The following is a 205,075-nucleotide window of genomic DNA, read 5'->3' as shown; positions in this document are numbered from 1 at the left end:
GTAAGGGGGTAAAATAATAATTGTCACCCTTTGTACAATCCCACAATTCTACATCAGCCACAATTCCATCTCCAAGCTCCAACTACAGATTCCTAACTCCATTTATCAGCAATTCTTTGCATGTCATTTCCATGTAAATCCTGTTTGCTGAGTGTATTGGAGCCTTATGTAGTGTGGAGTACCTGCCTACTAGTTCTACTACCACTGGTTAGAAAGAGATTTAAAGCAGAATAGTTTTCAAGTTGATTAAAGGGGCTGTCAACTTCTAGAACAACCCCTTCCTTCCTTTTCCTCATGTTTGGCCTCATTAAAATAAAAACACCTATACTCACCTCCTGTGCTGGCGCCATTCCAGCGGTGTTGGCACTTGCGTTCCCGGGGCTCACGTGAGGTTGTTATGTCACATGACTCCTGCACCCAATCAGCGCCGTCGTCACTGTCTCCTCCTTCAGACAAATCGAACATAAAGAGGAAGTCAGAGAGCAGCCACAGCCCTGACTTCCTGTTGATGTTCGATATGTCTGAAGGCGGGAACAGTGACGCCAATGCTAATATGGTGATATAAGAACCTCACGTGAGCCACGGGAACGCAAGTGCCAACACCGCTGGAATGATGCCGGAGGTGAGTATATATGTTTTTATTTAAACAGGGCCAAACACGGGGAACAAGAAGACCAACAGACCGTTATGACAGCCTGGCCAAGTTACTCAATTGTGCCCTTAAAGGGGTTGTCCACGTCCCCATTTAGGGGTACAATTGTGCAACTTGGTCAGGCAGTCATAATCGTCTGTTGGTAGACATTCGTAGGTAACTGTTACACATTTATAGCAGCCGCTTTACATAGGTTTTTTGTAAAAAGAGCAAGATTCTAGTTCCTTTTTGGTAAAATAAAAAGCAAATGTGGTAAATGTCTTAGCAGAATGTGGAACAGTCCTTACAAGAACAGAATGCATGCATTGCCGGCGAGACACACCACAAGTCTACAACGGCTTGTGTTAACTCATTCTTGCCTGTTCTCTTATCACTCATCATTTCTCTGCTGACTTACATACAGCAGTGCAGCATGTTGGGATTATCATCGCACGCCAGTCCTTTTCTCAGGATCCGGTTTGGAACTCTTCTTCTGTTGTCATGTAAGATATTTTATAGCAATTTTCTTTTTCACGTAGATTGTCGACTTTAAAGGTTAATGTAACTCTATACCTCTAACTCAATGGAGTCGGGAAGTTTTAGGCAACTTTTCTGAAGCAGGTGTTACCCTTGAAAACTTCTTGATTTGCATGTTTTGCTATCACTGCCATCTTCGTTGTGAAGTTTTTCGACGGTTAGATGTTAGGTGGATGTTACATCTTACGCACCCTATTGTAGCATCTGTAAATGTGTGTCCCCTGCCTACTTATTATAACCTGTATGATAGCGGTACAATAACCATTGTAATTGTAATAATGATGGGGGTCTTTAGAACTATATATCAAGATTTTTTTTTCTTTTTGCGTCGGTGATACATTTGTAAAGGGTTAACTAAGCACACAGCTGCCCTGTACATCTGCTATGTGACCCAGTAGAATTTGAGGCTGAAGGGGTTAAAATATTTCCTCTTATTATGTAAAAAGTTACAAGGGTGTAATTTATCTAGACTGAGGTTTCAGGCGCCAATTTTGGATTAAATGCCACTGGAGTATAGCCGAAAATGTATCAGAAGGTTCAAGGCTTTTATTAATTTGGCGCAACTTTGTGCTGTCTGTGCAGTGCAAACTAAGATTTGCTGAAAGCCTTAACATTTTTGCCAATTGTCTATTGAGCTGTGGGATGTAATTCTTACTATTTACACCAGAATTTTAAAAGGGTATTCCAAATAACGTAAAGTGGTATTCAGATCGCCAAGATCCTATCCCAATATGTAGTAGGTATAATAATAATATTAGCATATACCTCCAATTAGAAATGTAGTATAGTTCTTCTGATTCACTATGTCTCTTTCAATATGTGCAAGCATTGCAGGACCTTAGGTGTCTATGGTTATAACCACTAGCAACTAGCTAAGTGACCCTTTATCAGTAGAAGTAACCATGGATACCTAGGGTCTTGCAATGCCTGCGCATGTGGAACGAGACATAGAGAATCAGAAGAACTGTACTACATTTCTAAATTGAGGTATTTGCTAACATTATTATTATTATTATTACACCTACTACATATTGGCATAGGATCTTGAAGATTTAAGTTATTTGCACTTTGCTCAAGAGTAAAAAGTGGGCATGATTCGCTATTTGTTCAAGATGTAAATACATTTATTAACGCGACTTTTAAAAAATATAGCAAAATGATTGTGATTTAATTGAGTAGGAGGCTGGTAAAAAAAAATGAAGAAGCATCTCTATAAATATTTGAAAATGTGACAAATTTATCAACCCCCTGCAATATTTTGATAAATTTGTCTCAAATAATGGCAATATCATCCCCCACAAAACTGACTTTAAAAATACCGCCAATTATAAACTCACCCATATCTTTGCTTATATTTTATAAAACGCTGTCTGTGTATTATCTCCTAAAAAATGATTTACTACAATGAATCCATTTAGCACAATTTAGTTTTATACATAACTTAAAGGACATGCCTTGTGCACGTGCCTCGTTAAAGCATATGGATTTCACTCTTCAAGCAGGAACGAAGCCAGTGGAGAGCCACTAGAAGTAGCTCCCACGCCGATGCTTCGAGTCCTTTCATTCTTCATTCATTACACTGATTCTTGTACGTAATATAACATTTTGCCCATAGAGTCAAATAAAAAATCCTGATTGCTGGAGCTTCCTGGATCACGATCTGCGGTGATCAACTGAATATCAGGATGACTGATCATAAAAAAGGAAATGACACAACCCCTTTACAGATTCCTTGTTGCTATGTATCAAATACTTATTCTGTATTTGGCCACATCCTCTTATTTATAATGCCGCCTTATTATTGAACTTTTTACATTTAATATAATGCATTAGATATTTTTGTATATTGCATCCATATAATATATCTTACAAGGAATCTATCAGAAGGATCAACCCTCCTATGGGAATACAGGTGATAGAAAGTTGAATATAATGATAATTTGATATTTGCAATCTGATGTCTTATTTCAGAGAAATACGGATTTAAAAAAAAAAAAAAAAAACATGTAATTAAGCTAAGTAGAGATGAACTGATCAATCTGTTGAGTCTTGTTGAAGTAGAAATTCCTGAAATTTGCATTTTTACAAGAATTCGAACACTGAGATTCAGTTCACTGTTTGAAGAAAAAACCTTGCCAAACACCATTTCTAACTCTGCTGAAAGCATTAAATAGCTGGCTAATGTTTTTTTGGCATGGCCGAGTGGGTGTCCCCATAGTGCCATGCAACTATAACATCTAGTGAGTTATAATACATTGTTCAGTGGTGGTCAGTACCTGGGTCACTACAGATCAGCAGAGCACAGTTTATAAGACAGAGTCGTTTCTCATTTCAAGAGTCACAAGGTAAGTCTCTCTCCTCTAGAGTGTAAGTTCTTATGGTCACAAGGGACCTCTCTCTTCTGTAGAGTGTAAGTTCTTATGGTCAGCAGGGATCTCTCCTGTAGAGTGTAAGTTCTTATGGTCAGTGGGGTCCTCTCTCTCCCATAGAGTGTCAGCTCTTATAGTCAATGAGGTCCTCTCTCTCCTGTAGAGTGTAAATTCTTATGGTCACAAGGGACCTCTCTCTTCTGTAGAGTGTAAGCTCTTATGGTCAGCAGGGATCTCTCTCTCCTGTAGAGTGTAAGTTCTTATGGTCAGTAGGATCCTCTCTCTCCCGTAGAGTGTCAGCTCTTATAGTCAATGAGGTCCTCTCTCTCCTGTAGAGTGTAAATTCTTATGGTCAGTGAGGTCCTCTCTCTCCAGTAAGGTGTAAATTTTTATGGTCAGCAGGGACCTCTCTCTCCTGTAGCATGTAAGCTCTTCATAGAATCATAGTTTGAAGGGACCTCCTGGGTCATCTGGTCCAACCCCTTGCTGAAAGCAGGATTCACTAAATCATCCCAGACAGATGTCTGTCCAGCCTCTGTTTGAAAACTTCCATGGAAGGAAAACTCTCCACCTCTCGTGGCAGCCTGTTCCACTCATTGATCACCCTAACTGTCAAAAAGTTTTTTCTAATATCTAATCTGTCTCCTTATGGTCAGTGTGGTCCCCTCTCTCCTGTAGAGTGAAAGTTCCCATGGTCAGCAAAGTTCTCTCTCTCCTATAGAGTGTAGACCTTTACAGTCAGTGGGATTCTCTCTCTGTCTCTCTCTCTCTCCTCTTCCATGTGCAAGTTCAATCTTTCAAATATTGAGTTTTGATTGAATGTATTCAAATTTTGGGAGAAAAAGCTAAAGCGCTAAAGCTGGCTAATTTGAATTTCAAAAGATCAGCTCATCTCTACTCTTAAGATCTATGGGCTGGACAGAGATCTTCCGCAAAGTCTGCCTTTAGAGACGTGTACTCCTTCACTTTGCATGCCATTGACCAATCATATAGCAAAGTGCAACATGTAAGGGAAAGAAAGCAAAACATACCCCTACAATAGCTTAGAGCATGTTTCTCAGTTTGAGACATGTAATGACAGATGGTATTTTCTCCTCGCTGATATCACTGCTGAATTATGTGAGATTATCTAGTGCCTTTAGTAGAATAGAGAAGAGAGTGATTACTAATACACTGCTCTAAAAAATAAAGGGAACACTTAAACAACAGAATATAACTCCAAGTAAATCAAACTTCTGTGAAATCAAACTGTCCACTTAGGAAGCAACACTGTTTGACAATCAATTTCACATGCTGTTGTGCAAATGGAATAGACAACAGATGGAAATTATTGGCAATTATCAAGACACACTCAATAAAGGAGTGGTTCTGCAGGTGGGGACCACAGACCACATCTCAGTACCAATGCTTTCTGGCTGATGTTTTGGTCACTTTTGAATGTTGGTTGTGCTTTCACACTCGTGGTATCATGAGAAGGACTCTGCAACCCACACAAGTGGCTCAGTTTGTGCAGCTCAACCAGGATGGCACATCAATGTGAGCTGTGGTAATAAGGTTTGCTGTGTCTGTCAGCATAGTGTCCAGAGGCTGGAGGCGCTACCAGGAGACAGGCCAGTACACTAGGAGACGTGGAGGGGGCCGTAGGAGGGCAACAACCCAGCAGCAGGACAGCTACCTCAGCCTGTGTGCAATGAGAAACAGGAGGAGCACTGCTAGAGCCCTGCAAAATGACCTGCAGCAGGCCACAAATGTGCATGTGTCGGCACAAACCGTTAAAAACTGACTCCATGAGGATGGTCTGAGTGCTCAACGTCCACAGATGGGGGTTGTGCTCACAACCCAACACCGTGCAGGACGCTTGGCATTTGCCACAGAACACCAAGATTGGCAAATTCACCACTGGCGCCCTGTGCTTTTCACAGATGAAAGCTGGTTCACACTGAGCACATGTGAAAGACGTGACAGAATATGGAGATGCCGTGGAAAGCGATCTGCTGCCTGCAACATCCTCCAGCATGACCGGTTTGGCAGTGGGTCAGTAATGGTGTGGGGTGGCATTTCTTTGGAGGGCCGCACAGCCCTCCATGTGCTTGCCAGAGGTAGCCTGACTGCCATTAGGTACCGACATGAGATCTTCAGACCCCTTGTGAAACCATATGCTTGTGCAGTTGGCCCTGGGTTCCTCCTAATGCAGGACAATGCCAGACCTCATGTGGCTGGAGTGTGTCAGCAGTTCCTGCAAGATGAAGGCATTGAAGCGATGGATTGGCTCGCCCATTCCCCAGACCTGAATCCGATTGAACACATCTAGGACATCATGCCTGGCACCATCCACCAACGTCACGTTGCACCACAGACTGTCCAGGAGTTGGTGGATGCTTTAGTCCAGGTCTGGGAGGAGATCCCTCAGGAGACCATCCCCCGCCTCATCAGGAGCATGCCCAGGGGTTGTAGGGAGGTCATACAGGTACGTGGAGGCGACACACACTACTGAGCATCATTTCCTTGACTTGAGGCATTTCCACCGAAGTTGGATCAGCCTGTAACTTCATTTTCCACTTTGATTTTGCGCATCATTCCAACTCCAGACCTCCGTGGGATATTAGTTGTGATTTACGTTGATCATTTTTAGGTTTTATTGTTCTCAACACTTTCCACTATGTAATGAATAAAGATTTACAACTGGAATATTTCATTCAGTGATATCTAGGATGTGGTATTTTAGTGTTCCATTTATTTTTTTGGGCAGTGTACTTTTTTAACTTTCATCATATGAGTCAGTGTGGGGAGAGGAGCAATAAATCAGAGCTGAGCTTTGTCTCCATACAATCAATTCTAGCAACTCTCCTCTTATAGTGCTGTCAGCTCTCCTGTACTCTCACCACAGTGCGATGGTGAAAGTTGAATAAGCGTTAGTGACCACACTCATCTCTGCTCTACTCCGAGCCCTTTGTAATCACACACAGCACTACAGGGAGATCAGTGAGGAGTCTGTCATTATATGTCTCACACTGATAAAACCTGTTCTAAGTTTTATTACGGCTTGTTCGTCTTTCTCCTGCATGTTGCTGACTACTTATGAATGATCATTGTTACACAGGAGGAACAATTACATGCCCCCCAAAAGCAGACTCTCGGGAAGATATTAGTCCCACCCAAACATCCTAACAGGTCATACACATATTAATAAAAATGTTGATTTCTCTGGAATAAGTCACCGAATTGCATATATCGAGGTATCATTCACTATATTTAACTTTCTATTACTTGGAAACCCATCTAGATGGCTTAGGAGCATTGATCTTTCTGACAGGTTTCCTTGTAATGATAGGATACTTCTAAATGACAAATGTCAAAGTTGAATGAGAGGAACAATAAAGAGCAACAAGCATTTGGAAAATGTACAGTAACAAAAATGATAATGTATTTGATGCTGCAATGTCTGTAGCTTATTTTTCACATAATTCAACATTTTAACTCAATATCAAATAGCTATAGATCATACAGTTAAAAGTATTAGAAGGAAAATCAGGTTATAATCTTTTATCTTTTTTATCTTATATAGTGCTGGCTCCTTCAGAAAATTTTAATATTGACACAGGAAAGGTATGGAGTTACAGAGGGAAAGACAAGTCCCTGTTTGGACAAAATGTAATGCAATATAAACGAGGTTCAGACAAAGGGTAAGTTGCTTCCAAAATAAAAGGATTATGATTTTTTATATACCATAATCATAGTCTTGGGAAAAGTATCCTCCCCAAGTATCTCCCAATATTCATTCTCCTCCCCTTTCTGACCTCGGACGGGATAGTACGTCCGAGGTCAGATCCCCTGCTTTGATGCGGGCTCCGGCGGTGAGCCCGCATCAAAGCCGGGACATGTCAGCTGTTTTGAACAGCTGACATGTGCCCGTAATAGGCGCGAGCCGCAGACAGCGGCATTTAACTACCGCATCCGGCCGGGCGGCCGGAAATGACGTCATCGCCGACCCCCGTCACATGATCGGAGGTCGGCGATGCTTCTCCATTGTAACCATAGAGGTTCTTGAGACCTCTATGGTTACTGATCACCGGTAGCTGTGAGCGCCACCCTGTGGTCGGCGCTCACAGCACACCTGATTTTCTGCTACATAGCAGCGAACAGCAGATCGCTGCTATGTAGCAGAGGCGATCGCGCTGTGCCTGCTTCTAGCCTCCCATGGCAAAAGTTTAAAAAAAATGTGAAAAAAAATAAAAAAAATATAAAAGTTTAAATCACCCCCATTTCGCCCCAATCAAAATAAATCAATAACAAAATATCAAATCTACACATATTTGGTATCGCCGCGCTCAGAATCGCCCAATCTATCAATTAAAAAAAAGCATTAACCTGATCGCTAAACAGCGTAGCGAGAAAAAAATTCGAAATGCCAGAATTACGTTTTTTTTGGTCGCCGCGACATTGCATTAAAATGCAATAACGGGCGATCAAAAGAACGTATCTGCACCAAAATGCTATCATTAAAAACGTCATCTCGGCACACAAAAAATAAGCCCTCAACCGACCCCAGATCATGAAAAATGGAGACGCTACGAGTATCGGAAAATGGCGCAATTTTTTTTTTTTTTTTTTTAGCAAAGTTTGGAATTTTTTTTCACCACTTAGGTAAAAAATAACCTAGTCATGTTAGGTGTCTATGAACTCGTACTGACCTGGATAATCATAACGTCAGGTCAGTTTTAGCATTTAGTGAACCTAGCAAAAAAAGCCAAACACGTGTGGGATTGCACTTTTTTTGCAATTTCACCGCACTTGGAATTTTTTTCCTGTTTTCTAGTACAAGACATGCTAAAACCAATGATGTCGTTCAAAAGTACAACTCGTCCCGCAAAAAATAAACCCTCATATGGCCAAATTGACGGAAAAATAAAAAAGTTATGGCTCTGGGAAGGAGGGGAGTGAAAAACGAACACGGAAAAACGAAAAATCCCAAGGTCATTAAGGGGTTAAAAAAAAAAAAAGCTCTTACATTATGTAAGAGAAGGTTTATAAATGCACAGTCCTTTTTTATGCTGTGTTTTATGGTTTAATTAGCGCAAAGTCATCCAACACCTATCTAATAAATGGGAAAAAAGTAACCAGTCTTTAACCCCTTAGTGACTGAGTAAATTTTGACTAATAATGACCAAGCCAATTTTTACAATTCTGACCACTGTCACTTTATGAGGTTATAACTCTGGAAGGCTTCAACGGATCCCACTAATTCTGAGAATATTTTTTCGTGACATATTGTACTTCACGTTAATTGTAAAATTTATGTGATATGACTTGTGTTTACTTATTTAAAAAAAACTGAAATTTGGCAAAAATGTTGAAAATGTAGCAATTTTAAAACTTTTAATTTTTATGTCCTTAAAGGGACACTGTCACCTGAATTTGGAGGATACAAACTACAGCCATAGGGGCGGGGTTTTCGGGTGTTTGATTCACCCTTTCCTTACCTGCCGGCTGCATGCTGCCTGCAATCTTGCCTTGCGCAGGCGTGTACTACGGAGGACAGAGAATGAACTTCAATCCAATATTGCAGCCAGCATGCAGCCAGCGGGTAAGGAAAGGGTGAATCAAAAACCCCAAAACCCCGCCTCCATGGCTGAAGATTGTTCCCTCCAAATTCAGGTGACAGTGTCCCTTTTAAATGAGAGTAGTGTCACACAAAATAGTTAATAAATAACATTTCCCACATGTCAACTTTACATCAGCACAATTTTGGAAACATAATTTTTTTTTTGCTAGGTCGTTATAAGGGTTAAAAGTTGACCAGCGATTTCTAATTTTTCCAACAAAATAGGACCACATCACATTTGCAGTCACTTTGAGGAATCCATATGACAGAAAATACCCAAAAGTGACACCATTCTAAAAACTGCACCCCTTAAGGTGCGCAAAACCACATTCAAGAGGTTTATTAACCCTTCAGGTGCGTCACGAGAATTAAAGCAATGTGGAAGGAAAAATTAACATTGAACTTTTTTCACAAAAAATTTACTTTAGACCCAAACTTTTTTATTTTCAAAATGGACCACAAAATTTCTTGTGCAATTTTTCCTGAGTATGCTGATACCCAGTATGTGGGGGAAAGCCACTGTTTGAGCGCATGGCAGGGCTCAGAATGGAGGGAGCATCGTTTGACTTTTTTAATACAAAATTGTCTGGAATCGATGGCGGGCACAATGTCATGTTTGGAGACCCCCTGATGTGCCTGTACAGTGGAAACCCCCTAATTCTAACTCCAACCCTAACACAGCCCTAACCCCAAGCCTAAACCTAACACACCACTAACCCTTATCCCAACTCTAACCTTAACCACAACCCTAACCCCAACACAACCCTAACCCCAACACCACAACCGTAACCGCAACACAACCATAACCCCAACCCTAATCCCTAACCTCAACACAACCCTAACACAAAGCTATCACAACCATAACCCCAACACAACAATGACCCCAACACAACCCTAACTCCAACCCTAACACTAGCCCCAACCCTAATACTAGCCCCAACCCTAACACAACCCCAACCCTAACACAACTCCAACCCTAATCCTAACCCTAGCCCCAACTCTAACTTTAACCGCAAAGAATGAAAAAAATTGAATTTTTTAAATCTAACTAAGGGGCTAAAAGGGGGGTTGATTTACTTATTTTTATTTTGATCACTGTGATAGGGGACTGAGCAGCAGGGTATGGGGATGGTGGAGGTAGTGGGGGGCTCAGGGAACCCTATTTCTCTCTCCTCTGATATGCTAGAGTTAGGGTCTTGGCTACCGCTGGTAGCTGGGGGACACTGTACACTTATTTCTCAGTGCTGTTAAAAAGCGGCACTAAGGAATAAATACCCTTAACTGCCGCCGTTAAAAGGCATATCAGCAGTCGTTAAGGGGCTAAAGGGATGTTAATTAAGCAACAAATATCTATGGATGAAAAATAAATGATTGCTGGGGGTTCTGAGCTTCGGGATCCCTACTCATCATGAGAATTAAAGGGTTGGTCCACTACTAGGACAACCCCTTCTTAAACTAAATGTTTGGCCCCGATAAAATAAAAAAGCATATACTCACCTCCTGTGCTGGCTCCGGTCAGGGCTCGCGGTCCTGGGGCTGTGATGCGGTGTTGTGACACATGACGCCGGCACCCAATCAGCGCTGGCATCACTGTCTCCGCCTTTGGACAAGCTGAACATGAAAAGGAAGCCTGGACTGCAGCTGATCCCGGGCTTCCTCTTCATGTTTAAATTGTCCGAAGGTGGGGACAGTGATGCCAGCGCTGATTGGGTGTCGGGCATCACAAGTCATTCCACCACATCACAGCCCCTGGACCGCAATTGCCCACACCGCTCGGAGCAGGCATGGGAGGTGAGTATACGCATTAATTTTTTATTGGGGACGAACATTTAGTTTAAGAAGGGGTTGTCCTATTAGTGGCCAACCCCTTTAAGGTCTCAAATCCCTCTGTATAATCAGATTGGGTAGTTAGCGTATAAGACCACTACTCCATTTGGTGTCCATGCAGGAGATATTGCACAACAAACTGAGAGGTCCATTTTTTTCCCTTTTAGCCCTTATAAAAATTAAAAATTTGGGGCTAAAACACATTTTAGTGGAAAAAATGTAATTATTCTTTCATCACGGCCCAATGGTATAAATTTATGTGAGACACATATTAATTGAGAGGTATAGTTTTCAAAAGGACATCACTTATGGGGGGTTTCTGGCTTTTTTATGTGAACTTTTAGCCAGAAAAAATTGCATTGAAAAACTCTATGTGAACTTACAGTACCTCTCTGCCCTAATTCACATACACATGGCTCCACGTGAAACGGATTGCTTCTCCTTTTTGTGATTGTCAATTCTTCTTCTGTTTGCTTTCTGTGCTTCTGTTTTTACTATCCCCGTGTCATCTGTTTTTAATGTATACTAAAAAATCCTAAGGAGAACCATTTTGTCTTAAGTTTAAGATGGAAAGTTTTTTTTTTTTTGTATTTTTACCCAATAGTCTATTAGGGTATGTGCACACGTCAGGATTTCTTGCAGAAATTTTCCTGACAAAAACCGGACATTTCTGCCAGAATTCCGCATGCGTTTTTACCGCGATATTACCGCGATTTTGATGCGTTTTTGATGCGTTTTTGGTGCTTTTTTTTGTGCGTTTTTTCGCAAATGCATAGAATTGCGGGAAAAACGCAGAAAATCCGCAAAAATAATGAACATGCTCATTTTTTTACCGTGATGCAATTTTTTCACGGTAAAAGACGCATCCATGTGCACAAAACATGCAGAATGCATTCTAAATGATAGAATGCATAATGTATGTGTTTTTAATGAGTTTTTATAGCGTTTATAGCGTGAAAAAACGCGAAAAAACCTGAATGTGTGCACATAGCCTTACACTGAGAACAAAGGGCCCTTGTACAAAAATGCATATGGTCCTCTGTAATATACTTGAGGGAGATTCTACCTTGTCCTGGGTAGAGAGATGGAGAACGTGAAAAAGTAGAGTAGAAAATACAGCACTGAGGAAGGAACTAGACTGTTAGAAAGGAGAAGTCATACTGGGAATATTGGGACCCTGCCGTCCCCTGGGACGAAAAAGGAAACCTACATAGAGTAGACTGGTAACCAGTTTTTTGAGCTGGTCATCTTGCAAAACAAGTGAGCTGATTCACTGATCAGTGGATATTGAGCTAGAGGTTCATCCATTGCTGATCCCCAACAAGCTCAATTTTGAGGATAGAAAGACCCTCATAGATGGTGGATACCCCCTTTCTATCAACAACGCTAAGATCTACCCCAGTCAAGAGTAGTAAACTTAGGCTAGCTTCAAACTAGCGTTCGGCAGGGTTGCGGATGAAAGCCTTCTTCCTCCGTGAAGCCCCGCCCACTGCCGCACCTCTTCCTTCAGCTCCGCCTACGTCTGCATGCATCCTGCATACCCTATCTTTAGCATTGGGTGCGCAGGCCATGCGGATGTATGCGGATGCCTCCGCATGCGTTGTTTTGAAGCTGTACCAACTGCAACAAAATGCAACATGTTGCGTTTGACATAGGTCAGCGCAGCGTCAAGACGACGCATGCAGAGGCATCCGCATACATCCGCATGGCCTGTGTACCCAATGTTAAAGATAGGTATGCAGCACGCATGCAGATGTATGCGGAGCTGAATGAAGAGGCACGGCAGTGGGCGGGGCTTCACGGAGGAAGAAGGTTTTCATCCACAGCCCTGCCGAACGCTAGTATGAAACTACCTGACGAAGCTCATCGGGTGAAACGCGCGTCGAGGCGCCTGGCAGCACGGCAGCAGGATTTACCCACCCTCTACAGATCAACCATGGCTACAGGTATAGCAAGCTTATATGCTAAATTTTAAGTCTATTTACCTTTCCGGGATAGAGTTTTAAACTGGTTAGTCACTTTCTCTGAATATGATTTATTATCCCAGTCAATTTACTCATACCCTGTTTGAATCCCTATACCAAGTCTATTATGCCATGGCTGTATCTATGCATATACAGTGCCTAGAAGTAGTATTCAACCCCCCGCAGATTTAGCAGGTTTACACATTTGGAATTAACTTGGCATTGTGACATTTGGACTGTAGATCAGCCTGGAACTGTGAAATGCACTGCAGCAAAAAAGAATGTTATTTCTTTGTTTATTTTTTTTTTAAATTGCGAAAAGTCTTTTCAGAGGGTCATTTATTATTCAACCCCTCAACCCACCAGAATTCTGTTTGGTTCCCCTAAAGTATTAAGAAGTAGTTCAGGCACAAAGAACAATGAGCTTCACATGTTTGGATTAATTATCTCTTTTTCCAGCCTTTTCTGACTATTTAAGACCCTACCCCAAACTTGTGAACAGCACTCATACATGGTCAACATGGGAAAGACAAAGGAGCATTCGAAGGCCATCAGAGACAAGATCGTGGAGGGTCACAAGGCTGGCAAGGGGTACAAAACCCTTTCCAAGGAGTTGGGCCTACCTGTCTCCACTGTTGGGAGTATCATCCGGAAGTGGAAGGCTTATGGAACTACTGTTAGCCTTCCACGGCCTGGACAGCCTTTGAAAGTTTCCTCCCGTGCCGAGGCCAGGCTTGTCCGAAGAGTCAAGGCTAACCCAAGGACAACAAGGAAGGAGCTCCAGGAAGATCTCATGGCAGTGGGGACATTGGTTTCAGTCAATACCATAAGTAACGTACTCCACCGCAATGGTCTCCGTTCCAGACGAGCCCGTAAGGTACCTTTACTTTCAAAGCGTCATGTCAAGGCTCGTCTACAGTTTGCTCATGATCACTTGGAGGACTCTGAGACTGACTGGTTCAAGGTTCTTTGGTCTGATGAGACCAAGATCGAGATCTTTGGTGCCAACCACACACGTGACGTTTGGAGACTGGATGGCACTGCATACGACCCCAAGAATACCATCCCTACAGTCAAGCATGGTGGTGGCAGCATCATGCTGTGGGGCTGTTTCTTAGCCAAGGGGCCTGGCCATCTGGTCCGCATCCATGGGAAGATGGATAGCACGGCCTACCTGGAGATTTTGGCCAAGAACCTCCGCTCCTCCATCAAGGATCTTAAGATGGGTCGTCATTTCATCTTCCAACAAGACAACGACCCAAAGCACACAGCCAAGAAAACCAAGGCCTGGTTCAAGAGGCAAGAAATCAAGGTGTTGCAGTGGCCTAGTCAGTCTCCTGACCTTAACCCAATTGAAAACTTCTGGAAGGAGCTCAAGATTAAAGTCCACATGAGACACCCAAAGAACCTACATAACTTGGAGAAGATCTGCATGGAGGAGTGGGCCAAGATAACTCCAGAGACCTGTGCCGGCCTGATCAGGTCTTACAAAAGACGATTATTAGCTGTAATTGCAAACAAAGGTTATTCCACAAAATATTAAACCTAGGTGTTGAATAATAATTGACCCACACTTTTATGTTTAAAATTTATAAAAATTTAACTGAGCAACAAAACTTTTTGGTTTGTAAGATTTATGCATCTGTTAATAAATCCTGCTCTTGTTTGAAGTTTGAAAGCTCTAACTTATTTGCATCTTATTAAGCCTGCTAAATCTGCAGGGGGTTGAATACTACTTGTAGGCACTGTATATAGAATCTCAGATTGAGGCCTTTTATATATACAATTTAACTTAGTGTAGTGTGGGTTTTGCTGCTTTGGCAAATTTTTTGTCTTCTGTTTTTGTCTGTTTTCTGTGATTCTCACATATTTATTGATAACATGATATTATTGTTTGAAATATTTAAATAAAGTTTATTACTCTTGTAAATTGTATTGCTTCCATCATGCTGTGTAGTCCTAGAAACATAAATATTAGAACTCCCTGTTTTGGGAGCAAAAATTTATTTCTGGAAGATAATTTATAGGTTGTGCTAGTGTGAAACTAACCTTACCAAAACTATAAAGCAACCAAGTACATTTGTTATGGCGCAGTTCCTAAAAATCTATTAGTTCTAGAAATGTGACCTCTTTGTAGCTACACTGGATATAAGTTCCTCACGTCCTTTCTCCATTGACATATGATGTCAGCAATAATAGAAAGCTCTGCAAGAGTCCTACTCAGTAGATTATGTGAAAGTGATAGTAAAGAAAGGCTAGAGTGCTTCTACAACCACGCGCTGAAATTCTGATATCAGTGGCCAGTAGAAGATGAGCATCCATCCTGATCTCTCTGCAGCAAACCTGGGTATCCTTTGGACCCCAAAGAACTATATAATGATTACCCCTTGGATCTTGGTCAGACGCCTCTCACCCAACCAAACCAGAACTCACACTGAGCACTGACGAGGGGCAGTACGTCAAAATACAGGGTCTGCAAATTGAGATTATGGTTTGGCTTTTATCACAAGACTCGTTAGAGGGTCAATATTGACTTTTAGGATTGCTACTTCCAATAGGTAACATAGTAACATAGTTATTAAGGTTGAAGGAAGACTTTAAGTCCATCTGGTTCAACCCATAGCCTAACCTAACATGCCCTAACATGTTGATCCAGAGGAAAGCAAAAAAAACCCATGTGGCAAAGAGTAAGCTCCACTTTGGGGAAAAAAATTCCTTCCTGACTCCACATGCGGCAATCAGACTAGTTCCCTGGATCAACGCCCTATCAAGGAATCTAGTATATATACCCTGCAACATTATACTTTTCAAGAAAGGTATCCAATCCTCTCTTAAATTTAAGTAATGAATCACTCATTACAACATCATACGGCAGAGAGTTCCATAGTCTCACTGCTCTTACAGTAAAGAACCTGCGTCTGTCATTATACCTAAACCTTCTTTCCTCCAGACATAGAGAATGCCCCCTTGTCCCTGTCTCAGGTCTATGATTAAAAAGATCATCAGAAAGGTCTTTGTACTGTCCCCTCATATATTTATACGTTAAAATAAGATCACCCCTTAGTCTTCGTTTTTCCAAACTAAATAGCCCCAAATGTAATAACCTATCTTGGTATTGCAGACCCCCCAGTCCTCTAATAACCTTGGTCGCTCTTCTCTGCACCCGCTCTAGTTCAGCTATGTCTTTCTTATACACCGGAGACCAGAACTGTGCACAGTATTCTAAGTGTGGTCGAACTAGTGACTTGTATAGAGGTAAAATTATGTTCTCCTCATGTGCATCTATGCCCTTTTAATGCATCCATTATTTTATTTGCCTTTGTAGCAGCTGCCTGACACTGGCCACTGAACATGAGTTTGTCATCCACCCATACACCCAGGTCTTTTTCATTGACGGTTTTGCCCAGAGTTTTAGAATTAAGCACATAGTTATACATCTTATTACTTCTACCCAAGTGCATGACCTTGTATTTATCCTCAATAAAGCTCATTTGCCATTTATCAGCCCTAGCTTCTAATTTACATAAATCAACCTGTAATATCAAATTGTCCACCTCTGTATTGATTACCCTGCAGAGTTTAGTGTCATCTGCAAATATTGAAATTCTGCTCTGAATGCCCCCTATAAGGTCATTAATAAATATGTTAAAAAGAAGAGGGCCCAATACTGACCCCTGTCGTACCCCACTGCTAACCGCGACCCAGTCCGAGTGTGCTCCATTAATAACCACCCTTTGTTTCCTATCCCTGAGCCAGCTCTTAACCCACTTACACATATTTTCCCCTATCCCCATTATTCTCATTTTATGTATCAACCTTTTGTGTGGCACCGTATCAAAAGCTTTTCAAAAGTCCATATACACTAGGTCCACTTGGTTCCCTGGGTCCAGTCCGGAACTTACCTCTTCATAGAAGCTGATCAGATTAGTCTGACATGAACGGTCCCTAGTAAACCCGTGCTGATACTGGGTCATGAGGTTATTCCTCTTCAGATACTCCAGTATAGCATCCCTTAGAATGCCCTCCAGGATTTTACCCACAGTAGAGGTTAAGCTTACTGGCCTATAATTACCAAGTTCAGTTTTTGTCGCCTTTTTGAATATTGGCACCACATTTGCTATACGCCAGTCCTGTGGTACAGACCCTGTTATTATGGAGTCTTTAAAGATTAAAAATAATGGTCTATCAATGACTGTACTTAGTTCCTGCAGTACTCGAGGGTGTATCCCATCCAGGCCCGGAGATTTGTCAATTTTAGTGATTTTTAGACACCGCCGTAATTCCTGCTGGGTTAAGCAGGTGACACTTAAAGGGGAATTTTTATCACTGATCATTTTGTCCGCCATGGGATTTTCTTGTGTAAATACTGATGAAAAAAAGTCATTCAGCATATTGGCTTTTTCCTCATCGTCATCCACCATTTCACCCAGACAATTTTTAAGGGGGCCAACACTATCATTTTTTAGTTTCTTACTATTTACGTAGTTAAAGAATATTTGGGGATTATTTTTACTCTCTTTGGCAATGAGTCTCTCTGTCTCAATCTTTGCTGCCTTGATTTGCTTTTTACAGAATTTATTTAATTTGTTGTATTTATTTAATGCCTCATCACTACCTACTTTCTTTAATTCTCTAAATGCTTTCTTTTTGTCACTTATTGCGCTCCTTACAGCTCTATTTAGCCATATTGGTTTCCTCCTATTCCTAGTATGTTTATTCCCATACGGTATATACTGTGCACAGGTCCTAGCCAGGATGCTAATAAACGTCTCCCATTCTTTGTGTATTTTTATGTCTCAGGATATCGTCCCAGTTAATTGCACCAAGATTCTCTCTCATCTGTTGGAAATTTGCCCTCCTGAAGTTTAGTGTCCTTGTAACCCCTCTACTACACATCTTATTAAAGGATACATGAAAACATATTATTTTGTGATCACTATTCCCCAAGTGACCCCCAACCCTTATATTTGCTATGCGGTCTGGCCTGTTGGTTAATATTAGGTCTAGCAGTGCCCCCCTTCTTGTTGGGTCCTGAACCAGTTGTGAAAGGTAATTGTCTCTCATAGTTGTCAAAAACCGATTACCTTTGCTGGAACTGCAGATTTCCGTTCCCCAATCTATTTCAGGGTAGTTGAAGTCCCCCATAATAATGACTTCCCCTTGAGTCGCAGCTTCATCTATTTGCTTTATGAGGATATTCTCCATTGTTTCCATTATTTTTGGAGACTTATAACTAACCCCTATCAGTAATTTATTATTTTTTTCCCCTCCCCTTATCTCCACCCACAGGGACTCTTCATTTTCATTAGATTCACCTATATTATCACGCCGGATGGGTTTTAAGGATGATTTTACATATAGACACACCCCACCCCCTCGCTTATCCATTCGGTCATTTCTGAACAGACTATAACCCTGCAAGTTAACAGCCCAGTCATGGCTCTCATCCAGCCATGTCTCAGATATCCCCACCATGTCATAATTATGCTCCAACAACATTAGTTCTAATTCGTCCATTTTGTTGGCGAGGCTTCTGGCATTAGTATACATGCACTTGATGTTCCTGTCTGTACCTCTATTCTTTCTTAAATTATTAACTGTGCTAACCCCACCCCCCAGGTGGCGCCAGAATTCTAGTCCTCTTCCTCTCTAAAGAGACAATCTGCTGCAACACAGAAATCAGGACAGATCCTCATCCTTTACTGACCAGTCTGCATCTGTCTGGACTGTTGTGCCTCGTGAATGGGGGTAGCTTGCAATCTGCTTGGCTGTTCAGCCATGCATATGAACAGGAACACAGCGTCTTAGTAGAATGCATAAATTCATTTTTGGAGATGTATCTACATCTTTAATTTGGTCCCAAACATGAATTACCATAGACTGTGTACAGAAATTAACTGCTGCTAAATTACATGAAGACAGTCATAAAGCTGGCATTTTGATAATATGCCCCATGATGAATACTTTCAAAAAGGATGTGGGTACAAGTTTTATTTCTAGAATTTAAGTTATATTTTTACCAAAAAAAACCATTGCAGGGACTGGAATGAAGCCAAGCACATAGTGAATATGTCAGCCTTCTCGTCTAACATTTGTGACTGTAAAAGTTGTGGTTTGTGTGTTTTTCGCGTCCTGTTATGATTCAAAAGTCACCAGAATGCGGTATGGTCTCAGGTATCAATATAATAAGAAATTGTGTTTTATATTGAGAACATAAAAGTCATAGCTTACAGAATTTCTGGGTCCTAAATTATTTACACAGTTTTCTGGCACATAAGTTTGTACAAAAATGTTGTAACTTTTTGGATTTTATGCCAACCTCATCACTCTTCTAAACAGTTATTGGGGCTCATCATGGTAGATGTATGGTCAACCCTGGGACAAAAATTCTTTACAATTTTCACCACAAATTGATGTAAATTATTGCAGAAATCTACTTGAGTTGATAACTGGCTTAAGTCTATGTTTGTGGTTCATGAAAAACCCAAAGATGTGCCAAATTTCTTATCAGATATGCGCCTGTTAAAAATGTGGCAAATTTGACTCCAGCAGGCTATTAACCAAGAAAGAAAATGCCAGTCTTGATTAACCCCTTAACGACCGCCGATGCACCTTTTCACGGCTGTAATTAAGGGTACTTAAACCAAAAGTGTATAGCGCCCCCCCAGAGTCGGATTTTCTATGGGGTCTCGGCTGCTGGGGATAGCAGAGAGCATGATTTGGGTCGGTTTTTACCAACCCCGGGGTTACGATCGCCGTTATTAACCGTATAACGGCGACTGCAAAAAATAAAAAGTCCAATTTGCCATTTAATTTCTCTCTCCTCTGATGTGATCGCACATCAGAGGAGAGAGAAATAGGGTCCCCAATCCCCCCCCAGTACCTCCCGGGATCCCTGGGTCATCCTGCTACACCTCACGGCCGCTGGCATCTTTTTCCGGTAAGAAAATGGCGGGCGCATGCACAGGGTGCCCGCCGAAATCTGCCGGCCAGCACCTGGCAACAATAGAAGATTTTTTCATATTGGTTCATTTTAATCACTGTGATAGACCCTATCACAGTGATCAAAGTAAACAAAAATTGTAAATCCACACCCTTTATCACCCCCTTAGATAGGGAAAAATAATTAAATAAAAATATATATTTATTTCCATTTTTCCATTAGGGTTAGAAATGGGGCTAAAGTTAGGGTTAGGGTTGGGGCTAATGTTAGGGTTAGGGTAGGGGCTAAAGTTAGGGTTAGGGCTAGAGTTGAGGTTAGGGTTTGGATTACATTTACGGTTGGGATTAGGGTTGGGGTTGGGATTAGGGTTAAGGGTGTGTCAGGGTTAGGTTTGTGATTACAGATAAGGTTAGGGGTGTGTTGGGGTTAGGGGTGTGTTGGGTTAGGGTTGGAGTTAGGGTTGGGATTAGGGTTAGGGGTGTTATGGGGTTAGGGGTGTGGTTAGGGTTATGGTTAGGGTTGGGATTATGGTTAGGGCTGGAATTAGAATTGGTGGTTCCACTGTTTAGGCACATCAGGGGCTCTCCAAACGTGACATGGCATCCAATCTCAATTCTGCATTGAAAAAGTCAAACAGTGCTCCTTCCATTCCAAGCTCTGCCGTGTGCCCAAACAGTGGTTTACCCACACATATGGGGTATTGGCAAACTCAGGACATATTGGACAACAACTTTTATGGTCCAATATCTCCTGTGACCCTTGTGAAAATAAAAAAATTGGGGGCTAAAAAATCATTTTTGTGGAAAAAAAATATTTTTTATTTTCACGGCTCTGCATTATAAACTTTAGTGAAACACTTGGGGGTTCAAAGTTCTCACAACACATTTAGATAAGTTCCTTGGGGGGTCTAGTTTTAAAAACGAGGTCACCTGTGTGGGGTTTCTACTGTTTAGGCACATCAGGGGCTCTGCAAACGCAACATGACGCCCGCAGACCATTCCATCAAAGTCTGCATTCCAAAGCATCACTACTTCCCTTCCGAGCCCACATGTGGGGAACCAGCATGATTAGGACAAATTGGACAACAACTTTTGGGGTCCAATTTTTCCTGTTACCCTTGTGAAAATACAAAACTGATCATTTTTGTGGTGAAAATTTTTATTTTTATTTTCACGGCTCTACATTATAAACTTTAGTGAAACAATTGGGGGTTCAAAGTGCTCACCACACATCTAGATAAGTTCCTTGGATGGTCTAGTTTCCAATATGGGGTCACTTGTAGGAGGTTTCCACTGTTTAGGCACATCAGGGGCTCTCCAAATGCGACATGGTGTCCAATCACAATTCCAGCCAATTCTACATTGAAATAGTCAAACGGCGCTCATTCACTTCCAAGCTTTGCCATGCACCCAAACAGTGGTTTACTGCCACATATGGTTTATCGTTGTATTCAGGACAAATTCCACAACAACTTTGGAGGTGTAATGTCTCCGGTTACCTTTGCGAAAATAAAAATTTAGGGGTGAAAATATCATTTTTGTGGAAAAAATATGAGTTTTTATTTTCACGCCTCTACGTTATAAACTTCTGTGAACTACTTGTGGGTTCAAAGTGCCCACCACCATCTAGATAAGTTCCTTGGGGGGTCTAGTTTCTAAAATAGTGTCCCTTGTGGGGGATTTCAAATGTTAAGACACATCAGGGGCTCTCCAAACGCGACATGGCATCCGATCTCATTTCCAGCCAATTCTACATTGAAAAAGTCAAATGGCACGCCTTCCCTTCCGAGCTCTGCCGTGCGGCTAAACAGTGGTTTACCCCCACATATCGTGTATCGGTGTATTCAGGACAAATTGCACAACAAATTTTGGGATCTAATTTTTCCTGTTACCCTTTGGAAAACAAAAATTTAGGGGCAAAAATATCATTTTTGTGGAAAAAATATGATTTTTTATTTTCATGGCTCAATGTTATAAACTTCTGTGAAGCACTTGGGGAGTTGAAAGTGCTCACCACACATCTAGATAAGTTCCTGGGGAATCTAGTTTCCAAAATGGTGTCACTTCTGGGGGGTCTCCACTGTTTAGGCACCTCAGGGGCTCTACAAACACGACATGGCGTCCAATCTCAATTCCAGCCAATTCTGCATTGAAAAAGTCAAACAATGCTCCTTCCTTTACGAGCTCTGCCGTGCACCTAAACAGTGGTTTACCCCCACACATGGGGTATCAGCATATACAGGAGAAAATGCACAACAAATTTCATGGTTCATTTTCTCTTTTTACATTTGTGGGAATAAAAAACTGGTTCTGAAATAAAATGTTTGTGAAAAAAGTTAAATGTTCAATTTTTCCTTCCACATTGCTTCAGTTCCTGCGAAGCACGTAAAGGGTTAATTGACTTCTTGAATTTGGTTTTGAACACCTTGAGGGGTGCAGTTTTTAGAATGGTATCACTTTTTGGTATTTTCCGTCATGTACACCCCTCAAAGTGACTTCAAATGTGATATGGTCCCCAAAAAAAAAATTGTGTTGTAAAAATGAGAAATCGCTGGTCAACTTTTAATCCTTATCACTTCCTAACAAAAGAAAATTTGTTTCCAAAATTGTGCTGATATAAAGTAGACATGTGGGAAATGTTATTTATTGATTTTTTGTTACATATCTCTCCGACTAAAAAGCATATAAATAAAAATTTTGAAAATTGCTAAATTTTCAAAATTTTCACCATATTTCCGTTTTTTTTTCATAAATAAATGCAAGTCATATCAAAGAACTTTTACTACTACCATGAAGTACAATATGTTACAAAAAAACATTCTCAGAATCAGTGGGATTCGTTAAAGCGTTTCAGAGTTATAAACTCATAAACTGACAGTGGTCAGAATTGTAAAAATTGGCCTGGTCATTAAGCTGCAAATTGGCTCTGTCACTATAGGGTTAATTTCTTTCCATTTTACAAAAAAAACAAGCAGTTATCCTCACCTAGTGTGCAAAGGAGCAGCTCATCCTGGTACAAGTGAAGAGCAGTACTGGACTTGTGCTGCACTGTAATGTAGCAAGGCAACTAATAGACACTCAATCAGTGCATACACTTCACTACTGGTATTGAATAAGTTATGTACCCCAGCATGATCTATCCATGTTAGAGAGCTGAGCTTTTCTGGGCATATTGAGACATGTCTAGAAATGCATCAGGCACAGTAGAAGTTTAGTCTGATGGCAGCACTGGAAGTGACAGGATGGCAAGTGCAGTACAGTGCAGCTCTACAAAGAAAGTGAGGGTTTTGGAGGTTTGTTTCATGATTAAATGCCTTATAAAGGAAGAAATGAAGCGTAAAGACATACATGAAAGGATGATTACTGTATATGGTGATGATGATGCACCTTCCTGCTACCAAGTAAAGTTTTGTGCCAAGCAGTATAAATGGTGCAGGGAATTAATTGAAGATTCAGGCTGACTTATTGAAGCATCTTCAGAGGAAATGTACCCTAAAATGGAGACCATGATTTTGGAAGACCATTGAGTCAAAGTTGGTGTTATAGCTCATGAATTAAGCATTTCAATTGACACGGTTTCCAGTATCATTCATAATGTTCTGATGATGTCAATGGTCAGTTCCCAGTGGGTGCCACAAATGTTGATTCCTGAGCAAAAAATTTTGCCAGCAATTTAACCAAGAGATTTTAAAGGGAACCTGTCACCCCGTTTTTTGAGATTGAGCTATAAATACTGTTAAATAGGGCCTGCGCTGTGTGTTCCTATAGTGTATGTAGTGTACCCCGATTCCCCACCTATGCTGAGAAATAACTTACCAAAGTCGCCGTTTTCGCCTGTCAATCAGGCTGGTCAGGTCGGGAGGGCGTGGTGACATCGCTGGTTCTTCCTCAGCTTTACGTTGGTGGCGTAGTGGCGTAGTGGTGAACAAGCAGCGCGCGATCTGCGCTGTAATCCCTTGCATCAGTGGGGGCGGCCATCTTCCTGGGGCCGCGCGTGCGCAGATCGAGTGCTCTGCTGCACGGGGCTTCAGGAAAATGGCCGCGGGATGCCGCGCGTGCGCATTAGAGATCGCGGCGGCCATTTTCCCAAAGCCGAGTTTGCATCTCGGCTTTGGGAAAATGGCCGCCGCGATCTCTAATGCGCACGCGCGGCATCCCGCGGCCATTTTCCTGAAGCCCCGTGCAGCAGAGCACTCGATCTGCGCACGCGCGGCCCCAGGAAGATGGCTGCCCCCACCGACGAAAGGGATGACAGCGCAGATCGCGCGCTGCTTGTTCACCACTACGCCACTACGCCACCAACGTAAAGCTGAGGAAGAACCAGCGATGTCACCACGCCCTCCCGACCTGACCAGCCTGATTGACAGGCGAAAACGGCGACTTTGGTAAGTTATTTCTCAGCATAGGTGGGGAATCGGGGTACACTACATACACTATAGGAACACACAGCGCAGGCCCTATTTAACAGTATTTATAGCTCAATCTCAAAAAACGGGGTGACAGGTTCACTTTAACGTGCGGATGATGAAACATGGGTCCACCACCATGATCCTGAGACCGAGCAAGAGTCCATGCGATGAAAGTACAAAGAGTTACCAACTCCAGAGAAATTTTTTTGTCCAGCAGTTAGCTGAAATACAGAAGGCGTTTTATTCATACCACAAAAGACAACAATTACTTTAGACACCATGCTTTAACAAGCCTTCTATTCTGTGGACATACGATCTATGGAGACAAAGTGAAATAAGTGTGTTGATGTCAAAGGTTATTAAATCAAAAAGTAGTAAGTTCATTTTTCTCCTAAAATTTCATTTTCATATTCAGGCAGAAAAATTGATCAACCCTCGTACATTTACAAGTGAAATGAATATGCTGAGTCTTCCAGCTAATTATAACTGCTGTAGATCTGCAGTGTCTGTGTCATTGTCTGTTGAATGCATCAACACCAGGGTTTTATCCTTTGTATCTTTAGGAATCACTGTAGTATTTAGTTTTATAAATGTTAACTCCTTAGCATTTTTTTTTTCAATTTAAGCGGTCTGTATGGGCATGTACATCATAGGAAGCAGGGCAATATGATATCCTGATATCTTATTCCACAGAAGGCCTCATTTTTCTTCTATGTAAAGTATCTCTTCCAGGCTATGGGGAGGATGATGCCTGGAAGATAACTCTGCCTGCATAGGTTCTTTTAAATCAAAAGTGCACTTTACCAATCAGACAAGTAACTAACACAGTACAGGAGAAATGAAATTTGTCTTCTTGCAAACACATTTTTGCTTCTTTCTCAGCTCTGCTGTACTGCATCAATATTGCAACCCTGTCTGTCTTTGAGAAGGAAGCTGAGAGGAGACTGCGTGTCAGGTATAATTGGAGCACCCCCAAGGGCAGCGGGGTACTCGGTACTGGGTTCTTCGGTTCACAGGGGGATGTCACGGTGGCTGACCCGGTCCGTGGCCCTTGGGACGTCCAAGTTAAAGGGAAAGGTCTTTAAAGGGAATGTTCGTGACGCCACCTGTGGTATTCGGTCAGGTTGACCGACGCTGCTTTAAGGGGGTCCGCTGAGGTGATGTTATGGCAGCTAGATGGTATACCTTCCCACAGGTGAAGTATGTCCCCAGGGCTTCCCAGTGTGTAGATGGTGGATGGTGAGAGGCGAAGTGAAGAACGAAGACACAAGGTTGCAGTCTCTTTACCTTTTACTGAAGGCTTCAGCATCCACAGTCTAGGGTACCAAACCACAGGGCAGGCAGAGTCAGGCTGCTTTGGAGGCAAATCAAGAGTCCCCTTGTCAAGGTAGAAATCAGTAGCCTTCCTCTAGCGCCTTGGTGTTGTAGTACCTTACTTCTAAGCTTCTCATAAGGTCCTCACAACTGTTGAAGATGTTACAGATGTTATGTCTTTCTCTGTCCCCCAGATGGATAGGACAAACCCGTATGACCGGTGGTTTGAGGCATTTTCCAGGGACTCTATCATGCCCCAGCCTCTAAGGGGTGCCACCTTGCCTCCTGGGTGTAGGGGCAGACAGGTAACATGAAATTAGCTGTCCTGACGGTCTCTAGAGCAAAGCATAAAGGATCATTGCTCCCTCGGTGTTCCGGCTACTGGGATCCTGCGCCTCAGAAGGAGGCAGCCTGTGTAGGGCAGAACTCCTCTGATATCCACTCCTTTGCTATGACTTCTTCACCCTCTCTACAATACAGGTCTCCTTCAGTGTCTCTTTTTAAAAGCTGCCGCACTTAGGGCAGGCACAGCTTCGTGTCCTTCTGTCTTGAGCTCTGACAGGATCCCACCCTTGTCAGGGACCAACTAACTGAGCGAAGCTCAGCCAGCAACTCACTAACTTCCTCCCTAGGCAACCAGTTTTACCTAAGTGTCAGGAGTGCCCTAATAAATAGGAGCAGCGCTCCCCCTGGTGGCCTGGAGTGCAAAATGTGTTGCATGTTTGTGATACCTGGATTCAGTTGTCCTTCTTTGCCTCCAAACATAATATCACTCCCCCCTAGAGGAAAATGGCATTACTGCAATGACCAGGACCCTGGGGCGCTGCACTATCACACACAGCTCTGCAATAAGATCAAGAGAGCAGAGAGTGGCCATTTCACAGCACACTTGTAATGTCGTTTTCTATTAAAATAAGCTATGGAGGCAACATCCTTCACCTGGAAGAGGTAATTTATATGAAGTGATAAATGATGATTTCTCAACAACAAGGCATCTGATATGAGACACACAGGAAGGACTGTTTTCAACAGTCTATAACCTGTATGCCCATATTAATAGTGTTGATATTGGAGATCAAATGTAGCGTGTGGTGAAAGATTAACTTTAAGGTCCCCATATTCATTAGACTAATGCCATATGAACCCATCAACGAACAGTCTAACATGTATGTGCATGTCCGATTTCGGATTGCATTTCTCTCCCAGAGATAAGGTAGATTTTTTTGGCTGGTCCCTACTCTACTCTAACCTATTAAACATTTCCCAATACTCTTTTTAGGTATATTTTTCTTTACGGTAATGTGTCACATACATCTTTTTAAATTACCATGTACAAGGGACAAATACCGTCACACCATGGCCCGACCACATATTATCACCACATAGTGACCAAATAATACCATGCACAAGGGAGATATACCGCCACACATGGTCAAACCACATATTATCACCACTTAGTGGCCAAATAATACCACATACAAGGGAAAAATACTGCCACACCATGACCAGAACACATATTACCACCACATAGTGACCAAATAATGCCACATACAAGGAACAACTACCATCACACCATTTCCAGACTACATATTACCACCACATAATGATTGAATAATACCACATACAAGGAACAAATACCGCCACACTGACCAGACCACATATTACCAACACATAGTGACTGAATACTACAATATTGATCATTAATAAAAAAAAATACAATACTAATATTACCATAAGTGCCATCATACACAGGAGCTCTGTATATAGTATACAGTGTATATTGTCAGTGTACAGGTAATACAGTGATCAACAGTGACATTATACACAGGAGCTCTGTATATAGTGTCAGTGTGCAGGTAATACAGGGATCACTGGTGACATTATACACAGGAGCTCTGTATATAGTGTCAATGTACAGGTAATACAGGGATCACCAGTGACATTTTATACAGGAGCTCTGTATATAGTATCAGTATATAGTCTCAGTGTGCAGGTAACAAACTGACTCACCGGTGAAGTCTCTAGTTGAAGTCCTTCATCTTCAATCTTCTACTTCATGCAACACAGACCGTCATCACTTCTTCCAGCCAGGACTCATCTCTGCATAAAATAACACAGTTTTCTAGACTGCGCCCAGAGCACAGTCCCCAACATCTACACTACGCAGCTGAATACAGACGTGCACCCACTATTAATATATAATTAGTTATTATACAACCCATCATTCCAAATATAAATTGTAATCCACCACTGTGCCACCACTAACTGCAAATAGGTACTTTCCATATGCTCCCCTTAAGTCCATTTAAATCATTTTAGAAAAAAAAAGCTTTTCATATCTACCTCTCATATGATTCCCTGCAGCAGCACTTCTGGACTGGTGTCCTGGCGAGTGGTGCGCATACATGCTGGCGCGTACACGATGACGTATTCGTGTATACGCCATCAAAAGCATGGACTAGACTGACTGGGAGCTACATGGAGCTCCAAGAAGGCTCCCTATGATGGCACACGATACTTTTTTATACTCTGTGGCCCGGTGAGCAGAAGCACATGAGGGGAGTCCGGACTGGGTCTGGGCCCCCCTTCTGTCCTTCTGCTCACCGTGCCCCATACAGCTGTAAGAGCAGTAATGCCCTGATTGTGGCCCTGCTGCAGAGCAAAAATTGATGGTTGCACAGGAACTGCAGAGATGTATAGGCAATCTGTTATCTTGTTGCAGAGTGATGTTACATATCGGAACAGCAGAGTTGTACAGTCCATCTTATAACCTGCTTCAGTAGTAAATGAACCCTTATCAACTTGCTGTTGATTCGGACATGCCTATAATATGTCGCCATTGCTCTAAATTTACTAATGACTCTGTACCATTTACTAATATGTTTTTTTCTTGTCTATGCAGAGTTTATGTTTTCTCACCTTTAAAGGATTCTGAGAGCAGAACTTTTGAAGGGCTGTATAAATGTGAGCTGAAAGATGATGAGCTACATCTGAATTGTAAAATGGAGAACATTAAACTTGAACCAGGTATTCTATCTCCAAGGCATAAGATGTTCTGTGGCTTTCTTTGTTTTTTCAAACATTTATGCAAATCGTTTACACTGTTTACGTAGTTGGAGTGCCCCATTTCAGTATTTTACATCAGTATTTGTAGGTCAAACCCAGGAGTGGAACAATCAGAGGAAAAGTATAATAGAAACAATAGAACCACTTCTGTATTTTCACCCACTCCTGGTTTTGTCTTACAAATACTGATGCAGCATACTGACCAAATACTGGACGTGTAAACATGGCCTTAATCATGGGGCTACGCAGTGACTTTCATTCTGTGCCATCACGGTAAGATCAGAATGAGATGCTTTCACCTACTACATTTACAGCTAAAAAATCATTCTCACATTAGTGATTTTCTCATTTGAGTAACCCAGACCAAGTCTCATCAGTGTTTTTAATCAGAGTTTTATCAGATTTTCATCAGAGTGTGATCATATTTTGGGCAGAGTTCCAAAGGTTTTGTTTGATGACAAAAAATGGTTTCTCTCCCTAATCCTACTAGTTATCAGCATCCTTGTGCTGTCTGATTTTTTTACGAAGTCATAGACTTTTATTGTCGAGTTTGATTCAACACTTGGATCCACATCGGAAAATCTCACAGCACACAGATGCGTTAGCCATTTGCTAATAGATGGTAAAATTAAAAAAAGCACTGGAGTGCTCCCCCCACAGGCACACATATCCAATGTCAAATCATCCACTGCAATAAGCAGTTCCTTCTTTGATCGGTGATCGGATACAGTGAGTGTCAGCCCGATGACTTGCAAGATGACAAAGCTCTCTTGCTATCCTTCTCCAACAGGCATATATGGCTAAAAATGATCATGTGATCCATGACAGAGCACACTGTGACTCATCATTATTTATTATAGTCAATGACATGGCATTGAAAAGGGAGTGAATCATGCATGAAAACACTGGTCAATGGAAGCTTCCCCCATTAGGCTGATGGAAGCGCTCATTGGCCAGTGTTCCTGCCATCCTACATGGCACACCTCAGAGGGGCAGAAGGGAGCGCTGGAGACACTGCAGGCCAGGCTGGCACCTACCGAATTGAGCTGATAGATAAACAGTGTGTGCTGCCTCAAGAAATAATATACCGTATATACTCGAGTATAAGCCGAGATTTTCAGCCCAAGTTTTTGGGCTGAAAGTGCCCCTCTCGGCTTATACTCGAGTCATGATCGGTGGTGTGGTCGGCGGGTGAGGGGGAGAGAGGATTGTCGCATACTCACCTAGTCCCGGCGCTCCTGGCGCTCCCCCTGCCCGTCCCATGGTCTTCGGTGCTGCAGCTCTTCCCCGTTCAGCGGTCACGTGGGACTGCTCATTAAAGTTATGAATATGGACTCCACTCCCATAGGGGTGGAGCCGCATATTCATTCCTGTAATGAGCGGCACCCGGAGACCAGATGTCCGGGATAAGGAGCCAGGGACGCTGGGAGCAGGTAAGTATGTCATAGTTACCTGTCCACGTTCCACCCGCCGGGCGTCGCTCCGTCTTCCACGTCCTCTTGCAGAGACGCTGAGGAGCTGCAAGCAAGAGAGGTGAGTATGTCATTTTTTTTTATTGCAGCAGCAGCAGCATTCTATATTGCACAGAATTAGATGGAGCATCTATGGGGCAATAAACAACGGTGCAGAGCATTCTATATGGCACAGCTTTATGTGGAGCATCTATGGGGCCATACTGAATGGTGCAGAGCATTATATATGGCACAGCTTTGTATGGAGCATCTATGGGGCAATAATCAACGATGCAGAGCATTATATATGGCACAGCTTTCTATGGAGCATCTATGGGGCTATACTGAACGGTGCAGAGCATTATATATGGCACAGCTTTATGTGGAGCATCTATGGGGCCATACTGAACGGTGCAGAGCATTATATATGGCACCGCTTTATATGGAGCATCTATGGGGCCATAATGAACGGTGCAGAGCATTATATATGGCACAGCTTTATGTGGAGCATCTATGGGGCCATAATGAACGGTGCAGAGCATTATATGGAGCATCTATGGGGCCATAATGAACGGTATGGAGCATCTATTTTTATTTTTTAAATTCACCGGTAGCTGCTGCATTTTCCACCCTAGGCTTATACTCGAGTCAATAAGTTTTCCCAGTTTTTTGTGGCAAAATTAGGGGGGTCGGCTTATACTCGGGTCAGCTTATACTCGAGTATATACGGTAATAGCAGCTGCTCCTGTCCTTACTGTCTCAGATCCTTCTACTCTTGTCGGCAAATCCAGCAGAGAAGGAGATGGGGGATATGTCTGCTGGGACAGTGCCTTTGTGAACAGGAGAACCTGAGGAGGCTGCTGCTCAATTTATACATCATTTCAGTTTCCCCTCCAGTTTTCCTGCATAAAGCGGTGTGTGTATATAAGGCCCTGTTCACACTGCATTTCTGAAGTGTATGTGATTTCTGTCTGAATCCCCTTGAATACGGAATTCAGATGAACCACCAAAGGGGTCATAGACTGCAATGACGCAAACTGAGTTCAAAAGATCTCCGTTACCACCTTTCTCTCTGAACATGTCCATTTGTTCAAAGAAGCACAGATGCGTAGCAGTGTGTCCCCTGGTCATCTCATGACATTGTTTGTCACCAGAGTGCTGCAGCCTATCAGTGTAAGACAGAATTATGAAGGTTGCAGACCACCAGCAGTCTCTGATGCGCTCACTTGGTATAAAAAATGCCATGAGATCGCCGGGTAACATAGTGCTTTTGAATTGATATGCAAATGAGACTGAAGAACTAGTTTTAGATCTGAAGCCTCTGTCATTCCAACTCTATTTTACACTCAACATCATCTCCTCGTGCCTGACTGACAGCCTTGATCCTGTGTGACTTCAGGCAAAAAAAAGCCATCAGCAATGCAGGAGAAGTTGGCAATGGGCAGGGAATAGAGCTGGAGTGGCCGAGGCTTCAGATCTACCATATTCATTTGCATATCAGTTCAAACTCTGATTTCAAAGCAACAGGGGGTCAGACTAGCCATGTTAAGGTATTGCTGGACTTGTTTTTGAAAGAGTTACAGTACATGCACTTGCCTTTTCATAAGAACAATTTTTGTACCATAGTTGTTGTGTTCTAGTACATTCATTATATAGATTTGTATGCAGAGGCAAGGGGACGACTGGGACTATGCCAAACTTCATGTAATTTCTTACATTTATAATTCCACTTCATTTACTTTTCTTGATGAAACATTTGTTGATTCCAGATTTGTGGATTTTAAACTGTGCTAGACACATAGTCTCTGCATGAGAGTCATCCTCCTCTTCAACGCTTTACCCAGCTGCTCCGCTCCTCCCCTCTGTCAGGAACCTTGTAGAGAATAGAAGGGTAGCTCTATTGATAACTCATGTAGGGAAAAGAAACTTCCTATTTCTTGATAGAGCTTAGAATGCTTCAGCTTTTATTCACGTGATGCCATAGACCTAATAGAAAAGAGAAGAATTAACTGGGTAGGAGGGCAAAATGAGCAATTGCAAGTAAACAGTGCTATATAAAATGATGACTGCCATATACAGTACAGACCTAAAGTTCGGACACACCTTCTCATTTAAAGATTTTTCTGTATTTTCATGACTATGAAAATTGTACATTCACACTGAAGGCATCAAAACTATGAATTAACACGTGGAATTATATACTTAACCAAAAAGTGTGAAACAACTGAAATTATGTCTTATATTCTAGGTTCTTCAAAGTAGCCACCTTTTGCTTTGATGACTGCTTTGCACACTCTTGGCATTCTCTTGATGAGCTTCAAGAGGTAGTCACCGGGAATGGTTTTCACTTCACAGGTGTGCCCTGTCAGGTTTAATAAGTGGGATTTCTTGCCTTATAAATGGGGTTGGGACCATCAGTTGTGTTGTGCAGAAGTCTGGTGGATACACAGCTGATAGTCTTACTGGATAGACTGTTAGAATTTGTATTATGGCAAGAAAAAAGCAGCTAAGTAAAGAAAAACGAGTGGCCATCATTACTTTAAGAAATGAAGGTCAGTCAGTCCGAAAAATTGGGCAAACTTTGAAAGTGTCCCCAAGTACAGTGACAAAAACCATCAAGCACTACAAAGAAACTGGCTCACATGAGGACCTCCCCAGGAAACGAAGACAAAGAGTCACCTCTGCTTCTGAGGATAAGTTCTGTGCTTTGGTCTGATGAGTCCAAATCTTTGGTTCCAACCACCGTGTCTTTGTGCGACGCAGAAAAGGTGAACGGATGGATTCTACATGCCTGGTTCCCACCGTGAAGCATGGAGGAGGAGGTGTGATGGTGTGGGGGTGCTTTGCTGGTGACACTTTTGGGGATTTATTCAAAATTGAAGGCATACTGAACCAGCATGGCTACCACAGCATCTTGCAGCGGCATGCTATTCCATTTGGTTTGCGTTTAGTTGGACCATCATTTATTTTTCAACAGGACAATGACCCCAAACACACCTCCAGGCTGTGCTATGCCAGATGACCTGGCCTCCACAGTCACCAGACCTGAACCCAATCGAGATGGTTTGGGGTGAGGTGGACCGCAGAGTGAAGGCAAAAGGGCCAACAAGTGCTAAGCATCTCTGGGAACTCCTTCAAGATTGTTGGAAGACCATTCCCGGTGACTACCTCTTGAAGCTCATCAAGAGAATGCCAAGAGTGTACAAAGCAGTCATCAAAGCAAAAGGTGGCTACTTTGAAGAACCTAGAATGTAAGACATATTTTCAGTTGTTTCACACTTTTTTGTTAAGTATATCATTCCACATGTGTTAATTCATAGTTTTGATGACTTCAGTGTGAATTTACAATTTTCATAGTCATGAATACACAGAAAAATCTTTAAATGAGAAGGAGTGTCCAAACTTTTGGTCTATACTGTATAAAGAGGATAAATACTTTGAAGGGAGCGCTTCCTCAATGTAAATCCAGTCTTTGCAAGTTCAATTAAAGAGCGCAGTGATACTATGGTAACTTGCATGCCTCCGCAGTACTGTTCTACTCACCATTGTCACCGCATAGCTTCTCCATGTCGGCTCGCTGAGTTTTGCCTATTGCAGTACTCCTCTACACTGCTGCAACAGCATGTTACTTCCATTTGGCCTTAGTGAGGCATGGCCGGTCTCTGCAGGAATTTAACCCTGATGGGTCCTGCAGAGATTAGGTTCCCTGGCCTATCCCATGCAAGTAGGTTCTATATTAGGATGTTCCTCCCACCACTCCTTGCCTGAACGTTGGTTCATAGCTAGCTAACATCTAGTTTATGCATTTCACCAAAGTCTGCTTCCTGTTAATGGCTTTTTCACCCATCCTGCCTGACCTCTCCGCTCCTGACCTCGACTACATGTATTGAACCTGTGCTTCCTGCCCTGACTTTGGATTGTCTAACCACGCCTTTACCCTCTTGTACCGCATACCCACACCTCTGACCATCCTGCAGTCCCAGGGACTAATCTAGAGTGGTACCTGGTGTCTACGGCAACCCAGTGTATCCTCACCATCAGATGCCCTAGTGAAGACCCGGTAGACACTTAGTCATGCCCCTCCAGGGTAAGCCCATCTCATGCCGCAGTGGGTCCATACAATTTCCGTGTTATACTCAGTATTGTAGCTGGAAATTAATAAGATTGTATGCCATGCATGTTTCTTCTTGATGCCACGTTGTCAAGTTTTTATGGAGAATTGGACAAAGCTGAACTTTTCGATGAAATCTGCATTGTTGGACATTCACTTATATTCTAAAATAGTTTAATAAAAGTAATTAAAAAAAGTAAGTGAAGAATATGCCTTAAAACAATGTACTTCATATCTTCTTATTTTTAAAATGTTATGCTGTATTTCAAAAAATACAAACGCTAAAGGGTCAAAGGGCCAGCTATAATATCATCAATACCAGTATTTTCTTTACTGGACTGTCGGAATGGACTCAAGGAGGATTAACTGTCTACAGATTGCGGAGCGCAAAATACCTGCCTTGTCCCAGATGCTGGTAAACCACACTATACCACTGCATGTAGATTCATCATACCTTGGATTTGTTAAAGTACTATAACCCTTTGCCAAAACTAATATACTGTAGGCTGCCTACTGTAAAACAGAGGGGCCACTGCTGGACATAGCATACTTGTGTCATGTACTGATGTACAAAGCAACTATTGCAAATCTGTGGTGAATCTTGTCACAAGTATTGATGAGGATAGATATCATCAGCATCTTGTGTTATTCTGACATGTGACTCACATACTGTATCCTTCTTACTGGTTTTAGGACAAGACCAAGTGCGTAGAGTCGTCCCATATCCAATTGTTTCCCAAGCCAGAAACTCAGACAGTTCGTTGGTAAGTGTTAATAATCACTGCTTTATTATTTCGGATCAACCTGGAAGGTTTTTCCTTCCGTTTTTTTCATTCTTTGCTCATGATGTGGCTGTTCATTTATAGGCGAGGGCTCGTACATTTATTCAGCAATCAATTAGAAAATGCAGAGCAGCAAAGTATCTACATATTTGGATACATTTTTGTTGCATAGGATCTGTCAGCCCAAACTGACAAACAAACTAAGTACACAGCCTTGTAGGCGATATAACCCCTATAAAAATCAAATTGTTAGGCCACGTTCACACTAGCAGTATTAGGTCAGTATTTTACATTAGTATTTGTAAGCCAAAACCAAGAGTGGAACAATCAGAGGAAAAGTATAATAGAAACACGTCACCACTTCTGTATTTATCATCCACTCCTGTTTTTTGGCTAAGTGTTCTAATAGCTGACTCCATTCTCCATCCAGAAATTGAGCCAATTTTTCAAAATTCGGTTTAGATTACGATTGTATTTGCAAGATTTGCCGAACACAACCGAACATCAATGGAGTCAATGGGAGTAAAAATGAACAAATATGTTCGGAATCAATCGTCAAACATAAATTTGGCATGGATAGGGTACCAATATGGCAAATTCAGATTCGGCGACCGATTCCGAACACATCCGCTCAACTATAGCCAAGAGGCTCAGTGAACTGTTCCACCCACTGGTTTTGCATGTGCACACCTCTCTCACTGATGATTGATTGATAGCCTGGTCTGTGTAAGCTTTCTCAGCAGATGATGCTTGCTCCAGTAGCACTGTAAATCACTACTGAAGGATGCGGGGACATGCAAAACCACTGGGTTAAACAGTGCACTAAGCCTCTTGGCCACACCAAGGGTGCACCAAGCATCCTAAATAGTAATAAAACTTCAGTTTCTGCAAAGCATAGGCAGTGATTAGATAAATGTTAAGGCTATGAACTTAGTTTATACTATCAGTTTGGGCTGACAGACTTAAACTTTACAGCAGAACGCTAGCGGTCACAATGTGCCTTCTTAGGCCAGTATTTAAACACATACATAAAAAAATAGAACCAGTGTCAGCAGTGTTTTGTATCAGTGTGTCATCAGTGTACAGTCCAGGTGTCATCAGTGTTTTTCAGGATTAAGAAATTAATTGCAAAGCTTCTCCTATACTCCGTAATGTTAAATACGGACTGCACATGGACTGTACAATAATGTCATCCATGTGCTATATGTATTTTTCATGGACCCATAGACTGGTATTGGCGTTTTCATTTGTGCTGCCAGAAGAAAACAGACATGTGTCCTTGTGTTCTGAACTGACTCAGGTCTGTGAAAAAACATGGACATGTGAAGGTCACCATAGATTAGAATATATGTATGTGTAGTATCAGTGAAAAAAAAAAAAAACTACGACACATACGTGCGGTATGGATGTCTGAATGAAGCCTTATAAAGGTATTTCTTGTCAAAAAAAAATTAAAGCAGTTTTTTCTATAAACATGGTATTAAAGGTCTCTCAGTATGGCGATAATGAAGCGGTATTAAACTGAAAAGGACTCCCTTACATATGGGAATCCTGAGGATAGGAACCTTAGAAGAAACATTTGCCTGTTGAACACTCACTTTATACTTGGTCAAACATCAGTGTCACACGTACATGACATATCCATTTTTTATAAGGATACCACAAGTACCCATTATAATCTATGGTGCAATTCACATGTCCATGTTTTTCACGGACCATGCATCCGTGCAAAACACATGGACAGGTGTCCATTTTTTTCTGGCATCATGGATCACAGTGGCCAATACAAGTCTATGGGTCTGTAGAAAACACGTAGAGCACATGAATGCCATCAGTCTGCCGTCCATGTTTAAGATTGCAAAATATAGGAGTTTTGTAATTTGTTTCTTTATCCATACTGGAAAAACACTGATGGTAAAAACGGACACACTGATAAGACACTGATGTAAAACACTGATGACACTGGTACCATTTGTTCACGGACGTGTGATTGAGACCTTACACTGATTGCTTTGTATTATAATAAGAATCTTTATTATTATCTAGCGCTAACATATTCTACAGCGCTTTACAGTTTGCACACATTATCATCACTGTCCCCAATGGGGCTCACAAGAGAAAGAAAAAGAAGAGAAAGTAAAGAAGAAAAATGTTATTGATCCATTTCTCTCTTTTTATTCACTACCCATACATTTGGATTCAGCTGACATTGACTTCCATTTAGAGGTGAATATCCCATTCACGATGGGGCCAATTGCCAATTTTACATTTCTGTTTTTTCCTCTCTTTCCTTCCAGAGCCATAACTTTTTTATTTTTCCGCTCACATAGATATATGAGGGCTTATTTTTTTTTTGCAAGACGAGTTGTACTTTTGAATGACATCATTCACTTTACAACATAGTATACTGGAAAATAGAAAGAAAAATTGCAAGTGGGGAGAAATTGTGAAAAAAACGCAATTCTAACATTGTTTTTTGGGAAATGGTTTTACCATGTACGTTTTGTGGTAAAAATGACCTTGCAATCTAATTCTGCTCATCAGTATGATAATGGTGATGCCAAACATGTCCAGTATTTAATTATTTTAGTGATGAAAAAAAATCAAAAGTTTAAAAAAAATTTTTTTACAGTGTGCCGCCATTTTATGAGACTAGGGTTGAGCAACCTTTGCTTTCATAGGATCGGGTCGGGTTTCACGAAACCCGACTTTTTCAAAAGTCGGGTCGAGTGAAATCGGCCGATCCTATAAAAAAGTCGGGGTCGGGGTCGTCCGAAACGCGAAACCCAATGCAGTGCATCGGGTTTCCATGGTTCCCAGGGTCTGAAGGAGCGGAAACTCTCCTTCAGGCCCTGCGATCCATATTTTAGTGTAAAATAAAGAATTAAAATAAAAAATATCGCAATACTTACCCTCTGACGCGCCCTGGTACTAACCGGCAGCCTTTCTTCCTTAGAATCAGCCTTCCAAGACCTTCGGTGACGTCGCGGCTTGTGATTGGTCGTGCGGCGGTCACATGGGCGGCCGCGCGACCAATCACAAGCCACGACGTCACCGCGACGTCACCGAAGGTCCTTCCTAAGAATCAGCGCTTCCAGGACCTTCGGTGACGTCGCGGTGACGTCGCGGCTTGTGATTGGTCGCGCGGCCGCCCATGTGACCGCCGCGCGACCAATCACAAGCCGCGACGTCACCGCGACGTCACCGAAGGTCTTGGAAGGCTGATTCTAAGGAAGAAAGGCTGCCGGTTAGTACCAGGGCGCGTCAGAGGGTAAGTATTGCGATATTTTTTATTTTAATTCTTTATTTTACACTTAAATCTGAATTCTGATACCAATTCCCGATATCTTAAATATATCGGGAATCGGTATCGGAATTCCGATTCCAGATTCAAAAGATCGCCGACTTCATGGCCGACCCCACACTGGGGTCTGGTCGGGTTTCATGAAACCCGACTTTGCCAAAAGTCGGCGACTTTTGAAAAATTTTGACCCGTTTCGCTCAACCCTATATGAGACCTGTAGTGTTTTTATTTTTTGGTCGATTGAGCAGTGTGACGGCTTATTTTTGCAGGAGGAGTCATTTATTTGATACCATTTTGGGATAGTTGTGATATTTTGATTGCTTGTTACAGCATGTTTTGTAGAATTGTAGCAACCAAAAAAAGCACAATTTTGGCATTCTTGATTTTTTTTTTGTTTACAATGTTTACCGATCAGGTTAATTATTTTTATATTTTCATAGGTCGAACTTTTCCTGTAGACTTGACAAATACTTGCTACTTTGTGTTGGTATGCAAAGGACCCATAGTGGGAGGTTTGCTTTGTGGTCCCAAAACATCCTGTTGAGGTACACTCAGTGTGTGTGCAATCGGGGGTTTGCTGCTTACCCCTTTTTCAGGCCACAAGTGGTTTAATGGTACGGGGACCTTGCTAATTGTTAATTGAATCAGTGAGACCAGCATCCATTTTAAAAAGTTTAAACCTTCTTTACTGGAATTCTTCAAACAGTATTTCAACACTTGATACAGGCACAATACTTTATGTACATTTCTTCTGCATCAAGCAGAGGCTCCTTCATTGAGAGAACTAAATACGGCATTTCGATGGTATAGGTACAACTCAAGAATAACTGAGGACTTCTCAAGCTTTCTGGCTCTGTTCCTAATTTCTTTATGATCCACTGCATTGGGACCTCATGTTCCTTCCTCGCTGGAAAAGTACTTTTCTAAACTTGTAGAACTGGTTGATACAATGCCTTTATGTAGTCCACTCCTTCTAGCTCCCTGTGAAAATTCTTGTTCTGCGTCCCTCAGCTCTGTTTATTGCTATGGCTGGTACTCACTGAGTGAAAGGAACCTTCTAGATACTCCTCCAATGTCTGCACTCCGGCCTTGTAAGAGATCAGTTTATGTAGAATATTTTGGTCTAGGTCTTGCTATCCTTAGATCTTTTGTTGCTGAACACACTTCTCACTTGCAGCTTATAATCTAGACAACAGAATACAATACTTCCTTCTGCTTCTGTGGCTTTTCCCCAACAACTAAGGTCTGAGGGGTAATATTTTTCCTTGTGGAGTGTGAGATGTTATTTACACTAGGTTCCTTGATAGGGCGTTGATCCAGGGAACTAGTCTGATTGCCGTATGTGGAGTCGGGAAGGAATTTTTTCCCCAATGTGGAGCTTACTGTTTTCCACATGGGTTTTTTGCCTTCCTCTGGATCAACATGTTAGGGCATGTTAGGTTAGGCTATGGGTTGAACTAGATGGACTTAAAGTCTTCCTTTAACCTTAAAAACGATGTTACTATGTTACTATATCAAGCCTGGCATGTCAAAGTCAAGAGACTTAAAAGCCATGCATGCTTCTCTGGGAAATTAAATATGCAAATTGTCTCTTCGGAGAGGAAGAGGACTTGAACTCTAGCCTCTCACCTAGCCAAATCAAATGTCATACTGTGCACTGACGAGGGGCAATACCCCGAAACACGGTCTGCAAATTGAGATTCTGGTTTGGCTTTTATCTTCAGTCATATGGCAATGATCATTGAAGGGTCGAGTTCAAGTCATCTTCCTCTCTGAAGAGACAATTTGCATCTCCAACAACTAACAGACAGGAACTAGCTTCCTATGTGCCTGAGTGACTCCTTTCAACCTGGGATGGCACTAACAGTCTTGTCACCTTTAACTAACCATGAAAATTGTGGCACATAAGAATATACCACATAAAGCAGCAGGTCAATACAAAAATATTGTAACAACTCTGTTGTTGGGTGTCCCGGGACCAGGGGCTCCTTCCCTGTCCCTACCGCTAGGGACGCTCTAGCTAGATTACTTCTGATGGATAAGACCCTAGTGCCACGTGTCTTGCCTTAGCTCCTGAATCCACCCTCTGTCTGTACCCTTTCTCCACCCAGGGAGGAGGGGAGTAGTAGTGTACCATAATAGAGCAACCTGACTAACAAGGTAATTCGAACAGCGCTAAAGGAAAATACCAATCATACAAATATACTCACACAGACAACAGAGGAATGCTCTGGAGTAACAGTAGGAGAAGAAACCTAGCAACAGTCACAGATAAATCCACCAAACGCTGACTCCAATAATAACAAACAACCTCCAGCCATGCAGCAAAAGCTATCTCTGACAATGAGTGCTAGCCAGAACCCAGTTTATATAGGAGATGGGAGTGGCTAACAGTGAACAGCTGAGAGCCTTAATGCAGGAAAGCTTCCAGGAGCTCTCAACTGAGCAGATTAACCCCTGCACTGTTAAAATAAATTTACACCTTTTAATACGCAGGAGAAGTGCTTCTAATCAGTGTAGGAGTAGGAGAAATTAGACGATACTGTCTTCTAGCTCCTCTCTGTTTCAGTAAACCCGTGACAAATATATGATAAGTAGTGATGAGCGAGTTTACTCGTTGCTCTGGTTTTCCCGAGCACGCTCGGGTGGTCTCAGAGTATTTGTGAGTGAGTTGAGATTTAGCTTTGGTTGACGCAGCTGCATGATTTGCGGCTGCTAGACAGCTTGAATACATGTGGGGATTCCTTAGCAACCAGGCAACCCCCACATGTACTCAGGCTGGCTAGCAGCCATAAATCATGCAGCTGCATCAATGAAAACAAAATCTCCGAGCACAACCAAATACTCGGAGACCACCCGAGCATGCTCGGGAAAACCAGAGCAACGAGTAAACTCGCTCATCACTAATGATAAGTCTTCAGACAGCATGTTTAGACAATGTCTCCACCTTTCTAGGTATATCACATAAAATTCAAATAAAAAAACATTTAAATGTGTGGGTGCAACATGAAAAATGTAGCAACGTTCACAGGGTATGAACACTTTTTCAAAGCACTGTATCTTCTGACATTGTATACGTTTTAAGGTATAAATCTTTGAGTAAAACTATGTATGTATTTGAGTTTTAAATACATATTGTTTTTCATGGATCCCTTTTCCTCTTGACATATTACCCAGACATTTTGATATATCTGTCATTTTCTTCCACTTTTTTGCGGTTCCATGACAATTGTATGACCAAGCTTAGTGGGAGTTGCTAGGAAGTTTTGCAATGCAACTTTACAAGCTGGGATACCCTAGGGCCGAGAACACTTCCTGTGCAAGTTTGCATCTAATTCTGAAGATTCTGTTGCAATAGTAATATTTCAAGAAGATTTTACTATATCTGTCATCCACATTATCACAGAAAAAAATGTACAAACTGAAGTGATGCAGTTAAGAACCCGACACTTACCAGTTATGTAAAAAGAACACATCATGTGCAAATTTTTTCCTCTATATCAGCTCTCATATATTAGTTTATTTAAGCCCTTAACCGCCAGCGGTATTTTCATTTTGGCATTTTCGCTTTTTGCTCCCCTTCTGCCCAGAGGCATAACTTTTTTATTTATTTGTCAATATGGCCATGTGAGGGCTTGTTTATTGCGGGACAAGTTGTACTTTTGAACGACACCATTGGTTTTAACATATCGTTACTGGAAAATGGGGAAAAAATCCAAGTGCAAAAAAAAGGGCAATCCCACAGTCGTTTTTTGTTTGGCTTTTTTACTATGTTCACTGTTCCAATGTTGACCCCTGGACGAAGCATTTCAGTGCGAAATGCGCGTCGGGTGTGGTGGGTTCCCCGGGTGCGCCCCCTTGGTAACTATGCCTAATTTATATTAACATTGTTTTGTATGTATTGTTTGTAAGTTAATGAGTAGTGATTGTTAGACACAGTTATTGCTTTACTTTCCGCTTTCCCTGTGTGAACACGGACATATTTGGAGGTTAGATATATTTGTAACTGTGTATGTTTATACATATTTCACTTGGCCTCCTTATTAGCTATCCATACATTCTAGATTGATTACTTAATTAATCATTTTGTACCTCAGCTGTCCCTGCTTGCATATGGTAGGTGAATTATTATGTCTTTGTTAATACTATTATATTTAACATCTGACTTATTATTTTATTTTATGGCATACTCTACTTGTTGTCTTTCTTGGGGTGTTGGCTCCGTGGGTGTCCCACCTATTGTTCTCCTGCACTTGTGGTGTTTGTCTTGTTTTTAATCGTTATTTGTAGTTCAATAAAGATATATTTGCACTTTTTACTATTTGGTCTCATGTGAAGGCTTTCTTCGGTATTTCTTATGGCTTTTCTCCACTGCCTTCATGGGATTTAATTAGGTGTTTCTATGTTCACTGAATGTTAAAACTGACCTGTCATTATGATTCTCCAGGTCATTACGAGTTCATAGACTACAAACATGTCTAGGTTCTTTTTTATCTAAGTGGTGAAAAAAAATTCCAAACTTTGTTAAAAAAAAATTGCGCCATTTTCCAATACCTGTAGCGTCTTTATTTTCGTGATCTCGGGTTGGGTGAGGGGTTATGCATTGTGTGCCGAGCTGACGTTTTTAATGATACCATTTTGGTGGGGATACAATCTTTTGATCACCAGTTATTGCATTTTAATGCAATATCACGGCGACCAAAAAAGAGTAATTCTGGCATTTTTACTTTTTTTTCGCTACGCTGTTTAGCGATCAGGTTAATCCTTTTTTTATTGACGGACTGGGTGCTTCTGAAAACGGCAATACCAAATATGTGTATGTTTGATTTTTTATTGTTTTATTTTGAATGGGGCGAAACGGTGGTGATTTGAATTTTTATAATTTTTTATTATTTTAATATTTTTGAAAACATTTTTTTTTACTTTTGGCATGCTTCAATAGTCTCCATGGGAGACTAGAAGCTGCCATAACCTGATTGTCTCTGCTACATACAGGCGATGCTCAAATCACCTGTATGTAGCAGAATTACTCATTTGCTATGAGCGCCGACCACCGAGCGGCGCTCATAGCAATTCAACAGTGACAACCATAGAGGTCTGCTGGAGACCTCTGGTTGTGAACCCATCGGTGACCCACGATCACGTGACGGGGTCACCGATGGACGGAAGAAGCTGGCAGCGAAATGCGCGTCGGGCTGAGGGGACGCTGAGGTGACCTCGGACAGTGGAGCTTTCACAGACCGATCACAATCAGATAATTTGAACAAAGCACTTTGCACTTTATCACCATACTGTATATTTCCCCATGTTTCTCCTGGGTCTCAGTACTGATGTCACACAATGTTAGGTGTTGCAGTCTCTGTTGATTTATTCACACAAGTGACAAACAGAAATGCATGAGAGCCCCACCTGAGCTTATATATCATTAAAGGGAACCTGTCACCCCGTTTTTTGAGATTGAGCTATAAATACTGTTAAATAGGGCCTGCGCTGTGTGTTCCTATAGTGTATGTAGTGTACCCCGATTCCCCATGTATGCTGAGAAATAACTTACCAAAGTCGCCGTTTTCGCCTGTCAATCAGGCTGGTCAGGTCGGGAGGGCGTGGTGACATCGCTGGTTCTTCCTCAGCTTTACGTTGGTGGCGTAGTGGCGTAGTGGTGAACAAGCAGCGCGCGATGCAAACTCGGCTTTGGGAAAATGGCCGCCGCGATCTCTAATGCGCACGCGCGGCATCCCGCGCGAAACAGCTGTAGTCCTTCATCCCCCAACACGTTTTCTCCCGCCCGCTTTTCATTGTAAGATGTTCCAATAAAGCTCAAGTTTTATGTCTGGACCGAGGAGTGCGCTACATTTCTTTCCTTTGAATTTGCAATATTGGTATTCTTTGGATGCAGCACCCTCATATAGCCTACTATACGAGAGGACGGAGTCTCAGCTATCTGGATAATTTCCACACACGAGGGGTAAGTGCATTACAGCGGTGCTGTTTTTCCTTCTTTTTTCTACATTTTTTACTATAATAGACTGTCATATATATAGCACGCTGCACGCCTTCCCTGTTGACTGTGTTTTTCAAACGGACGCCTTTGGCAACAGCTGATTTCTCCAATTATGGAGTCTGAGACTCAGCCTTTGTCTCATGGACTTTTAGCGGGTCGGGAGAACGTGGAGGGTTATTTCACTGATTGTGATACACGTGATGATGTGCTATCATTGAGTACAAAAGCACTAGAACTCAAACTTTTCAACATAGCAGAGAGAGAGGTAAACCTGTTTTGGACGAATAACTCTCTCAAATCTTATAAAGACTGTGGGAGAGTTCCTCGAGGTTTAAGAGTTATAAAAAATATGTCCCAGTTTCAGGACAATCCACAATTCATCAAAAATTGGGAAACCATTCTACTGAAATGTTCGCAAGATCTGCTGGATTTGGTCTTACAACAAAATGTTATCAATTACGAGACAACCAAACTAAATTTGACTAAAACGAAAGAAGAACTTAAATCAAGATTATCAGAAACCCAATGGACAACTTTGGCCAAAAAGCTGGATACTAAGTTAATTAATTTACAAACAGAAATAAAACAAAAGAAAAAAGATAAATTTATTCGGGACAGAACAGATTTTGAGTCAGGAAATATCTTCAACTGGAATAAAAGAGGTCCCGGCCAAGGGAATAAAACTTATGTTAGAAGATTCCACAGATATACACCGTATAACAAAAACAACAAGATATATACCAAAAGGGATTACCTAACTAAAGATTCTGACTCTAGTGCAAATGAAGATTTTGCTTCAATAACAGATCCCGAGGAGGCAACCTCTACACACTCACTCCCTTTAGACGGAGAACACGGCGGGGAGGACGGAGGTATCGCAACAAGATCGCAAAGAAAAGGAAAAAGGAAGCAAGTCTCTTGGAAGCCACTAACATAGAACTTGAGTTACCTAACACGGTGATAAATTTGACTAATCATGTTTTACAATCTCCTCATCTTTCTGTATTATCAAAGGGTCTTAATTTCTGTCTTCCCGAACCATTTAATTTGGTAGATTTCAAGATTGACATGTATAAAGCAGTAAGAAAAATACATCTATATAAAATGCATAAAATTAATAATAATAAAAATAATGTAGCAATATTGCCCGGAGAAATTCCGTGTCAAATAGGACCACTGGGGTTTATGCCCCAAAGTAGTCAAATAGATGACACACGAGAGGATACCTTACTGCTATTAGACTTGGCGGATCCCATGGTAGAATTAACACATCAACATAAATCCTCAATAGAGCCATTTATGGGAGGTGTCAAGTCTACGTATGTCCCACTGGTTGCCCCAGGCAATCCAGTGGACATTTTTGAGGCACAAGTTAATAAGGAGATGGAAGCGCTACTGTATCGGACGATGCCACCAAATTTGTCTATAGCAGAAAACAAGGCTCTGAAAGAGATACAGAGTTGGCAGGATACAGTAGTCCGAGCATCGGATAAAGGAGGAAATATTGTTCTCTTGACAAAAACCTATTATATGTCGGAGGCTCTTAGACAATTGACAGATATTACAACATATGAGAAAATTAAGAGTGACCCTACATTGAAGTTTCATAATGAATTAAGATCTCTTTTGAGGAGATATGTTGAAGGGGGGATAATCTCAAGAAAGCAAGCAGAAAAATTAATACCAGACTCACCAAATAAACCCCATTGGTACCATCTTCCTAAAGTCCATAAATCGGCTACTATTCCCCCAGGACGACCAATTGTGTCAGGGGTAGGCTCCCTTACGGAGCCCTTATCTAGATACCTGGATTGGTTATTGCGCCCCCTCCTCCAAGATATACCCTCTTACATCAAAGACACTAATCACCTGTTACGGGTAATAAAAATTTTTACATGGCAAGAAACTTTCAGCCTAGCATCGATAGATGTAGAGAGCTTATACACAAGGATTCCACAAAATCTAGGGGTAAGAGTCATAGGAGAAATTTTACAAAAAACACCAACAGACGCCCAAACTACCAATTTTATATGTGATAGTTTGACATTTGTCCTGAAACACAATGCCTTTTTGTTTGATAATCAGTGGTATGCTCAGAGGGAAGGTACAGCCATGGGCACATCAGTCGCATGTACCCTGGCTAACCTCTATTTAGCATTTTTTGAGGACAAATATGTCTATTCAGATACCAATCCTTTTTTGAAACATATAAAATTATTTATTAGGTACGTGGATGATGTCTTGGTTGTCTGGGACGGTACAGCTGACGACTTTACCAATTTTGTACAATTCTTGTCCGAAAATAATTCTATGAATATGAAATTCACCTCTCTATATGGCAACCAGAGCTTGGAATTCCTTGATGTTAGAATCTCCATAGAAGCGGGTGAAATAAACACAGAGGTTTATCGTAAGCCCACTTCTTCTAATGCACTCCTCCATTTGCAAAGCGCCCACCCCTTTTATACAAAACAGGCTTTGCCGTTTAGTCAATTTTTAAGGGTTAAAAGAATTAACAGTACTAAAGGTGGTTTTAAAAGACAATCGCAAATGCTATATAAGCGCTTTGAAAATCGAGGGTACCCACGCCCCCTCCTTGACGCAGCCCTAATCAGGGCAGAAAATGAGGCTTCCTGTTCCACTAAACCAGCGAGCCATACAAATGCCAGTAATGATAAACCATTTGTATTTAGTTTTAAATATGGACCAATGGATACATATATTAGGTCCACAATTAGGAAGAATTGGCATATCTTAGGAAAAGACGCAGAGCTGACGGATAGACTTCAAAGGGGCCCGCTATTTGCAAGTCGACGTAGCAAAAACATAGCGGACATACTGGTACGGAATCGAATCACCACTGACCACACTAATTGGCTTAATAAAGATACCCCCAAAGGTAACTATAAATGTGGACATTGTAACCTCTGTACACAGCATATAACAGGCAACACCGTCCAGATAGGGCCAATCAAGCATATAGTTAAAGATTTTATTTCCTGCAAAACTACCTATACAGTATATGTCATTTTCTGCCAGTGTGGCTTCTATTATATAGGTAAGACCATTCGCCCCTTATACATTCGTATAAAATAACATTTTTCTTCAGTTCGAACAGGAAAAGGAGTTCCCCGTCTGATAAATCATGTCAGACAATGTCATGCAGGTAATACTCACACATTGCAATTTGCTGGCATCGCACGAGTGTATTCACCGCAACAAGGGGGGAATTTGAATCAACTCCTTTTAAGATGTGAAGCACGGTGGATAATGCGTACTAACGCTACCGGCCCAATGGGTTTAAACGAACGCATTGATATGTCAGTGTTTTTGTAAACCGCACCTTACATATCTTTCTCTCTTTCGCGATGTTTGATGTGAAACAAATAAGCTCATCTCACCTTGTTTTTAAAGTACTGGTTTGAGTATTTTTATTATGTGACTAAATGTTTTTTGTGCTGTTGTATATTTAACAACCATTTTTGTATCATCTATGATGTACGGTAATAAGGGGAGGTAACTATACCTTGGTCCGTCATTAGGACCTGTAGAAGCGCCTTCTGCGCGAAACAGCTGTAGTCCTTCATCCCCCAACACGTTTTCTCCCGCCCGCTTTTCTTTGTAAGATGTTCCAATAAAGCTCAAGTTTTATGTCTGGACCGAGGAGTGCGCTACATTTCTTTCCTTTGAATTTGCAATAAAGTTATATTTTTAATATGGATCTTTTTGGTATTCAACCCATTATTTGGTTCGAAGTGTAAAATATCTATTTGTTGAAGTGCCTAAAATAATAATTTTGCACATTTATGTATAACTAAACTATATTCTGAATGCCAATTTTATTTACAGATGGCTTATGGACCTGACCGATTTCCTTTAAAACTGATGCTAATTTTATTCTAACTCGATGCTTTCAATTCTTCAATCTATTATACTTTATTCAATAACATGGCTGGAAAACCCTGTAATTATTCATTCAGGGCTCAGAATATTATATTTTCAAATGAGCTACAAAGATCCTTAAATTAGGCAACTTTGAAATATTCCCTACTTTTTCCTACAGATTTGCCAGCAGATAAGAGGGAGGACGCAAAAAACCACAACAGGGGAACTCAATGGAGTCTGCTCACTGCGTACCGGTGAAAATGGCACTTTGAAGGAGCGGGTTTATCCCAACCTTGCAACAACTGGTATGAACAATTTATTTGATATAAAGCAGTCTTATTGGACAGATTTTTATACTTAAAAACAAAAGGCTATAATCTATAGAATCATAGAATATTAGAGTTGGATGGACCTCCAGGGTCATCGTGTCCAACCACCTGCTCAATGCAGGATTCACCAAACCATCTCAGACAGATATCTGTCCAGTCTCTGTATGAAGACTTCCATTGAAGGAGAACTCACCAGCTCTCGTGGCAGCCTGTTCCACTCGTTGATCCCCTCATTGTCAAAAAGTTTTTTCTAATATCTAATCTGTAGTTTCTCCCTTTCAGTTTCATTCCATTGCTTATCATATTTCCATGTGCAAATGAGAGTAATGATGATCCCTCTACACTGTTACATCCCTTCAGATATTTGTAGACAGCTATTAAGTCTCCTCTTAGCCTTCCTTTTTGCAAGTTAAACATTCTCAGATCCTTTAACCGTTCCTCGTAGGACATACTTTGCAGTCCGCTCACCATCCTGGTAACTCTTCTCTATTTGCTCCAGTTTTTCAATGTCTTTTTTAAAATGTGGTACCCAGAACTGGACACAGTATTTCAGATGAGGCCTGACCAAGGAGGAGTAGAGGGGGATAATTATTTCAAGTGAGCTAGACTAGAGCTTCTCTTAATACTTCCTAGAACTGTGTTTGCCTTTCTTGCTGCTGCATCACAATGTGATCTATTTGTATACCCAAGTCTTTTTCACACATGCTCTTGCTTAGTCCTATTCCTCTCATTCTATTGATGTAATTTTTGTTTTTCTTTCCCAGATGTAGAATCTTGCATTTCCTTTGTCTTCTCTAGTATTAGCTATTCCTCCTAGCTTTGCATCATTTTTAAATTTTATTAGTTTACCTTCAATTCCCTTATTTAGATCATTTATAAAAATGTTGAACACCACTGAGGACAGGACAGAGCCGTGTGGTACCTCACTTGAAACACTCTTCCAATTGGATGTGCAACCATTTGTTACCACTCTGAGTACAATCGCTGAGCCAGTTATGAATCCACCTAACCGTAGCCTTAACGCTCCCATACTTGGTCATTTTTTCAATAAGGATAGTATGAGATACTTTGTCAAAGCTTTGCTGATGTCGAGATATACTACATCTTTTTTGTAGGAGTAGCTCTGGTGTTTTTATTTTATTTTAAAATGTAATTATATTGTAGATTGGATTATTTAAAGCACATGATATTTCATGCAGTGTTTGACTTTTTGGAGAAGAAGAAGGACAGGAACAAGAACAGCAACAACAACAACAACAACAACAATGCTTTAGATAGACTGTCACTCAATCAAGGTAAATGATTTTTGGAGCTAAACCTGAGAATATTAAGCTATAAGTAAAAACAGTCATGAGTTTATATATATTTACAGTACAGTACAGACCAAAAGTTTGGACGCACCTTCTCATTTAACGATTTTTCTGTATTTTCATGACTATGAAAATTGTACATTCACACTGAAGGCATCAAAACTATGAATTAACACATGTGGAATTATATACTTAACAAAAAAGTGTAAAACAACTGAAAATATGTCTTATATTCTAGGTTCTTCAAAGTAGCCACCTTTTGCTTTGATGACTGTTTGCACACTCTTGGCATTCTCTTGATGAGCTTCAAGAGGTAACTTCACAGAAAAAAAATCCCCAGTGTAAACTAGATAAAAAATACCTTTATTAGTTAATTAAAACCTATAATAATAAGTGCACTTCACATAAACCATCACCATGACAACAACATAAAATAGAAAAGACCAGGATGATGCCTAGCCCTGTACTGCACTACCTGCACCCTACCTACCAGCGGAGGTTGGCACCCTAAAGACCTGCGCAATTGGCGCCCCCGCACCATATCAAGAGGGGATCTGCCCTGGGGCCCTGGGATGCTATACCATGTATTGGTTTCGTTTTTGACATCTAATACAAGCTAAGTAACCCCTTATTATCGTGTTTTACTCCTGATGAACCTCATGAAACAGTGAGGGGAAACGCGTCGAGTCTACAAGGGAGGCTTTGTTTGAGAATGTACTAATTGTGTTTATACAGTGGGGCAAAAAAGTATTTAGTCAGTCAGCAATAGTGCAAGTTCCACCACTTAAAAAGATGAGAGGCGTCTTTAATTTACATCATAGGTAGACCTCAACTATGGGAGACAAACTGAGAAAAAAAAATCCAGAAAATCACATTGTCTGTTTTTTTAACATTTTATTTGCATATTATGGTGGAAAATAAGTATTTGGTCAGAAACAAAATTTCATCTCAATACTTTGTAATATATCCTTTGTTGGCAATGACAGAGGTCAAACGTTTTCTGTAAGTCTTCACAAGGTTGCCACACACTGTTGTTGGTATGTTGGCCCATTCCTCCATGCAGATCTCCTCTAGAGCAGTGATGTTTTTGGCTTTTTGCTTGGCAACACGGACTTTCAACTCCCTCCAAAGGTTTTCTATAGGGTTGAGATCTGGAGACTGGCTAGGCCAGTCCAGGACCTTGAAATGCTTCTTACGAAGCCACTCCTTCGTTGCCCTGGCGGTGTGCTTTGGATCATTGTCATGTTGAAAGACCCAGCCACGTTTCATCTTCAATGCCCTTGCTGATGGAAGGAGGTTTGCACTCAAAATCTCACAATACATGGCCCCATTCATTCTTTCATGTACCCGGATCAGTCGTCCTGGCCCCTTTGCAGAGAAACAGCCCCAAAGCATGATGTTTCCACCACCATGCTTTACAGTAGGTATGGTGTTTGATGGATGCAACTCAGTGTTCTTTTTCCTCCAAACACGACAAGTTGTGTTTCTACCAAACAGTTCCAGTTTGGTTTCATCAGACCATAGGACATTCTCCCAAAACCCCTCTGGATCATCCAAATGCTCTCTAGCAAACTTCAGACGGGCCCGGACATGTACTAGCTTAAGCAGTGGGACACGTCTGGCACTGCAGGATCTGAGTCCATGGTGGCGTAGTGTGTTACTTATGGTAGGCCTTGTTACATTGGTCCCAGCTCTCTGCAGTTCATTCACTAGGTCCCCCCGCGTGGTTCTGGGATTTTTGCTCACCGTTCTTGTGATCATTCTGACCCCACGGGGTGGGATTTTGCGTGGAGCCCCAGATCGAGGGAGATTATCAGTGGTCTTGTATGTCTTCCATTTTCTAATTATTGCTCCCACTGTTGATTTCTTCACTCCAAGCTGGTTGGCTATTGCAGATTCAGTCTTCCCAGCCTGGTGCAGGGCTACAATTTTGTTTCTGGTGTCCTTTGACAGCTCTTTGGTCTTCACCATAGTGGAGTTTGGAGTCAGACTGTTTGAGGGTGTGCACAGGTGTCTTTTTATACTGATATCAAGTTTAAACAGGTGCCATTACTACAGGTAATGAGTGGAGGAAAGAGGAGACTCTTAAAGAAGAAGTTACAGGTCTGTGAGAGCCAGAAATCTTGATTGTTTGTTTCTGACCAAATACTTATTTTCCACCATAATATGCAAATAAAATGTTAAAAAAACAGACAATGTGATTTTCTGGATTTTTTTTTCTCAGTTTTTCTCCCATAGTTGAGGTCTACCTATGATGTAAATTACAGACGCCTCTCATCTTTTTAAGTGGTGGAACTTGCACTATTGCTGACTGACTAAATACTTTTTTGCCCCACTGTATATACATCAGTAGGGTATTGGGGTGACCCAAATGGTTGTTGTGTAGGGATTCTCTATAACAAAGGTACCGACTGACTGTGGTTTTTTTGTTTGTGGCCTGACTGGGGATTCAGCCCAGTGGGTTTGGACTAGGTACTTGGGTGTCCAATCGGTGCATCAGGTCTATTTTGATGAATACTGATTATTTACATCTTTTATGTATCAAACTTCACTTTGTCTGGAGTACCTGGTTTATGAATGAGCGCTATATATAAAGAGAATCCATACAAGTATATTTAAACCTGTTGAGTGTGTTTAGACATGGTTTACAAGCACTACAGCACTTTATTATACATACAGTATTTTATCTCCCGAAACATCTATAAAGGGACAGTTTAGTGTACAGTCGTCGTTGAGCGGGGGCGCCACGTACTATCATAGGGTGCCAACCTCCGCTGATAGGTAGGGGTAGAGCAGGTAGCAATATAGACTCCCCCTGTTTTTCCATCATATATATTATAGCACTTCTGTATGACTGTGTATGTATTTTCATCCCGTCCTATTTAGGGCCCAATAGGGGTAGAAGGGATAGTCGACGGTGAGCGGGGGCGCCAATTGCGCAGGTCTTTAGGGTGCCAACCTCCGCTGGTAGGTAGGGTGCAGGTAGTGCAGTACAGGGCTAGGCATCATCCTGGTCTTTTCTATTTTATGTTGTTGTCATGGTGATGGTTTATGTGAAGTGCACTTATTATTATAGGTTTTAATTAACTAATAAAGGTATTTTTTATCTAGTTTACACTGGGGATTTTTTTTCTGTGAAGTTGTTAAAAGTAGAGGTCCCCACAGTTCAACTTTTTTTCTCTGTGAAAGAGCTTCAAGAGGTAGTCACCGGGAATGGTCCTCCAACAATCTTGAAGGAGTTCCCAGAAATGCTTAGCACTTGTTGGCCCTTTTGCCTTCACTCTGCGGTCGAGCTCACCCCAAACCATCTTGATTGGGTTCAGGTCTGGTGACTGTGGAGGCCAGGTCATCTGGCGTAGCACCCCATCACTCTCCTTCTTGGTCAAATAGCCCTTACACAGCCTGGAGGTGAGTTTGGGGTCATTGTCCTGTTGAAAAATAAATGATGGTCCAACTAAACGCAAACCGGATGGAATAGCATGCCGCTGCAAGATGCTGTGGTAGTCATGCTGGTTCAGTATGCCTTCAATTTAGAATAAATCCCCAACAGTGTCACCAGCAAAGCACCCCCACACCATCACACCTCCTCCTCCATGCTTCACGGTGGGAACCAGGTATGTAGAGTCCATCCGTTCACCTTTTCTGCATTGCACAAAAAGACACTGTGGTTGGAACCAAAGATCTCAAATTTGGACTCATCAGACCAAAGCACAGATTTCCATTTGTCTAATGTCCATTCCTTGTGTTCTTTAGCCCAAACAAGTCTCTTCTGCTTGTTGCCTGTCTTTTGCAGTGGTTTCCTAGCAGCTATTTTACCATGAAGGCCTGCTGCAAAAAAGTCTCCTCTTAACAGTTGTTGTAGAGATGTGTCTGCTGCTAGAACTCTGTGTGGCATTGACCTGGTCTCTAATCTGAGCTGCTGTTAACCTGGGATTTCTGAGGCTGGTAACTGGGATAAACTTATCCTCAGAAGCAGACATGACTCTTGGTCTTCCTTTCCTGGGGCGGTCCTCATGTGAGGCAATTTCTTTGTAGCGCTTGATGGTTTTTGCCAGTGCACTTGGGGACACTTTCAAAGTTTTCCCAATTTTACGGACTGACTGACCTTCATTTCTTAAAGTAATGATGGCCACTTGTTTTTCTTTACTTAGCTGCTTTTTTCTTGCCATAATACAAATTCTTACAGTCTATTCAGTAGAACTATCAGCTGTGTATCCACCAGACTTCTGCTCAACATAACTGATGGTCCCAACCCCATTTATAAGGCAAAAAATCCCACTTATTAAACCTAACAGGGCCCACCTGTGAAGTGAAAACCATTTCCGGTGACTACCTCTTGAAGCTCATCAAGAGAATGCCAAGAGTGTGCAAAGCAGTCATCAAAGCAAAAGGTGGCTACTTTGAAGAACCTAGAATATAAAACATATTTTTAGTTGTTTCACACTTTTTTGTTAAGTATATAATTCCACATGTGTTAATTCATAGTTTAGCTGCCTTCAGTGTGAATGTACAATCTTCATAGTCATGAAAATACAGAAACAACTTTAAATGAGAAGGTGTGTCCAAACTTTTTCGTCTGTACTGTATATATATATATATATATATATATATATATACATACAGTATATATATATATATATATATATATATATATATATATATATATATATATACACATTTTTATAGTGAAACTTTACATTAGCCACAATGTATTAGGGTCTGTATTCCAGTTGAGAGCTAACGTTCTGCTGGTTGTTCAATGTGATTTCAACTGGTACCCACAGTGGAGATGGAAAAATGTTACTTCCTTGGTTAAATTCACTTTGAGAACTTTATTCAAGCACTAAAATACCCTTTGTAAAGGGTTGCAAAAAAAGAAAAATTTTATGCCAGCTCACCAATTCAAATAGTCCAGTCTGCACGGAAATCACAATCTGAACTTTCATGTAGCAATTGAACAAAAGTAGAAAAAATATATTACCAGCTCCTGGTAAAATCTCTTTACATTTTTTGACAAAGAACGATTGCACACATCGAAACGCTTTTCTTTTGCACTTCTATCTTGTAGTAAATACATTTTATAATATTATCATGGAATAACAATTTAAAGGAATTTTACCAGGAGCTAGAAATATAGTTCTACTTTTCTCCCTTTGTAAAGGGTGACTTACACGTTAATGGTAGTATGCCTGTGATATTCCTGGTGATCTTAGTAATACACAAAATTGCTGGTGTTTTAGATTGATAAAGTGATCATTGGTTATACCAGGTATGCACTTTGGCTTCTTTTGAAGTGATGAGAGCTGAGTTGCAGTACTAAGAACAGACACTACACTATACATAGCTGTGGTATTCGATCTCTGTACACTGCATACTTCTGACAGCCTGGACCTGGTAACATTTGTTTGGTGGGTGCGTCAGCTGCCAGAACCCCACTCATTTTGAAGCCCTTTCCTATAGCTTGTCATGAATATCTTAGTTCTAAACAAAACCCTTTAATGAGACACACTCATCAGTTTGAACATGTTAAACTGGCCATTTCATGGAATAGTGGCTGCATGTCATAGTGGCTAATCAATTCATCTCTTTGTTACAAAGATATTAGCTTGTTAAATTTAGGTTATAATTTATGTTAAGTCCAAGGTAACATTACCAGAGTTTCTTTTCTGGGGGCGTGTACTTCTTCCCCTGTATGAGGTTGACCAACCATAGCAACATACTAAGAAAAAAGAGAACACACCCCCATAAAAGCACAGTGTGAGACATGGAAAGAAAGACAGCCCTCTGCTCTCTCCTCACTGATCTCAATGGAGAGCTGTGTGTGATTACAAAGTTGTGTTTTGACATGCACAGAGGCATAATAAAATTTGGTTCTGTGGGGTACTATTGGACTTTCATATGCCTTCGATTTCAAATTTACATTATACAAAGTGACTTCTCATAAAAATTCACACTAACAAGTCTTATTGCTCTTTATTTTTGGTTTAGATTTAACAGATGGTTTTCAGGAATCAGAGAAAGGCAAAAAACCTGAAACAAACACTCATAACAATAATAACGCTTATGACATTGATGAAGAAGGTGGTAGGTATTTTGATCAATGATCTGTTTATTAACTATCATGACATTTTTCTTTCTTCATACTGTCTCCTTATACATTTCCCCACCCTCTTTATACAGTGTCCTAACACTTTCCGCTTCTCCCCATACTATCTCCTCACACATTTCTCCCCTGCTGAAACTGGACCCTCACAAGATTCTCCCCACCATTAAAACTCCAGGTTATTCAACTTCATGCGAGCGCTTACTTTGCCAGCCACCTCTGTGGCGCATGAATTAATTCAGCAGCGTGATCACCTGACCTGATCACGCTGCTGACTACGCCCTGACTTGGAGATGCCAGTGGTCATGGTTGCAAGTGTACTCACGCCTGAAAGATAATGGTACAATTGAGTGCAGGGATACGGCATTTAACATGTTCTCGGAGTTTGATAACCTGCTCGGAGAATAACCAAATCCCACTCTGGGTGACATCTTGGACCACCACATAGTCAGTGAATCACTATTTCGTAAGATCACTGGTGGTCCATATTTTTTGTTTGTCCCCAACACAACTAACAAAAAAATAAGTCCATTGGTCACTAGAATGGAATGGACTTTATTTTTGCAAATAATGCAGACATAGTGCGGCTGCTTGTCAGGGATCTGGAATAAAAACCCCCACAACCAGTTGACATCTGTAGAGGAAGAGGTGGCCATTCTTTGGCCACTGTAGAAAAAATGTATTTTTCCATAATAGTGCTCATTTAAATAAATAGTCAATCATTTACTACATGACTGAGACAAGTATCCTAAGATTACTAAAAGGGATCAAGAGTAACAGCAGCCCTCTTAAGAGTGTTCTCCAACTCCAGTCCTCAAGAGCCACCAACAGGTCATGTTTTCAGGATTTCCTTAGTATTGCACAGGTGATGGAATTATTGGCTGTGCAGGTGATGCAATTATCACCTGTGCAATTCTAAGGAAATCCTGAAAACATGACCTGTTGGTGGCTCTTGAGGACCAGAGTTGGGGAACACTGCGTCTATGACATCCATATAATACAATAGAGGATGTGGACACTAGTTGATTTTAAGGATTATCTCACTATGACAATCCCTTCTTGAAATTTAGGCTATCCAGGAAACCCAGATTATCAGAGTTATAACGTATTTCTTTGCTTTATTCTTTAAATGTGTTTATTTCGTTGACTCTTATACTGATCAAATGAACAGAAACTTTTTCAAACTTTTTGTGTATTTGTTATTCTTGTGTATTTATTACAACACATCTAAGGTAACCACAATTCTTTTAAAACTCTGATAGGAACGGAAATTGCCATAGTATTAGATGGATCTGGAAGCATAAAGAGCGATGATTTCCAGAAAGCAAGGGATTTTATATCAAACCTGACCACTAAAATATGGGAAAATTGTTTTGAGGTTAGTAAGACCAAGCATTTGTTCAAGTGAAAAAAGCATCTAAAAGGAACAATATCTCAATAAATTACATTTTATCATTTCGTTTTTACCTTTTCTTTGTTCTTTCAGTGTGAGTTTGCTGTGGTGCAGTACGGTGATGTAATACAAACAGAATTTGACCTCCAGGACAGTCGCCAAGGCAGTCTCTCCATTCAAGAGAAGATTCAAAACATTACGCAAGTTGGAGAAGTTACAAAAACGGCATCTGCCCTTCTCCATGTTCTGTGAGTAAATATTCATATAACGTTGCAGATATATTCTGTCGGCACTGACTTTACGAATGCATTGACTGTCGACTGACGAAAGGCAACATACCAGGAACATTATTCCCCAAAATTCTGATACAGTAGTGTTTCTTTGGAGGAGTTGCTGGATGTTTAAATGTTCTCCTTTTTTATAAATGTTTACATATGGGTTGTGCCAGTCCTCAAGGAACCTGCAATCAGAAACTACAATCATACGTTTCGTTACCTGGACCTCTGTCCACTTTTTCTCTCTTATAGTCCCGCTCTGATTCCATCTTAGGGTATGTGTCCACGTTCAGGATTGAATCAGGATTTGGTCAGGATTTTTCATCAGTATTTGTAGCCAAAACCAGGAGTGGAACAATTAGAGGAAAGTATAATAGAAACATATGCACCACTTCTGCATTTATCACCCACTCCTGGTTTTGGCTTACAAATACTGATGGAAAATCCTGATGCAATCCTGAACGTGGACACATACCCTTAGAGACGTTCCATAGCACAATTTAATATATGAAGCTTTGTAAAATATGTTCACAAAAAATCTGATTCTTTCTCCATTTATGAGCTTTCTCTTCCTCTTCCTCCTGAACTCATAATTTGCTAAAAAAAAACTCCAAAAAAATAAATGTTGTGTCAGTTCACAAAAAATCAGATTATTTCTCCATTTCTTCCACTACCTCCTGAACTCATCATTTGCTTAAAAAAAGCAAAATTATATTTTTTCTCCATTTATGAGCTTTCTCTTCTTCTTCCACTACCTCCTGAACTCATCATTTACTCTAAAACACAGCAAAACAAAAATCAATTTTGGTATCAAATTGCAGCTCCATATTAAAGTAAATGGAGAAGGGGTTAGGAATGGATCACAGTGATAAGTTGAGTGAAAGAGAATGTTGACGTTTTCTAAAAGGTGTTTTTTTTCACCCCAGAGCTGGATTTACAGTTACATTGCTCAGTACTGCTATATAATGTCCACTAGGCAACTGCTTCTGAACATCTGCTGTAAAAATAGAGAAGAGCAGGAATGCATTACGTCTGTGTGCGCAAATGTATTTTAAGAAGTCACTGTCAGAGGAGGAGCCACAATGGACATTACGATTCTAATAAAAATCAAAATAATACGCTCAATGGAGAGTTAACTGAGTTAAAGGGAACCTGTCACCCCCAAAATCGATGGTGAGGTAAGCTCACCGTCATCAGGGGCTTGTCTACAGCATTCTGTAATGCTGGAGATAAGCCGCCGATGTAATCCGAAAGAGGAGAAAAAGAGGTTAGATTATACTCACCCAAGGCGGTCCCGGTACGATGGGTGTCTCAGGTCCAGAACAGCGCCTCCCATCTTCATTCCATGATGTCCTCTTCTGGTCTTCACGCCACGGCTCCGGCGCAGGCGTACTTTGTCTGCCCTGTTGAGGGCAGAGCAAAGTACTGCAGTGCGCAGGCGCCGGAAAGGTAAGAGAGGCCTGGCGCCTGCGCACTGCAGTACTTTGCTCTGCCCTCAACAGGGCAGACAAAGTACGCCTGCGCCGGAGCGTGAAGACCAGAAGAGGACGTCATGGAATGAAGATAGGAGGCGCCGGAGCGGACCTGAGACACCCATTTGATCGGACCACAGCGGGACCGCCCCTGGGTGAGTATAATCTAACCTCTTTTTCTCCTCTTTCAGGTTACATCGGGGGCTTATCTACAGCATTACAGAATGCTGTAGATAAGCCCCTGATGACGGTGACCTTACCTCACCATCGATTTTGGGGGTGACAGGTTCCCTTTAAATCGCCAGCCCTACTGCTGCCTGCTGCTTATTACATTCAGTTTCCGGTCTTTTGGCTGCTCCTATTAGATGACCAATTTTCCCAGGTCTGACACAACATTTTGAAATTTCTTTTGCAGTATAATTATTGGTAAATTCTTTTTTTATAATACAGAAACAATATTTTCAATGAAAGTCGTGGATCTAGAGAAAGTGCCAGTAAAATTATCTTGGTAATAACTGATGGAGATATATTTTATGATCCTGTGAATCTCACAACTGTCATAAATTCCCCAAAGATGAAGACCATTGAAAGATTTTCCATTGGGGTAAGTTCACACTGTAAATCATTTTCTTTAGTTTTACTTAGTTATTCTGAGTCAGATCTGACTTTTATATTTTGATTTACATGTCGCTATTTATATTAAAGGGAATCTGTCAGTAAGTTTTGCTATGTACTCTGAGAACAGCACGATGTAGGGACTGAGACTTTGATTCCTGTGATGTGTCATTTGCTGGTCTGTATGCTGTAATTTTGACACAATCACTGTTCTCTCAGCTGAAGATCTAGCAGTGCTCAAAATGCTGAGACCTGTATAACCCCTCCCACACCTCTGATTGGCAGCTTTCTCTGTACACTGTGCAGAAGACTACTAATTAGTGCTGGGGGCGGGTTAAATATAGCAGTTGACTAGGAGGCATGAGATACCTAGTCGTGTAGTAATAATACTCTTCTGATAAAACACAGATTTTATGGAAACAGCAATACACAGCCTAGTAAGTGACACATCACTGGAATCAGGCTCTCAGCCCTTATATCATGCTGCTCTCAAGTTACAAAGCAAAACCATGCTGACAGATTCCTTATACGGACTGATCCTGACATTTTGAAGTTTTTTCCTTGGTCATTGAGCCTTAGCAAAGTATAATACTTTCTGCTCACTTTTCAGCAGTCATCACAATATCACTGTGTAGGCAGCATTACAATAGTAGGTAACTCCCACATACAGATCCCGGACCAATATGGTGCTTTAAAATAAATAATAATTAATGCAGGATCATACAATTTGCAGTAGGCGAGAGGACAGCTCAACCGCTACCTCCACAATGATCTATGCACCATTCCTAGAACACTCTCCCATGGAAATCAACAAGTCAATGAGACATCAGTTTCCTACATTGCATTTTCGGCTCTCGCTTTTAAAATACAGAAATCCAAAATAATAACATTAAATAATCTATGGTGTTGCTTATCACAGGTTGGTGATGCATTTAACAAAACAAAGGCCTATAATGAGCTAAAACTTATCGCTTCTGACGAAAAGGACCACGTCATAAGAGTAGAAGACTACTCCAAACTGGATGGGCTGATTTCCTCCCTGCAGCAGAAGATGGCCAGAGTTGAAGGTAAAGTTAGAAATTTAAAAATTATGTTGGTTAAACGAACAGTGTCTTCTAGGGAAGAGAGCCATGATGGATGCATCTGTGATTCTGTAGACGGCTTTTAAAATGGGCTGTGAATAGTGGACAACATGGCCCGATGACAAATTAATTGCCATCCTAAATGCCTATCTATTTATTGCCATAATCAATTCTATTTTGTATATACTTTCATTAAAAATTCCCTACCATTCCTTAACCACACTATTTAACTTCTATTCTATTTTTTTTACAACTTCCTTTTTGATGATGCTTCATTTGAGAATTCCAGAGCAATCTGGGATACCCAAACCAAGTGTCATCAGGCCACAGCCCCTGCCCCTCCCTGAAACCAAGCGTCATCAGTGACCTTCATTTTAGGGGCTGGACTAATTCCTCCTTTTGTGCACAATGACAGTGCGCTCTCTCTCCGGCTCAGATCAGTAGTAAAAAGATGGCAACATGGCGCACTGTGATGCCACTTGCAGGGGCGGCACTGGTCTCTGCTAGCAGGGTATTTGTCTTACAATGCACACTGGCATGCATTCTCAAACTAATCGTCATCAAAAAGGAACTTGTAAATAAAAAGCAGTTAGTGTCGTTAAGCTATGATGGGGAATATTTAATTAAAGTATATTAAAACATAGATTAGATTGTGGCAATAAATGGAATGGGATTTAGGATGAAAATTAATTTGAAGTTCAGACCACACCTTTAAAGGGGTTGTCCACTGCTAGGACAACCCCCTTCTTGAACTAAATGCTTAGCTCCTAAAAAATAAAAAAGCTTATACTCACTTCCTGTGCCCACGCCATTCCAGCTGTGTCAGCGCTCGCGGTCCTGTGTCAGCACTCAGCACTCACGGTGGAATGACACCTGGTGCCTGGCGCCTAATCAACGCTGGAGTCACTGTCTCCACCTCCTGTCGAATTGAGCATGAAGAGAAAGTCCGCGATCAGCTGTAGCACAGAGACTTCATCTTTGTTTTCAATTTGTCTGCGGGTGGGGACAGTGATGCATACATGATTGGTCACTGGGCAACACGTGTCATTCCACTACATTACAGTCCTGGGCCGCGAGTGCAGACACTGCATGAGCAGCGCAAGCACCAGAGGTGAGTATAGGCTTTATTATTTTATAGGGGCTAAACATTTAATTCAAGAAGGGGTTGCCCTAGTAGTGGATAACCCCTTTAAGCCATATTGTGCATCCACAAGTTCACAATCCTCTTACTGTCCACTTATATCCTCCAATTGTAATTCTATGCAAGGGTAAAACAATGCTTTTTTGCAGGTACTAAAGGTGATTCATTAGAATTTGACTTGGCTGAAGTTGGATTTTCGGCTCATTTAAAGGATAAGGTATGCGATTGAAGCACCTACAGCATCCTATGAAAAAGTGTATAGCTGCAAATGGCATTAAGGCAGAAAGAAGAGCAGGCTAGCAAACCCTAATGGGCATACTGACAAACAGTGTGGTGTCAGTGCCGCATCCCTCCACCCCGACGCACGTTTCATCCACACTTCTTCAGGGGGAGTCCGGCTGTAAAGCATAAAGAGTCGGACATGCTCCTTGCCATGCTCCTTGCTCCATGCTCCTTGCCAAGTAACCAGCCACTCTGACACTGCAGGTTGACCAGCGATCTAGGAACAGACCAGTAAACTATAAGATTCAAAATCCTTCTATTATAGACAATAGAATGGATTTTTAATACCAGAAGGTAGCAAAATTGCTCGTTTTACAAGTACTTGGTAAGTTTACCCTTTTACTTGAAGCAACTCCATTTAGTTGAGACAACCTGATTAATTAAAGATGTATATTTTCAAACAATCTGATATAACTTCCATGTTATCTGTGCAGAATACGTTGGTACTTGGAGCAGTTGGTGCCTTTGATTGGTCGGGGGGTTTGATGGTGTATTTCACAGATTCAAAGCCACATAAAGTCCGATTTCTGAATGAGTCTTTTGATTTAAGCAAAAAAGTAGACTACAGCTACTTGGGTAAGTACTAACAAGTAATATGTTTTTTTTAACTTAGATTATACCACGAGAACAACTTATATTGGGAAACAGAAATCATATTTGAACTGGAAAAAAAAAAATCGAGTAGCCATATTTTTCTTGCAATTGCACAACATTTGGTGAAGTATGGTAATTATGTTTTGTCCTGCCACTTCACAGAGATGACATTCAGAACCCAATGATTATTGGGGATAAAATATTTTTGTGAACTGTTTGGTTAAATATAACACTCTGACACTCCAAGGTATGCATTCTTGGTGGAGCGAGAGGTATACCTAGTAGAGGATTTTTTAGGGTGCCAGTCAGAGGGGGAGCACAAATATTTTTCTTTATGCCCCTTCACATGTCCGTTTTCACATGTACTGGAGTGACGTACCCACTCACAGTCATTATAATCTATGGGGCTGTGCACATGTCCATGACTTTACATGGGCCGTGTGTCTGTGTGACCCACACAGACATGTCTGTTTTTTTCCAGTAGCACAAATGACAATACATAACACACACAGATGACATACGTATGACATCCGTGTGTCACATACTGGAATGGAATGCAGAATGAAATATGGTCCCCCCATTTTAGGTAACCAGCAAAGGTAAGGCAGACAGCTGTGAGCTGATATTAGCAAGCTGGAAAGGTCCATCGTAGTCCAGAGAATCCAAAGTAGTCCACAAATGGAAACCTGACAAACATGAAAGAAAGAAATAGAAACAAGACACTGTCCCTCGTTTGGAGCCTCAGAACAAGGTTCCATAGGCTTTGGACAATGGATTCATGGAACATCGTGGGAAACGCTGGATTACATTAGACCTGCATGGGAACTTTCTTATAATAAATTGACAAACAAGTGACAGTGTCTTGTTTTTATTTCTCTCTTTTTATGTATTTCAGGTTTCCATTTGTGGACTATGTCGAACCTGCGTGTTTTTTTTTTTCAATGAATTAGTGAAGCTGGGGAAGTGTCAGGGAATGTTTTTTTAAATAAGGTATTTTTGTGTGTGTTTTTTCTTCTTTTTAGTGCTAGATTAGACACCTATTACTTCATTACACAAGGCTTGATGCCAGCTGTGTTTTTGGACAAATCAACCCCAACTACCATTTTCTCCTTCGCCTCATTGGGGGACACAGACCATGGGTGTATGCTGCTGCCACTAGGAGGCTGACACTAAGGCTAAGTGCACACGTTGCAGAATTGTCGCAGAAATTTCCGCGGCAATTCTGCGCCTCCTGCCGCGGGTATATCGCATGCGGAATTGGCATGCATATTCCCGCAGAAAACTAGCGTTTTGCAAGCATAATTAGCTTGCAGAATGCTAGCGTTTCTCCAAGCGATCTGTAGCATCGCTTGGAAAACTGATTGACAGGTCAGTCACACTTGTCAAACAGTGTTTGACAAGTGTGACCAACTTTTTACTATTGATGCAGCCTATGCCGCATCAATAGTAAAAGATAGAATGTTAAAAATAATTTAAAAAAAATTAAAAAAATGGTTATACTCACCTACCGCAAACAGCTGATCTCAGCGGCTTCCGTTCCTATAGATGGTGTGTGTGCAGGACCTTCGATGACGTCGCGGTCACGTGACCGCGACGTCATCGCGGTCATGTGACCGCGACATCATCGCAGGTCCTTCACACACCATCTACAGGAACGGAAGCGGCTGCGTGCAGCGTTGAGAAGTAGGAAGACTCCGGGGGCCATCGAAGGTGAGTATATCACGATTTTTTAATTTTAATTCTTTTTTCAACAATGATATGGTGCCCAGTCCGTGGAGGAGAGTCTCCTCTCCTCCAACCTGGGTACCAACCGCACATGATCTGCTTACTTCCCGCATGGTGGGCATAGCCCCATACGGGAAGTAAGCAGATCAATGCATTCCTAGGTGTGCGGAATCCCCGCGATTCCGCAAATTTAATGAACATGCTGCGTTTTTTTCTGGAATGCGAATCCGCTCAGGAAAAAAATGCAGCATATGTACAAAAAAAATGCGGATTGCAGTCTATTAAATAGGATGCTTAATGTGAGCATTTTTTTCGCGGATTTATAGCGTTTTTATAGCGAAAAACCGCGAAAAAAATTTGAAAAATCTGCTATATGTGCACACAGCCTAAGTGATACAAAGAAAGTGATCTCCTCCCCTGCAGTATACACCCTCCTGCTGGCTCTCAGAGAACTAGTTCTGGCTTAGTGTCCGTAGGAGGCACACGGACGGGTCTGCTATTCAGAACCAAGATTCTTTATTTTATTTTTACCTTTTACATTTTTTCATTTTACTTAATACAATGAAGGGGCGACGGATCCTTTCAAGGCTCCGATCTCCCCGAACCATCAACAGTTGAGCACGGAGAGTGTCGCCTCTCCGTATCCTCTCCTGTGACGTGGGATGCCAAGCCTGGGCTGATTTTTAGGGGTGACGGGCCCCTTCAGGGGCACCGATCTCCCCGCACCATCAACAGACGAGCACATGGAGTGTCGCCTCCACGTACCGTCTTCTGCAGCCAGGCCTAATGCCGGATAACTGGCCCTGTCCACCCGGGGGCTGAACTCCGTGGATGTACAGAGGCCCATCTCTTTGGCGTCCGAGCAGCCCCCATTGTACCACCACTGTTAAAGCGGATGGCACAAGGAGGCGGACGGTTCAAAGGGATGATGGATTGAGGATGATCCTGCACACTTCCAGAAGGATGGTAATTCTCCCTCAAGACAAGGTCATGGCCCTTCAACAGGGAGCTTGCGCACTTGATCACTCAGCCCCTCATTTCATTTGATTTGCTAGGAGGGTTCTGAGGAAAAATGGTGACGACAATGGAAGCAGTTTCCTTCGCTCCATTCGTTTTCAGCAAGTCAAACAGACTTCAGACGGTTGTCTCTGAGCTCCTTCTTCATCCAGGGCCTTTCTCCCAGTTCAATGGTTATTAGTAACTACCAATGCCAGTCTTCTTCTCCCGATCATTGCTCTGGAGATCCGAACAGTAGTCCTACAGCAGGTCCACTGCCTTCTGGCGGGTCACCCCATCCGAATTCAATTGGATAATGCCACGGCTGTGCCATATGTCAATCATCTAGCAGGTACCCACGGTCAGGCACCATGGCCGAGGTACCTCACATTCTCTGATGGGCAGAGATCTATCATTCGGTGATCTCGGCAGTACATATCCCAGGAGTAGAACTCTGGACGGCAAACATATTCAGCCGTCAGGGTTCCACCTCAAGTGAGTGGAAACTTCACCCGGAAGTCTTCCATCAGATCTGCCTTCACTGGAGCTCTCCAGTTATAGATCTGATAGTGTCCAGACTGAACGTCATGTACTCGAGTTCGTGGTTCGGCCTTGAGATCCAAGAGCCATTGCACTGCATGCTCTGGTTCTTCCGTGATACCAGCTTCCATAACTCCCCTTCCACTACTTCCGAAAGCCTTTCGGAAGCAGAAAGAGCCCCAGTGATCCTCGGAGATCCGCACTGACCACGTCAGTTTTTTGTTTGCGAGTATCTTTCCGCCTTATTGCAGCAAAACTGCAAGTAGGGACTTTCTTGCAGGGAGTTTTTACACGTAGTTCTTCTCTATCGCATACCGTTAGATCATTGGGACCTTAATGGTCCTAGGAGTCTTACAGTATACTCCTTTTGATCCAGACAGACTTTACTATCAGGGAAGGTCGCCCTTTTTCCTCTGCGATATCCTCATCCTGAAGAGTCTTTGGAACTAGCTGCTCTGTTCTTTCAGACTTTTTTCCCTTATTACCTTCAAGGCAAGGTTGTCCTCAGGCCATTCACATCCCTTGTTACCAAGGTGGTATTGTATTACCACTGTTATGAGGGCATCGTTCTTGCCTCATCTTTTTCGGCACCAGTCCACAAAATGGAATGAGTTCCCCATATTCTGGATGAAGTGAGTGCTCTGAGTAGGTACGTCTTGAGGACGGCATCCTTCCGAAGGTTGGATGATTTATTTGGGCTTCCTGACGGTAAGAGGAAGGCTTCCTGACGTTTACAGGAAGGGTTTAGCCATTTTATTGGCCATGTTAGCCTAGTGGATTCGTTTCACCATCCAGGAGTCCTTCCGTGTTAGATTTCAGCCTATCTTCCTGTCTATCAAGGGTTCTAGGCAGCAGGCATCAGCAAAGCACGCCTGCAAGCTTGCGGATTCGTCCAGTCCGCATGCATTCTTGAAGCACTATAATTCCCAGACTCTGCAGGCCGCGGTGGTGCACTTGTAAGTAGCGGTTACACAGGGCCTGATCTGATGTTATCCCCACCCAGGGACTGCTTTGGGATGTCCCACGGTCTGTGTCCCCAAATGAAGTGAAGGAGAAATAGGGATTTTTGTGTACTCACCATAAAATCCTTTTCTCCGAGCCATTCATTGGGGGACACAGCTCCCACCTGTTATTAGCTTATGCTTGTTTTATAATCTGACATGCTATACTCTCATATATAATATGACATGCTATACGCTCGTATGTTGTTATTGATCTCCTACTGCTTTTGCACTGAACTGGTTAGCTGAGAGCCAGCAGGAGGGTGTATACTGCATGGGAGGAGCTAACTTTCTTTGTATCACTTAGTGTTAGCCTCCTAGTGCCAGCAGCATACACCCACGGTCTGTGTCCCCCAATGAATGGCTTGGAGAAAAGGATTGTATGGTGAGTACACAAAAATCCCTATATCCCGACAGGTAATGCACCAGGGCAGTGGGAAGAGCCGAGACAAAGAGCCACAACTGGCACATCTAATGTGATGTGCCACTTCTGCTGCAGCCGCAGGTTGGTATTTTTAAGCTGGGAAGGGTCCTATAACCAGGAACCTTCCCAGCCTGATAATATCAGCTCTCAACTGTCTGCTTTTACTTTGCTGGTTATAAAAAATGGGGGACCCCAAGTTGTTTTTTTCATTTATTTATTTATTAGGTTAATAGCTATAACATTAGGTCAACATATAAGGCACTAAAGGGTGCTATTTTTTATAATGTGTCCTGGTGTTGTGAAATTAGATATCTATCTATCTATCTATCTATTTATCTATCTAGTAGAAAAAACTTGGAGGCTTCACAACAACTTGCAAAGGTGAAAAAAAATGCTATTTAACAACCCATAATGACAACGTTTCGGTTCAAAATTCAGAATCTTTCTCAACCTTTCTCTTCTATTATGTTGAAGGTTTAGCATTTGCCTGAGAGACATGTTACCCAGATCTATTGCTTGTGCTGCTTTTGTTTTTCTTTTCTATCTATCTATCTATCTATCTATCTATCTATCTATCGTCTTTGCAAAGCTTGCAAACCTTCAACACATAAAGATCATTATTTTCTGCAAGGTATTTTATTCCGGTACGTGTCATATGGACAGCACACGGGTGACGCACACATACACAAGTATATCACATAGACATGCAACACTAATACCACCGGTACTGTTTTTTCCAGCACCAGTATCAGAACGTGTGAAGGAGGCCTTAATCTCACTTTTTTTTAATCAATTTGTTTAATATAAAACTAAGATTGGGGTTGACCGGTACAATAGTAAATCTTTCATGAAATCATTGAGTGTCTGTCAGCAATCGTTCTGACCTTTTAAGGACCATGGATGATGGGGTGTACTTTGAAAGCATTACCTGGAGCACCATGAAATCTAGTCCTGCCTATGATTTAAACAGAGCTTGTCCCACCCCTGCATTAAACAGAGCTTGTCCCACCCCTGCATTGAACAGAGCTTGTCCCACCCATCATTGAACATAGTTTGTCCCACCCATGAATTGGATTAAGCTTGGGTCACCTCTGCTTTTAGATTGTGAGTTTCAGGCCATGGACTATACTTTTTTGACCAACTGCTTTGTAGTTTCCATCTGGAGTTAAACTAGGAAACAGGAAGAAAAAACTGATGGAGGAACTGATTCCACTGTTTTCAATGATAATGTTCTTACCTGTCTAGGGCATCAGTTGTGCTGGACAGGTCTAGGTGCCAACTCCAGGGCTGGATCACAACTCTTTGTATCCATTTTGTCATCAGTTATGAACAGCTAAGGCTCAAAAATGGAGCCTAATGTAGCTGATATACAGTATGTGAACATAGCTTTACTAGGCGGTGAATTATCTTGTTAGCCTGGCCTATCAGGTTTTTATTTTTCTCGGGATTTGTTCTGTCTATTATCTCATTGGGGCTACCAATAGTAATGGAAGCCTAATTCATGAAGAGACATTGAAAGATATCAATTGATAATGTAACTTTAAAAGAGAACCTGTCAACAACTTTTACACACCCAAACCATTTATATGTGTGGCCTTTTTAACGATAAGTCATTCGGTCCCCTTCTGACTTCAAAGTCATCCTTCAGCAATGAGAAATCGTATTTTGAAGTTCAGTATGGCAATGCTCTGGGACGTCACGTGACAATGCACTTACAGCTCATCAGCTTCTACTGCATTCCCCAACTAGTAGCATATTCCCCCGAATTGCCAGGTTAGTGGCTGAGTACCAGAACAGCCAAGAGAGCGTGCTGCTCTCTTGGTAGGACAGCGGAGGCGGAGAAGCTGTAATATATCCAGAAATAAATTAAAAATCCCATTTTTCCTAGCTAGTACTGTACCTTGTGATTATATAGAGATCGACTAGCTTACCTTTTAATGAACGACAGTCGTATAAATTATTTGGGGAGTGGGGGTGGAAAAGTTGTTGACGGGCTCCCTACACGTTTCTTAATGAAATGTGAAGAAAACTATTCACTAGATTTTAATTTGCATTACTTGTTACTGAAAACAGGATACAGCGTGAGCACAGCAAGTGGGAAATTCTCCCTGTATATAGCTGGAGCACCAAGACATTCCAATGTTGGGAAAGTCCTTGTCTTTGAAGAAGATTATAAAAGCTATCACCTCTGGCAGACCCTGACAGGGGACCAGGTAAACGTGGTTATCTAGATACCTTTTTTACTTTTTAGGCAGGGGTGGGGCAAATGATAGATCAAACATATATGCACTGTTTATTTCTGGTGTTCCCAATCATAAGCTGCAATAAATGATGAATACGGTGGATTCAGAGTCCGCGATCCCCAATGTTCAAAGGTACAATTGCACACGAAGGTGAAGTATGAATGCATTTTATTATGTTCATGTGTTTCAAGGTTTTCGAACCTGTTCATCAGGACCAAACCACACCATAAGCTAGCATTCCCATGCTTCATTTTTCTTATACTGGCAGAATGGTGCATTTTGACGACAATTGCTGATCCCTACATAATCGATTCTCTTAATATATTTATTATCATATTATATCTATGCAATCTGCTATATAATTGTCTAAGGGTCACTTCCGTCTTTCTGTCTGTCCTTCTGTCTGTCACGGATATTCATTGGTCGCGGCCTCTGTCTGTCATGGAAATCCAAGTCGCTGATTGGTCGCGGCAAAACAGCCACGACCAATCAGCGACGGGCACAGTCCGGTGGCAAAATGGCTGCTGCTTCCTCCCCGCAGTCAGTGCCCGCTCCATACTCCCCTCCAGTCAGCCCTCACACAGGGTTAATGCCAGCGTTAATGGACCGCGGTGTAACGCACTCCGTTACCGCCGCCATTATCCCTGTGTGACCAACTTTTTACTTTTGATGCTACGTATGCAGCATCAATAGTAAAAATATATAATGTTACAAATAATAATAATAAAAAAACGTTATTCTTACCCTCCGACATCGCGCCCTCTCCTCGGCAGTGCAAGTGGCAGGTTCCGGTGGCAAGGATGCTATGCGAGAAGGACCTGCCATGACGTCACAGTTATGTGATCGCGACATCATCACAGGTCCTGCGTTCATACCAACCGGGGACCGGAAGCTGCCGCGTGCACCGCACACAGGCGACAGGACTACAAGGGGCCCTCGGAAGGTGAGTATATGTTTGTTTTTTATTTTAAGTCTTTTTTAACCTGTTACATATGCAGCTGGGCAATATACTACGTGGCTGGCCAATATACTACGTGACTGGGCAATATACTACGTGTCTGTGCTGTATACTATGTGGCTCTGTGCTGTATACTATGTCGCTGTGCAATATACTACGTGGCTGGGCAATATACTACGTGACTGGGCAATATACTATGTGACTGGGCAATATACTACGTGTCTGTGCTGTATACTATGTGGCTCTGTGCTGTATATTATGTCACTGTGCAATATACTACGTGGCTGGGCAATATACTACATGACTGGGCAATATACTACGTGACTGGGCAATATACTACGTGGCTAGGCAATATACTACGTGGCTGGGCAATATAGTACGTCACTGGGCAATATACTACGTGGCTGGGCAATATACTACGTGGTTGGGCAATATACTATGTGGCTGGGCAATATACTACGTGGCTGGGCAATATACTATGTGGGCTGTGCAATATACTATGTAGACATGCATATTTTAGAATACCCGATGCGTTAGAATCAGGCCACCATGTTGTAAACACATAATTGTTAACATTTTCCCAACCATGCTTTCTTAATGGGATTTTTGAGCAAAATAAAATAAAGCTAAATGATCTGTACTGTATAGCTGTTTAGCTTGCAAATAGCTTACTGTTATCCCAAGTGGCCCTATTGTCCAGTAGAAAACTCATTCTGGATCCCGGCCTCTTTGCTCAATGTGACTGCAGACTTGTGAATCCTCACATCGTGAGCACTGTACGCTGTGAGGATTTTCCGATGCCGGTGCCAGGAGCGGACAGTCATGTGACCACAAGTATGTAATTTGCATACTTCCATCCACATTCCGACTAGACTGTGTCCGGCCTTGTGCATTACACTTGTCCGAGCATTCATGCCGTCACACACCACATTTCCGGCTCAGGGGAATACTCACAGCACGTAGTTATGCCTGAGACCGGATAACCCCTTTAAATATGGCAGCATATCCTGTGTGGTCGGGTAACCACCATAGCAGATTATGAAGGGGGCTGGCTGACTGATAAGATCAATAGCTAAAATGGACACTACTTAGTCTATTAAATGGTGAAGAAGGTCACGTTAGCTATTAAAATTAGCCATCAGACATACTTCTTCAAACTGTTCCGGTCACTTGCTGACAAAGGAAACACTTTCCTGGGTCAACACAGGACTTGAAGAAAGGCAGCTAGTACCCAGTGTGCAGCATCTAGGGCATATAGGGGCACCAGGGATAACCGGACTGTATTAGTACATTAGCTACCTCACTATATACATATAATTTGATACATTTTAAATTTGCTGGAAACCCCTTGAATACATGGGTTAAGAGCCACATATACAGTCATGAGAAAAACTACTGTAAGTGCTCATGTAATGATACATATGTATCATAAAACATAATAAAAAATATCTGGTTATTAGAAGGTCTTACATCCTCAGATGAATAACAGCACATGACAAATTATAGTGTCATTGTTTTTTATTAAAGAAAAAAGTAAAAAGTTTCAAATGCAGAAGTAGAGTGTAAAAAATCAGTTACACCCTTACTGCTTTCAGGTGCTATTAATCAGGTGCTCATGATTAATTGTTCATTAGTATGTTTGACCATCTCTGTAAAAGCAGAAGTTTTAGCAGTTCGCTGGTCTGCAGTATTTAAAGGGAACCTGTCACCTGAATTTGGCGGGACTGGTTTTTGGTCATATGGGCGGAGTTTTCAGGTGTTTGATTCACCCTTTCCTTACCCCCTGGCTGCATGCTGGCCGCAATATTGGATTGAAGTTCATTTTCTGAGTGAACTTCAATCCAATATTGCGGCAGCATGTAGCCAGCGGGTAAGGTAAGGAAAGGGTGAATCAAACACCTGAAAACTCCGCCCATATGACCGAAAACCGGTCCCGCCAAATTCAGGTGACAGGTTCCCTTTAAGTGTGTGTTTACGCAATGTCAAGGAGGAAAAACAACAGAAATCTTCTTAGAAAATATATTTTTCCTGCCCATCAATCTGGGAGAGATCTAACGTAAGGCTATTTCCAAACATTTTGGAGTCTATAATTCTGCAATGAAAAAGCTAGCATGTTAAATATTCTAGTTCATGGCTGCACAAATAGAAAACTACTTAACAAGTATGGCTTGTTCTTTGTGATTTGGCAGTGATTTCATAGGCTTTTGACCTTGCAGACAGGCTCTATATTTGTTTATAATTTTGGTTGGACTATTTATTGCACTTGCAGTTTATATATTACTAGATTGTGGCCCGATTCTAACGCATCGGGTATTCTAGAATATGTATGTCCCCGTAGTATATGGACAATGATGATTCCAGAATTCGCGGCACACTGTGCCCGTCGCTGATTGGTCGAGGCAACCTTTATGACATCATCGTCGCCATGGCAACCATTATGACATCTACGTCGATACTGTGCCCGTCGCTGAATCAGAAACGTGAGATGTCTACGTCCTTTATGACATCATCGTCGCTGTGCCCGTTGCTGATTGGTCGAGGCCTGGCGGCCTCGACCAATCAGATGCGGGATTTCTACGTCCTTTATTACATCATCGTCGCTGTGCCCGTTGCTGATTGGTCGAGGCCTGGCGGCCTCGACCAATCAGATGCAGTTTTATTATCCCTGCCTTACTACTATCATTAGTTGCTTGTGCTGCTTGTCACGGATTCACACCGAGACTGTCAACAGTACGTCACAATCGGGGTGATCTTTGGCCAGCTCACGGCTATCACATGTGCAGGGGGACTTATCTTAGTTATCCCTCCACTGCTCCAAGGTGATGAAAACACAAACAAGGCTATGGACCTCTCAATTTACTGCAGGGGCTTATTTTAGTTATCCCACTGCTCTGCAATATAGCAAGAACTGCAGGGATTTATGTATATCCCGCTTTACAGTTCCACTTGAAAACTTTCAGCTCTCTGGCGCCCCCTTACCCTCAGGTCAGATTAGGTACTGCACCTAGGGTAATTAGTTGCCAGAAAGGCTGCCTGCTATATACTGGCTATTGGGCACGCTGCAGCGAGGCAATATAACTACTCCCACTCAGGCAGGAACAATAATTATCAACGCTACCGTGTCTACAACGACTCCCAAAAAACTCTGGACAAGGAATGCCACCACCGGCTTTGATTAACGAATCTGAAGCTAACCCAAAACAGTAGCGCAATTCCCTTCAGAAGACTTAGGGTACATTTTAGAGCAGGAGAACAAAGCTAGTATTTTAAATATTTTACTCCATAAAAGAACAGGCAGTGTTTATAAAAAGGTATATAAAGATGTTACAATATGAGACAAAGTATGTATGTACAAAGCAATTATAAAATAACATGGATTAAAGAAGAAAGATAAAACTCACATGTGCTCAGATCATCTCAGGCAAAACCATGCTAGTGGGCAGAGCCAAATATCCCAATTCATGAGATAGTCTTTCTATAGTGAGATCCCAGGCAAAAACTGAAGGCTGGGTGAAGTGCAGAGACTTATACTTGGTCGGCTGTGACATCACTAAAAAGGCTGGTTTCCCTGGACCCTCCCCTTTCCTCAGACTACAACTTTTAATAGCAATTCTTACAATTCTCCTATCTTCGCTCGAGAACATGTCAGAATCATAACACACACCTCATTCACCTTGTATTAAAATTGGCTTTCTATGGGTATCAAATTCATCTTAGTTGTTCCACCCAGTTCCGGAGAAATCTGCACTTTGTACTCGATGTGTTTAGCGGCTCGCGCTTACAGTGTTTATCAGTTCTACCGATGGAAGTTAGCAATATGTACTTATTATTTATCTAGCCCAAATCGGTGGCCCAATATCTTACTATATTATAACAAAGAACCCCCTGTCTTGAGGGACAAATCAGATCAGTTCAGCTGGAGCTGGAGGGAGATTTGTGCAGTTACAAGCGCAATAAAAATTCTTGTGGGGGGGCCATGAGGGATTTGGGATCCACATACACACATCTCTGCCAGCAGAAACACAGAGAGAAGGGGGGTCAAAGCCCACAGTGGTGTGCTATCAGGAAAAACTAATAATCATATTACATTTTCTACATTATCGTGACACTGCCTATCTAATCTTCATTGGAGATAACTATTGTTTTTTTGTATTACTTTTTGTACAATTTATGACCATGTCTTTTGTATTGTGTACCAACCCCATTGGATGTGGCACTTAGGTGTCATTATCCCCAGCTTTATCCTATTAATTAATTTTAAGATTTTGTATTGCACAACATTATAAAAAATAAATTATAAATTATATTACTGATTAATCGCTCTGAAGTCCAATTTTTGTTTTTGGTAGTAAGGTCTATTAAAGCAGTTAAAGTTTTCTTTTCCTTCTGCACACATAGCTTGGATCCTACTTTGGTCATCAGCTTTGCACCATCGACATCAATAAAGATGGAAATACAGATTTTCTTCTGGTTGGGGCGCCATTTTACCACATCAAGGGAGAAGAAGGACGAGTTTATCTTTATAAGCTCAGTAATGAGGTAAGAATTCAGTCTTAGTACTATGTAAATTGTAAGTGGAAAAAGGATCTTTTACTCATGCATTTTACTTTATGTTTGCTCAATATCTTATTTTTTGTCTTTATAGGGGACCTTCACATTTGTTTCAATACTAGAACAGCCATACTATTCATTTGCAAGGTTTGGTTACTCCATAGCTCAGATTGGGGACATCAGTCACGATGGATTTCAAGATATTGCCATTGGGGCACCACTCGAGGGACATTTTGAGGATCCAGATGCTTTTGGAAGTGTTTATATTTATAACAGTATTAAAGATGGCATCCGCAGTACACCTTCTCAGGTATGGACAAATACTGTGCTATATTAGGGTATGTACACACATTCAGGACTTGCTGAACAAAAAAAAGATTTTTGCATGCTCGTAAGTAAAAAATTAAAATTGTTCCCAAAGGTGGACAACCCCTTTATGTACAAAAGACAGGGTGGAGTCTGCTCATTGTCGCTGATGTACAAATGACGATTCCTGAAACAACAGAAAGATAAGCCCTGCTACTGGTACGACCTATGTTGGTAGTGGCATTTAAAGCGTGGGATGTCATGCTCCTATCGCCTACCCCCACACGCCCACGAGATAGACATGCAAATGGGTCACTGTGGCTGAAGACCCCCGTGCCTGCCATTACGGTATTGATGTAAAGACTAGCATGTGGCTGGCTTTCATTGGAAACCATCATTTTTACTTGATATTACTGTGTTATTGCAGTGTACAATATAAGTGATCAGACTGTCGCAGGTTCAAGTCCCTCAATGGAACTAAACAGTAAAGTAAAATTGTTGTTTAAAAACATGTAAAAAATACAAAAACTTGAATCACCCTCACTCTCCCTCATTAAAAATACATTTTCATAAACAAACATGTGTTGTTACACTGCCTCTGTAAAAGACCGTTCTATCAAAATCTAAAATGAATTACCCTGATTGATAAACGCCATAAAGAAAATTAAGAATTAAAAACAATCTGTCAGCAGGCTTTTGTTACATAATCTGAGTACAGTATGAAGTAGGGGCTAAGACACTGAACTGTCATGTGTCACATGTCCAGCTGTTTGATTTACTTAGACCAAATGTTTTATCACCTGGTGTTTATCATTGCAAGTGGGCAATGGTCTGACTCCGCCCCTGTGAGGAAACCAGATTATATCTTAACTACCCAGATAACTATGTTTAGCAAACCATAAAGAATTGACTTTTTATCTGTATATTGGCTTTTGGATTTAAGTGTTGTTTTCTGTTTGGTCAAGAAAACAGACTTTTGTTTGTGTAAACCTGGAATATTGACTTGTAAACTGATATTTGATATAACATAGTGTGCTCTTATCCTAGATGAATAGTGGGGTCTACTGATATGCTAATTATACATTGTCTAGCCCAGATAGTTTGTTGATTTTTAAAACAGAGGAGGAAAATCTTTGCAAATAGATTACATAATCAAGCAAGGCAACTTGGTTGTCATTGTCACCTGTTCTTCTCCTTATCTGTGAGGGTGGACTGAAGGACACTGGTGAATCTAAAAATATGTTACATACCTCTGTATAAAGAGACTAAAGGTGCCTTCCCACTGATCAACTTTCCAACGATCACGACCAGCAATACGACCTGGCCGTGATCGTTGGAAAGTCCTTGTGTGGTCACTGGGGGCTGTCACACAGACAGCTCTCCAGCGACCAACGATGCCGAAGTCCCCGGGTAACCAGGGTAAACATCGGGTTACTAAGCGCAGGGCCGCGCTTAGTAACCCAATGTTTACCCTGGCTACCTTTGTAAAAGTAAAAAAAAAACACTACATACTTACATTCCGGTGTCTGTCACGTCCCTCGCCCTCAGCTTCCCGCACTGACTGTGTGAGTGCCGGCCGTAAAGCAGAGCACAGCGGTGACGTCACCGCTGTGCTTTATGGCCGGAGCTCACAGTCAGTGCGGGAAGCTGAGGGCGAGGGACGTGACAGACACCGGAATGTAAGTATGTAGTGTTTTTTTTTTTTACTTTTACAAAGGTAACCAGGGTAAACATCGGGTTACTAAGCGCGGCCCTGCGCTTATTAACCCAATGTTTACCCTGGTTACCCGGGGACTCATCGCTGGATCGGCATCACACATGCCGATCCAACGATGACAGCGGGTGACCTGACAACAAAATGAAGTTCTGGCCTTCTAGCTCCGACCAGCGATGGCACAGCAGGATCCAGATCGCTGCTGCGTGTCAAACACAACGAGATCGCTATCCAGGACGCTGCAACGTCACGGATCGCTATCGTTATCGTTCAAAAGTTGCTCAGTGTGACGGTACCTTAAGAGACAAAGCGCCTAAGAGAGAGAGACAGCCAGAGATTCAGCCAAGGCACCCAAATACGCGAAGGACCAAAGACAAGACTGCAGCCAATTCATCGTGGCATCATCACAAGGGATCTATAATGCTACAGGAAACATCCTAGGGGTTTTTGGCTCCGGTTGGAAGAATACAGATCTGCTCTATTGACCATCGCTGGATCATGGATACGTTTGGAGAAAGTCAGGATTGAGACCTGCTGGTCACCTGGCTCCATGGAGATGTTTGGATCAGCCAGGTTGTGACTGTCATGACAACTGGCCTTGTACCCCATATGGACTCAATGGACTGTCATCTTCCTACTCTTGTCGTTAGCTCCTCTCTGTGTGTGTACCACAGGTGGGGTAGCCAACCCTGGGAGTCAGATGTGAGCGCGGATAGCTGTGGTGTGGGCGGGGGCAGCTTTCTCAGCTCTGCTTCTTTGCTAAATCTAAAAGCTTTGATTGTGTCAGAATGGCTGCACCCAGTAAACTAAGCGATACATCACTGGAATTGGGGTCTGTTTGCGCGCATCATACTGCTCTCAAATGAGGTGTAGCAAAAACCTGCTGACAGATACCCTTTAAAACATTAGAATTGAGGTTTTTCAGTCTTGGTAACACAGCCAAAATTGCAATACAATAAGAAGCGATCAAACCATTGTCCATACCCAAAATTATATTAATAAAAATGTGAGTTCACCACAAAAAATTAATTTTTCATGAATTTTTCAATTTTTTTTCAACACTTCAATAAAAAATACCTATACAAGATTGGTATCACCGTGATCGTGACCTAGAAAATACAGTTACCAGTCATTTTTACTGCACAGTTAATGCTGTAAAACAAAACAAAAAAAATTGCCGAATTGCATTTTTTTGCACAATTTTATTGCATTTGCAATTTTTAAAATGTTGTTAAAATGAATGTTATTGAAAACTACAATTCGTCCTGCAAAACAACAAGTCTTCATAAGATTATGGAAAATTAAAAAAAAATAAAGTTCTTGTGAGAAAGGATGAAAAAACAGAAAATTGCCAGGTCGGAAATGCAAAATGCAGCATGTCACTTCTTTCAGTGTTTTTGCAGCGTTTTTCACCCATTGAAAGTAATAGGTAGTGCAAAAAACGCAGGTATCAGGTTTTGCTGCGTTTTTGGTGTCAAAACCTGATGATCTTGAATCAGATTTTTGTTTTAGGCTACGGTCACACCGTAGTATGTGGTCAGTATTTTACACAAGTATTTGTAAGCCAAAACCAGGAATGGAATAAACAGAGGGGAAAGCTAAAATAGAAACACGTCACCAAGCCTGTATTTTTGACCCACTCCTGGTTTTGGCTAACAAATACTGATGTGAAATACTGACCAAATACTGATAGTGTGACCGTAGCCTTATGCACTAAACTTTACCAGCATGCACAAGAGACAAATGTACCCTGACAAAAACCTAGTAAAAAACGCAGCAAAAATGCAGAAAAAGCAGCAAGAACTAAGCAAAACCTGCCTTTTGTATGCAGCTTAAACACAGCTGAAAAATTTGCATAAAAAAACCCTACAAAAATGCAATGTGTGAACATAGCCTTAGAGTGTAGCTGCAATACCAGACACAAGCCATGGACAGGTGTGGTGCTGTCTAGAAGAAATTAGCCTTGTCTTTCTAAGGGTGGTTTCACATTTGCGTTTTTTTTGTTGTGTTTTTGCGGTAAAAAATGCAAAAAAACGCATGCGTTTTTTTCCCCTATATTTAACATTAAAAACGCATGTATTTTTTTGTATGCGTTTTGACGCGTTTTTGCAACGCATACGGTTTTTTCTGCATGCGTTGTGTTGCAGAAATGCAACATGTAGTATTTTTAGTGAAGTTTTTTCTGCCGCAAAAAAACGCATGCGTTTTTTTTTGCGGCAAAAAAAATGCATTGCTGTCTATGTAAATGCATGCGTTTTTAACCACATGCGTTTGCATGCGTTAAAAACGCATGTGTTTAAAAAAAAAAAAACACAGATAAACCACCCCATACCATAAAATTGATAAAGGGATCCTACCCCTAACCCTACCCCTAACCCTACCCCTAACCCTAATCCCTTTAAGGGTAGGGTTAGGGGTAGGGTTAGGGGTAGGGTTATGGTTAGGATCCCTTTAGGGTTAGGGTTATGGTTAGGGTTAGGGGTAGGTTTAGGATCCCTACCCCTACCCCTAACCCTAGCTCTTTCTGTTTATAGTGGGTTTTTTACTTTATTTTCATGATTGGCAGCTGTCACGCATTTATCTGCATGCGTTAAAAAAACGCAAACGCATGAAAAATGCATGTAAACGCGTCAAAACGCCGCGTTTTTTTTACCACATGCAAAAACTCATGCGTCAAAAAAACGCAGCGTTTGCACGCGTTTACATGCAGTTTTTCACCATGCGTTTTTTTTTTTTTTTTTAACGCATGTGTTTTGAAACGCAAGTGTGAAACCAGCCTAAGGCCATGTTCACACATTCAGTATTTGGTCAGTATTTTACCTCAGTATTTATAAGCCTAAACCAGTAATGAGTGATAAATACAGAAGTGGTGACTTGTTGCTAATACACTTTTCCTCTGATTGTTCCACTCCTGGTTTTGGCTTACAAATACTGATCAGTGATGAGCAAGTATACTCGTTGCTCGGGTTTTTCCGTGCACGCTCGAGTGGTCTCCGAGTATTTGTGACTGCTCGGAGATTTAGTTTTCGTCGGGCTGCAAGTGCATGATTTACGGCTGCTAGACAGGCTGAGTACATGTGGGGATTTCCTAGCAACCAGGCAACCCCCACATGTACTTAGGCTGTCTACCAGCTGTAAATCATGCAACTGACTCAACAAAAACACAAATACTCGGAGACCACCCGAGCGTGCTCTGGAAAACCCGAGTAACAAGTACACTCGCTCATCACTAATACTGATGTAAAATACGGACCAAATACTGAACATGGCCTAATCCTGTGTAATCATTTTAAGTTAAGTGCATGTTCAATATATGTTATAATCTCATTACAGAGAATTAGAGCAACAGATTTCAGACAGAAGCTGCAGTTCTTCGGCCAGTCTATAGACGGGGGCCTGGATATTACAGAAGATGGATATTCTGACATTGCAGTTGGAGCATTGCGAAGTGTAGTGGTTCTTCAGTAAGTTATTAAAATAGCATGTAAAATGTTGCACCCCTATTCTCTGCTGACAGTACAGTTGTTACTACTGTGGTTGCTTGTATTTCACATAGAGTTCCATAGAGTGATAAATAGAGAAACCAAAAGGGTGTAAATGAAGGCAAAATTCTACTGCTATATTCCAAATCATCTCTCTGTCACTAATATATTCATTTATTTCTCTACAGGTCTTGCCCGGTGGTTAAAATAAGGGCCACTCTAAAATTTGAGCCTAATAAACTCTCTATGATTCATAAAACTGTAAATGCTAATCTGTGCTTTACCGTTACACCTTTCAACCAGGCAGGTATGCAGCCATGTAAGGTCACATTTATTAAAACTGGTGTCTTATACCACAATCTTAAAGGGAATTTGTCAGTAGGATCAACTCTCCTAAGCCGTCTATATGGGCATGTACGTTAACTAAAATGATACCTTGATATTTGTGATCCGATATCTTGTTCCAGAGAAATCCACGTTTTTCCTAATATGCAAATGAGCTTTTAAGATCTACAGGCCAGACATAGATCTCCCTGATAATCTGCCTCCAGAGCTTATTTTAAGTCAAGGGGGGCAGAATTATTGTACACCAACCAACTTGAAAATATTAGTATATTACTGTAATTATGCAGTATACAATGTTATCAGTAGGATAATAGTAGATAAATTGCTGTTGTTTGCTCACACTTTCAATTCTATTGCAGAACTGAAAAAATCCTTTCTTGAATACAAAATGGAGCTGGATGTCTACATGGAGCATAAACGAATTATACTCCACGATAAAACCTCCATCAGAAAAAGCATCTCCCTTACATCTGATAACTGCACTTCATTTTCGCTGACAGTACTGGTAATTGTTGGCAGTCATAAAATGTACACGCTCCTTAACATTGAAATTGCAACACCAAGAAAGTAGACATGGAATTATGAAAATCACATGATGGATTGACACGTTACTGATTCACAAATTATAAAAACGAAATTAACATTTTCAAAACATCTTGATTTTATTCAGTATCGAGAATGAGTGCCGTAAAGAGAAATGTACACACTTACACATCTTGGCTACTATGAATGGGAATATTTATGGTTGAGGATGTTCTGCCACGCTGAATGCACTTGGACAAATCCAGGGATGGAGATATCATTGGTGCAACCTATGCAGTGCACAGGAGCCCAAGAGGTAAGGAGGCCAATTTTCACCTCCGAAGCAGTTGGATTTGTCTATTTTGCTGACCTATTGAACTGTAAAGAGCCCCTATACTATTCTTGCATAAGGGTCCGATTCTGTCCACCAGTGGACAAATCATCCAGATCCACTGCTGAGAGCTCCATTTGTAATTGCCAAGTAATCACATCCCAGATGTTCTCGATGGGAGACAAGTCCAGAGAAGCTGCAGGCCATGGTAGCATATTTAGGCCACACTGGCTGCTCATAGTAGCACGAACAACATGCGGCCTGGCGTTGTGATGTTGGACAATGGATCCTAAGACACATTGGAGAAATGACCATACCGCTGGTTCCAGCTGTTGGTTTAACTGGAATGAAGACTAGAGGAGCCTGCCTACCATACCATACCATTATGTCACCCCACACCGTAATTCTGGGAGTAAGACTGGTGTGACGTTCAGTTGCAAAGCTTTTTCGTGGTATTACCCACATGATATCCAGATCAATCTCCAGCTACCATTGCATCTCAGACAAAAGCAGGACACATTGCTGAAGAGGATAAACCTCTATTCCAGGCTCCATTGCCATCTGGCTCTGCTCTCTGATAGCCTTTGAGAGCAGTGGCATGAAGTCTATGGATCACCTGTAGCTGGATGTCTGGCTGATAGCCCAGTGTCATGCAAATGCCTTCAGTTGGTTTGTGTACACAATGTTAGATGGCTCTTGGTATGTGATGTCCAGTTTCACTTGCCGTTGTTACGGCCATTTATCCAAAGTGCCCCAGGAGCCAATTTTCAAATCAATAATGTAGGTCGCCTGTTGCTTGTGTTACTGTAAGCAATCTCCTTGGCCTAAACTTACTACTATGGCCTGGAGCATCTTCAGACTTGCACATCTGGGACATCATTGGTCGTCAATAGCAAAGGGAGCTGCCAGAAACAGATCTTGATGATTTGCCCGACTGCCTTCACCATGACAGAATATTCCTCGATCAACCATTAATAACCTCACTGATAGCAGCCAAGATGTGTAAATGTAGTTACTTCTGCATGTGGCTCTCATACTGGATTCTGAATAAATCGAGATGTTTTGAACATTTTGTTTCCATTTTTTAATCATTTGAGCATCATTATCATGTCTGTCGATTCTGTGCCTTCCACAATTCTATGACTTCATCTTTTTGATGTCGCAATTTCAATGTCAAGGAAAATATATATATATTTATATATATATATATATTTATATATAATATATAAAGCTGATTGTGTGTGTGTGTGTGTGTGTGTGTGTGAGTGTGTGTGTGTATGTGTGTGTGTCCGGGATTGGCATCTGCACCGTCGCAGCTACAGCCACAAAATTTTGCACAGTCACACGTCTGGACCCCGAGAGCGTCATAGGCTATGTTGTGAGGTGAAATTTTAACCCCAGCGCATTCCAATTAATCAAACAATTTTGCCCCTATCTACATAATGGGGAAAAAGTGAAAGGAAAAGTGTAGGAGGCAAATTGACAGCTGCCAGATGTGAACAAGGGGGACTTAAAGAATGAGAGTGATGGCGCCAAAGAGTATATACCATACAGTTGCTAAGGTGGGGCCCCAACATGGGATACTCACCACACACGGGGATATGAACACATGCACAAAATGCGCCACACACTACCATGTGCTTGAACACATATACCACCCTCAGCACACATTTCACCACAAATACACCAATCTCACCACATAAAAGTCAAAAGACAAAAGTCGCCACTCAAAACTTGCCACGCGCAAAATTCGCGACATGTAAAACTAGGCTCACGCAAAACTAGGCTCACACAAAACTCACCACACGTGCAAAACTCACCTCATGGAAAACTCGTCACACACAAAACTTGAACACGTGGAAAAATTGCCACATGCACAAAAGTTGCAACACATGCAAAAGTTGCCTCACACAAAACTTGCACATACTCAAAAGGCACCACACATAAAACTCGCCACGTGCAAAACTCGCCATGCGCAAAACTTGCTGCACACAACTTGCTACACTAACCTGTCACATGCAACTCGACACTCAAAAAGTTGCTAGACGCATGTCGCCACACAAAACTCATCTCACAAAAGTCGCTACATGCATGTCGCCACACGCAACTCAACACACACAACTTGACACATGAAACTCACCGTAAAACACACACAAGTCTGGTATTATCCTTTGACCTCTTAAGCCCCGAGGGTGGTTTGCACGTTAATGACCGGGCCAATTTTTACAATTCTGACCACTGTCAATTTATGAGGTTATAACTCTGGAACGCTTCAACAGATCTTGGCGATTGTGACATGATATATTGTACTTCATGATAGTGGTAAAATTTCTTCGATATAACGTGCGTTTATTTGTGAAAAAAAAAGAAATTTGGCGAAAATTTGGAAAATTTTGCAATTTTCCAACTTTGAATTTTTATGCCCTTAAATCACAGAGATATGTCACACAAAATAATTAATAAATAACATTTCCCACATATCTACTTTACATCAGCACAATTTTGGAACCAAAATTATTTTTTGTCAGGGAGTTATAAGGGTTAAAAGTTGACCAGCAATTTCTCATTTTTACAACACCAATATTTTTTAGGGACCACATCACATTTGAAGTCATTTTGAGGGGTCTATATGATAGAAAATAACCAAGTGTGACACCATTCTAAAAACTGCACCGCTCAAGGTGCTCAAAACCACATTCAAGAAGTTTATTAACCCTTCAGGTGTTTTACAGGAATTTTTGGAATGTTTAAATAAAAATGAACATTTAACTTTTTTCACAAAAAATTTACTTCAGCTCCAATTTGTTTTATGTTACCAAGGGTAACAGAAGAAAATTGACCCCAAAAGTTGCTGTACAATTTGTCCTGAGTATGCTGATACCCCATATATGGGGGTAAACCACTGTTTGGGCGCATGACAGAGCTTGGAAGGGAAGGAGCGCCATTTGACTTTTCAATGCAAAATTGACTGGAATTGAGATGGGACGCCATGTTGCGTTTGGAGAGCTCCTGATGTGCCTAAATATTGAAACCCCCCACAAGTGACAACATTTTGGAAAGTAGACCCCTAAGGAACTTATTTAGATGTGTGGTGAGCACTTTGACCCACCAAGTGCTTCACAGAAGTTTATAATGCAGAGCCGTAAAAATAAAAAATCATATTTTTTCACAAAAATGATCTTTTCACCCCCGATTTTTTATTTTCCCAAGGGTAAGAGCAGAAATTGGACCCTAAAAGTTGTTGTGCAATTTGTCCTGAATACGCTGATACCCCATATGTGGGGGTAAACCCGTTTGGGCGCATGGCAGAGCTTGGAAGGGAAGGAGCGCCATTTGACTTTTGAATGCAAAATTGACTGGAATTGAGATGGGACGCCATGTTGCGTTTGGAGAGGCCCTGATGTGCCTAAACATTGAAACCCCCCACCAAGGCCGGACTGGGACTAAAATTCAGCCCTGACATTTGAAGTTACACAGGCCCACTTGTCACATGGTGACTGTATAATATCTTTGTACACTTGTAGGCAGGGCCGGTTTTAGGCAAAGTGGGGCCCTACGCCTAGGCAAAGTTTAAAATGGGGCCCAAAATGCTAACATATTGCACATCACACAAAAGCATTTTGGTTGTATTTACATGCGCGGATCTCAGGCCGCTAATTGAGTTTGATGGACAATACTGAAGTCGTTGGACGCTTGTTTCCTGGCCTCTTTCCACCGTCTGAGAAAGAATGATGGGACAGAACGATCACTAACAGATCACTAACCGATCACCATACAGTATCATGTTATCAGCAGCACATCTACAGTTTACACTGGCGATGTGCTGCTGAGAACAATGATTTTTGTTCCGGCAAAAACAATCTGAATATGCAGCATTTTACTTGTTTAGTAAAATACACCCCATAGTCCTCCATATATTATAATGTGCACCACAGTACTCCCTATAGTCCTCCATATATTAAAATACACTGCTCAGTCCTCCACATAGTATAATACACCCTCATAGTCCTCCATATAGTATAATACACTCCTCATAGTTCTCCATATAGCATAATACACTCCTCATAGTGCTCCATATAGTATAATGCACCGCCATAGTCATCCATGTAGTACAATTCACTTCCCATAGTATAATGCACCCCATAGTTCTTCATATAGTATAACGTATTCCCCATAGTCCTTGATACAGTATAATGCAGCCCACATAAAGTATAATGCAGCCACCACCCTACAGAGTATAATGCAGCCACCCCAGAGTGTAATGTAACCCCCAATAGAATATAATGCAGCCCCCCCATAGAGTATGATGAATTCATCCCTCATAGAATATAAATATAATACAGCCCCCCATAGAATTTAATGTAGCCCCGAATGGAATAGAATACAGCCCACCTCCCCATAGAATATAATGCAGCCCCATCAGAGTATGATGCAATCATCCCTCATAAAATCTAATACAGCCCCCCATAGAATATAATACAGCCCACCTCCCCATAATATATAATGTAGCCCCCCATAGAATATAATGCAGCCCCACATAGTATATAACACGGCCTCCCCCATAGAATATAATATACCCCCTATAGTATATAGCAAAGCCCGCATAGTATATAGCACAACTTGCATAGTATATAGCACAGCCTGCATTATACAGCACAGCCCGCGTAGTAGTATACAGCACAGCCCACATAGTGGTATATACAGCACAGCCCACATAGTGGTATATACAGCACAGCCCACACACTGCTATATACAGCACAGCCCACGTAGTGCTATATACAGCACAGCCCACACAGTGCTATATACAGCACAGCCCGCACAGGGCTATATACAGCACAGCCCACACAGGGGTGTATAGAGCACAGCCCACACAGGGGTATATAGAGCACAGCCCACACAGGGGTATATAGAGCACAGCCCACACAGGGGTATATAGAGCACAGCCCACACAGGGGTATATACAGCACAGCCCACACAGGGGTATATACAGCACAGCCCACACAGGGGTATATACAGCACAGCCCACACAGGGGTATATACAGCACAGCCCACACAGGGGTGTATAGAGCACAGCCCACACAGGGGTATATAGAGCACAGCCCACACAGGGGTATATAGAGCACAGCCCACACAGGGGTATATAGAGCACAGCCCACACAGGGGTATATAGAGCACAGCCCACACAGGGGTATATAGAGCACAGCCCACACAGGGGTATATAGAGCACAGCCCACACAGGGGTATATAGAGCACAGCCCACACAAGGGTATATAGAGCACAGCCCACACAGGGGTATATAGAGCACAGCCCACACAGGGGTATATACAGCACAGCCCACACAGGGGTATATAGAGCACAGCCCACACAGGGGTATATAGAGCACAGCCCACACAGGGCTATATACAGCACAGCCCACACAGGGGTGTATAGAGCAAAGCCCACACAGGGGTATATAGAGCACAGCCCACACAGGGGTATATAGAGCACAGCCCACACAGGGCTACTGTATATACAGCACAGCCCACACAGGGGTATATAGAACACAGCCCACACAGGGGTATAAAGAGCACAGCCCACACAGGGCTATATACAGCACAGCCCACACAGGGGTATATAGAGCACAGCCCACACAGGGGTATATAGAGCACAGCCCACACAGGGGTATATAGAGCACAGCCCACACGGGTATATACAGCACAACCCTGAGCCCACATAGGGGTATATACAGCACAGCCCACATCTCATCTCTCCCCCACCAACCCCCTGATAATGGCCCCACAGTCCAGTTAAAAAAAACAAAACACTCTCCTCGCCTTTCCTTTTGCCCGCGCTGATCCCTGCTCCTGTCTCGGCGACTGCAGTCTGCCCGAGACACAGCAGGTGCGCCATGATATGACGTCATCGCGCACCCGCAGTGTCAGAGGCAGAGCGGGGAATGATGGGAGAAGGAGCGTCAGCAGCAGACGCTCTCTCCTCCATCATTGCATTGAACTATACCGGCGTCATAGACGCCGGTATAGTTAAATGCGGCGGCGGCACGGGAGGGGGAGGTACAGTGCAGCGGCCCACTACTGGCACCGGCCCTTCTGGCATTTGCCAGAAGTGCCCGATGGCCAGTCCGGCCCTGCCCCCCACAAGTTACACCATTTTGGAAAGTAGACCCATTAAGGAACTTATCTAGATGTGTGGTGAGCACTTTGACCCAGCAAGTGCTTCACAGAAGTTTATAATGCAGAGCAGTAAAAATAAAAATTCTTTTTTTTTTCACAAAAATGATTTTTTAGCCCCCAATTTTTTATTTTCCCAAGGGTAAGAAAAGAAATTGGACCCCGAAGTTGTTGTCCAATTTGTCCTGAGTACGCTGATACCCCATATGTGGGGGTAAACGACTGTTTGGGCGCATGGCAGAGCTCGGAAGGGAAGGAGCGCCGTTTGACTTCTCAATGCAAAATTGACTGGAATTGAGATGGGACACCATGTCGCGTTTGGAGAGCCCCTGATGTGCCTAAACATTAAAAGCCCCCACAAGTGATACCATTTTGGAAAGTAGACCCCCTAAGGAACTTATCTAGATGTGTTTTGAGAGCTTTGAACCCCCAAGTGTTTCACTACAGTTTATAACGCAGAGCCGTGAAAATAAAAATTCTTTTTTTTTCACAAAAATTCTTTTTTAGCCCCCAGTTTTGTATTTTCTCAAGGGTAACAGGATAAATTGGACATCAAAAGTTGTTGAACAATTTGTCCTGAGTACGCTGATACCCCATATGTGGGGGGAACCACTGTTTGGGCGCATGGCAGAGCTCGGAAGGGAAGGAGCGCAAATTGGAATGCAGACTTAGATGGATTGGTCTGCAGGCATCACGTTGCATTTGCAGAGCCCCTGATGTACCCAAACAGTAGAAACCCCCACAAGTGACCCCATATTGGAAACTAGACCTCCCAAGGAACTTATCTAGATGTGTTGTGAGAACTTTGAACCCCTAAGTGTTTCACTACAGCTTACAACGCAGAGCCGTGAAAATAAAAAATATTTTTTTCCCACAAAAATGATTTTTAGCCCCCCAAATTATTATTTTCCCAAGGGTAACAAGAGAACTTGGACCCCAAAAGTTGTTGTCCAATTTGACCCGAGTACGCTGATACTCCATGTTTGGGTAATCCCCTGTTTGGGCGCACGGGAGAGCTCGGAAGGGAAGGAGCACTGTTTTACTTTTTCAACGCAGAATTGGCTGGAATTGAGATCGGATGCCATGTCGCGTTTGGAGAGCCCCTGATGTGCCTAACCCTAACCTTAACTTTAGCCCCAACCCTAACCCTAACTTTAGCCCCAACCCTAACTTTAGCCCCAACCCTAACCCTAACTTTAGCTCCAACCCTAACCCTAACTTTAGCCCCAACCCTAAGCCTAATTTTAGCCCCAACCCTAACCCTGACTTTAGCTCCAACCCTAGCCCCAACTCTAACCCTAGCCCTAACCCTAACCCTAGCCCTAACCCTAGCCCTAACCCTAGCCCTAACCCTAACCCTAGCCCTAACGGGAAAATGGAAATAAATAAAAAAAAATTTTAATTTTATTATTTTTCCCTAACTAAGGGGGTGATGAAGGGGGGTTTGATTTAGTTTTATAGCGTTTTTTATAGCGGATTTTTATGATTGGCACCTGTCACACATTAAAAGACGCTTTTTATAGCAAAAAAATTTTTGCATCTCCACATTTTGAGACCTATAATTTTTCCATATTTTGGTCCACAGAGTCATGTGAGGTCTTGTTTTTTGCGGGACGAGGTGACGTTTTTATTGGAAACATTTTCTGACACATGACAGTTTTTGATCGCTTGTTATTCCGATTTTTGTGAGGCAGAATGACCAAAAGCCAGCTATTCATGAATTTCTTTTGGGGGAGGCGTTTATACCGTTCCGCATTTAGTAAAATGGATAAAGCAGTTTTATTCTTCGGGTCAGTATGATTACAGCGATATCTCATTTATATAATTTTTTTATGTTTTGGCGCTTTTATACGATAAAAACTATTTTATAGAAAAAATAATTATTTTTGCATCGCTTTATTCTCAGGACTATAACTTTTTTATTTTTTTGCTGATGATGCTTGATGGTGGCTCGTTTTTTGCGGGACAAGACGACGTTTTCAGCGGTACCATGGTTATTTATATCCGTCTTTTTGATCACGTGTTATTCTTTATACTTTTTGTTTGGCGGTATGATAATAAAGTGGTGTTTTTTGCCTCGTTTTTTTTTTTCTTACGACGTTTACTGAAGGGGTTAACTAGTGGGACAGTTTTATAGGTTGGGTCATTACGGACGCGGTGATACTAAATATGTGTACTTTTATTGTTTTTTTTATTTAGATAAAGAAATGTATTTATGGGAATAATATTTTTTTTTCTTTATTTATGAATTTTTATTTTTTTTTTTTTTTACACATGTGGAAATTTTTACACATGTGGAAATTTTTTTAAAACTTTTTTTACTTTGTCCCAGGGGGGGACATCACAGATCGCTGATCTGACAGTTTGCACAGCACTGCAGGCTTACCAAGCGCCTGCTCTGAGCAGGCACTTGGAAAGCCACCTCCCTCCCTGCAGGACCCAGATGCCGCGGCCATTTTGGATCTGGGCCTGCTGCAGGGAGGAGGGGTAAGAGACCCTCGCAGCAACACGATCACATCGCGTTGCTCCGGGGGTCTCAGGGAAGCACGCAGGGAGCCCCCTCCCTGTGCGATGCTTACCTATACCGCCGGCACACCCTGATCATGTTTGATCGCGGTGTACCGGGGGTTAGTGTGCCGGGACCGGTCCGTGACCGCTCCTGGCACATAGTGCCGGATGTCAGCTGTGATAGTCAGCTAGCACCCGGCCGCGATCGGCCGCGCTCCCCCCATGAGCGCGGCTGATTGCATATGACGTACTATCCCGTCACTGGGAATTAAGTCCCAAGTCACCTTGACTTGACTCATATGGGATTAAGGGGTTAAAATAAAAATGTGATTAATAAGCAGACAAACTACAAGAGCAACAAATGTACCATATAGGAAATACGGCAGGTGTCAGTCACATGACATGTCTATTACGTGTATGTGTGAGCTAATATTTACTGCCAGGGATGAGGGCTTCCTGTTGGCTGGGGATTTATCAGGCTGCCAATAGCAACCAATCACATCTCAGCTTCTCTTTTGCTACAGTTAATTAATCTGAGCTCTGATTGGTTAATATAGGCAACAAAGGACATTCTTAGTATAACAAAGCTTGTAGGAGGTAATAGCATGTCAGTTAGGGTGTGTTGGTGGAAAGGCTGATGTCAGTCACATTACATCTACAGTGGGGCAAAAAAGTATTTAGTCAGTCAGCAATAGTGCAAGTTCCACCACTTAAAAAGATGAGAGGCGTCTGTAATTTACATCATAGGTAGACCTCAACTATGGGAGACAAACTGAGAAAAAAAAATCCAGAAAATCACATTGTCTGTTTTTTTAACAATTTATTTGCATATTATGGTGGAAAATAAGTATTTGGTCAGAAACAAACAATCAAGATTTCAGGCTCTCACAGACCTGTAAATTCTTCTTTAAGAGTCTCCTCTTTCCTCCACTCATTACCTGTAGTAATGGCACCTGTTTAAACTTGTTATCAGTATAAAAAGACACCTGTGCACACCCTCAAACAGTCTGACTCCAAACTCCACTATGGTGAAGACCAAAGAGCTGTCAAAGGACACCAGAAACAAAATTGTAGCCCTGCATCAGGCTGGGAAGACTGAATCTGCAATAGCCAACCAGCTTGGAGTGAAGAAATCAACAGTGGGAGCAATAATTAGAAAATGGAAGACATACAAGACCACTGATAATCTCCCTCGATCTGGGGCTCCACGCAAAATCCCACCCCGTGGGGTCAGAATGATCACAAGAACGGTGAGCAAAAATCCCAGAACCACGCGGGGGGACCTAGTGAATGAACTGTAGAGAGCTGGGACCAATGTAACAAGGCCTACCATAAGTAACACACTACGCCACCATGGACTCAGATCCTGCAGTGCCAGACGTGTCCCACTGCTTAAGCCAGTACATGTCCGGGCCCGTCTGAAGTTTGCTAGAGAGCATTTGGATGATCCAGAGGAGTTTTGGGAGAATGTCCTATGGTCTGATGAAACCAAACTGGAACTGTTTGGTAGAAACACAACTTGTCGTGGTTGGAGGAAAAAGAATACTGAGTTGCATCCATCAAACACCATACCTACTGTAAAGCATGATGGTGGAAACATCATGCTTTAGGGCTGTTTCTCTGCAAAGGGGCCAGGACGACTGATCCGGGTACATGAAAGAATAAATGGGGCCATGTATCGTGAGATTTTGAGTGCAAACCTCCTTCCATCAGCAAGGGCATTGAAGATGAAACGTGGCTGGGTCTTTCAACATGACAATGATCTAAAGCACACCGCCAAGGCAACGAAGGAGTGGCTTTGTAAGAAGCATTTCAAGGTCCTGGAGTGGCCTAGCCAGTCTCCAGATCTCAACCCTATAGAAAACCTTTGGAGGGAGTTGAAAGTCCGTGTTGCCAAGTGAAAAGCCAAAAACATCACTGCTCTAGAGGAGATCTGCATAGAGGAATGGGCCAACATACCAACAACAGTGTGTGGCAACCTTGTGAAGACTTACAGAAAACGTTTGACCTCTGTCATTGCCAACAAAGGATATATTACAAAGTATTGAGATGAAATTTTGTTTCTGACCAAATACTTATTTTCCACCATAATATGCAAATAAAATGTTAAAAAAACAGACAATGTGATTTTCTGGATTTTTTTTTTCTCAGTTTGTCTCCCATAGTTGAGGTCTACCTATGATGTAAATTACAGACGCCTCTCATCTTTTTAAGTGGTGGAACTTGCACTATTGCTGACTGACTAAATACTTTTTTGCCCCACTGTATATGAGAGGATATAGAAACTGCCAGTTACAGACTTTTTACCACAATAATGCCTCATAAGAAAATGAATTCCATGGCACGAATGTCAGCTGATGCGAAAAGAAAAGCTGCATTATGGGCCAATGAAAAATGTGAAGACCGAGAAACACGGCTGACACACATGAGAACAGCAGCTGCTTCCTCAAGAGCCAATGAACTTTCTGAGCAGAGGGAAGCGAGGCTTGCAGACAAGAGAACAAGAGCTGCTTCCTCAAGGGCCAATGAACTTTCTGAGGAGAGGGAAGCGAGGCTTGCAGATATTAAAACAAGAGCTGCTTCCTAAAGAGCCAATTAACTTTCTGAGGAGAGGGAAACGAGGCTTGCAAACATGAAAACATGAGCTGCTTCCTCAAGGGTCAATGAACTTTCTGAGGAGAGGGAAGCAAGGCTTGCAGACATGAAAACAAGAGCTGCTACCTCAAGGGCCAATTTACTTACTGAGGAGAGGAAAGCGAGGCTTGCAGACATGAAAACAAGAGCTGCTTCCTCAAGAGACCATAAACTTTCTGAGGAGAGGGAAGCGAGGCTTGCAGACATGAAAACAAGAGCTGCTTCCTCAAGGGCCAATGAACTTTCTGAGAGGAGGGAAACAAGGTTTCCAGACATGAAAACAAGAGGTGCTTCCTCAAGGGCTGATGAACTTTCTGAGGAGAGGGAAGCAAGGCTTGCAGACATGAAAACGAGAGCTGCTTCCTCAAGAGCCAGTGAACTTTCTGAGGAGAGGGAAGTGAGGCTTGCAGACATAAAAACAAGAGCTGCTTCCTCAAGGGCTAAGGAACTTTCTGAGGAGAGGGAAGCGAGGCTTGCAGATAAGGCTACGTTCAGACTAGCGTTGTGCTAGTCTGCGTCGGCGCTGCGTCGGGCGACGCAGCGGCGACGCACGCGTCATGCGCCCCTATGTTTAACATGGGGGACGCATGCGTTTTTGCTTGTTGCGTTTTGCGACGCGTGCGTCTTTTTTGCCGCAAGCGTCGGACCAAGAAAACGCAACAAGTTGCATTTTTCTTGCGTCCGATTTTCGGCAAAAATCGACGCACGCGTCGCAAAACGCAGCGTTTTTGCGTGCGTTTTGCCACGTTTTTCGGTGCGTTGTGCGTCGCGTCGCCGACGCAGCGGCGCACAACGCTAGTCTGAACGTAGCCTAAGAGAAGAGCTGCTTCCTCAAGGGGCAATGAGTCATCTCAGCAGAGAGAAGGCCAACTTGCCACTAAGAGAATTGCTATTTCTTCCACGAGGGCACAGGAAATGGTGGAGATTTGAAACATGCTGCCTTTTGTTACCAGTCAGACATAAACTATCAGCATAATCCTAAAGTTCAGATAGGAAAAATGGATGTGGTCTGCATGTACTGCAGTGCCATGAAATGGAAAGATGAACCGCCAGGTTTATGCTGTGCAAATGGCAAGATAAAACTTCCACCTCTCCTGTCACCACCAGATCCCCTAAAATCTCTGATGACAGGTACCAGTACAATATCCAAAGCATTTCTTGGACAACATCAGGAAGTACAACTCCTGCTTCCAAATGACATCATTTGGTGCAACAAAAGAAATGTTTACAACAGGATTTATGCCGACATTTAAAGTTCAAGGACAGGTTTACCAGTCAATTGGCTCAACCACTGGACAGATCACCTTCCCAAGCAACTTTTGTTGCATTGTGACTTCCATTGAGGAGTTGAAAGCAAAGGTTTTTCCAAACATTCAACTCCACTTCAAAAATTCTGGCTGGCTGTGTGAAAGGGCTATTTTAGCTCCCAAAAATGACAGCATCAACAAGATCAATCTTCAAATTCTAAATCTCCTTCCAGGTGTGTACACAACCTACAAGTCAGTGGATACAGTAATAGACCCTGCATTATTTTATCCAACTGAGATCCTCAATTCCTTGGAGCCACAAGGACTTCATCATCACAACCTTTTTCTAAAACCTGGAGCACCTGTTCTGCTAATGAGAAATTTGGATCCACCAAAGCTGTGTAATGGAACAAGACTCTTGATTAAGAACCTGTTTCCACATGTAATTGAGGCAACCATTTTGACAGGATGTGCCACAGGAGAAGATGTTTTCATTCCAAAAATTCCTCTCATTCCATCTGATTTGCCTTTTGATTTTAAACGCCTCCAGTTTCCTGTTCGACTGGCATTTGCTATGTCCATCAACAAGGCTCAGGGACAGTCCTTGAAAGTAGTTGGAATCGATTTACAATCTCCATGCTTTTCTCATGGTCAACTTTACGTGGCCTGTTCAAGAGTTGGAACAGCCAAAAATCTGTTCGTCTTTGCACCTGAAGGAAAAACTAAGACTGTCGTTTATCAAAAGGCTCTCAAATAAGTAGTAGAAGATTACTTCACATTACTTGTCCAATTTAGTTAAATATGTGTGGAATATCTCAGGTGTTGAAATATATGTTGTGAAATGCTTCTATTAGCTTAGTTTTTGCCTTTTAATAATTACATTTCTATCTATTTGTTTTGTGGTTTTTGTGTGCAGTATAAAGTTTTGTTAACACATTCTATTTTGCTAACAGCAGTTATTAACCCGGGCGAAGCCGGGTAGTACAGCTAGTGTGTGTGTGTATATATATATACAGTGGGGCAAAAAAGTATTTAGTCAGTCAGCAATAGTGCAAGTTCCACCACTTAAAAAGATGAGGCGTCTGTAATTTACATCATAGGTAGACCTCAACTATGGGAGACAAACTGAGAAAAAAAATCCAGAAAATCACATTGTCTGTTTTTTTAACATTTAATTTGCATATTATGGTGGAAAATAAGTATTTGGTCAGAAACAAACAGTCAAGATTTCTGGCTCTCACAGACCTGTAACTTCTTCTTTAAGAGTCTCCTCTTTCCTCCACTCATTACCTGTAGTAATGGCACCTGTTTAAACTTGTTATCAGTATAAAAAGACACCTGTGCACACCCTCAAACAGTCTGACTCCAAACTCCACTATGGTGAAGACCAAAGAGCTGTCAAAGGACGCCAGAAACAAAATTGTAGCCCTGCACCAGGCTGGGAAGACTGAATCTGCAATAGCCAACCAGCTTGGAGTGAAGAAATCAACAGTGGGAGCAATAATTAGAAAATGGAAGACATACAAGACCACTGATAATCTCCCTCGATCTGGGGCTGCATGCAAAATCCCACCCCGTGGGGTCAGAATGATCACAAGAACGGTGAGCAAAAATCCCAGAACCACGCGGGGGGACCTAGTGAATGAACTGCAGAGAGCTGGGACCAATGTAACAAGGCTTACCATAAGTAACACACTACGCCACCATGGACTCAGATCCTGCAGTGCCAGACGTGTCCCACTGCTTAAGCCAGTACATGTCCGGGCCCGTCTGAAGTTTGCTAGAGAGCATTTGGATGATCCAGAGGAGTTTTGGGAGAATGTCCTATGGTCTGATGAAACCAAACTGGAACTGTTTGGTAGAAACACAACTTGTCGTGTTTGGAGGAAAAAGAATACTGAGTTGCATCCATCAAACACCATACCTACTGTAATGCATGGTGGTGGAAACATCATGCTTTGGGGCTGTTTCTCTGCAAAGGGGCCAGGACGACTGATCCGGGTACATGAAAGAATGAATGGGGCCATGTATCGTGAGATTTTGAGTGCAAACCTCCTTCCATCAGCAAGGGCATTGAAGATGAAACGTGGCTGGGTCTTTCAACATGACAATGATCCAAAGCACACCGCCAGGGCAACGAAGGAGTGTCTTCGTAAGAAGCATTTCAAGGTCCTGGAGTGGCCTAGCCAGTCTCCAGATCTCAACCCTATAGAAAACCTTTGGAGGGAGTTGAAAGTCCGTGTTGCCAAGCGAAAATCCAAAAACATCACTGCTCTAGAGGAGATCTGCATGGAGGAATGGGCCAACATACCAACAACAGTGTGTGGCAACCTTGTGAAGACTTACAGAAAACGTTTGACCTCTGTCATTTCCAACAAAGGATATATTACAAAGTATTGAGATGAAATTTTGTTTCTGACCAAATACTTATTTTCCACCATAATATGCAAATAAAATGTTAAAAAAACAGACAATGTGATTTTCTGGATTTTTTTTTCTCAGTTTGTCTCCCATAGTTGAGGTCTACCTATGATGTAAATTACAGACGCCTCTCATCTTTTTAAGTGGTGGAACTTGCACTATTGCTGACTGACTAAATACTTTTTTGCCCCACTGTATATATATATATCTGTATGAATTGAATCAGAGTTGGAACATACAGTATTGTGCATACAAGCATATTGTCTATTATATTAAAGCATTATAAAAGCATAGTGTAAAGACAGATTCCTCAGAATTGAGTGATTCCATAATTTTTTCCCTATGCTTGGTTAAAAAAAAGTAACCATTACTGACTACCACATTTTTGGTTCTTGATTTATTTTAGTGTTTCTTAAAGCCAGAAAGTTGCTATTTGAAATAACTTTAGTTTTGTACCATGTCTGTGATCTGCTTTTTTTCTACAAAATTAAACAACTGATTGAACATCCTTAAAGGCCAATGATTCCATAATTTTTGCCAGGGGTTGTAGACAGCTCTGGTGCATTTCACATGTGTATGATATGTATAGTGTCACGTATTTTGTACACAGTCAAACAGATAACCTTCGTGACCTTATACAAATGTGAAATTCTCTTTTCTACTCTCCAGCCTTGTACCTACGACTGTTTCAGTGATATCACATTCAAGATATCCTATTCTCTGAATTCTGACTTGCGAAGTGATCTCCCACCACCAGTGCTGGATTTCTATGACCACAATTATACTTACATTCAGGTAAAAACATTGTAATAAAAATTTACAATTTTCTCCGGTAGCAAGAGAAGACTGATAATAGGAATAGCCAGGATTATAAGGTGGAATAATGAACTGTCTTGATGTCTTCTCTATAAATTGAAATTGGTAATTATGACACTCCTGTGTTAGGTCCCCAATTAGGATCCTACGTTTTTTTGCCGGCTCATCACTTTTCATCAGAGCTGGCAAGGGAGTGCACTGTCACTATGCATTGAAAATAATATTGCACAGTGACAAGCTCCTACTGAGCATATGTCAGAATTGACAACTGAAGCATGCTCAGTAGAGCAGACACTAGCCCAGCCCTTGATACGGAGGTCACTGATGATGCTTTGTTTCGCTGATGACAACTCATTTGACAATCCCAGCATGCACTGGATATTCTCAAGCGAAATGTCATCAAACCGGAAGTCGATTAAAAGAAAAAATTAAAGCAGTTAGAGAGAGTAGAGAAGGAAGAGTAGGGACTTTTTAATTACAAGTATATTAAAACAAGAGATTAGATTATAACATTAAAGAAATTGATATTTAGAATTAAATAAATGTTAGCTTTGGACCACCCCTTTAAAAATTATTGCAACAAAAATGTCTTTGTTCCATGACTTTCTAAGACAGCTATGACCTGCCTACGATATGCAACATTTTTGTGACTTTTGTTTAAAATATGTTGTACTTTATGGTAAAATGTTAATGACAGATCCTATTATTGAAACCTCTGTTGTATTTATGTAGCTACCATATGAAAAGAACTGCAACAACAAGGAAATATGTGTCCCGAGCTTGTCTCTGACCACCCTGGTGTCGCGGTAAGAATGGAGACAATTATGGTGATAGAACCTCAAAAACTATCAATAATGTTGACTAATATTCACCATCTTTTTATTTCAGAAATGACCTGATTATTGGATATACCAAAGATGTGACTGCGACACTGACCCTTACAAACTCTGGGGATCAATCTTACATGACAAACGTGACACTCATTTATCCAGAAAATCTGCTCTTCACCCTGATCAAACCGGTAAATGAAAAATAAAAACACTACATTAAGATCCGGCGCTACAGAAGTTTAGCCTGTCATCTATGGCTTCTTTGTTATATAATTGACAACCAGTATATATATATATATATATATATATATATATATATATATATATATATATATATATATATATATATATATATATAGACAAGTTGTCCCAGCACCACTCCTGTCCACAGGTTATGTGTGGTGTTGCAGCTCTCCTTAACTGAGGTGAATAGAAACGAGCTGCAATAACATATTTTCTAGTCCTATACATTCCCATTAACTCTTAAATAATTTTTTTGTCTTTGAGTTTTCATTTTTTCTTCTCTTGTTCCAAAACCCATACCTTTTTATTTTTCCATAGACATAGATACATGAGGGCTTGTTTTTTTTTGACGGGGGATGGTAACTTTGAAATACACCAGTCCTTTTACCATACAATACCTTAAACCTTAATCAGGTTCCTCACATCCTGTTCTCATATATTTCATGCAGTTAATAGCCCTCTGTGTCTGTACTGTTACATATTTAGGCTGTTAACTGGTTCATGCAGCTTTATATGAACACCCAATCCTTACACTATGGCTGGTCCGAAACAACGAAAGCAATTGTTACCATCCACCTCCCGTGTCTCCCTTTTTCCTATAGTTTGTAAGCTTGCGAGCAGGGCCCTCTTTCCTCTTGGTATCTGTTTTGAACTGTGATTTTTGTTAGGCCTGTTTCACACGTCAGTGGCTCCGGTACGTGTGGTGACAGTTTCCTCACGTACCGGAGACACAATGACTCACGTAGACACTTTAAAATCAATGTGTCTCTGCACATGTCAGCATGTTTTCACGGACTTGTGTCCGTTTGCAAAACACGGAGACATGTCAGTGTTCATGGGAGCGCACGGATCACATGGACCCATTAAAGTCAATGGGTCCGTGTAAACACGTACCGCACATGGATGCTGTCCGTGTGCCGCCCGTGTGCCGACTGAGGACCACACAGACCGTGCAGGAGACAGCGCTAGAGTTAAGGGCTGTCCCCTGCTTTTGGTGCTGAAGCCGGCATTCATTCCTTCTTCCCAGCAGCGTTTGCTGGAGAAAAGGAATGAAAAATAAGGTTTTTTTTAATTTATTGTGTGTTTAAAATAAAGTTTGTGGTCACCTCCCACCTCCCTCCCCCTGTGCGCCCGCCCGCTGGCATTAAAATACTCACCCAGCTCCCGCAATGCTTCCTCTCAGCGCCGCAGCTTGTCCTGTGTGAGCGGTCACGCGGTACTGCTCATTACAGAGATGAATATGCGGCTCCACCTTCCATATGGGTGGAACCGCATATTCATCACTGTAATGAGCGGTACCATGTGACTGCTAACACAGGACAAGCTGCGGCGCTGAGAGGAGTCATCGCGGGAGCTCGGTGAGTATTTTAATGCCAGCGGGCGGGCGCACAGGGGGAGGGAGGTGACCACAAACTTTATTTTAAACACAAAAAAAATTAAAAAACCCCTGATTTTTCATTCCTTCTCTCCAGAGAACGCTGCTGGGGAGAAGGAATGAATGCCGGCTTCAGCACCAAAAGCAGGGGACAGCGCTTAACTGTAGCGCTGTCTTCTGCACGGTCCATGGGTCCTCAGTCGGCACATGGGCGGCACACGGCTGCCGCACGTGTGCCACACTGATGTGCCACGTGAGCACACGGACACACAGACACGGATAACTCCGGTACCGATTTTTCCGGTACCGGAATTATATGGATGTGTGAGACCAGCCTCATGCTGTAATGTCTATTGTCTGTACAAGTCCCCTCTATAATTTGTAAAGCGCTGCGGAATATGTTGGCGCTATATAAATAAAATTATTATTATTATTATTATACAGTGAACTGGAAAATGTAAAAAAAAATCAAGTGTGGTGAACAGTAAAAAAAAAAGAAAACACAGTTCCGTAATAGTTTTTTTGAGTTTTGTTTTTGCTGAGTTCACTATGTGGTTTCAGTGACCTTGCAACATGATTCTCCAAGTCTGTATGATTATGAGGATACAAAGCAGGTTCAGTTTTTTGTTTATTGCTTTAGTAGCGAAAAAAACTGAAATTAGTAAAATTAAAAAACAACACATTTTGTTAATCTCTTAAATACTGCTGTCAATTACTGATTATTGGCTTCCACTGGCAATGGATCGCTATAACAGTTGGGGGCAATCTGAAAGCCTGCATGTCAGACAATTGCAGGTTCAAGTGCCTTAAAGGGAATAAGGAATAAAGTAAAATGTTAAGAAAAATATTTTTAAAAATGTAAAAAATAAAATAAACAATAAAGAAATGTACAGTAGATAACAAAAAAATACACATATTTGGTAATCAGTATGAATTTCAGAAAAGTCCAATTTATCAAAATAAAAAAAAATAATTAACCCAATCGGTATAATCTGTAAAAAGAAAAAAAATTGAATTGCCAGAATTTGGCTGCCGCAACTCCATAAAAAATGCATTAAAGGGAACCTATGACCTGTCCTCCGATGTACACGCCTTGCGCAGGCGTGTACATCGGAGGACACAGCATGAACTTCAACCCAATATGGCGGCCAGCATGCAGCTAGCGGGTAAGGGAAGGGTGAATCAAACACCCGAAAACCCCGCCTATATGACCGCAAACCTGTCCCGCCAAATTCAGGTGACAGGTTCCCTTTAAGAAGTGATCACACTATTGTATCCACTCCAAAGTAGCATCAATAGAGAGATCAGGTCACCTTGTTAAAAAGCTCCATTGACCAAAAAATAAAAATACTACGTGTTTTGAAAAATGGCAACTCAGGCTAATTTTTCTTTTTTTTGGCGAATTTCTGAAATTTTTCGACTGCACAAAGAAAAAAATAATATGCAAGTTTAGTATTGCCGCAATTATACTGACCTGGAGAATCAAATTTCTAGGTTATTTTAACTGCAGAATGATTACCGAAAAACAAAACTCCAAACAACAATTGTGGAATTGTCTTTTTTTGTTGCAGTTTTCCCTCAATTGGAATTTTTTTCACATTTTTCAGCACACCGTATAGTAAAATGAATGATAGCATTCAAAAGTCCCACAAGAAACAAGCCCTCGTATGATTTTGTCAGCGGGACTCTGGCTTTTTCAGATTCATTATCCCAGCCCTTTCAGGAACAGTTAAGAGTAGTTTACTTATCACCAGAGGCAGGATTACAATGACAGGTAACACCTCTATATACCGCTGATAAAACGGGATCCACCAGTCACAATAGACGATATTGCAGTTTGTCCTACATTCACAATGATCTGTGTACACATTCATTAGATGCTTTAATACAAAAATATATACATTGCAGGTATTGTACATGTATTGTTTCCTGAAACAAGACTGCTTCAAAGTGATGCATTATTATTAGTTCTTTGATGAATTGTGGCCAACCATTTTAAAGTTTTTGTCTTTCATTTTTAGGCTAATAATCCTGGGGTCAAATGTTCTGCTCCCAAAATCACTCCATCATCTAATTCTACAATATCCTGTGGAATATCACATCCTGTGTTTGAAGCTTCCACTGTAAGTTTCTCAATCACATTCAGTCAACTAATGTTTTTTCCAAAGTCATAAATTGAATAACCAGGAACTTAAAGTGTAATCGTGGTTTCAGGAGCACTTGCAGCAGAATGTTTGTGTCGTCCTTTACCTCCTCTTCCCTCTTCCTTCCCTCTAAACTCTCCATAGAACTTTATAAGCACCAACTTTCAGCTACTGTACTGTACTATCACAGTAAGGACTCATTTGCATGTCAGATTTTCACTATATGTGTTTTTTCAGATAGTACTCTCACTTATGATAAATCTATGGGCCTGTTCACATGTCAATGATTTTTTTGCTGATCGAGTGAATGGATGCTGATTTGAGCGTCGGATCAAACTTGGCAATGAAAGTTTATGCGTCTGTTCGAAAATCAGATGCCACAAGGATGCCATCCAAATGATGTCTGTTTTTCACAGTCTGATAGGAGTAGGTCGAGAAACATTTTTAATTTCTTATTAGAAAAAAATTGTTGAAACTCGGACCAAACTCTAATGGTAAGAATTGAAACATTGACCAAACGCTGATGAAACTCTGATCATAACACTGATGAAACTTGAACCAAACTCAGATGAAACGCTGATCATAACACTGATGAAACTCGGACCAAATTCAGGTGAAACGCTGATCATAACACTGATGAAACTCGGACCAAACTCAGATGAAACTCTGATCTTAATAACACTGATGAAACTCGGACCAAACTCAGGTGAAACTCTGATCTTAATAACACTGATGAAACTCGGACCAAATTCAGGTGAAACTGATCTTAATAACACTGATGAAACTTGGACCAAATTCAGGTGAAACGCTGATCATAACACTGATGAAACTCGGACCAAACTCAGATGAAACTCTGATCATAACACTGATGAAACTAAGACCAAACTCAGGTAAACTCTGATCCCAAACTGTTCCACGACCCCAACCATTCCATATACCAGACCTCTGCACTTCCCTAATAACCTCCCTCTCCAACATCACTGAAGGAGAGCTTACTCGCCTCTTTTCCAAATCGCACCTCACCACCTGTGCACTTAACCCCATCCCCTCCCACCTGCTCCCCAACCTCACTAACATGCTCATTCTACCCCTAACCCATGTCTTCAACCTATCGCTATCTTCTGGTACCTTCCCCTCTGCCTTCACACATGCCACCATCACACCCATCATTAAAAAAACTAACCTTGACCCAACTGCTATGCCCAGCTACCACCCCATATCACTGCTCCCGTTTGCTTCAAAACTCCTTGAGTAGCATGTCCATGCTCAAATTTCCTCCCTCCTCTCATCTAACTCTCTCCTTGAAAACCTCCAATCTGGCTTCCGCCCCCACCACTCCACCGAAACTACCCTGACAAAAATTACTAATGACTTACTTACAGCCAATGCTAACAGACAGTTCTCCATCCTCCTCCTTCTTGACCTGTCCTCTGCTTTGGACACAGTCGATCACTGCCTACTGCTACAGATTCTTTCTTCCCTTGGCATCAAAGACTTTGCCCTGTCCTGGATTGCCTCATACCTTTCCGACCACACATTTAGCGTTTCCCACTCCCACACCACCTCCTCATCCCACCCTCTCTGTTGGAGTCCCTCAAGGCTCTGTCCTAGGGCCTCTACGTTTTTGATTCTATACCCTTGGCCTAGGACAACTCATAAAGTCCCATGGCTTCCAGTACCACCTGTATGTGGACGACACTCAGATCTACCTCTCTGGCCCAGATGTCACCTCTCTGCTGCCCAGAATCCCGAAGTGTCTGTCAGCCATATCCTCCTTCTTCACCTCTCGCTTCCTTAAACTCAATGTAGACAAAACCAAACTTATCATCTTTCCCCCATCTCACATATCCCCCCTACCTGACCTATCTATTATGGTAAACGGCATCACACTCTCTCCCACACCTGAAATCCGCTGCCTCGGGGTAACTCTCGACTCTGCCCTGTCCTTCAAACCGCACGTCCAATCACTTGCCACCTCCTGTCGCCTCCAACTCAAGAATATTGCCAGAATCCGTTCCTTTCCCAGCCCACAATCTACCAAAACTCTTGTGCATGCCCTCATCATCTCCCGCCTTGACTACTGCAACACCATCCTCTCTGGCCTCCCTGCTAACTCTCTTGCACCGCTCCAGTCTGTCCTCAACTCTGCTGCCCGGCTAATCCACCTCTCTCCTCGCTACTCCCCTGCTTCTCCCCTCTGCAAATCCCTCCACTGGCTTCCAATTCCCCAACGTTAGTTCAAACTACTAACACGGATCTACAAAGCCATCCACAACCTGTCCTCTCCCTATATCTCTGAACTAATCTCCCAATATCTTCCCTAATGTAATGTCCGATCCTCCCAAGACCTCCTACTCTCCTCCGCACTTATTCGTTCCTCACACAACCGCCTCCAAGATTTCTCCCGAATATCCCCCATCCTCTGGAATTCCATGCCTCAACACGTCCGACTATCCACCACCCTCGGATCCTTCAGACGGAACCTGAAAACCCATCTCTTCAAGAAAGCCTACAGCCTGCAATAACCATTCTGCCGCCTCGCCATCGCCAGAGCCGCCGCCTCGCCCCTACCTTCTGCCTCTTCAACACTATCCCATGGAATGTAAGTCCACAAGGACAGGGTCCTCTCCCCTCTGTACCAGTCTGTCACTGTAAACTTGTTTACCGCAAACAATATCTATAACTCTGTATGCAACCCCTTTCTCATGTACAGCACCATGGAATTAATGGTGCTATATAAATAAATAATAATAATAAATAATAATAACAGTGATGAAACTTGGACCAAATTCAGATGAAACTCTGATCATAACACTGATGAAACTCGGACCAAACTCAGATGATACTCTGATCATAACAGTGATGAAACTCAGACCAAATTCAAATGAAACTCTGATCAACAACACTGATGAAACTCGGACCAAACTCAGGTGAAACTCTGATCAAAAACACTAATGCCACTCGGACCAAACTCAGATGAAACTCTGATCACAACACTGATGAAACTCGGACCAAATTCAGGTGAAACTCTGATCATAACACTGATGAAACTCGAACCAAACTCAGATGAACCTGTGATCAAAAACACTGATGAAACTCGGACCAAACTCAGATGAAACTTTGATCATAACACTGATAAAACTCGGACCAAACTCAGATAAAACTCTGATTAATTATACTGATAAAACTTCGACCAAACTCAGATGAAACTTTGATCATAACACTGATAAAACTCGGACCAAACTCAGATGAAACTCTGATTAATAACACTGATAAAACTTAGACCAAACTCAGATGAAACTTTGATCATAACACTGATAAAACTCGGACCAAACTCAGATGAAACTCTGATTAATAATAACACTGATAAAAATTGGACCAAACTCAGATGAAACTTTGATCATAACACTGATGAAACTCGGACCAAATTCAGATAAGTTCTGATTAAAAAAACTGATGAAGCTCTGACCAAACTCTAATGGTAAAAACTGAAACACTGATCAAACTTGGAAGAAACTCTGATCAAAAACATTGATAACACTGGGACCAAACTCAGATGATACTTTGATGAAACTGGGACCAATTTTCTCATACAAGAGAATAACTGACATGTGCATGAGCCTAAGTGGGAAAGTCAGTATTTAATAATGGTAGATTTTCATCCATGAATTGAGAATGTGGGAAATTAAAGCCACGCTCAGTATTTGGTCAGTATTTTAACCCAGTATTTGTAAGCCAAAACCAGAGTGGAACAATCAGAGGAAAAGTATAATAGAAACATGTCATCACTAGGGTTGAGCGACCTTGACTTTTTTAGAGTCGAGTCAGGTTTCGCAAAACCCGACTATCTCAAAAGTCGGGTCGAGTGAAATCGGCCGATTATGTCGTAAAGTCGGGATCGACCGAAACACGAAACCCAATGCAAGTCAATGGGGCAGCATAGTCGGCAGTGAGTGGGGGCCAGGAAAACACCTAGAGTGCCCATTTTAATGGCAAAAACATCCATTCTTCTTAATGAAGCTTGTCAATCTTAATTTCCCTTACAATAATAGTTAGGCATTGGAAATTGGGGGTCATTTGGCTAAAGTTGTTGGGGATAGGGCTGGTTCAAGTATTTTGTGGGCCCAGGAAATCTGGACCACGTCACGGCAGTGGAGCAGGGCGAGGTGAGTATTTAAACTTTGCAAGTGCTGTGATCTTGAGCAAGCAGGGGGGCCCACTCGTTGGCATTGGCACTGGCACAGGGCCCCTCAAAGTACGGCGGTGTGTTTGCACGGCGGTGGCGCCTCCCACCGGCAGCGACACTTTTGCGTACTATGAGGGGCCCTGTGCCAGTGACGTCGCCAACGAGTATGCCCCCCCCACCTGATGATGGAACTTGCACTTTCATCTTCACCTTCCTCTCTGTCCCCTTGTAAGGTGGTATAGTATGTGGGAAGGGGAACCTGAATTTCAGCAGGGTCAGATTCTGGCTGTGTAGTATGCAAGGGGAATGTAGTGGTCTGGGGCAATGTACCAGCAGACTCATCTATCACTGGCTGGGCAATGGGCAGGATGAGGAGGAAACACAGATATAGGCCCAAAGAATAAAGTGGGCTAAATGCAGTTCAAAATTGGTAACAGGACTAACCAGGGGGCATTGCTTTGTTCAGTGGAGGACAACTGTAATGAGAGGCTGACACAGTGAGTAGGCCCAAATCAGTAAGTAGGCTAAATGCAGTTCAAAATTGGAAACAGAAGTAAACAGGCGGCACTGGTTTGTTCAGTGGAGAACAGCAAGGAGCGGCAGACACCGTTAGTAGGGCCAACAAAACAAGTAGGCCAAATGCATTGTTATATTACAAAATTTAACGAGAGCCTCAAAATTGAAGCTAAGGAAAGGCAACCTGGAGAACACCTTGGAGCGGCAGACACCGTTTCTAGAACCCAACCAAACAAGTAGGCCCACTGTTGTGAATTCTGTTGTCAGGCTCCCTCCTGTGGTCATGAATGGTACTTCGGCTGGTTCTGTCCATGGACTTTCTCTGGTGCCTGTGGGTGTTTCTGAGTTTCCTTCCACAGGTGACGAGGCTAATTCGTTAGTGGGCTGCTCTATTTAACTCCACTTAGATCTTTGCCCCATGCCAGCTGTCAATGTTGTACTATGGCTCTAGTTCGCTCCTGGATCGTTCTGAGTTCCTGTTGCTCCAGCAGAAGCTAAGTTCGTCTGTGCTATATTGCTTGTTTGCTATTTTTTCTGTCCAGCTTGCTTTTGTCAATATTGCCTTGCTTGCTGGAAGCTCTGGGATGCAGAGGGGCGCCTCCCGCACCGTGAGTCGGTGCGGAAGGTATTTTTCCCTGCACTCTCTGCGTGGTCTTTTGTGGGTTTTTGTGCTTACCGCAAAGTAACCTTTTCTATCCTCGGTCTGTTCAGTAAGTCGGGCCTCACTTTGCTAAATCTATTTCATCTCTGTGTTTGTATTTTCATCTTTACTCACAGTCATTATATGTGGGGGGCTGCCTTTTCCTTTGGGGAATTTCTCTGAGGCAAGGTAGGCTTTATTTTTCAATCTTCAGGGCTAGCTAGTTTCTTAGGCTGTGCCGAGTTGCATAGGGAGCGTTAGGCGCAATCCACGGCTATTTCTAGTGTGTTTTGATAGGTTTAGGGATTGTGGTCAGCAGAGTTCCCACGTCCCAGAGCTCGTCCTTATTATCAGTAACTATCAGGTCCATTATTTGTCCTAACCACCGGATCATAACAGCCCACTGCAGTTTTTAAATTAAAAAACTCTTCAACAAGAGCCTGAAAATTGAAGCTCAGGAAATGCTACCAGGAGAACACCTTGGAGCGGCAGACACCGTTAGTAGGCCCTACCGAAATAGTAGCCCCAATGCAGTTTTCAAATTCCTATAGGCTGAAAACCAGACAATTGACGCTCAGCTTTTTTCAGAGGAGGACAGCTGTATTGAGTGGCGCAGACAGACACAGATAGTAGGCCTTAAACAAAAAATTTGGCTCAATGCAGTTTAAAAAAGGTTACAGGGGTACACAGGCAGCATTGGTGTGGTCAGCGGAGGACAATTTGAATTAGGGACTGCAGACAGACTTAGTAGGCTGTCGCCTGTGGACCATGCATCCACCACATTAACCCAGTGCGCCGTAATGGACACATAACCTTCCGTGGACATGCCTACTGGTCCATGCGTCTGTTGTCAGGTGCACCTTTCTTCTCTTAGATTGCCTGAGTGCATGGACAATGCAGACTTTTACATGCTGGTGGAGGGCTGGGATGGCTTTTCTCGCAAAAGAAGTGTTGACTGGGTAGCTCGTACCGTGGTCCAGCATAGTTCATCTGGGCTTTATAAATATAAAATAAAGAAAAAAAGTAGGCTCTATGCACCTTCAACTAGGTTCCAGGGGTACACGGCCAGCATTGGTCTGGTCAGTGGAGGACAATTTCAATTATGGACCGTAGACAGACTTAGTACACCTACAATTAAAAAAAGGATGCTCTATGCAATTTAAAATAGGTTCCAGGGGTACACTGCCAGCATTGGTATGGTCAGTGGAGGACTATTGGAAGGAGGGACCGCAGACAGGCTTAGTAGGCCTAACATAAGAAAAGTAGGCTGTAGGCACTTCAAAATAGGTTCCAGGGGTACACGGGCAGCAGTGGTGTGGTCAGTGAAGGACAATTTCTATTATGGACCGCAGACAGACTTAGTAGGCCTAACATAACAAAAGTAGGCTCTATGCACTTGGAGTTATCTTGCAGGGGTACACAGGCAGCATTGGTGTTGTCAGCGGAGGCAGATTGTAAGGAGTGTCTGACAGTTAGCACTCCCAAAAAATAAATAGATGTTAATGTCTCGCAATACAACAAAACCAAAAAACAAAAGGGTGGCATACTTAGGTACAGGGGTGGGCTCCTCTGCTGAGTTTCAGACCTAGTAATTTGGCGCTAAGTATTTACTGGTGTAAATATAGGACACTGCCCCTGACTATTTTAAGTAGCATCATACATGTCAACACATTGGTATTGTCAGTGCCAGGCATTGAAGGATGTCAGCGCATAGACTAAACATTGGTGGAGCTGTGAGAGATAATTTTGCAAGTGGTAGAGCACTGTTTGAGCTGGGGGGGGAAACTGTCTTGTGGCCGGCGGTACAGGCCCAGGGCCCCTCATGTTACAAAGGTGTATCTGACGTTGGTTGCGCGCCACCACCGCCAGAGACACTTTATTGTACTATGAGGGACCCAGTGGCAGTGCCGTCGACCAAAAGCGTGCACACCCACCTCTTCAGACAAACGGCACTCTCACGGGTGCTTGCACCAAGTGGCGAGACCACGGCCCCGTGGGGGGAGTTTGCCCATTTAGGGAGGTGTAAACATGTCGTATGCTGGACAAACAGCTGCTGCAAATTACGAGATTGGAAAACTCAGTCAGACCAGTCCACAAGCAAGACCTTTTCATAGGAAAGCTAGGTGTCAGCCGGGAAAGGTGGGGCAAAATAATTCGAAATCCAGGAGTGGTTCATTTTAATGAAGGTTAGATCATCAACATTTTGGGTAGCCAGAGGAGCCCTTTTTTCGGTTAATATTGAACCAGCAGCACTGAATACTCTTTCTGATAGCACACTAGCTGCTGGGCAAGCAAGCTCCTGCAATGCATATTCTGCCAATTCAGGCCAGGTGTCTAATTTGGATGCCCAGTAATCAAATGGGAATGACGGTTGAGGGAGAACATCGATAATGGATGAAAAATAGTTAGTAACCATACTGGACAAATGTTGTCTCCTGTCACTTTGAATTGATGCAGCAGTACCTGTCCTGTCTGCGGTCATAGCAAAATCACTCCACAACCTGGTCAGAAAACCCCTCTGTCCAACGCCACTTCTGATTTGTGCACCTCTAACACCTCTGGCCTGCTGCCCCCTGCAGCTCGTGTGAGAACCATCACTGGCGCTGTGTGCTGGGAATGCCTGAATCAAACGGTCAACAAGAGTTGATTGTTTGGTTGCTAATATTTGTTCCAAGTTCTCATGTGGCATAATATTTTGCAATTTGCCTTTATAGCGAGGATCAAGGAGGCAGGCCAACCAGTAATCGTCATCGGTCATCATTTTAATAATGCGTGGGTCCCTTTTGAGGATACGTAAGGCATAATCCGCCATGTGGGCCAAAGTTCCAGTTGTCAAATCTGCGGTTGTGCTGGGTTGAGGGGCAGTTACAGGCAAATCTACGTCACTTGTGTCCCTCAAAAAACCAGAACCCGGCCTTGCCACGCCACCAATTTCCATTGGCCCCGGAGAAGCTTCCTCATTAAAAAAATACTCATCCCCATCATCCTCCTCGTACTCCTCCTCCTGTTCGCCTGCTACCTCGTCCTGTACACTGCCCTGACCAGACAATGGCTGACTGTCATCAAGGCTTTCCTCTTCCTCTGCTGCAGGTGCACAAATACGCTATGAGGCTAATATACAAACAGATATATACACTACACATCAGTATAAAGTATTTTTAACTTTTTTGTGGTACATAATAACTGGGGGGCACCCTCCGGTGTTTTGCACCCTTATCAGCCCATCTTTTCTAAGCAAGGTTTTAATTGTAAGGTATGCCTGATTACCTTTAATTTCCCCAGTTCTGATGAGTCCTGGCTTGGCACATAGACAGGTGAGACAGTAGTGATAGGGGCCATATTAGGTACACCTTGTCTTTGTTTTGCCTTTTTATAGTTTATTTTCTAGTCCCTGTGAAATGACATGAAATTACTTTGCTCAGCAGTAATAATATATATATCTATCTGTTCATGTAGGAGACATTTTCTATCATTTGGCAACTAACTGAAAAGACATTTTTTGCTCCGGAGGCTACCATTTATTATGTGGTTGACAAGTAAGTATACCTTTATATTTAGTCATTTTAGTACTGTTTAACCTATGTATCCTATATAATCAGGAAATTGGCTCTTTTGTCGCCTTTAGGATTCTGCATAAAAAATATTTTAGAGATCATGTACCTAGAGCGGCATCATCTGTGAAGCTGACAGTGGTCACAACTTTGCCAATTCCTGTATAAAGGAACTGCATTTATTCTGTCCATGTGGCACTATTTATATAAGGACCACACATACTGTATGTTCAGTCTTTAGTTTTTACAAAAGGTATCACTAAGATGCCAATATGATGTTAGTTTTGATGATCCCTACTCTTGAACCCACAACCATATGTCATGACTGTATAATATGCTATTATTTTTTTAATATATAACTTCACTGATTTCAGCTTTAACAAAGTCTCAGCACCGCTGGTTCAGAAAACCGTGTTCCTTGTAAGACATTCCTTCAGCGCTGTCCTCTCTGTGTAAGTCCTGGAAATGTTTCTTGCATCAGGGCTTTTATATTGGCATAAGATATTTTCTTTAATGTCCAGGAATTGTTTGGCTGATATGTGCACCATGAGTAGATGTAACAAGATGCAATTTACACACTTTAGGATCTTTAGAAAAACATTGGTGTGATATTACAATATGTTTAAAATGAACCTGACAGCAGGATTTACCCCCATAATGTGCTAGGAGTGCTGTATCAGCCTCATAATATCCTCACCCTGAAGGGTGGTATGACAGATAAAAAGGAGAGCCATTTTCTCATTCAGTGCCTGTGTGTGGAGGTGTGCAGACCTTCAGTAATGCTTGTGTTTGCTAGTGACTCAGGAGCAGGACACTAATCCAAGCAGGCGAACCCGCACTACTGTATGGATGGTTAGCTTTGTGTTTTCATTTTGTGTTGGAAAAGACTTTTGTTTGGCTATTTCTCCTTAGCGGTTTATGAAGGTTTTACTAAACCAACCTGGACATTTTACTGAAAATCACTTCCTGTGCTAACCTGAAGCACAATCGAGCAAGTAGAAATTCTTTACTAAACCAGCCTGGACATTTTACTGAAAATCGCTTCCTGTGCTAACTTGAAGCACAATCAAGCAAGTAGAAACCCTTTACTAAACCAGCCTGGACATTTTACTGAAAATCGCTTCCTGTGCTAACCTGAAGCACAATCGAGCAAGTAGAAATCCTTTACTAAACCAGCCTGGACATTTTACTGAAAATTGAGCAAGTAAAAATCCTACAGTACTTATCATTTATCTATTGTTTTAGCCAACAGGCAGCACTTTATGTGACAATGCCATCTGCTCCAGCATTGTATGAAGAGGTCCAATATACATTTAATGTAAGTGTGCAATACTCCTAAAGTTTGTAATGAAAGCAGCTTATTCACCCCCCGATTTAAAACATAAAATTGTATCCTCAGGTGAATGCAGAAAATCCATTCTCTGCTGAACTGAGTCTGGAGTTGCAGGTCCCCATTAAACTGAGAAGTGTTACTATTTCAGAAATACAATTTATCCAGAAGATCCAGGTGCGTTCCCTGCCGATGATCTGATGTTCATTTAATAATCACTGTTATTTAGGGGTTATAAATCCTACATAACTTCAGCACATGACCAGAAATAATTTATAAAAAGTTGTGACCAGCACCAGGAATAGCAGAAATTAGTACATTATCAGCAGGGGTGGACATTGACAGCTGTCTGGACCTCCCTGCCCAGCATGCCACGTATGATAATCTGGCCATTAGACCCCTGGAGCCTTGGCTCTGAGCAACAGGCCAGATTGCCCTCACTGTCACCTCCCTGCAAGCAGGGGTGTGCATAGAGTTCACAGAGCACCATAGCAAAAGTTCTATTTGGAACCTCTAAAAATATATATGTTTATATTTTTTTTACTAAGATTAAGATAAATATCTCCATTAGGATTCGGTTCTGCTGAGCTCAGCCATGTACATATTGTAGTAAATTATATGTCTGGTATCTATGGCATCTGGTATTTGATAAAGGGTTACTCCCCAAATAAATCAAGTTATCCCCAAGGAATAACTTACTGACTTTTGGAGGACTGACCACTAGGACCGCCAGCAATCCTGGGGATAAGCACAGCCATGAATGGATTGGAGGGGCACTTGCTTTTCTTTCTGCTATATTCATTGCCTATGGAACAGATGGAAAGAGCCGAGCGCAGTGCTCAGGAGCTCTCTAGATAATGAAGAGCGCACAACTCTGCTCCATTCAGGATGACACTGCAGACCCCTGTTCTCAGAATCTCTGGGGGCAGTGGATGGATGACGCTGGCCCTGCCTGCTAGGGCCCCCTCCACCTCCGGCCTCTGGTGCAGTAATAGTAGAGACGAGTTGCGGTGAGGGAGTGAATGGCACCAGAATAGCAGGACATAGCTTATTGGTAGCTTGTTACTGTGTGACAGCCTGGAGCAGCTGAACAGATAATCAGACACCGGGCTTGAGCAGAACTAAGTAGGAAGTCTGGTTTAACTCCACTACATGTTCTAATAAAGCACAATACAAAATAATAAAGATTGTAAACCTCACCAAAATAAATGTCCCAAACGTACCAAACAAATGCAAAACTAACAAAAAAGAAAGTGCAAAGACTCAAGTAAATGGATAAAAAGGAAAAATAAAAATCTTTATTAAATTATCAAACGAAAATAAATAGCCAACATAACAAACACAGAAAGGAGGGATGAGTGAGCCCTTATATGTCCCCTATCCTCATTACATTGTTTATTGAATGGGACTTTAACATTGTTGGCACCTCTGTTTATTCTCAGTGCATGATGTGAGGGCTCACAATACAGTATGATGCCCTTATAAACCCATACAAAGTATGAAGTCCCCCACACAGTATTAAGCTCCTACATGCAGTATGATGGCCCCACAGCTGCCATACAATATGATGTCCCTACAGCCCACACACAGTATAATGCCCCAATAAGGCCCTACATACAGTTTCAGGGTCGGAACAGAGCCCCCTACAAGTAATGACATTAAAAATCTGAATATTACTCATCTCACCCTGTTCCCCCATTACTCTGGTCTGTGAATGGTGTGCACTGAGGCTCCTTGTAGCTTACATGATATAGTGATGTAATCATGCCTGCAGCGATGAGATTTGGACGCTCAGGCTGAGTGGTGCAGCAGGGAGCCGACCGCTCCCTGATCCACCATACTATTCATTTCACGAATGCAGCACCTGTGAAATTCTGATGACGGGTGGGGCGGGGGTGGGGTCGGTACCATTGGCACCAAGCCCCCAACTCACGGGTCCCCACTGTAGCTGTGTAGACTAGAATGGGTCTTTTATAACGCTGTTGCGCTGTATGAGAATTTTTACTTTTTTGGAGATTTTTCTTCGTATGTATTAATAAGATCAAATCTTACATTTTTTTTATTAGAATTCAACTCAATGTAGAATTGAAACCAAAGAGCAAATATGTGGAAATGGATTTAATGTAAGTATTATGTGAATGATTAAGATAATATATTCTGATAATCATAAACATCATACAAAGTATTTCTAGGATCTGTGGAATAAATGCAAATTTATTCAGGAATTCTACATTAGATCAGTATTACTATAAAGGTCCTGGAGTGGCAGATTTTGGTACATATTTGGCCGCAGGCTTTTATGTTAAGAAATCGGCCTTCACACCATACAGTAAGACACCTCGATATTTAAGCACCATAACACATCTTCTCCACAAAGCTGCCATTCATTGCCGGTCAATAAACTCGCCGATACCAAACATTTCTTTTGTCCAATGCTTCTATGCTTCCAATTCACATTATACATTTTTCTTTCACATAAATATACAGTAATAAAATCTATCACCACTTTAACGAGGGGGAAGCTAGGATAAACAAGGTGTAACAGCCTTAATTCCAGCCATATCCAACCAAGACGCTGCATCAGGGACCAAATGTCTGCACTTGTAGCAACATTTCGGGGACCTCTCCTTTTTTAAACACTCTACTTGTAATAACCTACATCATGAATAAGGTTGCACCACATGATAGCCAACACCAACCGCAAATGCAGATAATAAAATCACAGGCAATATACTTAAACTTGTCACAAGATGGCAGTAGGTTAACAATGCATATTTTCTTACAAGAAAGATGTGTATTTTTATAACATTACAAACATAATGTATATTGTGAATTGGAATTTATCATGAATTTAGGTAGCGACTATTATTACTGACCACTGCCGCTTTTAGCCCATGCATTGCCAAAAGTAAAATCCACAGTGAATGACAATGTTGTGGATTTTTACATCTATGGTATACTTTGAATTTCGTGCAGATCTTTTCCATTTCGGGATGAGGAGTTGGAAACCTCTTGTACTTGTACTGCAATTGCAACTAATTTGTTGTGCAAAGTCTGCTCACGCTGGTTTTCGCAGCATGCTCTTCACATATGTTAGGAAATGCTTTGTAATGTGCCTGTAATTTCAGTGGCGTAACAAGAGTCCAAAGAGCCCCGGTGGAAAATTTTGACCTGACTCTTCCCGCCTGCATGTTGGTCAGGTGTCTGGGCCCTTGTAGAGTTCTAAATCCTATAAAGATATGCGTCCCCCCTCCCATCCTGTACTAATGTCACCCATCCTGGACCCTGCCTGGTATAATGTCCTCCATCCTAGGCCCTTCCAGTTAGAATTTCCACTAATCTGTGCCCCTTCCTGTGATAATGTCCAACATCCTTTGCCCCTTCCAGTAAGACTGTTCCCAAACTATGCCCCTTCCTTTAATAATGTAACCATCCTCATCTTTTCCAGTAATAATGTCCCTATCTCAGGCCACCTCCAGTAATAATGTCCCCAATCCTGAAGGAGCCACTTCCAGTAATAATGTCTCCCTTCCTGGGCCCCTTCCAGTAATAAGGTAACAATCCTCGCCTTTTCAAGTAATAATGTTCCTATCCTAGGACACCTCTAGTAATAATGTCCCCAGTCCTGAAGGAGCCACTTCCAGTAATAATGTCTCCCTTTCAAGGCCCCTTCTAGTAATAATGTCCATGATCTTGGTGTAATGTCCCCTTCTTGGTATGATGTCCCCCCTCTTGGGAGCATCCTGGTGTAATGTTCCCCATTCTGCAGCTGTTCTCTAACACATTTAATATATATATATATATATATATATATATATATATATATATATATATATATAATTCTTATCACATTCCCATGCTCCCCCCACGACACTCAGCTTTCTCTTCTATAACAGGCACAGAGGCCGGCAGCTGACTTTAGCGTGCTTGCTTTGGGTGATGCATATCGTCACTGCTATGTGCTGCCTGGGACTAACATGGGACTAAAATGCCGACATCAGCTTCCATCCTCTAATTAGCAGGAACAATGTTTTGCAGTGCAGGGAACCGGTGGGTCTCTGCACCGCGATACATTTCAGATGTGTGTCCTTGGGGTGCTCCTTTAAATAATACCAATATAATAATTGGGGTAAAAATAAAAGGTGCCTGTGTCAGCTAATAGAAGGTGTAGTTTTCTTTTGGCCTTATAGAGGGTACAAGATGAATATTAAAGAGTCATCCATCTTTTAATACTTTTGGCACAGATCTCACCAACTACCACCTTTACTTTGATTGATGTAAAATAATAGGCTAAATTAACCAGCAAACACCCCATAAAATGCCAAAATTTTCAGTGTAATCACTTGGATCCCACTACAGTTTAACAAGTGCTATCACATAACCTTACGATATGTCATATCACTCGCCTCTTAACCCTTGAGTTCCTGCAAAGTAAACTGGTAGAAAATCAAACCGTGTGATATAACATTACAAAGCATTTACAGTGTTCATTAAACCCACTTCAATTTGTCAGGACAAGGAAATCACGTGCTGCTTTATCTTGTGCAACGTCACATCTGGAAGGGAAGAGATAAAGATACATACAAGATTATTTTTGAAAAAGCTTGATGAGGTAAGGATTGATTCCCTTGTTGATTACACGCTCCATCTATTTCTCATTCGTCTTAGGCTGGTTTCACATTTGCGTTGAAAAACGCAGTGTTTTAAACGCAAATGCATGTGGTGAAAAAATGCGTTTAAACGCGTTTAAACGCTGCGTTTTTTAGACGCATGCAGTTTTGCATGTTTTAAAACAAACGTGGCGTTTTGACGCATTTACATGCGTTTTTTCCTGCGTTTGCGTTTTTGAAACGCATGATGAGAAGTGTGGGACAGCTGCCAATCATCAAAATCAACTAGAAAACCCACTATAAACAGAAATAGCTAGGGTTAGGCTTAGGGTTAGAGTTAGGGTTAGGATCCCTAGTAACCCTAGGGATCCTAACCCTAACCCTAGGGATCCTAACCCTAACCCTAGGGATCCTGATCCTAACCCTAACCCTAGCCCTAGGGATCCTAACCCTAACCCTAGGGATCCTGACCCTAACCTTAACCCTAACCCTAGGGATCCTAACCTTAACCCTAACCCTAACCCTAGGGATCCTAACCCTAACCCTCAGGGTTAGGCCGGGGTCACACTAGACCGTAATACGGACGAGTGCAAGGCGATAAAAAATCGCATAGCACTCGTCCCAATGTTAATCAATGGGGCAGCTCCCATCATCCGATATTTTCTCGGCCGTATTCAGGATCCGAGTGAAATCGCAGCATGCTGCGATTGTCAGCGTTTCTCGGCCGAGAATCGCCAATGAAAGTCTATGGGGGTGAGAAAAAATAGCACAGCACACGGACCATCAGTGTGACTTGCGAGAAATTCTCAGGCATTGGGCAGGTGACAGGAAAGGCTCAGCCATTATTTGCTCATTTTGCAAGTGTGTGAGAAAATCTCACCATACGGATGTCACACGGATGTCACACGGATCATTTAATGCGAGAAAATCGCATCCTCGCACTGCACACGGATCATTGTTTTGGTAACATTTGTGCGATTCTCGTGCGTCAAAAACGGACCGTTTTTTTATACGTTGTGTGTGTCCCCGGCCTTAGGGTTAGGATCTCTTAGGGTTAGGGTTGGGAGGTGGCTTATCAGTGTGTATTCTTGTTTTTTTCTATTAAAACGCATGCAAATGCATGTGCTTAAAAACGCATGCATTTACATAGACAGCAATACGTTTTTTTGCCGCAAAAAAAACACATGCGTTTTTTTGCGGCAAAAAAACGCCGCTAGAAATTACTGCATGTTGCATTTCTGCAACAAAACGCATGCATAGAAACGACGCATGCGTTGTCAAAACGCGGCAAAACGCATGCAAAAAAGCATGCGTTTTTAATGTTAAGTATGCGTTTTTTTGCGCTAAAATGCAGCGGCAAAAAACGCAAATGTGAAACCAGCCTTACTTTGCTGCTTCTTCCATTCTTCTTGTGCAGAATTCAATGTTGTTATTTGTGGGTAATTTTACAATTTTTGAAATAGCTGAACACCAAAATATGAATGACATTCAGAACTCAGATGCAGATGATCCATGGAGTATCTTCTAGTAACGAAGAGTATAAATTACAGACCTAGATCTGCAGAATTGGGGTTCACTTCTTCACTTCTTGGCTCCCATGGTCGGGAGCATTGAGGATATGAGCGTCTCCATCTTACTGTGCGCTTTCTTTTACATCGATGCACAAATATCTTTTGCACATTTGTACATTTCTTTTCTATTTGTAGATAGTAAAGGAAACACAAGAACTAAATGTCACCGGAGAAATTCTTTATGACCAAACATTGCATGTAAACCTAAAGGAACAAGAACACAAGGCGCAGGTGAGCTACAGAAAGCTGTATAGATATAACCCTCAAGGGTACTAAAGGGTAACAGAAAAATGCTACTATCTTCCAAAATGTTTGCTGTGTCTGTCTACAGATTGTTTGAGGTATTATACCTCAGCCCCATTCACTTTATTAGAGTAAAAGTAGTTTTCTGGGCTAAGAAGATGATGTCTGCAGTAATGCGCACACTATCACAATTCCCTTGTGCGAGTTGGCGGTCACAAGACCATAACTAAGCTAATTGCATACTTGCTGTCATGTGCCGATTAGAGTTTCAGAGTCTCTATTGAGAGAAGTGCAGAAGAATCTAGTCGGCATGTGACCGCAACATTGCAAATACATGTGGTCACATGACCACCATCTCTCACGCGGAATAGAGGGGAATCACAACTGTCAGAATTCGATAGTCGTTTTGTGTGTCTGCAGATTTTACTTCTCAGCCCAGAAAACCTCTTTAGGGTATGTTCACACGTTCAGGATTTCCATCCTTTTTTTTTCAGGACTGTTTTTTTAAAAAACTGCAGCTCTTGGCAGAAAACGCAGGTCCTTTTTTTGGTCCTTTTTTGTCCTTTTTTGATGCGTTTTTTGATCCTTTTTTTTATGCAGTTTTCTAACCCTAACCCTAACCCTAACCCTAACCCTACCCCTAACCCTACCCCTAACCCTAACCCTAACCCTAACCCTACCCCTACCCCTATTCTAACCTTAGTGAAAAAAAAAAAAAAATTCTTAATTTTTTTATTGTCCCTACCAATGGGGGTGACAAAGTGGGGGGGGTGTCATTTACTATTTTTTTATTTTGATCACTGAGATAGGTTATATCTCAGTGATCAAAATGCACTTTGGAGCGAATCTGCCGGCCGGCAGATTCGGCGGGCGCACTGCGCATGCGCCCGCCATTTTGCAAGATGGCGGCGCCCAGGGAGAAGACGGCCGGACGGACACCGGGACGCCAGGTAAGTATAAGGGGGGGAGATTAGGGCACGGGGGGGCATCGGAGCACTGGGGGGGGCATCGGAGCACGGGGGGGGCATCGGAGCACGGGGGCGGGATCGGAGCACGGGGGGGGCAGCCACACTCCGCCCACGCACTTCCGCCCGCTCCCCCGCACTTCCTGCTGCAGCGGTTCTGCACATCAAATCGCAGTAAAACCCGCAGATATATTTTTGATCTGCGGGTTTTACTGCGGTTTTGACCTCACAATGGAGGTCTATGGGTGCAGAACCGCTGCGGTTCAGGAAAAAGAAGTGACATGCTCCTTTTTTGCCGCAGGTATTCTGCGCGGCTTTTTAAACGAAATTCCGGATCATGTGCACAGCAGTGACTGTTTTCCATAGGGTTACATTGTTATGTACCCTGCATGGAAAACAGCTGCGGAACCGCTGCGGTTCCGCAGTAAAAAACGCACTGTGTGAACATGGCCTTAATGTGCATTTCCAGATACAACCTATGCAACATTTTTTGGAAGAACGTGTCCATGAGTTTTATTTCTCGTACAAACCCTTTAAAATGACCATTTATGTGTCAACACTAGAGACGGGAGAATCAATTCGCAGAGCTCCAGTCCATCAGCCAGGTTAGCAGTATGTGACCGCTGGACGGGAGTCTATGAATCTCCTCTTATCGCACAGTTTTCCTTCTCTTTTGATTAGCTTTGATGGTGTGATGTCATCAATACTGAGCATCGTACACATGACATCACAACAGCCTAGATAATCAAAAGAAGAGCTGGTAAAGCTGAGAGGATAGAGGAGATTCGCAGGCCTCCCATCCAGTGGTCACAGACTATCGACCTGGCCGATGGACTGGAGTCCTGCGAATCAGTTCTCCTATCACTAGTCAACACCCTCATATAACATTACGTAGACGTTTATAAATGTAAAATATTATACTGATACTATCTGAAAACTATGAGGAACCTTCATGAAACTGGACAATTTAGGGAAAAATGAGTGACATGCATTAGAAAGCAGCATATGTGATGTGTGATACATGTAAACTTGCTTGGGAACAATCAAAAAAACTTGAAGATAAATCCTGCAGAGGCAAAACTACACAACATTGCCTGCCTCAGCATGAAATAGTGGTGTAAATGCATTGACAGTAATAAATAAACATTTGTCTAGCAAGCTATGAGGTGGGGATATAAGTATATGGTGAATAAGATAAATACATAGAAGCCTTGTGTCATGTCCCCATATGAGATCACTAAAACACTTTTAGTTAAGATGAAGAAATGTGTATATGGGCATGTAGGTCATAGGAAGCTGAATAAACTGATACCTTCATATCTACAATCCAATGTCTTATTATAGAGATATTCATGTTATTCTTACATGTAAATGATCTGTTAAGATCTATGGGCTGGATATAGATCTCTGTGAGACTCAACCTCCAAAGCTTATTTTAAATAAAAGGGGGCGTTACCAGTGTAATGTGTAATGGTCACTCTCTGCTCTCCTGATCTCACTGCAGGTCTGTGTATGAGTAGGTTCCCTCGCCAGCATTCGGTTTTCAGCGTTGGAGGCGGGGTTGCCGCTGGTTCAGTGACCACTCTGAGAATACAGAGCGGCAGCTGTAACTGTGCCAACGGCCCTGACTGACAGCTGAGCCCCAATGCAGAAGGAGTATCAGTCAGGGCTGTGTGCATGGTTATAGCAGCTGCTCTGTATTGTCAGAGCGGTGACTGAAAACCCATGTCTTCAGAACAGCTTATAGCCTGCAATGGCCCCACTGCCACCTCACTAACACCAGAGCTGCTGCAGTCCCCGAATCTACTGTCTCTTTCCCCAATATTTTGTAGAATATAAGGCCGCAAGCATAGGGTCCTCTCCCCTCCGTACCTGTCTGTCACTATTGGTTTGTTCATTGTAATTTCTATTTGAGTTTTGTATGTAACCTCTCCTCATGTACAGCATCATGTAATCAATGGTGCTCTAAAAGATATTAATAATAATAATCCTGTGTATGATGTTTCACCCAGTCCTCACCCATATCCTCCTTGCCAACTTACACACAGCAGAAAACTGCAGCAGTTGGCACCTTTGTTTTATCATCATCAGAGACATGCTTCGGTGGTCTGCAGAACGTTTACACTACCCCTCCCACGTACTCATACTCCTACAGAGCAAGTGGTTGGGCATCAGTGCATTCAATGTCTTCCAATTGTTGGCCAGGTCCAGGTGGATGGCCAATGGAAAGACAGCCAGCAGGGTCATCAAAAAGCAGAGGTTACTGCTGCATGGCTTGGGGTTCAGATTGCTTGACTGATTTGCAAGGGTTGAGGTGAAAGACAGATGCCCATGGGTCACAGGTGCAAAATCTGTGCTTTCAGTGAGGTTCCGGGTGGAAGACAAAGCAAAGGAACTGAAGGCACTCTCAGCCAACCAATCTAAAACCACATCTCTTTGTTCTGGCCCCACCATTCGTCCAGCAGTACTCGTGCCTACGAAATTACGTAGAGCGCCTGCTAGGGCTGTGGGATACTCGGGCTGGGTCCGGCGGTACTTAAAGGGGTGGTCCCCGTAGCAGTGATTCATTCCGTGGCCCTGGGCATCCAGTTAAAGGGGTGAATGGAAGTGGAAATAAAGTCTACTTTAGGAGTGTTCGTGACACCAGCTGTTGTACTCGGCCAGGGATGGCCGACCCTGCTTAACCCCTTTCTGACATCTGACGTACTATCCCGTCGAGGTGGTATGGGCCCGTATGACCACTGAAGGGATAGTACGTCATCACCAATCAGCCGCGCTCATGGGGGGAGCACTGCTGACCGGGGCCGGGTGTTAGCTGACTATCGCAGCTGACATCCGGCACTATCAAAGATGATCACAGCATTCCGACGGCACAGGGAAGCATCACGCAGGGAGGGGGCGATGTGATCGTGTTGCTCCGAGGGTTTCCTACCTCCTCCTCCCTGCAGGCCCAGATCCAAAAAGGCCAGGGGTTAGGGTTAGGGTTGGGGCTAAAGTTAAGGTTAGGGTTGGGGCTAAAGTTAGGGTTGGGGTTAGGGTTGGGGTTAAGTTAGGGCTGGGGCTAAAGTTAGGGTTGGGGTTAGGGTTGGGGTTAAGGTTAGGGTTGGGGCTAAATTTAGGGTTAGGGTTGGGGCTAAAGTTAGGGTTTGGATTACATTTACGGTTGCGATTAGGGTTGGGATTAGGGTTAGGGGTGTGGTTAGGGTTATGGTTGGGATTAGGGTTAGGGGTGTGTTTTGGTTAGGGTTTCAGTTAGAATTGGGGGGCTTCCACTGTTTAGGCCCATCAGGGGCTCTCCAAACGCGACATGGCGTCCGATCTCAATTCCAGCCAATTCTGCGTTGAAACAGCAAATTAGTGCTCCTTCCCTTCCGAGCTCTCCCGTGTGCCTAAACAGGGGTTTACGCCAACATATGGGGTATCAGCATACTCAGGACAAATTGGACAACAACTTTTGGGGTCCAATTTCTCCTGTTACCCTTGGGAAAATACAAAACCAGGGGCTAAATAATAATTTTTGTGGAAAAAATTAAAGATTTTTTATTTTCACGGCTCTGTGTTATAAACTGTAGTGAAACACTTGGGGGTTCAAAGTTCTCACAACACATCTAGATAAGTTCCTTGGGTGGTCTAGTTTCCAATATGGGGTCCCTTGTGGGGGGGTTTTGTTATGGCTGGCAATCAGGCAACACAGCGTGCAGTAATCAGCGCACATACAGAGATCTGGCAATAACCAAAAACAATAGTACAAGCTCTGAGACGTGGAATCTCTGTAGACTGCAGTACCTGATCTATCCTCACACAACTATAAGCAGCAGTGGATTGCGCCTATAACTACCTATGCAACTCGGCACTGCCTGAGGAGCTGACTAGCCTGAAGATAGAAATACAAGCCTGACTTACCTCAGAGAAATACCCCAAAGGAATAGGCAGCCCCCCACATATAATGACTGTTAGCAAGATGAAAAGACAAACGTAGGAATGAAATAGATTCAGCAAAGTGAGGCCCGATATTCTAGACAGAGCGAGGATAGCAAAGAGAACTATGCAGTCTACAAAAAACCCTAAAATGAAAACCACGCAAAGGGGCAAAAAGACCCACCGTGCCGAACTAACAGCACGGCGGTGCACCCCTTTGCTTCTCAGAGCTTCCAGCAAAAGTTAATAGCAAGCTGGACAGAAAAAAACAGAAAACAAACTAGAAGCACTTATCTAGCAGAGCAGCAGGCCCAAGGAAAGATGCAGTAGCTCAGATCCAACACTGGAACATTGACAAGGAGCAAGGAAGACAGACTCAGGTGGAGCTAAATAGCAAGGCAGCCAACGAGCTCACCAAAACACCTGAGGGAGGAAGCCCAGAGACTGCAATACCACTTGTGACCACAGAAGTGAACTCAGCCACAGAATTCACAACAGTACCCCCCCCTTGAGGAGGGGTCACCGAACCCTCACCAGAACCCCCAGGCCGACCAGGATGAGCCACATGAAAGGCACGAACAAGATCTGGGGCATGGACATCAGAGGCAAAAACCCAGGAATTATCTTCCTGAGCATAACCCTTCCATTTGACCAGATACTGGAGTTTCCGTCTAGAGACACGAGAATCCAAAATCTTCTCCACAATATACTCCAATTCCCCCTCCACCAAAACAGGGGCAGGAGGCTCCACAGATGGAACCATAGGTGCCACGTATCTCCTCAACAACGACCTATGGAATACATTATGTATGGAAAAGGAGTCTGGGAGGGTCAGACGAAAAGACACCGGATTGAGAATCTCAGAAATCCTATACGGACCAATAAAACGAGGTTTAAATTTAGGAGAGGAAACCTTCATAGGAATATGACGAGAAGATAACCAAACCAGATCCCCAACACGAAGTCGGGGTCCCACACGGCATCTGCGATTAGCGAAAAGCTGAGCCTTCTCCTGGGACAAGGTCAAATTGTCCACCACCTGAGTCCAGATCTGCTGCAACCTGTCCACCACAGAATCCACACCAGGACAGTCCGAAGACTCAACCTGTCCTGAAGAGAAACGAGGATGGAACCCAGAATTGCAGAAAAATGGAGAGACCAAGGTAGCCGAGCTGGCCCGATTATTAAGGGCGAACTCAGCCAACGGCAAAAATGACACCCAATCATCCTGGTCAGCGGAAACAAAACATCTCAGATATGTTTCCAAGGTCTGATTGGTTCGTTCGGTCTGGCCATTAGTCTGAGGATGGAAGGCCGAGGAGAAAGATAGGTCAATGCCCATCCTACCACAAAAGGCTCGCCAGAACCTCGAGACAAACTGGGAACCTCTGTCAGAAACAATATTCTCAGGAATGCCATGTAAACGAACCACATGCTGGAAGAACAAAGGCACCAAATCAGAGGAGGAAGGCAATTTAACCAAGGGCACCAGATGGACCATTTTAGAAAAGCGATCACAGACCACCCAAATGACCGACATTTTTTGAGAAACGGGAAGGTCAGAAATGAAATCCATCGAAATATGTGTCCAAGGCCTCTTCGGGACCGGCAAGGGCAAAAGCAACCCACTGGCACGTGAACAGCAGGGCTTAGCCCTAGCACAAATTCCACAGGACTGCACAAAAGCACGCACATCCCGTGACAGAGATGGCCACCAGAAGGATCTAGCAACCAACTCCCTGGTACCAAAGATTCCTGGATGACCGGCCAGCACCGAACAATGAAGTTCAGAGATAACTTTACTAGTCCACCTATCAGGGACGAACAGTTTCTCGGCCGGACAACGATCAGGTTTATTAGCCTGAAATTTCTGCAACACTCTCCGCAAATCAGGGGAGATGGCAGACACAATGACTCCTTCCTTGAGGATACTCGCCGGCTCAGATAACCCCGGAGAGTCGGGCACAAAACTCCTAGACAGAGCATCCGCCTTCACATTTTTAGAGCCCGGAAGGTATGAAACCACAAAATCAAAACGAGCAAAAAATAACGACCAACGGGCCTGTCTAGGATTCAAGCGCTTGGCAGACTCAAGATAAGTAAGGTTCTTATGATCAGTCAAAACCACCACGCGATGCTTAGCACCCTCAAGCCAATGACGCCACTCCTCGAATGCCCACTTCATGGCCAGCAACTCTCGGTTGCCCACATCATAATTACGCTCAGCAGCAGAAAATTTCCTGGAAAAGAAAGCACATGGTTTGAACACTGAGCAACCAGAACCTCTCTGTGACAAAACCGCCCCTGCACCAATCTCAGAAGCATCAACCTCGACCTGGAACGGAAGAGAAACATCAGGTTGACACAACACAGGGGCACAGCAAAAACGACGCTTCAACTCCTGAAAAGCTTCCACGGCAGCAGAAGACCAATTAACCAAATCAGCACCCTTCTTGGTCAAATCGGTCAATGGTCTGGCAATGCTAGAAAAATTACAGATGAAGCGACGATAAAAATTAGCAAAGCCCAGGAATTTCTGCAGACTTTTTAGAGATGTCGGCTGAGTCCAATCCTGGATGGCCTGAACCTTAACCGGATCCATCTCGATAGTAGAAGGGGAAAAGATGAACCCCAAAAATGAAACTTTCTGCACACCGAAGATACACTTTGATCCCTTCACGAACAAGGAATTAGCACGCAGTACCTGGAAAACCATTCTGACTTGCTTCACATGAGACTCCCAATCATCTGAGAAGATCAAAATGTCATCCAAGTAAACAATCAAGAATTTATCCAGATACTCACGGAAAATGTCATGCATAAAAGACTGAAAAACAGATGGAGCATTGGCAAGTCCGAACGGCATCACCAGATACTCAAAATGACCCTCGGGCGTATTAAATGCCGTTTTCCATTCATCTCCTTGCCTGATTCTCACCAGATTATACGCACCACGAAGATCTATCTTGGTGAACCAACTAGCCCCCTTAATCCGAGCAAACAAGTCAGAAATCAATGGCAAGGGATACTGAAACTTAACAGTGATCTTATTAAGAAGGCGGTAATCAATACACGGTCTTAGCGAACCATCCTTCTTGGCTACAAAAAAGAACCCTGCTCCCAATGGTGACGACGATGGGCGAATATGTCCCTTCTCCAGGGACTCCTTCACATAACTGCGCATAGCGGTGCGTTCAGGTACGGACAAATTAAATAAACGACCCTTAGGGAATTTACTACCAGGAATCAAATCGATAGCACAATCACAATTCCTATGCGGAGGTAGGGCATCAGACTTGGACTCTTCAAATACATCCTGAAAGTCCGACAAGAACTCTGGGATGTCAGAAGGAATGGATGACGAAATAGACAAAAATGGAACATCACCATGTACTCCCTGACAACCCCAGCTGGTTACCGACATAGAGTTCCAATCCAATACTGGATTATGGGTTTGTAGCCATGGCAACCCCAACACGACCACATCATGCAAATTATGCAGTACCAGAAAGCGAATAACTTCCTGATGTGCAGGAGCCATGCACATGGTCAGCTGGGCCCAGTACTGAGGCTTATTCTTGGCCAAAGGTGTAGCATCAATTCCTCTCAACGGAATAGGACACCGCAAAGGCTCCAAGAAAAATCCACAACGTTTAGCATAATCCAAATCCATCAGATTCAGGGCAGCGCCTGAATCCACAAACGCCATGACAGAATACGATGACAAAGAGCACATTAAGGTAATGGACAAAAGGAATTTGGACTGTACAGTACCAATAACGGCAGAGCTATCGAACCGCCTAGTGCGTTTAGGACAATTAGAAATAGCATGAGTAGAATCACCACAATAGAAACACAGTCTGTTTAGACGTCTGTGTTCTTGCCGTTCTACTTTAGTCATAGTCCTGTCGCACTGCATAGGCTCAGGTTTACTCTCAGACAATACCGCCAGATGGTGCACAGATTTACGCTCGCGCAAGCGACGACCGATCTGAATGGCCAAGGACATGGACTCATTCAAACCAGCAGGCATAGGAAATCCCACCATTACATCCTTAAGAGCTTCAGAGAGACCCTTTCTGAACAAAGCCGCTAGTGCAGATTCATTCCACAGAGTGAGTACTGACCACTTTCTAAATTTCTGACAATATACTTCTATATCATCCTGACCCTGGCATAAAGCCAGCAGATTTTTCTCAGCCTGATCCACTGAATTAGGCTCATCGTAAAGCAATCCGAGCGCCAGGAAAAACGCATCGACACTACTCAATGCAGGGTCTCCTGGCGCAAGAGAAAACGCCCAATCCTGTGGGTCGCCGCGCAAAAAAGAAATAATAATCAAAACCTGTTGAATAGGATTACCAGAAGAATGAGGTTTCAAGGCCAAAAATAGCTTACAATTATTTCTGAAGCTCAGGAACTTAGTTCTGTCACCAAAAAACAAATCAGGAATCGGAATTCTTGGTTCAAGCATCGATTTCTGATCAATAGTATCTTGAATCTTTTGTACATTTACAACGAGATTATCCATTGAGGAGCACAGAGCCTGAATATCCATGTCCACAGCTGTGTCCTGAAGCACTCTAATGTCTAGGGGAAAAAAAAGACTGAAGACAGAGCTAAGAAAAAAAAATGATGTCAGGATTTCTTTTTTCCCTCTATTGGGAATCATTGGTGTGGCTCCTTGTACTGTTATGGCTGGCAATCAGGCAACACAGCGTGCAGTAATCAGCGCACATACAGAGATCTGGCAATAACCAAAAACAATAGGACAAGCTCTGAGACGTGGAATCTCTGTAGACTGCAGTACCTGATCTATCCTCACACAACTATAAGCAGCAGTGGATTGCGCCTATAACTACCTATGCAACTCGGCACTGCCTGAGGAGCTGACTAGCCTGAAGATAGAAATACAAGCCTGACTTACCTCAGAGAAATACCCCAAAGGAATAGGCAGCCCCCCACATATAATGACTGTTAGCAAGATGAAAAGACAAACGTAGGAATGAAATAGATTCAGCAAAGTGAGGCCCGATATTCTAGACAGAGCGAGGATAGCAAAGAGAACTATGCAGTCTACAAAAAACCCTAAAACGAAAACCACGCAAAGGGGCAAAAAGACCCACCGTGCCGAACTAACAGCACGGCGGTGCACCCCTTTGCTTCTCAGAGCTTCCAGCAAAAGTTAATAGCAAGCTGGACAGAAAAAACAGAAAACAAACTAGAAGCACTTATCTAGCAGAGCAGCAGGCCCAAGGAAAGATGCAGTAGCTCAGATCCAACACTGGAACATTGACAAGGAGCAAGGAAGACAGACTCAGGTGGAGCTAAATAGCAAGGCAGCCAACGAGCTCACCAAAACACCTGAGGGAGGAAGCCCAGAGACTGCAATACCACTTGTGACCACAGAAGTGAACTCAGCCACAGAATTCACAACAGGGTTTCTACTGTTTAGGTACATCAGGGGCTCTGCAAATGCAAAGTGACGCCTGTAGACCAATCCATCTAAGTCTGCATTCCAAACGGTGCTCCTTCCCTTCCGAGCTCTGCCATGCACCCAAACGGTGGTCCCCCCCACATATGGGGTATCAGCGTACGCGGGAAAAATTGGACAACAACTTTTGGGGTCCAATTTCTCCTGTTACCCCTAGGAAAATACAAAACTGGGGGCTAAAAAATAATTTGTGTGGAAATTTTTTTTTAATTATTTTCATGGCTCTGCATTATAAACTGTAGTGAAACACTTGGGGGTGCAAAGTTCTCACAACACATCTAGATAAGTTTCTTGGGGGGTCTAGTTTCCAATATGGGGTCACATGTGGGGGGTTTCTACTGTTTAGGTACATCAGGGGCTCTGCAAATGCAACGTGACACCTGCAGACCAATCCATCTAAGTCTGCATTCCAAACGGCGCTCCTTCCCTTCCGAGCTCTGCCATGCGCCCAAACAGTGGTTTCCCCCACATATGGGGTATCATAAACTGGGGGCTAAAAAATATTTTTTGTGGAAAAAAAAATAATTTTTATATTCATGGCTCTGCATTATAAACTTTAGTGAAACACTTGGAGGTTCAAAGTTTTCACAAAACATCTAGATAAAATCCATAGGGGGTCTTCCTTCCAAAATGGTGTCACTTGTGGGGGATTTCAATGTTTAGGCATATCGGGGGCTCTCCAAACACGACATGGTGTCCCATCTCAATTCCAGTCAATTTTGCATTGAAAAGTCAAACGGCGCTCCTTCCCTTCCAAGCTCTGCCATGCGCCCAAACAGTGGTTTACCCCCACATATGGGATATCAGCGTACTCAGGACAAATTTTACAACAACTTTTGAGGTCCAATTTCTTTTGTTACCCTTGGGAAAATAAAAAATTGGGGGCGAAAAATCATTTTTTGTGAAAAAATATGATTTTTTATTTTTACGGCTCTACATTATAACCTTCTGTGAAGCACTTGGTGGGTCAAAGTGCTCACCACACATCTAGTTAAGTTCCTTAGGGGGTCTACTTTCCAAAATGGTGTCACTTGTGGGGGGTTTCAATGTTTAGGCACATCAGCGGCTCTCCAAATGTGACATGTCATCCCATCTCAATTCCAGTCAATTTTGCATTGAAAAGTCAAATGGCGCTCCTTCCGTTCCGAGCCCTGCCATGCGCCCAAACAGTGGTTTACCCCCACATATGGGGTATCAGCGTACTCAGGACAACTTTTGGGGTCCAATTTCTCCTGTTACCCTTGGTAAAATAAAACAAATTGGATCTAAAGCGAAAAATTTTTGTGAAAAAAAGTAAAATGTTCATTTTTTTTAAACATTCCAAAAATTCCTGTGAAACACCTGAAGGGTTAATAAACTTCTTGAATGTGGTTTTGAGTACCTTCAGATGTGCAGTTTTTAGAATGGTGTCACACTAGGGTATTTTCTATCATATAGACCCCTCAAAGTGACTTCAAATGTGATGTGGTCTCTAAAAAACAAATGGTGTTGTAAAAATGAGAAATTGCTGGTCAACTTTTAACCCTTATAACTCCCTAACAAAAAAATTTTGGTTCCAAAATTGTGGTGATGTAAAGTAGAAATGTGGGAAATGTTACTTATTAAGTATTTTGTGTGACATATCTCAAGTTGGAAAATTGTGAAATTTTCGAAATTTTTGCAAAACTTCAGACTACCAGTTATATATAAAGATAAATAGGAGCAGAAGCTCCCCCTGGTGGCCTGGAGTGTGAATGTGTGTTGCATGTTTGTGATACCTGGATGCAGTTATCCTTGCCTCCAAATGTAGCAATACCACTGTGATGACTAGGACCCTGGGGCGCTGCACAGGCATGGCATCACCCTCCCTGGGAGGCAGGCAATACCACTGTGGCATCCAAATTTCTGGGGTACCACATACACAGAACTCCTGTATACACCAGAGGAACGTGTGTCATTTGGGCACGTAGCAGCCAAGGCTGTGGAGTCGATAAGCAAAACCTCCGACTCCTCAATTTCACTGACTCCTGACTTCATGACTCCGACTCCACAGCACTACCTCACTACTGAGCATATACATAAAGTGCAACAAAGATTCATCTCAACTAAAAGTCGAGATCTTTAGATCAGGAACAGAACAGATATTTATACATTTCATAACTTCCCAAATTCTTATGAAAAAATTTACAGCACATCCTGCACTGAACTCTTGTACCCAATTTATTATATATTTTAGGAGTCTGAGTTGGTCCATTTTATACCGACTCCACCAAAATGGACACCGACTTCGACTCCACAACTCCGACTCCACAGCCCTAGCAACAAGCACAGATAGACCATGTCCTCCCTCTCCCTGCAGCAGCTACACCACCACCAGCAGCAACACGGCCAAGTCCCCTGTTTGATGCTCTCCTCATTGTTTTCAACACGAAAAAAGTGCAGCGTATTCCTCGGCCTGTATACAGAAAGACAGTGGCCAGCAGATTATTATACTGCCTGTTTTCAGAGTACCCCCACAAAAAGAAAAGAAGCAAAAAACACAAAACCAGTGTGAGGCTACTTTCACACATCAGATTTTTTCTTTCAGGCACAATCCGGCAGTTTCGGGCACAATCCGGATCCGTTTTTTTCTTACGCCGGATCCGTTTTTTTCCCATAGAGTTGTATTAGCGCCGGATTGTGCCTGAAGGACATGCGTTTCATCCGTTTTGTGCCGGATCCGTCCCTTCAGGCTTTTTTGCCGGACACAAAAAAACGTTCACTGCAACGTTTTTTGTGTCCGGCAAAAAAGCCTGAAGGGACTTTTCCGGCAATAAACGCATGGAACGGATGTGTGAATGAACGTTTCCAGCGACCGAATCTCTCTCTCTCTTCCTCTTATGCCTCTTCTGCCTACACCTCAACCTCCTCTTGGACCTCCGCCTCCTGGTTCTAGATTGTTATTTTATTTTTTTGTTCTATGTTCTTTTAAATCAGTTCCCTAACAAAAACAAAAAAAAAATCCACAAAAACAGTGTTGAATACCTCCTCTTCTGCCTCTTCCCCTTACACCGCCACGTCTACCTCCTCCACTGGGCCTGCGCCTCCTGGTTCAAGATTATTCTTTTTTCTTTTTTTTATGCTGTGTTACTTTAAATAAGTTTACTATCCATATTTGTTTGCAGGGCAATTGTCCTGCTTTTGCCCCCATTTAGCTTCCGTTTGCATCCCTCTAGCCCTGACTATGACCATTTTACAGCAATTTTATAGCACCGAAGGTCAGGTCCCCATTAACTTCTATTGGGTTTGGGTCTGGGGTCAAGTTCGGACCCAAACCAAACTTTTTACTGCATGTTTGTCGAACCAGGCGAACCCGAACTTTCACGGGTTAGCTTATCTCTATTTCCTTCAATTATTTATTATTTAGCTGTTTTTTAGATATTGTAGTACTATTGTTTAATGTATAGTAGTATTGTTTGGACACTGTTTCAAAGGTTTTGCCCAGAACTTAATCCAACCACTTTGGTTTGTTATTTTATTCAATATGATTAATGCGTTGTGAAGCCATTTTTGCAGTTTCTTTTAATTTTAACAACCTTTGTGTGTAAACTATTTCCCTAATAGCTGAATAATTTAATCACACTAAATCAAGTCTTACTACGTAGAAATACTTGTCGTTTTATCCCTTTTTTTCTACTATTGTTTTCCAGTTATCAGTTACAATTATTAAAAACCAAGTGATCAACATTCTGCCCGTCATCATTGGTAGCTCTGTTGGGGGAGTTTTGCTTCTTTTGATTATTGTTATAATTCTCGTAAAGGTAAGTTACAGAAAATAAATGACTAAAATGTTTTATTCTCTGAAATGTATTTAGTGCATTTGTTTGTTTTGTAGATTAGAAAATGAAAAAACTAAGAATTTCATGACCGTATGATAATGAGCAGAGATTATCAGAGTTTATAGAGGGCCTATAACACAAATTAAAATTGGATTCTGTCTTACCACATTAGAAGGAAGATCCAGTCATTAACTCTATTAATTTTCTATTATATTGCAATGACTCGTGCAAATTTGCTAATAATGCAATTTCTTTGGAGAAGGGAGAGCTTGCCCCTCACAGCAAGGGATTTAGGACCAACCCACGGCACCCAAGTGGTTCACAGAGCCTAATGGGCTACCTGTTAGCATTACACTGGTCGCATGTTAAATCTGCTTAATTGGAAAAAAAGAAAAGGTTAATAGAAAGTTAAAAAATATTAAAAACAAAAAGTTTAAAGTGGTTGAGACACTGTTGAAATAGAGGTCATGTAAAGCACAAAGTGACTATGTCTTCGTAATTAAAGTCGATGGCCCAATGGAAGTTCTGCCCGAATCCCATTTTTCACGGCTTCATATAGAAACTCAGACAAAGCCACTGAAAAGTGGATTGCGAGAAGGGAGAGGAGAAATTGCTGATCTATTGGAACTCAAAGATTTTCTATATTTATTTCTATGTATAAATTTAGTGAGATGAGGAGTTTAAGTTGGATCTGTCACCAAATTTTACAATATAAACTGTATATATCGCAATCTCTTATGCCTGATAAGGATGGTGTATTTAGTATGCAAATCCATTTCTGAGTGGCTGTATAATTCTTAATGAACGTTTAACTAAATTCCCTAAGTGGCCTCCCTGCTAAGTTCTCATACTGCTCAGTACCAGCTGCAGCTGTCAGTCAGGCTGGGTGGGCAGAGACTAAAAACACTTGGACTTATGATCTATTTCTTTATATAGTTGGACTCAAAAAACATTTCAGAATTATACAGCCAGGATTATACAGCCATTCTTACATGAATTTTCAACATAAGTACACAGGCCACATCAGGACTAAGTCATTTATTTAATAGTGTAAAAAGTTTACATAGTAAAATCTGGAGACAGATCCATTTTAGCATTAATGCTTTGGCAGTTTTGACCCTGCAGAATTGCTGATAGTGCTAGATAGGAGACTAGCAAAGGTGTTTAAACGTATGTTTTGTAAGGTTGTAGCTTGGAAACATCGTTGGGCATTCCATAAAGTTGTACTGCCCTCAGCTTACATCAGTAAGTGCGCCACAATCCCTCCCCTTTACTCATGAGTGACTACTTGTGGCTGGACGCTCAAGAGTGGAGGGGTTGTAGAGTGCTTGAAGGGGATGTCCACTGCTGCTTATTTCGCCATCAGGGGTTGAACAGCGCTAATGACAATGTGTTTGTACATACTGTGAGAAAAAATGGTCAATCAGTAGAAATCATCATGCACGTGTCCTGCCAGGTATGATCAGACACATCATATTTAGCAGCGCTCAATTCCCAGTGCAGTATTTATTTTTTTATTTCACCGCTCAATTGTGCAGATATTAGCCTGTAAAGTTTAGGTTATATTTTATGTTATGTTAAATGCAAGGGGGTGTTGCCAGAGTTTTCTTTATGAGGGTGTGTACTTATTCCCTCCATAAGGTTGACCAATCATAAGCAGGAAGCAACCTACAGAGGAAAGAAAGGACATGCCCTCACAAAAACTTAAAGCAGGTTTCTAAGTGCAGTGGAAGATATGTAATGACGGACAGTCTGATCTCCTCACTGGTCTCACTGCAGACCTGAGTGTGATTACAAACGGCTCTCCCGACACTCAGTGGGTGGGAGGGGGATACAGCAAAGCTGAGCTTTGTCTCATTATGATCACGTCGGCAACTGCGGCTCTCCTCTGAAAATGCTGTCATCTCAGTTTCTCTCCCCCCACTTACTCCCTTGAGGTGAAAGCTGAAGGTATTTGTGATCCTTGTAGATTGTGAGCCCTCGCGAGCAGGGTGCTCCCTCCTCCTGTACCAGTCGTGACTTGTATTGATTAAGATTACTGTACTTGTTTTTATTATGTATACCCCTCCTCACATGTAAAGCGCCATGGAATAAATGGCGCTATAATAATAAATAATAATATTCTCTGCTTTGCTCTACTCCTGTGACTTGGTAATCAAACACAACCCTGAAGTTAGATCAGTGAGGAGAGTAGAATGTCTATCATTACATGTCTCATACTCGAGACAGCCTGCTCTAACCTGTTATAGGGGCATGCTATTTTCCCCCTATCTGTTGTTGTCTGCCTGTGATTGGTCAACCTTATTCAGTGGAAGATGTACACACCCCCAGTGAAAAATCTCTGGTATTGCCCCTAGGATTTAGCATAAATTATACCCTAAACATTACCAGCCAAAATTTCTATAACGGAGAGGAAAAATTAAAAAATAAAAACTACATTTTACTCAACTCTGCAGTCACTATTCAATTATGTGGTCAGTTTATCATGCTAAACCTGATGAAAGATGTTTATTAAAGCAGAAAAAAATAGTGCCCCCCAAAAATAATCAACAAGCTATTTTAACACAATAAAATAAAATAAATGGAAGATGACTGATTAGTGTATATTCAAAACTATAATAGCTGATAATTTGCATACTATTATTGTAGAAGTAACACAACTCTGCATTAATAAAATGTAGATTATCACCTAGTATGATTTTCAATATACATTATACAATCATCTTCCAGGCATTTAACAGTGTTCCAAATGACTGTACAATGATTATATTGCAATTAATACCTTCCTGTCCTTGTTACAGTGTGGTTTCTTCAAAAGAAAATACAAAAATTTTGACCAGAATGAAGTGGAATGACAAAATCAAAGACGACCAGAAGGTTCTACAGGAAAGAAGACATACCCACTATATTATTACTAGAAGGCACTTAGTGAGATTTAGGCTAATGGGACATGAGATAGAACATATATTCCAGAGTATTAAACTATTTGCTATTATTAAAAAATCCTTTATACTTAATAACCCAAGAAAAACACAAAAATTGAGCTTGGATTAAGTTGGTATACATGAAGCACATAAACGCATGTTCACATTGGCCATAATGCGCACAAAAGCTACAACAAGCAAAATAAGCAAAAAACCCTGCTGTATCTAAATCAGTAAAAAGCAAGTGCATTTACATAACTCAGGGTTCTTACTAATACTGTTTTTGATCAAAAATGGCATAAAAGCCATCCCACCATCGACAAGGTGCCCTGATCGGGACTGTCCTACGCTGTCTAATATTAAAAAACTTTACCCTGTGTCAGAGTTGACCTCAGTGTGTGAATAAGGGCAGACAAAAGGAGAGAGTACAAACCAGTGGACACCAGTCTGGAGAAGCTTTTAAAATGTAATTTCCAGCTCAGAAAAGGGAGGCCACACCCCGGCTTGCACAAAATCCAAAAATACAAAGAAAAAAAACACAAAAATTGAGCTTGGATTAAGTTGGTATACATGCATCTCATAAACGCATGTTCACATTGGCCATAAAGCGCACAAAACCCGCAAGAAACAAAATGAGCAAATACCCTGCTGTAACTAAGTAAGTAAAAAGCAAAAGTGCATTTAAATAACTCAGGGTTCTTAGTAATACTGTTTTTGATGAAAAATAGCATAAAAGCCATCCCACCGTCGTCAAAGTGCCCTGATCGGGACAGTCCGTTAATAACCCAAGAGGTTGAGTCAATTTTACAGCCTACTGCTGTTCCCCCTCAAAACAATGTATGGTCATAGAAAACAGAGGAAGAGATCCGACCATAAAATCAAAATATGTCAAAATTTGTGAAAAATATTCATACTTTATTAATGATCAGGTGACAGCGAATAGGATAACATACCAATAACCATGAAAACTAAAGGTGCACACCCAGGAAAATTTTGACAAATGTCCAGAGGGATTAAGTTAGTCATATAGAGCTATTAGGTACATACCATAACCAAGGCATTGCACAGTTAATATCCCATATGTAGGTCAGAAGATAGTATAAAGTGCTAGTGCATAATTATGCTGATATCTATATATATATAAAAATGAGTGTATGTGTGTGTGTATGGGCCACGCCCACTCCGCATAGCAACCAATCACTGCGCAGCTTTTGCAACAGTTTTCCTTGTAGACAGTTCCTTGAGGCCTATTCTTCTTCTCATTCCTATGGTATTATCGTCCTTCTGTAAAGCTAGAAATAACATAATTTATTACCGTACCGACACAGACTGCAGGGGAGCCCAGTATCACACAAGATAGGATTAGATACATGGCTCAGCAGACTGTTTCACAAAGGATAGGATTAGATACACAGCTCAGCAGACAGTATCACACAGGATAATATTAAATACACAGGTTAGCGGACAGTAACACACAGTATAGGATTAGATACACGGCTCAGCAGACAGTATCACACAGGATAGGATTAGATACACAGCTCAGCAGACAGTATCACACAGGATAGGATTAGATACACGGTTCAGCAGTCAGTATCACACAGGATAGGATTAGATACACGGCTCAGCAGACAGTATCACACAGGATAGGATTAGATACATGGCTCAGCAGACAGTATCACACAGGAGAGGATTAGATACATGGCTCAGCAGACAGTATCATAAAGGATAGGATTAGATACACGGCTCAGCAGACAATAACACACAGGATAGGATTAGATACACGGCTCAGAAGACAGTATCACACAGGAGAGGATTAGATACACGGTTCAGCAGTCAGTATTACACAGGATAGGATTAGATACATGGCTCAGCAGACAATAACACACAGGAGAGGATTAGATACACGGTTCAGCAGTCAGTATCACACAGAATAGGATTAGTTACACAGCTCAGCAGACAGTAACACACAGGATAGGATTAGATACACAGCTCAGCACATAGTATCGCACAGGATAGGATTAGATACACAGCTCAGCAGACAGTATCGCACAGGATAGGATTAGATACACGGCTCAGCAGACAGTATTGCACAGGATAGGATTAGATACACGGCTCAGCAAACAGTATCACACAGTATAGGATTAGATACACGCTCAGCAGACAGTATCACATAGGATAGGATTAGATACACGGCTCAGCAAACAGTATCACACAGGATAGGATTAGATACACAGCTCAGAAAACAGTATCACACAGGATAGGATTAGATACACGGCTCAGCAGACAGTATCACATAGGATAGGATTAGATACACAGCTCAGCAGACAGTATCACACAGGATAGGATTAGATACATGGCTCAGCAGACAGTATCGCACAGGATAGTATTAGATACACAGCTCAGCAAACAGTATCACACAGGATAGGATTAGATACACTGCTCAGCAGACAGTATCACACAGTATAGGATTAGATACACAGCTCTGCAGACAGGAACACACAGGAAAGGATTAGGTACACAGCTCAGAATACAGTATCACACAGGATAGGATTAGGTACCCATCTCAGCAGACAGTATCACACAGGACAGAATTAGATACACAGCTCAGCAGATGGTATCACACAGGATTGGATTAGATACACAGGATGTACCAAGGAAGAGGACCTTTTCATTCCAACAATTCCACTCATTCCATCTGATTTGCCTTTTGATTTTAAACGCCTCCAGTTTCCTCTTCGACTCGCATTTGCAATGTCCATTAACAAGGCTCAGGGATAGTCCTTGAAAGTAGTAGGGAGCGATTTGCAATCTCCATGCTTTTCTCATGGTCAACTTTACGTGGCCTGTTCAAGAGTTGGAACTGCCAAAATCTGTTCATCTTTTCACCGAGAAGGAAAAACCAAAAATGTTGTTTATCAAAAGGCTCTTGAATGAGTTGAAAATAAAATACTATCAATACTTAGGTAATCGTTTAGTTAATTTGTGTTGCAAATCTGTAGTGTTGAATATATGATGTGAAATGTTTTTTTGTGCAATATAATCATTATAAGTTGTTATAACGAACCACAGTTACTTACTATGCACGGGCAACGCTGGGCGCTTCAGCTAGTTATATATATAGCTGAAAAAGAATTTTAAAGTGCTAGTGCAATGGCACAGTCTTGCATTATCGCATATATAGTCAGAAAAATAATATAAAGTGCTACTGCATGATTACTAATGTTTTCCTGGGTGTTCGCCCCTTGTTTTATGGTTATTGGTTTGTTATCCATTTTTGTTGTCACCTGATCATTAATAAAGTATGATTATTTTTCACAAATTTTGACATATTTGGGTCTTATGGTTGGATCTCTTCCTTTATTTTCTCTGTCTATTTCACCGAATGTCCATAATACAGTCTGCTTTTTGGTATGTGACAAACTATACACAGTGCATAATAGCAAGGCTAGTATTATATGTAAATTCCACAGCAAAAAGTTTTTTCCCTTGTTTCGTATCTCAATATATGATCATAGCAGTTGTCACATTAGTCTTCACTTATACTGCAGGTATAATATTATTTGGTGAAAGTGAAAGATAAAATCAATTATATGTTTTACAACTTTATGTCTATGTACTACAATTATAGTTTACTACAAGACTGTGTAAACAGTTTTGGCAGCCCCGTGCACGAATCAGGGCATTACTAAAGCCAAGCAGGATTGCAAGATTACTAAAAGAAGAAAATATTCAATCCTCATACTAAAAATATGTGCTTTCCCGGTTTTTAACTATGTAAACACAGCTCTGCTCTTCTACTGTATGTATGTGTTACATTGTTAGGCTACTTTCACACATCAGGTTTTCGCCGTGTGGCTGAATCTGGCGACTTTTGAAATAAATGGATCCATTGCAAATTGTGAAAAACTGATGCAACTGATCAGTTTTTTTTGCCGGATCCGACTAGCTGATTTCCTGGCACTAACTGGTCCGGGGAGAGAAAGAGAGAGATTCCAGAATGGGAATATGCAGCTACGGGGCATGCTCAGTGTGAAAAAATGGAATCGGCCCGCTGATTCACTCATTTGACGAATCCGGCGCCATAGGCTTCCATTATAGCAAAAGCTGGCCGTTTTTTCGACGGACACAAAAAACGTTCCTCTGTGCGTTGTCTCTGGCCGCCAAATCGACAATTTTTGATGGATCCGGCAAAAAACAGCTGAAATGTGTGGCCATCCGGCGCTAATACAAGTCTATGAGAAAAAACGGATCCGGCGTAAAAAAAAAGGGATCAGTTTTTTTTTAAAATTCGCCGGATTGTGCCTGGCGGCAAAAACCTGATATGTGAAAGTAGCCTTACCGATATATGTAATTTAAATGGCTGTTCAGCCTTTACTGAAAAAGCGGGTTCCTATATATAACTAAAATATAACTTTTATTCTTTACCAATTAAAAAAGTGCAGACATATAGTGCTAACAAAAGTGCAGAGTGCATACGAACCACATAAAGACACATATAAAAACGCATAAGCGTGTAACCGCACACCAAGATAGAATATAGTATAGGGGTAAATCCACTAGTATCTTGAACATAACTCGGTCATAAACTGTGAATCCGTAACCTCTAGATCTCACTGCTCTAGACCAGAGCCATATTAATATGGCAGGGTATTGTCCCAACAGGCTATGTATCTACTTCAAGCCTAAAGGTACCTGCTGCTGCAGTGTAAACAAAACCCATACCAGGCGGTATAATCGAGATTGCTCAAAGCATCCGCAGTGATCCTATAAACATAACAAAGTCCTTAAACTAGAGGCATTACTGGCCAAATATACATAGGGTCACATGCGTAGGTAAACCAGTGATACTCATCTGCCTTCTGCTGGTCACCATCTAGAGACCCGGTGCAGTGCTGAGTTTGAATGGCCCATCACATCGGTTATTCGACTTGTAGCCGCATCATTCATTCTGGGTCCATTATCCTGTGAGGTGCCTCCCAACGCGTTTCATATAAATAATAATCTTCAGGGGATTGTGTTACCTATACATATGAGCATAACGCTGTAGCGGTCTATCTCCCGCCCCTTTTATATGTATCTGCCCGGCGTCTTATCGTCTCCCATTTCCGGACGCCGACAGACTCACTTCCGGTGTAGACAAAAAATATGCACCCTGGAAACAAGGGGAACGCAAGTTGTGTTCCGGATATCTGGACGTCGGCACACACTGCCGTAACGTCACATCCGGTGGGCGGGCATTACTCACATGCCGCCCACTACTCAGTGCGTCCCAGCGCATTACGCTATCTTTAGTACAGGGAAGAGGAAACACCGATCGTTTAACCTCTCCTGCACTCATATATCATTAGGGAGGGGTAACTCTGAAGTTGACACGTAGGGATTCCGGGTGCTGGACCTTCACCAATCTGATAATTATAACTGACCAAAGGATAGGTCATCAATATCTTAACCTTGGAAGATCCTATTAGCATTTTTTTTAATTTCCTTATCCCAATTGATTCTGTACCTTGGATTTGATGGATCAGCAGCGACCTTACAGCTCCTCCTTATCACATTCTCCTCCTTTCCTCACTGATTGCAGCAAATGGTGAGAGTCACGGACCAAAAAATGCATGTGTGATACTGTATGCAACTTACTATTAGGCAACTATTTTAGAGGAGTGATTTGTCTGCTATTTTGTGGGATTTTGAAGAGCCACATTTTAAGAGTCATATGTGACTTAAGGTACCGTTACACTTAATGATTTACTAACGATCACGACCAGCGATACGACCTGGCCGTGATCGTTGGTAAGTCATTGTGTGGTCGCTGGAGAGCTGTCACACAGACAGCTCTCCAGCGACCAACGATGCCGAAGTCCCCCATGTAACCAGGGTAAACATCGGGTTACTAAGCGCAGAGCCGCGCTTAGTAACCCGATGTTTACCCTGGTTACCATTGTAAATGTAAAAAAAAAACCACTACATACTCACATTCCGGTATCTGTCACGTCCCCCGGCGTCAGCTTCCCGCACTGACTGTGTCAGCGCCAGCCGGCCGTAAAGCAGAGCACAGCGGTGACATCACCGCTGTGCTTTACGGCCGGCGCTCACAGTCAGTGCGGGAAGCTGAAGGCGGGGGACGTGACAGATACCGGAATGTGAGTATGTACTGTTTTTTTTTAACTTTTACAATGGTAACCAGGGTAAATATCGGGTTACTAAGCGCAGCCCTGCGCTTAGTAACCCGATATTTACCCTGGTTACCAGTGAACACATCGTTGGATCGGCGTCACACACGCCGATTCAGCGATGACAGCGGGTGATCAGCGACCAAAAAAAGGTCCTGATCATTCCCAGCGACCAACGATCTCCCAGCAGGGGCCTGATCGTTGGTCGCTGTCACACATAACGATTTCGTTAACGATATCGTTGCTACGTCACAAAAAGCAACGATATCGTTAAAGAAATCGTTATGTGTGACAGTACCTTTAGGAAGGAGTCAGACGGCTGTATAACTCGGACGAGGATCACAACACAATGCTTGGACTGTCCAGCAGCTCTCCTGACCCAAGCATGAGCGTGACAGCATGTATTTGTATGCAGATTAGCTGTGGCCAGTCCGAGCATTGCTTTGTGATACTTGTCCACCTGACTTTTCCCTAATATTAAGGTCTATGCTAAAAAAAAGTTGTATCTGAACTGCAACAAATGCCCAGCAGGTTTGGATTTTTTTGTGTCTGCAATGTCACTATTTTATAATGTCATGTGTCGCAATGTAACCCCACTGACAACCATTAGATGCCATTTTGAGCGTGATATTTTGACATTCTGTCCAAAACTACCCAAGAAACCCTAAGCTTGAATTGATGGACAGTTGTCACCATTCACTTTGTCAAATAGGTCTGTTCCCAATAATTGCTGACAGTGTTGGGCTAAGTTCTTAGAAGTGTTTAAAAGTCGTCAGAGCTTGAACCAGAAAAAACAAACAATTTTTCACCTGCATTGTCATCTCTATGCCATCCGCGTGACATTGGTTTTCATACAGCAGCATTTTCCTATGTTAAGAATTGCAATGTATCAGAAAAACTCGGATTCTATTCAGATCCCACAGCTTAGAACGTGCTTGTCTCATCTGATATATGGACGGCATGCCGCATGCATGCCGCAATTTTTTTCCACCCTATTCAGTGCATGTGAAAACGGTCATCTGAACATCCCTAATCAATGACACTGGTCTTAGTTCTGCTGATGTAAGGTCAGTGTTTTTCAATGGACAGCACTCAGATCGAAAACACGGTTGTTTGAACGTAGACTTTGATTAAATAAATATAGGAAAGGGACGACACAATGCTACAGGAATCTTACTTGAGACTTAACTATGTTGTAAAAGTCTTATTTTTTACTATCTTAAAACCTCTTCATGTTTGGCTGTAGGTTAATTACATAACCCGATCTCATGTCAATTCCATTCAATTCTTACTGCACTTGTCAAATGGAAAAATGAGTTCTAGAACCACATGTTTCTAGAACCACACTTTCTGCTAGAACTTCTTGCATTAATATTGGCACAACGTATCCTCCCAGTGCTAGTTACCCTCAATATACTGTACCTGGGAACCATTTCCACCCACAGACTGGACGTTCTGCTTATTGTTGACTTGTAGGATCTGTAGAACCGGTTATCAAGCATAGATAGTACCGTAAATACAGTATAATTATATAGTAGGTCATATCCTCATATAATCTTATACACCCAGAGTCAAAACTGTGCCACACCTGAATGAGAACAGAATGCACTGGCATGAGCAATACCAAGATCTACATAAACAATTTAGAACCGGTGAATAGGTTAAGAGGCTTTTCGGAAGACAGTCATCATGAACAGCGCTGGTCTACTGCCCAGACAAGATGTTATTACTGTGAGTAACTCTCGATCCAGGAACCCAGAATTACATGTCTGATGTATGGATGTCAATAAACCAATCTTGGCCTATAAACACTAATGTCGGTCTTTCATTTAGTAAGTCGTTTTGGAGTATTGGAGGAAACCAGCAGGTCTAAATGGACTCCATACTTGTGAATTCAAACGTATGACCTAAAACTAGAATGAAATAGAAAAAAACATAACATTAGAAAGTATATATTTTTCTGTGAGCTTAGAGATATCTGATTTAGAAAAAAATGATAAATAAAAACTTGTAAAAAAAATATGCACATCTTGGATTTTTTCTAATGTCATGATGAGTGAATATTTCTCTAAATCCCCATACACAAAGTAGGCTAAACCGATTTCGGTGGAACTGATCGTCAATCAGTGTGTGTTTATGACAAACTCTCAACTGTCCACCAACTAATCTCAGGGGAGAAAAGATTTAATCATTTTGAATTTAGAGAGTAACCGTCATTTTAATTTTTATTTAAAAAATCAGTAGTACTTGTGATTATGAGCTTTGTAATATATCTCATCAGGGAAATCTGCTTCTTTCTCTCCCGAACGGATTATTCATTCTCAAAATTCTTAATTCACGGATAAAATCTGTATTCAGTGACGACAGATTCTTACATTACTTAGATAGGAGATGACACTCCTGATATTGATGAGATTCTATGCAGATAGGAGGGAGGAGCTTTCTAGCTCCGCCTTCCTCCTTCTGCATATATAAAATCCTATCAGACCTTGTCATTGGACCAGGGTCCTGTGAATCGATTCTCTCATCCCTATTGAATAATTTTATAATTGCTTCTTTAAAAAAAGTTTGGAACATGTCCTAAAAACTTTGACACTTTCACTAGTTGGAACTGAATAAAAAAAAATATAAAAATACTTTTTTACTTACAACTCTTTATAGGGGTTATCCAATCAAAATAAGTTATCACCTACCCACAGGATAAATCGGTGGACTCGCCTAGTTTGGCAGACAGGTCACTTTTATCCCCTTTAGCCCCATTTAAAATGAGGCAGATACCCGACTACTGATTCATTCATTCTCTATGGTGCTGCTAGAAATAGATGAGCGTAGTAATCATCAGACAGTGTTACTTGTCATTGTAATCCTGATTCTGATGATAAGGAACCTGGCTAAAAACTCTTCCTGAAAACATAGGAAATATGAGTCTAGAAAAATAAGTGGCCAGTGTGAAAATCACAACATTTCTCTTTTTTTTTAATTAAAACATAATTAATTAATTAATTAATTTAGCACAGAAATCTGATTTAAACAATGAGTCATTTTCTGATAATAGCTTCTCTGTAACAACTTAAATCCTGTTTCAATCTCTGACAGCAACATTTAGGTGGCATGATCCTTCTTGAATGTTAGTTTGGAGCCCATCGCCCATCCCGAAATGCGATTGAGGGGTGCCAATGGCTTGCTATGGCACCTAGCAGTCTAGTTCTTGATGCTCCTATGAATCACATCCAAATCCTGCACTTCATATATAGTACAAGTGAACAAATAATTGCTGTTTAAAATGAATCTGTCACCAGGTTTGGCCGGTATAAGTACTCTATAATTCTGTAGATAAGCTCCCAATCCGACCTGAAAGATGAGAAAAATAAGTTTTATTATACTCACCCAGGGGGGCGGACTGGTCTGATGGGTGTTGCAGGTCCTCTCTGACCTTTCCCAGTGCCTTCGCGCTGCAGTACCTTGGTCTGCCCTCAACAGGGCAGATAAGTATGCCTGTGCAGGAGCGCAATGCCATGGAGCCATGACACATGCAGGAGGGCGGCATCGCAAGAAGATGGGAGGCATCGGACCTAGACCTCTGACACCCATCGGACCAGACCACCCCCAGGTGAGTATAATAAAACTTATTTTTCTTATCTTGCAGGCCAGATCGGGGGCTTATCTACAGCATTCTAGAATGCTGTAGATAAGCCCTGAAAGGCGGTGGCTGTATCTTATATCGGCCAAACCTGGTGACAGGTTCCCTTTAAGCACTAAAAAACAAAATCAGTATTGGTATTGCCGTAATTGAAACAACCTAGAGAATCATGTTGCCACATCAATTTTACTGCCATAAAAATGAAACCCCCCAAAACACAAGCAGAATTACATTTTTTTCACCAAATTATTTCTATTGGAATTTTCACCCATTTCTCAATACATTATATGGTAAAACCAATTGGTGTCATCCAAAACTACAAGTTCTCCAGCAAAAACCAAGCACTTATAATGGCTATGAAGATGAAAAATAAAAAGGTTATGCTCTTGGAATAAAGGGAGGAAAAATAAAAGCGCAAAAACGAAAAATGGTCCAGCTCTTAAGATTATGAGTTAATTATAGATAATTATGTGCCCTGATGATAAATATCTATTTTGTGTTATCATGGTTGTTGAGAACGTCTTCTTTCACTCTTTGCTTCCGAGACTCTAACATCTCATGGATGAGCAGCAGAACAGGTCACAGCACATTGAGGAGTATAATTATTACATATTTATATCTATGTACATAAATCCTCTTTTACTCAGCACCACACCTAAAACAAAGCTAAATTTACAATTTTACTCCTATGAAGTCTTTGTGCGTCCGGGGAAGCCAAATCATCTGCTTAGTAAACTCACATTGTGACCATAAGGAGCAAGTTCAAAGAGTCAGCTTAGCATCAAAATAGGCAAAAACTTGATAAAGGCTAGGAGGATATAGAAAGAGGGACGAGGGAAAGTGGAGCCAGAGAGAGTCCACATAGATGGGTAGAAAAATAGGACATGCACCTTGTTTGCAAATTTTCAGACAAATATAATTTTAAAATACTTTGAGCACTATTCACAAATAAAATCTTGTACGACCTGTTTAAGGTTTACAGCTTGTGCCAAGAGCTGGGCCAAGGAGGTGTAAAATATATCTGTCATGCAGTTCATCATTTTAGCCTGTTCCTTTAATAAACGTAACCCTTTAATATACTGTATCTTTACATTTACACATATTTAGCGCCACTAATAAAAATGTGTACTTTCACCATATTGTCTGTACATAACTACAAGTCATAGCACACACTTTAGGAGATCACGAGCTAGACATTCTCGTCCTGCTTCAATTTCATGATGACACACGGAGACACAGATTTAATTACAAGGCGATGCCCTTTTTTGGGAACTGATTATTAAGATATTTAACCTTAGAGTGATGAAGAATTCTTGATTGAGCAGTGACTATTGAATATTTTAGACCGGAGGAACTGGTTAGTTTTCTCATTGATGTCACTCAGCAGTATATATACCGGCTTGTCCTCCATCACTGCACTCCCAGCGCTTAGATTTCGGCAGAATCACACCTTCCCTGTCATTCCTAGAAGAGAAGGAAGGTATGTAACATTCACTATTACTAATTGTACTGTTGTATTATGTACTAATCTACGTATTATCATAAGATTTTGGGGGATATTGTGTTTATAGAGCAACGCCTCAAAGACACGTTTGTAAATTCAGTTCACCACTTTGCTGGTTTATCATGAAATAAGGCGCTAAATTGGCACTGTGCAAATAAATGTGTCTTCTGAATTTAAAGGGAACCTATTAACCGATCTATTCTCTCCTATGTGCTAGTGTTGCGTTAGTTACTTTGTTTCTTTAAGGTGGTTGTCTACTACTTTGAAATTGATGCCCTATTCTTAGGATAGGCCATCAATGTCTGATCAGCCAGGGTCTGGTACTTGGCACCCCCACCGATCAGCTGTTAATGGTGCCAGTGGCCGCCGGCCAGAAGTACTTACTTACGGAGCTGGCCATCTACTTGTAGTGGGCGCCACGGGGTACTACTCATTTGTCTCCTATTCAAATCAATAGGAAGTGGATGTGCAGTAACAAGCACCGACCACTATGAGTAGATGACCAAGCTGTGCAAGCAAGCACTCCCGGCCAGCGTTCTCATGCTGCGGCACCGATAACAGCTGATCGGCAGGGGTGCCGAGTGAAAGTCCCCAGCCAACCAGACATTGATGCCCTATCCTAAGAATAGGGCATCAGTGTAAAAGTAGTGGACAACTTCTTTAAGTCATTTGCATTAAATCCCTGGTTAAATTCTGCAGTGCTGGAGTCCCCTTCATTATGTGCACCTCTAACAAGTACTAAAAGGGGTTCAAAAAGCAATAGACAGTGTCCAAACAGGTGTTGTTCCAACTATTGTACCGTCATAGGTCGAAACATTGCCTTCTGTATATGGCTGAATAATCCAAGTCTTGTCTGGAACATCACCTGTTTGGACGATGTCTACTACTTGTTGCGCTATATAGTTTCCAAGTGAGTTCCTTGGTTTTTAGGATTTCGTGTTCCTCTGAAAGAGAGTGCTGTGTCCATATCTCTACTAAGTCCTTAAGATGGATGTCCGGGACTTATATCTTGATGGACTTTCCAATTCTTAAGTGAATAGGACATATACTGAGGAACATTGCAGGGGCCGCTAAACAATATACACAGGGGTAGTGTTCAGCTCTGTACATTGCTCACATCTGGTTTTGTGCCCCCACCAATCTCACGTTGATGACCTATTTCATGGATAGGTCATCAATATATAAGATATACCATTCAAATACTCCTAAAACCAAAGTACATACCAAACAATCAAAATATGTAAACATATCCAATTTTTATTAATTGCAAACAAATATATACACAACTACAGTACTTAAATAAAAAAAGTTAAAAACACCCCATAAAACCCAGAAACAAGGGGTAGTGTGTTAAATGGTAAATCCCACAATGGTTAAATGTAATCACTACAATGTATGCTATGAGAATCAAATGGTAGAGGTGCAATGAAAACACATATACATTATAATTGGATATATAATATAGAAACTCAAAACATGATTATCAAACTAGATGACACGATAAGCATAATAAAAAAATCCTTGATTTAAGAATGACCCCTCAGCGAGAGCTCCTAAAACCATACAGCAGTGCTTCAGCACCAGTACCCAACACAAGCCATAAGTAATGGACCAAAGACAGACCACACTGCCCAGTAACTGGAGGCTTCATCTGTCATCATATCAATATATGAGTCCTGGACAACCTGTAATATGCATAAGCTGGAACTCCTCCTGCCAACCTGCTACTGATTGAGAGCTTCTCTATACTGTGCATGAGTAGATAGCTGTCAAACTACAGCAAATGTGCAACATGAACACTTGCACAAGATAAACAGGGATTTAATGAAAAAAACAACTCTGACCTGGATCTATTTTACGCTGCCATCAGATAGGACTTTATTGGCCTAGTGACTTTTTCCCTTTAAGCAAAGATCTGAATCTGTTATACCATATACAGATCAATAATTATGTTGTTGAAGCAAAACCAAGATGTAAATGTTATCAATATACCACTATCAGATTCTTCTGACTTTTTAAAGTATGAATTTTTTTTATATGAATATTTACATATTTAATCAATCATTACTCATTGTCTTTTCCAGTTAAGAATGCAGATCTTCGTTAAAACCTTGACTGGCAAGACCATCACCCTTGAGGTGGAGCCCAGTGACACAATTGACAATGTGAAAGCCAAGATTCAAGATAAAGAAGGTATTCCACCTGATCAGCAGAGGCTGATCTTTGCTGGAAAACAGCTGGAGGATGGTCGCACTCTCTGTGACTACAACATCCAGAAGGAATCTACTCTTCATTTGGTTCTTCGTCTACGAGGCGGTATGCAGATCTTTGTTAAAACCTTAACAGGCAAGACCATCACCCTTGAGGTGGAGCCCAGTGACACAATTGACAATGTGAAAGCCAAGATTCAAGACAAAGAAGGCATCCCACCTGATCAGCAGAGGTTGATCTTTGCTGGCAAGCAGCTTGAAGATGGCCGCACCCTTTGTGACTACAACATCCAGAAAGAATCCACTCTCCACCTTGTGCTCCGTCTCAGAGGTGGCATGCAGATATTTGTGAAGACCCTGACTGGCAAGACCATCACCCTTGAGGTGGAGCCCAGTGACACTATTGACAATGTGAAAGCCAAGATTCAAGACAAAGAAGGTATTCCACCTGATCAGCAGAGATTGATCTTTGCTGGAAAACAGCTTGAAGATGGCCGCACCCTTTGTGACTACAACATTCAGAAAGAATCCACCCTTCACCTTGTGCTCCGTCTGAGAGGGGGTATGCAAATATTTGTCAAAACCCTGACTGGCAAGACGATTACCCTTGAGGTAGAGCCCAGTGACACAATTGACAATGTGAAAGCCAAGATCCAAGACAAAGAAGGTATCCCACCTGATCAGCAGAGGTTGATCTTTGCTGGCAAGCAGCTTGAAGATGGCCGCACCCTTTGTGACTACAACATCCAGAAAGAATCCACTCTCCACCTCGTGCTCCGTCTCAGAGGTGGCATGCAGATATTTGTGAAGACCCTGACTGGCAAGACCATCACCCTTGAGGTGGAGCCCAGTGACACTATTGACAATGTGAAAGCCAAGATTCAAGACAAAGAAGGTATTCCACCTGATCAGCAGAGATTGATCTTTGCTGGAAAACAGCTTGAAGATGGCCGCACCCTTTGTGACTACAACATTCAGAAAGAATCCACCCTTCACCTTGTGCTCCGTCTGAGAGGGGGTATGCAAATATTTGTCAAAACCCTGACTGGCAAGACGATTACCCTTGAGGTAGAGCCCAGTGACACAATTGACAATGTGAAAGCCAAGATCCAAGACAAAGAAGGTATCCCACCTGATCAGCAGAGGTTGATCTTTGCTGGCAAGCAGCTTGAAGATGGCCGCACCCTTTGTGACTACAACATCCAGAAAGAATCCACTCTCCACCTCGTGCTCCGTCTCAGAGGTGGCATGCAGATATTTGTGAAGACCCTGACTGGCAAGACCATCACCCTTGAGGTGGAGCCCAGTGACACTATTGACAATGTGAAAGCCAAGATTCAAGACAAAGAAGGTATTCCACCTGATCAGCAGAGATTGATCTTTGCTGGAAAACAGCTTGAAGATGGCCGCACCCTTTGTGACTACAACATTCAGAAAGAATCCACCCTTCACCTTGTGCTCCGTCTGAGAGGGGGTATGCAAATATTTGTCAAAACCCTGACTGGCAAGACGATTACCCTTGAGGTAGAGCCCAGTGACACAATTGACAATGTGAAAGCCAAGATCCAAGACAAAGAAGGTATCCCACCTGATCAGCAGAGGTTGATCTTTGCTGGCAAGCAGCTTGAAGATGGCCGCACCCTTTGTGACTACAACATCCAGAAAGAATCCACTCTCCACCTCGTGCTCCGTCTCAGAGGTGGCATGCAGATATTTGTGAAGACCCTGACTGGCAAGACCATCACCCTTGAAGTAGAGCCCAGTGACACCATTGAGAATGTGAAAGCCAAGATCCAGGATAAAGAGGGTATCCCACCAGATCAGCAGAGATTGATATTTGCTGGAAAACAGCTTGAAGATGGCCGCACACTCTGTGACTACAACATCCAGAAAGAATCCACACTCCACCTTGTTCTTCGTCTGAGGGGTGGCTGTTAGAAGCAAATGCTGAAAATGTGCATTTAAAATTGAACACAATGGAATTCATGATTCATTTGCTTGTTCATTTATAACATTCAATCTAGTTATATTGGTTTGAGTAATAATTTAAGTTTTTCGCTAAAGCTAATAGTATGTGGTTCTATGGTCTTAATTTTTTTTTATAAAATTCTCTTATTAAAAGAATCCCAAATTAAACCTGTTTCATTTTATGGCATTTAATTTAGATTTTTTTTAAATTAAGTAGAAACTTTTCTTTATTGATGTTTCTTTGGCTATTAACTGTAAGGAAATGTAACAGTCTGGTTTCACAGTAAGGGGGACCAATGAGTGGAACAGGCTGCCATGAGAGGTGGTGAGTTCTCCTCCAATGGAATTCTCCAAACAGAGGCTGGACAGACATTGGGTTAACGATGACCCTGCAGGTCCATTCCAACTCTAACATTCTATGATTTATCATTAAATATTTGATGTCCTAAGACAGGGATTGGGAACCTCAAACCTGTTGGCCATAATACTTCCAACTGGCCCCCTGGCAGAATCCTGGGGACTACAGACATTGGGCCAGAAATTGTGTTTTGATTGCCACCTGTCATTTAATTTCTTCTTGCTTTGTGAACACACGCCCTCAGCATTCACTACTAAGATTACATCCTGACACAAGTGCCAGCGTCAAGACTTACTTTATGGCCGGAGTTAGAGCACAGTTTTTACCACCCTTGAAGGATGGTTTAAATATCCAAATGGCCCTTTGCAAAAAAAACATGTTCCCCCCCCCCCCCCCCGTCATAAGATATTCGTGTGACTTAAAGAAGTTTTGTCATAAGGACAACTATAGTATATCACTATCAAAGATAATGAGCCAGAACAGAAGGAGCATTTGCACTCATGGGCTGATAAATGTAGTATACCACATGGGTCAGTTTATTTTAACATTTGCCCTTGTGGAGGAAAAATCTTAAGTCTAAGCAATTTAGCCAAGACTTTTTATGGTTAATGAACAAGTCATGGCATATTAACATTGTAACATATACCATAAGACACACTTTTTTTTCCTCTATATTTGGGAGGAAAGTGTGGGGGCGTCTTATGGTCGGAATGTAGCATGTGGGGAGGGGGCAGCAGCAGAGTGGGATAGCAGGAGGCAGGAAAATGTCTCCACTGCAGGATTCCAGTGCTGGGGAAACCACATGGTCCCGATACTTAAAGTGAAGTGAATATTCATTAGCCGCTTCCCCGCCCACCTGTCAGTGCTGAGCTGGGAGCAGCAAATGAATATTCCTTCACTTAAACAGCGGACACACATGGTTTCCCCAGCGCCAGATTTCTGCAGAAGCTGGGGAGATCTATGTGTCCGGTGGAAGAGGGGGCAGGAACAGGGGGCCAGAGGAGAGATTGCCGCATACCTGACAGCACTGATGCATTGCTAAATGCTCTGTGGAGGACCTGAGCTGAGGTCAGGAAGAGTGCAGGCTGGAGCATGACATGACTGCACAAAGCCCTGCCTCTTCGTGATGTCATCACAGGTCCTGCAGACAGCTCAATACAAACAGTGCAGCTTCCTCTAAAGTTTCTTTTACACTTGCTGTGTTTTTGCGGCCCCAATAGGGTCTCTGGGGCTGCAAAAATGGGCCGCCATAATTCCACGGTGCGCCATGCACCGTATGGCCGTGAGGGCTGTATTTACGGTCGTGAAAAAAGATCGAGCTTCCTTGATCTTTTTCACAGCTTACGGACATGGCCCCCCAAAAACTTCACGTTTTGTGGACAACTGTTTTTTTTCCCCAATACTTTTGCTGTAGTATTGGGAACCTGGAAAATGGTGATCCCCAAGTTTTTTTGCATTCCATTATTGCGGCAGACTGTGAAAATTGTGGCAATATGGCCCGCAAAAAAGACCCGCAATAACGGGCCGCAAAAAGCACGTTATGTGTAAAAGAAGCCTTACATGATCTGTGGTAAAGTAATAAGAGGGAGTGCACTGTGCGTTCATGGCTGACTGCAGGACCTGCACTGAGCACAGCCTGCACAAGAAAGAATTAATTAAAAGGTTAGTGATTACAGCACATAAAAAAGCACTCTGCCACTCCTGTGGTGATCTATAACTCCCAGCATACCATAGTATCTGCAGTACATGCTGGAAGTTATAGTTCTCCCATGGGATCTTAAAGTAGCACTCTAGTGTTATTTTTCAGTGATGGACTGGTGCTTTAAATATAAGCCCTGTGCCCCCATTCTTTTGCTCACCCTTCAGCATCTTCATATAGTACTTTACAGACACCACACTGGTCCTCGCAGCACCATCTTCTACCCGTAGCTTCCAACATAATAACATTCTATTATATATAATAACACCACATATAATAGTATGTTGTTTATGTTATTAAATATTTTACCACATTTTTTGCTTCAAATATATTTTTCCCTATTTTCCACCTGGATGCGTCTCATAGTCCGGTGTGTCGTATAGTCAGAAAAATACTGTAATTTTCCTTTCTTATGTTTTTAAAGAGAAACTAAACTTTTTAACTGATTTTTCATATTTAGCAGGCGCTAGAATTGCTTGCAGATTGGTGGGGGTCCAGGTCCTAAGACCCTTGAGAAGTGTTCAGCTCAAAAGGCAGGGGCGTACAGATCAGCAGAAAGGAGCATACAGCTCATCAGACAAGAGTGTAGAAATCAGCAGACAGGAGAGTACAGCTCAGCAGACAAGATCGTACAGATCAGCAGACAGGAGAGTACAGCTGAGCAGACAGGAGCGTACAGATCAGCAGACAGGAGCGTACAGCTCAGCAGACAGGTGAGTACAGCTCAGCAGACAGGAGCATACAGCTAAGCAGACAGGAGCGTACAGATCAGCAGACAGGAGGGTACAGCTCAGCAGAAAGGAGCGTACAGATCAGCAGACAGGAGGGTACAGCTCAGCAGACAGGAGGGTACAGCTCAGCAGACAAGAGCGTACAGCTCAGCAGACAGGAGAGTACAGCTCAGCAGACAGGAGGTACAGCTCAGCAGACAAGAGTGTACAGCTCAGCAGACAGGAGAGTACAGCTCAGCAGACAGGAGCATACAGATCAGCAGACAGGAGGGCACAGCTCAGCAGACAGGAGCGTACAGCTAAACAGACTGGAGCGTACAGATCAGCAGAAAGGAGCATGCAGCTCAGCAGACAAGAGCGTACAGATCAGCAGACAGGAGAGTACAGCTCAGCAGACAGGAGGGTACAGATCAGGAGAAAGGAGGGTACAGCTCAGCAGACAGAAGCATACAGCTAAACAGACTGGAGCGTACAGATCAGCAGAAAGGAGCATGCAGCTCAGCAGACAAGAGCGTACAGATCAGTAGACAGGAGGGTACAGCTCGGGAGACAGGAGTGTACAGCTCAGCAGACAGGAAGGTACAGCTCAGCAGACAAGAGTGCACAGCTCAGCAGACAGGAGAGTACAGCTCAGCAGACAGGAGAATACCTCTCAGCAGACAGGAGCATACAGCTAAGCAGACAGGAGGGTACAGATCAGGAGAAAGGAGGGTACAGCTCAGCAGACAGGAGCGTACAGCTCAGCAGACAGGAGCATACAGCTAAGCAGACTGGAGCATACAGATCAGCAGAAAGGAGCATGCAGCTCAGCAGACAAGAGCCTACAGATCAGCAAACAGGAGGGTACAGCTCAGCAGACAGGAGAGTACAGCTCAGCAGACAGGAGGGTACAGCGCAGCAGACACGATTGTACAGCTCAGCAGACAGGAGAGCACAGTTCAGCAGACAGGAGAGTACAGCTCAGCAGACAGGAGCATACAGCTCAGCAGACAAGAGAGTACAGCTCAGAAGACAGGAGGGTACAGCTCAGCAGAAAGGAGTGTACAGCTCAGCAGAAAGGAGCGTACAGCTCAGAAGACAGGAGCATACAGCTAAGCAGACTGGAATATAAAGATCACCAGAAAGGAGCATGCAGCTCAGCAGACAAGAGCGTACAGATCAGCAGACAGGATGGTACATCTTAGCAGACAGGAGCGTACAGCTCAGCAGACAGGAGGATACAGCGCAGCAGCAAGAGCGTACAGCTCAGCAGACAGGAGAGTACAGCTTAGCAGACAGGAGAGTATATCTCACCAGACAGGAGCATAAAGCTCAGCAGACAGGAGCGTACAGATCAGCAGACAAGACTGTAGTGCTCAGCAGACAGGAGAGTACAGCTCAGCAGACAGGAGGGTACAGCTCAGAAGACTGGAGCGTACAGATCAGCAGAAAGGAGCATGCAGCTCAGCAGACAGGAGCATACAGCTCAGCAGACAGGCGTGTACAGCTCAGCAGACAGGAGTGTACAGCTCAGCAGACAGGAGCAAACAGCTCAGCAGACAGGAGCGTACAGCTCCTGTTGAGCGCCCACACAGAGTGAATACGGATTGAATAGAAAGCTTAGGCTATGAAGCCTATGCTTTAGGCTGGGGTCACATGGCCATCAATTCTCTCATGCGAGATAATCGGGCCGATTATGCTAATGAGACTCGGCTCAAAATCTTTTAAAGTCTGATCCTAGTGTGCTGGGATCCCTCACATATGAGAATCATATCCCAGGTGCGGAGAAGATGGTGAGCTTAATTTCTCCATCTTCTCCATTGTCTATGTCTGCAGTAATCGGACTGCACTTGGATGATATCTGAGTGTTATCCGATGTTTCACACGCACCAGTACACTTGTATATAGGTACGCATGTTTTGATTATTGGATGCACTTGCAGCATGCTGTGACTGTTTTCTCAAGCCAAATCAACATGAGAAAAAAAGTGCTGGCCGGCACTGGATCGTTGATCCGAGTGCTAGCCGATAAAATATCGGCTAGCACTCGGCCATGTGATACGGTAGTGTGTTGTGAATTCTGCTCTTGGGCTCCCTCCGGTGGTTGTAAGTGGCACTTTTGTGAGTTCTGCTCTTGGGCTCCCTCTGGCGGTTTTAAGTGGTATGGCTGCTCCTTGAATTTAGCAGTCTGCAGCTGCTTCCACTGATTGTCTTTCTGCTCGGCTATTTATGCCTGTGTGGCACCCCTAGGGGTATTTGCCACAAAAACAGTTACTGACACTAAATACAAATACTAAAATAGCAAGACTGCACTACCACCTCCGGCCAGAAGGGGGAGCTCCAGAGACTCCCCTTGATCCATTCTGGTCTGAGAGAAGAACTGGCAGTTGGGCTAAGGAGCTGAAAGTGAGAGGTCATACAGCTGAATTTCTAACAGCCCTATGACAGTTTCAAGGCCCAAATCACCGGCCTGAGGAGAAAAGGGACAGAGAAAAAGGACATTGTGAGAACCGGGTAGCATTAATCACTACCCAGAGCAGGCGCAAAGACGGATACCGGATCCGTGGCTGTATTCATTATATATAATACAGCAACCGGAAAAACGTGAGGTGATATCAGCTTCACTAGGGCCGGACGCAGCAACAGACACAGAGTTCAGCGGTACTCCTGGAGGGGGTAAGCCAATAAAAGGACTCGGGTTGCCCGTCGAACCAGGACCCGGAGGGGACAGATTGGGCCGGCAGCCAGTTCACATACAGCAGCAGGGCCACACAGAAACTGCGTACAATAAGAGGCGAAGACCCCGGCAGGGTCAAAGTAACTCACAGTTCCCATACAGACTCCGGTGACAGGACTGGTTGTAAATCCCTTTCTGTTGAAGTAAACTGGTTAAACGTTTCAGTGCCTCAGACTTTCATTTGGACAATAGCTATCTATCCAGGATCAGGATCATCACCGCTGGGAGAACCTGCTGCTGATCAAGTAAGTGCCTGTTCCCTCATGATACCCCTTACACTGTGCATTGCCTGAGGCCACAGCACCGGGTCAAGCCACCCGTGACATCTCCCTCAAGAGACAGACTCCATTGGTCCGGTGCTGGGTACCCCGGTCTCCTGGGCGTCACAATTGGCGTCACGAACAGGATTCAGCCAGCCCGTATACCGGGTATTGTGTGCCGTGATTGGAGCCCAAAACTGTGAAAACTTGGATGAAAAATCTTGAAAATTTACTTTATTAAAGAAAATTCCATTTCCCATTAAAAACTATTGAAAGTGACTTTTCCCCATTGGTTATAATGGAGTAAAGATGGCCGCCATCACCTCATAACCGTTAGGCACGAGACTGTTAATTGAGCTACGCCATTACCTGAGCCCCAGTCTGACTGAAAAACTTCAGAATCCGCCATTACAGAGCGCGTGGCGGGCGGGAGCAGCAGGGGGCGTGTCATTGTGGGCGGCACCAAGCTGAGCGCTCTGACGTCAGAGCAAGGGGAAAACCAATCCTGCTGCACAGCGGAACGAATCTACACTATCCCGTCGGAAGCGGAGGACCGGAAGGGTCCGGATTAACTAAGGGGGCACAGTATGTCGCAGCACGGAGACGCCGCAGCACCCGGCAACGCTAATGCAGCTGAAAGACAGAGTCTCAATAGAGAGTCCGGTAGCGCAGCGGTGCAAGGAGTGGCGCCCATCATGCCGGTGCTGATGCCATATACCCCGGGTGGCCCGTGGCTTCCAATGTATGAAGGTGAGCCTAATACCCTTGACGATTTCAGAGAAAAGATGCTGGCCCATTTTGACATGTTCCCCGTGGGTGAAGTTCAGCGTGTTAGTCTCCTGATGATGCAGTTAAGTGGCCATGCCAAGCGAGAAGTCACAACATGGGCAGCTGATCTAAAAGGCACTGTTGAACGCATATTTGCTGGATTAAAAGCTACATTTGAAACCACTGCCGGCAGCAAAGCTAAAGTACGATTCTTTAATTGCAAACAAAAAGTTAATGAGGGCGTGAGAGACTTTGCCTTAAACCTGCAGGAAGCCCTTAAATCACTTACACTGGCTGAACCCATTTTTAACACCGGAGCGGATAAACTGCTAAGAGATCAATTTATTGAGGGACTCTACACTAGGGTTGAGCGAAACGGGTCGAACATTTTCAAAAGTCGCCGACTTTTGGCTAAGTCGGGGTTTCATGAAACCCGATCCGACCCCTGTGCGGGGTCGGCCATGCGGTACGCGACTTTCGCGCCAAAGTCGCGTTTCAATGACGCGAAAAGCGCCATTTCTCAGCCAATGAAGGTAAACGCAGAGTGTGGGCAGCGTGATGACATAGGTCCTGGTCCCCACCATCTTTGAGAAGGGCATTGCAGTGATTGGCTTGCTGTCTGCGACGTCACAGGGGCTATAAAGAGGCGTTCCCGCCGACCGCCATCTTACTGCTGCTGATCTGAGCTTAGGGAGAGGTTGCTGCCGCTTTGTCAGAAGCAGGGATAGCGTTAGGCAGGGTCCATTAACCACAAAACCGCTTGTGCTGCAGCGATTTGCACTGTCCAACACCACCCTCGGTGTGCAGGGACAGTGGAAGTTTTTTTTTTTTTTTTCCCCCTCAGCGCTGTAGCTCATTGGGCTGCCCTAGAAGGCTCCCTGATAGCTGCATTGCTGTGTGTACGCCGCTGTGCAAACCAACTGCTTTTTTCAAAGCACAAATCCTCTTGTTCCTTCCTTTCTGCACAGCTATCTTTTTTGTTTGTCCACACTTTTTATTTGATTTGTGCATCAGTCCACTCCTTATTGCTGCCTGCCATACCTGGCTGAGATTACTGCAGGCAGGGAGATAGTAATTGTAGGACATTCCCTGTTTTTTTTTTTTTTTGGTGGGAGATTAAGATTGGCAATTTGGCATTTCTGCTAGAGTGCCATCCCTGTGTGTGCCATCTCTCTCACATAGTGGGCCATAGAAAGCCTTTTCATTTTTCTGTATTTTTTTTTGTGGGGTGTATAAATTCTCCCTGATAAAAATACAGTGGGAGATTAATATTAGCCTTTGGGTTTGTGTGCCAGTCCTGAGTGTGCCATCTCTCTCACAAATAGTGGGCCATAGAAAGCCTATTTTATTTTTTTTTGGGTTTTATAAATTCTCCCTGAAAAAAAGGGAGATTAATATTGGCCTCTGGGCTTGTGTGCCAGTCCTGAGCGTGCCATCTGTGCCAGCCCTGAGCGTGCCATCTCTCTCACAAATAGTGGGCCATAGAAAGCCTATTTAATTTTTTTTTTGGTTTTATAAATTTTCCCTGAAAAAAGGGAGATTAATATTGGCCTCTGGGCTTGTGTGCCAGTTGTGAGCGTGCCATCTGTGCCAGCCCTGAGCGTGCCATCTCTCTCACAAATAGTGGGCCATAGAAAGCCTATTTAATTTTTTTTTTGGTTTTATAAATTTTCCCTGAAAAAAGGGAGATTAATATTGGCCTCTGGGCTTGTGTGCCAGTTGTGAGCGTGCCATCTGTGCCAGTTGTGAGCGTGCCATCTCTCTCACAAATAGTGGGCCATAGAAAGCCTATTTAATTTTTTTTTTGGTTTTATAAATTTTCCCTGAAAAAAGGGAGATTAATATTGGCCTCTGGGCTTGTGTGCCAGTTGTGAGCGTGCCATCTGTGCCAGTCCTGAGCGTGCCATCTCTCTCACAAATAGTGGGCCATAGAAAGCCTATTTAATTTTTTTTTTGGTTTTATAAATTCTCCCTGAAAAAAAGGGAGATTAATATTGGCCTCTGGGCTTGTGTGCCAGTTGTGAGCGTGCCATCTGTGCCAGTCCTGAGCGTGCCATCTCTCTCACAAATAGTGGGCCATAGAAAGCCTATTTAAATATTTTTTTGGTTTTATAAATTCTCCCAGAAAAAAAGGGAGATTAATATTGGCCTCTGGGCTTCTGTGCCAGTCCTGAGCGTGCCATCTGTGCCAGTCCTGAGCGTCCCATCTCTCTCACAAATAGTGGGCCATAGAAAGCCTATTTTTTTTTTTTTGGGGGTTTTAGAAATTCTCCCTGAAAAAAAAAGGGAGATTAATATTGCCCTTTGGGCTTGTGTGCCAGTACTAAGCGTGCCATCTCTCTCTCTCTCTCTCTCAGTCAGTGGGCCATAGAACGCCTATTTTTGGTTTTATTTGTTTTCTAAATTCTCCCTGAAAAAATCATTTTATTTTATTTGGTTTCTAAATTCTTCCTGATAAAATCATATTTTTTTTATTATTTTTTTTTCTAAAGTCTCCCTGAAAAAAACAAAACAAAAAAAAAAACAAACAAAAAAAACAGTGGGGGATTAATATTGGCCTTTCTGCTTGTGTGCCAGTCTTGACTCCTGTGTGCGTCATCTCTCACTCAGTGGGCCATAGAACGCCTATTTTTTGTTTTATTAGTTTTATAAATTCTCCCTGAAAAAATCATTTTATTTTATTTGGTTTCTAAATTCTTCCTGATAAAATCATATTTTTTTTATTATTTTTTTTTCTAAAGTCTCCCTGAAAAAAAAAAAAAAAAAACAGTGGGAGATTAATATTGGCCTTTCTGCTTGTGTGCCAGTCTTGACTCCTGTGTGCGTCATCTCTCAGTCAGTGGGCCATAGAACGCCTATTTTTGTTTTTATTTGTTTTATAAATTCTCCCTGAAAAAATCATTTTATTTTATTTGGTTTCTAAATTCTTCCTGATAAAATCATATTTTTTTTATTATTTTTTTTTCTAAAGTCTCCCTGAAAAACAAAAAAACAAAAAAAACAAACCCCCCCCAAAAAATGGGAGATTAATATTGGCCTTTCTGCTTGTGTGCCAGTCTTGACTCCTGGGTGTGCCATCTCTCTCTCTCTCTCTCTCTCTCTCTCTCTCTCTCTCTCCAATTGTGGTCCATAGAAAGCCTATATTTTTTTTCCTTGATTTGGGTTCCAAAATCTACCAGAGAAAATAACTCCATCAATCATTGGTAGAAAAATATTGGCCTCTGGGCTTGTGTGCCACTCCTGATTCCTGTGTGCGTCATCTCTCACTCAGTGGCCCATAGAAAGCATATAGTTTGTTACATTTGTTTTCTAAATTCTCCCTGCAAAAATCTATTTTTTTTTTTTTTGGGGGGTTTCTAAAGTGTTCCTGAAAAAAATAAAAATAAAAAAAAAATAATAGTGTGACATTAATATTAACATTTGTGCTTCAGTGACAGTCCTGCGTGTGGGGCATCTCTCTAATTTGCAGCCACCAAAAACAGAGTGTGTAACATTGGGCCTGATTTTCGCTGTGGTCTCACCAACCTGTAAAGGGGTAGCTAAATCATACTGAAGTTATAGCTCACCGTGTAAGTTGTGTGACTGCAACAAATAACGTTAGTTTGGTTACGTTTTTAAAACAATGAGGAAGTCTAGTGGAAGAGGTCGTGGCCGGGGGCGTTCATTGTCAGCTGGTAATGAGGGTAGTGGTAGTGGTGGAGCATCAGGTGGTCGTGGGGAAAAAAATATTGCACCTAAGTCTGGAGCTGTGGAGCCAGGTTCGTCGTCCGGCTACACAAGGCCTCGAACGCTCCCTTTTCTGGGATTAGGAAAACCGCTTTTAAAGCCGGAGCAGCAAGAGCAAGTTTTGGCTTATCTTGCTGACTCAGCCTCTAGCTCTTTTGCCTCCTCTCGTGAAACTGGTAAAAGTAAAAGCAGCGCGTCGTTAGTGGATGTTCACGGTCAGGGACAAGTCACTTCCTTGTCCTCTTCAGCAAAAACAACAACAGAGAAGAATGCAGCAGGCGACACAACGGGTTACTCCATGGAGCTCTTTACACATACCGTCCCTGGCTTAGAAAGTGAAGCAGTTAACAGTCCATGCCCATTACAAGTTGAATCTGACATGGAGTGCACTGACGCACAGCCACAGCCAGACTACTATGCTGGTCCTTTGACTCAGACCACAACATTGCCCTCGCAGGGTGCTGAACAAGAATCAGACCCTGATGAGACTATGTTGCCCCATCACGAACGCTATACCACCAAACGACACGGTGACACAGACGAAGTTGCGCAGGAGGTACAAGAAGAGTTATTAGATGACCCAGTTCTTGACCCCGATTGGCAGCCATTGGGGGAACAGGGTGCAGGCGGCAGCAGTTCTGAAGCAGAGGAGGAGGAGGGGCCGCAGCAGGCATCAACATCGCCACAGGTTCCATCTGCCGGGCCCGTATCTTGCCCAAAACGCGTGGCAAAGCCAAAACCTGGTGGAGGACAGCGTGGCCATCCGGTTAAAGCTCAGTCTGCAATGCCTGAAAAGGTATCCGATGCTAGAAAGAGTGCAGTCTGGCATTTTTTTAAACAACATCCAATTGATCAGCGCAAAGTCATCTGTCAAAAATGTTCTACTTCCTTAAGCAGAGGTCAGAATCTGAAAAGTCTCAATACTAGTTGCATGCATAGACATTTAACCACCATGCATTTGAAAGCTTGGACTAACTACCAAACGTCCCTTAAGGTTGTTGCACCCTCGGCCAATGAAGCTAGTCATCAACGCAACATCCCTTCCGGCAGTGTAGGACCACCATTTAGCGCACCACCTGCTGTATCTGTGCAGGTATCTTTGCCAGGCCAAAGCAGTCAGGGTCAGGGAATCACCAGTTTCGTAGTAGGAAACACTGCATCTAGGGCACCGGCGGCAACAATACCATCTCCCACCGTCTCTCAGTCTGCCATGTCCACCGGCACCCCCGCTAGTTCCACGATCTCCAGCTCTCCAGTCCAGCTCACCCTACATGAGACTATGGTTAGAAAAAGGAAATAAATAGCCTCGCATCCGCGTACACAGGGTTTGAACGCCCACATAGCTAGACTAATCTCGTTAGAGATGATGCCCTACCGGTTAGTTGAAAGCGAAGCTTTCAAAGACCTGATGGACTACGCTGTACCACGCTACGAGCTACCCAGTCGACACTTTTTTTCCAGAAAAGCCATCCCAGCCCTCCACCAGCATGTTAAAGAGCGCATCGTCCATGCACTCAGGCAATCTGTGAGCACAAAGGTGCACCTGACAACAGATGCATGGACCAGTAGGCATGGCCAGGGACGTTACGTGTCCATCACGGCACACTGGGTAAATGTGGTGGATTCAGGGTCCACAGGGGACAGCAAGTTTGGGACAGTTCTGCCTAGCCCACGGTCTAGTAAACAGTTGTCTGTAGCCGTTCGCACCCCCTCCTCCTCCTCCTCCTCCTCGTCCTCCTGCAGAAGCAAGAGCTCGTCCACAGACCGCAGTCGCACAAACACTCCATCCGCACCTGCCACTGTTGCACACCAGGTCTCCCATTATGGGGCAGCTACTGGCAAACGTCAGCAGGCTGTATTGGCTATGAAGTGTTTGGGCGACAATAGACACACCGCGGAAGTTCTGTCCGAGTTCTTGCAGCAAGAAACGCAGTCGTGGCTGGGCACTGTAGATCTTGAGGCAGGCAAGGTAGTGAGTGATAACGGAAGGAATTTCATGGCTGCCATCTCCCTTTCCCAACTGAAACACATTCCTTGCCTGGCTCACACCTTAAACCTGGTGGTGCAGTGCTTCCTGAAAAGTTATCCGGGGTTATCCGACCTGCTCCTCAAAGTGCGTGGACTTTGCGCACATATCCGCCGTTCGCCTGTACACTCCAGCCGTATGCAGACCTATCAGCGTTCTTTGAACCTTCCCCAGCATCGCCTAATCATAGACGTTGCAACAAGGTGGAACTCAACACTGCACATGCTTCAGAGACTGTGCGAACAGAGGCGGGCTGTTATGTTTTTGTGGGAGGATACACATACACGGGCAGGCAGTAGGATGGCAGACATGGAGTTGTCAGGTGTGCAGTGGTCGAAGATTCAAGACATGTGTCAAGTCCTTCAGTGTTTTGAGGAATGCACACGGCTGGTTAGTGCAGACAACGCCATAATAAGCATGAGCATCCCCCTAATGCGTCTGCTGATGCAAAGTTTGACGCACATAAAGGATCAGGCGTCTGCACCAGAGGAAGAGGAAAGCCTTGATGACAGTCAGCGATTGTCTGGTCAGGGCAGTGTACATGACGAGGTACCGGGCGAAGAGGAGGTGGAGGATGAGGAGGATGATGGGGATGAGTATATTTTTAATGAGGAAGCTTTCCCGGGGGCACGGGAAATTGGTGGCGTGGCAAGGCCGGGTTCTGGTTTTTTGAGGGACACAAGTGACGTAGATTTGCCTGCAACTGCCCCTCAACCAAGCACAACCGCAGATTTGACAACGGGAACTTTGGCCCACATGGCGGATTATGCCTTGCGTATCCTCAAAAGGGACACACGCATTACAAAAATGATGAACGATGACGATTACTGGTTGGCCTGCCTCCTTGATCCTCGCTATAAAGGCAAATTGCAAAATATTATGCCACATGAGAACTTGGAACTAATATTAGCAACAAAACAATCAACTCTTGTTGACCGTTTGCTTCTGGCATTCCCTGCACACAGCGCCCGTGATCGTTCTCACACGAGCTCCAGGGGCCAGCAGACCAGAGGTGTTAGAGGGGCAGAAATCAGAAGTGGCGTTGGCCAGAGGGGTTTTCTGACCAGGTTGTGGAGTGATTTTTCTATGACCGCAGACAGGACAGGTACTGCAGCATCAATTCAAAGTGACAGGAGACAACATTTGTCCAGTATGGTTACAAACTATTTTTCATCCCTTATCGACGTTCTCCCTCAACCGTCATTCCCATTTGATTACTGGGCATCCAAATTAGACACCTGGCCAGAATTGGCAGAATATGCATTGCAGGAGCTTGCTTGCCCGGCAGCTAGTGTCCTATCAGAAAGAGTATTCAGTGCTGCAGGTTCAATACTAACAGAAAAAAGGACTCGTCTGGCTACCCAAAATGTAGATGATCTAACCTTCATTAAAATGAACCACAACTGGATTTCAAAATCTTTTGCCCCACCCTGCCCGGCTGACACCTAGCTTTCCTATGAAAAGGTCTTGCCTGTGGACTATTCTGAATGACTTTTCCAATCTCGTAATTTTCTTCACCTGATTGTCCAGCATACGACATGTTTCCACCTCACGAAATGGCCAAACTCCCCACACGGGGCCGTGCTATCGCCACTTTGCGCTTGGACCCTTGAGAGTGCTGTTTGTCTGAAGAGGTGGGTGTGGCCGCTTTTGGTCGACGGCACTGCCACTGGGTCCCTCATAGTACAATAAAGTGTCTCTGGCGGTGGTGGTGCGCACCCAACGTCAGACACACCGTTGTAATATGAGGGGCCCTGTGCCTGTACCGCCGGCCACAAGACAGTTCCCCCCCCCAGCTCAAACAGTGCTCTACCACTAGCAAAATTATCTCTCACAGCTTCACCAATGTGTAGTCTAGGCGCTGACATCCTTCAATGCCTGGCACTGACAATACCATTGTTTTGACATTTTTGTTATGTTAGGCCTTCGAAGCCTGTCTGCGGTCCCTTCTTTCTACAACTACTACACTGACCAGGCCACTGCTGGCCGTGTTACCCTGGAACCAATTTAAAAGTGCCTACAGTCAGCCCAATTTTGTTATGTTAGGCCTTCGAAGACTGTCTGCCGTCACTCCTTCCACTAGACTTCCACTGACCATACACTGCTGCCCATGTACCCCTGGAACCAATTTAAAAGTGCCTACAGCCAGCCCAATTTTGTTATGTTAGGCCTTCGAAGCCTGTCTGCGGTCACTCCTTCCACTAGACTTCCACTGACCAGACCACTGCTGCCCGTGTACCCCTGCAACCAATTTAAAAGTGCCTACAGCCAGCCCAAGTTTGTTATGTTAGGCCTTCGAAACCTGTCTGCGGTCACTCCTTCCACTAGACTTCCACAGACCAGACCACTGCTGCCCGTGTACCCCTGGAACCAATTTAAAAGTGCCTACAGCCAGCCCAAGTTTGTTATGTTAGGCCTTGGAAGCCTGTCTGCAGTCACTCCTTCCACTAAACTTCCACTGACCAGACCACTGCTGCCCGTGTACCCCTGGAACCAATTTAAAAGTGCCTACAGCCAGCCCAAGTTTGTTATGTTAGGCCTTCGAAGCCTGTCTGCGGTCACTCCTTCCACTAGACTTCCACAGACCAGACCACTGCTGCCCGTGTACCCCTGGAACCAATTTAAAAGTGCCTACAGCCAGCCCAAGTTTGTTATGTTAGGCCTTGGAAGCCTGTCTGCGGTCACTCCTTCCACTAGACTTCCACTGACCAGACCACTGCTGCCCGTGTACCCCTGGAACCAATTTAAAAGTGCCTACAGCCAGCCCAAGTTTGTTATGTTAGGCCTTCGAAGCCTGTCTGCGGTCACTCCTTCCACTAGACTTCCACTGACCAGACCACTGCTGCCCGTGTACCCCTGGAACCAATTTAAAAGTGCCTACAGCCAGCCCAAGTTTGTTATGTTAGGCCTTCGAAGCCTGTCTGCGGTCACTCCTTCCACTAGACTTCCACAGACCAGACCACTGCTGCCCGTGTACCCCTGGAACCAATTTAAAAGTGCCTACAGCCAACCCAAGTTTGTTATGTTAGGCCTTGGAAGCCTGTCTGCGGTCACTCCTTCCACTAGACTTCCACTGACCATACACTGCTGCCCATGTACCCCTGGAACAAATTTAAAAGTGCCTACAGCCAGCCCAAGTTTGTTATGTTAGGCCTTCGAAGCCTGTCTGCGTCCCGTTCTTTCAACTACAACTACACTGACCGGGCCACTGATGGCCGTGTTCCCCTGGAACCAATTTTAACTTGCCTACAGCCAGCCCTATGTTATTATGTTAGGCCTTCGAAGCCTGTCTGCGTCCCGTTCTTTCAACTACAACTACACTGACCAGGCCACTGATGGCCGTGTTCCCCTGGAACCAATTTTAACTTGCCTACAGCCAGCCCAATGTTAGGCCTTTGATGCCTGTCTGCCGTCACTCCTTCCACTAGGCCTCCACTGACCTGTCTATTGCTGCCCGTGTACCCCTTGAACCAACATCATTAAATATAAAAAAAATTAATTTGATTATAAAAAATAAGATCGTGTTGAGATCTCAAATGCAGACATTTTAACAATCAAAACAAACACACAACAAATATCTGGAACTGTACTACAAAGGTCCAACAGCTACAATTTCTTTCTCCTGCAAGAAGTTAACTGAAAGTTTTTTGGAGTTGTTAACACAGATATGGCATCCACCGAGTGTTGTCCTGTCGCGTCTCCTTTAAATTATTTCCAATAAGATGTTAAACTATTAATTTAATAAAATCAATAATTAAAAAAATAATTGAGTAAGTCAAAAGCACATTGCAAATAAACATTAATTACAAATCAAGAAGCATGGCGCGTCCGAGGGTGAGTAGATACCGAATAAGAATATAATCACCCTCGGACGCGCAATGCTTATTTACAACAGCCTTCCTTCCTAAGAATCAGCCCTTTCGTGGTGTAGAGAGAGGTTGTGTTACACTCCAAGGTGTTCCCCGGGTTGCCTTTCATGAGCTTCGATCTTCCGGCTCTCGTTTAGTAGTTGGTGGAAACTACGCTGCATTAGGCCTACAAATTTGGTATGGGGTGTAGAGACAGGTTGTGTTACACTCCAAGGTTTTCACCAGGTTGCCTTTCCTGAGCTTCTATCTTCAGGCTCTCATTAAATTGTGGTTAAATGGAACAACTGCATTTGGCGTACTAGTTGGTTTGGGGCCTACTATCGGTGTCTGCCGCTCCTTGCTGTTCTCCTGGTTTCCTGTCCTGAAATTCCATTTTCAGCCTCTCGTTAAGTAGTTGTTAATGTTAAACTGCATTTGGCCTACTAGTTGGGTTGGGGCCTACTATCGGTGTCTGCCACTCCTTGCTGTTCTCCTCCACTGAACAAAGCTGTGCCGCCTGTTTACTACGGTTGCCAATTTTGAACTGCATTTCGACTACTTACTGATTTGGCCCTACTCTCTGTGTCAGCCTCTCATTCCAGTTGTCCTCCACTGCAATGCCCCCTGGTTATTCCTGTGTTACCAATTTTGAACTGCATTTAGCCCACTTTCTTCTTTGGGCCTATATCTGTGTTTCCACTTCATCGTGCCCATTGCCCAGCCAGTGATAGATGAGTCTGCTGGTACATTGACCCATAACGCAACATTCCCCGTGCACGCTACACAACAACATTGTGACCCTGCTGAAAGTCAGGTTGCTCTTCCCGCATACCATACCACCTTACACGGGGACAAAGAGGAAGGTGCAGATGAAAGTGCAGGTTCCTTCATCAGGTGGGGGGAGGAATACTAGTTGGCGACGTCACTGGCACAGGGCCTCTCATAGTACGCAAAAGTGTTGCTGCCGGTGGGAGGCGCCCCCGCCGTGCAAACACACCGCTGTACTTTGAGGGGCCCTGTGCCAGTGCCAATGCCAACGAGTGGGCCCCCCCTGCTTGCTCAGGTTCACAGCACTTGCAAAGTTGAAATACTTACCTCTCCCTGCTCCACTGCCGTGACGTGGTCCAGATTTCCTGGGCCCACTAATTACTTGAACCAGCCCTACCCCCCACAACTTTAGCCAAATGACCCCCAATTTCAAATGCCTTCCAATTATTATAAGGTAAATTACGCTTGACAAGCTTCATTAAGAAGAATGGATGGTTTTGACATTAAAATGGGCACTCTAGGTGTTTTCCTGGCCCCCACTCACTGCCGACTATGCTGCCCCATTGACTTGCATTGGGTTTCGTGTTTCGGTCGATCCCGACTTTACGTCATAATCGGCCGATTTCACTCGACCCGACTTTGGACATAGTCGGGTTTCGCAAAACCCGGCTCGACTCTAAAAAGGTCAAGGTCGCTCAACTCTACTCTACACCCCTTCTCACCGGGGGCATGTGAGTATGCTTGTTTTTAAGAACCCTGAATTGACATTTGCCCAATTAAAGGAGAGCGCTATACGTCTCCAGCTGGCAGAGGCACCTCGGGATCAGGATCCTGCGCAACCCATGGCAGAGGCACCTCGACAACAGGGAGTGCAAGTGACATCAGCTATGTCCGGGGCCATTGTTAAGCCCCTGGGGCCCAGTACTAATGAGGCTCTTCAACAAAAGCTTGACTCTTTAACTGATGTTGTTGCTTCAATAGCTAAAACCATGCAGGAGATGAGAGGACCCAAGATGGAGTTGGCAAACCGTAGAGAGGATGTTCCATGGATGAGACCCCGGAAATACCCGACATGGAGAGGACGACCCCGCGACCACTACCAACCGGATGGACAGCCCATTTGCCGCCGTTGCCAGCAGCCAGGCCACTTTGCACGAGATTGTGATTTAAACGGGAATCCCCTGGGAATGCGGGCCGCTTCACAGGAATGAACTTTCAAGGCCCAACACCCTGGCACGACAGGTACATCGGAGGACGACCCATTATCCCTATCGTGCTGGACGGAATTCCCCTCAACGCTTTGCTGGACACAGGTTCCCAGATTTCATCTATACCGTATATCCTTTATAAGAGGTACTGGGCTGATGCAGATATTGATAAAGGGCCCTCTGATATTGAACTAGATATACGGGCCTGTAATGGTAAGTTGGTACTGAAACTAGGATTCAGGGAGATGACCATAAAGATTGGTAAAGTAGAATTGAAGAAACAGGGTATAATTGTTGTTGATGTTGACCGGCAGAACTGTGAACCAACTGTATTGATAGGAATGAATGTGTTAGAGAACTGCTTTGCCAAAGTTATTTCTGTCTTACAGCAAATTGCTGAAACTGCCCAATCCTACCAGCAGAGAGTTCTCCGGAGGGAAATAAAAGTATTGATGTTAAGGCAACAGGTAGAAGTTGCAGGTGGAGAAATCGGCAGTGTGAGGGTAAGTGATCCAACATCTATTGTAATCCCACCAAAAACAGAAATGCTGGTATGGTGTAGAGCAGCCATTGGTACTAAGGGACGAGATTATCAAGCCTTAATAGAACCAATGTACACCGACAGCAGGCCCACTATACTCACAGCACGAGGGGTAGTCGAGGTACACCGGGGACGAGTGCCGGTACGACTTTTGAACTGTGGAGAGGAAGAGGTCACTTTGCCAAGGTATGCTACAGTGGCAAAGCTATATACTGTTGACAACAATGCCATCACAACCATTGAGCCCTTAGAACCAACCTGTCAGGTGGAAGTCAACGGCTCAGATGGAGAATTTGAGGATTGGTGCCAACAGCTACACGTGGGCATAAATTCAACATCTACCCATCAAAAACAAGGGGTGTATAGGCTAGTGACGGAATATGAACAAGTCTTCAGTAAACACCCATTGGACTTCGGACGGATAGAAGGGGTGGAACACACAATCCCCACCGGTGACCATCCCCCAATAAAAGAAAGATATAGACCCATACCGCCCGCTCACTATCAATGTGCAAAAGATATGCTGAGGGAGATGAAACAGGCCGGGGTAATAAGAGACAGCTGTAGCCCCTGGGCGGCCCCTCTAGTGATTGTCAAAAAAAAGGACGGAACCATGAGAATGTGCGTAGACTACCGGCGGATTAATAACATCACCCATAAAGACGCCTACCCCTTGCCTAGGATAGAAGAGTCCTTGACTGCTTTGAAATCTGCTAATTATTTTTCCACCTTAGACTTAACAAGCGGGTATTGGCAAGTCCCTGTGGCTGAGAGAGATAAGGAAAAGACGGCATTCACCACACCAATGGGTCTATGTGAATTTAATCGCATGCCATTCGGACTCTGCAACGCATCCAGTACCTTCCAGCGGTTGATGGAATGCTGCCTCGGACACAAGAACTTCGAGACCGTCCTCCTGTACCTAGATGATGTGATCGTCTACTCAAAGACTTACGAACAACACTTAAAAGACCTGGCAGATGTGTTCGAAGCCTTATCCAGGTATGGCATGAAAATCAAGCCATCCAAATGTCACCTTCTCAAGCCAAAGGTACAGTACCTGGGACACATCGTGAGTTCGGAGGGAGTAGCACCGGATCCCGAGAAAATAAGCGCCATAAGGGATTGGCCAAGACCTACCAACGCAAAAGAAGTGAGGCAATTCCTGGGATTGGTGGGTTACTATCGCAGATTTATGAAAGGATTTACCAAGTTGGCAGCACCCTTGCAAGACGCCTTGGTAGGGCAGACGAAGAAACCTTCAAACCGAAACCCTCCTTTTCAGTGGAATGACGAAAGGGAAGACTCCTTTGAACAACTAAAGAAGGCACTAACCGGAGAAGAGGTTCTGGCATACCCAGATTACCATCAACCTTTCATCCTCTACACCGATGCCAGTAATGTGGGACTAGGAGCGGTGTTGTCACAAAAGCAAGAAGGTCGGGAGAAAGTCATCGCCTTTGCAAGTAGAAAGCTCCAGCCAACTGAAAGAAATTCAGAAAATTACAGCTCCTTCAAATTGGAACTACTGGCAGTAGTTTGGGCTGTGACTGAACGTTTCAAACACTATCTGGCCGCTGCAGAATTTATTGTCTATACTGACAACAATCCGTTGACCCATCTGTACACAGCCAAATTAGGTGCATTAGAACAGCGATGGATAGCCCGGTTATCTAATTACAACTTCATAATCAAGTATCGAGCAGGTCGCAAGAATGGAAATGCCGATGCCCTATCCCGGATGCCACACTTGAGAGATGTAGAAGAAGAAACGGGGGAGCTTGAAGAAATTGAACTACCAGCCTTCCATCATCCCAAGGCAAAACATCATCAGTCAAGTACCTATCAGAAACAACAAGAGGTGAATTTTAATCCGTTAGCACACCATAGATGGGCTGACACCCAAGACAGCAATCCGGCTGTGAAGTTGGTGAAGGAACTGTTAACTGAGCAAAGTGCATATCCCGATGAGGATGCCCCAGAAGAGACGCATCAACTCTGGAAAGAGAGAGGCAAAATGTTCCTGTATCAAGGGAAGCTCTGTAGAAGGTACACCAATCCGAAAACACATGAATTGGTTTGGCAGATTATCGTGCCTAAACAAGATGTCAAGATGGTCCTCGAAGCTTACCATAATGGTGCTGGTCACTTCGGTTGGAAAAAGTTAGAAATACTTCTAAGAGAAAGATTTTATTGGGTCGGGATGAGAACAGTGGTGCAGAAATTGTGGCCCGTGCAACCTCAGAAGAAACGATCAAAAGAACCAAAGAGCACCACTGCAGCCCATAATCACCAAACAACCACTTGAACTTGTAGCCATGGACCACGTGAAGTTGACAACAAGCCGGTCCGGCTATGTCTATGCCTTGACCATCGTAGACCATTATTCACGCTTCTTGGTAGTAGTACCCGTAAAAGATCTGACAGCAAAAACAGCAGCCAAAGCATTCCAAACGTACTTTTGTAGACCCCATGGATATCCGGAACAGATTCTCACCGACCAAGGTACAGCCTTTGAATCAGAGATCTTCAGAGAATTCTGTAATATGTATGGTTGCAAAAAGATCCGGACAACGGCCTATCATCCACAAACAAACGGCTTATGCGAGAAGATGAACCATATTGTAATAGACCTACTAAAGACTTTACCTGAGACAGAAAGGAATCAATGGCCAGAGAAATTGCCTGACTTGGTGGATCTGTAGAATCTTGTCCCGGTTAGCTCCTCCAACTGCACCCCAGCTTACCTTATGCGTGCAAGACCCGGCCAATTACCAATCGATCTAGAAATGGGAATTCTGAAACCAGACGCAGAAGTTCAAGACTCCAATTGGGATATCATACGGCAAAAGCAGTATCGCCAAGTGCAAGAGAGTGTGGAAAGAAGCCTTCAGCAAACTAGAGAAAGACAAGAGCGAACTTTCAACCAGAATGCTCTAGTGACCCCATTAAGACCGGGTGACTAAGTGCTCAAGAGAAATCGTTGAACCAATAAACTAGACAATCAGTGGGAAGCCGTACCCTACACAGTTTTACCAACAAGAATGGATAATCCTAAAATGTGTCTCATTAGCAAAAACGGAGGCTTAACATCTGTACTAGTGTCAAGAGACAATCTTAAAATATGTCCGGAAGCATTGAAAGAGCCAGAAGTTGTCCAGCCAGAACCAGAAGTTATTCAACCCATGCAGGTCCAGCCAGTAAAGGAAAAAGAAGAGGAAATGTATCACACCGGTATAGGAGACTTTCCCAAAACCCTACTAACATACCATGGTGCAGTAGTGGTTCCCATGGTGGCCTTTTACCCAACACCGAACCCAATACCAGAAGTCCCAAGACAGGAAGAGGCTGACCCCGTACTACAGGAGGTTCCAGGCCAGGAAGAACAGATTCCTGGTCAGAGTAATCCCATTCACGGTGGACATGCCAACTCCATAGTCGTGGAATTATCTTTAGCAGAGCGGGCAGATACTACATCCACAGTAGACAGTAGTACACCACATGAAGAGACACCGCTATTACGTAGATCACAGCGTAGTACCCAGGGTCAATTACTGGCCAGGTATGCAGATTACCAACTATAAAACTATAGTCATTGTTATCATTCTGCAACGTTTAAGCCCAGTACCTACAGAGACTTGTCTGTATGAACTTATTGCATATTCTTGAACTTTTTATCAGCCCGGAGGCACTAAATCAAAGCTCCGGAAAGACTGCTTGTTGAACTTTGCTTTTTGCTCTTTTTGAACTTTCTTTAGACTTTATATTGGTAACTCCGTTGGAAAAATGGAACTAAATTCTTGGACACAAAGTGCAGTGCCTTTCCTAGTACCTTCAAGGATAGAACTGTATTAATGGACGCTATTTGAAGTGACTTTTTACAGAACTCTATTTTTGTTTCCTTGAGTGGTTTTTGTAACTTTTCATTTTTAAGACTCTTAATATTAATTGTTATTTCAAAATGTTATCGTCCCACAGTCCCGGAGTACTGTTCTTAACTAAGGGGGAATGTGGCACCCCTAGGGGTATTTGCCACAAAAACAGTTACTGACACTAAATACAAATACTAAAATAGCAAGACTGCACTACCACCTCCGGCCAGAAGGGGGAGCTCCAGAGACTCCCCTTGATCCATTCTGGTCTGAGAGAAGAACTGGCAGTTGGGCTAAGGAGCTGAAAGTGAGAGGTCATACAGCTGAATTTCTAACAGCCCTATGACAGTTTCAAGGCCCAAATCACCGGCCTGAGGAGAAAAGGGACAGAGAAAAAGGACATTGTGAGAACCGGGTAGCATTAATCACTACCCAGAGCAGGCGCAAAGATGGATACTGGATCCGTGGCTGTATTCATTATATATAATACAGCAACCGGAAAAACGTGAGGTGATATCAGCTTCACTAGGGCCGGACGCAGCAACAGACACAGAGTTCAGCGGTACTCCTGGAGGGGGTAAGCCGATAAAAGGACTCGGGTTGCCCGTCGAACCAGGACCTGGAGGGGACAGATTGGGCCGGCAGCCAGTTCACATACAGCAGCAGGGCCACACAGAAACTGCGTACAATAAGAGGCGAAGACCCCGGCAGGGTCAAAGTAACTCACAGTTCCCATACAGACTCCGGTGACAGGACTGGTTGTAAATCCCTTTATGTTGAAGTAAACTGGTTAAACGTTTCAGTGCCTCAGACTTTCATTTGGACAATAGCTATCTATCCAGGATCAGGATCATCACCGCTGGGAGAACCTGCTGCTGATCAAGTAAGTGACTGTTCCCTCATGATACCCCTTACACTGTGCATTGCCTGAGGCCACAGCACCGGGTCAAGCCACCTGTGACATCTCCCTCAAGAGACAGACCCCATTGGTCCGGTGCTGGGTACCCCGGTCTCCTGGGCATCACAATTGGCTCTTCCCTTCAGCCAGTGCCACTTGTCTATGGTTCCTGGTTGGATTCACATCTCTCTTGGATTTCCCTGATATCCTGACCAGCAAAGTTAAGTCCTTGCTTGCTCTTTTCTGTCCACAGGTTGTGGACTTATTCGTTCTCTGCTTTCTATGTTTTGTCCAGCTTGTCAGTACGGATTAATTCAGTTAAGCTGGAAGCTCTGGGAAGCAGATTTACCCTCCTCACCTTTAGTCAGGTGTGGAGATTTTTGTAAATTCTGTGTGGATTTTTGTAGTTTTTAATACTGACCGCACAGTATTCTATCCTGTCCTATCTATTTAGCTAGACTGGCCTCCTGTGCTACATCCTGGTTTCATTCTGTGTATGTCTTTTCCCTCTCCACTCACAGTCATTACTTGTGGGGGGCTATCTATCCTTTGGGGATTTTCTCTGAGGCAAGATAGTTTTCCTGTTTCTATCTTTATTGGTAGTTAGTTCTCAGGCTGTGACGAGGTGCCTAGGGAGTGACAGGAGCATCCCACGGCTACTTCTAGTGTTGTGTTGAGCTTAGGGACTGTGGTCAGTACAGGTACCACCTCCTTCAGAGCTCGTCCCATGTTGCTCCTAAACCACCAGTTCATAACAGTACAAGTGGCCAAAAATGAATTAAATGCATCTCAAAAGAAGGAAAAAAAAATTCTGAGCCATTTTTTTTTCTGTGCTCTGTTTTGTCTTTTTTTTCCTCTTGATCTCTGGGTGGTTCAGGATTTATGCTCTGGCATGGATGTTCAGGGTTTGTTTTCTCGTGTGGATCAACTTGCTGCAAGAGTACAGAGTATCCAAGATTATGTTGTCCACACTCCGGCTTTGGAGCCTAGAATTCCTACTCCTGATTTGTTTTTGGGGACAGATCCAAGTTTTTGAACTTTAAAAATACCTGCAAATTGTTTTTTGCTTTGAAACCCCGTTCTTCTGGTGATCCCATTCAGCAAGTTAAAATCATCATATCCTTACTGCGTGGTGACCCTCAGGACTGGGCATTCTCCCTTGAATCAGGGGATCCGGCATTGCTGAATGTAGACGCATTTTTTCAAGCGCTCGGATTATTGTATGACGAACCTAATTCTGTGGTCATGCAGAAAAAACCCTGTTGGCCCTGTGTCAAGGTCAGGAAGCGGCAGAATTATACTGCCAGAAATTTAGGAAATGGTCTGTGCTCACTAAATGGAATGAGGATGCTTTGGCTGCTATTTTCAGAAAAGGTCTTTCTGAAGCCCTTAAAGATGTTATGGTGGGCTTCCCTATGCCTACTGGTTTGAGCGAATCTATGTCTCTAGCCATTCAGATTGATCGGCGTCTGCACGAGCGCAAAGCTGTGCACCATATGGCAGTGTCCTCTGAGCAGAGTCCTGAGCCTATGCAATGTGATAGGATTTTGACTAGAACAGAACGGCAGGAATTCAGACGTCAGAATAGGCTGTGTTTTTACTGTGGTGATTCTGCTTATGTTATTTCTGATTGCCCTAAGCGTACTAGGAGGGTCGCTAGGTCTGTTACCATCAGTAATGTACAGCCTAAATTTCTTTTATCTGTGACCCTGATTTGCTCATTGTCGTCCTTTTCTGTCATGGCATTTGTGGATTCAGGCGCTGCCCTGAACTTAATGGACTTAGAATTCGCCAGGCGCTGTGGTTTTTCCTTGCAGCCTTTGCAGAGCCCTATTCCTTTGAGGGGCATTGATGCTACACCATTGGCCAAGGATAAACCTCAGTACTGGACGCAGATGACCATGTACATGGCTCCAGCACATCAGGAAGATTGCCATTTTCTGGTGTTGCATAACCTGCATGATGTTGTTGTACTGGGTTTTCCATGGTTACAGGAACATAATCCGGTGCTGGATTGGAAAACTATGTCTGTGACTAGTTGGGGTTGTCGAGGAGTACATAGTGACGTTCCTTTGATGTCAATTTCCTCTTCCCCCTTTTCTGAGGTCCCTGAGTTTTTGTTGGATTTCCAGGATGTATTTGGTGAGCCCAAGTCCAGTTCCCTTCCTCCACATAGGGACTGTGATTGTGCTATTAACTTGATTCCAGGTTGTAAGTTCCCTAAGGGCCGACTTTTCAATCTGTCTGTGCCAGAGCATGCCGCCATGCGGAGCTATGTTAAGGAATCTTTGGAGAAGGGGCATATTCGGCCGTCTTCGTCACCATTGGGAGCGGGTTTCTTTTTTGTTGCTAAGAAGGATGGCTCCTTGAGACCCTGTATAGATTATCGTCTTCTTAATAAGATCACGGTCAAATTCCAATACCCCTTGCCTTTGCTTTCTGATTTGTTTGCTCAGAATAAGGGGGCTAGTTGGTTTACTAAGATTGACCTCCGAGGGGCATATAATCTTGTTCGTATTAAACAGGGTGACGAATGGAAAACTGCATTTAATACACCCGAAGGCCATTTTGAATACCTCGTGATGCCATTCGGGCTCTCTAATGCTCCATCTGTGTTCCAATCTTTCATGCATAATATTTTCCGCAATTATCTTGATAAATTCATGGTTGTATATTTGGATGATCTTTTGATTTTTTCCGATGATTGGGAGTCTCATGTGAAGCAGGTCAGGATGGTATTCCAGATCCTTCGTGATAATGCTTTATTTGTGAAGGGGTCTAAGTGCCTATTTGGAGTTCAGAAGGTCTCTTTTTTGGGTTTTATTTTTTCTCCCTCGTCTATGGAAATGGATCCTGTTAAGGTCCAAGCTATTAATGACTGGATTCAACCCACATCTGTGAAGAGCCTTCAAAAATGTTTGGGCTTTGCTCATTTCTATCGCCGTTTCATTTCCAACTTTTCCAGTGTGGTTAAGCCCCTTACTGATTTGACGAAGAAAGGCGCTGATGTGACGAATTGGTCCTCTGCGGCTGTTGAGGCCTTTCGGGAGCTTAAACGCCGATTTAAGTCTGCCCCTGTGTTGCGTCAGCCGGATATTTCTCTTCCTTTTCAGGTTGAGGTTGACGCTTCTGAGATTGGGGCAGGGGCCGTTTTGTCTCAGAGGGATTCTGATGGTTCTTTGATGAAACCATGTGCTTTTTTTTCCAGAAAGTTTTCGCCTGCGGAACGCAATTATGATGTCGGCAATCAGGAGTTGTTGGCTATGAAGTGGGCGTTTGAGGAGTGGCGACATTGGCTTGAGGGAGCTAAGCACCGCGTTGTGGTCTTGACTGATCATAAGAATCTGATTTACTTCGAGTCGGCCAAGCAGCTGAATCCTAGACAGGCTCGATGGTCCCTGTTTTTCTCCCGTTTTGATTTTGTGGTCTCGTATCTTCCGGGATCTAAGAATGTTAAGGCTGATGCCCTCTCTAGGAGTTTTTTGCCTGATTCTCCTGGAGTCCTTGAGCCGGTTGGCATTCTTAAGGAAGGGGTGATTCTTTCTGCCATCTCCCCTGATTTGCGGTGGGTGCTTCGGGAATTTCAGGCTGATAAGCCTGACCGCTGTCCAGTGGGGAAGCTGTTTGTTCCTGATAGATGGACAAGTAAGGTAATTTCTGAGGTTCATTGTTCAGTGTTGGCTGGTCATCCTGGGATTTTTGGTACCAGAGATTTGGTTGCTAGGTCCTTTTGGTGGCCTTCCTTGTCGCGCAATGTGCGTGCTTTTGTGCAGTCCTGTGGGACTTGCGCCCGGGCCAAGCCTTGCTGTTCCCGAGCTAGTGGGTTGCTTTTGCCTTTGCCGGTCCCTGAGAGGCCCTGGACGCATATTTCCTTGGATTTTATTTCGGATCTTCCTGTTTCCCAGAAGATGTCTGTTATCTGGGTTGTTTGTGACCGGTTCTCTAAAATGGTCCATCTGGTACCTTTGCCTAAGTTGCCTTCCTCCTCAGATTTGGTTACATTGTTTTTTCAGCATGTGGTTCGTTTGCATGGCATTCCAGAGAATATTATGTCTGACAGAGGTTCTCAATTTGTCTCTAGGTTTTGGCGGGCCTTTTGTGCTAGGATGGGCATTGATTTGTCTTTTTCTTCGGCGTTTCATCCTCAGACTAATGGCCAAACTGATCGAACTAATCAGACCTTGGAAACCTATTTGAGATGCTTTGTGTCTGCTGATCAGGATGGGTGGCTTTCTTGCCGTTGGCCGAGTTTGCCCTTAATAATAGGGCTAGTTCGGCTACTTTGGTTTCACCTTTCTTTTGTAATTTTGGTTTTCATCCTCGTTTTTCTTCGGGGCAGGTTGAGCCTTCTGATTGTCCTGGTGTGGATTCTGTGGTGGACAGGCTGCAGCAGATTTGGACTCATGTGGTGGACAATTTGACGTTGTCTCAGGGAAAGGCTCAACGTTTTGCTAACCGCCGTCGGTGTGTTGGTCCCCGGCTTCGTGTGGGGGATTTGGTGTGGTTGTCTTCTCGTCATGTTCCTATGAAGGTTTCTTCTCCTAAGTTTAAGCCTCGGTTTATTGGTCCTTATAAGATTTCTGAAATTATCAATCCGGTGTCTTTTCGTTTGGCTCTTCCAGCCTCTTTTGCCATTCATAATGTTTTCCATAGATCTTTTTTGTGGAGATATGTGGTGCCCGTTGTTCCCTCGGTTGATCCTCCTGTCCCAGTGTTGGTTGAGGGACAGTTGGAATATGAGGTTGAGAAAATTTTGGATTCTTGTTTTTCGAGGCGGAGGCTTCAGTATCTTGTCAAGTGGAAGGGTTATGGCCAGGAGGATAATTCTTGGGTTGTTGCCTCCGATGTCCATGCCGCCGATTTGGTTTGTGCTTTTCACTTGGCTCGTCCTGATCGGCCTGGGGGCTCTGGTGAGGGTTCGGTGACCCTTCCTCAAGGGGGGGGTACTGTTGTGAATTCTGCTCTTGGGCTCCCTCCGGTGGTTGTAAGTGGCACTTTTGTGAGTCCTGCTCTTGGGCTCCCTCCGGCGGTTTTAAGTGGTATGGCTGCTCCTTGGATTTAGCAGTCTGCAGCTGCTTCCACTGATTGTCTTTCTGCTCGGCTATTTATGCCTGGCTCTTCCCTTCAGCCAGTGCCACTTGTCTATGGTTCCTGGTTGGATTCACATCTCTCTTGGATTTCGCTGATATCCTGACCAGTTCAGCAAAGTTAAGTCCTTGCTTGCTCTTTTCTGTCCACAGGTTGTGGACTTATTCGTTCTCTGCTTTCTATGTTTTGTCCAGCTTGTCAGTACGGATTAATTCAGTTAAGCTGGAAGCTCTGGGAAGCAGATTTACCCTCCACACCTTTAGTCAGGTGTGGAGATTTTTGTAAACTCTGTGTGGATTTTTGTAGTTTTTAATACTGACCGCACAGTATTCTATCCTGTCCTATCTATTTAGCTAGACTGGCCTCCTGTGCTACATCCTGGTTTCATTCTGTGTATGTCTTTTCCCTCTCCACTCACAGTCATTACTTGTGGGGGGCTATCTAGCCTTTGGGGATTTTCTCTGAGGCAAGATAGTTTTCCTGTTTCTATCTTTAGGGGTAGTTAGTTCTCAGGCTGTGACGAGGTGCCTAGGGAGTGACAGGAGCATCCCACGGCTACTTCTAGTGTTGTGTTGAGCTTAGGGACTGCGGTCAGTACAGGTACTACCTCCTTCAGAGCTCGTCCCATGTTGCTCCTAAACCACCAGTTCATAACAGTAGTGTGAGCAAGCTCTTATACTGAATCTGTTCCCTAGTCCAATTACATTTCTCCCTTGCGGGCTGAAAGAGGCGGCATAATGCCATGATGTCATTGTGCTACCTGTGCCAGGATGTTGGTCTTGGAGGATGTAGGCATACAGCAGTTTGAGGCCTACAAGATGGAGGAACCTACAGCTCCCTTCCCTCCCACTGGATTCAATCAGTATGATGTTGTGCCCATACATTGGTGATCAAAGTGGTGCTCACATGGATGTACTCGGCCAAAAGAGCTGGGCAAGTGCACTGCCCCAGATATTCAGCACTACTGACACATCTGCTCCTTTTGTGTTTGTTTTCATTTGAATTTTGCATTCAGGGCAACTGCCAATATCTCCTCGCTTTGCGGCACCATTGCTACTGTTACATGACTATAGAAGTGCATCCATGAAAGTCTTAACAGTTACTATGCTGACATCACTTTCACAGTGAAAAAAACACATTCACATCCACATTCTATACGCTTTATTGAAGATATCTTCAAGACTGCAATTTTGTATACTAGTCTTGATAAAAAGCCCACTAAAATGCATCAGATTGATTGATGACTTTAGCAGATTTTTAGGCAATGAGACTGTTAAGTCTATGAACAGGACACAGATCTACATGAGAATCTTCCTTCGGAGCTTACTTTAAATTAAAAAGAGCCTTACCAGTGTGAGACATGTAGATCAGGAGAGTAGACTGTCAGTCATTACATGTGACCACAAGTATGCGATATGCCGGCCACATTCCGGCTAGATGTGTGGCCTCGCTCAATACAAGAGAATGTGGCCAGGAGAATGGATATTGTGTATTTGCGGTCACATGATTGCTCAGTCTTGACATCGACACTGGAGAATCCGCACAGCGCGCGCTGTGTGTGCTGTGAGGCAGGGCCGCCATCAGGGCATGACAGCCGTGACTGGCGTATGGGGCCCGGTGAGCAGAGGGGGCCCGCATCGGGCCCCGTCTCATCTGGTCACCGGGCCCCCCCTGCAGGCGCTGCGGCAGCGGCACACTATTGACGTGCGGGCCCGCGCCCGCACGTCAATAATTAACAGCCGCCAGCCAGTCTGAGGCTGGCGGCTGAATAGGGCCGCAGTGCGCACTCGCCGCCGCCGGCGTCTGACGTCATTGTCAGCCGCCGGGCCCGGCGGCGAGTGCGTCTGTGTGGAGCCTGGAGAGGGAGCTTCACCCGGCGCTGGAGCTTGGCCAGGTAAGAAGTTGTGTTTTTTTTTTTTCTTTGAGAGCTGCTGCGATCCAGGGGGGCCCGGGGGGCAGGATGATGGACACACAGGGGCAGAAATGCTGGACACACAGGGGCAGAATGGTGGACACAGTGGGGCAGAATGCTGGACACACAGGGGCAGAAATGCCGGACACAGTGGGGCAGAAATGCTGGACACAGTGGGGCAGAATGGTGGACACAGTGGGGCAGAATGGTGGACACAGTGGGGCAGAAATGCTGGACACAGTGGGGCAGAAATGCTGGACACAGTGGGGCAGAATGGTGGACACACAGGGGCAGAAATGCTGGACACAGTGGGGCAGAATGGTGGACACAGTGGGGCAGAATGGTGGACACACAGGGGCAGAAATGCTGGACACACAGGGGCAGAATGGTGGACACACAGGGGCAGAATGGTGGACACACAGGGGCAGAAATGCTGGACACACAGGGGCAGAATGGTGGACACACAGGGGCAGAAATGCTGGACACAGTGGGGCAGAATGGTGGACACAGTGGGGCAGAATGGTGGACACACAGGGGCAGAAATGCTGGACACAGTGGGGCAGAATGCTGGACACAGGGGCAGAAATGCTGGACACAGTGGGGCAGAATGGTGGACACACAGGGGCAGAATGGTGGACACACAGGGGCAGAATGGTGGACACAGTGGGGCAGAATGCTGGACACACAGGGGCAGAAATGCTGGACACAGTGGGGCAGAAATGCTGGACACAGTGGGGCAGAATGGTGGACACACAGGGGCAGAATGGTGGACACACAGGGGCAGAATGGTGGACACAGTGGGGCAGAATGCTGGACACACAGGGGCAGAAATGCTGGACACAGTGGGGCAGAAATGCTGGACACAGTGGGGCAGAAATGCTGGACACAGTGGGGCAGAAATTCTGGACACAGTGGGACAGAATGGTGGACACACAGGGGCAGAATGGTGGACACAGTGGGGCAGAATGCTGGACACAGTGACACAGGGGCAGAAATGCCGGACACAGTGGGGCAGAATGGTGGACACAGTGGGGCAGAATGCTGGACACAGTGGGGCAGAAATGTGGACACACAGTGGCAAAAATGCTGGACACAGTGGGGCAGAAATGCTGGACACAGTGGGGCAGAAATGCTGGACACAGTGGGGCAGAAATGCTGGACACAGTGGGGCAGAAATGCTGGACACAGTGGGGCAGGATGCTGGACACAATGGGGGCAGGATGCTGGACACAGTGGGGCAGAAATGCTGGACACAGTGGGGCAGAAATGCTGGACACAGGGGCAGAAATGCTGGACACAGTGGGACAGAATGGTGGACACACACAGGGGCAGAAATGCTGGACACACAGTGGGGCAGAAATGCTGGACACAGTGGGGCAGAATGCTGGACACACAGGGGCAGAAATGCTGGACACAGTGGGGCAGAAATGCTGGACACAGTGGGGCAAAAATGCTGGACACAGGGGCAGAAATGCTGGACACAGTGGGACAGAATGGTGGACACACACAGGGGCAGAAATGCTGGACACACAGTGGGGCAGAATGCTGGACACAGTGGGGCAGAATGCTGGACACACAGGGGCAGAAATGCTGGACACAGGGGCAGAAATGCTGGACACAGGGGCAGAAATGCTGGACACAGTGGGGCAGAATGCTGGACACACAGTGGGGCAGAATGCTGGACACACAGTGGGGCAGAATGCTGGACACACAGTGGGGCAGAATGCTGGACACACAGTGGGGCAGAATGCTGGAGACAGGGGCAGAAATGCTGGACACAGTGACAGGGGCAGAATGCTGGACATTGGGGCAGAATGCTGGACACAGTGGGGCAGAAATGCTGGACACAGTGACAGGGGCAGAATGCTGGACACAGTGACAGGTGCAGAATGCTGGACACAGGGGCAGACTGTGAGACCCAGGGGCAGAATGCGAGACACGGGGCAGAATGGAGATACGGGGCATGATTGGAGACACGGGGCAGGATGAAAGACATGGGGGCATGACTGGAGACAGATGGGGCAGGATTGGAGACAGATGGGGCAGAATGGAGACACAGGGGGCATGATTGGAGACAAGTGTCAGGATTGCAGACATGGGGGCATGGTTGGAGACATAGGGGGCAGAATGGAGACATGGGGCATGATTGGAGACACTGGGGGCAGAATTGGAGACAGATCGTGCAGGATCATGGGGCAGGATGGATATGATGGAGACAGATGGGGCAGGATGGAGAGATCACATGGGGCGATCATATGGGGCAGGATAAGGAGATCATATGGGGCAGAATGGATACTCATGAGGGCAGGATGGGAGAATATCTGGCTGACGCCAGGAATGAGACACACGGGGCCAGGCTGGGTGATATTATTAATACCATAGGGGCTAATTTAGGGATATTATTACTGCAGTGATGTATTTATTTTATTTTTTGAGTATACTGTTTTAAATGGGGGGCGGTCCTGTTACTGTATAGAGTGATACTATGTCGCCTTCTTCATGTGGTGTAATGTAGAAGTTGTGAAAAATTAAGTAATGTGTTCTGCAAGCGGAGCTCGAGATAACTGTGTTATTTCCTGCAGAGAGAAGTCCTGGCTGGATGAAATGATGGCGGTCTGTGCTGGATGAAAGATGAAGGACTTCACCTAGAGACGTCACTGGTGAGTCAGTGTGTTACCTATACACTGACACTATACACTGTATACAGAGCTCCTGTGTATAATTTCACTAGTGATCACTATATTATCTGTACACAGACACTGCATACTAAGTACAGATCTCCTGTGTATAATGGCACTTATGGTGATAGTATGGTGCTTTTTTAAAAATTACTGATCAGAATTGTAGTATTCAGTCACTATGTGGTGGTAATATGTGGTCTGGACATGGTGTTGTGGTATTTGTTCCTTGTATGTCATATTATTCGATCACTGTGGTGGTAATATGTGGTCTGGTCATGGTGTTGTGGTATTTGTTCCTTGTATGTGATATTATTCGATCACTGTGGTGGTAATATGTCATCTGGTCATGGTGTTGTGGTATTTGTTCCTTCTATGTGATATTATTGGGCATTTTAAAAATTGAAAAATAAATAAAAATATACCTAAATTGTATTGCATATTTTAACAAATATTTAATAGGTTACAGCAGAGTAGGGCCCGGCCAAAAGTGTCTACCGTGTTATGGTGGCGGCTTAAAAAATCTTTTGGCCAAAACAAAAGCTGCCTGCTATATGTGTGATCTGGTGATGGGAACTGTTAATGTGTGATTGGTGAGAAGTGGAGTTTTTCCAAGAGAGAGCGGTGGGACTGTGGACAGTTCGAGGGGTGGAGCCTGGAGGCGGGGCTGGGGTGGAGCCTGGGCGGAGTCTCAAGGGGGCCCCGAAAATTTTGCCAGTATGGGGCCCCGAAATTTCTAGTGGCAGCCCTGCTGTGAGGATTTACAAGTCTGCAGACACATAGAGTGACTGAAGACTTTTGTGATTAGCCTGGACAAAGTCATTTAAAGGGAACCTGTCACCTGAATTTGGCGGGACCGGTTTTTGGTCATATGGGCGGAGTTTTCAGGTGTTTGATTCACCCTTTCCTTACCCGCTGGCTGCATGCTGGCCGCAATATTGGATTGAAGTTCATTCTCTGTCCTCCGTAGTACACGCCTGCGCAAAGCAATTCCCAACACTGAAAATTATCACCTATCATTGGATTGGTGACAACTTTTCAATCAGTGGCGGTCTGAATGCCGGTACCTCGCGCTCATCTCAAGAATGTTGTCTGAAATGCCAATGACTGACAGAGAAAGTCAAGCTCTGTACTCCACTTCTTTGGCAGTCCCATGGAGAATAAAGAAATCCTTGGCACACGTACAGCTATTGCTCCATTCCAAAGGTGAATTTCAAAGCAACGTTCTCCGGATCGGTGGGGGTCGCAGCAGTAAGACTCCAACTAATAAGATAGTTATCACTTATCAGTATTGGAAGCAATCTTTTAAAGTGAAATATCACAAACTGACACAAAGTGCAAACTGGCTAAATTATCAGGACAATATAGGGGTTCAGGGATAGCAAAGGCACTCAGCCACAGGAGCCTCATTAGAAGACACCAGTACCATAAATTAAAAATGGTATATGGGGGGCAAAGGCGAATGCAGACCGAAGTGGCCACTGTCTGTGACAGTTTAGTGAAGTGCTTGGGAGGTGGAAATGGACCCCCTTTCCCTTTGAGTCTCTGGCTGCACCAATGATGTGTCCAACCGTGACTGGGGCTAGAGTCTCTACTACAGATAATGCTGAGCCCCAGGAGCTACCCCTTTCATAGCTGTCACTGTCTATGTAACTTCCAGTAACTAAAGTAAAATGCAGGATGAGAAGAGCAGATATTCCTCAACATTTCTCCTGATGCAACACTAGATGGCACGTAGAAGGAAACCTTGAAAAAATCTGAGACCTGATCCTGCCAATCACAGCCGGCACTTACAAGCAATAGCATTGCATAAAAATCTGACTACCCAATGTCCCTGTACAGACTCGGACTTGAAGCATACACAGGAGATATGTTTGCACATTGAAGGAAATGTTCCAAGAATGTTTTTCTTGGTTAAAAGCCTCAGACTGCTCTAAAAAAAATGAGATACCCTCCTGGATCCACTGCAGGTCCCATTTTGGAGTTCACCTGATCACTAATGATCTGGTCCCATACTAAAAACACCAGAAAAGGCTGAAAATTCCCACTTAGCCAATCAATATCTGAGGGTAGTCGTTTATAAGTCTTTTTGAGAGAGTCCAAGATACTATTCTTATATAATGTGCCCGATGGTGAACTCCTAAACACATTCATCAGTGCAGGAGCAGCCAGTCCTTTCCTTGCCATAGACAGCTATTTTTAAGGTTCTCATATGATTTTGATCAGGACTTCACAAACTTGTATGTCAAGATCGGATTTTGACAATAAAAACTCAGGTTTATGCTTTATTGTTATGTAGTTTAATTATATAGTTTTCACAAATGCACTTTCTTTCCTCCCTACTGCTGCCGGACTATACACTTTGTGGCAGTAGGCTACTATTTGTGAGCCATTGTAGTTGCACATCAGTACTACAACAGGAATCACTCCCGAAAACACAAACTAAATACCGTTACATAGGGGACTTAGCGCCTAATACACCCTTAGTGTATTAACCTTTGTCCTTATTGACCAGAAACTGCTGATTCATCAATATGCAAATTAGCATGCTTGGTGAATCCTTGGCATGGCCCGGAGGTAAGTGTACTGTTTACAGGGCTGTAACACCAATGGCGGCAGACCATGTGGCCCCTATGGAGCCCGTGAATCTGGAAGGCCCAGAGCCAGTGCTGCCACACTGGGCCCCTCTGCCCGGCTTCGCACTTTCAACTGTACCAACATCCTGAAGGGCTATGTGGGGCCTTTAAACTATTTGGAGGACTATGTGGGGAACCACATGAATGTAATGTCCAGCTCAAAAAGGTAGGCCACATCTTTATATGTACATGAAGCAAACAGACTGAAAAAACTAAAGAAATGAATTGAGATACAAACTGGTATGCATGCAGCATGTATGTGCCTATTCACACTGGACACTGAACATAAAAAAACAAAGACAGAAACATAATAAGTAAATACCCTGCAGTAAATGAATAAGTAGCAATAATGCATAAAAATAATATAGGGTACTTAGTTAACATAATTTTGATTTAAAAAAAAATTCTAAAGTCATCCCACCACGTTACGGTGACCCTAGTTGAGACAGTCCTAACTGGACAAACATAATGTCCAAAACCTTTCACTTCCATTTTGATGACACTTCATTTAAGAATCCCAGTGCATACTGGGTTAATCAAATGAAGCATCATGAGGGGGCAGAGGCCACTGCCGAAGCCTGTGCCCCCTCCCTGAAACGAATTGTCATCAGTGACACTAGTGTCAGGAGCGGGTCTATTCCCTGCGGGCTGTGCACTGTGTGATGTGCACAATAACAACGCACTCTCTGTTGCGAGCTCAGATCAGCAGTAACGAGACAGCAACAGAGAGCATTGTCCGAACACCCTGCATGCAGAGACCAGTAACGTCACTTGCTGGGGCAGTGCTGGTTTCTGCACGCTGGGTTTTCTGACAAAGCGCTCTGTTGTCAACTCATTACTGCTGATCTAAGCCAACAGCAGAATGCGCTGTCATTGTGCACGTTGTGCAGGGACTGGCCCATCCCTTCAGTGCAGTCTCTGGATGCAGTCTCTGCCCCCTGATGGTGCTTTACTTGAGTATTCCAGCATGCACTGGGTTTCTCAAACAAAGCGTCATCAAAAAGGAAGTGAAAAAAAAAAGAAAGTAAAGCAGTGAGCTAGTGTAGTTAGGGAAGAATAGGGAATGTTTAATTCAAGTATATTAGAATATAGTTTAGATTATGGCACTAGATACATAGGGATTTAGGATGAAAGTTACAGTGGACTTTGGACCACCACTTAAATATTTTGTCGCACAACCTTTTGATGCAATCACAGTAAACAAAAGATTTTCGTAACTCTCAATGAAACGTCTATATCCATACACAGGTATTTTGACCCAGTCCTCATGAGCAAATTGAACCAGCTGTCTCTGGTGTGAAGGTGCCTTCTCCACCAAGGTTTCAGCTTGTTGCACAGCTGTTCAATAGGAATTAGACCAGGACTCACAGAAGCCACTTCAAAATAATCCAGTGCTTTGCTATTAGCCATTCTTGTATGTTTTAACTATGTTTTGGGACATTAACCTGTTGGAGGACCATGACCTGTGACTCACACCAAGTTTTCTGACACTGGGCAGCACATTTCGTGCCCGAATGTCTTGACAGTCTTAACATTTCATTGTATCCTCCACAAATTCATAACACCCTGTGCCAAATGCAGCAAAGCAGCCTCAAAACATAACCAAGCCTCCTCCATGTTTCAGAGTAGAGATAATATTTTCTTTGCTTAATTTTTGCATCTGTGAGCATAGACCTGATTTGACTTGCTATAGAACTCCAGATATGTCTTATCTGTCTTAAGACAATTCTCCCAGATGCTTTGTGGCTTGTTGGTATGCATTTTGACAAATTCCTGCCTTGCTTTTTTTACGATTTGCTTTCAACAGTGGTTTCCTCCTCAGTTGTGTTCCACTTTGGCCGATACAGTAACGGATTATATGATCTGACACTGATGTACCTTGATCTTGGGGTTCACCTCTAATTTCTTTGGAAGTTATTCTGGTATCTTTGGTCACCATTCATATTATCCATCTCTTCAACTTGTCATCAATTTTCCATGTCCAGGGAGGTTGATTACAGTTCTGTAAGATGCCCAAGCAAGGTAGTCGTGGCCGAGCTTTGGTCCCCACTCGCTCTGGTATCCTACAGACAAGGTGTGTCTGTTGTGTATGTGGTGCTTCCCACTTACTTCTGGCCTGCAGGCCTCTTCTGACTCCAGGAATCCTTCTTCTGGAACCAGGCGAGCAATTAATCCAGGAGATATGTGGTTCATAAACACCGAACTTTTACTTTGAGAATGGCAGTCTGTACAGTATTTACAGGCAGGTACAAAGGCTAAGGCCCAACGGGTTGTCATCTTTCCCACAGGTACCAGATAGAACTTTAGCCCTGGTTCTCGGTATAGGTGGCATATCTCCCTCTCTGGCTTTCCTAGCACTTGGGGATCTTCCTCACCTCTAGCAGTATATCTGGATTGCAATACCTTCCGCCCCATGTGGTCTGAGTCCATCTTTTCCTGTGGCTTCACAAGCTTAGTGTGCCCCTGTCATCCATATCGAGGTTGCCGTTGGCCATTATACGGAATCACACAGAAGGGTATTTGCGGCAATCCACTGCCCCGAATACTAAGCTCACAACGTCCCTAGCAGCCAAAAGTCTTGCTGCGTACTCACTACTGCCCTCGCATTAACTAACTTATCACTTCCTGCCTCTGTCTCTAAAGGTACCTTCACACTAAACGATATCGCTAGCGATCCGTGACGTTGCAGCGTCCTGGCTAGCGATATCGTTTAGTTTGACACGCAGCAGCGATCAGAATCCTGCTGTGATGTCGTTGGTCGAGGCTAGAAGGCCAGAACTTTCTTTGGTCGCTGGCTCTCCCGCTGACATCGCTGAATCGGCGTGTGTGACACCGATTCAGCGATGTCTTCGCTGGTAACCAGGGTAAACATTGGGTTACTAAGCGCAGGGTCGCGCTTAGTAACCCGATGTTTACCCTGGTTACCATCCTAAAAGTAAGAAAAACAAACGCTTCATACTTACCTTCGGCTGTCTGTCCCCGGCGCTCTGCTTTCCTGCACTCACTGTGAGCACAGCGGCCGGAAAGCAGAGCGGTGACGTCACCGCTCTGCTTTCCGGCCGCTGTGCTCACAGCCAGAGCAGAGAAGCACAGCGCCGGGGACAGACAGCCGAAGGTAAGTATGAAGCGTTTGTTTTTTTTACTTTTAGGATGGTAACCAGGTAAAACATTGGGTTACTAAGCACGGCCCTGTGCTTAGTAACCCGATGTTTACCCTGGTTACCGGCATCAATGGTCGCTGGAGAGCTGTCTGTGTGACAGCTCTCCAGCGACCAAACAGCGACGCTGCAGCGATCCGGATCGTTGTCTGGATCGCTGCAGCGTCGTTTAGTGTGAAGGTACCTTAACACTCAGTTCCACCTCCCAACCGGGCTGGCCACTTCAGTTAACCCTGTCTGAGCTAACTGCAGCCCCAGGTATTCTACCTTTACCACATACAAATGCATAAAAATACATTTAACCCGATGTGTTATATTTCAATAAAAAGCTTATTGGTAAAAAAAAAAAAAAAACATTTAACCCTTGAGTGTCGGGGAGCAATCTGGGAGCTCCCACCAATGTTACAGTTCCACAGACCTTAACCTTTTGAATAATATGTGCAAAAGTAGTAAGAGGAACATCATGCTGTTTAATCTCCTGAGACAACTCTCTCCTTAGCTTTCTTTGGTCTATGTTCAGTGAGGTACATACCATGGTAACAAACAGCACAGTGACTACTCTTCACCCTTCAAATAGGCAGACTGACTTAAATAAAAGTTAGTTCACACTATTTTCATTAGATGATATTCTGTAAATTTAAATTAAAAATTTAATTTGTCAGTTTCAAATTATTTCAGTGACCAACAATTTTGTCTGCATGTGTATGTGTATAATTCATATAGTTATATCATTGTATGTATTATTGAGTTTATTAGATGTGACACTTGAGGTAATGTTTAGCACTACACATTTGTAAATTCTGAATTTAGCTCTAACTTCTGTAGACAAACTTATCTATCTATATATATAATTGTCTAAGGGTTTTTCCGTCTGTCTGTCTGTCTGTCTTTCTGTCTGTCTGTCTGTCTGTCCTGGAAATCCCGCGTCTCTGATTGATCGAGGCCGCCAGGCCTCGACCAATCAGCGACAGGCACAGTATCGACGTAGAAATCCCGCGTCTCTGATTGGTCGAGGCCGCCAGGCCTTGACCAATCAGCGACGGGCACAGTGACGATGATGTCATAAAGGACGTAGACATCCTGCGTCTCTGATTGGTCGAGGCCGCCAGGCCTCGACCAATCAGCGACGGGCACAGCGATGATGATGTCATAAAGGACGTAGACATCCTGCGTCTCTGATTGGTCGAGGCCGCCAGGCCTCAACCAATCAGCAACGGGCACAGCGACGATGCTGTCATAATGATGTCATAAAGGACGTAGAAATCCCATGTTTCTGATTCAGCGACGGGCACAGTATCAACGTAGATGTCATAATGGTTGCCATGGCGATGATGATGTCATAAAGGTTGCCTCGACCAATCGGCGACGGGCACAGTCTGCCGCGAATTCTGGAATCATCATTGTCCATATACTACGGGGACATGCATATTCTAGAATACCCGATGCGTTAGAATCGGGCCACAATCTAGTATCTATATATATAATTGCCTAAGGGTTTTTCCGTCTGTCTGTCTGTCTGTCTGTCTGTCTGTCCTGGAAATCCCGCGTCTCTGATTGGTCGAGGCCGCCAGGCCTCGACCAATCAGCGACGGGCACAGCGACGATGATGTCATAAAGGACGTAGACATCCTGCGTCTCTGATTGGTCGAGGCCGCCATGCCTCGACCAATCAGCGACGGGCACAGCGACGATGATGTCATAAAGGACGTAGACATCCTGCGTCTCTGATTGGTCGAGGCCGCCAGGCCTCGACCAATCAGCAACGGGCACAGCGACGATGCTGTCATAATGATGTCATAAAGGACGTAGAAATCCCATGTTTCTGATTCAGCGACGGGCACAGTATCAACGTAGATGTCATAATGGTTGCCATGGCGATGATGATGTCATAAAGGTTGCCTCGACCAATCGGCGACGGGCACAGTCTGCCGCGAATTCTGGAATCATCATTGTCCATATACTACGGGGACATGCATATTCTAGAATACCCGATGCGTTAGAATCGGGCCACAATCTAGTATCTATATATATAATTGCCTAAGGGTTTTTCCGTCTGTCTGTCTGTCTGTCTGTCTGTCTGTCCTGGAAATCCCGCGTCTCTGATTGATCGAGGCCGCCAGGCCTCGACCAATCAGCGACGGGCACAGTATCGACGTAGAAATCCCGTGTCTCTGATTGGTCGAGGCCGCCAGGCCTCGACCAATCAGCGACGGGCACAGCGACGATGATGTCATAAAGGACGTAGACATCCTGCGTCTCTGATTGGTCGAGGCCGCCAGGCCTCGACCAATCAGCGACGGGCACAGCGACGATGATGTCATAAAGGACGTAGACATCCTGCGTCTCTGATTGGTCGAGGCCGCCAGGCCTCGACCAATCAGCAACGGGCACAGCGACGATGCTGTCATAATGATGTCATAAAGGACGTAGAAATCCCATGTTTCTGATTCAGCGACGGGCACAGTATCAACGTAGATGTCATAATGGTTGCCATGGCGATGATGATGTCATAAAGGTTGCCTCGACCAATCGGCGACGGGCACAGTCTGCCGCGAATTCTGGAATCATCATTGTCCATATACTACGGGGACATGCATATTCTAGAATACCCGATGCGTTAGAATCGGGCCACAATCTAGTATCTATATATATAATTGCCTAAGGGTTTTTCCGTCTGTCTGTCTGTCTGTCTGTCTGTCTGTCCTGGAAATCCCGCGTCTCTGATTGATCGAGGCCGCCAGGCCTCGACCAATCAGCGACGGGCACAGTATCGACGTAGAAATCCCGTGTCTCTGATTGGTCGAGGCCGCCGATGATGTCATAAAGGACGTAGACATCCCGCGTCTTAGATTGGTCGAGGCCGCCAGGCCTCGACCAATCAGCAACAGGCACAGTATCGACGTAGATGTCATAATGGTTGCCATGGCGACGATGATGTCATAAAGGTTGCCTCGACCAATCAGCGACGGGCACAGTCTGCTGCGAATTCTGGAATAATCATTGTCCATATACTATGGGGACATGCATATTCTAGAATACCCGATGCGTTAGAATCGGGCCACAATCTAGTTCTATATATATAATTGTCTAAGGGTTTTTCCGTCTGTCTGTCTGTCTGTCCTGGAAATCCCGTGTCTCTGATTGGTCGAGGCGACGGGCCTCGACCAATCAGCGACGGGCACAGCATGGCAATGATGATGTCATAAAGGTTGCCTCGACCAATCAGCGACGGGCACAGTCTGCCGCGAATTCGCCTCGACCAATCAGCGACGGGCACAGCGACGGGCACAGTATTGGCGTAGATGTCATAATGGTTGCAATGGCGACAATGATGTCATAAAGGTTGCCTCGGCCAATCAGCGACGGGCACAGTCTGCCGCGAATTCTGGAATAATCATTGTCCATATACTACGGGGACATGCATATTCTAGAATACCCGATGCGGGCCACAATCTAGTCTACTATATAATTGTCTAAGGGTCACTTCCATCTTTCTGTCTGTCCTTCTGTCTGTCTGTCACGGATATTCATTGGTCGCGGCCTCTGTCTGTCATGGAAATCCAAGTCGCTGATTGGTCGCGGCAAAACAGCCACAACCAATCAGCGATGGGCACAGTCCGGAAGAAAATGGCCGCTCCTTACTCCCCGCAGTCAGTACATGTCGCTCGCATACTCCCCTCCAGTCAGCGCTCACACAGGGTTAATGCCAGTGGTAACGGACCGCGTTATGCCGCGGGTAACGCACTCCGTAACCACTGCTATTAACCCGGTGTGTCCTCAACTTTTTACTCTTGATGCCGCCTATGCGCTCAGGGGGTGAGTATATAACTATTTTTTATTTTAATTATTTTTTTTAACAGGGATATGGGCGCCTACACTGCTGAATACTACGTGGGCTGTGTTAGATACTGCGTGGCTGCTATATACTACATAGGCAGTGTTATATACTATGTGGGCTGTGTGATATACTTCGTGGGCTGTGCAATATATTACGTGGCCACTGTTATATACTGCGTGGGCAGTGTTATACACTACGTGGCTGCTATATACTGCGTGGGCTGTGCTATATATTACGTGGCCAGTGTTATATATTACGTGGCCACTGTTATATACTGCGTGGGCAGTGTTATACACTACGTGGCTGCTATATACTGCGTGGGCTGTGCTATATATTACGTGGCCAGTGTTATATATTGCGTGGCCTGTGTTATATACTACGTCGCCTGCTATATACTGCGTGAGCTGTGTTATATAGTACGTGACTGTGTTATATACTGCGTGGCCACTGTTATATATTGCGTGGCCTGTATTAATGCATCGGGTATTCTACAATATGTATGTATATAGCAGCCACATAGTATATAGCACAGGCCACGTAGTATTTGTCTGCTATATACTACATGGCTCCTATATACTACGTGGCCTGTGCAATCTACTATTTGGCTGCTATATACATACATAAATACATATTCTAGAATACCCAATGCGTTAGAATCGGGCCACCATCTACTAGCTGATAAGGTTACATTAGACCATATCCTTAATATAGCTTTATTCTAATTCAATGTCAGCCTGACCTTACTGTGATGTTATAATCAATATACACACACGTATCACTGCTCAGTATTCCTCGCCATATGCTCAATATACTTGATTTAATTTGCTACCAAATCTCAACATATTGAATTTATGTTCACAGCATTACACCATGACTATATTATCGTCATTCCTCTCTACATATTGAGGTCAGTCCAATTTCAGTCGACATCTTATGATAAACCGGCTTAATAAAATACAGTGCCAATGCGTTTTCCTAAATGTTTCTGCCAATTAATTTCAAAACTAAAATATATACAATACAAGGCCTCATTCAGACGTCCATTCTTCACGTACGTGTTCTATTTGTGTTCATGTCTGGGTTTTTTTATGAACCAGAGCCCTCATCATGACTGTAGATTTTCTCTCTGGTTTTGATGAGAGGGTATGATGGAGTCTCACTCCCGATTTATGAAGAGGTGCACACCTCTTCATGAATCTAGAATGCCTGACAAGTGGTTTGAGCCTCTTCCTGACCAGAGTAAGATTTGTGGCGTAGGGAATGCTATAGCTCATCGTGAATTAGACAAACTTTTTGTGTAACTCAGAGTTGGGCCAAAATTTTGCGACTTTTCAAAGCTATTTACTCAATAATTTTGCCCAAATTGCTCTAATGAATTGGGTCCCATGTGTCTGCAACAACAACAAAAAAAATCATGGTGATATGTCTTATCATCAGAATCAAGAATCAAAAATACACATACAAGTCTAAAGGTCGACAAAAAAAAATCACACCTAGCACAAGAATGCCATGAGTGTGCAATCCGTGTGCTGTTTGTTTTTAACACTGTAAAAGTTAGGCTTTGACATTTTTCTTTTTTTTTTCAATATGAAATATATCGAAAAAATACTGATGAGACTCTGATGCTAAAAACTGACATACTGAGCAAACATTAATGAAAATCTGATCAAGCAATTATGGAAATCAGTCTTTGCTTTTATGTTTGAGAAAAATCACTGATGTCTGAATGAGGCCTTAATCGTAGATTAATGTTCTTCCCCATGCTTATGTGGGTTTCCTCCAAGTTCTCCATTTTTTTCCCACACTGCAAAGACATAGTGATAGGGAATCTAGATTTTGAGCCCCAATGGGGACAGTGATGATGCCCTACAGAATATGATAGGGATACATAAACAACAGAAAAGAGCACCAGGATGGGAGACATTATTAAAAAATGGAGGCCAGGACAGTGGACATTATTAAGTAAAGGAGCCAGGATTGGGGATATTATGACAGGACAGGGAAAGGATGGAATATATTATTGCATTATTGGGGAGGGGGAAATTATTATAGAATGGGGAAATTCTATAATATCCCCCATTTTATTATAGAGAATGAGAGTGGCCAGGATGAGGAACAATATTGCTAGATGGGTGACATGACATTATTACTGTATGGGGCCAGAATGAGCAGCATACATTATTAGTTTGTGGGAGATGTAATTACTATGAGAGACAAATTTCGGGACAATATTACTCAATAAGGGACATTGATAATATTCCCCCTTGTGGCCCATTCATTATTAGTTAATAATTTATGGAGCCAAAATATTGGAGGTTCCAATTGTATCAAAGCAAAAAATATGGACACTATTGTATGGGGCAGGAGTGTTGTACCATACTACTGTATTATTGCCACTGGGAAGGGGGCATTACTGTTCTATTTGAGCACAAACACAGACATTATAACTAACATAGTTAGTAAGGCCGAAAAAAGACATTTGTCCATCCAGTTCAGCCTATATTCCATCATAATAAATCCCCAGATCTACTTCCTTCTACAGAACCTAATTGTATGATACAATATTGTTCTGCTCCAGGAAGACATCCAGGCCTCTCTTGAACCCCTCGACTGTATGGGGGAATAAAGGGGAAATTTACTATTGCATGGGGGGACATTTCAATGAGCGACATTTTTACTCTGAGGGGATCACAAAAAGAAGCATAGTAATGTAGTTTATTTTTGCGGATATTATTGCCATGGGAAGAACAAAAGGCGGGTCCTGTAACTGAGCAGGGCACCAGGACGGTACTATTGCACGTTTCTTCTTCATCTGGCATAGTGTAGAAGTAGGAGAAAGAGTGCGGAGTGTGCTGTAGACATGATCAATCATAGATGTATGTGTGCTAGTTTCTACAGAGAGTGAGTCCTGGATGGAAGAAAGGTCTAACATAAATATCCTTTTTAAAAACAGTACTCTTTATTAGTAATATATTAAGATGACCATGGACAAACACCAACAGTGTAAAAAAGCAAAACAAAAAAGAGGGCTAGTAGTGTGAACCCAGGATAAATTCATGCAAATAATTGTATAGCCGCTCTAATACTGCCCTAAATGTAGTCCCTAGAATTGATCCTACCTGATAGTGGAGGTGGCACCCTAAAAGTACAGAAAATGGTGCCCCCGCTCAGGGACGGCTGGCCCTGCTGGACAGTTAGTAAATCCTAATGATACCTCATGTGCAGGTTATAATCACTATATACCAAAGGCCATATGAATATAATGGATCAATGGGAAATTAAACTATACTGCAAACACAAGCAATATGTGCAAAATGTACAAAAAGAAGAAAAAGCGGTCTGCACCAAATGAAGGAGAAAAGTGAAAATGAATTACTTCAGTTGGAGGCATTACTGGTAAGTCACTGGATTTACCTGTACTATATACACTTCTACAATCCAAATAGCTCCAGTATAACGTCACTGGTAATAGTAATGTTAGTATTGTGCTTTTTGATAGTTATCAGTATGGTGGTGTTTTTTGGTCACTAAGTGATGGTAATATGTCTGGTTGTGGTGTGTCGGTACTTGTCCCTTCCATAAAATATTGTTGGAATATTGGTCTTGGCAAAGTGGATTTTTTTCAGTAACAGGATAGTTGTTAAGCTCAGAAACTAAGGTCCCGAATCATTGAGACATTTTTCACAGGATGGGGTGGAAAGCAAACACCCGATTGATGAAGATGCGACTACTACTTAATGAATCAAGCGAGACGTAAAGTGGCGTGCGCCTCCATGTGCGCCTCACCGCAAATCTTGCTTCAAAACAGCCAGAAGTCACAAAAATCTTAGCGGCCTTGCTTTGTGAAAACATTTTGCAACTTTTCACACACCAGAATTTTCCCATAAAAGCTTTGAAGAATATGGGCCTATGTGGTGATACTGTATGGTCATGGTGTGGTGGTACGTATCCTCTATATGTGGTTTATTATTAGTATATTAGCTTTATTATGGTGGACTTGTTCAGTAACAATAGTGATATTTGGTAACTGTGTGACTGCTTGTCACGGCCTCAGATACTTACCTTCCTTCTCCCATCACTTGGCGCATTCCCGACTTGATCCCTCGTCACTCCTCATCTGTCTTCTCTGGTTCACGGTGCGTCAGCACTTTGCGCATGTGCGGTCACGCTTCCTCTACCGCTGGGTTCCCTGGGAGGTTGCGACCCGATGGCTCCACCCCAACATGGTGGCGCCCATCGATTATTTCTTCCCGGTGTCTTCTGAGGTAAGGTGCTTCTATGATGATACGCTGAATTCCTTGCCAGTGCTCTCTTCAGTTCTCAGGCTGCCCTGTGTCTCTGCCGTGCCTGCCCTGTGTCTCTGCCGTGCCTGCCCTGTGTCTCTGCCGTGCCTGCACTGTGTCTCTACTATTTTTTGTTTTCACTTTTGCAGCATCGTACCGTTCAGTATCTGGTTCCCATATTTCCAGTTCTCCCTGCACCTGTCCACTCCGTTCAGTCCTCAGTCTCTTCTCTGGATCCACCTGTAGTCACCCCTTTGGCTCTATCTGTTGTGTCTCCATCCCCCTTAGGCCTGCCCCTAATGCTCCCTGTATTGGGGTGGTTCCATTTGGCCACCTCGCCCTAGGGGGCTCTAAAGCCATGACCCAGAGGGTCCACTCTCGGGTTCCTATTTAGAATCCTAATACTGTTATTTAGGAGTATTACTTAGAAAATGAACTTATTGCCATGTTTTCTATGATGTTTATATATTTTATCTGTAGTCTTTTTTCTTTAGTGGGAGAAAACAAACATATGTCTGCTAAGGCTCTAGAACGCTACAAGGGCAGCCCAACATGCTGATGGAGTTTCTAAGCTTTGCAGCGGGGGCTATAGGACTCTATTTGCCCACTGAATACTGGGATAATTAGGAAACATTACTTTTCTGTCCTGATTTAGTGCATCATAGAAGGTAGTACAGATAGTGAGACAGAGCTGAGCTGTCTCAGCAATACGTATGATAAAGGGTGGAGGGCATTTATTACAGTTTGAGTGCACTTTTTACAGTCTATAAAGGTAAATGAAAGCCAGATTACAAAAATCAGCAAAGGTTGAAATGAATTTAGGAATTCTAAATGAGCAAACCTTTGATTGGTGTTTTTCAGCTCTACAAAAGTCAGAATGATCACCAAGATATCAGGGAAAATTGTTTATACCAGGACTCAGAGCAAAAGTTTTATTCCTTTGAAAAAGAACAATGAAACACCAGGTTTTGCTGGTCAGCGTAATGTGACAGATGTGTTTCTCATATATTTATGTTGATTTCCTAAAATAGTTTCTATTTACTGTATGGTATTTAATCTGTGATATCATTTAGAATTTCGATTAGGCATTTATGATTTCAGCCAGACAATCCCATTAATGAAGGTTCAAAAACAAATATGTCTAGATCAAAAGATCTTTGTGGTTCTCCTGAAGAAGTTTGAGAACTCCGAAAAGTGATGAAAAAATAAACCGCACTGTTACCTTCTATACCGCATAATGAATATTTGTGAACACTATCCAGCAGCGCATGTTACCCACATATCCTATTACTTTTTGTTAGGGTAACTCCTGCTAGGTAGGACCTTAGGAATTTCACCTTGACCCGATCGGAAGAAAACTGATGGTCCAAAACTTCATAGTGCCGTATGCACTACTCTAGAACCCATGGCACTGCTTCAGATCCCCATAGTACCATGGTGGATCAGACAAGATGGATTCCTCACCAGGAGCATAAGTTTCATGTTGAATAGTCACAGCCATAGGTAGAGTTGAGCGACTTTTACTTTTTTCGGATCAAGTCAGGTTTTGTGAAACCCGACTTTGTCAAAAGTCGGGTTGGGTGAAATCGGCCGATTATTGCGAAAAGTCGGGGGCTGACTGAAATACGAAACCCAATGCAAGTCAATGGGGAATCAAAGTCGGCAGTGAGCGGAGGACAGGAAAACACCTACAGTGCCCATTTTAATGCCAAACTGGGATAATTCGGAGATTGGTCCCACGAGTCCAGATACACGTAATACTCAGATAGGCACATGTTCAGACACACAAGTCTCGGATATAGATTTACGGTACCGTCACACTCAGCAACTTTGCAACGAGAACGACAACAATCCGTGACGTTGCAGCGTCCTGGATAGCGATCTCATTGTGTTTGACACGCAGCAGCTATCTGGATCCCGCTGTGCCATCGCTGGTCGGAGCTAGAAGTCCAGAACTTTATTTCGTCGCCAGGTCGGCGTGTATCGTCATGTTTAACATCAAAAGCAATGACGCCAGCAACGTTTTACATGGAGCTAACAACCAGCGAGAACGATAAGCGAGTCGCCGTTACGTCACTGGATCGCTCCTGCATCGTTCTGGAGTTGCTGTGTTTGACGTCTCTACAGTGACCTAAACAGCGACGCTCCAGCGATCTAGTTTAGGTCGGCTCGTTGTCTATATCGCTGCAGCGTCCCTGAGTGTGACGGTACCTTTAGTTACCGCCAGAGCGGCTGCAGGGTTCAGGACAGGCATCACAAGGACCAGGGACGGGACTGGCCACACAAATCTACCAAACTACCTAATAATACTTGTTGCTTCAGCCCCTCACTATTGGGAAGAGTGCCTTTTATACAATATGCCTCCCAGCAATTGGCCGGAAGCCATATTGCAGGTGTACTCTTATACTAAATGGCTCTCAACCATTGACTGGGGGCATTTTACTATGTACGTACACTGCTCCTTTAAGAGCAGACAGCAGGCGCACCGTTGGTAAGTGCAGCGCACACAACAACTGGGAGCAGGGAGCATCCCGAGAACCATGCCGTGTAGTCGGGACATTGAATATGCCAGCGTCCCTGAATGGAGGAGGAAGGGGAACCATGCAGGGGCGCCAGCAATTACATTACATAGTGATTGGTTAACATTGCAGGTGGATCTCAGATCCACCTGCAGCTGTTTGAGTCACATAACAGCTGATCAGATTAGCATCAGAACCCATATCAAAGGTAGGGACACATCCTTGGTCCAAGGTCATGAAGAGATTAATACTACTTTTGATTTGCCTACCTATGGAGCTGCAGCAGCTGGAAAACCTCTACTTTGAAACCAGGGGCATACATAAAAATCATGGGGCCCCATAGCAGAAGTCTTAATTGAGCCCCTCCACAGAAAAAAAGGAAAAATATAAGATTTGGCAGTGTCACCGAAACTCATTTCTCACAACTTTTTGCAGCCCTTAAAAATAAATTTTCCTCCTAAAGAAGCCCCAAGATTCCCCTTTCATTGCCCCCATAAAATATGATGACAACAAAAGTGTCCATCAAACACAGCATGATACCCCCACAGTGAATTTCTCCACAGTACACTCCACACGCATGATATCATGACCCTACTGCACCCTCTCCCCCAGCAAGTATGGTGACCCCAGCACAGTATAATGCCCTATCTGTGACCTCAAAACAGCCCTCTACACAATATGATGGCCCCCACACATTCCTTTATACAGTATAATGGTCCTCCATACAGTATAATGGCCCCCACAACCCTCCACACAGTATGATAACCCAACCCTCCACACAGTATAATAGCCCCAACACAACCCTCCACACAGTATGATGGCACCAACATAACCCTCCACATTGCATAATGATCCCTACAAGCCCTCCAAGCAGTATAATGGCCTCCTCACAACCTTCCAAACAGCCTAATGGCCCCTACGCAACCCTTAATATGATATGATGGACCCACACAAACCTCCACACTGTATAACCGCTCTCATACAGTATGATGACCCCCACTAGCCCTACAAAAAGTATAATGGATGCCGATACCGGAAGCCGATACAGTTGAAAGTGCAAAGTCAATAGCTGTGGTCTGCCACTATTGCAGTATGCCACTGTTTGAAACCTTACACGGGTTGTGTCTTAGAAAACCACACGAGGCGAGCAGTATTTCTTTATCTTATACACTATTATTTGGATAAAACCCTATTGCGCTTGAATTGTCCCGAGACAATTTGAACTTTTAGCATTGTGACTTTTTATCTCTTTTACTATCCTAACTGAACAGCAGAATATTGTTTCTTAAAGGGAATATTACCATTTAACACCAAGTCATGTATAACTTGTCATCCATCCATTAAGTTGGCAGTTCCTCTTCATTGGCATTCTGCCAGCACTATAGGGGCAGAACTTGCCTTCCCTTACGTGACATCATGCATTACTCTTTCCACTGTGCAATGTCTTGCCCATCCTGAACAGAAAACCCGTCTCCCTGTTATATTAGGTCTATATGTAGTTAGACAGGAGAGCGGAAATAGAGAGTTAAAGAGCCACCTCCACATCCTGTTTAGTCATCTCTGCTGTTAAATATAGATTACACTTAATAGCACTTAATAGCAGAAAAAAATACCTTTATACCTTTTTATATAATTGGACTTTTTACTCCTCTTTTTCTTTATGATTGTTGCATTTAATAGCAGGCAGTATATAGCATAGTCAAAGAGTTGAATTCTCCTTAGTTCCATGCAGCCATCACTAAGGAGCTTACTGCATACTGTTTTATTAGCGTCTTTAAAGTGGTTCACCGTTACCTAAAAAAACCCTTATTAATTGCCCAACATCATAAATTAAAAATGTATACTTACCTCCCAGACCCGAACAGGTCTCATTCAGATGTCCTTTTTTCACGTGCAAGACCAACTGATCGAGTTTCATCACTGTTTATTTGTTTGAGTTTCATCCGAGTGTCATCAGTTTTTCTTGTAAGTGAAAGAAAAATGTCTCTATTCTTTTCCTAGGCAACAGTCCATAAAAATCAGATCGCACTCTGATGGTGTCCGATTTATTTCATGGACCCATAGACTTGCATTGTCGATATTGATCCGCCACCACCCCGTTCAAAATCAGAAATGTCGACGCGATTTTCCACACACCACTTGGTCTGTGGAAAATCATGGACATGTAAATGACCCCATTCACTTTTGTAGGTACAAGAACAAGAATAGCATTTGTACGCAAAAAACGGAAGTCTAAATGAGGTCCATTAGAGAAATTCATGGCTTATCAATAAGTTATGTTATCAAGGCCAAAACAGGGGTCTGATTACTGTGACCCCGTCGATTGTAATAACCCTGTGTAAGGTGTTCTAGTTCAGTGTTGTGCCACCATCTCATGTTGGCTCTGTTCGACTTTCTCCACAGATTATTATAGTAGATGGCCAATCATGTGGGCTCTAGATAAAGTCAAAGTGAGTTAACTAAAGGTACCTTCACACTGACCAACTTCACAACGATATCTCTAGTGATCCGTGCCGTTGCAGCGTCCTGGCTAGCGATATCGTTGTGTTTGACACGCAGCAGCGATCAGGCCCCTGCTGTGATATCACTGGTCGGAGCAGAAAGTCCAGAACGTTATTTTGTCGCTGGATCTCACCCTGACATCGCTGAATCGGCGTGTGTGACGCCGATTCAGCGATGTCTTCACTGGTAACCAGGGTAAACATCGGGTTACTAAGCGCAGGGCCGCGCTTAGCAACCCGATGTTTACCCTGGTTACCAGTGTAAATGTAAAAAAAAAAAAAACACTTCATACTTACATTCCGGTGTCTGTCGCGTCCCTCGGCGTTCTGCTTCCCTGCACTGTCATCGCCGGCCAGCCGTAAAGCAGATTACAGCGGTGACGTCACCGCTGTGCTTTACGGCCATCCGGCGCTCACAGTCAGTGCAGGAAAGCACAGCGACGGGGGACAGACACCGGAATGTGAGTATGTAGTGTTTTTTTTTTTTTTATATTAGCACTGGTAACCAGGGTAAACATCGGGTTACTAAGCGCGGCCCTGCGCTTAGTAACCCGATGTTTACCCTGGTTACCAGGGGACTTCGCATAGTTGGTCGCTGGAGAGCTGTCTGTGTGAAAGCTCTCCAGCGACCACACAGCGACGCTGCAGCAATCGGGATCGTTGTCTAGATTGCTGCAGCATCGCTAAATTTGACGGTACCTTTAGAGAACTTTCCCAGCACCACTGCCACTTTATTCTACCTCCAACGATCAAACATTGATGTCTTATCGGTGTCTCTCCTAAAAAAAAATCCTTGATTAACAGAAAATGAAAAACCAACCACATAAAGTTTTATGAAGTGTATTATCTACCCATAAAGAGGCATTAGAGTTCACGACTCGAAAGAAATGTGAAGTCAATGACTACACTAATGTTTAAGGCTACTTTCACTACTTCTGTGCATCATTTCCCATCTCTTATAGGGGCTTCAATGTAAAGTCCGAAAAACTGGATTCAGACAGAAACCCGAGAGAATATAATTATACACACAAAATCAAAATATGAAAATGGCTTTTTCTTCTGGCTCTCTTTTTTATGCCGGACAAAATAGTGTAGTCTACAGGGCTATTATGTCCGGCATAAAAGATGGACACCGATGGGAAAAAATACTGAATCCAGTGGATATTTCTCATGTACCAATGGCTGCTCTGTGCAAACTCTGGGTGACCCCCCACAAGGTATAAGGCAACACGATTTTGGAAAGATCCGATGCTCTTGAGAATTCTCATAAAACGTAGATTTTTAAACGTTTTTGGAAAAAGCTATGTTTTATCCCTATGAGAATTCTCTGGATCTTTCGGAACCCATGATGGAAAAAAATTGGCAAATGGAGACGAAAGTTGAAGACTTTGGACTCCGATGCTTCATCATACAATGGTTCCGTCAGCTATAAAGAATATGAAATAAATGGCATCCAGAAGGAAGGCCCCAACGGAGAGACACAAACCTAGTGT

General features: G+C 43.2%; 2 protein-coding genes across 2 annotated transcripts; both read left to right on the top strand.

Moving 5' to 3' along the window:
* Nucleotides 1-975: 975 nt before the first annotated feature.
* Nucleotides 976-136,436, top strand: ITGAE (integrin subunit alpha E). Its single transcript, XM_069761094.1, has 32 exons — nucleotides 976-1,134; nucleotides 7,103-7,220; nucleotides 28,498-28,622; nucleotides 34,917-34,987; nucleotides 48,374-48,500; nucleotides 49,724-49,819; nucleotides 55,823-55,918; nucleotides 57,200-57,315; nucleotides 57,424-57,578; nucleotides 59,528-59,681; nucleotides 60,612-60,759; nucleotides 62,065-62,132; nucleotides 62,632-62,773; nucleotides 69,551-69,690; nucleotides 75,077-75,217; nucleotides 75,324-75,539; nucleotides 80,583-80,713; nucleotides 80,920-81,038; nucleotides 81,436-81,581; nucleotides 97,576-97,701; nucleotides 98,455-98,528; nucleotides 98,611-98,743; nucleotides 102,192-102,293; nucleotides 111,113-111,192; nucleotides 111,582-111,659; nucleotides 112,453-112,525; nucleotides 112,607-112,714; nucleotides 114,604-114,660; nucleotides 117,051-117,149; nucleotides 118,854-118,949; nucleotides 133,007-133,117; nucleotides 135,937-136,436. The coding sequence occupies exons 1-32, from the start codon at nucleotides 1,065-1,067 to the stop codon at nucleotides 135,988-135,990; spliced, it is 3,570 nt and encodes a 1,189-aa protein (XP_069617195.1). The 5' UTR covers nucleotides 976-1,064; the 3' UTR covers nucleotides 135,991-136,436.
* Nucleotides 136,437-147,219: 10,783 nt separating this feature from the next.
* UBC (ubiquitin C) lies at nucleotides 147,220-151,719 on the top strand. The gene is made up of 2 exons (XM_069761101.1): nucleotides 147,220-147,349; nucleotides 149,458-151,719. Exon 2 carries the CDS (start codon nucleotides 149,464-149,466, stop codon nucleotides 151,519-151,521), a length of 2,058 nt encoding a protein of 685 aa, XP_069617202.1. The 5' UTR covers nucleotides 147,220-147,349; nucleotides 149,458-149,463; the 3' UTR covers nucleotides 151,522-151,719.
* Nucleotides 151,720-205,075: the final 53,356 nt, after the last annotated feature.

This window comes from Ranitomeya imitator, chromosome 3, assembly GCF_032444005.1.
Source record: "Ranitomeya imitator isolate aRanImi1 chromosome 3, aRanImi1.pri, whole genome shotgun sequence".
Lineage (NCBI taxonomy): Eukaryota > Metazoa > Chordata > Amphibia > Anura > Dendrobatidae > Ranitomeya > Ranitomeya imitator.
The sequence above is the reverse complement of the archived record's forward strand: the minus strand, read 5'-3'. Positions and strand labels throughout refer to the sequence as shown.

Bases quoted from the DNA above. Each gene is read 5' to 3' on its own strand.
- UBC (XM_069761101.1), top strand. From the start codon at position 149,464: ATGCAGATCTTCGTTAAAACCTTGACTGGCAAGACCATCACCCTTGAG.
- ITGAE (XM_069761094.1), top strand. From the start codon at position 1,065: ATGTTGGGATTATCATCGCACGCCAGTCCTTTTCTCAGGATCCGGTTT. The intron at 1,135-7,102 runs GTAAGATATTTT...TATCTTATATAG, and splicing joins AACTCTTCTTCTGTTGTCAT to TGCTGGCTCCTTCAGAAAAT. The intron at 49,820-55,822 runs GTAAATGATTTT...TTTTTGGTTTAG, and splicing joins TAGACTGTCACTCAATCAAG to ATTTAACAGATGGTTTTCAG.